This window comes from Myxine glutinosa, chromosome 6, assembly GCF_964187855.1.
Source record: "Myxine glutinosa chromosome 6, kmMyxGlut1.1, whole genome shotgun sequence".
In the NCBI taxonomy this organism is placed as follows: domain Eukaryota; kingdom Metazoa; phylum Chordata; class Myxini; order Myxiniformes; family Myxinidae; genus Myxine; species Myxine glutinosa.
The window spans coordinates 89,878,417-90,166,774 of NC_136266.1; the positions used below are offsets into that span (position 1 = coordinate 89,878,417).

General features: G+C 46.0%; 3 protein-coding genes across 25 annotated transcripts; 1 reads left to right on the top strand and 2 right to left on the bottom strand.

Annotated features, from left to right (window-relative positions):
• Window positions 1–4,735: 4,735 nt before the first annotated feature.
• On the bottom strand, window positions 4,736–203,843 carry LOC137430100 (V-set and immunoglobulin domain-containing protein 10-like 2). 5 transcript variants are annotated; one of them, XM_078780091.1, is made up of 15 exons: window positions 203,672–203,841; window positions 202,773–203,099; window positions 197,847–198,116; window positions 133,865–134,119; window positions 112,118–112,357; window positions 111,062–111,325; window positions 109,438–109,530; window positions 108,831–108,918; window positions 108,679–108,713; window positions 91,819–91,866; window positions 68,518–68,601; window positions 67,643–67,735; window positions 44,604–44,696; window positions 6,999–7,085; window positions 6,645–6,905 (listed from the first exon to the last, which is right to left on the bottom strand). In XM_078780091.1, exons 1-15 carry the CDS (start codon window positions 203,724–203,726, stop codon window positions 6,778–6,780), a joined length of 2,160 nt encoding a protein of 719 aa, XP_078636217.1. In that variant the 5' UTR covers window positions 203,727–203,841; the 3' UTR covers window positions 6,645–6,777. The 5 variants fall into 5 exon arrangements, with proteins under 5 accessions (XP_067976756.2, XP_078636219.1, XP_078636218.1 ...); XM_068120655.2 differs by lacking the exon at window positions 44,604–44,696 and having other exon boundaries at window positions 4,736–6,905; window positions 203,672–203,843; XM_078780092.1 differs by lacking the exon at window positions 68,518–68,601 and having other exon boundaries at window positions 6,075–6,905.
• A 17,236-nt stretch (window positions 203,844–221,079) lies between these two features.
• On the top strand, window positions 221,080–253,971 carry PNPO (pyridoxamine 5'-phosphate oxidase). 7 transcript variants are annotated; one of them, XR_010984998.2, is made up of 9 exons: window positions 221,080–221,321; window positions 225,425–225,549; window positions 229,675–229,774; window positions 229,908–229,942; window positions 230,242–230,329; window positions 235,394–235,522; window positions 250,249–250,322; window positions 250,429–250,653; window positions 253,526–253,971. XR_010984998.2 is itself a non-coding variant. In XM_068120651.2 (8 exons), exons 1-8 carry the CDS (start codon window positions 221,127–221,129, stop codon window positions 250,592–250,594), a joined length of 912 nt encoding a protein of 303 aa, XP_067976752.2. In that variant the 5' UTR covers window positions 221,080–221,126; the 3' UTR covers window positions 250,595–253,971. The 7 variants fall into 7 exon arrangements, 4 of the variants coding, with proteins under 4 accessions (XP_067976752.2, XP_067976755.1, XP_067976754.2 ...); XM_068120651.2 differs by having other exon boundaries at window positions 250,429–253,971; XR_013623825.1 differs by lacking the exon at window positions 230,242–230,329 and having other exon boundaries at window positions 221,083–221,321; window positions 229,889–229,942.
• Window positions 253,972–255,383: 1,412 nt separating this feature from the next.
• On the bottom strand, window positions 255,384–270,903 carry LOC137430095 (uncharacterized). 13 transcript variants are annotated; one of them, XM_078780102.1, is made up of 10 exons: window positions 270,693–270,723; window positions 269,174–269,330; window positions 267,457–267,580; window positions 267,148–267,340; window positions 265,570–265,707; window positions 264,885–265,013; window positions 264,144–264,260; window positions 257,897–257,953; window positions 256,726–256,866; window positions 255,384–256,593 (listed from the first exon to the last, which is right to left on the bottom strand). In XM_078780102.1, exons 3-10 carry the CDS (start codon window positions 267,478–267,480, stop codon window positions 255,908–255,910), a joined length of 1,485 nt encoding a protein of 494 aa, XP_078636228.1. In that variant the 5' UTR covers window positions 267,481–267,580; window positions 269,174–269,330; window positions 270,693–270,723; the 3' UTR covers window positions 255,384–255,907. The 13 variants fall into 13 exon arrangements, with proteins under 13 accessions (XP_078636228.1, XP_078636227.1, XP_078636220.1 ...); XM_078780101.1 differs by lacking the exon at window positions 269,174–269,330 and having other exon boundaries at window positions 270,693–270,805; XM_078780094.1 differs by having other exon boundaries at window positions 267,148–267,580; window positions 270,693–270,733.
• Window positions 270,904–288,358: the final 17,455 nt, after the last annotated feature.

A 288,358-nucleotide genomic window follows, 5' to 3' on the forward strand; every position in this document is an offset into this window, starting at 1 on the left:
ATTTATTTTTTTTAGGTTACAGATTCTGATGAAATGGTGGTGGTTTATGTGTTCTCTGACCGAATTGATTAGTAATTTAATTTTTTTATGATTATTATTTATTTATTTTCATTATTAATCATTTATTTATTTTCTTTCTCATTTGGCCAATATCTCAGGCACCTTTTGAGCTGGGAAGCTAATATTTGGACATGACAGTGACCAAGTGATGTGGCTATCAAGGATATTTTTGATTTATTGATTAATCATTTAATCGATTAATTATTTATTGATTAATCGATTAATTATTTATTTATTAATCAATTAATTATTTAATTTTTTATTAATGCCTTATTTAATTAAATTTCTAAAAGATACATCTTCGGATGAAGCACTAGTGGTTTAGTTATGCTATAAGCCAATTGATTATGAAAATATTTTGTGATAATCTTTTATTGATTTTAATTATACAATTAATCAATCAATTAGCGTACACCTCTCCCTTCCAATGCAGCCTCAATGAGCCGCGCTGTAGGATATTTAATTATTTGGCATGGGGGCGGTGTACTTTGAATGTATCTGTACTTGTATTTGTTATAGTTGAGGTTTTACAGAAGGGTGGGAAAGACTTGCTGGTCATGGTCTTGTTAAAGACCCCACATAATCCAGGACAGAAGCAATATTTGTGGATTGCCTATCCTAACCCCTACACCCTTCATCCCTCTTCCGGCTGTGATCATCTTTCCCTTCATTCTGCTGGCCAGAGCAGGTTCGTTGACACTTCCAGGAATTTATCAACGAAATAGCCTGTAGGACTTGTCTTTGAAGTCAGCATCCCCTGGACCAGTCAACATCCACACTAATATTGGAGAGTCAGCTTTCAGCAGACTTGAAAGAGATAGTCCCAGTTGGACTTGACATATATAACCTGAAGTATACTTCACATAAATGTTACTTGTGTAAACAATCAAGAGCTTAATTCATCCATATATATATATGTAAACAAAGCCTATGACGTCATTGCTGAACATTTTACAAGCCCATACAAACGGAAGAGGCTGAACGGTGCAGATTACTGGGCGAGGGATGATCCATTCACCTACTTTCTCTCCTTGTGTGTGTTGCATATTGTATAAGGCACCACAATTTTTTCATTATGTTTTTGTTTGAATGAAGGAAAATAATCTTAACCTCCTCATTGATATGACTGGTCCTGCAGCATGGGTGGGATTAGTCGGGTTCACTATGTTAACAAATATAATTTCGTTCAAAATTTTGGGAGATTAGCAAACCTGTACATTTTTGGAATCAGAGCATGGAGAATCTGAAAATCAATGTTGGCATTTGCACAGACACCTGCATGGCCGCCATTTGTGATTTTCAAAATGGCCGCCCTAAAATACATATTTTGCGCCATCTCGGCATCTAATCAAACTAGAAACTTAATTAAATATGCTAATCCTATGTTTTCTGGGTCAAGGAATCCAATAAAGGCCTCAAAATAGTGCTCAGGATTATAGAAAAGCAACAAACAAAGGTAGTTGAAAACCATTGTCTTTATATTTGTGTACTGAGTATTTTGTAATACTCAGTTCCAGAAAGAGGATAATAAGCTTGTTACATACACGTGTCCGGTGGGTTGACGACAACCGTTGACTACCTGATGGTGCATAGGCGAGATAGGGGGCACCTCCGGGACACAAAGGAGATCCCGGGGGAGGAGGCTGTTTCACAGCACCACTTGGTTGTCTGCGACATAAGGGTGAAAGGTGCGAGGAGAGCTCGGCGGGTGAAGTACCAACCGAGAATGAAGGTGTGGAGGTTGAAAGAGGTGACAGTAAGGGAGGCATTAAAAGAGAAGCTGAGTAGGGTAGAGGATGATGTGGTTGAGCTTGAACGTGGTTGGATGTCAATGAAAGATGGTCTGTTGGGAGCCGTTGGTGAGGTATGTGGATTGACAAAAGGACAACCGAGGCACTCGGAAACATGGTGGTGGGATGAGGAAGTTGGAAAGAGGATTGACGAGAAGAGGAAGAAGTTCAAGGAGTGGCAGAAGGCGAAGGGTACAGGAGCAGAAAAAGCAGAGCATGAAAGTTATAAGGCAGCCAGGAAGGCTGCAAAGAAAGAGGTGGCAAAGGCGCAGGAGGCATGTAGGAAAATGTTCGGAGAAAGCTTGGATTCGGAAGAGGGTCAGAGAGCGGTATTCAGGATTGCAAAGGAGATAGCAAAAGAAAGGTGTGATGTGATGGGGGTGAGTTGCTTGAAAGATGAAGTGGGACAAATCGTTGTGGACCCAGATGGAATTAAAGGAAGATGGAAAAGATATATGGAAATGCTGTTGAATACAGAGAATGAATGGGATGGCAACACAGAGAGTAACCCAGTTTTAGGACCGGCAGAGAAGATAACTGAGAAGGAAGTTGAGGAAGCGATAAAAGCAATGAAGAGTAGAAAATCGGGAGGGCCGACGGGAGTTGTGGGAGATTTTTTTTTTTTTTTTTTTTTTGTATACAGAATCGAGGCTCGTGAAAGAGCTAACATTTATCACACAGAGAAAAAATCAAACAGACACACAAAGTATATAATAAGGGGAGTGGTAGACAAGAGAAATATGAGAAAAGCTCTGTTCAAGCCAAACTTGATGTTTACTTTAAGAAAATTGACCAGCACCAGGTCCAACCTCTCCAGCACCAGGTCCATCCTCTCCAACACCAGGCCCATCATCTCGGAGAGATATATCAAGGTATGATCGTTTCAAGGTTTGCAAGACATCAATTGGAACGAGAGTAAGTGTTAACCTTTAATCATTATCTTTTCTTTTCTATCTAAACAGTTCAAGAAATGTTTCTTTCATGTTTTTTATACCTATAGATGTTTTAGGTAAAATATATACTATATACTAAGACAAACATTTGACTAATTGAAGCTAGATGTGAACCGTACGTAACTGTTCCGACTTACATACAAATTCGACTTACAGACAGACTTAAAAAAAGGAACTCGTTTGTAACCCGGGGACTGCCTGTATACTTCCCTATGACTATATACACCCCCTGGATGACTATAAACTCCCCCTATGACTATATACTCCCCCTATGACTATATACTCCCCCATATGACTATATGCTCCTGTGTGTGTACGTGTGTGTGTGTGTGTGTGTGTGTGTGTGTGTGTGTGTGTGTGTGTGTGTGTGTGTGTGTGTGTGTGTGTGTGTGTGTGTGTGTTTCAACATTGTTTGGTACATCGAGCAAGAAAGTTTGATTAACAACATTTCTAACATTGGTGGAGAACATATTGTTATGAATTTTGGGGTAGAGTGATATATAGATTCAGGTAGATCTGTAAAGGTAGATGCTCCAATAATCGGGGGTAGAAATAACTATTTTGATGTACATAAGTAGAGGACCTGTTTAGCCCGGATGTCGGATTAAGCTTGTATATTTGTGGTCGTACGAGGATGGCCTTGTGCTAATTATCATAGGGATTATGCTAATTCCCCTGTGTGTGAGACCTTGTGATTTATCCTTCATCCCATATGGCAACGCACATAGACACAAGGCATGCCCAAAAGCACCACACATACTAATTAAATTAATTGGCCAGTGATGGTGTGCGGGACGTGACCTGTGGTCGGAACGAGGGGATCTGCGGATCGTTCACCCACTGACGCGTCCTGCCTGGAGGGGGCGCAGACGTGCTACATGCACACGAGGGAATGGGGGCCGGGCAGCGCGCGAACGAGGTGGACCGAGGCCGACTTCCCGCCAACGGACCGGACAAGCCGATGAGCCGACGGGACCCCGAGTGGTTGAGCTAAGCCCACACACACACACAACGTTTCTTTTCAATAAAATTATCCCCTCGTGTGTTATAAGTCTGGTGTGGGAGCGCTCCATTTTAGGACATTTATTTATAAACCGGCGCGTTTCCTTGTTATCGGGTTCCATAAATAAATTCCTTTTATTATTTTTCCCTGTACATTTTAACCCGTTCCCGTTTGAGTTACTTTTCACAGGGTGCAGACATCAGCAGGCCATCCAGGTAAGTATGTACTCTTCTTCCTCTTCGCGTATCATCCGCAATCAATTAAAATTTAACGCCTTCATTAACGCTCATTTCCATCCGTGGCTTACTCTCGGTCTTAACTGAGAGCAGTCACGCGACAATATGTTTTGAAAGGAAGGATGAGTACATTATGAGGACACTGTCCATCAAGTTTGACTGTCCATCAAGTTACATAATAGACAAGGCTTAATAGTGTTTTATTGTGCAGATCTTGAATGGCTGTTCAACATAAAAAGGTTGTTGTGGCTGATAAAAACATGCAGAGCACACAGATTAGGCACAAATACACACGCAGAGTGCAAAGCGTATGTCAAACGTGAAAGAGCAAAGAAGACCGGCTGACTGTTGTTGTTGAAGGCAGCAGGAAGTTGGGGTGTGAAGAGAATGACAGAGATCTGTAATCTGGTGCTGAAAGAAGGCCGCATTCCAGTGGATTGGGAATTGAGTACCCTCGTCCCTCTATACAAGGGGAAAGGTGACCCTCTGGAGTGTGGCTCGTACCGAGCGATAAAGTTATTGGAGCATGGAATGAAGGTATTGGAAAGGGTGTTGGAGAGGAGGATAAGGAAGAAGGTGAAGATCGATGAAATGCAGTTTGGATTTACGCCAGGAAGAGGAACGACAGACGCGCTCTTTATTGTGAGGCAGTTGCAGGAGAAGTACATGGAGAAGAGGAAGAAGTTGTTTCTTGGGCTTGTTGATCTGGAGAAAGCATTCAATAGGGTTCCACGCGAAGTATTGACATGGGCATTGAGGAAGTTAGGAGTGGAGGAATGGTTGATCAGAGTAGTGATGGCAATGTACAAAAGAGCGCGCACTGCTGTAAGGACGAAGGACGGGAACAGTGGTGAGTTTGAGGTGAAGGTGGGAGTGCATCAGGGGTCGGTACTAAGTCCACTACTATTTGTAGCTGTGATGGAGGTACTGGCTCAGAACGTAAAGGAGGGTTTACCATGGGAGTTGTTGTATGCAGATGATCTGGTGTTGATTGCAGAAAGTATGGATGGACTGAAGGAAAAGATGAACAAGTGGAAGGAATGTATGGAGACAAAAGGTCTGAAGGTGAATATAGGAAAGACGAAGGCGATGGCAAGTGGTAAAGCATGTGGTGAGGTGGAAAGAACTGGGAAGTGGCCGTGTGCTGTGTGCAGTAAGGGTGTCGGAGTGAACTCCATTCAATGTACAATGTGCGCTGAGTGGGTTCATCAAAAATGTAGTGGTCTGAGAGGGTCATTAACCAGTGTGGCAGCCACATTCAAATGTAAGGTGTGCACAGAGGGAGCTGCAGATGGAGGAAATGTTGAGTTGGATCTTGGAGACGGCGTGAAGCTGGAATGTGTGAAAACATTTTGCTACCTCGGAGACATGCTGAATGGAGAAGGTGGATCAGACTCGGCAATGGTTGCAAGAGTGAGATATGCATGGAAGAAGTTTCGGGAACTGTGTGGCGTGCTGATGAGGAGGGGAGTGTCATTGAAGCTGAAGGGAAAGGTGTATGCTGCATGTGTGAGAAGTGTTGTTATTTATGGGAACGAGACATGGGTAATGAACGTAGAGCATAGAGCAGCAACGAAGGCTGGAAAGAGTGGAAATGCGAATGGTTCGGTGGATGTGTGGAGGATCGTTGAGAGAGAGGAAGACAAATGATGAATTGCGAAAAATGATGGGAATAGAGCCTGTGATTGATGCTGTGAAGAGGAACAGGTTGAGATGGTTTGGTCATGTGTTGAGGAAGGATGAAAGTGACTGGTTGAGAAGAGTGATGGAAATGAATGTAGATGGAAGTAGAGGCCGGGGAAGACCGAGAAAGACTTGGCTAAAGATGGTGGAAGAAGAAATGCGGGCAAGTGGGTTAACAAGGAGAGATGCAGAAAATAGGGCAAGATGGAGAAGATTGTCATGGGGACCGCAAGGCTAATCCCCGCTCTAGCAGGGAAAATGGCCTTTAAATGCATGTTGGTGTTGTTGTTGTTGTCTTTATATTTGTGATATAACTGTATTACATAATACATGATATTGCAAGTCTTTTGAAGTTATAGGTATGGGTTTATAAAGCAAGAAAGCAGCCTTGTTAGTATCAGATTGAACTATAAGTCCTACACACAGGATCTACTAGGTCTATACCGTTCAGGAATATGCTTTTACAGATCTTCATCACTGTCCTGAGTGGCATTTTCGCAAAGGTGTCTACGCAAATGCCAACATTAATTTTTGGATTCCTCATGCTCTGAATATTCCAAAAATGTATAGTTTTGCTAATCTCCAAAAGTTTTGAACGAAAAAACATTGTGAACCTGACTAGATAGCAGGCTGAAGAGATATGTTTAATTTATCTTTTTACCATGGCTTCATTCTTACCATGTCAGACAATGCTCTAATCTATGACAGAAACGTTCAGTGATAATCAAAATTCTAAGCTGGATAGTCTTTTTAAAGAGTTAGAGGATGGGTTAATTAAATGTTGGGAGTATGAAATAATGTTGCGGCATCAAGGATGAAGAAGCAAAATAATAAGAGTTTGAATTGCATCAGATACAAAATTGAATGGAGAGGTTTTTGTTGTTTATCAGTTTGCTCGTGGTACTTTCAACGGAGATATATTGGAGAGGCAGGAGGCAAAAAGGGTGCACTTTTCAGAATCCGACAACCGATAGCTGCACACTTTCTCGACCTGTGCTGTAATGGAAACTTCAGGTTTGTGTGAGCTTCAAGACGTTCATTGAATTCATAGTCTACACGATGACTCCACCGTCAGTCACATCGTCTTCGAAGCACAAGTCATCGGTGCCATGAGGCGTAGCAAAATGACTTATTTGGGCATACTCAACACTCTTCTCTCCATGTACAACATGATGGTTTCCTATTGAGAAAGGAAACAATGTGCTTTTATAGGCAATTGCTGTTATCACATGAAGCTGAAATTTCTCAGAAGCAGAATTAAATGCTTGCTTACCATCATTAAGGTCTGTTTTTTCTAAAGAGCAATAATTCAAAGTATCATCATTGGAGTTGTGGAAAACACATAAATCATCATCCTTCCCTGGGGACAAAGGGAATAAGAACAAGTTAGGTCATTGTGACAAAAACACAACTGTTTAATTCGCATGACTTATGTTCATACACACCAGACACAAATTCAGCATTGTTGCTGCGTTTCATAAATATTATCATCATTAAAGGGCTTTTAACGGGTACAGTTTTTGAATGCAAATTGATTTTCGCTTTCGTTTTTTTAAGCTTTCAGAGTCACAAGTGTATGGAAGGCTCACTGCATTGCCCTGATGAAGCCCCAACAAGGGCAAAACCAGGTATGTAACTGTGAGTTTTGCATACACTTGAGACACTATCTGAATTTAACATCCATAATGACGCACTGCTAGATGGCTCCTCCGGAGCTTGGCAGGCATGCGGACATGCTTGGCGACGACGTCATGACGTTCACACATTAGGTTGGAGCGCCAAATTACAGATACTAGTTAGTTACTCCCAACCGCAGCCAGGACGACTCCATATAGTGAGTGGATACCAGAGATAATGTTACCGTGTGGCAGGCGGTGCTTATCGCTCCCAGTAAGGTGCAGCAATAGCTGTGTGGGACACCTTACTGGCGGTTCCCCACTGATGGTATGTGTAATGAAATTGTGTCTAAGTTGAACCCAGGTGTTATGCCGACTCTGTCCATTGAGAGGCTCCTATATTAATTCGGACTGGACAACGCTCCGATGATTCCTGTGACATTTACTCTGTGTGATGTAATGCATTCTCAGATGGTGCGTGTTACTCTAGGTTCTAAGCTTGCTTGTACTAATTGCAAAACCATTACTTACTTCTATGATTACTGTATGCTGATATGTGGCTTGTTGGTTTCTTACAGGTATTGCTCGAGATCGATTCTGAATTAAACCTACTCTTGGGACAATGTTGTAGGACTGATTCTTACAACAATTAATTCAGAATCTTCTCCTGTCTGAACGGGATCATCATGACTCACAAGTTAATACAAGTTCCAATCTTCGGAGCGGACCCTCAGGCGCCGGACGTGTCTGCTCAACTCTCACATTGGCAGAAGTTACTGACCAGCCATCTGAATGCCCAGGAGGAGCTCGCCGATGTTACGAAGCTCGCGGTGCTGCACTCCCGCGTGAACCACACTGTCTACACGTGCATAACCCAGTGCGCTACGTACGATGCGGCTGTGGAGGAATTGAAACGCATCTACATCAAGACTCGAAGCATGGTCTATACTCGATATCTGCTCGCATCGCGGTGACAAGATCCATCGGAGACCATCGACCATTTCGTTCAAGACCTTCGCCGATTAGAGAAGGGCTGTACTACCGAGACACGAACCCCTGCGCAAGTCTCTGATGATTTGATGCGGGATTCTTTTGTTTCTGGGATTTATTCTCCAATCATCAGACAATGATTGCTTGAGGAAGAAGCAGAGTTGACGCTAGAGAGAGCTCATAAACTCTCACTCTTGTACCAAGAAGCTCAAGTTCAAGCCGAATCGTACGATCGACCGTACGGTCACTGCAGGTTTAACCGGCACGACACGACCGGAGAGAGCTACCACGGAGCACACGGATGCTCCCCCTCTGCCGGAATCGGGGACAACGGACACTCTCTCGAGGATTTCGACCCGAGTGTGACAGCCGCCGCCGCGGCCGCTCCCTCAGCCAGAAATAACGCTACGTGCCTTTTCTGCGGGAACCGGAACCATTTAAGGTCAGTTTGTCCGGCTAGAGACGCGAAATGTCATTCGTGTTCTCGGAAAGGACACTTTTCGAAAGTTTGTCGTTCATCGCGGGGCCGGCGACCTCGCTCGACTTTGAATGTGATACTCTCTCCGCCCGAATCACGACCGGCGCCACACGCGGCCTTGATTGGGATCGCCCCTTCATGCGGGCCCGTGCTGCATGCACGACCTTGACGGTGAACGAGGCGCCACCAAAACAAGTGGCGCGCACAGGCGTGATCGCGGCCCGCCCGTCCTTGACTGGCATTCTTTCGTCGCCCAGCCCACGTCCTGTTTTGTCATGATCAATGCGAGCTGGCGTCGAATCTACCCACGTGGCTCGAGCACCATCTACCGGTGGCTCGACTGACCCACGTTCGGCTTTAACTTCACGGAGAACGCTCATTGGCGTCGCATCTACAAGCGTGGCTCGAGCGCCACCTATCGACGACTCGACTGATCCACGTTCGGCTTTTCCCTCACGGAGGACGCTCACCAGCGTCGAATCTATACGCGTGGCTCGAGCGCCATCTACCCGCGGTTCGACTGATCCACGTTCAGCTTTAACTTCACGGAAGACGCTTGCTGGCGCCGGATCCACACGCATGGCTCGAGCGCCCCTCTCGACGACTCAATGGTGGCGGGACCACCTGGCTTGTCCAGCGCGGTTGTTCCACTAATGATTGCGGGGCAACATGCTAATGCCTTAATCGACACTGGATTGACGGATAGTTATGTTGATTTGCGACTCGTTCAAAAGCATGGGTGGCCAATTCTCGGGACAACACGTCGAATCTTCATGGCCTCCCAAGGGCTATGGCTCTGCACTCGGGGAGAATGCCGCCTAAAACTTGTGATTAATGGTCGCATGTTTCCGGATGTGCATTTAATGGTCTTACCAGCGTTATGTGCGGAAGTGTTGCTGGGACATGATTTTCTCGGACGGCATGGGAGATTGGAAATGGAATTTGGTGGTGCTGATACTCTTGCTGTGTGTGCTCTTGCAGGGATGAAAATTGAACCACTGTCGCTGTTCCCCAATATGACTACTGACTGTACACCGGTTGCCATGAAATCGCGACGCTATTCCCGGGCTGACACACAATTCATTGCTGAGGAGACGACGCGACTGCTAAAGGAGGGTATAATCGAACCTAGTAGATCGCCTTGGAGGGCCCAAGTTTTGGTGGTGCAGACCACCACGCATCGTAACCGCATGGTAATCGACTACTCGCAGACGATTGATGGGTTTACACAATTGGACGCCTACCCACTCCCGGGAATGGATTCTCTGGTACGACAGGTGGCACAGTACTCGGTCCACAGCACATTAGATCTTCGTAGCATGTATCATCAGATTCCAATCTCCGAGGCCGATTGCATCTACACCGGGTTTGAATCCGGACAAAGGTTGTACCAGTTCAAACGGCTCCCTTTCGGGGTCACAAATGGGGTCCTGCTTCCAAAGGGCCATGGACGATCTCATTGCTAAGGAGAACTTAACCGATGTCTTCGTTTATCTGGATAATCTCACGGTTTGCGGGTACGACAAAGCACATCATGATGCTAACCTGAAACGCTTCCTCGAGGTTGCGCACTAGTATCGACTGACTATGAACGAGGATAAATGTCGCTATTCTGCTCGAACAATAGATCTCCTGGGGTACACCATGACCCATGGCTCTATCGCTCCAGACAAGGAGCGACTGCGACCCTTGCTCGACATGGCCCCGCCCCACGATCGTAATTCTTTGAAGCGTGCTCTCGGGCTTTTTGCTCATTACTCTAAGTAGGTGCAAAATTTCTCTGAGAAGCTTCGTACACTTGTGGATTGCAAAGAGTTCCCCATGGCTCACGTTGCTAAGGCCGCTTTCCATGGCCTGAAGTCTGACATAGCTGGCGCCGCTGTGTCGACGATTGATGAAAACAAGTCCTTTGTTTTGGAAAGCGATGCGTCGGATCACGCGATAGCTGCTACACTCTCTCAAGTGGAGCGACCTGTGGCCTTCTTTTCAAGGACTCTCTCCCCTGCCAGGGGCGGATCCAGGAATTTCAAGACGAGGGGTGCATGAAACTATAGGGCTGGGGGTGGGTGATTATGGAGGGTCTGGGGGTCCTCCCCCAGGAAATTTTTTTTAAATTGATCATCAGAAACAGCATTTCGTGCGTTCTTGGCAGTTTCTGCAGTTCCTTGTGTTCTTTCCTGGTCCAACAGTTCAGCAGATTCGCACCGCCTGCACCCTCATCCTGGATCGAGGGGGGGGGTGCACACCCCCTGCACCCCCCCACCTGGATCCGCCCCTGCCTGCGGAATGCCGACACTCATCTGTCGAAAAGGAGTCATACGCCATCATCGAGTCGATCAGGCGCTGGCGGCCATATTTGCTTGGCAGATGTTTTCAGATCATCACGGATCAACAGAGTGTTGCCTTTATGTACGATACGCACCATGCTCAACACATTAATAGTGAGAAAATCACTCGCTGGAGAATTGAGTTGGCCAATTTTTGTTACACTATCAAGTATCGCCCGGGGCGGGATAACCTAATAGCAGATGCCTTATCACGGCCACCGGTGTGTGCGAGCCTCACCTCGTTTGAGGATCTCCGCGACCTTCATGACACATTGTGTCATCCCGGCGTGACGCGTTTAGCTCATTATGTGCGCAGTCATAATTTGCCCTATTAGATTGAGGATATTCGTTGGCTATGTCGCACTTGTTCCATTTGCGCTGAACTCAAACCTTGCTTCTACAAACCTCGGATGGGTACGCTGGTCCAGGCCACTCGGCCGTGGGAGCGTTTGGCTATGGACTTCAATGGGCCCCTGCCGCCTTCGTGTCTACCGTCTTGTCCGGGCATACCGGCTTCGGGCAGTTCTTGTTATCTTCTCACGGTAGTTGATGAGTTCTCCAGATTTCCCTTTGCTTTCCCGTGTGGCGATATGACCGCTGCCACATTTATCTGGTGTCTGCAGGAGTTGTTTTCTATGTTTGGGAACCCGGCCTTTGTCCATACTGATTGTGGAGCGGTGTTCTTTTCCCATGATGTGAGAGCATTCTTGCTCCAGCGGAATATCGCTTCTAGCTATACTACTCCGTATCGGCCCCAGGCAAACGGACAGGTGGAACGCTTTAATGGCATTATTTGGAAAGCCATTGCTCTGACACTTAGGTCTAACGGACTAGGGTTGGACCGATGGACCTGGGTGGTACCCACCATGCTCAGCTCGATCAGGACTTTATTGTGCACCGCTACTAATCAAAGTCCCCATGACCGTATGTTTCGCTTTTCACGTTGTTCTGGAGGTGGTAGTCCTTTGCCAGGCTGGCTGGCTGTGCCCGGACCAGCTTTCCTCAAGCGCGTGGTTCGCTCGAGTAAGTACGAACCCCTCGTCGACAAGGTTCGTATTCTCCAAGCCAACCCCGAGCATGCTCGAGTGCTGATGCCAAATGGACGTGAGTCTACCGTCTCGGTACGTCATCTTTCCCCGTGCGGGGATACTGTTGAGCCGGACTACGGCACGGTAATTCCGACAATGGAGAATCTACCGGCTATCCCACCGCCACATGCGCCCGACCCAGATGGCTTTGTGGGGCCACCGCAGTCACCCGAGTTAGGTGATAATTCCGATGCGGGGGATTTCGGTCTCGTGGATGTGGCACCTGGTGCCTATCGGACACGCGCTGGGAGAGAAATTCGCCGCCCCGATCGCTATGGATGGACTGACTGACATGGACTGCTGTTACCTGATATTAATCTGCTGCTAACTAATGTTTCTATGCTGCTATGGCTTGTTAGCTTGACTTCCGCCAATGGGGGGTAGTGTAGTTTTAACGGCGAGGAGAATGCAATGAAATTGTGTCTAAGTTGAACCCAGGTGTTATGCAGACTCTGTTCACTGAGAGGCTCCTATATGAATTCGGACTGGACAGCGCTCCGATGATTCCTGTGACATTTACTCTGTGTGATGTAGTGCATTCTCAGATGGTGCGCGTTACTCTAGGTTCTAAGCTTGCTTGTACTAATTGCAAAACAATTACTTACTTCTATGATTACTGTATACTGATATGTGGCTTGTTGGTTTCTTACAGGTATTGCTAGAGATCGATTCTGAATTAAACCTACTCTTGGGACAATGTTGTAGGACTGATTCTTACAACAGTATGAAGTCGAAAAATGACTGATTGATATATATATATACAGACGTGGCATTTAATATGGATTTTTTTTTTTTCTTGACTTGGGTTTACTTTCTGAACTCAGTATATCAATCTGGTGAGTTTCTTTTACCCTTCGGTGATGTCTTTGTTGAAAGAACCATGTCACTGATTGTCTTTCGCAGCAAGAAGTCAATAACAGGATTATATCACAGGTGGCGTGACAAAATGTAAGGACAGGTACATTTGACGATTGGCTTCACGATCGGGTATATAAGGGTTGTTGCGTTCTGTATTAGTGGAAAACAACTGCTGCACGTCCACAAAAGTTATTGCCGCTTCCTCTGGAGATGGTCCGTCAACTTGACAATGCTGTTTGTCATGGAGTGGTGGCTTTACGAAATTCTGGCATGAAACAGCGTGCTATTGCTCGGCAGTATGGCATCACTCAAGGTCAGGTGTCAAAGATCCTGAAACGAAATGCTCAGAGGGGTGTCCCTACTCCAATACCAAGGCCAGGACATCCACGCAGAACCACAAGGAGAGATGATCGCCAGCTGCACCGGTTAATCTGCAATGGCCGTACCAAGTCAGCTAATCGGCTTAGGGCTGAGTGGCAGCAACTGACAAATGTGCCTGTATCCAGAAGGCTAGTCAACCAACGACTGGTTCAAGCAGGCTATCGTGCCAGGCATCCCCTGAGAAAGCCACGTCTGACCAGACAACACTGCCAGCGCCGATTGCAGTGGGCCAGAAAGCACCGTCAATGGAAGCCAGGACACTGGAATCACGTGACCTTCAGTGACGAGTCCAGATTTCTGGTCTATCGTCAAGATGGCCGCGTCCGAGTGCGCAGACAAGTGCATGAAGCCCACAACGAAGATTGTATAGTGCCAAGAGTCCAAGCTGGAGGTGGTGGGGTGACCGTTTGGGCTGCTTTTCATGCAGGGGGCAAAACTGACCTGGTTGTTCTGAATGGAAACCTGAACCAGTTCAAGTACAGGGTCATTCTGGGAGAAACATTGCTTCCATTTGCTCGTGCAGCCTTTTGAGGAAACTTTGTCTTCCAAGATGACAATGCACGGCCTCATCGTGCTCGCATGATCCAACACTTTCTTTCTGATCGTGGTGTAGAGCATATGGAGTGGCCTGCCATGTCCCCGGATATGAATCCGATAGAGAACTTGTGGGCAGAATTAACGCGTCAAATCGACAACTTGGACCAGCAGCCTACCTCTGTGCGTGAATTGCAGCAGGCTATTGTCACGGCATGGCAAGCGATTCCTGTCCAAACCTTGGCAAATCTCGTGAACAGCATGCCTCGATGTGTACGTGCTCTCCTGAATGCTCGTGCGGGTTACACGAAGTACTGATCTGTAATTTTACTGTCCGTAATCCCAGTCATAATTTAGCTTTTGTTTTTGTCGAAAATTTTTTGGGCTAATGTGCAAAATAAAGAGATACTTCTGGAAAACGTACAGAAGTTTAACACCGTACTGTCCATGAATTGAGTTCGATATCAGTTTGCATCACTTTCAAGGATTAATTTATTTGCTTAGAAATGTCAAATGTGGTTTTTGTTTCTTTTAAAGGTCACATGAACAAAATCTAGAATAATTTCAACATAATTCCAATGAACTTTTGGTTCTAAGTCATCTTGAAAAGTAAGTTCACCCCCACAAAAAAAATATTCCATATTAAATGCCAAGTCTGTATATTGTTGTGGAAATGAGAATTGTGTTTTTTTTATTGTTGTAAAAAATATCACCCTCCTTCCTCCAGTTGTTGTGTATAAAGGTCAAAGGGCGTCCCTTAGTTAGGTCATATACAATCACGTTAGCCAATCATAGATTTCCTCCTTGTTGGTAGTTATTTCCTTATTCTGTGTATTAGGTTAAGGCTTTGTCTTCCATTAATTAATACTCCATTGCACCGAATTCAAAGAGATAGATCCCCTTTTTTCAAATTCCCCCAAAGCCTTTATTGCCAACTGCATTTATTACCAACTGCATTTGCCTCCATTGAGCACGCGGTCGGCTCGGAGAAGAAAGGCGTGTCTCCACCTCGTCATAGAGGGGAGGAGTGAGCCAGCCCTTGCCGACCAACCCAGAACGAGGGGTTTGGCTTTGAGAGGGCGTGGGGAGAACCGTCGAGTAGGTTCGCGAAGGTTAAAGGGCGTGGCATATATAACTCGCACCATGACGACGCCACCAGATGAGAGACGCGCAAGAGAGGAGACGATATGAGAGACGCGCAAGAGAGGAGACGATATAAGAGACGCGCAAGAGAGGAGACGATATGAGAGACGCGCAAGAGAGGAGACAATATAAGAGACGCGCAAGAGAGGAGACGAGATGAGAGACGCGCAAGAGAGGAGACGATATGAGAGACGTGCAAGAGAGGAGACGATATGAGAGACGCGCAAGAGAGGAGACGAGATAAGAGACGCGCAAGAGAGGAGACGAGATAAGAGACGCGCAAGAGACGAGAGGATATAAGAGACACGCAAGAGAGGAGACGATATAAGAGACGCGCAAGAGAGGAGATGATATAAGAGACACGCAAGAGAGGAGACGATATAAGAGACGCGCATGAGAGGAGACGATATAAGAGACGCGCAAGAGAAGAGACGATATACGTGCCGCGCAAGAGGTGAGAGAGAGAAAGTCCACCACCATCAGTTGAGTCCACCACCATCAGTTGAGTCCACCACCACCAGCTGGAGTCCACCACCACCAGCTTTGAGACCACGCAGTTTCGACCCGCTGCGACGCGGGAGCCGGATTGCGGTGGCATCGGTGGCCGTCGAGGTCCCGCCCGACGTCCCGTGCGGGATCAAGCTCCAGCTCCGGTTCCCGTTGGACCTTCCTCTCCTTCCACCAAATCGTTCCTGCCTTCATTTCCCCATTCGTGTGAGTTTGATTGTCGTCCGTTTTGTGTGTCTCGTCCTGGGTATAATTAAGACTGTAGGTAAGCTAGTGTTGCACTGTGTCTCCTTGATTCCTTCTGTCTTTATTTTATTATCTTTCCTTCTTCCTTGGTTATTTTGGTCCTGTAAATAGTAGGAATAAATATAGTAGCATTTTCAAACCTTTTTGCCTTTCGTCTTCCTCTTCTTCACATCTGTGTCGTCTTTGTGATTTCTCCATTGGGCACCTGTGGCACGATTTGGCCAACGTTTATGAATCGGGTTAGTCTTGGTAATAGTTCGTGCCGCGGTTGCTAAACACCGCTCGGCAATCAATTAACATCTGTCCGTGGTACGAACGGGGCTGTGCACCGGCCTTTCCGGAGGTCGCGGTACGGCGTCAGGGATCACGTCGGTCAGCAATAAATAAGGGGTCTAATCCCCCCTCAAAGGGCAACCATAGGCCGACGTTGGGTTCCGCAACAATTGGTGTCGGGAGCGAGATTCGGACCTGAAGCGCTTAGCGCGCTCAAATTACGAGTGGCCCGAAATTTTGTTTTATAAAATCCCAAATTGAGTCGCGCCATGGATGATCAAGGCGACAGGATGCCGGTGGGGGAACTAGAAGAACTGCAATAGCCTCCTTTATGGTTCACCCTCAACAATCACCAATAAACTCCAATACATTCAGAACTCCGCTGCCCGTCTACTCACCCATTCCCGGACCCGTGACCACATCACCCCCGTCCTTTACAAGCTTCACTGGCTCCCCATCTCCCAGAGAATCCAGTACAAAATCCTCCTCTTGACCTACAAAGCCCTCCATAACCTGGCCCCATCCTACCTGGCTGACCTCCTCTCCAGACACACTCCCACCCGCAACCTCCGCTCTGCTGGTACCAACCTCCTGACCCCCCCCCCCCCCCCCCCCCCCATCCGGACCAAATTTAGATCCTGGGGGGACAGGGCCTTCTCCATCGCTGCTCCCACCCTCTGGAACTCGCTACCTCACACCATCAGAGACTCCTCCTCACTCACCACATTCAAAACATCACTCAAGACCCACCTGTTCAACATTGCATTCAACATTTAACCCACAGCATCTAACCCCTGACTATCTCCTCTCCTTCTCCCTCCTTTGTGCTTTGAATATTTCCCTATTGATTCTTCTTTTTTTGCAATTGTTTTTATGTTTTGCTATGCATTATGTTTTGCACTCTGTCAAAGCGTCTTTGGGCTTCCTGAAAAGCGCTATATAAAATAAATGCATTATTATTATTATTATTAGAAGAGGGGTTAGGGGTAACCCAGGACCAGAGGGAAGAAATGGAGGAGAGAAATGATGATGTGGTTGAGGAGGTGTCAGGTGCACAAAATGGCGCCCTCGCGCACGTGGTATCAGACGCACAAAGTGGCGGCTCGCACGAGCGCGGGGTAGCCGCGCCCGCTGCGCAAATAGGGGGGGATTGATGTGCGGGACCTCATGGCGCAGATTAATGCAGCCATACTAATGGGGAATATGGGGCTAGAAGCCAAAATCGGGGAATTGAGAAATGATATGGGGGGGGCAAATGGGAGCAATGGAGGGCCAAATGGGGGCAATGAGGGACGAAGCAAGGGGTACCAGTGAACGTTTAGACAATAAATTTGAGGGGTTAGACAACGGGATAAAAGAGGTAAAGAATGGGTTAACGGGGCTAGAAGATAGGATGGAAGGCAAATTGCGGGCAATAGGGGAGCAATCCGCCCGGGAAATTAAACAAATGGGAGAGCAGATAGAGGAGGTAAAAATCGGGTTAGACACTAAATTGGATGCTCAGAGGGATGAATTGGAACAGATGAGGGCGGCATCTACTAAAGAGATGGGAGAAATGGGGGAGGAGATAAGACGAGGTGTAGGCGAGGGTGTCTCGAGGGTACGCGAGGAGGTAAAGCGAGGTAAGGAGCGTATGGAGAAAGAGGTGAGGAATAATACGGCTAAGTTACAAGGGGGCATAGAAGACCTGACACAGGGGGTGGAACAGCTGACGGTGGGACAAAAGGAACTAGTGGAGCAGGTAGAAAAGAACACTGCGGTACTAGGAGGGTTGAAGGCAACACAAAACGAAATCAAAAATGACTTAATAGCAACGAAGAGGGAATGTCAGATGGTACGTGAGGGACTGACAACGAGGTTGGACGAGGTGACGGAGGCAATGGAGACGAAGGACCGGGAGGTGAGGACGCATATAGAAACGGTAGAGGAAAAATTAGAGGAAGAAATCGAGGGGGCGCACCGGGGAATGAAGGAGGTAAAGGAAAAATTAGAGGAAGTGGAAGAGGGGGTGAGTGAAATTAAGAAGGGACGGAGGGAAACTAAGAGGGAGATAAAGGAGGAGGTGATGGAATATGTGCAAGGTCGGTGCTAAAATCGTGATGGTGTGCTTGCTAACCAAATAAAGAGTTTGCAGGTGGCGAAGGAGGTGCGGAGACGAGGTGCCAAGGTGAGTGGCGATATACGCGGACATGTATATGGTGTGAGGGGAGATTCAGTCGGCTTGGGGGTTGGTTTGGACCCGGGTGTTAGTGAGAGGCCGCTGGTGAAGTGTGCGACAGGTACGGAGTGTATGGACAGAGGAGGTGTGCGAGAATGTCCGACTATGGGGTGTGTGAGGAAAAAGTGCGCGCTGAGGAGTGAGTGTGCTGTCGAGAGTGAGTTGGTCGTAGCGCGTGTGCGAGGGGGCACATGGAAGCGCGGAATGGGGAGTGTTACAGAGGATGTAACGAGAGAGTGCACACCTGTGGTCAGTGTTACGGAGGGTGTGATGGGAAAGTGTGCACAAGAGGATGCGCGAGAAAGGTGTGTAACGGACGGGTGCATGAGTACAGAGTGCGCTGTCAAGAGTAAGGGTGAATGCGCGACCGAGGGTGGTGGCAAAAGTAGTAAGAGTGACACGGAGCGTGAGTTGGTTGTGGCAGGTGAGAGAGAATGTACACCTGGAATGGAAGGATGCACACCTGGAATGGTAGAGCGCGTATGGGAATGCACACTGGAGTTGGTAGTGAGGCACGTGATTGGGTGTGCGGAGGAGAGCACACCTGTGGTTGTCACAGAGGATGTGACCGAGGAGGGGGCGCGAAGAGGTGTGTTGGTGAGGTGTGCGAACGACGAGTGTGTGCAAAGGTGTGCGGTGGTCAGGTGTGTGACAAAGTCTGTGAGCGGAATGAGTGTACCTGGGTGTGTAAGAGAAGGTGCAATGATGAGGAGCATGGGAACGGCTGGATGTATGAGCAAGGAACGGAACGCGGGGTGTGAGCATGCAAGTGGAGCATCGACGCTAAACGGGATAGCGGTTAGATCGACGTTTAGCCGAAGCGAGCCCTCGGTTCGTGCCGGGCAGCTTCGTGTGCCACGGGGACCAGCGGGGATCGTAACCGCGGTGGTTTCGAAAGAACCGCCATACGCGATCCACGCCGGGCCGCGCTCTGAACGGCCGCGTCCGTGCTCCGCGAGGCGGAACGGGCGGCCCGGTAAGAAGGGTCGTCATGGCGACCCCTTTTTGTTGCGGCGTTCCGGCAGGGCGAGATCGGGCCATTGGACGGCTCCGTGCCGAGATGGTGCGTGGGATCTCGGCCCGGGTAAGCCCCCTCCTTCCCTGCACCGAATGCCGGACGAATCCAACCGTCGGCACCAAATAACCCGCATTCATTGCTCGGCTTTACGAAGCCGAGCTTTGGAAATGAATTGGCGCACCGAGAGGCTCAAGTGAGTAGACGTGTGATGATGATAGTGTTTTGGACCCGAAATTGAAAAGCAAAATTTGATGATTGGCAAAGGATTGGCAGATTGATGATTGGCAGATGATTGGTAGAGTGATTGGCAAATTTTTAATTGGCTGGAATTTGGTGAGCAAAATTTATAGTAGGAGATACCCGATGTGGTGGGATGGCAACTCTGCCATCCCTCACAGCGGGGGCAAAGGAACACTAGTTATGGGGTTGGCAGTGAAAACTAGCCCGGGAGGGTTAGGATATCGTGTGTAGGGATCTAGAGAAGATGACCATAGGTAACGGTAAGGTTAGGTAGTGACACTGATACCTGTAGTGGGGACGCAGGTATATTAGTTTGGATGATAATGACGAGGGAGCGCAATAGTTTAAGGGGGCGACTGGGAAGCGCAAGTTCCAGAGGGGAGTAGTTAGATAAAATGATGCCGTGTGTTTGAGAATCGAAAGTGTATTGAGCGTGGAAGTATATGGAGCAGTGAGTAAGGAACGATTGAGATTGCACAGGTGTGCAACTGAACAGGTGGATGGAGCAGTGTATGAGTGAGTGATGGTGATGTGTGTTGTGTTGACCAAATGGTCCAGGGAGGAAGGAGGGTGCAGGAAGCACCAGGTATAGGAGTGATTGCACAGGTGTGCAACTACAGGTGTATGGAGCATGGTTGTATGGAATACATGGAGTGTGGAATATATGGAGTATGGAATGGATGGTCGTGGAGTGAGTATGGTGGAAACTGTGGAGTGGAGTGGATGGTGCGAAGGTGTGAATGGGGGAAGAGCGGACCCCTATCACGAATGCCCGGGGAGGGTAGTTTAAGTGTTAGGTAGAGGGTACAGGTAAATTGTGGTTGGATATTGGCATCTGTGGTGCGTGTGGAAGAATGGAGTTTGGATGGGTGCATTAGTGACGTGGAAATGGCTGGGCGTGTGGCCTGTTAGTGTGTGTAGTTGGTTGAGCACGCCGCCACTGTTAGGGTGTCGGCCAGGTGAGGCCGCAGGTGGGCTCTGGGAGCCGGTAGAGTTGTTGTGGATGGGGCCCGAGGATCCGGAGGACGGACCCGGGTAGCCCAGTGCCAGAGAGGGCACCGAGTGGGGTAAGCGCCAAGGAGGGCCTTCCCCAGTTAGATAGGTTAGGTCAAGGAGCAGGTAAGCTCGGAGGCGACTGCAGTGGTGGAGGTGTGCAGGTGGGTAGACCTGCTGGGAGAGCCACACGACCCAGTCCTGAAATTGTGCAAGGGCACAGGGAGTTGAATCGGGGGAGTGAGACCCCAAATTGATGAAGCACCACAGTTTGGTCAATGGGAATTTGGTTCTTAAAACCGCATAAAGTGTAAGATGGCCAATGTTTTGGCAGGGAAAGACCCCGGGTAGTGTAAAGTGTATTAAAGTCATTTAGAGGATAGTTAGGATTAAGAATCTCCTCGCACCATCTACATCCACTCACCTGAGGTGACAAAACTCCGCACCATGCCATGTTTTTATTTTTATTGTGCAAATGTTTGGAATGTGAGATGCATCATGATGTGGGTGTGACATTGCGCTTTGTTGTTCCATCTCTCCCTCCTTATGAGGATTGATGATGAATTGGTGATGGCAAATTTTGGTTAGAGGGATTGTGGGGACGAATTTGGTATTGAGGAAATATGGGGAAGACGAGACATTAGTGACGAATTTGTAAATGTGTAGATTGTTGTAAATATGGGGTAAGGGCAAGGGTAGAGTAGGTGACAGGGGGGGTGACATACGGTAGAGACGAGCTTTTCTCCGCTCCGTCTCCAAACGCACCTCGCCTTGCATTGCCTTGTTTGATGTGTACCCTTGTGATCTTACCCCTCGCTCACCTGTCCTTTCCCCCCCCCTTGTCTCCCACACGAGGACTGTGCGCCACTGGGCGCCGAGGGGAGCGTGCGGGAGTCCGCCATTGTGCGCCCGAAACTCCCGGAACCAGCTGTCTGCATCGATGCACCACCTTATGGACCACATGTCTGTGGCTGAGCACCACTGATGGACCCCATGGGTTGGGGCATGGCCCCTCTGCTGGAACCGGCCATGAAGGCCCGAGATCTTGCTGGCGGACCTTGGTCACAGGGCACCTATGCCACAGGTGAACCACACATAGTTGGCCCTGTGGGCCATAAATAAATAAAAGATGGACGCATTGTGTGCCTTTTTATTAGTCCAAATAGGCCGCCAGCAAAGAAGAAAGACAACATCAGGAAGAGAGCAACAGCCAGCAGAGGGAGCCGAAGAGGAAGACACCACCAGGGTTTGTTTTTATTTTTTATTCATGAACTGTGATGACTGTGCACCAAAGGGTGCTTTGTGGTGCTTGATGGTGTTTTGGTGCGTCTTTCTGGTGTGTCGATGCAGGGCAGACTGTCTCCCCCCCCAAAAGAACAATCACAGGTCCTGGGTTAGTTTTGTAAATAAAATAGAGTAACTGTAAATAATGCGCCCCCATCGTTCATGTTGTAGTTTGAAGACAATTCCGTAATTCGGTTAGTTGTGGGCGTGAGGCTGTTAGGCAGGGTGAAATGGAGCAGCGGGACATAGTTATTTGTGTTTTAAAACTGTCACACTCAGGGTCAGGTTAAATGTAGAGGGAACTACACCTACGTGCCACACTAAAAGTAAAAGTAATAGGCCCGGGACGTGCCGAAGAGGAGGAGGGTGCAGTGTTGTGGAAATGAGAATTGTGTTTTTTTATTGTTGTAAAAAATATCACCCTCCTTCCTCCAGTTGTTGTGTATAAAGGTCAAAGGGCATCCCTTCGTTAGGTCATATACAATCACGTTAGCCAATCATCGATATCCTCCTTGTTGGTAGTTATTTCCTTATTCTGTGTATTAGGTTAAGGCTTTGTCTTCCATTAATTAATACTCCATTGCACCGAATTCAAATAGATAGATCCCCTTTTTTCAAATTCCCCCAAAGCCTTTATTGCCAACTCCATTTATTACCAACTGCATTTGCCTCCATTGAGCACGCGGTCGGCTCGGAGAAGAAAGGCGTGTCTCCACCTCGTCATAGAGGGGAGGAGTGAGCCAGCCCTTGCCAACCAACCCAGAACGAGGGGTTTGGCTTTGAGAGGGCGTGGGGAGAACCGTTGAGTAGGTTCGCAAAGGTTAAAGGGCGTGGCATATATAACCCGCACCACGACGACGCCACCAGATGAGAGACGCGCAAGAGAGGAGACAATATGAGAGACGCGTAAGAGAGGAGACGATATAAGAGACGCGCAAGAGAGGAGACGATATGAGAGACGCGCAAGAGAGGAGACGATATGAGAGATGCGCAAGAGAGGAGACGATATAAGAGACGCGCAAGAGAGGAGACGAGATGAGAGACGCGCAAGAGAGGAGACGATATGAGAGACGCGCAAGAGAGGAGACGATATGAGAGACGCGCAAGAGAGGAGACGAGATAAGAGACGCGCAAGAGAGGAGATGAGATTAGAGACGCGCAAGAGAGGAGACGATATAAGAGACGCGCAAGAGAGGAGACGATATAAGAGACGCGCAAGAGAGGAGACGATATAAGAGACGCGCAAGAGAGGAGACGATATAAGAGACGCGCAAGAGAGGACACGATATAAGAGACGCGCAAGAGAAGAGACGATATACATGCCGCGCAAGAGGTGAGAGAGAGAGAGTCCACCACCATCAGTTGAGTCCACCACCATCAGTTGAGTCCACCACCACCAGCTTGGAGTCCACCACCACCAGCTTTGAGACCACGCAGTTTCGACCCGCTGCGACGCGGGAGCCGGATTGCGGTGGCATCGCTGGCCGTCGAGGTCCCGCCCGACGTCCCGTGTGGGTTCAAGCTCCAGCTCCGGTTCCCGTTGGACCCTCCTCTCCTTCCACCGAATCGTTCCTGCCTTCATTTCCCCATTCGTGTGAGTTTGATTGTCATCCGTTTTGTGTGTCCCGTCCTGGGTATAATTAAGACTGTAGGTAAGCTAGCGTTGCACTGTGTCTCCTTGATTCCTTCTGTCTTTATTTTATTATCTTTCCTTCTTCCTTGGTTATTTTGGTCCTGTAAATAGTAGGAATAAATATAGTAGCATTTTCAAACTTTTTGCCTTCGTCTTCCTCTTCTTCACATCCGTGTCGTCTTTGTGATTTCTCCATTGGGCACCTGTGGCACGATTTGGCCAACGTTTATGAATCGGGTTAGTCTTGGTAATAGTTCGTGCCGCGGTTGCTAAACACCGCTCGGCAATCAATTAACATCTGTCCGCGGTACGAACGGGGCTGTGCACCGGCCTTTCCGGAGGTCGCGGTACGGCGTCAGGGATCACGTCGGTCAGCAATAAACAAGAGGTCTAATCCCCCCTCAAAGGGGAACCATAGGCTGACGTTGGGTTCCGCAACAATATATATATATATATCGTAAGACTGCTGCCTAACGACTTAAACATGCAGAACTGTGTGTCAGAGTGTGTCAGAGTGCAGTTTGAACATTTGAACTGCTCTGTTTCATGTATATTAGACTGATTAGAGTGTTTAATGAGTAATCATGTTTTGTTTTGCACCAAAGAACAATAATAAACTAAGTTGTTTGTTGCAGGTATCGTTCTTAAAAATGTGCCCAGGGTTTTTGGACCACTCTGTGTGTGTGTGTATATATTGTTGCGGTTTTGAGAACCCACACTTGTTGTAAATATCACATCATTAAAGGTTAAAGGTAGCACCCCATAGATAGGCCACAAGCAACACGTAGGTCACCATAGGACATCAGTTATTTCTTAGTATGTGTTAGATAAGGCCATTTTCCAATAGTTGAATCTGCGTTGCGTCAATCAAATAAGAGTAGGCCCCATCCGTTCATTTTGCCAGCCTCCCCTCCAAGCGACGCCATTAAGCACGCTCCCCAGTCTGTGCCCCATGGCCCCTCCCAATTTGGTATGCTCCTTGGCCGCAGCCTTCGCTGCCCGTGAGCTCACTCAATGCCGCCATAAGCCATGAGGTGAAGCCCGGAAAAAGGGGGCGGAGCGCCAGGGAGGAGGTGTGGCCACGTCACCCAGCCGTCAGGGCGGGTCCGGTAAGCGATAACCAGCCAACCAGGGCTGGAGTGACATCGCCTGACAGGGCATGGTTGGGGCTCGCAGAGCGTTCACTGGCTTAACCTATAAAAGCCAGTGCACAAAGCCCTCGAAAGGACTGCCGCGATTTGAAGGGCTTGAAAGGACTGTGCGGGGAGGACTCGGACAATTTGCGCTTTGCATAAGGACTGATGCGATTACGAAAGGACTGTGCAGAAGGAACTCGCTGGCGCTGATTACCGGAGGACTGGCACAATTTGCAGCGTGATAAAAGATTGATCATTGTGGAAAGAGCTGATGGTATTAAAAAGGACTGTCGTGATTACAGAGGATTGCCACGAACTGCCGCGTGCAGGACATTGGGAGGGAGCGTTTGGCACGAGTCGTGCGCATATTATGTACGCGAGTATACCAGCTTTCCCCCCGTCATTATAATTGTCCGCTCGCGTTACGCTACACGAATAGCTGCCTGCCGGGTTTCGTCTGCTGGACCGGAGCCGGACTGGAGCCTGGACCCCATCGCCGGACCTTTCACCCTACAATCTGCAATCCTGTGTGAGTGTCTGTATGTAAGACGGGCCCGTTTGTCCAGGGAATAAGTTAAGACTGTAATTAAGACTGCCCTGTGTACTTTTCCTTCCTCTTTCTTTCTTGTACATTCCTTTTGTTTCCTCTTCTTCTTTGTACATAATTAATAAACCCATCTGTTCTTCCTATTTTCCTGGTTTCATCTTATCCGATCGTCCTCGTCTTTTCTCTAATTGGGTAAGCGTGGCACGATCGCAACTGCTTCAAATCGGGTCTAGTCACCTGTTAACAGCTCGGATCGCGGATTGCTATCCGCTTGGCGTTTCCATCAATATCCATGATTTGAGCGGGAGTTATTCCCTCGTTTCCGGTCAGCGTTAGTACTTAGGTAGTAGCGAATCCCTAGGCCTAACAAACCCTACCTAACGCTGCCCGCGAAGGACGTTATAACCCCCAGGGTCGCGTCGGCCAGATAAAAGACATGGGGATTAACCCCCTCTTGATAAGGGGAGAGCCGACATCGGAGATCCGTAACAATATATATATATATATATATATATATATATATATATATATATATATATATATATATATATATAATGCATTTATTTTATATAGCGCTTTTCAGGAAGCCCAAAGACGCTTTGACAGAGTGCAAAACATAATGCATAGCAAAACATAAAGACAATTGAAAAAAAAAGAAGAATCAATAGGGAAATATTCAAAGCACAAAGGAGGGAGAAGGAGAGGAGATAGTCAGGGGTTAGATGCTGTGGGTTAAATGTTGAATGCAGTGTTGAACAGGTGGGTCTTGAGTGATGTTTTGAATGTGGTGAGTGAGGAGGAGTCTCTGATGGTGTGAGGTAGCGAGTTCCAGAGGGTGGGAGCAGCGATGGAGAAGGCCCTGTCCCCCCAGGATCTAAATTTGGTCCGGATGGGGGGGGTCAGGAGGTTGGTACCAGCAGAGCGGAGGTTGCGGGTGGGAGTGTGTCTGGAGAGGAGGTCAGCCAGGTAGGATGGGGCCAGGTTATGGAGGGCTTTGTAGGTCAAGAGGAGGATTTTGTACTGGATTCTCTGGGAGATGGGGAGCCAGTGAAGCTTGTAAAGGACGGGGGTGATGTGGTCACGGGTCCGGGAATGGGTGAGTAGACGGGCAGCGGAGTTCTGAATGTATTGGAGTTTATTGGTGATTGTTGAGGGTGAACCATAAAGGAGGCTATTGCAGTAGTCCAGACGGGAAGTGATGAAGGCGTGGATGAGGTTTTCTGCAGCCACGGAGGAGAGGGATGGATGGAGACGGGCGATGTTTTTCAGGTGAAAGAAGGCTGTCTTTGTGATCTGTTTAGTGTATTTGTCGAAGGAGAGGGTTTGGTCAAAGATGATGCCAAGATTCCGGATGTGAGGGGAGGTGGATACTGGGAAACCGTCGATGTTGAGGGCAAAGTTATGGGTGGACTTGGTGAGCGTTTTTGGGCCAATGATGATTATTTCAGATTTATCACAGTTAAGTTTGAGGAAGTTGATTTGAAGCCAGGATTTTATTTCAGTGATGCAGTTTGTCAGGATAGAGTGGGTGGCGGTGGAGATGGACTTGGTGGAGATGAAAAGCTGGATGTCATCGGCGAAGCAGTGGAATTGGAGACCATGACGGCGGATTAAGTGACCGAGGGGGGACAGGTAAAGGATGAAGAGGAGGGGGCCAAGAACTGAACCTTGGGGGACACCTTGGGGGAGGGGAGCAGTGGGGGATTTGCAGTTATTGATGGAGATGAACTGACGTCTGTCAGAGAGGTATGATTTAATCTAAGAGAGGGCAGTGCCGGTAATGTTAAAGGTGGTTTCAAGTCGGGTGAGGAGGATGGTGTGATCGATGGTGTCAAAGGCGGCGCTGAGGTCGAGGAGGATGAGAATGTTGAGGTTGCCAGCATCAGAGGAGAGGAGATATATACACACACAGACTTGGCATTTAATATTGAATATATTTTTTTCTTGACTTGGGTTTACTTTCTTAACTCAGGATATCAATCTGGTGGGTTTCTTTTCCACTTTGGTGATTTATTTGTTAAAAGAACCATGTCACTGATTGTCTGTCACAGCAAGAAGTCAACAACAGGATTATATCACAGGTGGCGTGGCAAAATGTACGGACAGGTGCATTTGATGATTGGCTTCACAGTCGGGTATACAAGGGTTGTTGCGTTCTGTATTAGTGGAAAACAAATGCTGCACGTCTTCAAAAGTTATTGCCGCTTCCTCTGGAGATGGTCCGTCAACTCAACAATGCTGTTTGTCATGGAGTGGTGGCTTTACGAAATTCTGGCATGAAACAGCGTGCTATTGCTCGGCAGTATGGCATCACTCAAGGTCAGGTGTCAAAGATCCTGAAACAAAATGCTCAGAGGGGTGTCCCTTCTCCAATACCGAGGCCAGGACGTCCCCGCAGAACCACAAGGAGGGATGATCGCCAGCTGCACCGGTTAGACTGCAATGGCCGTACCAAGTCAGCTAATCGGCTTAGGGCTGAGTGGCAGCAACTGACAAATGTGCCTGTATCCAGAAGGCTAGTCAACCAACGACTGGTTCAAGCAGGCTATCGTGCCAGGCGTCCCCTGAGAAAGCCACGCCTGACCAGACAACACCGCCAGCGCCGCCAGCGCCGCCAGCGCCGATTGCAGTGGGCCAGAGAGCACCGTCAATGGCAGCCAGGACACTGGAATCACGTGATCTTCAGTGACGAGTCTAGTTTTCTGGTCTATCGTCAAGATGGCCGCGTCCGAATGCGCAGACAAGTGCATGAAGCCTACAACAAAGATTGTATAGTGCCAAGAGTCCAAGCTGGAGGTGGTGGGGTGACCGTTTGGGCTGCTTTTCATGCAGGGGGCAAAACTGACCTGGTTGTTCTGAATGGAAACCTGAACCAGTTCAAGTACAGGGCCATTCTGGAAGAAACATTGCTTCCATTTGCTCGTGCAGCCTTTCGAGGAAGCTTTGTCTTCCAAGATGACAATGCACGGCCTCATCGTGCTCGCATGATCCAACACTTTCTTGCTGACTGTGGTGTAGAGCATATGGAGTGGCCTGCCATGTCCCCGGATATAAATCCGATAGAGAACTTGTGGGCAGAATTAACGTGTCAAATCGACAACTTGGACCAGCAGCCTGCCTCTGTGCGTGAATTGCAGCAGGCTATTGTCACTGCATGGCAAGCGATTCCTGTCCAAACCTTGGCAAATCTCGTGAACAGCATGCCTCGACGTGTACGTGCTCTCCTGAATGCTCGTGGGGGTTACACGAAGTACTGAACTGTAATTTTACTGTCCGTAATCCCAGTCATAATTTAGCTTTTGTTTTTGTTGAAAATTTTTTGGGCTAATGTGCAAAATAAAGAGATACTTCTGGAAAACGTACAGAAGTTTAACACAGTACTGTCCATGAATTGAGTTCGATATCAGTTTACATCACTTTCAAGGATCAATCTATTTGCTTCGAAATGTCAAATGTGGTTTTTGTTTCTTTTAAAGGTCACATTAACAAAATCTAGAATAATTTCAACATAATTCCAATGAACTTTTGGTTCTAAGTCATCTTGAAAAGTAAGTTCACCCCCACAAAAAAAATATTCCATATTAAATGCCAAGTCTGTATATATATTGTTACGGTTTTTAGAACCTTCACTTTGTAAATTTTAGTAAATGTTCCCTTATAAATGATCCCCTGTAAATATCCCCATTAATTGGCTTTATTAAAGATCGCACCCGAGTTAGTCCATGTACAACACGTAGAGCACCATAGGACCTCTCTGTAGTTATTTCATTATTATTAGTGGGGCAACTTAGCATCACAATTGTGCATTTTGTGAGGAAACACCAAATTTGGCACACTAGTAGACTATCATATTATGAAAAGTTCTGGATATTGGGCCATCTCAGATTCAGAGATTTGATTTTTGCAAGATTTCGATTCGATTGGGATCGAAGAGAACACCTTCTTCGTCTTCTGTACAGTGAAGTTGCCAGCCCTGAATTCTCTGGCTACATCTGGGTGCTTCATTGGGAGTGCAACCATGTCCCTCAGGTGAACAGGGACCCACCTGGCATAGTGTGTGTGGTCTAAGGCATGGAACCATGGGACCAGTTCCGTCAGGGCATCAAGGTACATTGTGAATGAAGTCCGCCGCAGAGAACGCACGTAGACCAGTACCAACATCTCTAGTTCCAGCACAGTTGCCCAGTACTGAAAGTTGGGAATGTCTTCTCCTCTCTGGTGACACCAGTCTTCGAACTCAGGCAGGTCTTCTGCATCATCAGCATCTGTCATACAGTGGCGTTCATACGCACGGTGTTGCAGGATGTGCAGTGCCGCTGCATTGGTTTGATGAGCTCTTCTTGTGCGGGTGACGTGGGCAGCTCGCAGGAAGGAGTCGGCCGTCCCTGGCGTTGCAATCTCAGCTTGCAAATCTGCAAAATCTGCAAATCTTGCAAAAATCAAATCTCTGAATCTGAGATGGCCCAATATCCAGATCTTTTCATGATATGATAGTCTCCTAGTGTGCCACATTTGGTGCTTTCCTCACAAAATGCACAATCGTTATGCTATATTTAACTTAGCTGCCGAACTATATGTGTTTCAGTTAAGGATCTGTTCCCAATAGTTGAATCTGCGTTGCATTAATCAAATAAGATAGGCCCCTTCAATTTCCCCAATCGTCTCCCGCTCTTCAAAGTGCAGTAGCGGTAGGGCGGCGTTCGCTGTCGTTTGCCTTGGGCTGTTTGCTGGCACCAAGCCGCCATTACGCACGCGGTTTCAAGCCGAGGAAAAAGGGGGCGGGGCTGCTGCAACAACGGGCTGCAACAACAGCACGAAGCGGCTTTTGGAGACTCACCGATCCTGTGACGCCCTCCAGTACCGGCATTGCCAGGCGGGGGAAGAGAGACCCGTACATTCCCAACCCATACATTCGCCCTCTCGACTCAAGCTCACTCGGACAAAAGCCTCGCAGAAATTACACCGTGAAGGCCCAATGGCCATGTCTATGCCACAAATCAAGTACGTGAGCGAGTCTGGTGCACTGAATTGAAAATATATAGAACGCTCATACTCCGTGAAAAGTGTAGCCGCCGTGTCGCCATCTTGGTTAGCACGACTCGACTGACTCGCTTCGCGGATCTCGTTTGTTTTGAACGTGTCCCAGATTTTAAAAGCCAGACAACTGTTAAAATGCCATTTTGTGCGGCAATAAACTGTTTCAATCGGTTAAGGAAGGGTTGTGGAAAGACGTTTCACACCTGTTTCAAAGACGTTTAATTCATATCGCACAAAACCGCCAAAATCGACACAAAACACGATCGCACAAAAGGTGAAAAAACGCAATCACTTTTCGCTCTGAATTAAGTGCAAATGCGTGACGGAAATCACCATCGCCCAGCATCGAGTGCCAACCAAGATGGCGCCCGGTAGCTACATCTCCACCGATGTGGTGTGAATGGCAATGGTCATTCTATATATTTTCCGTTCAGTGGTCTGGCAGCGAGGATGGAACATCACGTGATCACTGAGCGAATCAGCGAGCTGCTCTGGCACAGGCTGAGATTCCGTGTATAATGTTCCTCGCTGAAATGCGCTGAGGTAAATATGAATAAAAAATATGGATCTCGTCAAATATTTTTAGGTTGGCCATGTCCTTCCCAGGCTCAATCGCCATGTCTATGCCAAATATCAAGCACGTGAGCCTCTCCGTATAGGAGTCTATCGGTAACACACACACACACACACACACACACACACACACACACAAACTGTGTTTTATATATATATTGTTACAGACGCGGTTGTGGATGTTAGTTTACCGAGCGGTTTGGTATGACCACGTCTGCACAATTGGTGTCGAGGAGTGGGATTCGGACCCGGGACTAAATTTGTTAGGCCCAAACTTTGGGAGGTAGAATCGACCCGGAGCGCATTTCCCGCGCTCGACGAAATTATAACGGCGAAATTTGATTTTGTTATACGGAAATAAAAACCCGAATTTTGAAAGTCGCGCTATGGCAGACCAAGTCGGCTGGGGTCCGGTAGTGGAGAGTGAGGCAGGGTCGGTCCAGGACCAAATTGAGGGACGTGAGGAGAGCGAAGCAGCGAGGGTAGCAGACGCACAAAATGGCGCCTCGCTGGTCACCGCGCCCGCGACCGTGGCAGCGCCCCTGGTGGATTCGAACCTTTTCCTCCTGCAAATGAGGGCCCTTATGGAACAAATGGTGGGAATGAGGGCTGATAGTGAGCGGTTGGGAAACCAAATGGGGGTAATGGGGAACCGGATGGATGCTCAGAGTGAGCAAATGAGGGTTGATAGTGAGCGATTAGAGGGCCAAATGGGGGTAATGAGGGACGAAGCGAGGGGTACTGGTGAGAAGGTAGACAAAAATTTTGAGGGGTTAGACAACGGGATAAAAGAGGTGAGAAATGGGTTAATGGGGGTAGAAAACAGAATGGCCGCTCAAGAGAATCAAATGGAAGGGATGCAAAAGGGGTTAGAGGGGGTAGAAAATAGAATGGCTGCCCAGGAGAATCAGATAGAGGGAGTGAAAAATGGGTTAGAGGGGTTAGAAAACAGGATGGAAGGCAAATTGAGGGACATGAGGGACCAAGCGGAAAGGGAAGTTAACCAAATGGGGCAGCAGATAGAGGGGGTCAGAATGGGGGTAGAAACTAAACTGGATGCTCACAGGGAGGAAATGGAGCAGATGAGGGTGGCATCTGGGCAGGAGATGCAAGTGATGGGAGAGGAGATCAGAAGAGGAGTGAGTGAGGCGGTCGGAGGAGTGCGCGAGGAGGTGAGGCACTGTAAGGAGCACATGGAGAAGGAGGTGAGAAAGGGGACTGTAAAGTTACAAGGGGGCATAGAGGACCTGACGCAGGAGGTGGAACAGCTGACGGAGGGACAAAAAGGACTAACGGAGCAGGTTCAAAGGAACACTGCGGTATTAGGAGGTTTAAAAGCGACACAAAACGACATAAAAAACGACTTAATAGCAACGAAGAGGGAATGTCAGATGGTACGTGAGGGACTGACAACGAGACTGGACGAGGTGATAGAGGTAATGGAGACGAAGGACCGGCAGGTGAGGACGCACATGGAAACGGTCAAGGTAGCCTTGGAGGACGAGCTTGAGGAGACGTACCGGGGAATAAAAGAGGTGAAGCAGAAATTAGAAGAAGTGGAAGAAGGGGTGAGCGAAATTAAGAAGCGACGGAGAGGGGATAACAAAGAGATAAAAGAGGAAGTAAAAGAATTGGTCCAAAGTCTGTGTTTGGATCGTGATGATGTGCTCATTAACCGGCTGAGGGATTCGCAGGTGATGGAGGAGAAGTGAAGAGGAAGAGGACCCGGTGTAAGTGGTGACCAATATGGTCGTGCGTATGATGCGCCAGGTGATTTAAGAAGCTTGGGGGTCGAGATGGACCCGGATGTTCGTGAGAGGCCAAGAGTGAGGTGTATGGCTGGTCCGGAGGGTATGGAACGAGAGGTGCGAGGTGTGGGTGAGCAAGGTTGTGGTGGTATGGAATGGGTAGCGGGTTGCGGAGGTGTGACCCATGCATCGACACCAACAGGGGTAGTTGTTGGAGGGACCGGGGAGGCACGAGAGCCCCTTGGGGGTAATGTACTGTGGGGGCCCGGCCGGTTCGGCCCCGCGCTGACCCCGCAAGGGGCGACGCACGGGGTCCGGCAGGCGGGCAACGACTCGCATACGAGGTGGTCCCACAAGGTCCCACTCGCGCCGTATGATGGCAAGAGTGATCTACGCGCATACCTGGCGCAGTTCGATTGTGTGTGTAAGGGCAACGGTTGGGGTGAGGACGAAGGTGGAGTACACCTGGTGGCCGCATTGCGCGGCGCGGCGGCGGAGGTGCTGACGGCGTTACCAGCGGGTGCTCTCACCCTGCCAGCCCTCCGCGACGCCCTAATTAATCGATTCGGCATTGAACAGCAGAGCGAGCTTGTTAAAGCTCAGCTCGCGCTGCGAAAACGCAAGCCCCAGGAAGCCATCGGGGAACTTGCCCACGACATTCGCCGCGCAGTGGGGATCGCACATGCTAGCATGGCAGCGGATTCCCGGGAAAGCCTGGCGCTGGACCATTTCATCCAGGCCCTCCCGGACATTGAGCTCCGGCAACAGCTCGCCATGTGGCGCCCGCAGACTCTGAGCCAGGCGGCTGACGCTGCGGCCCGTTGGGAAGCAGCGAGGCCCCTGGCCCGGGGGGGCGAGCGTCTCGCAATGGCGGTCCGCCAGGTGGGACCCCCGATGGAGGGCGGACCCCTTAGGGGGCCCGCCCCCGACGTGGGTCCTGACCTGGCGGGCATGGTCCGGAGGCTGGTGGACCAGCGCCTGGCGGGACCTGGACCATGGCAGGCGGCCCCGGAGGTGGCCCGCGGTGGACCACGAGCGGGTAACCCAATTCGGACCTACAGGGGGGGAAATTTGGAATTCCGGAGGCAAGCACCTTATCAGGTGAGGTGCTATACTTGCAACCGTCCGGGTCACCTGGCGCGGCACTGTCGAGCCACGCGCCGGGATGACCCCCGGCGGTTGAGGTCCTCAACTCCGCCCAGGGGGGAGCGGGTTAGCCGACCCCAGACACCCCCCCGCCAGACCCCGGGAAACTAGAAGGTGTCGGGCACGTAGGGCGGTGTTCGGCAGAAGAGGATGGAGGAGAGCCCTCATTGACGCGACAGGTCATTTATTGTGGCCAAATTGGAACCGGTAGCCTGACAATTAGATGCAAAATTGCCGGCGTGGGGGTAGACGCCGTAGTGGACACAGGAGCTAGCGCCACGATCATCAGCCCTGTGGTCCTTGATTCGAGCGCAGGTGGCTGGGATAAGATCCAGCGCCTGCAAAATTATAGTTTGCAACTTGCTACCGGGGTAACGGCCCCGATCATAGGGCGTGGTTCTGTGACCCTCAAGTTAGGGTCGGTAAGGAGGGAGATAGATGTTTGGGTGGCGGAGGTGTGCGACCCATGTTTAATAGGGTTGGATTTGTTGACTGCCAGCGGTTGTAAAATCGACTTGTGCCGGGGGATCCTGCAGGTGGGAGTAGAAGAGCTGCCGTTAGGGGGAGTGAGCACGGCCGAGAGAGCGGAGCTGGAGGCTTCCGAGGCCGTGACCATCCCCCCAAGGGCCGAGACGATAGTGCCGGCCCGGTGGGCAGCTCGCCCAACATGGCAGGAGTCCTGCGGCCTGGTCGAACCGGTGGCAGCGCAGTCCATACCGGGTTTAATCGTGGGCCGCACCCTTGTAAAAACGGACGGACCGGTAGTGGCCGTCCGAGTAATAAATATGAGTACAGAACCACGCACTATAGTAAGGGGCACGAGGGTAGCTGGCTGCACCCCAGTTGAGGAAGTCGCGACAGTGAGGGGCGAGAACGTCCAGCCGAGCCGACCCCGGGGGGAGCCTTCAATAACAAGTAGGAATTGGCCCGATCCCATTTGCGAGATGGTAAATCGTAGTAGCGTAGAGTTGGGAGGTACCCAGAGGGAGGCCTTACACAAACTGGTTGGGTCCCATTTGGACCTCTTCTCCCTGTCCACCGAGGATATTGGACGTACGGGCCTGGTGAAACATCAGATCCACACCGGTGAGGCCCGGCCTATTCGTCAGGCCGCCCGACGGCTCCCTTGGAGCAAGAGGGCGGAAGCTGACGAGCAGGTTGAAAAAATGCTCGACGCAGGCGTGATCGAGCCCTCGGGAAGTCCTTGGATGTCACCTGTTGTGCTGGTCAAAAAGAAGGATGGGACCACGCGGTTCTGCGTGGACTATCGCCAGCTAAACAACGTGACACTCAAGGACTCATATCCCCTGCCAAGGATTGATGACACCCTCGATGCCGTTGCGGGCTCAAATTGGTTTTCAACTTTGGACCTCAAGAGTGGGTATTGGCAGGTGGAGATGGATAGGGCAGGGAAGGAGAAAACGGCATTTTCCACAGGTAAGGGACTGTATCAGTTTACTGTGATGCCGTTTGGTTTGTGTAACGCCCCCGCCACCTTTGAAAGATTGATGGAGCATGTACTAGGCGGCATGCCATGGCAATCATGCCTGGTGTACCTGGATGACGTCCTGGTACATGCCCAAACGTTCCCCCAGGCAGTAGCTAATTTGGACCAGGTGTTCGGGTGCCTCAGACAGGCAGGGTTGAAGCTGAACCCGAGTAAGTGCACTTTGTTTGCAAGAGAGGTGGCCTATCTAGGTCACGTGATCGGCCGCGAGGGGGTAAAAACGGACCCAGACAAAATTAAAGCGGTAGAGGAGTGGCCCGCACCACGTACCATCAAGGAGGTGCGGGGATTTTTGGGACTCTGCTCCTACTACCGGCGCTTTGTGGCGAAATTTGCGGAGTTGGCCCGTCCCCTCCACCGGCTTACGGAGAAGGGGACGTGATTTAATTGGACACGGGAGTGCCACGAGGCCTTCCAAAAATTGAAGGGGTGTCTAACATCCGCACCCCTTCTAGCTTACCCCACTAGTGACGGGACATTTACCCTGGACACGGATGCGAGCCAGGAAGGATTGGGCGCAGTTTTGTCTCAGACACAGGAGGGCGTGGAGAGAGTGATTGGTTATTATAGTCGGGCCTTAAGTAGGCCCGAGCGAAATTATTGCGTCACTCGCAAAGAGTTATTGGCTATGCTGGCTGCCATGAACCATTTCCACCCGTACTTGTACGGGCGGAAATTTTTGGTTAGAACTGACCATTCCTCCTTGCAATGGCTCCTTCGGTTCAAGGAACCAGAGGGCCAAATTGCAAGGTGGTTGGAAAAGTTGCAGCAGTACGATTTTGATGTGGCCCATAGGGCCGGGAAGGCCCATGGTAATGCGGACGCACTCTCTCGGCGTCCTTGTCTGGGGGAAAACTGCAAATTTTGTGCGAGACACGAGGAGAGGGAACAATTGGGCGATTCGGACCCGACCCTCGTTGTCCGGGCAACCCGGGTGAGAGGGCCAATTTTGCCACTAACCGCAGATGAGGAATTCGGAACTTTGGCATGGAGCACGGCCCAGCAGGAGGATCCTGTCCTGGGGCCAGTGTTCAATTGGGTCAAATTGGGGCAAAGACCTAATGGGGAAGAGGTCACCCCCCTCGGGGCGCAAACAAAGGCATATTGGGCTCAGTGGAAAACTCTGGAATTGAAGGATAACATCTTGTATCGCAAATGGGTGGAGGTTCCCTCTGATAGAACTTCCTGGCTGGTGGTAGTCCCAAACAAATTTAAGACCGATATATTGCAACAGGTGCATGGTACCCGCCCCGGCGGCCATTTGGGCAGGACAAAGACAACATCGCGGGTACGCCGGAGGTTTTATTGGGTGAATATGGGGCGCGACATACAGGACTGGTGTCGGAGATGCGACGCCTGTACTGCCAAAAAGGGACCAGCACGGAGGATGAGGACCCCCCTTCAATTACACCAGGTGGGGGCCCCCCTAGAGCGGGTGGCCATGGATATCCTAGGCCCACTACCCCGCACCCGCCTAGGTAATAAGTACATCCTCGTTGTGATGGACTACTTCACCAAGTGGCCGGAGGCCTACGCCCTCCCCAACCAAGAAGCAGGGGTGGTAGCGCAGGCCTTCGTGGAAGGATTTGTGTGCCGGCATGGGATTCCACAGGAGTTGCACACCGACCAGGGACGAAATTTTGAGAGCAAATTGCTAAAAGATGTGTGCAGTCTCCTGTCAATTCGGAAAACCAGGACAATGCCTTTAAGACCTCAATCTGACGGGATGGTGGAAAGATTTAACCGAACTCTAATCCAACAACTGGCACTGTTCACCGCCACCCGTCAGGATGACTGGGACGAACATCTCCCTTATTTGCTCATGGCCTACCGAACCAGCCAGCACGGGGCCACCGCATGCAGTCCAGCGTTGCTTATGTATGGGCGGGAGTTACGGGCTCCCGCCGACTTGCTATGCGGTCCCGTGCCAGACACAGTGGTTAACCCGCCGAGGGAGGGGTACGCACGTCACCTAGAGGAAGGCATGGAGCTAGTCCATGCCTTCGCCCGCCGCCAACTCCATCTGGCGGGGGAAAAGATGAAGCGCAGGTACGACGACCGGAGCCAGGGGAGTCAATACGCTCCGGGGATGAAGGTTTGGTTCTTTAATCCCCGGAGACGGAAGGGAAGGTGCCCAAAACTCACCTCCCCCTGGCAAGGCCCAGGAGTCGTCCTGTCGCAAATCTGTGACGTGGTCATTAAGATCAAAATGGGGCCACGAGCCCTCCCTCGGATCGTCCACGCCGACCGGATAAGACCTTACACCGGCGAGCAGGCGCCCCCGTGGATTGCCTCGGCTTTAGATGCCGAGGCGGGACCCAGTACCTCTGAATAAGGGGGGCTTATTAGTGCCAGAGGACTGGGGGATTGATGAGCGATGGGCCCGGTGGGTAAGGGGGGCATCCCTGCCACCCTTCCCATAGGGGGGCAAAGGAGCAATAGCTTATGGGGTGTATGGCAGTGAAAACTAGCTCGGGTGGGTTAGGATATTGGTAGGGATCTAGCGAAGAGGACATTAGGTGACGTTAAGTTTAGTTAGTGACTGATACCTGTAGTGGGGACGCAGGTAGATTAGTATGGATGATAATGACGAGGGAGCGCAATAGTTTAAAGGGACGACTGGGAAGCGCAAGTTTCAGAAGGGAGTAGTTAGCTGAGATGATGCCGTGTGTGTGAGAATTGAACAGGTGTGAGAACTGGACAGGTGTGTGGAGCAGTGTATGAGTAGTGAGTGTTGTGGATCAGCGCGAATGCGCTTGGGGAGAGAAGGGTGCAGGTGGCACCAGGTGTGAGAGCACAGGTGTGCAAGTGCAGGTGTGTGGAATATATGGAGCAGAGAATGAGTGGTGTGGAGAGAGTTGGAGTAAGTGGTACGGAGTGGTGTGCATGGTGCGAAGGTGTGGATGGGGGAAGAGTGGACCCCTTTCACGAGTACCCGGGGCGGGTAGTGTAAGTGTTAGGTAGAGGGTATAGGTAAATTGTGGTTGGATATTGGCATTTGTGGTGCGGTTGCAGAATGGTATTGTGGATGGGTGCATTAGTGTTGTGGAAATGGCTGGGCGTGTCGCCTGTTAGTGTGTGTAGTTGGTTGGGCACTCCACCACTGTGAGGATGTCGGCCAGGTGAGGCCGCAGGTGGGCTCTGGGAGCCGTTAGTGTCAGTGGGGCCCGAGGATCCGGAGGACGGATCGGGCAGCCCAGTGCCAGAGAGGGCACCGAGTGGGGAGAGCGCCAGAGGGCCTTCCCCAGGTAGTTAGGTTAGGGTAAGGAGCAGGTAAGCTCGGAGGCAACTGCAGTGGTGGAGGTGTGCAGGTGGGTAGACCCGCTGGGAGAGGTACACGCCACAGCCCAGAAATTGTGCGAGGGCACCGGGAGATGAATCGGGGGAGTGAGACCCCAAATTGAAAAGCACCACAGTTGGTCAATGGGAATTGGTTTTTAGAACCCATAGTGTAAGAGGGCCAATGGTTTGGCCGGAGAAAGACCCCGGGTAGTGTAAAGTTGTTAAAGTCATTTAGGAAATAGTTAGGATTGATGAACCTGTCGCACCATACGCAGCCACTTACCTGTGATGATGATGACTCCACACCTGTGTTTTCTTTGTTCTGTGTGCAGGAAATGAGAATTGCTGTGAGGATTTGTGAGACGCATCACGACGTGGATGAGACATTGGGGTGATTCCATCTCTCCCTCCCTAGGAGGGACTGATGATGAATTGGTTATGGCAAATTTTGATGTTGAGTTGGAGATGGCAAATTATGATGTTGAGTTGAAAATGGCAAATTTGATTGGTTAGGAGGGAGAGAAGACGAATTTGGTATATGGGAGGAACGGGGAAGACAGTAGGGACGTTTGTTGATTTGTAAAGTAGATGTTTATGGGTAGTGTTGTGTTTTGTGGATACAGTAAGGGGTAAGGGAGGGGCCATGTAGGTTACCTGGTGGGGGGGGGGGGCGTACGGTAGGAACGTACCTGTCTCACCTGGTTCCCATGTGCCCCCAGTGTGCATTACCTTGCATTGCGTGCACTTTTGCGCCCTTACCACCTTACTCACTTGTCTGCTTCTTTTGTCTCCCACCTCCGAGGATCTGGCTTTGGGGCAGAGAGAGAGGAGAGAGAGGTGCTGGCTCCGCAGTTGTGGGCCTGCACTTTCGCTGCTTGCTGCCTGGATCGATACACCATATGGACCGCAATGTTTGTGGCCGCCCACCATGGACCGCAGTTCTTTTGCGGCCAAGCACCACCCATTGATGGACCTCTGGGTCAACGTGGCACCTATGCCAAACAGGTGAACCACTAATAGTTGGCCCCCTGACGGCCACAATAAAGAAATGGACGCGGTTGGCGCCTTTCTTTATTTCTAGGGAAGCAAGAAGGCCAAGTGCACCACACGAAGAGCAAGAGACACCTGCAGGGTTAGGGGTTGTTGTTTTTATTTTAATGAACAATGGTGACTGCACCGATTGGTGCTGGGGTGGTGCTTTTGGTGCTTGGAAGGGGTGCTCTGCACATTATTAAAGGCCGTAAGGCCACAGAGCACTCGTGGGTTGGTGTATCGATGCTGGCATGCGTGCTCTCTCTATGCATAACATCTGCATGTGTTCCTCCAAAAACAGGTCCTGGATCGTAGTGTAAATATCAGCGTAGTCTTGTGTAAATAATGCTCCCTACCGGCTGTATGTTTAGTTTGCGAATTCTTTCCGCGATTCGGTTATCCTGTGGGTGTGTTTCTGTGAGGAGAAGGGTGCAACGTCGCAGGGGGACATATTTACTCATTTGTGAATATCTGTAAAACTGTCGCACTCAGGGTAGAGTTAATAGTAGAGGGAACTACATCTGAGTGCCACACTAAAATAGGTAAAAATTTATCGGGTCGGGGCGCCCCGAGGGTAGAGAAGGGTGCAATGTTGCGGATATGGGATTTGGCCTCCATATCCGCTTGTAAATATTCCCCTATTTCCCCAATACTCCCCAACTATCCCCAATCCCCCATTCCCTAGTCCCATTGTCTGTAAACAACACTCTGTAGAACCGACCTTCCCCTTTTTCCCCCATTAAATGTCGTACCCAGGTCCACCGCATCTCACGTAGACAACTTTCGGACATCTTGCTAGTTATTCTTAGTCTATGTCAGTTAAGGACTCATTTCCATTAATTCTGACTCTTCGTTGCACCAGAATGTGATTGTATGGCACCAGTAGTGAGTTTAGGACCTCCCAATACCTCCCCCCAACCTCATCTCTGCATCCTCCCATCATCTCATGGAACAACAACAACTACAACCACAGCGGGGGCGGCGCGGCCGCGGTGCGGGGAGTGGGCGTCCTCACTCCGGCTCGGTTAGCCGCCATGGCCCATGTGCTCCAGGTTACGGGGTTACCACGAAGGGGCTGGCTGTCAGCTCCTCGTCAAGGGCGGAGCCCGGTAACCCCCCACAGCCAATAAGAAGCGGCGGGCCGATTCCATCTGGGGCGGAGCTAACGAGCCGAGGGCGTGTCACTCCCCGCCGGATATACGCAGCCACTTACCGGACGTGACCTCAGATGCGCCTCAGCCACGAAGAAGAACCAGTCGCGACCTCCAGCGCTGAGAGACCTCCCCGCATCTCTGGACCGGACCGGGTCGATTCTGCCTTGAGCCAAGAGTGCACCTTGAGCCATCGACTACCCGCCTTTCCTTGCCATCAATCCCCGTGTGAGTCAGTCTTGTCCCGTTTATCTGTCGTCTGTCGGGGCTAAGATAAGACCGTGTTTAAGTGCCCACCTTTCTATGCTGTCTCTCTTGTCTTTGTAATCTAACCTTCCGCAATATTATAACCTCCTTCGGAGGTCTTGAGAACCGTACCCCTTGTGTCGTTGCCTTAATCCCAGCTGTTGTGTCCTTTTCCTTCATTGATTTAGCATAGCGCGATTCGGCCAACGTTCGAGTGTAATCGGGTAACTTGTGCGAACACGGCGGCCATTCCGCTCGGCCCAGCATAACATCAAAGTCGTGTCCGTAACAATATATATGCGCAGTTTCTGTCTTGTGTTGTCTTGTGTTGTCTTGTCTTGTCACAACTACTTTCTCAAACTTTTGTGAAATCATACCAAACTTCTGGTATGTACATATCTCTCCCGTCGGTATGTCCTAAGGGTATTCTTTCAGAAAAATTTTCCAATTGTATTTATTATTTTTTTTGGAATTTTTTCGGGAACATTTTTTTTTTCAACTTAAGTTTTCAACTTCAATTGTTTATAAAATGTGATATCACGTATATTACAAATACATTTGTGCAAAATAATTGTTCGAATTATGATTGATTATGATCTATATACACTGTTATGTTTATGGTTATGTTTGGATATATCTACACATCTGGGCAGTGTCTGTTGTCACTGAACTACTCCCTCAAACTTTTGTTTCTGTGGTTGTGAAGTGTTTTTAATAACGTTGTGGTGGTTTTGAATCACATGGTGGTGAGGTATTTTGAATTGTGTGGTGGTGAGGTGTTTTTAAATGACGTGGTGGTGAGGTGTTTTGAATTACGTGGTGGTGAGGGGTTTTGAATTACGTGGTAGTGAGGTATTTATAATTATGTGGTGGTGAGGTGTTTTGAATTAGTTGGTCATGAGGTGTTTTGAATTACGTGGTGGTGAGGTGTTTTGAATTACTTGGTGGTGAGGTGTTTTGAATTACTTGGTGGTAAGGTGTTTTTAAATGACGTGGTGGTGAGGTGTTTTTAATTTCGTGGCTGTGAGGTGTTTTTATTACGTGTTTTATGGCTGTGAGGTGTTTTTATTACGTGTTTTATGGCTGTGAGGTGTTTTTAATTTCGTGGTGGTGAGGTGTTTTTATTACGTGTTTTATGGCTGTGAGGTGTTTTTAATTTCGTGGTGGTGAGGTTTTTTTATTACGTGTTTTATGGCTGTGAGGTGTTTTATTACGTGTTTTATGGCTGTGAGGTGTTTTATTACGTGTTTTATGGCTGTGAGGTGTTTTATTACGTGTTTTATGGCTGTGAGGTGTTTTTAATTTTGTGGTGGTGAGGTGTTTTTATTACGTGTTTTATGGCTGTTAGGTGTTTTCAATTTCGTGGTGGTGAGGTGTTTTTAATTTCGTGGTGGTGAGGTGTTTTTATTACGTGTTTTATGGCTGTTAGGTGTTTTTAATTTCGCGGTGGTGAGGTGTTTTTATTACGTGTTTTATGGCTGTGAGGTGTTTTAAATTACTTGGTGGTGAGGTGTTTTGAATTACGTGGTGGTGAGGTGTTTTGAATTACGTGGTGGTGAGGTGTAATCGTCCCAAACTTCCAGTGTGCACCTACCCCTCCCCTATGTATGTGCTGAGGGGTTCTTTCTTTCTTGACATTCAACCTAAATCTTCAACCTAAATTGCCTATTAAAATGTAATATCACAAACACAACAAATACATTTGTGCAAAATAATTGTTTGTATTATGATTGGTGTAAATCATGACAACACAGCAACTCAGGTACAGTCATTAGCCTCAGCTAAAATAAGCCCGTTCCTCAGTAACGACGCTTGGTGAGGCGAGCGCAGCGAGCAACAATACCGCAACAATATCAAAAACCGCAACAACCGCAACAATATATATAAATATATATATATATATACAGTGGGGAGAACAAGTATTTGATACACTGCCGATTTTGCAGGTTTTCCCACTTACAAAGCACGTCAAGGTCTGTAATTTTTTATCATAGGTACACTTCAACTGTGGAAGACGGAATCTAAAACAAAAATCCTGAAAATCACATTGTATGATTTTTAAGTAATTAATTTGCATTTTATTGCATGAAATAAGTATTTGATACATCAGAAAAACAGAACTTAATATTTGGTACAGAAACCTTTGTTTGCAATTACAGAGATCAGACGTTTCCTGTAGTTCTTAACCAGGTTTGCACACACTGCAGCAGGGATTTTGGCCCACTCCTCCATACAGATCTTCACCAGATCCTTCAGGTTTCGGGGCTGTCGCTGCGCAACACAGACTTTCAGCTCCCTCCAAAGATTTTCTATTGGGTTCAGGTCTGGAGACTGGCTAGGCCACTCCAGGACCTTGAGATGCTTCGTACGGAGCCACTCCTTAGTTGCCCTGGCTGTGTGTTTCGGGTCGTTGTCATGCTGGAAGACCCAGCCACGCCCCATCTTCAATGCTCTTATTGAGGGAAGGAGATTGTTGGCCAAGATCTCGCGATACATGGCCCCATCCATCCTCCCCTCAATACGGTGCAGTCGTCCTGTCCCCTTTGCAGAAAAGCATCCCCAAAGAATGATGTTTCCACCTCCATGCTTCACGGTTGGGATGGTGTTCTTGGGGTTGTACTCATCCTTCTTCTTCCTCCAAACACGGCGAGTGGAGTTTAAACCAAAAAGCTCTATTTTGGTCTCATCAGACCACATGACCTTCTCCCATTCCTCCTCTGGATCATCCAGATGGTCATTGGCAAACTTCAGACGGGCCTGGACATGCGCTGACTTGAGCAGAGGGACCTTGCGTGCGCTGCAGGATTTTAATCCATGACGGCGTAGTGTGTTACTTATGGTTTTCTTTGATACTGTGGTCCCAGCTCTCTTCAGGTCATTGACCAGGTCCTGCCGTGTAGTTCTGGGCTGATCCCTCACCTTTCTCATGATCATTGAGGCTCCACGAGGTGAGATCTTGCATGGAGCCCCAGACCGAGGGAGATTGACTGTCATCTTGAACTTCTTCCATTTTCTAATAATTGCGCCAACAGTTGTTGCCTTCTCACCAAGCTGCTTGCCTATTGTCCTGTAGCCCATCCCAGCCTTGTGCAAGTCTACAAATTTGTCCCTGATGTCCTTAGACAGCTCTCTGGTCTTGCCCATTGTGGAGAGGTTGGAGTCTGATTGAGTGTGGACAGGTCTGGAGACGGCTTTGCGGTCGGTCTTTGCGGTCTTTGTGGTCGGAGACGGTCTGGAGACGTCTTTTATGCAGATAACGAGTTCAAACAGGTGCAGTTAATACAGGTAATGAGTGGAGAATGGGAGGGCTTCTTAAAGAAAAAACTAACAGGTCTGTGAGAGCCGGAATTCTTACTGGTTGGTAGGTGATCAAATACTTATTTCATGCAATAAAATGCAAATTAATTACTTAAAAATCATACAATGTGATTTTCAGGATTTTTGTTTTAGATTCCGTCTTCCACAGTTGAAGTGTACCTATGATAAAAATTACAGACCTTTACGTGCTTTGTAAGTGGGAAAACCTGCAAAATCGGCAGTGTATCAAATACTTGTTCTCCCCACTGTATATATATATATATCTGGCATGATTACTTCAAGTGACTTCAAGTCAGTTCTTATTTCAAGTTTGAAAACATGAACCCACCATCCTTTGTAATTGATCTGCGAATCTGGGCGTACTCAGCTCCAGGTCCAGCAAGTTCATAAGCTGAATCTGTAGCATTTTCATCTTCTTTTGCTGAGAAGTTCAAAAAAGCATAATTAGCAATATTATATTAATCGATGCCGGTAGTTATTATTCATCCAGTCGAATTAAAACAGTAAAAGTTTATAATTTAAAAAAGCTGGACGTACTAGTAGGTGGAGCTGAGGTTTTGGTGAGAATTCACTCGCCTTGGTCACGGCAGGAGTTGGCAAGTGGATTCTCACCAAACGTCGGCTCTACCGACTAGTCTGTCCAGATTTTTTCAATTTTAAACTTTTACAGCAATATTATACAAGTAATAAAAACATTTTAATAAACGTAAAGGCATGTAGGATGTTAGATTATAAGAAATGATTATTTGAAACCATCCCTATATCTTTCTTTGATAATGGTTTTTCCTAGCAAAGACAAAATTATATAGAACACACACACACACACACACACACACACAGTGTTTTCCAGAGTCATTGCCATTGAGGGAAGCAGCTCAAAAATACACCGTCTGAAGATGATTATTATTATTACAGTATTATTATGATGAACGAGAGGATTAATTCCCAGTTTTAACCGATCTCGTTTTTTTTGTCTTTTCCCCCTTTTTCATGGTCTGCAGCAATGCAAGGTGATCCCCACCTCGACAATCAGCTGGACAGATCAGGTAGGCTCTCATATGTAGCCTAAATAATATTTTTAGAGAAGATACTACAACTATAGTTTTGCATGTAGCGGATGGGTCCGACATTTTTTTCTTTTTGAAAGAAAGGAGAAACCAATTTGTAACGTTTTCTGAAGAAATGTAAGGTAAAAATAACCACCAGAGAGTTGTTTGTTTCTTTGAACAACAGCGTAATCAGCACATGCATAAGGAAACGTGTCATCTGATTGTTGCTGAGAACTCGCTGTGAAACAAGATAAGAACGAAAAGGGGATATATATATATCTATTTTATTTTTTTAGAAACAGGAATCAAATTCCTGCAAGGGGCTAGGTGTGGAAAAATTCTGATTCAATGCAGGGCTCGAACCATGGACCTCCGTTGATAACGCGTCAACAGCCCACTGTGCTATTGAGCCACCCACAATCTCCTCAGAACTTTTCCATACTTAACACTATGAGCTTTATCATGGCCGATGTCTGACGTGCCTGCTAAGCAGACCCCGAATGTTAGCGTAAGTATATGCATGCGTATGTATGTGTGAATAAGTAGAAATGCATTGAAGATTTTTTTTTTTTTTTTTTTTCATCAAATTCCTGCGAGGGGCTAAGTGTGAAAAAAATCTTGTTTTGTTTCTTTGAACAACAGCGTAATCAGCACATCCATAAGGAAACGCGTCATCTGATTGTTGCTGAGAACTCGCTGTGAAACAAGATAAGAACGAAAAGGGGATATATATATATATGTATATATATATATATATATATATATATATATATATATATATTGCGGTTTTGAGAACCCACACAGGTAACATCATTAAAGGTTAAAGGTTGCACCCCATAGTTAAGCCACATAGTGTAGCAGCATAGCAAACCTGTTGTGCATTTTGTGATACAAGCACCAAATTTGGCACAAATGTACATTAATATGTTGCGAACATTTTCAGATATTGGGCCACTTGAAATTCCGTAATTTTTTTTTTCAAATTTTTTCTAATTTCGTAATTTCAAATTTTTCGGGTGACACCGTCACAATTTCGGTCTTCGAGGCCGGCCGATATAGTGGGGCGGCTTAGCCCAAATATTCAAAAGAATTGTGCATTTTGTGATACAAGCACCAAATTTGGCACAAATGTACATTAATATGTTGCGAACATTGTGTGGTCAGCAATGAAGACGAGAGTCTGAATTACATGTATGCAAAAGACCTTGTGAACCAGTGAAGCAAATACACGGGTAAGCATGAATTAAATCTAGGGCATGATATAATTTCCATGATGTTTACCTCTACACTCAATGGTGGAAGGAGGTAATGTTTTGATCCCAGCTTGTCTGTATGTCTGTTTGTCTGTTAGTCCACAAAATTCCAGACAAAGCTTGTAGTAGTGGTAGTTGTAGTGGTAGTGGTGATAACAGAAATTGTTATATAGAACTGAACTTGTATTATTATTATATGCAGAAAATAACTTCATTTCTATATGCCCTGCAGTGGACAGGTTAATTGGTTTATGCACTGAAGGGGTCACCCTGGTGTGCACTGCTGTGTTCTGCCTCACTGAGTTGTTCAGGTATGATGTACTCAGCACAAGCTTCCGGTCGGCCCGGAGGTGGGGGTGCGGGGCCTGTCACGGAACGTCAAAACAAACGGCCTGCCGGGGCCGCCCAAAAGTCGGGCGTGAGGGGCGCGTCCACTAATGGAACGCCTCTCGCTTCCCAGATCGAGGGCCACGTGGTCAGGAGAACCTCGTCCCTTCCGGTCACACTTTGCCTATCGGCCGGCCTCGAAGACCGAAATTGTGACGGTGTCACCCGAAAAATTTGAAATTACGAAATTTGAAAAAATTTGAAAAAAAAAATTACGGAATTTCAAGTGGCCCAATATCTGAAAATGTTCGCAACATATTAATGTACATTTGTGCCAAATTTGGTGCTTGTTTCACAAAATGCACAATTCTTTTGAATATTTGGGCTAAGCCGCCCCACTAACATGCAACACGTAGGTCATCTTAGAACGTTAGTTATTTCATAGTATGTGTTTAGGATAAGGCCATTTCCAATAGTTGCATCTGCGTTGTGTAAAATAAATAAGAGTAGGCCCCGTTCATTTTGCACCCTCCCTCCAATCGACTCCATTGCACACCATCCTGTCTGCACCCCATTGCCCCTCGCGGTTTGTTACGCGTTGGGCCGGTAGCGTTCGCTGCCCTTGGGCTTCCACTCAAACCAGCCCAAATGCCACGAGGTAAGGCCCGAAAAGGGGGCGGAGCACAAGGGTGGGGGTGTGGCCACGTCAAGCAGCCATCAAGGGCGGAGCCGGTAAGACCCCATCAACCAACCAGGGCTCGGGTGAGATCGCCTGACAGGGTGTGGCTAGAGATTTGAGAGGGTTCGCTGGGCGTGGCAATAAAACCCGTTGCGGGAGGCCCCCACCTCAGTTATGAGGAGAAACGTGTTGAGGACTCGAGTAGGAGCAGAGGTTTGAAGGACTGCGTTGGAAAGTCTGACGCTAAAGGACTCGTTGGGGAAGGTTCATTGCGGCAGGACTCGAAGGGAGCGAGCGTGCTAAAGGACTTTGTTGGAGAGAGCGCATTGTGAGGACTCGTGGAGAAAGGTGCCCGGTAAAGAAGGGCTTGTTGGAGATCGCTGGTTGGGAATTTGGCTTGGGCTTGCGGTGAGCGAATATCAAGCGCCAGCATTCCTATCACATACGCGGCGGTGAGCCAACATAACCGCTAACCGCTTACGGATCCCCCGATATATAATTGTCCGCCTCGCGCCTACGCCACGCGGAGAGCTGCCTGCCGTCTTCCATCACCTGCACGGTACGAGTCGGGGACCGGACGAGCTGTGGACGCCATCTTTGGACCCTCAACCCGACCATCTACATCCCCGTGTGAGTGAGTCTGAGAGTGAGTCTGAGTGCGAACGGGCCCGTGTCCAGGGCATAAGTATAAGACTGTATAAGGCTGCCCTGTGTATCTGCTTCTTCCTCTTCACTGTACATTACTTTTCTTCCTCTTCTTCTTAGTGTACAAATTGTTAATAAATTCTTGTGTTATTCCTTTTCCTCTTGGTCCGACCGTTTTAGTCATTTCCTCCATTGGGTAAACGCGGCACGATTACAACCACTTAGAATCTGGTTTAGTTTTTGGTTGACAGCTCGGATCGCGGATCGCTATCTGCTCGGCATATTACATCAACATCCGTGATTCGGGCGGGAGTTATTTCCTCGTTTCTGGCCAGCGTTAGTACTTAGGTAATAGCGAATCCCTAGTCCTAAAAACCCTACCTAATGCTGCCCGGGAAGGACGACATAGCCCCCGGATCCCATCGGTCAGTAAAAGACAAGGGGAGTAACCCCCTCTTGATAAAGGGGAAGGCCGATGAGGAGATCCGCAACAATATATATTGTTACGGTCCGCGGTTAAGGATGTTGTTTGCCGAGCGGAGGCGCTGCGGCCGAACAGTTTTTCCCCGACTAAACCCGATTCACCCAGACGTTGGCCGTATCGCGCCACAGCTATTCAATCAGGGAAAAGACAAAGATGACACGGATGTGAAGAAGAAGCAGACAAAAAGAAAGGTTTGAAATACGATTACCATTTATTACTATTTACAGGCTCAAAGTAACCAAGGAGAAGGAAAGATAATAAAATAATTTACAGAAGCTTTTAGAGACACAGGGAAAATACTAGCTTATACAGACTTAATTACCTACCCAGGACAGAACAAACAAAACAAACTCACGTACGCAAATGGGGAACTTGCAGGCAGGAATGGCTGGAAAGGAGAGGAAGGTCCGGAGCTGGCAGTACGATCGGCGCGTTCGGCAGCCGCCGTCCCTTCGCGGCCCTGCTCAAAACCGCCGTCCAGGCCCCAAACGGCTGTCGAGTGTTGCTGCTGGGGACGCTGCCGCTGGTGAGCAAGGTGACGAATAGCAGGCTTTTGCGCTTCCCTGGATGATCTCTGCTTTTGGACCTCACAACTCAGCTCTTGTCATAGCTCATCTCTCATCTCCTTGTCTCATCTGCCTTGGACCTTTTTGCGACTCTCTTCTCCTCTGACGACCCAGCTCTTTGCTTTGCACCTCACCACGCAGCTCAGCTCAGCTCAGCCTTGGACCTTTTTGCAACTCTTTTCTCCTCTGACGACCCAGCTCTTTGCTTTGCACCTCACCACGCAGCTCAGCTCAGCTCAGCCTTGGACCTTTTTGCAACTCTCCTTGGGGAACGTCCCGCGGCGGGTTATATAGGCCCCGCCCCTCAACCTTTGCGAACCTCCTTGATGTTTCTCTCCACACCCTCTCCAAGTCCAACCCCATGTTCGTGGTTGGTTGAGTGGGGCTGACTCACTCCTCCCCTCTATGACGAGGTGGGGACCCGCCTTTCTTCCCCAACCCTGCCTCGTGGTCAATGGCGGCAATTGGAGGGGATGTAATTGCCAATTTGAGGCTTGGCCATTACGAACGGGGAAATGGAGGTTTTTGGGAATGGGAATGAAGGGAATCTATCTTTTTCACTCGGTGCAATGGAGTGTCATGTTAATGGAAGACAAAGCCTTAATCTAAAACACATAATAAAGATATAAGCTACTGAACAAGGGTTTTATCGTGCCCTTCAATGTGTGCTTTATGGAATTAACTACCGGGACGCCCTTTTAACCTTTACACAACACTGGAGGCAGGAGGGGCCATATTCAAGCAATATTACACAATCAAAAAAATACAATCCTCATATCCACAACAATATACTAGTGGGGTCACCTGTAGTAATCCCGCGGGCATGGACGTCTGTGACATTTCGACATATTGAGTTAGATGCTGCACCTGCACATTCAGTTTCACAAAATAGTTACTGCCAATTTATCAGATCCACAAATAATGTAATCTACACAGTGTATTTACTTCTGATAACATGTGAATGCATGTGTGTGCACATGGGAAATACAGTTTGAAATGTGTGATTACATCTCATGTAAAATGTGACTTCAAGAGCTCAAATCCTCTCCCTCCCCGCCCCCATCCCTCCCACATCACGCACACTGCACCAGGGAGTGGATCACTCACTCACACACACACACACACACACACACACACACACACACACCTTGTTTTTTTTTTTTTTTGCTTCTCACAATTCTATCTCTTAAGATTTTCAATTCTTATGTCCAACGATGCTCCGATTCAATTCTTACGTCCAACGATGCCCCGATTCTTATGTCCAATTACACACACACACACACACACACACACACACACACACACACACACACACACACACACACACACACACACACACACACACATTATCCAATACTTCTTACAGGTTCATTACAGCTGATCTTGTAATTGTTACGGTTTTTCGAAGCCCATTCCCTTACAAAGGGGAGATTAAGCCCCTTTTTCTCCTTGGGTCTTCAAAACCGCGAGACTGAGTCGCCACTTCCAGGCAGATGTGGAAAAGGGTCTCGGGACAATTTCGCACGTACCTTGAGTACCCACGCCGCAGCGGCATCGGGGATCGAGTCTCGCACGAACCACGCGTGATTGCGTACGCCCGAGCGGACGGCGTACCACGTGACCCGTGCTGTTACCTTTCCTATAGAACCCGATCAGAGCGACCTAATTCGTACCATGCTAAGCCAATGATGGAAAACGCAAGATGGTCGAATCAGAAGGAAGAACAGATTTATTTATACTATTTACAATGATTTGGTAGAAGAAGGGACACAGGGCAGAACTTAAACAGTCTTACTTATTCCCCAGACAATGGGCCCACTTATACACACAGGGAGATGGAGGAAGAATGTTCGCGCGCCGAACGCGCCTGCTTCTGTCGCTCCAGGAACAGCTCACCCAGCGTGGCCCTCTGGCGGCCACAGCACATATCGCGGCGAAGGCAGGCAGGCGGGAAAATCCTCGCGGCGCGTATATCGGCAAAGGCAGGCAGAAGGAAATACGCGCATCTGTGGCCCGGCACGGGCTGTCTTTTACAGCGCGATTAATACTGCGCAGAGCGCGGGGAGCAGGGCAAGTTCGTATACGCGCGTCTCCTCTCGTAACTCACTGAAAAACCCTGAACTGCCAACTGATAACTCCAGCTCATAACTCAGCACTCCGAACCGACTGAGGTGGGGGGCTCTGGGCACAGGGTTATATCGCCCCGCCCTAGCCCGAATCGAATGTTCCAAACCCCGCCTTTTGCCGCAGTGGTAAGTCACTCCCCTCGAGCCCTGATTGGCGGCTTGCGCTTACCGTTGGCTCCTCCTCTGCCTTCCTTCGGCCTTGGTCGACTTGTTCAGGCCTGCCTCGTGGCATTTCGCACCAAAACCAAAAGCATCGAAGCATCATAAGGGGACCTAATTCTCATTATCCTACTCAACGCAAAACTAAACACAGGAAAGGTCTACGCTTACATTCACTAAGAAATAACTGAGCTTAAACGAGGCTACATGTTGTAGTGTAACTAACTAGGAGGGGAAATTAACCTTTATTATAAAACTACAAAACCGCAACACTACACCCCTCCCTCGTCAGACTCGTCCCCGAGTCGAAACCACCAATGGAACGACCGGTTAGAGAATGACATGCAAAATTAACTTTACTTTTACATGTGACACATAGGTGTGGTTCCCCCTAAAATTTACTCTGACCCATGTATGCGACAGTTTTAAAACACTAGATATGTCCCTCCTATTGCGTTGAGCAGCTTCATATCAGATTCACACCCACAACTAACCGAGTATTTCCGGAATTTCAAACTAAACACATAGCCGGTGGGCAGCATTCTTATATTTACAAGCACAGAACTTAACCTTATTTACAATTCTATGACCCAGGACCTGTCGTTTTTGGAAGAGAAGATTGGATGGGAGAGAAAACACAGCAAAAACACACTCAAAATCATGACACTTGCTGCTTGCTTCTTGCTTCTTCTGTGTGCATATATCAAACCGGCTAGCCCCCGGACCGGCATACAGGCCATTTTAATCTTCAGGGCTATCTAAACTTACACATTAGTCCATGGGCCAGGATCCCAAATTTCCAGTATCGGTACCACCCGGGGTGACTAATTCTCTTTGGTGTTTTTAACTTGCTATATGTCTCTAGTTTGCATTTTGATATGATAGCCCTTGCAGACTCACAGCTTGTTTATCGCTTCTTGTAATGGACATGCCCCATGGATGAAAGGCGCGAACACACACTTTACCACTATCCTTTATTCTCACACCACAGTCTTTCTGTTAAGAATCAGTTCAGTCACAGACAAGCATAAAATACCACATAGGGATCCTTTCTTACCAGTATCACGAATGTAGGCAGTCATTCTCGTACATAAAGGCAGATTTTGTAGATGAAGTGGGTTGTTTTCAAAAAAATTCGAACTTAACTTAACAAAATATTTATGCAAGTTGAACAAAATATTTATGTTTTTGTCAAGTCACACCCTGTGACAAATCAGACTCTAGGTTTCCTGTTTTAAGCAAGGTCTTTGATTCAGTAGAATCAACATGCATCCATGACACGTTTTCATTGGCTCTTAACATTATTAAATGAAGTACAGTTTCACGTTTCTGTTTGTGCATAATTATGCCACCAAGTTATTCATCATCACCGTCATCCATATCAGAGTCAGTTAATTCCACTTCTGGCTCTTCTTCACTGGCTTGGTTGCTGCACGTTTGTAGTTTGCACATGTCTGTGCACTTCAGGCCATTGCTGAGGCAGTTACATGCTGGTAGTTTGCATGACCGCACACATTTACAGGAGAGCAGCTACAGCACAGCATCTGGTGCAGGCGAGCCATGCATCCACTCAACAGCCAGCTTCCCATCCTCATCAGTTGTCCAACCACAGTCCTTTGGGCTTGGAACATAGGGCTGGCTCTGCAGACATCTCCTCCAGATGGCAGCTTGATAGTTTGCACGGCGAGCATGCATGAATAGACAGTCCTCACAAGGAGGGAGTTGACTTGACTCAACTTCTCCACGTCTGGCACAAAACAGTTGGTATCGAAGCTTGTTGACTTCAGATGTGCGGCTAGAAGGCATGTACATATGGCAGGTGATCTCCTGTAGCTTCTGGAACAGTTCTGCAGATACTTCCCATGAACGTCCAATGACACCCGATTCAACACACAGATCCCTGAGCCCTGCATCCTGAAAACGCTTCCCTATGGTGGAGAGGAGATTGCAGATTGTGTGGAAGGCCCCCATTCTGATGATGATGTTCTTGAATTTGTCTTGTTTCCACACTATCTCTGCAACCTTGGCATAGAGTGCTTGGTCAAACACACAGACGACCTTGTTGAGCTGTAAGGACTGCATGATGCCAAGTGTTTGCTCCAACACTTCATTCACAGTGGACATTTCTGTTGCAGGAGCGCTGATAGTGGGCAGGTAGCTCACAGTGTCCTTGATCACTGTGGTGTCACTGCGGATCTTGATGTTGAACCCAGTCCAACTACTGATGCTCTGGTTCTCAGAGTCTGACATCCGAGTCAGGAGCCAGACATGGTTCTTGGTCTTTGCGTCTTGGACCTCTCTGGTAGTGTCGGCATCTGCAGTCTCAATCTTTGGTGGCCCAGCTCGCTTCCCAACATTGTAGGTTGGCAGCATTAATGGGGTAGACCTGATGCTTCTTTTCTTGGACTTTGTAACTGCAGGCAGGACATTCTGTGGCATGGGGCCTGCCACTTTGGGCTGGACAGCAATGCCGTTGACTCTGTGAGAAGTACCTGCTCCACTCAGTGTCTCTTCAAGACTGTCACTGTTGTCCCAGGCCAGGGTTGTGAACACACCTGGGTAGATGTTTCCTGGCAGTGGGATGTCATCCTTTGAGAGTTCCAACTTCTGGATACAAAGTGCTGTGTTAATCTCCTCAACCTGTGAGTAAGAAACACAGTGGCCAAGGCGATTCAGAGTTCATATCATTTCTGTGTTTCCTGTCAAAGACTTCACAGCAAATTGGAGAAGTATGTGCTTGGGTGGCTTTGTCTTGCCACGGGTGACAGCAAAGACCAAATCACTGCCAAAAGAAGTGGCAAGACGTTGGACTCTCTTGGAGAGATTTGCACAGTCACACTCTCCAGTCAGCAGGGTATACAGGAATTCCTTGACCAATTCGGGAATGACACTCTGCTCTGTATTGGGTGGCCATGCTTGACTGACGTCTTGCTTCTTGATCTGGTTCCTCGGCTGCATTGCTGCTTTGGTTAAGACATCCCCAGAGCTGGCAGTCCTTGCTTCTTGCAGATCCTTCTTCATGTTGTGGGCTTGTTTGGCAAGATCATCCATGGAAAGGCTGTCTGGATAGAGGAGAATCTTTCCTTTCTCATCAGAGACAAAGTGGAGTGATCCTCCCAGCTCACTTTCCAGCTTATGACGAACATGTTTCTTCGTTGAGGGTTTCATTTGAGTGATGCCATGTGCGTTCATGGATCTCTCTAGCCTACCTGTGAGGTCTGTCATAGGCAGTATTTCGGGATTGGGAAAGAATTCATTCCTGATATACAAGAAGAGTTCCTCGTAGGCTTGTCTCACTGCTTCCTCATACTCTGCATTCTCTCTTTGTTCATTCTCCTCACCTGCACCAGAGCTGGCAGAAGACTCGTCTTTTGTGTACAGTTTGTAGCAGGACTTGTGGTAATGTCCCTCTGCAGCAACAAGGTCTCTGCTCAGTAAGGCAAGGATTCTTGGATCCAGTTTTTTGGTTGCTGCGTTGCGAACCCTGGCATCTGCACATAACTCAACACACTGGATGAGGGGTTCCCTTGTATTGTGTCCTTTTAGATATCTGCTCGACTTGTTGCAGTAAATGCAGATTTTATCATACACTCTTGATGTACCTGGCGCATCCCTAGCTGATCTTCTTGAACTGACCTCTCCAGGTTCATCTTTGGGGTCTTTGGAAAGGAGAGAGTCAAGAGACTTCTTCATGGTGAAAATGCTACGGCATTTGCGATGATACTGCAATTGTGGTATTTGTCCTTCTTCAATGCCTTTGGCTATATCCAGAAGTGGAGCATGCTGTCTGATCTCTGCAGCCCTGAGCAAAGTGTTCCATGAGTCCAGATCTTGTGGTGACACCAGGGAGTCGGAGTCTTCATTAGAGCAATGAATGATACAGTCAGTGCGTGCTCGCTTCCTTGGCAGGGTGGCACCTTCATCTCTACTTGGTGGATCCATCATGTACACCTCAGGACGTCAGCACACTACAGTAGACACCTGCAATGTACAAGCAGCAATCCGTGTTCCAGCAATCCAATGCATTCTTTGTTCTGACAGTACCATTGAAAGCAAAACAAAATCTTATCTAAGATCTGCCACATCTTGACCTCACTGGTAAGTTAATCCTAGAAAAGGAAAGGATATTACCATAGTTAACTGATCTTAACTAATCAAACTTAATTAACCTTAATTAGAACTGCAAAGGATAACTTACATAGCCAGATATCTCACCAGTTCCATCAAAGGAGCTGAAAAAAAAGCTTACATCTATCTGCAATTAACTCTTCCTAGAAAAAAAGCTGAACGTGAGTACACAATTATCCAATAAGAAAGTACAGACAAATAGGAAATGCATTTATTTTGCTCTGATGTTTAATAATTACAATATAGTAGCATTTCTCACATGGTTTTAGTTCTGTATTGACTGAAATTAGATGTGATCTTTGCATACCGCAAGATTTAAATGAATTACGCAATGCCGCTATTGGGTGAATTTGAGGTTTTTACAAAAAACTGACAAAGCTGCCAGTGTGGAAAGGCTATCACATCTTAATGTACTTATATTGACCCAATAAACATTTTAGTACCACTTAGGTTTGGTCACCCCAGGTGGTACCGATATCTGGCCTGGCCCATGGACTAATCTTCTCATGCCTAGCACACCATGATAAAATGCACAAAAATGCTTTTATTTTATTTCTTTGCCAGGCAGAGCCAACCTCATGTGGTCCGACTGCTTGGCATTAATGCCACTCAAACAAGTGGTCCGAAGGCGCAAGATGGTTTTGCAGCAAAATGCTGCACAGCAGAAGTGCAAAGCCACAAAGCTTGTGGTCCATAAGTGTAACAAGGTGCAGCAAAGGATGTTTGTGGCAGCAAAGTGCTGCACAGGTGCAACAAGTTTGCAGCAAAGGGTTTGGCAGAAAAGTGCTGCACAGTTCGGCTGCACAGATGTAGCAAGGTGCAGAAGGGATGCTGCACAGGTCGATGGTGCTGCACAGTTCCACCTCCAAAATGGTCCTGGGGTGGGGGGAGAGACAAGGCACAACAAGCAAGCGGAAAAGACGCAATGGCACACAGAAACACATGGTAATGCGGTGCGAGGGGCGCGGAAGAGCGAGCAGAGCAGGCTCGTCCCTAGCCGTCCGTACCCCCCACCGTCGGCTTACACTACCATAGCCCCCCTTGTATTTACAATCCGTCTCTACCTCTTGTCTCCCATATCCCCCTCTAATCCAAATTCGTCTCCCAATCCCTCCCAGGAAGGAAGGAATGGAACAAACACAATGTCACACTACGTCGTGATGCGTCTTTACCACTCAAACGGTTCACAGAGCCTTGGTGATTGGCTGTGGATGGTGCGAAGGGATTTCTCATCCTAACTACACTACTGACATTTACTTTTAACCTAGCCGGGGTCGTACCGTGCCAATCGGCCTCTTTAAACTATGTGGTTCTAAGAACCTGAATGGGGTAAGCGCCAAGGAGGGCCTTCCCCAGTTAGATAGGTTAGGTCAAGGAGCAGGTAAGCTCGGAGGCGACTGCAGTGGTGGAGGTGTGCAGGTGGGTAGACCTGCTGGGAGAGCCACACGACCCAGTCCTGAAATTGTGCAAGGGCACAGGGAGTTGAATCGGGGGAGTGAGACCCCAAATTGATGAAGCACCACAGTTTGGTCAATGGGAATTTGGTTCTTAAAACCGCATAAAGTGTAAGATGGCCAATGGTTTGGCAGGGAAAGACCCCGGGTAGTGTAAAGTGTATTAAAGTCATTTAGAGGATAGTTAGGATTAAGAATCTCCTCGCACCATCTACATCCACTCACCTGAGGTGACAAAACTCCGCACCATGCCATGTTTTTATTTTTATTGTGCAAATGTTTGGAATGTGAGATGCATCATGATGTGGGTGTGACATTGCACTTTGTTGTTCCATCTCTCCCTCCTTATGAGGATTGATGATGAATTGGTGATGGCAAATTTTGGTTAGAGGGATTGTGGGGACGAATTTGGTATTGGGGAAATATGGGGAAGACGAGACATTAGTGACGAATTTGTAAATGTGTAGATTGTTGTAAATATGGGGTAAGGGCAAGGGTAGAGTAGGTGACAGGGGGGGTGACATACGTTAGAGACGAGCTTTTCTCCGCTCCGTCTCCAAACGCACCTCGCCTTGCATTGCCTTGTTTGATGTGTACCCTTGTGATCTTACCCCTCGCTCACCTGTCCTTTCCCCCCCCCTTGTCTCCCACACGAGGACTGTGCGCCACTGGGCGCCGAGGGGAGCGTGCAGGAGTCCGCCATTGTGCGCCCGAAACTCCCGGAACCAGCTGTCTGCATCGATGCACCACCTTATGGACCACATGTCTGTGGCTGAGCACCACTGATGGACCCCATGGGTTGGGGCATGGCCCCTCTGCTGGAACCGGCCATGAAAGCCCGAGATCTTGCTGGCGGACCTTGGTCACAGGGCACCTATGCCACAGGTGAACCACACATAGTTGGCCCTGTGGGCCATAAATAAATAAAAGATGGACGCATTGTGTGCCTTTTTATTAGTCCAAATAGGCCGCCAGCAAAGAAGAAAGACAACATCAGGAAGAGAGCAATAGCCAGCAGAGGGAGCCGAAGAGGAAGACACCACCAGGGTTTGTTTTTATTTTTTATTCATGAACTGTGATGACTGTGCACGAAAGGGTGCTTTGTGGTGCTTGATGGTGTTTTGGTGCATTCTTGGTGCTTTCTGGTGTGTCGATGCAGGGCAGACTGTCTCCCCCCCCAAAAGAACAATCACAGGTCCTGGGTTAGTTTTGTAAATAAAATAGAGTAACTGTAAATATTGCGCCCCCATCGTTCATGTTGTAGTTTGAAGACAATTCCGCAATTCGGTTAGTTGTGGGCATGAGGCTGTTAGGCAGGGTGAAATGGAGCAGCGGGACATAGTTATTTATGTTTTAAAACTGTCACACTCAGGGTCAGGTTAAATGTAGAGGGAACTACACCTACGTGCCACACTAAAAGTAAAAGTAATAGGCCCGGGACGTGCCAAAGAGGAGGAGGGTGCAGTGTTGTGGAAATGAGAATTGTGTTTTTTTATTGTTGTAAAAAATATCACCCTCCTTCCTCCAGTTGTTGTGTATAAAGGTCAAAGGGCGTCCCTTCGTTAGGTCATATACAATCACGTTAGCCAATCATCGATTTCCTCCTTGTTGGTAGTTATTTCCTTATTCTGTGTATTAGGTTAAGGCTTTGTCTTCCATTAATTAATACTCCATTGCACCGAATTCAAATAGATAGATCCCCTTTTTTCAAATTCCCCCAAAGCCTTTATTGCCAACTGCATTTATTACCAACTGCATTTGCCTCCATTGAGCACGCGGTCGGCTCGGAGAAGAAAGGCGTGTCTCCACCTCGTCATAGAGGGGAGGAGTGAGCCAGCCCTTGCCGACCAACCCAGAACGAGGGGTTTGGCTTTGAGAGGACGTGGAGAGAACCGTCGAGTAGGTTCGCGAAGGTTAAAGGGCGTGGCATATATAACCCGCACCACGACGACGCCACCAGATGAGAGACGCGCAAGAGAGGAGACGATATGAGAGATGCGCAAGAGAGGAGACGATATAAGAGACGCGCAAGAGAGGAGACGATATGAGAGACGCGCAAGAGAGGAGACGATATGAGAGACGCGCAAGAGAGGAGACGATATAAGTGACGCGCAAGAGAGGAGACGAGATGAGAGACGCGCAAGAGAGGAGACGATATGAGAGACGCGCAAGAGAGGGGGCGATATGAGAGACGCGCAAGAGAGGAGACGAGATAAGAGACGCGCAAGAGAGGAGACGAGATTAGAGATGCGCAAGAGAGGAGACGATATAAGAGACGCGCAAGAGAGGAGACGATATAAGAGACGCGCAAGAGAGGAGACGATATAAGAGACGCGCAAGAGAGGAGACGATATAAGAGACGCGCAAGAGAGGAGACGATATAAGAGACGCGCAAGAGAAGAGACGATATACGTGCCACGCAAGAGGTGAGAGAGAGAGAGTCCACCACCATCAGTTGAGTCCACCACCATCAGTTGAGTCCACCACCACCAGCTTGGAGTCCACCACCACCAGCTTTGAGACCACGCAGTTTCGACCCGCTGCGACGCGGGAGCCGGATTGCGGTGGCATCGCTGGCCGTCGAGGTCCCGCCCGACGTCCCGTGTGGGTTCAAGCTCCAGCTCCGGTTCCCGTTGGACCTTCCTCTCCTTCCACCGAATCGTTCCTGCCTTCATTTCCCCATTCATGTGAGTTTGATTGTCGTCCGTTTTGTGTGTCTCGTCCTGGGTATAATTAAGACTGTAGGTAAGCTAGCGTTGCACTGTGTCTCCTTGATTCCTTCTGTCTTTATTTTATTATCTTTCCTTCTTCCTTGGTTATTTTGGTCCTGTAAATAGTAGGAATAAATATAGTAGCATTTTCAAACTTTTTGCCTTCGTCTTCCTCTTCTTCACAACCGTGTCGTCTTTGTGATTTCTCCATTGGGCACCTGTGGCACGATTTGGCCAACGTTTATGAATCGGGTTAGTCTTGGTAATAGTTCGTGCCGCGGTTGCTAAACACCGCTCGGCAATCAATTAACATCTGTCCGCGGTACGAACGGGGCTGTGCACCGGCCTTTCCGGAGGCCGCGGTACGGCGTCAGGGATCACGTCGGTCAGCAATAAACAAGAGGTCTAATCCCCCCTCAAAGGGGAACCATAGGCCGACGTTGGGTTCCGCAACAATATATATATATATATCGTAAGACTGCTGCCTAACGACTTAAACATGCAGAACTGTGTGTCAGAGTGTGTCAGAGTGCCGTTTGAACATTTGAACTGCTCTGTTTCATGTATATTAGACTGATTAGAGTGTTTAATGAGTAATCATGTTTTGTTTTGCACCAAAGAACAATAATAAACTAAGTTGTTTGTTGCAGGTATCGTTCTTAAAAATGTGCCCAGGGTTTTTGGACCACTCTGTGTGTGTGTGTATATATTGTTGCGGTTTTGAGAACCCACACTTGTTGTAAATATCACATCATTAAAGGTTATAGGTAGCACCCCATAGATAGGCCACAAGCAACACGTAGGTCACCATAGGACATCAGTTATTTCTTAGTATGTGTTAGATAAGGCCATTTTCCAATAGTTGAATCTGCATTGCGTCAATCAAATAAGAGTAGGCCCCATCCGTTCATTTTGCCAGCCTCCCCTCCAAGCGACGCCATTAAGCACGCTCCCCAGTCTGTGCCCCATGGCCCCTCCCAATTTGGTATGCTCCTTGGCCGCAGCCTTCGCTGCCCGTGAGCTCACTCAATGCCGCCATAAGCCATGAGGTGAAGCCCGGAAAAAGGGGGCGGAGCACCAGGGAGGAGGTGTGGCCACGTCACCCAGCCGTCAGGGCGGGTCCGGTAAGCGATAACCAGCCAACCAGGGCTGGAGTGACATCGCCTGACAGGGCATGGTTGGGGCTCGCAGAGCGTTCGCTGGCTTAACCTATAAAAGCCAGTGCACAAAGCCCTCGAAAGGACTGCTGCGATTTGAAGGGCTTGAAAGGACTGTGCGGGGAGGACTCGGACAATTTGCGCTTTGCATAAGGACTGATGCGATTACGAAAGGACTGTGCAGAAGGAACTCGCTGGCGCTGATTACCGGAGGACTGGCACAATTTGCAGCGTGATAAAAGATTGATCATTGTGGAAAGAGCTGATGGTATTAAAAAGGACTGTCGTGATTACAGAGGATTGCCACGAACTGCCGCGTGCAGGACATTGGGGAGGGGGCGTTTGGCACGAGTCGTGCGCATATTACGTACGCGAGTATACCAGCTTTCCCCCCGTCATTATGATTGTCCGCTCGCGTTACGCTACACGAATAGCTGCCTGCCGGGTTTCGTCTGCTGGACCGGAGCCGGAGTGGAGCCTGGACCCCATCGCCGGACCTTTCACCCTACAATCTGCAATCCTGTGTGAGTGTCTGTATGTAAGACGGGCCCGTTTGTCCAGGGAATAAGTTAAGACTGTAATTAAGACTGCCCTGTGTACTTTTCCTTCCTCTTTCTTTCTTGTACATTCCTTTTGTTTCCTCTTCTTCTTTGTACATAATTAATAAACCCATCTGTTCTTCCTATTTTCCTGGTTTCATCTTATCCGATCGTCCTCGTCTTTTCTCTAATTGGGTAAGCGTGGCACGATCGCAACTGCTTCAAATCGGGTCTAGTCACCTGTTAACAGCTCGGATCGCGGATTGCTATCCGCTTGGCGTTTCCATCAATATCCATGATTTGAGCGGGAGTTATTCCCTCGTTTCCGGTCAGCGTTAGTACTTAGGTAGTAGCGAATCCCTAGGCCTAACAAACCCTTCCTAACGCTGCCCGCGAAAGACGTTATAACCCCCAGGGTCGCGTCGGCCAGATAAAAGACAGGGGGATTAACCCCCTCTTGATAAGCGGAGAGCCGACATCGGAGATCCGTAACAATATATATATATCTATATATATATATATATATATATATATATATATATATATATATATATATACACACACAGACTTGGCATTTAATATTGAATATATTTTTTTCTTGACTTGGGTTTACTTTCTTAACCCAGGATATCAATCTTGTGGGTTTTGTTTTACACTTTGGTGATTTATTTGTTAAAAGAACCATGTCACTGATTGTCTGTCACAGCAAGAAGTCAACAACAGGATTATATCACAGGTGGCGTGGCAAAATGTACGGACAGGTGCATTTGATGATTGGCTTCACAGTCGGGTATACAAGGGTTGTTGCGTTCTGTATTAGTGGAAAACAAATGCTGCACGTCTTCAAAAGTTATTGCCGCTTCCTCTGGAGATGGTCCGTCAACTCAACAATGCTGTTTGTCATGGAGTGGTGGCTTTACGAAATTCTGGCATGAAACAGCGTGCTATTGCTCAGCAGTATGGCATCACTCAAGGTCAGGTGTCAAAGATCCTGAAACAAAATGCTCAGAGGGGTGTCCCTACTCCAATACCGAGGCCAGGACGTCCCCGCAGAACCACAAGGAGGGATGATCGCCAGCTGCACCGGTTAGTCTGCAATGGCCGTACCAAGTCAGCTAATCGGCTTAGGGCTGAGTGGCAGCAACTGACAAATGTGCCTGTATCCAGAAGGCTAGTCAACCAACGACTGGTTCAAGCAGGCTATCGTGCCAGGCGTCCCATGAGAAAGCCAAGCCTGACCAGACAACACCGCCAGCGCCGCCAGCGCCGATTGCAGTGGGCCAGAGAGCACCGTCAATGGCAGCCAGGACACTGGAATCACGTGATCTTCAGTGACGAGTCTAGTTTTCTGGTCTATCGTCAAGATGGCCGCGTCCGAATGCGCAGACAAGTGCATGAAGCCTACAACAAAGATTGTATAGTGCCAAGAGTCCAAGTTGGAGGTGGTGGGGTGACCGTTTGGGCTGCTTTTCATGCAGGGGGCAAAACTGACCTGGTTGTTCTGAATGGAAACCTGAACCAGTTCAAGTACAGGGCCATTCTGGAAGAAACATTGCTTCCATTTGCTCGTGCAGCCTTTCGAGGAAGCTTTGTCTTCCAAGATGACAATGCACGGCCTCATCGTGCTCGCATGATCCAACACTTTCTTGCTGACCGTGGTGTAGAGCATATGGAGTGGCCTGCCATGTCCCCGGATATAAATCCAATAGAGAACTTGTGGGCAGAATTAACTTGTCAAATCGACAACTTGGACCAGCAGCCTGCCTCTGTGCGTGAATTGCAGCAGGCTATTGTCACTGCATGGCAAGTGATTCCTGTCCAAACCTTGGCAAATCTCGTGAACAGCATGCCTCGACATGTACGTGCTCTCCTGAATGCTCGTGGGGGTTACACGAAGTACTGAACTGTAATTTTACTGTCCGTAATCCCAGTCATAATTTAGCTTTTGTTTTTGTTGAAAAAATTTTGGGCTAATGTGCAAAATAAAGAGATACTTCTGGAAAACGTACAGAAGTTTAACACAGTACTGTCCGTGAATTGAGTTCGATATCAGTTTACATCACTTTCAAGGATCAATTTATTTGCTTCGAAATGTCAAATGTGGTTTTTGTTTCTTTTAAAGGTCACATTAACAAAATCTAGAATAATTTCAACATAATTCCAATGAACTTTTGGTTCTAAGTCATCTTGAAAAGTAAGTTCACCCCCACAAAAAAAATATTCCATATTAAATGCCAAGTCTGTATATATATTGTTACGGTTTTTAGAACCTTCACTTTGTAAATTTTAGTAAATGTTCCCTTATAAATGATCCCCTGTAAATATCCCCATTAATTGGCTTTATTAAAGATCGCACCCGAGTTAGTCCATGTACAACACGTAGAGCACCATAGGACCTCTCTGTAGTTATTTCATTATTATTAGTGGGGCAACTTAGCATCACAATTGTGCATTTTGTGAGGAAACACCAAATTTGGCACACTAGTAGACTATCATATTATGAAAAGTTCTGGATATTGGGCCATCTCAGATTCAGAGATTTGATTTTTGCAAGATTTCGATTCGATTGGGATCGAAGAGAACACCTTCTTCGTCTTCTGTACAGTGAAGTTGCCAGCCCTGAATTCTCTGGCTACATCTGGGTGCTTCATTGGGAGTGCAACCATGTCCCTCAGGTGAACAGGGACCCACCTGGCATAGTGTGTGTGGTCTAAGGCATGGAACCATGGGACCAGTTCCGTCAGGGCATCAAGGTACATCGTGAATGAAGCCTGCCGCAGAGAATGCACGTAGACCAGTACCAACATCTCTAGTTCCATCACAGTTGCCCAGTACTGAAAGTTGGGAATGTCTTCTCCTCTCTGGTGACACCAGTCTTCGAACTCAGGCAGGTCTTCTGCATCATCAGCATATGTCATACAGTGGCGTTCATACGCACGGTGTTGCAGGATGTGCAGTGCCGCTGCATTGGTTTGATGAGCTCTTCTTGTGCGGGTGACGTGGGCAGCTCGCAGGAAGGAGTCGGCCGTCCCTGGCGTTGCAATCTCAGCTTGCAAATCTGCAAAATCTGCAAATCTTGCAAAAATCAAATCTCTGAATCTGAGATGGCCCAATATCCAGATCTTTTCATGATATGATAGTCTCCTAGTGTGCCACATTTGGTGCTTTCCTCACAAAATGCACAATCGTTATGCTATATTTAACGTAGCTGCCGAACTATATGTGTTTCAGTTAAGGATCTGTTCCCAATAGTTGAATCTGCGTTGCATTAATCAAATAAGATAGGCTCCTTCAATTTCCCCAATCGTCTCCCACTCTTCAAAGTGCAGTAGCGGTAGGGCGGCGTTCGCTGCCGTTTGCCTTGGGCTGTTTGCTGGCACCAAGCCGCCATTACGCACGCGGTTTCAAGCCGAGGAAAAAGGGGGCGGGGCTGCTGCAACAACGGGCTGCAACAACAGCACGAAGCGGCTTTTGGAGACTCACCGATCCTGTGACGCCCTCCAGTACCGGCGTTGCCAGGCGGGGGAAGAGAGACCCGTACATTCCCAACCCATACATTCGCCCTCTCGACTCAAGCTCACTCGGACAAAAGCCTCGCACAAATTACACTGTGAAGGCCCAATGGCCATGTCTATGCCACAAATCAAGTACGTGAGCGAGTCTGGTGCACTGAATTGAAAATATATAGAACGCTCATACTCCGTGAAAAGTCTAGCCACCGTGTCGCCATCTTGGTTAGCACGACTCGACCGACTCGCTTCGCGGATCTCGTTTGTTTTGAACGTGTCCCAGATTTTAAAAGCCAGACAACTGTTAAAATGCCATTTTGTGCAGCAATAAACTGCTTCAATCGGTTAAGGAAGGGTTGTGGAAAGACGTTTCACACCTGTTTCAAAGACGTTTAATTCATATCGCACAAAACCGCCAAAATCGACACAAAACACGATCGCACAAAAGGTGAAAAAACGCAATCGCTTTTCGCTCTGAATTACGTGCAAATGCGTGACGGAAATCACCATCGCCCAGCATCGAGTGCCAACCAAGATGGCGCCCGGTAGCGACATCTCCACCGATGTGGTGTGAATGGCAATGGTCATTCTATATATTTTCCGTTCAGTGGTCTGGCAGCGAGGATGGAACATCACATGATCACTGAGCGAATCAGCGAGCTGCTCTGGCACAGGCTGAGATTCCGTGTATAATGTTCCTCGCTGAAATGCACTGAGGTAAATATGAATAAAAAATATGGATCTCGTCAAATATTTTTAGGTTGGCCATGTCCTTCCCAGGCTCAATCGCCATGTCTATGCCAAATATCAAGCACGTGAGCCTCTCCGTATAGGAGTCTATCGGTAACACACACACACACACACACACACACACACACACACACAAACTGTGTTTTTTATATATATATATATATATATATATATATATATATATATATATATATATATATATATATGTATATATCTGCGCAGTTTCTGTCTTGTGTTGTCTTGTGTTGTCTTGTCTTGTCACAACTACTTTCTCAAACTTTTGTGAAATCATACCAAACTTCTGGTATGTACATATCTCTCCCGTCGGTATGTCCTAAGGGTATTCTTTCAGAAAAAAATTTCCAAATTTTTTTTTTTTTTTTTTTGGAATTTTTTCGGGAACATTTTTTTTTTTCAACTTAAGTTTTCAACTTCAATTGTTTATAAAATGTGATATCACGTATATTACAAATACATTTGTGCAAAATAATTGTTCGAATTATGATTGATTATGATCTATATACACTGTTATGTTTATGGTTATGTTTGGATATATCTACACATCTGGGCAGTGTCTGTTGTCACTGAACTACTCCCTCAAACTTTTGTTTCTGTGGTTGTGAAGTGTTTTTAATAACGTTGTGGTGGTTTTGAATCACGTGGTGGTGAGGTATTTTGAATTGTGTGGTGGTGAGGTGTTTTTAAATGACGTGGTGGTGAGGTGTTTTGAATTACGTGGTGGTGAGGGGTTTTGAATTACGTGGTAGTGAGGTATTTATAATTATGTGGTGGTGAGGTGTTTTGAATTAGTTGGTCATGAGGTGTTTTGAATTACGTGGTGGTGAGGTGTTTTGAATTACTTGGTGGTAAGGTGTTTTTAAATGACGTGGTGGTGAGGTGTTTTTAATTTCGTGGCTGTGAGGTGTTTTTATTACGTGTTTTATGGCTGTGAGGTGTTTTTATTACGTGTTTTATGGCTGTGAGGTGTTTTTAATTTCGTGGTGGTGAGGTTTTTTTATTACGTGTTTTATGGCTGTGAGGTGTTTTATTACGTGTTTTATGGCTGTGAGGTGTTTTTAATTTTGTGGTGGTGAGGTGTTTTTATTACGTGTTTTATGGCTGTTAGGTGTTTTCAATTTCGTGGTGGTGAGGTGTTTTTAATTTCGTGGTGGTGAAGTGTTTTTAATTTCGTGGTGGTGAGGTGTTTTTATTACGTGTTTTATGGCTGTTAGGTGTTTTCAATTTCGTGGTGGTGAGGTGTTTTTAATTTCGCGGTGGTGAGGTGTTTTTATTACGTGTTTTATGGCTGTGAGGTGTTTTAAATTACTTGGTGGTGAGGTGTTTTGAATTACTTGGTGGTGAGGTGTTTTGAATTACGTGGTGGTGAGGTGTTTTGAATTACGTGGTGGTGAGGTGTAATCGTCCCAAACTTCCAGTGTGCACCTACCCCTCCCCTATGTATGTGCTGAGGGGTTCTTTCTTTCTTGACATTCAACCTAAATCTTCAACCTAAATTGCCTATTAAAATGTAATATCACAAACACAACAAATACATTTGTGCAAAATAATTGTTTGTATTATGATTGGTGTAAATCATGACAACACAGCAACTCAGGTACAGTCATTAGCCTCAGCTAAAATAAGCCCGTTCCTCAGTAACGACGCTTGGTGAGGCGAGCGCAGCGAGCAACAATACCGCAACAATATCAAAAACCGCAACAACCGCAACAATATATATAAATATATATATATATATATATATATATCTGGCATGATTACTTCAAGTGACTTCAAGTCAGTTCTTATTTCAAGTTTGAAAACATGAACCCACCATCCTTTGTAATTGATCTGCGAATCTGGGCGTACTCAGCTCCAGGTCCAGCAAGTTCATAAGCTGAATCTGTAGCATTTTCATCTTCTTTTGCTGAGAAGTTCAAAAAAGCATAATTAGCAATATTATATTAATCGATGCCGGTAGTTATTATTCATCCAGTCGAATTAAAACAGTAAAAGTTTATAATTTAAAAAAGCTGGACGTACTAGTAGGTGGAGCTGAGGTTTTGGTGAGAATTCACTCGCCTTGGTCACGGCAGGAGTTGGCAAGTGGATTCTCACCAAACGTCGGCTCTACCGACTAGTCTGTCCAGATTTTTTCAATTTTAAACTTTTACAGCAATATTATACAAGTAATAAAAACATTTTAATAAACGTAAAGGCATGTAGGATGTTAGATTATAAGAAATGATTATTTGAAACCATCCCTATATCTTTCTTTGATAATGGTTTTTCCTAGCAAAGACAAAATTATATAGAACACACACACACACACACACACACACACAGTGTTTTCCAGAGTCATTGCCATTGAGGGAAGCAGCTCAAAAATACACCGTCTGAAGATGATTATTATTATTACAGTATTATTATGATGAACGAGAGGATTAATTCCCAGTTTTAACCGATCTCGTTTTTTTTGTCTTTTCCCCCTTTTTCATGGTCTGCAGCAATGCAAGGTGATCCCCACCTCGACAATCAGCTGGACAGATCAGGTAGGCTCTCATATGTAGCCTAAATAATATTTTTAGAGAAGATACTACAACTATAGTTTTGCATGTAGCGGATGGGTCCGACATTTTTTTCTTTTTGAAAGAAAGGAGAAACCAATTTGTAACGTTTTCCGAAGAAATGTAAGGTAAAAATAACCACCAGAGAGTTGTTTGTTTCTTTGAACAACAGCGTAATCAGCACATGCATAAGGAAACGTGTCATCTGATTGTTGCTGAGAACTCGCTGTGAAACAAGATAAGAACGAAAAGGGGATATATATATATCTATTTTATTTTTTTAGAAACAGGAATCAAATTCCTGCAAGGGGCTAGGTGTGGAAAAATTCTGATTCAATGCAGGGTCTCGAACCATGGACCTCCGTTGATAACGCGTCAACAGCCCACTGTGCTATTGAGCCACCCACAATCTCCTCAGAACTTTTCCATACTTAACACTATGAGCTTTATCATGGCCGATGTCTGACGTGCCTGCTAAGCAGACCCCGAATGTTAGCGTAAGTATATGCATGCGTATGTATGTGTGAATAAGTAGAAATGCATTGAAGATTTTTTTTTTTTTTTTTTTCATCAAATTCCTGCGAGGGGCTAAGTGTGAAAAAAATCTTGTTTTGTTTCTTTGAACAACAGCGTAATCAGCACATCCATAAGGAAACGCGTCATCTGATTGTTGCTGAGAACTCGCTGTGAAACAAGATAAGAACGAAAAGGGGATATATATATATATATATGTATATATATATATATATATTGTGGTTTTGAGAACCCACACAGGTAACATCATTAAAGGTTAAAGGTTGCACCCCATAGTTAAGCCACATTGTGTAGCAGCATAGCAAACCTGTTGTGCATTTTGTGATACAAGCACCAAATTTGGCACAAATGTACATTAATATGTTGCGAACATTTTCAGATATTGGGCCACTTGAAATTCCGTAATTTTTTTTTTCAAATTTTTTCAAATTTCGTAATTTCAAATTTTTCGGGTGACACCGTCACAATTTCGGTCTTCGAGGCCGGCCGATATAGTGGGGCGGCTTAGCCCAAATATTCAAAAGAATTGTGCATTTTGTGATACAAGCACCAAATTTGGCACAAATGTACATTAATATGTTGCGAACATTGTGTGGTCAGCAATGAAGACGAGAGTCTGAATTACATGTATGCAAAAGACCTTGTGAACCAGTGAAGCAAATACACGGGTAAGCATGAATTAAATCTAGGGCATGATATAATTTCCATGATGTTTACCTCTACACTCAATGGTGGAAGGAGGTAATGTTTTGATCCCAGCTTGTCTGTATGTCTGTTTGTCTGTTAGTCCACAAAATTCCAGACAAAGCTTGTAGTAGTGGTAGTTGTAGTGGTACTGGTGATAACAGAAATTGTTATATAGAACTGAACTTATATTATTATTATATGCAGAAAATAACTTCATTTCTATATGCCCTGCAGTGGACAGGTTAATTGGTTTATGCACTGAAGGGGTCACCCTGGTGTGCACTGCTGTGTTCTGCCTCACTGAGTTGTTCAGGTATGATGTACTCAGCACAAGCTTCCGGTCGGCCCGGAGGTGGGGGTGCGGGGCCTGTCACGGAACGTCAAAACAAACGGCCTGCCGGGGCCGCCCAAAAGTCGGGCGTGAGGGGCGCGTCCACTAATGGAACGCCTCTCGCTTCCCAGATCGAGGGCCACGTGGTCAGGAGAACCTCGTCCCTTCCGGTCACACTTTGCCTATCGGCCGGCCTCGAAGACCGAAATTGTGACGGTGTCACCCGAAAAATTTGAAATTACAAAATTTGAAAAAATTTGAAAAAAAAAATTACGGAATTTCAAGTGGCCCAATATCTGAAAATGTTCGCAACATATTAATGTACATTTGTGCCAAATTTGGTGCTTGTTTCACAAAATGCACAATTCTTTTGAATATTTGGGCTAAGTCGCCCCACTAACATGCAACACGTAGGTCATCTTAGAACGTTAGTTATTTCATAGTATGTGTTTAGGATAAGGCCATTTCCAATAGTTGCATCTGCGTTGTGTAAAATAAATAAGAGTAGGCCCCGTTCATTTTGCACCCTCCCTCCAATCGATTCCATTGCACACCATCCTGTCTGCACCCCATTGCCCCTCGCGGTTTGTTACGCGTTGGGCCGGTAGCGTTCGCTGCCCTTGGGCTTCCACTCGAACCAGCCCAAATGCCACGAGGTAAGGCCCGAAAAGGGGGTGGAGCACAAGGGTGGGGGTGTGGCCACGTCAAGCAGCCATCAAGGGCGGAGCCGGTAAGACCCCATCAACCAACCAGGGCTCGGGTGAGATCGCCTGACAGGGTGTGGCTAGAGATTTGAGAGGGTTCGCTGGGCGTGGCAATAAAACCCGTTGCGGGAGGCCCCCACCTCAGTTATGAGGAGAAACGTGTTGAGGACTCGAGTAGGAGCAGAGGTTTGAAGGACTGCGTTGGAAAGTCTGACGCTAAAGGACTCGTTGGGGAAGGTTCATTGCGGCAGGACTCGAAGGGAGCGAGCGTGCTAAAGGACTTTGTTGGAGAGAGCGCATTGTGAGGACTCGTGGAGAAAGGTGCCCGGTAAAGAAGGGCTTGTTGGAGATCGCTGGTTGGGAATTTGGCTTGGGCTTGCGGTGAGCGAATATCAAGCGCCAGCATTCCTATCACATACGCGGCGGTGAGCCAACATAACCGCTAACCGCTTACGGATCCCCCGATATATAATTGTCCGCCTCACGCCTACGCCACGCGGAGAGCTGCCTGCCGTCTTCCATCGCCTGCACGGTACGAGTCGGGGACCGGACGAGCTGTGGATGCCATCTTTGGACCCTCAACCCGACCATCTACATCCCCGTGTGAGTGAGTCTGAGAGTGAGTCTGAGTGCGAACGGGCCCGTGTCCAGGGCATAAGTATAAGACTGTATAAGGCTGCCCTGTGTATCTGCTTCTTCCTCTTCACTGTACATTACTTTTCTTCCTCTTCTTCTTAGTGTACAAATTGTTAATAAATTCTTGTGTTATTCCTTTTCCTCTTGGTCCGACCGTTTTAGTCATTTCCTCCATTGGGTAAACGCGGCACGATTACAACCACTTAGAATCTGGTTTAGTTTTTGGTTGACAGCTCGGATCGCGGATCGCTATCTGCTCGGCATATTACATCAACATCCGTGATTCGGGCGGGAGTTATTTCCTCGTTTCTGGCCAGCGTTAGTACTTAGGTAATAGCGAATCCCTAGTCCTAAAAACCCTACCTAATGCTGCCCGGGAGGGACGGCATAGCCCCCGGATCCCATCGGTCAGTAAAAGACAAGGGGAGTAACCCCCTCTTGATAAAGGGGAAGGCCGATGAGGAGATCCGCAACAATATATATTGTTACGGTCCGCGGTTAAGGATGTTGTTTGCCGAGCGGAGGCGCTGCGGCCGAACAGTTTTTCCCCGACTAAACCCGATTCACCCAGACGTTGGCCGTATCGCGCCACAGCTATTCAATCAGGGAAAAGACAAAGATGACACGGATGTGAAGAAGAAGCAGACAAAAAGAAAGGTTTGAAATACGATTACCATTTATTACTATTTACAGGCTCAAAGTAACCAAGGAGAAGGAAAGATAATAAAATAATTTACAGAAGCTTTTAGAGACACAGCGAAAATACTAGCTTATACAGACTTAATTACCTACCCAGGACAGAACAAACAAAACAAACTCACGTACGCAAATGGGGAACTTGCAGGCAGGAATAGCTGGAAAGGAGAGGAAGGTCCGGAGCTGGCAGTACGATCGGTGCGTTCGGCAGCCGCCGTCCCTTCGCGGCCCTGCTCAAAACCGCCGTCCAGGCCCCAAACGGCTGTCGAGTGTTGCTGCTGGGGACGCTGCCGCTGGTGAGCAAGGTGACGAATAGCAGGCTTTTGCGCTTCCCTGGATGATCTCTGCTTTTGGACCTCACAACTCAGCTCTTGTCATAGCTCATCTCTCATCTCCTTGTCTCATCTGCCTTGGACCTTTTTGCGACTCTCTTCTCCTCTGACGACCCAGCTCTTTGCTTTGCACCTCACCACGCAGCTCAGCTCAGCTCAGCCTTGGACCTTTTTGCAACTCTCCTTGGGGAACGTCCCGCGGCGGGTTATATAGGCCCCGCCCCTCAACCTTTGCGAACCTCCTTGATGTTTCTCTCCACACCCTCTCCAAGTCCAACCCCTTGTTCGTGGTTGGTTGAGTGGGGCTGACTCACTCCTCCCCTCTATGACGAGGTGGGGACCCGCCTTTCTTCCCCAACCCTGCCTCGTGGTCAATGGCGGCAATTGGAGGGGATGTAATTGCCAATTTGAGGCTTGGCCATTACGAACGGGGAAATGGAGGTTTTTGGGAATGGGAATGAAGGGAATCTATCTTTTTCACTCGGTGCAATGGAGTGTCATGTTAATGGAAGACAAAGCCTTAATCTAAAACACATAATAAAGATATAAGCTACTGAACAAGGGTTTTATCGTGCCCTTCAATGTGTGCTTTATGGAATTAACTACCGGGACGCCCTTTTAACCTTTACACAACACTGGAGGCAGGAGGGGCCATATTCAAGCAATATTACACAATCAAAAAAATACAATCCTCATATCCACAACAATATACTAGTGGGGTCACCTGTAGTAATCCCGCGGGCATGGACGTGTGTGACATTTCGACATATTGAGTTAGATGCTGCACCTGCACATTCAGTTTCACAAAATAGTTACTGCCAATTTATCAGATCCACAAATAATGTAATCTACACAGTGTATTTACTTCTGATAACATGTGAATGCATGTGTGTGCACATGGGAAATACAGTTTGAAATGTGTGATTACATCTCATGTAAAATGTGACTTCAAGAGCTCAAATCCTCTCCCTCCCCGCCCCCATCCCTCCCACATCACGCACACTGCACCAGGGAGTGGATCACTCACTCACACACACACACACACACACACACACACACACACACACACACACACACACACACACACTTTGTTTTGTTTTTTTTTTGCTTCTCACAATTCTATCTCTTAAGATTTTCAATTCTTATGTCCAACGATGCTCCGATTCAATTCTTACGTCCAACGATGCCCCGATTCTTATGTCCAATTACACACACACACACACACACACACACACACACACACACACACACACACACACACACACACACACACATTATCCAATACTTCTTACAGGTTCATTACAGCTGATCTTGTAATTGTTACGGTTTTTCGAAGCCCATTCCCTTACAAAGGGGAGATTAAGCCCCTTTTTCTCCTTGGGTCTTCAAAACCGCGAGACTGAGTCGCCACTTCCAGGCAGATGTGGAAAACGGTCTCGGGACAATTTCGCACGTACCTTGAGTACCCACGCCGCAGCGGCATCGGGGATCGAGTCTCGCACGAACCACGCGTGATTGCGTACGCCCGAGCGGACGGCGTACCACGTGACCCGTGCTGTTACCTTTCCTATAGAACCCGATCAGAGCGACCTAATTCGTACCATGCTAAGCCAATGATGGAAAACGCAAGATGGTCGAATCAGAAGGAAGAACAGATTTATTTATACTATTTACAATGATTTGGTAGAAGAAGGGACACAGGGCAGAACTTAAACAGTCTTACTTATTCCCCAGACAATGGGCCCACTTATACACACAGGGAGATGGAGGAAGAATGTTCGCGCGCCGAACGCGCCTGCTTCTGTCGCTCCAGGAACAGCTCACCCGGCGTGGCCCTCTGGCGGCCACAGCACGTATCGCGGCGAAGGCAGGCAGGCGGGAAAATCCTCGCGGCGCGTATATCGGCAAAGGCAGGCAGAAGGAAATACGCGCATCTGTGGCCCGGCACGGGCTGTCTTTTACAGCGCGATTAATACTGCGCAGAGCGCGGGGAGCAGGGCAAGTTCGTATACGCGCGTCTCCTCTCGTAACTCACTGAAAAACCCCGAACTGCCAACTGATAACTCCAGCTCATAACTCAGCACTCCGAACCGACTGAGGTGGGGGGCTCTGGGCACAGGGTTATATCGCCCCGCCCTAGCCCGAATCGAATGTTCCAAACCCCGCCTTTTGCCGCAGTGGTAAGTCACTCCCCTCGAGCCCTGATTGGCAGCTTGCGCTTACCGTTGGCTCCTCCTCTGCCTTCCTTCGGCCTTGGTCGACTTGTTCAGGCCTGCCTCGTGGCATTTCGCACCAAAACCAAAAGCATCGAAGCATCATAAGGGGACCTAATTCTCATTATCCTACTCAACGCAAAACTAAACACAGGAAAGGTCTACGCTTACATTCACTAAGAAATAACTGAGCTTAAACGAGGCTACATGTTGTAGTGTAACTAACTAGGAGGGGAAATTAACCTTTATTATAAAACTACAAAACCGCAACACTACACCCCTCCCTCGTCAGACTCATCCCCGAGTCAAAACCACCAATGGAACGACCGGTTAGAGAATGACATGCAAAATTAACTTTACTTTTACATGTGACACATAGGTGTGGTTCCCCCTAAAATTTACTCTGACCCGTGTATGCGACAGTTTTAAAACACTAGATATGTCCCTCCTATTGCGTTGAGCAGCTTCATATCAGATTCACACCCACAACTAACCGAGTATTTCCGGAATTTCAAACTAAACACATAGCTGGTGGGCAGCATTCTTATATTTACAAGCACAGAACTTAACCTTATTTACAATTCTATGACCCAGGACCTGTCGTTTTTGGAAGAGAAGATTGGATGGGAGAGAAAACACAGCAAAAACACACTCAAAATCATGACACTTGCTGCTTGCTTCTTGCTTCTTCTGTGTGCATATATCAAACCGGCTAGCCCCCGGACCAGCATACAGGCCATTTTAATCTTCAGGGCTATCTAAACTTACACATTAGTCCATGGGCCAGGATCCCAAATTTCCAGTATCGGTACCACCCGGGGTGACTAATTCTCTTTGGTGTTTTTAACTTGCTATATGTCTCTAGTTTGCATTTTGATATGATAGCCCTTGCAGACTCACAGCTTTTAGAGTTTATCACTTCTTGTAATGGACATGCCCCATGGATGAAAGGCGCGAACACACACTTTACCACTATCCTTTATTCTCACACCACAGTCTTTCTGTTAAGAATCAGTTCAGTCACAGACAAGCATAAAATACCACATAGGGATCCTTTCTTACCAGTATCACGAATGTAGGCAGTCATTCTCGTACATAAAGGCAGATTTTGTAGATGAAGTGGGTTGTTTTCAAAAAAATTCGAACTTAACTTAACAAAATATTTATGCAAGTTGAACAAAATATTTATGTTTTTGTCAAGTCACACCCTATGACAAATCAGACTCTAGGTTTCCTGTTTTAAGCAAGGTCTTTGATTCAGTAGAATCAACATGCATCCATGACACGTTTTAATTGGCTCTTAACATTATTAAATGAAGTACAGTTTCACGTTTCTGTTTGTGCATAATTATGCCACCAAGTTATTCATCATCACCGTCATCCATATAAGAGTCAGTTAATTCCACTTCTGGCTCTTCTTCACTGGCTTGGTTGCTGCACGTTTGTAGTTTGCACATGTCTGTGCACTTCAGGCCATTGCTGAGGCAGTTACATGCTGGTAGTTTGCATGACCGCACACATTTACAGGAGAGCAGCTACAGCACAGCATCTGGTGCAGGTGAGCCATGCATCCACTCAACAGCCAGCTTCCCATCCTCATCAGTTGTCCAACCACAGTCCTTTGGGCTTGGAACATAGGGCTGGCTCTGCAGACATCTCCTCCAGATGGCAGCTTGATAGTTTGCACGGCGAGCATGCATGAATAGACAGTCCTCACAAGGAGGGAGTTGACTTGACTCAACTTCTCCACGTCTGGCACAAAACAGTTGGTATCGAAGCTTGTTGACTTCAGATGTGCGGCTAGAAGGCATGTACATATGGCAGGTGATCTCCTGTAGCTTCTGGAACAGTTCTGCAGATACTTCCCATGAACGTCCAATGACACCCGATTCAACACACAGATCCCTGAGCCCTGCATCCTGAAAACGCTTCCCTATGGTGGAGAGGAGATTGCAGATTGTGTGGAAGGCCCCCATTCTGATGATGATGTTCTTGAATTTGTCTTGTTTCCACACTATCTCTGCAACCTTGGCATAGAGTGCTTGGTCAAACACACAGACGACCTTGTTGAGCTGTAAGGACTGCATGATGCCAAGTGTTTGCTCCAACACTTCATTCACAGTGGACATTTCTGTTGCAGGAGCGCTGATAGTGGGCAGGTAGCTCACAGTGTCCTTGATCACTGTGGTGTCACTGCGGATCTTGATGTTGAACCCAGTCCAACTACTGATGCTCTGGTTCTCAGAGTCTGACATCCGAGTCAGGAGCCAGACATGGTTCTTGGTCTTTGCGTCTTGGACCTCTCTGGTAGTGTCGGCATCTGCAGTCTCAATCTTTGGTGGCCCAGCTCGCTTCCCAACATTGTAGGTTGGCAGCATTAATGGGGTAGACCTGATGCTTCTTTTCTTGGACTTTGTAACTGCAGGCAGGACATTCTGTGGCATGGGGCCTGCCACTTTGGGCTGGACAGCAATGCCGTTGACTCTGTGAGAAGTACCTGCTCCACTCAGTGTCTCTTCAAGACTGTCACTGTTGTCCCAGGCCAGGGTTGTGAACACACCTGGGTAGATGTTTCCTGGCAGTGGGATGTCATCCTTTGAGAGTTCCAACTTCTGGATACAAAGTGCTGTGTTAATCTCCTCAACCTGTGAGTAAGAAACACAGTGGCCAAGGCGATTCAGAGTTCATATCATTTCTGTGTTTCCTGTCAAAGACTTCACAGCAAATGGGAGAAGTATGTGCTTGGGTGGCTTTGTCTTGCCACGGGTGACAGCAAAGACCAAATCACTGCCAAAAGAAGTGGCAAGACGTTGGACTCTCTTGGAGAGATTTGCACAGTCACACTCTCCAGTCAGCAGGGTATACAGCCATTCCATGTCAAATCATCAAAGAATCGGCCGTCATCTCTCAGATTTTTGTAAAACTTTGGGAACCAATTGGGACCCATGAAAAACGGCAAGAACTCAAATATTTTTGCTAACAGCCTCTTAATTAGTGAGATACAGACTAACGAACTTTGGACTAATTAGCGCGACGTCGCGAATTCAAATGGCCATATCTCTAAAAGTATAACACCTAGAGAGCTGGTTTTGGTGTCATTTTAAAGGTATTTTCATGCCCTATGAATTTGTCTGGGCAACATTTTCCTACCTCCAACCACAAAAAAGTTATCACAAAATATAAACTTCAATTGAGAATCCCCAAAAAATGTATCCTTCAAATTTCCTCAAATTCATCCCAGAGGTACCTTATGATGTCAAGAAGCTTCCACATAAATTTTGTGATGGGCACTCCAATCGTTTCTGAGATATGAGCAATAATGTACATGTACGTATGGCATATAGGTTCGAAAATCAGCATTTGTAATGTATTATACAATCAATAAGTGAGTTCAAGTACACAGTGTTCACTAACCTGACTTAGGTTCACTAACCAGTGTCACCGATTTTCTTGGTTTTGGATTTCACATATTTATCTGCAGCAAGTCTCTTTTTTGGAATAGGTGATTCTCCAATCAATCCCAAAGACTCATTCAGTGTATTCAGTTCCATTTCAGGAGAATGAAATTCAAACTCCCCTGAACTGCCTGGTATTGGTGATTCACCTCCACCATCATTGTCCTCACTACTGCTAATAGCGCTGCTGGTCACTGGTAATGGTATTTCACTCTGAGTCTCTACCACACCTGGTTGTCTTTTTGCCAGTTTCTTACGACACTGGGTACAGATTTTCTGTGCACTTTGCAGTTTGAGGCTTGGATGAGCGGCTATGGCTTTTTGGCTAACAGCTCTCAAGCCAGACGACTTTGGTTTTTCATGAGCTCCAAAGAGATTGCAGCAGGATTTCTGCTTCAAGATGAACTTTTCCTTGGCAGTCGTCATTTTTCTGCAGCTCCTTCAGAAGTGAACTGCCAATTTCTGTTGGTGGCAGGCCTAAGCATTACACTAAGCCAACTTGGACTTTCCCTGGGGATCTTAGACTGTGAAAGTTGCATCACCTCGACTTACCCACATGGGAAATCCCAGTTGGAATTCCCCAGATGAGAATTCCCCTCAGGCCCAGTTGAAAATTAAAGTATATGATACTTCAAAGCAATTGATGGTTGTTCCCTGTGTTCCCTGTCATGGCTAGGTTAGAATGATTGTATAATACATTACAAATGCTGATTTTCGAACCTATATGCCATACGTACATGTACATTATTGCTCATATCTCAGAAACTATTGGAGTGCCCATCACAAAACTTATGTGGAAGCTTCTTGACATCATAAGGTACATCTGGGATGAATTTGAGGAAATTTGAAGGATACATTTTTTTTGGATTCACGATTGAAGTTTATATTTTGTGATAACTTTTTTGTGATTGGAGGTAGGAAAATGTTGCCCAGACAAATTTATAGGGCATGAAAATACCTTTAAAATGACACCAAAACCAGCTCTCTAGGTGTTATACTTTTAGAGATATGGCCATTTGAATTCGCGACATCGCGCTAATTAGTCCAAAGTTCGTTAACCTGTATCTCACTAATTAAGAGGCTGTTAGCAAAAATATTTGAGTTCTAGCTGTTTTTCATGGGTCCCAATTGGTTCCCAATGTTTTACAAAAATCTGAGAGATGACGGCAGATTCTTTGATGATTTGACATGGAATGACCCTATACAGGAATTCCTTGACCAATTCGGGAATGACACTCTGCTCTGTATTGGGTGGCCATGCTTGACTGACGTCTTGCTTCTTGATCTGGTTCCTCGGCTGCATTGCTGCTTTGGTTAAGACATCCCCAGAGCTGGCAGTCCTTGCTTCTTGCAGATCCTTCTTCATGTTGTGGGCTTGTTTGGCAAGATCATCCATGGAAAGGCTGTCTGGATAGAGGAGAATCTTTCCTTTCTCATCAGAGACAAAGTGGAGTGATCCTCCCAGCTCACTTTCCAGCTTATGACGAACATGTTTCTTCGTTGAGGGTTTCATTTGAGTGATGCCATGTGCGTTCATGGATCTCTCTAGCCTACCTGTGAGGTCTGTCATAGGCAGTATTTCGGGATTGGGAAAGAATTCATTCCTGATATACAAGAAGAGTTCCTCGTAGGCTTGTCTCACTGCTTCCTCATACTCTGCATTCTCTCTTTGTTCATTCTCCTCACCTGCACCAGAGCTGGCAGAAGACTCGTCTTTTGTGTACAGTTTGTAGCAGGACTTGTGGTAATGTCCCTCTGCAGCAACAAGGTCTCTGCTCAGTAAGGCAAGGATTCTTGGATCCAGTTTTTTGGTTGCTGCGTTGCGAACCCTGGCATCTGCACATAACTCAACACACTGGATGAGGGGTTCCCTTGTATTGTGTCCTTTTAGATATCTGCTCGACTTGTTGCAGTAAATGCAGATTTTATCATACACTCTTGATGTACCTGGCGCATCCCTAGCTGATCTTCTTGAACTGACCTCTCCAGGTTCATCTTTGGGGTCTTTGGAAAGGAGAGAGTCAAGAGACTTCTTCATGGTGAAAATGCTACGGCATTTGCGATGATACTGCAATTGTGGTATTTGTCCTTCTTCAATGCCTTTGGCTATATCCAGAAGTGGAGCATGCTGTCTGATCTCTGCAGCCCTGAGCAAAGTGTTCCATGAGTCCAGATCTTGTGGTGACACCAGGGAGTCGGAGTCTTCATTAGAGCAATGAATGATACAGTCAGTGCGTGCTCGCTTCCTTGGCAGGGTGGCACCTTCATCTCTACTTGGTGGATCCATCATGTACACCTCAGGACGTCAGCACACTACAGTAGACACCTGCAATGTACAAGCAGCAATCCGTGTTCCAGCAATCCAATGCATTCTTTGTTCTGACAGTACGATTGAAAGCAAAACAAAATCTTATCTAAGATCTGCCACATCTTGACCTCACTGGTAAGTTAATCCTAGAAAAGGAAAGGATATTACCATAGTTAACTGATCTTAACTAATCAAACTTAATTAACCTTAATTAGAACTGCAAAGGATAACTTACATAGCCAGATATCTCACCAGTTCCATCAAAGGAGCTGAAAAAAAAGCTTACATCTATCCGCAATTAACTCTTCCTAGAAAAAAAGCTGAACGTGAGTACACAATTATCCAATAAGAAAGTACAGACAAATAGGAAATGCATTTATTTTGCTCTGATGTTTAATAATTACAATATAGTAGCATTTCTCACATGGTTTTAGTTCTGTATTGACTGAAATTAGATGTGATCTTTGCATACCGCAAGATTTAAATGAATTACGCAATGCCGCTATTGGGTGAATTTGAGGTTTTTACAAAAAACTGACAAAGCTGCCAGTGTGGAAAGGCTATCACATCTTAATGTACTTATATTGACCCAATAAACATTTTAGTACCACTTAGGTTTGGTCACCCCAGGTGGTACCGATATCTGGCCTGGCCCATGGACTAATCTTCTCATGCCTAGCACACCATGATAAAATGCACAAAAATGCTTTTATTTTATTTCTTTGCCAGGCAGAGCCAACCTCATGTGGTCCGACTGCTTGGCATTAATGCCACTCAAACAAGTGGTCCGAAGGCGCAAGATGGTTTTGCAGCAAAATGCTGCACAGCAGAAGTGCAAAGCCACAAAGCTTGTGGTCCATAAGTGTAACAAGGTGCAGCAAAGGATGTTTGTGGCAGCAAAGTGCTGCACAGGTGCAACAAGTTTGCAGCAAAGGGTTTGGCAGAAAAGTGCTGCACAGTTCGGCTGCACAGATGTAGCAAGGTGCAGAAGGGATGCTGCACAGGTCGATGGTGCTGCACAGTTCCACCTCCAAAATGGTCCTGGGGTGGGGGGAGAGACAAGGCACAACAAGCAAGCGGAAAAGACGCAATGGCACACAGAAACACATGGTAATGCGGTGCGAGGGGCGCGGAAGAGCGAGCAGAGCAGGCTCGTCCCTAGCCGTCCGTACCCCCCACCGTCGGCTTACACTACCATAGCCCCCCTTGTATTTACAATCCGTCTCTACCTCTTGTCTCCCATATCCCCCTCTAATCCAAATTCGTCTCCCAATCCCTCCCAGGAAGGAAGGAATGGAACAAACACAATGTCACACTACGTCGTGATGCGCCTTTACCACTCAAACGGTTCACAGAGCCTTGGTGATTGGCTGTGGATGGTGCGAAGGGATTTCTCATCCTAACTACACTACTGACATTTACTTTTAACCTAGCCGGGGTCGTACCGTGCCAATCGGCCTCTTTAAACTATGTGGTTCTAAGAACCTGAATTCCCATTGCCCACACTGAGGTGCCCTTGAAATTTGGGTCTCACTCCCACAAATTTTCTCGCTGTGCCCTCGCACAATTTTGGGGCTGGGTCGTGTGCCCCAACCAGCAGGTCTACCTACCTGCGCACCTCCGCCACTGAAGTCGCCACCCGAGCTTACCTGCTCCTGCGACTACCTAAACTGAGGAAGGCCCCTCCTGGCACTTTACCCCCTGATGCCCACCTTGGCATTGGGCAACCCAGGTCCTTCCCTTGGATCCTCGGGCCCCACTCAACACCACAACTACCCAGCTCCCAGAGCCTACCTGCGGCCTCACCTGGCCGACAAACTACCAGTAGCGGAGTGCCCCAATAACCATACGCACCAATTAAGCCACACACCCAGCCATTCCACATACTCATGCACCCAACAAAACACTTCGTTCCACTACCCGCACCACAGGTGTCAATATTCAAACAAATTTTGCATATGCCCTCTACCTGGCTTTACACTACCCACCCCGGGCGTCCGTGAATGGGTTCCACCTCCCCCCATTCACTCCTTCGCACCATGCATTCCACACCTTTTATTCCACACCAAGCATTCCACACCAAAGCCTGGCGTTGGCTTAGCGGTCAGGGTGCCGGCTTGGGATCCTAGGATCCTGGGTTTGAATCCTGGTCGATCGCTGAATTAACGCCAGGGGGGTTCACTCAGCCTGTCATCCTTCCGAGATCAGCAAATTGAGTACCAGCTTGCTGGGATGAATGATCACGGTGTGTACCCCGATTCAGAATAGGCACACTGTATCCCTGCGCATCGTAAGAGCATGACCAAGGGTTGGCGTCAGGAAGGGCATCCGGCCATAAAAACATTGCCTCAAACAGGGAACCAGGATTGTCATGGGGCCCGCAAGGCTAACCCCCGCTCTAGCGGCGAAAAATGGCCTTAAAACGATCATTCATTCATTCATTCATTCAAGCACACCATTTGTCTCGCACACCTTTTGTGCTCACACACCTCTTTCCTCGCACACCTCAACACAATTCCATTTATCTCAACACAATTCCTCACACACACAGCATCATCTATCTAACTACTTCCCCTAAAACTCGTGCTTCCCCGTCGTCCCTTTACACTATGCACTCCCTTTTTCTTTAACAACCATTTAAGCTACCTACGTCCCCTCTACAGTAGAGTGTCACTACTTAAATCTTGTCTCTACAGTCTGCTAGTTCCCTATCATTATCCTAGCCCTCCCTCGGCTAGCTTCGGTGCCCCATGGAGGTAACCATTGCTGGCACCCCCATGTGCCTATCACTGCCATCCCCCTAAACTAATGCTCATGGGCCCTGTCCGTGTGAGGAATGGTCGGACTACCATTCCTCCACATAGGGTACACGACTCTCATCCGTCTGCTACACTTCGAGCCTCTCCATCTATGGAGGTACATTGTCACGGCTCGACCTCGAAAGGCCGAGCGATCCATGCGGGTGGTTGGTCTCCTGTATGGGGTGTCCGTCCGGCATTTTCAATCCAAGGAAGGGGGTATGGATGAGCCAAGGTGCAGGGCTCCATCCCTGCGTGGGGCCTCGCAGTCCCACGCACTGTGACCCAACCGGCCACGGTCAGAGCACTGCACCCGGCAGGGTGCGCGGCTCTGAAATCTCCTACCTCCCCTTGAACCTCGCCGATTGCCTTTGCCGCCATGGCACGGCACCAACCATACAGTGCGGGGGCTGGCACCAATCGTGCACGCCGGTCCTTGGGATACTGACGCGGCACCGATCCCCGCCGGTCCCTGCTGCACACCACTCACCAGGGGCTCGCGTCTGCTATCCGTCCTGCTAAACGCTACGCCGGTCGGTGTCGATGCTTGAGCCGCATTCTCACGCCTCGCGACCCACTCCGCAGTAGCACACCCAGGCGCCCCCGTGCCTCCCATACACTCCGTTACTGCACACTCTCCTTTCACATTTTTCTGGTGTGCATTCTCCCTCACACTCCATACTCGTACCTGCACACCTAGGCACACTCACACCTTTCACACACCCCATTATCGCACACCCTCGCGCACACCCTGGCGCACACTCTTTCATTACACACTCCGTAACACCCCCGGGTTCACTCCGTAAGACCCCGTAACACTCCGTAACACTCCTGCACACACTCTGCAACATGCTCTGGTGTGCACTCCTGCACACACTCTGTAACACACTCTTTTTCACACTCACGCTCCATGCACACCCTCTCATACTGCACAATGGGCCTTTCACAAATCATACCAGCCCCCCTCGTACACCGCACAATGGACCTTCCGCGAACGCCCGGGTCTCGTCTCTCTCCCAAGCACGCCAAAAACCCGTTCGCGCCCAACACATTCACGCCATTTTTTCCACTCACCTCGGGGTCCTCCTTCCCCGGCTTTTCTGCCAGCACCTGCAAACTTTTAATTTCGTTAGTAAGCACGGCATCACGGTGCAAATGCCGACTTTGTGCGCATTCCATTACCTTCTCCCGTAATTTACTTTGTTTCTCCCATCTCTTCGGCCCCAATTATTTCTTTTTCCTCGACGACCGCCGGCGCCCATGAAATTTCTTTGTCCAATTCGGCGACCGTCGGCTCTTCTACACCTTGTGTCGCGACTCCCATATCCCCGATCAACTTGGCTGTGCCTCGCTCAAGCTCGATCCCCACGCTTTCCTCACACTGCTTCACCCCGTCACGTACCACTGCGACCTCCTCGCTCAACCCGCGCCTAATGTCCTCCCCCATTTTTTAAATGTCTCCCCTCGGGTGTCCATTCTTTCATTCATTTTATTCATGTTATTATTTATTCCCCGAAGTTCGTCCTTTTGGGCATCCATTGTTTCTTTCAATTCGCCCTTGGTACACCTTGCTTCGTCCCTCATTTCTTTCATTTTATCCTCTTGGGTGTTCATTTTTGCCATTATTTGGATTAGGTATAATTCAATGTTGAACCCAGGTCGCACAGCGGGCCTGGCTGCCACCGCCACGTGTGAGGCGCCGCCATTTTCTTCGCCAGCTACCGCCCCCTCTTCGGCTTCCTCCACTACCAACTGTCTCTCCTGGTCTTGGGTCATCAAATCTACCTCTTCTTCTACCCCCACCGGCATTCGACCACCTTGGCCAGCCATGGTACGAATATAATTTGGATTTTAATACTAAATTTCGTTCGCTCGTAATTTCGCAGCACGTGAAACGTACTGCAGGTCCAATCCCGCTCCTGACACAAAATTGTTGTGGTTTTTCGAAGCCCGTTCCCTTACAAAGGGGAGATTAAGCCCCTTTTTCTCCTTGGGTCTCAAAACCGCGAGACTGAGTCGCCACTTCCGGGCAGACGTGGAAAAGGGTCTCGGGACAATTTCGCACGTACCTTCAGCACCCACGCCGCAGCGGAAGCAGGGATGGAGTCTCGCACGAACCACGCGTGATTGCGTACGCCCGAGCGGATGGCGTACCACGTGACCCATGCTGTTACCTTTCCTATAGAACCCGATCAGAGCGATCTAATTCGTACCATGCTAAGCCAATGCTGGAAAACACAAGACGGTCGAATCAGAAGGAAGAACAGATTTATTTATACTATTTACAATAATTTGGTAGAAGAAGGGACACAGGGCAGAACTTAAACAGTCTTACTTATGGCCCAGACAATGGGCCCACTTACACACACAGGGAGATGGAGGAAGAATGTTCGCGCGCTGAACGGGCCTGCTTCGGTCGCTCCAGGAACAGCTCACCCGGCGTGGCCCTCTGGTGGTCACAGCATGTATCACGGCGAAGGCAGGCAGGCGGGAAAATCCTCGCGGCGCGTATATCGGCAAAGGCAGGCAGAAGGAAATACGCGCGTCTGTGGCCTGGCGCGGGCTGTCTTTTACAGCGTGATTAATACTACACAGAGCGCGGGGAGCAGGGCAAGTTCGTATACGCGCGTCTCCTCTCGTACCTCACTGAAAAACCCCGAACTGCCAACTGATAACTCCAGCTCATAACTCAGCACTCCGAATCGACTGAGGTGGGGGTCTCTGGGCACAGGGTTATATCGCCCCGCCCTAGCCCGAATCAAATGTTCCAAACCCTGCCTTTTGCCGCAGTGGTAAGTCACTCCCCTCGAACCCTGATTGGCGGCTCGCGCTTACCGTTGGCTCCTCCTCCGCCTTCCTTCAGCCTTGGTCGACTTGTTCAGGCCTGCCTCGTGGCATTTCGCGCCAAAACCAAAAGCATCGAAGCATCATAAGGGGACCTAATTCTCATTATCCTACTCAACGCAAAACTAAACACAGGAAAGGTCTACGCTTACATTCACTAAGAAATAACTGAGCTTAAACGAGGCTACATGTTGTAGTGTAACTAACTATGAGGGGAAATTAACCTTTATTATAAAACCACAAAACCGCAACAATATGTTTGCTGAGCACACATTACCTTCCAATGTATTTGTTGCTCAGCATCCCGTGCAAGTCTGGGTTAACGTTCATTGTTGGTCTCGTTCTGTTCTCTCATTTTATTCATTTTGGAGATAGCATTTACAAACGTGAGTGGCGACACGTAAACGATGCTCCACCCTTCTCCCCACGTGCAGTGTACCTAATTGCAACTTTTTATTGTGACTACGTCTAAAGAATGAAACATTCCGACGATATAAAGAATACAGCACAAATGGAAAAGTCCCTTGGAAAAAAGTCTTTTGGGCGGTGTATAAGACCATAACATTGCACCTTTCTGTCCCACTAAAACAAAAGTTACTCTTTTAGTTACAGCATACAAAATGACATTTTTAAAATTAATGTTTTCAAATAAACTTATTTAAAGTGTACGTGAACATAACGTATAAAATAAGAACGAAAAAATATCTCGCAGCAATTTCCCGTTTGTGTTAATTTTTTTATTTTACACTTGTGAATTACATGTCCATACACACGTGAAATGGAGTTTGTTTATCAAGCCTGGATGTGAGAACACGATTCAGCCTTGGAAACTCATGCGAAAAAAATAAATAAAAAAACATCGATGGAATGAATGGTGTGTTTAAACAGGATTACCTCTACTTCCATATAATAATGATGAATGAAATCAGAACGAAGAAATATCTGTCGGCAATTTCCTGTCTGTGGCGATACGTGAAAGAAGCTGTGCCCCTCTCCCCACATTATTGTGACGACGTATAAATTAAATATTTCATCGTGATGACTGTCATCAAATGGAAAAGTCCGCCACGAATGTTTAATGTCTCGGCATTTTCCCGTCTGCTATTTTAGGCGGTGTATGACAGACCGTGCCGCTAATTTCTAAAATGTCTCAGCGATTTCCCGTGTGTGCGTGAATTTTCTCAATTATTTCTGACACCGAGTCTAAAACCATCGATAAAAATGATATCAGATGGTGAGTTAGTGTGGAGATAAAGACGTGAGAGTGTCAATGGCTGTAACGAACTCAAGCAGACTCCATCGTGCCGGAAGCGGAAAGCGCGTTTATTGACGCGGTGATGATTCACTCGTGTCTGACGAATAAGCGCGTCCGATAAACCACAACAACAATGCAAATACAAGTCAGAATAATACGTTACATCCTCCTTTCTTTCAAGGAAGCCACTTTAAAGGAAACCAGCAAAGCAAATAACTCTATAAAGTAAAACTTACAATGAATTAATTAACAAACAGCATCACATTCAGATCACGTGAATCAATTGATTTAAATTTAAAGATCCAGACGTCTGGGAGGGTTAACCGCTCTGCCGCTCCTTGTGATGAACTTGGTATTTCTGGGAGATGCAGTGGCTCGAGGCGATGACACTGTTGGGAGACTTTGGGATTCAGATGCTTGCTCACTTGGACTTGGGGACTTGCAGCAGTTCCCCACTGGGGTGTCCTGTTGAGTGGTGGGATCAGGGAAGTCCCTCATGTCCTGGGAAGAGTAAAAGCGAGAGAGTGGCTGACTTCCCACCGGGCCAACATTGGCTGAATGAGGCACTCTGCGGAGATGGAGCCTGTTACGCCGGTACACATTATTTGGGGTCCTCAGCAAATATGACCGGGGGCTGTTGTGGCGCGCCTCAACTACAGCCGGAATCCAATGCCTGGCCTCCGGGTTTGGCAACATCCTAACACTGTCTCCCGGCTGGAGCGGTGGCAAATCTGACATAGATGGCTTGTCATGATAGTATTTTTGTTTCTCCTTCTGTGTGTCAAGGCGTGATCTCACAAGGTGATGGTCATACCGCGCAGGCATGAGAAGAGTGCGGTTGCAAGGCAGTGTGTTTCTGGGGCGTCTTCCCATTAGGAGCTGAGCCGGGGACAAGTTTATTCCTTCAAGTGGAGTGGTGCGGTAGTCTAGCAGGGCTAAGTACTTATCTGCTGACTTCTTCCAGAGCCTTTTCACTGTCTGGATCGCTCATGGTGTCAGAAGTTCGTTGATATTCACGCCATAAGCCGCCATTCGTCTCCATAAATATGGCATCTCCGAACTTTGATCATCCCTCGATCGACTGGGAGAGTCTGGATCTCTACCAGGAGTTTTGCCGGTTCAGAAATCACGTCAGTTTTGTCTTGTCAGGGCCGCTCGCGGACATAACGAAGCCTCGTCAAGCAGGATGGCTCGGAACGTGGATCGGCGAACAAGGTCGTCAAATCTACCAAACTCTATCTTGGGAGGAAGGAGAGAAAGACGACCCGCAGGAAGTGCTGAACAAATTCCAGAACTATGTACAGCCCAGAAAGAACAAAAGAGTTGCCAGACACCGACTGAAACAAAGGCGCCAGCGGAGTGGTGAGTCTTTTGATCATTTCATAAAAGATCTGAGGATAATTCTCATGGATTGCGATTACCAAGACCCAGACGACATAATCGTCGATTGCATCATTGATGGCAGCCATGATAAGAGGGTCCAAGAGAAATTACTCGATAGGGGTGAGGAGCTCTCACTAGCTAAAGCTATAGAAATTGGCCAACAGCTAGAGCTCTCGCAGAAACATATGAGAATAGTCCGAGATGAAGATGCTCTCATCTCAGCCCTCAGATCTGAAAACGAACGAACTCAGCACCAGACTCAACGTTGTAAGAGCAAGCCTGATAGGCATACACAAGCCACCGAGCTGTTCAAAGCTGAGAATCGGTTTCGGAATGACGGTCCCTGCAGCAAATGTGGCCAGTCAGTGCACAGGCAAGCCAAGTGTCCAGCAATTAATTCTAGCTGCTCCTACTGCAAGAAGCCTGGTCACTGGTTTGCGGCGTGTCGGAAGAGACTGCGCGACCTAAAGTCCCTTGATGAGGAGACCAGTCTAGATCATGTAGATCTTCCTCAAGAACTCGTCAAGGAATCTGAAATTTTAAGGATCTCCGCTCTACAACCAAGCATCAATACGGCTACTCATGACAAGTGGGCACAGACCGTCACGTTGCTGGGTCAGCCGACTCGGTTCCGGATTGACACGGGTGCAAGGTGCAACACACTAACACTCAACGACTACCAGTTAGTCCAGCACCTCGCAGGCGATCTACAATCGTCGCATAAAGTTCTTAAAACATACTCGAACCATACTATCCATCCTGTCGGTACCGTGACACTCCCTCTCTCTCACAAAAACAAGACCGTTAGAGCCAGTTTTGAGGTCATTGACCTCGATCAGGAGAATGTAATGTCAGGCGCTACCTCGGAAGCCCTAGGCCTCATTGTCAAGCTCGATAAGTTGTCTCTTGTTCAGCCTCTAGTCAATGTGTCTCAGGAAGCAGTAATCTCTGAGTTTCCAGAAGTTGCCAAGACAACTGGAACTCTTCCCGGAACTTATCGGATCAAGCTTGTAGAAGGGTCACAGGGAGTAGTTCACGCTCCTCGCAGACAGCCTGCAGCATTGAGAGAGCAAATAGTTGACAAGCTACAAGAGATGGTCACCGAAGGTCACATCGCGAAGGTAGAACGACCGACTGAGTGGGTGAGTTCCATGGTAGTAGCTCTTCGCAACGGCAAAGTCCGCATCTGTATAGACCCCAAAGACTTAAACAAGTGCACAAAACGTGAGCACTACCCAATGAGAACTGTTCAGGAAGTTTTAGCTCAAATCCCTGGAGCCAAAGTATTTTCTGTGCTTGACGCCCGCAGTGGGTTCATGCAAATTCGCCTTGACGAGCCTTCTTCATTCTTGACCACGTTCAATACACCTGTAGGGAGATACCGCTGGCTGCGTCTCCCTTATGGATTGAGGTGCTCGCCGGAGATATTCCAGCGAATCATGGACCAGATGCTAGAAGGGATAGAATGGGCAACAGCGGTAATGGATGACATTTTAGTTGCTGGTCGTGACATCACCCACCACGACTGTGTACTGAAGCGAGTTATGCAACGAGCTACAAGTTATAACCTGCAACTAAACTTCCGAAAATGCCTCATCCGGCAAACCTCAGTCCCTTATGTAGGCCACCTGCTTACTGCAGAAGGAGTGCTACCAGATCCATTCAAGACGAAGGCAGTTGAGAAAATGCCACGTCCAACAGACAAACAAGGCGTCAAGCGTTTCCTTGGATTCGTTCAGTATTTAGGGAAGTTTATTCCCAACCTAAGTGACACAAGCAAGCCTCTCCGTGATCTCTGCAAGGCGGACGTGGAGTTCTCCTGGCAGTCAGCTCAGGAGCTGTCCTTCAAGAAGCTGAAGCAAGCATGTATTTCAGCCCCGGTCCTTCAGTACTACGATGTAAGTCAGCCAGTTGAAATACAAGCCGATGCCAGCCAAAACGCTGTAGGAGCCTGTTTGCTCCAGAATGGCAACCCTATAGCGTTCACATCACGCAGTATGACCGATACTGAGTGTCGCTACGCTATGATTGAGAAGGAAATGCTCTCAATCGTCCATGCAACAGAAGCATTTCACTACTATATCTTTGGAAAATCAGTAGTGGTATATAATGACCATAAACCCCTTGAGGAAATCTTCAAGAAGCCTCTCCTATCTTCTCCCATGCGTTTGCAGCGTATGTTGCTCAAGCTTCAACGGTATGACTTGGAGGTTAACTACTGCCGTGGTTCTGAGATGGTGCTCCCCGACACATTGTCCCGTGCACCTCTACCGGACACCGACTCAGAAGCTGGGAAAGACCTTGAGCCTGTGAACATGTTCCAGTTCCTTGCGATCACGAGTGGGAAATACCTCGAAATCCAGGAAGCTACTCTGAGTCAAATGAGCCTTCTCTGCGGTGTCATTGCAAGTGGATGGCCTGACTCCCGAAAGGAAGTCCCAGCACAGGTCCGTCCATACTTTGACTCCAGAACGCAATTGGCAGTCTCAGACAGTGTTGTCTACAAAGGCATGCGCCTTGTCATCCCACTTCTGACACCATGTAACGAACTCAAGCAGACTCCATCGTGCCGGAAGCGGAAAGCGCGTTTATTGACGCGGTGATGATTCACTCGTGTCTGACGAATAAGCGCGTCCGATAAACCACAACAACAATGCAAATACAAGTCAGAATAATACGTTACAATGGCCTTCTATGTTATAGGCCTTTGAAAATTCATTTCGTTCCATAAACGGTAACTTTCATCGAATTTTCTTCCCGTTTTTTTTCAACCGAGTCTAAAACCATGTTAGCGACTGTGAAAAATGAAATGAGATATCGAATTAGAGTTGAAATAAAACTGTGAGAGAGAGCAAGACACCGCTGGCCTAACAAAAGAGGCCTCAAAGCTATGCGAGTAAACAAAATGGTGGATATTTGTTTTTTAAGCCCCTCCCAGACCGGGTGTAGCCACTCCCCCAGACAGACGTATCACAGACAGATAGACAGATAGAAAGAATCACCTACGGAGAATATATATATATATATATATATATATATATATATATATATATATATATATATATATATATATATATATATATATAATATTCTCCGTAGGTGATATATATATATATATACCAGATACATAGGCTGAATATATATAATGGATATGCTGAAAATACTGCCATCCAGATGCAATGGCAAGAACTTACTTTCTCGATTTGGTATTATAAATGAGAGAATTTATGGTTTAATTACGCTTGAATGAGAAACATTCATACTCACAGAGAAATTCAATTTGCTCATAGTTGTCAGATTCTGATCTTCGCAGTGCTAGGGAAAAGGGAGATAAGATATTGAAAACATCATTATGAAAAGATCAATGCAATGTAAATCAATCACGTAATAAAGATTTTAGGTTCGGTGTTTTTCACAACTTCTGAGCCTCAAACAAGAGATAGGCAAGATGGTGGTGGTTAAATAATCATACAATGAATTGAAGAGCAGGTGGACATAAAATAAAACTAGAATAGCATGGTAGAGAGCATAACTCCGTCAGGCTGAACAGTATCTGTTTTGTATCCCACTGATAGGCCGGATCTGGATCAGGATCTGAACCAAACTTCAAAAAATAATTGGGTTGTTCTTGTCATCTAACCAACTCATCCACCAAGTATTTCATAATCCATCAACATTTTGAGATATCATGCTATATATCGTTTTTGGCCACATTTCTCAATGGTGAAGAATCACTTTTAAAAACTCTCATATCCAGATTTGGATCTTTACCAAAATCAAATCAATTCGTCCTTCTCACACACCCAATAAGTTTCGTCCGAATCTGTCCATAACTTTTTGAGATATCCCGTTCGCAGGCAGATAGACAAACAAGAAAGAAGTCATGAAGAGCACAACAGTTGTAAAATGCTTAAAACAAATTTGACCTTGAAGCGCGGTGCTACGCGCGCTTACTTGTACAACAAGAAGGAAGCGGACAACGCGGTAAGTTTAAGAGTCTTTATTATCAGAGCTAAACTGTAGCACTGGAGCGCTCCGGGATGCGCGCCCGGTGTATATCCCGCGGCCACGCCTACCCCTCGGGCGTGGCCGCCGCCCACTTGGTGCGCGGAATGATGCCCTCACGCCAGTGAGCTTTCGTGTCCGCCACACGCGCCCCCCCCAGAATTCCCACGCACCTGGAGGGACAGTTTGCGGGGCAAACGGATGACCCGGCCGAAGCGCCCTCTGGCGACTGGCGGTGTCCGGGGTGCAGGGATGCCAGCCGGGATGCCTCCGGCTGCACCCGGGATGGGTGCAGGACCGGGGGGCGGTGTGCCGGCGGGCTTGGGCGGTGCCGGGGGTCTGCCCACAGGGGTCGGCCCCGACGCGGGGGCCGAGCCACCGGCGGTGGGTGGTCCACGTCGAGGTGGGCCGGCTTGAGGCGATCCACCGAGACGTGGTCGGGAGTGCCGCCGATGTCCAAGGTGAAATGTTTCACCCCGGTCTCCAGCACGCGGAAAGGCCCATCGTACGGGGGCCGCAGTGGTGTCCGGTGGGCGTCGTGCCGGATGAAGACGTACTCCGTGGTGCGAAGCTCCGGGACGACGTGCGTAGGCGGGTGCCCGTGGTGCGCCGTCGGCACCGGGGTGAACCTCCGGGCGGTCTCCTGCAGCGCGGAGCGCTCCTGCGCCGCGGACCATAGTGCCGTGGGGTCGGGGAGGAACTCGCCCGGCACCCGCAGCGGTTGTCCGAAGACCAACTCCGCCACGGATGCGCGCAGGTCGTCCTTGGGCGCCGTCCGGAGGCCCAGCAGGACCCAGGGGAGCCTGTCGACCCAGCCGCCGTCGCTGAGGGTGGCTCGGAGCGCGGCCTTCAATGAGCAGTGGAACCGCTCGCACAGGCCGTTGGCCTGGGGGTGGTAGGCCGTGGTTCGGTGCAGCTGGACCCCGAGCCCCCGCACGACTGCCCCCCAGAGCTCCGAGGTGAACTGGGGGCCGTGGTCGGACGAGATGTCCGAGGGGGCGCCGAACCGGGCGACCCAGGTGGCGATGAACGCCTGCACGACGTCCGCCGCTGTCGTCGCCGCCAAAGGCAAGGCCTCCGGCCACTGGGTGGTGCGGTCCACCATGGTGAGGACATGGGTGAAACCCCGCGAGGGTGGCAGAGGTCCCACCAGGTCCACGTGCACGTGGTCGAACCTACGTGCCGGCACCGTAAACAGGGCCAATGGGGCCTGGGTGTGCCGGTGCACCTTCGCGCGCTGGCACGCGAGGCACGTCCTGGTCCAGCCGCGGACGGCCTTCCGGAGGCCATGCCAGACAAACTTGTCGGCGACCAACCTCTGGGAGGCCTTCGTGCCCGGGTGGGACAGGCCGTGGATGGTGTCAAAAACCTGGCGCTGCCAGTCCGCGGGCACAATGGGGCGAGGCCGCCCGAGGGAGACGTCGCACAAGAGGGCCTGGCCGTCGAACGGCACCTCGGTGACGCGGAGGCCCGTGACGGCGGTCTGCAAGGCCTGGACGCCGGGGTCGGCGGCCTGGTCCGCCGCCATCCGGGCATAGTCGATGCCAAGGTGGACTGCGTGGGCGACGGACCGGGAAAGGCAATCCGCCACCGGGTTGTCCTTCCCCGCGACATGCCGGATGTCCATCGTGTACTCGGACACGGCCGAGACGTGACGCTGCTGCCGGGCTGACCACGGCTCGGCGACCTTGCCCATCGCGAAGACCAGTGGCTTGTGGTCGACGAAGGCCGTGAACGCACGGCCCTCGAGCAGATGGCGGAAGTGCCGGACCGCCAGGTGAAGCCCGAGCAACTCGCGGTCGAAGGTACTATAGCGGCGCTCGGGCGGGCGAAGCTGCCGGCTGAAGAACGCCAGCGGTTGCCGGGCACCACGCACCCATTGCTCGTGCACCGCGCCCACCGCGTAGTCCGAGGCGTCGGTGGTGAGGGCAATCGGTGCATCGGGTCTGCGAGCATGGTGGCGTTGGCCAAGGCGAGCTTCGCGCCGACGAACGCCGCATCCATCTGCTCGGTCCAGGTAACGTCACCTTTGCCCGGCTTCCCCCGGAAGGCCTCGTGCAAGGGGCGCAGGAGCTGGGCGATGCGGGGCAGGAACTGATGGTAAAAGTTTACCATGCCCAGGAACTCCTGGAGCCCCTTGATCGTGCGGGGGCACGGAAACCCCTTCACCGCCTCCACCTTCGCCGGTAGGGGGACGGCCCCGTGCCGGGTGACGCGGTGCCCCAAAAAGTCGATGTCGGCGACGCCGAACCGGCACTTGGCGGGGTTCACGATGAGGCCATGCTGGCCCAGACGTTCGAAGAGTGTGCGGAGATGGTGAAGGTGCTCTTCGCGGGACGTGCTGGCGACGAGGATGTCGTCCAGGTACACGTAGACGAAATCCAAGTCGCGCAAGATGCTGTCCATTAGGCGCTGGAACGCCTGAGCCGCATTTTTCAAACCGAAGGGCATCCGAAGAAATTGGAAAAGACCGAATGGCGTGATGACGGCCGTCTTCGGGATGTCCTCCGGCCTGACGGGGACCTGATGGTAGCCGCGTATGAGGTCCACCTTCGAAAAGAAGGACATGCCCGCCAACCAGGCGGAGAAGTCCTGGATTTGGGGGACGGGGTAGCGGTCGGGGGTGGTGGCGTCTTTGAGGCGCCGGTCGTCCCCACACGGTCGCCATCCCCCGCCGGGCTTTGGCACGACGTGAAGCGGCGACGCCCAAGCACTCTCGGAGCGCCGCACAATGCCGAGCCGCTCCAGCGTAGCGAACTCCGCTTTAGCTACCGCAAGCTTCGTCGGCTCGAGGCGGCGTGCCCGGGCGTAGACCGGTGGCCCGGCGTTGGGGATGTGGTGTTCCATCCCGTGCTTGACGGCCCCCGCCGAGAAGGTGGGCCGCGTAAGGGCCGGGAAGCTGGCGAGGAGGCGGGTGAAGTCGTCCGCTGTCTGAAGCGTACAAACTAACCTCGCCGGGACCGAACCGCTCAGCAAGCCACTTGGCGAGCCGCTCGGTGAGCCGCTCAGTGAGCCGCTCAACGAGCTGCTCAGCGCGCAAGCCAGCGAGCTGAACGTTTCAGCCTCGATGAGACGTCTGTTCTTCACATCGACCAACAACCCATGTGCACAGAGGAAGTCCGCACCGAGCAGTGCCATGGGGACACTAGCGGTTACGAACGTCCACGTGAAGCGTTGCCTTCCGAACCGCAGGGAGAGGCAGCGCTTCCCGAATGTGCGTATGGGTGTTCCGTTTGCGGCAAGCAACACGGGGCCCTGGCCCGCGGTGTGCTTGTCGGAAGTAGAGGCAGGGATAACGCTCACCTGTGCCCCTGTATCGCATAGGAAACGGCGCCCGGACAAGGTGTCCGTTATAAAAAGAAGGCTGCCGGAATGGCCGATGCTCAGGGCTGCTACAGAGCGCCGGCTTTGTAGTTTCCCGACTTGCCGAAGGAGCACGGTGGGCAACAATTCTTCGCCTTGTGGCCAAACCTGGCGTGGAAATGGCACCAGGTTTGTGGCGAAGGCGGAGGCCGCGGTTTTCGCGGTGGTGGTGGGCGTGGCGTGGCGGCGGCCACGCGGCGTGCATCAGCCTCGGGATCCCCGAGGTGTGGTGCATCAGCATCAGGGTCAGCCTCGGGATGCGCGACGGCCATGCCAAAACTCGCCTGGGTGTCCAAAGCCGCGAAGAACCTGTCGGCCTCGGCAGCGAGAGCTCGGGGTTCCGTCGTCACAGAACCGACCAACGCGAGGCGGACTCGTGCCGGCAGCTGGCGTCGAAATAACGCCCGGAATAGAGCGTTCGGGGTTTCGTCGCCCATCAACGACAGCATATGGTCCATGCGGACCAACGGTCACATGTCACCGAGCTCGGGGAGGTCCAGGAGGCGGTCGGCCCGTGCGTCCACCGTGAGGCCGAACGTGGCGAGGAGGAGACGCTTGATCGCCTCGTACCTGCCGTCGGCCGGTGGGTTCCTCAGGACCGACACGACGCAGGCGGCCGTGCCGGGCCCGAGGGAGGCGACCACGTGGCAGTACCTGGTCTCGTCCACCGTGATGCCTCGAAGTCGGAACTGGGCTTCTGCCTGCAGGAACCAGACTTCGGCTTGCGTCTCCCAGAACTCGGGGAGTTTCATTTGGACCGCGTTGGTTGCCATTGCTGTGGCGGGTTTGGGTGGTCAGCGACGGCTGACCAGAACGTCGGAGGGTCACCAATGAAGCGTGGTGCTACGCGCGCTTACTTGTACAACAAGAAGGAAGCGGACAACGCGGTAAGTTTAAGAGTCTTTATTATCAGAGCTCAACTGTAGCACTGGAGCGCTCCGGGCTGCGCGCCCGGTGTATATCCTGCGGCCACGTCTACCCCTCGGGTGTGGCCGCCGCCCACTTGGTGCGCGGAATGATGCCCTCACGCCAGTGAGCTTTCGTGTCCGCCACAACCTTAAAATTAGTTGGTGGTTTAATTCAGTGACCTGATATGCAAATTTAAAGTAAATCGGATGAAAATTGATTTTAGAAACTTGGCGTATGTTGACGTTTTGTCCTTTATATATCAAAAATATTTGATGGTTGTGACATGATATACAAATTCTGTTCAAATTTCAAGTCAATCGGATGAAAACTGGGGAATTTAGAAATTCCACCTAAGTTGTTGACCTTTGGCCTATATCGACCTTTTGGCCTATGTTGACCTCAAAAATAATTTTTGGTTGAATTTAATGACAAAATATGCAAACCCTCTTAAAATTTCAAGTCAATGAGATGAAAATTGACAATTTTAAAAATTTTGCCTGTGTTGACCTTTTGACCACAATATCAATAGGCTTCTTGCTTATGACCAACTCTACTGTATGGTGAAGTTTTGTGAAGGTTGGTTTAAAATTGTGACCTGTAGGCAATTAACATACAGACAAACAAACAGACAAACAGAGAGAATAACAGACCATACCAACCAATATACTGTACTTGTGAATCTTCGATTTGGCTGAATCTTCGATTTCGCAAGTAACAAACCGATAGACAGACATGGGTGAAAACATAACCTCCATTCACCTTCGGTGGCGGGAGGAGGTAAAACAGACATGCACGTATCAGCAAAGAGCTGGAAAAGAGGGTTGATATTGGACTGCCAATGAAACTTGGTAAATAGTCCTGCATTTCATGACATTCCAGCCAGTGTCACTTATCCTCAGCATGCAGCATTGTGCGAATTCTCAGATTCCATTGCTGTAACGTCATAATAACCTCCACATGAAGGAGGATGGATGTTATGTTTTCACCCCTCTGTCTGTCTGTGAACAGGATATCTCAAAAGGTCATGGAAGGATTTGGACGAAACTTGGTGGACAGATTATTTCGTGTGTGACAAGGACGAATCAATTAGATTTTGATGAAGATTTGAATCTGGATGCGATAATTTTTTAATTTCTTAAGTGACTCTTCACCATTGAGAGCTTTTTTCTTTTGTATACAACATTGAGGCTCGTGTAAGAGCTAACATTAATCACAAACAAACAAACGGACACATAAAACATATAAGAAAGTGAGCGGGAGACAATATGGGGAGAGAGACAAGAAAATTTGAGAGCAGGGACATCGGGAGATCTGTGGGAGGGAGAGGGCTTGGGGGGAGGAGGCATAAGAAGGGGGGTGGGGGGGAGGTGGGAGAGGTATAAAGCACAAGGACATTGCTCGGACTGCCAGGAAAGAAGTCTGTATTTCAAAAAAGTGGATCTGGGGTGAATTCCCTATTCTCTCCTGGTGCAAATCTCCCGATATCCCTGTTCTCTATTGTTTTGTACTTGTGTACTTCCCTCTCTCTCCCCATCTTGTCTCCCACTCCTTTTATTACATGTTTTATGTGACCGTTTTTTTTTGTGATTAATGTTAGCTCTTACACGAGCCTCGATGTGGTATACAAAAAAAAATAAAAAAAATAACGGTGGTTGAAAAGATCAAGGTTTTGGATGGGGGAAGATAAGAGATGGTGGTGAACAGCTGTTTTAAAGACCTGGATGGAGGAGTGCGATTGAAGAGAGTGAGGGAGTTTGTTCCAGAGGCGGGAGAAAAGAGGAATGATAGAGTGAAGGTGAGCAGAGAGTCTTGATTTTGGCAGTTTCACCAGAAGAGGGTTGCTGCCAGGTCTTGTGCAGATCTGCCAGCAAACCTTATATATGAAAGACATGTAGGAATATTTGGGGGACAGAGCACAGAGAGAGCTGGGGGAGCAAGGCTGGAGAGGAGTCGGTAGAAGACAGAAAGACCACCAACCTGCCTGCAGTGAGTGAGTTAAATGCCCCCAGAGTTAGCTTCATCGCGGGAGATTCCAATGATTCTGAAAGCTTTGGTTTCAACAGAGTTAAGCCGAGCTAGGTGTGAGGCAGGAACACCATCCCACAGGGGAGAGCAGTATTCCATTGAGCTGCGGATGAAAGCCTTGTATGTGGTGAGGAGCTCAGGTGTACCAAGGAAGGACTTCGGAAAGACAGAGGATGCCCAGTCGGTGACTGGCTTTGGAGGCCAACTTGGAAATGTGGTTTTCCCAAGAAAGAGCATGGCAGATAGTGAGACCCAAAAGCTTGAGTGACAGAACGTCTTGGAGAGGATTATTGAGAAAGTAGATGGGAGGGTTGTCCAGTTGGTCTTTTCAGAGAGACATCGTGAGAGTGTGAGATTTGTCAGGATTGAAAGACATGTTCCACTTGTTTGACCAGTCTGTGATTTTGTCCAGGTCTGCAGAGAGTGAGGAGGCTGCAGACTGCCGATTTGACAGATGAGGTATGGAGCGGCTGAGAGTGGAGTCATCAGCAAAGAGATAGGGTTTTCCAGAGAGTCGGAGAGATCATTGATAAAGACCAGAAAAAGCACAGGGCCCAGAACACTACCTTGGGGAACTCCAGCCTGAACAGGAAGGGGAGATGAGAGAAATCCATTCGGGGCAACACGTGGACCACGACCAGAGAGGAATTCCGCAAGCCATGCATGGAGATTTCCATGGATACCATAGGAGGAGAGTTTGGTGAGCAGAGCAAGGTTCCAGACCGTATCGAAGGCACGTGATATGTCAAGGGAGACAGTTCTGATTTCGTGTTTGGCATTGAGGACCTCCATCCATTGTTGAGACAGCAGAAGCAACATGTCCAGAGTGGAGTGACCTGGTCTGATTCCAAATTGATGATCAGAGATCAGGCCATTGGAGAAGAGGAAGGATTTTATATCCGAAACAATGATGGATTCCATGACTTTGCTGATAATTGGGAGCAGGCTGATTGGTCTGGAGTTGCATCTGTTTTTGCACCTTTCTTGTGTAAAGCGGTAATGTTGGCTGATTTCGAAGATGATGGCAGATGACCTTGAGCAAAAGAGAGGGTGAAGAGAACAGAGAGAGGGTGTGAAAGAGCGGCAGAGCAGGATTTTAGGACCCGTGGGCTGATGCCATCTGGTCCAGTTGCAGAATCAGAGTGGAGGATTGACAGAAACTTATCCAGGAGCAGCTGGGTTCGACTGGGTACGGTGGGTATCGAGAGAGATGGGTTTGGGACACATGATTTTGAGGCAAACACAGAGTTGGGGCGAAAAGCAATAATATAGCATGATATTTCAAAAGGTTGTGGTCGAGTTATGACAAAACTAGCTGGATAAGTTGGTTAGGTGAGAAGAATAAGCAGATTCGATTTTAGTTCAGGACGTGATCCAGATCTGGCCTATCGGTGGGATACAAAACGTAAACTGTTCAGCCTGGCGGAGGTATGTGCTCTATAGAGTGCTGTGCTAGTTTTGTCTCTGAAATGATTTGAAAAAAGAAATTTGAAAAAAGAAAAAACACACACCACCACCACCTCCCTCGATGTTTATGGACAAACTCCTTCGTGTGCCTTAGAAAGTGTAGAAGTTCATTCTTTTACAAGGTAGAACGAGAAGGAAGTCTTTGTACACAATGCAGATGAACTGACGTTCCTAAAGGGGATCTTCCATCAAATGCCATTGTGGTTTGCCGAAGACAAGTTTTGGCTGAGAATAAAACTGCGAAGTTGCAAACACGTCGGCAGATGGCTGTTTACAGAAGTTCGGTTTTGCCAATGGCCTTGTGGTATAGAAAAACAAGATGTTGTTTATTGTCAAAGTAATGCTCAGGATCAAACTTTTTCCTCTCTAGATCGTCAAAGAAAAAACAAGAAGACGTCATGCGGAGCACGATACTTGCAAAATCCCCCCCCCCCCCCCCCCCCACCAAAGAAAAAAAATTCCATTGATACAGCAAATTGTCCATTTCATCAAGATTAAAATTGACAATATTGATCAAAGCTCGGGTCAATAGGAAGAAAAGTAACGATTTTTCAGATGAAAAAGGATGAATGATGAATGATGAATGATGAATTCATCATCATTCATCATCATTCATTCATCATTCATGAATGAGGAATTCAATTCAACAATTCCCAATCGAACAAAGGCCAAACACGTGTCATGGGAGATATGAAAAAGCAAGCGAGGTCTCGTCGTGGGCGTGGCCAGATGTCGTGTAAATGACATCCAGATGTCGTGTCGTGTAAATGTATCTTCGTCCCCATGAGAGGGGTGGAGTTTGTTAATTAGTGAGGGATTATTGGGTAAATTAATCCCCTGTATGTAATTGCCTCTGTAAATTTTCCTGTGTTCCTTATGACACCGCACTACAGACACCGCATAAGAAATCGGCCATTAACCACACTATTTAAAAACCAACCGGAAACCAGGCATCAAGCACTATCACTGATAACACCGACTTGGTGAGCGCACAGGCACAGGCAGGGCCAGGAGCCATGCCTCAAAGAGCAGTAATTGGCAGGGATTTGATTGATACAGAGACTGCTAAGATGAGACTCACTGATAGGAGCAGAGACAGAGATGTCGTGGGATGACGTCAGAGTCTCAAGTACAAAATAAGTGGAACAGTGTACATCTGCCATTCTCGTTCTGGATCCCATAGCGAACGGTCGCTTATTGGCTCTTGCACAAGGAAGATTCATCATGAACGGACATGTTCTGACATCTTGATAGTGATCGTGAGGAGGAGAAATTGCGGACAGAGAACTGCGGTTTCCCAAGCAAAAACGACAAGTGGACGGGCGCTGCCTGCTCCCTATGCTCTTGACGAAGCCAGGAGTGAGCGGACGTGCAGCGAGGCCGAGTTCGCGCCAAGGAGCACATTTTCCCGCCAACGACGCGATAGGGTTTTTGACGATTCCTGACGAGATTTAAGAGCCGATTTGAGCTAAATGCCACGAAGAAAAAAAAAAAAGAACCACCTTTAGAGGCCATTTTTCCCCACAGAGCTGGGGTTGGCCTTTTTTTGGGCACCGTGGTCCCCTTTTTGAAGTGTAGCGGTTACCGCTGGATGCACACAATCGCCTTGCACCGGCCAGAACACGGCCAGACGCGCCTCTCCCGGGCATGCACGGACTCACTGTTCCCGGGCACGCCCGAACCTCCCGGGCACGCCCGGTCTCGTCTTTCCCGGGCATGCCCGCTCTCGCCTTTCAAGGGCTCGCCCAGAGCGTCCGGGTATGCCCGCTATCGCCTTTCCAGGGCTCGCCAAGAGCGTCCAGGCATGCCCGCTATCGCCTTTCCAGGGCTCGCCCAGAGCGTCCGGGCATGCCCGCTCTCGCCTTTCAAGTGCTCATCCAGAGCGCCCGGGCACGCCCAGCCTCGACTTGCCAGGCCGCAGCCAAACACGCCCGGGCAGGTCCAGACTCGCCTTTCCAAGGCTCGCCCTTGACACCCGGGCATGCCCGGTATAGCTTTTGCCGGGCAAACTTCCCGACATAAATGTGTATATATATTGCTGCCCGATAAACGGGCTTTTGTCAGAATACCTGAGCTGTTTTGTTTCAATAAAGCAACTCGGACGAATTCCGTCTTTGGTCGCGTCAATTCTTTCGACTCGCGTTGGAGCGCAGCTCCTTCACTGGTGACCTACCCACATGGACACGGCAGTGACTCTTAAACCGCCTACCTTCTGGGAGGCTCACGCGGCTGTTTGGTTCGCCCAGGCGGACTCCCAGTTCGCCCTGCGAGGCATCACCGCGGACGACACCCGCTTCCACCACGTCGTGGCAGCGCTCTGTTCTGCCACCGCGGCCCGCGCCCTGAGCCTCCTCGAGCACCCGCCGGCTGCCGACAAGTATGACGCGCTGAAGATGCTCCTCCTCGACGCTTTCGCCCTCTCACCGGCGGCACGCGCACGGCGCCTGCTCGACCTGCCCGAGCTCGGCGACACGCGCCCGTCTGAGCGCATGGACTATATGCTCTCGTTGCTCGGTGAGCACTCTCCGGATTTTCTGTTCCGCGAGTTGTTCCTTCGCCAGCTGCCTCACCCGGTACGCCTCGCCCTGGCTGGCACGTCGATCACCGATCCCCGCGCCCTCGCCAGGGAAGCCGATAAGATCTCCTCGGCGGGCCAACACATCGGCGCGGCTACCTGGAGCCTGCCGCCGTCCGAGGCGACGCCCACGACGCCCGAGCGCCCTGCGCGGTTGGAGGCCGAACTGCCGGTGAAACTGGCGGCCGCCACGCCGCACCGACCGCTTCCGACACGACGGCCGCGGCCTACACCTGACCAGGCGTGGTGTTATTACCACGCCAGGTTCGGACACAAGGCTCGGACGTGCCGACCCCCGTGCACTTTCGGCAAGTCGGGAAACGGCCGGGCCGGCGTTCATTCCCAGCCATGAGCGCCGGCCACTTGGGCAACTTGCTTTTTATTCGGGACAAAGCGTCCGGGCGGCGTTTCTTTTGTGACACCGGCGCCGAACTGAGCGTCATACCCGCCTCCGAGCAGGACAGGCGGGACGCCGTTTGCGGCCCCTCTTTGGTCGCTGCTAATGGCTCGGCCATACGCACTTTCGGTCCGCGCAACGTCACCCTCTGCTTCGGCAGCCAGCGCTTTCAGTGGACCTTTGTGACCGCCTGCGTCCCCATGGCTTTGCTGGGCGCCGACTTCATCTGCGCGCACGGGCTGCTGGTCGACGTCAAACGTCGTCGCCTTGTCAACGCCGAGACCTTCAGCTCCCTGGCGTGCACGATGAGCAGCTCCGCGCCGACCGAACTGGCGTGCGCCCTCCCGACGGCGAACGAGTTCGCTCGCCTGCTTGCGGAATTCCCGGCCCTCACGCGGCCGACGTTTTCGGCCGTCGCAGTGCAGCATGGGATCGAGCACCACATACCCACTACGGGCCCGCCGGTCTACGCCAGGGCCCGCCGCCTCGACCCGGCCAAGCTCGCCATGGCAAAGGCCGAGTTCGACGCGTTGGAGCACCTCGGCATCGTGCGGCGCTCCAATAGTGCATGGGCCTCACCACTGCACATCGTGCCAAAGCTGGGGGGCGGATGGCGCCCGTGTGGCGACTACCGCCGCCTCAATGACGCTACCACCCCCGACAGGTACCCGATCCCGCACATCCAGGACTTTTCCGCCCATTTGGCGGGACGGGTCATATTTTCCAAAATTGACCTGATACGGGGATACCACCAGGTACCTGTCCGGGCGGCCGACGTCCCGAAGACGGCCGTCATCACGCCGTTCGGCCTGTTCGAATTTTTGAGGATGCCGTTTGGCCTCAAGAACGCGGCCCAGGCGTTCCAGCGCTTAATGGACGGCGTGCTGCGCGACCTGCCATTTCTTTTCGTCTATCTGGACGACATCCTCGTCGCCAGCACGTCCCACGCCGAGCACCTCCTCCACCTCCGAACACTGTTCGGTCGCCTCAGCGAGCACGGCTTAATTGTCAACCCAGCCAAATGCCACTTCGGCACGACGACCGTTGACTTTTTGGGCCACCGCATCACCAAGACCGGGGCCGTGCCGCTGCCGACCAAGGTCGAGGCCATCACCACGTTCCCGCGTCCCCGTTCCATCAAGGCCCTACAAGAGTTCCTCGGCATGGTGAATTTTTATCACCGATTCGTGCCCCGCGCTGCTCAGCTCATGCGGCCCCTTTACGAGGCCCTCCGGGGCAAGCCGGCCAAGCATGACATCGTTTGGTCCGCGGCCATGGACGCGGCCTTCGCGAGCGCAAAACGGGCCCTCGCCGACGCAACGCTGCTGGCTCACCCGGTGCTCAACGCGCCCATCGCCCTCACTACGGACGCCTCCAACTACGCAGTGGGCGCCGTCCATGAACAATGGGTGGACGGGGTTTGGCAGCCACTCGCTTTTTCCAGCCGGCAGCTCCGGCCGAACGAGTTAAAATACAGCACGTTCGACCGCGAGCTGCTCGGTCTATTCCTGGCCGTTCGCCATTTCCGACACCTCCTGGAGGGCCGCCCGTTCACGGCTTTCGTCGACCACAAGCCGTTGGTCTACGCAATGGCCAAAGTCACGGAGCCGTGGTCGGCCCGCCAGCAGCGCCACCTCTCCGCCGTGTCGGAATTCACCACGGGCATCCGGCACGTCGCCGGCAAAGACAACGCTGTGGCCGACTGTCTTTCTCGGGCCAGCGCGAACGCGGTCCACCTCGGCGTGGACTTCGCGCTCATGGCGGCCGACCAGACCACCGACACCTCAGTGCAGGCCCTCCGGGCGGCGGACACGGGCCTCCGCCTGGCCGACATCCCCTTCGCGGGCACCGTCCTGCTCTGCGACGTCTCCCAGGGCCAGCCTCGCCCCATCGTGCCCGTTTCCTGGCAGCGCCGCATCTTCGCCTCCATCCACGGCCTTTCTCACCCGGGCCGGAAAGCTTCTCAGAAGCCGGTGTCGGCGCGTTTCGTCTGGCACGGCCTTCGACGGAACGTCCGCGACTGGGCCAACGCCTGCACGGCCTGCCAGCGGGCCAAGGTCCACCGCCACACCCAGGCCTCGATGGCACCTTTCACCGTGCCTGCACGGCGTTTCGACCACGTCCACGTGGACCTGGTGGGTCCCCTGCCCCCATCGCGGGGGTTCACCCACCTGCTCACCATGGTGGACAGGACCACCAGGTGGCCGGAGGCCGTGCCCCTCACCTCCACCACCACCGCCGACGTGGCGCAGGCGTTCATCGCCACCTGGGTCACGCGCTTCGGCGCACAGGCGGACATCTCGTCCGACCGCGGCCCACAGTTCACGTCCGAACTTTGGGGCGCGGTCGCCCGCTCTTTGGGGGTCACGCTGCACCGCACCACGGCCTACCACCCCCAAGCCAACGGGTTGTGCAAGCGGTTTCACCGCTCCATGAAGGCCGCACTCATGGCCGGCCTTCAGGACGACGGTTGGACCGACTGGCTGCCGTGGGTCCTTTTGGGCCTCCGCACGGCCCCCAAGGAGGACCTCCGGGCGTCCGCCGCCGAGCTCGTCTACGGCCAGCCGCTCCCCGTCCCGGGCGAGTTCGTGCCCGACGCTACCAGTCCCTGGTCCGTCGCACACCAGCGCTCGGACCTCCAGGAGGCCGCCCGCCGATTTGCCCCCGTGCCAACGTCCCGCCACGGTGGCCCCCAGTCCTACGTCCCCCCGGCGCTTCGCACAGCGGAGTACATCTTTGTGCGTCATGACGCACACCGGGGGCCACTCCGGCCGCCGTACGATGGGCCCTTCCGGGTCCTGCGACGGGGCGACAAGTCCTTTGTCGTCGACGTTGGCGGCCGGTCGGACCGGATCTCTGTGGACCGCCTCAAACCGGCACACATGGACGTTGACCGACCACCACGGTTGGCCCTTCCTCCGCGGCGAGGCCGCCCCCCGTCCACAGTTCCCCCCGCTCGACCACCCACCACCACGTCGGACCCCTCCCCACGACCCTCCAGGGGTCGCTTCGGCCGGGTCATCCGGACCCCCCTTAAATTGACCCTGCCGGTGCAGGTCGATTCTGGAGGGGCGTGTGTAGCGGTTACCGCTGGATGCACACAATCGCCTTGCACCGGCCAGAACACGGCCAGACGCGCCTCTCCCGGGCATGCCCGGACTCACTGTTCCCGGGCACGCCCGAACCTCCCGGGCACGCCCGGTCTCGTCTTTCCCGGGCATACCCGCTCTCGCCTTTCCAGGGCTCGCCCAGAGCATCCAGGCATGCCCGCTATCGCCTTTCCAGGGCTCGCCCAGAGCGTCCGGGCATGCCCGCTATCGCCTTTCCAGGGCTCGCCCAGAGCGTCCGGGCATGCCCGCTATCGCCTTTCCAGGGCTCGCCCAGAGCGTCCGGGCATGCCCGCTCTCGCCTTTCCAGTGCTCGTCCAGAGCGCCCGGGCACGCCCAGCCTCGACTTGCCAGGCCGCAGCCAAACACGCCCAGGCAGGTCCAGACTCGCCTTTCCAAGGCTCGCCCTTGACACCCGGGCATGCCCGGTATAGCTTTTGCCGGGCAAACTTCCCGACATAAATGTGTATATATATTGCTGCCCGATAAACGGGCTTTTGTCAGAATACCTGAGCTGTTTTGTTTCAATAAAGCAACTCGGACGAATTCCGTCTTTGGTCGCGTCAATTCTTTCGACTCGCGTTGGAGCGCAGCTCCTTCAGAAGCAATGTTTTACGGCCGGATGCCCTTCCTGCCGCCAACCCTGTGTAATCGCCTCTTGCGACACACAGGGAATTACCAGTGACCTGGTACTCAATTTGCCAACCTCAGAAGGATGACAGGCTGGCATTAATTCAGCAATCGACCGGGATTCGTACCCAGGATCCTAGGATCCCAAGCTGGCACCCTAACCGCTAAGCCAACACCAGGCCACAAACAACACATATTTGCGTTGGTTGCGTTTGTGGTTCTGTCTGTCTGTCTGTTTGTTTGTTTGTCACCGGCCTACAGGTCACAAATCTAAACCAATCGTCACGAAACTTCACCAAATGGTCAAGTTGGTCACAAGCAAGAAGCCTATTGTTTTTGGGGTCAAAAGGTCAACATAGGCCAAAGGTCACCAACTTTGCCAAATTTCTAAAATCCTCAATTTTCATCCAATTGACTTGAAATTTGAAGAGGACTTGCAAATCTGGTCACAGAATTCAACCACAAAGTATTTTTGAGGCCAACATAGGCCAAAAAGTCAACATTGGCCAAAAGGTCATCATAGGCAAAATTTATAAAATCCTCAATTTTCATCCAATTGACTTGAAATTTGAAGAGGACTTGCATGTCTGGTCATTGCATTCAACCACCAAGTATTTTTGAGGTCAACATAGGCTGAATTTCTAAAATCCTCAATTTTCATCCTATTGACTGGAAATTTGAAGAGCATTTGCATATCTGGTTACTGAATTTAACCACAAATTATATTTTAGGACTTTAGGTGAACATAGGCCAAAAGGTCAACATAGGCCAAATTTTTTAAATCATCAATTTTCATCCGATTGACTTGAAATTCTAAGAGGATTTGCATATATGGTCACTGAATTCAACCACCAGCTATTTTTGAGGTCAACATAGGCCAAAAGGTCAACATAGGCCAAGTTTTTAAAAACCTCAATTTTCATCCGATTGACTTGAAAATTGAACAGCATTTGCACATTGAGTCACTAAATAGGAAAACCAGCTATTTTTGAAGTCAAAAGGTCAAAGGTCAACTCAAGGTCAACCTTCCAAAATCATCATTTTTCATCTGAAAAATCATCACTTTTCTTCCTATTGACCCGAGCTTTGATCAAGATTGTCAATTTTATTCTTGATGAAATGGACAATTTGCCGTATCAATGGAATTTTGTTCTTGGGGGTGGGGCGTGGATTTTGCAAGTATCGTGCTCCGCATGACGTCTTCTTGTTTTATTCCTTGTCTGTATACAGGTCTGTGTGGGAGAGCTCCAGTTAGGAATTTAGTTTTATCGTGCATTATTTTGTGACCGGCATTTTCTTTAATAAATCCGGTATTTTTGTACATTTTAATTCCGTGTTGTTTGAGTTAATTTATCCAAGTGCGAAGACATCGGGTGGAGCCGTCCAGGTAAGTTCGTCATCCCCCTTTCCCTCGCGTGTAATGAAGGTCCGCCATTGAATTAAATGCCTCGGAGTTTTTCAGTTCATTTGGTCATCTGTGTCACCCTGCGGTGTTCACCACACAGGGTAGTCACGCGACAATATGTTAGTTAAGTCCTTTGAGGAAAGGGTCTCCATGCAGGAGTGGACCCTTTGTTCTCAATCCGTTATTGTGTTTTTAGGTAGAATGAATTATTTTAATGTGAAAGTACGTTTCAAACAAGCCCTACCTTGATTGAATGGTGCAATCCTTGGGTCGTTCATGCTGGAAAACAAATAAAGCTGTCTTAATATAGATATATGTATGACATGAAAAAAACCAAAATGTATTGTATGTATTTATATATCAATGGAACATTCTTAAAATTGAAGCTATACATACATGCATGTGCGTAATGCATTCCTTGTGGTGTATTTACTAGCTTTGGAACCATTTACTTTGTTCCATGACTTCCGTTGAGCATATTTATCTGTGGAAAAAGGTAACATATACCATCAAAAGCATATACCATCTGTTTAGTTGAAAAAGTAAACTTTATTGCAAAGTTTTTTTTGAAATAGTTGTGCACATTCGTCTCTTCATATCGAGTAATTTAGGGAATTTTCAGAATGTGTTGTCGTACTTTTGAGACAGTTTCACAGGTGTGTGTGTGTGTGTGTGTGTGTGTGTGTGTGTGTGTGTGTGTGTGTGTGTGTGTGTGTGTGTGTTTGTGTGTGTGTGACCCAAAGCCAGACTTTTGACCACGCTACGAGTCCATCAGGCATTCCATACTAGTGCGATGGAGATGTAGTTTGTTTAATCCAAGTTTCAAGAATCAAGTTTCAATAAGATACGAGCATTAACTGCTGTGCAGATTTGGTGCCAACGATTGCATAGGAGCTGCAATTTAGAGCAAGGATTGGTTTGTGTGCTTATGAATATTGTTTCCTTTGAATTGTCCAAAAATAAATGATTGGATTTATAAGACAGGTGGGAAAGAAATGCTTACATTTTATTTTCGGAATCAAGAAGAACAAACAGACCCCAAGTACAAGGCACACCAGCATCAGTATAATGATCCTCCTCTCCATGCTTTTCAAACCTAAACACACAAGAGAACAAACAGTAAGAATAAGTGGATGACTTTCAAGGTAGAGGTACATGGTGGTGGAATAATTCCTTTCATCCCGAGAGTAGGAGTTAAAACATCAATATCTGCAACAACAATGTCTTATTCAAAGTGCCTTCAATGGTTATGGGAATATAATGATAATCTAAACAAGATGCACCCTTTGAAACCCAGGTGACATATGCATGTGACTCATAATTACATTTATGATTTTCTTTCTCCATCAGTGGAAGAGTTTTTGGTGGCAAATATAGCTTTTCACATGTTGAATATCGTATTTGGTGCTCATCACAAGTTGGCTGGAGATCATTAAGAATCAATCACAATGTGTGGAATGGTGCTTTTACACCCTTCTGAAATGTGCACCATGTGGATGGACCAAATTAGGCAAGGCAGGCAGATTACACCCTTCTGAAGCGTATTGAAGAGCCAGCTGGGTTTTCACTGATAACTTTGACAGTTATGTGATTCTCCTGAGATTACCTCATGTTCCTCAAACCTATCATCAGAATTCTTATTACTGTTATCTTCAGTCAAATTTGAACGTGACAACATCTGGGTTTACCAGTTGCGTCCTCACCACTCAGGCGCAGTGCCCTCAAGTGTCGCCATTAATGCTGTAGTCATATATGCTTGTAAGACAAACGTCATCAGTAATCATACTACAGTATATATAACTTGGTGTGCGTGTGTGTGTGTGTGTGTGTGTGTGTGTGTGTGTGTGTGTGTGTGTGTGTGTGTGTGTGTGTGGCTTATTTATATATGCACTCCTAAACTTAGCTGAAATTTGGTGGTTGTACTTGGGGTGTGGCTAGGAAGGTTTTATAGGCATAAACATTTCATAGTCGCAGGGGTTTAGGGGGAGGGAGACGATGCAAATTCTCCATGTAAATGTGTATCGTGTAACACCACTCCGGGTGGGAGAGTTTATTACAAGTCTGACCGGTTTACTGTATTACTAGCACCAGCAGGGACCCTCGGGGCAGCGTTCTGTGGAAACCCTCCGTTTTTCGAGGCGGTGTATAGGCAACAAAGTGTTGTCTTGCATTCTCTTGTAAGTTTATTTTTAGCGATGTAATGGTAGGGCATGGTAATTGTGAATATGACAAGTTCGACGATGTGTTCGGCCTGAACTGCATGAAAATTAAAATGCCGGTGGGTGGAGTCAGCCTTCCAACTGATGATGTCGCTGTGGGCGGAGTGAAGCGAGCTGTCTAACCAATGGGCAGAAAGAGAGAAACAGACAGACAGAAAACTGCCAGTGCCATTGCTTTGATATACAGATAATAGTATCTCTGTATAAAAACCTCGTCCTTCACGAAGAGTCGGCGAGCTATCGCCGACACAATGGCCAAATTTCAAATTCCTGCCCTAACTACTGCTGGGAGAGGGATGGCAAACCACCCAACCGTAGCATCAAAATGATGACTCAAAGTGGTTATTTACCTGGAACCGTGATGAAATAGAGTAGGATAATTGGAAGCGAGAAACACCTTGCACTTACATTTCACTTCTACTCTGACTTCAGCACTTTTTTCTCCAAGAATGTTGGTCGCCGTGCACTTGGTGTGAAATGTTGAGCATCGTGGAGCATTGTTAATTGTGATGCTTTGTTCACGATCAATGATGGTGCTTATTCCAGATGCCGATGATTCCTTGATACCAAATATTACGTTGGGAACTGGGATGGCAATGGACTCACATCTGAGGAAAATACGATCACCAGGAGAAACTTGAGTTTTACCCAACACTCCCGCAGTTGGTGAATCTGCACACAAAAAGTCAAAAGTGAGGACGAGAAAAGTCGAAAAAATCCCATTTCCCTTCTCAAATAATCTTCGATCCGTCAGAGATCCACCGCGCAATACACTTGCGCAAGTGCATACCAGAGAAGAATAAGAAGAAGAACCACCTTTAGAGGCCATTTTGGTCCCGCAGAGTGGGGGCTTGGTTCCTTTTTTGAAGCACTGTTTTATGGCCGGATGCCCTTCCTGCCACTAACCCTGTTAGTCGCCTTTTGCGACACAGGGAATTACCAGGGAATTACCAGGGAATTTACCAGTGAACTGGTACTCAATTTGCCGACCTCGGAAGGTATGTACAGGCTGAGTTCAACCCCCCTGGCGTAAATTCAGCAACCAACCGGGATTTCGAACCCATGATCACTAGGATCCCAAGCTGGCACCCTAAACGCTAAGCCAACACTAGGCTGAAAGTGCACACCAGAGGCAGTTATAAAATCAATAAATATAATAAGGCAAGGTGTTCAAGGCTAAGACCTATAAATTAAAGAATTTGGACTGTGGTCTATACCATGGGGTACCACCCTTAAGATCTAAACTTACTAAGGTTAATGCAAAATTTTTTAAAAACGGAATCAAATTGATCGCCAGAACTAGATTGCCCTTGAGAATGCAATTCACTCAACAACGTTTCAATAAATAATATAATCTTGCAATGTCAAGTCTGATTTATCATTTGTCATTGCGATGCTGTTACTGTTGATTTTCACCATTTTTTATGTTTCCTCTTGCTTTCATTACTTCCTTGTCAGACTCACATAAGTGGCACAAATCTGTGTCTCCATTGTTGCTTTTCCCATCGCAGGTATACACCTTTCCTGTTTTAGCATCATCTTTCTTGACAAACAAAGACACGTTCTCTTCTTTGAAGTGATCTGTACTGGAGGGAGACCACTTGAGTTGTGGTGGATCTTTCCAATTTTCCCAAACACAAATTAGCTGAACATGGGTGACATTGTGCAGAGAGGCGGAGCAGATTGGTTTAAGAGTTGGTCGTCCTGGTCAAAGAAACAAATACATTAACATGCAACTCACTTTTTAACAACATGTTCCCAACAACGAATTCACCCTTTGTTGGCCATTATTTACTATAACAATCATTTAATTATCTTTTTCCTTGTTTTTTTGTATGCATAATCGAGGCTCGTAAAAGAGCTAACATTTATCACACAAACAAATCAAACAGACAAACAAACAAAGTATATAAAAAGGGGAGCGGTAGACAAGATGGGGAGAGAAGGGGAAGCACATAAACACAACATTTGAGAGCAAGGACATCGGGAATGTGTGGGAGGGAGAGGGCTTGGGGGGAGGCGGTGGGGAGGTGTGGGGGGTTGGAGAAGTATAAACACAAGGACAACAAGTACTTCCAGGAAAGAAGTTGGTATTTCAAAAAAGTGGATTTGGGGTGAAATTAGTGGGGGTAGAAAAGATCAAGGTTTTGGATGGGGGAAGATAAGAGATGGTGGTGAACAGCTGTTTTAAAGACCTGGAGGGAGGAGTGGGATTGAAGAGAGTGAGGGAGTTTGTTCTATAGGTGGGAGAAAAGAGGAATGAAGGAGTGACGGTGAGCAGAGAGTCTTGATTTTGGCAGTTTAACCATAAGAGGGTTGCAGGCAGATCTTGTGCGACCTGTAGGAATATTTGGGGGACAGAGCCCAGAGAGAGCTTGAGGAGCAAGGCCGGAGAGGAGTCGGTAGAAGACAGAAAGACCACCAACCTGCCTGCGGTGAGTAAGTGAAAGGCCCTCGGAGGTAGCTTCATAACAGGAGATTCCAATGATTCTGAACGCTTTAGTTTCAACAGCGTGAAGACGAGCTAGGTGTGAGGCAGGAGCACCAGCCCAGAGGGGAGAGCAGTATTCCATTGAGCTGCGGATGAAAGCCTTGTATGTGGTGAGGATCTCCTTTTTTATTCAATTATAGGGATGTGGGCAGCATTGCCTTAGATTCATCATGTAGTGTGGACTGTAATTTGTTCTGAGGGCAATAAGAGTCAACAATTTTGTGTGGATTGGCTAAATTGGAAGACTAAACCAGGCAGGAAAGGCATTCTCACCCCTTCCCTGAAAATCATTAGCGAGCCAGCTTGGTTATCAACATTCTGATTGGGACATGGGAATCCTTCTGGGCTGCAGCTAGATTTCTTTACCCACAACCTCTTAATATGTAAGCTCTTAAATGTCACCACTAGGTCACTACGTAACCATTTTGTAGGATATTAGATTGACAACACAAAAAATTAATGCATTAAACTCTTACATGACAAAATATTCATATTTTGCTAATACAGACTTGGCATTTAATATGGAATTTTTTTTTTTTTTGACTTGGGTTTACTTTCTTAACTCAGTATATCAATCTGGTGAGTTTCTTTTACACTTTGGTGATTTATTTGTTAAAAGAACCATGTCACTGATTGTCTGTCGCAGCAAGAAGTCAACAACAGGATTATATCACAGGTGGCGTGGCAAAATGCACGGACAGGTGCATTTGATTATTGGTTTCACAGTCGGTATACAAGGGTTGTTGCGTTATGTATTAGTGGAAAACAATTGCTGCTGCACATCTCCAAAAGTTACTGCCGCTTACTCTGGAGATGGTTCGTCAACTCGACAATGCTGTTTGTCATGGAGTGGTGGCTTTACGAAATTACGGCATGAAACAGCGTGCTATTGCTCGGCAGTATGGCATCACTCAAGGTCAGGTGTCAAAGATCCTGAAACGAAATGCTCAGAGGGGTGTCCCTACTCCAATACCGAGGCCAGGACGTCCCCGCAGAACCACAAGGAGGGATGATCGCCAGCTGCACCGGTGAGTCCGCAATGGCCATACCAAGTCAGCTAATTGGCTTAGGGCTGAGTGGCAGCAACTGACAAATGTGCCTGTATCCAGAAGGCTAGTCAACCAACGACTGGTTCAAGCAGGCTATCGTGCCAGGTGTCCCCTGAGAAAGCCACGCCTGACCAGACAACACCACCAGCGCCGATTGCAGTGGGCCAGAGAGCACCGTCAATGGCAGCCAGGACACTGGAATCACGTGATCTTCAGTGACGAGTCTAGATTTATTTTCTTTTCTTTTTTTTCTTTTTTTGTATACAAGATCGAGGCTCGTGAAAGAGCGAACATTTATCACACAGAAAGACAAACCGACAAACCGACACATAAAACAAATAACATCGGGAGCGGTAGACAAGATGGGGAGAGAGGGGGAAGGACACAAACACAACATTTGAGAGCAGGAACCGAGAGACATGGAGACATCGAGAGATCTGTGGGAGGGAGAGGGCTTTGGGTGGGAGGCATGGGAAAGGGGGTGGGAGAGGCATAAAACATATGGACACTGCCAGGACTACCAGGAAAGAAGTTGGAATTACAAACAAGGTGGATCTGGGGTGAATTCGTGGGGGTAGAAAAGATCAAGGTTTTGGATGGGGGAAGATAAGAGATGGTGGTGAACAGCTGTTTTAAAGACCTGGAGGGAGGAGTGGGATTGAAGGGAGTGTGGGAGTTTGTTCCAGAGGCGGGAGAAAAGAGGAATGAAGGAGTGAAGGTGAGCAGAGAGCTGAGATTTCGGCAGTTTAACCATCAGAGGCTTGCTGGCAGATCTTGTGCGACCTGTAGGAATATTTGGGGGACAGAGCACAGAGAGAGCTGGGGGAGCAAGGCCGGAGAGGAGTCGGTAGAAGACAGAAAGACCACCTACCTGCCTGCGGTGAGTGAGTGAAAGGCCCTCAGAGATAGCTTCATCGCGGGAGATTCCAATGATTCTGAAAGCTTTGGTTTCAACAGCGTGAAGCCGAGCTAGGTGTGAGGCAGGAGCACCAGCCCATAGGGGAGAACAGTATTCCATTGAGCTGCGGATGAAAGCCTTGTATGTGGTGAGGAGCTCAGGTGTGCCTAGGAAGGACTTCGCACGATGGAGCGAAGGTCTATTCTGGTCTATCGTCAAGATGGCCGCGTCCGAATGCGCAGACAAGTGCATGAAGCCTCAAACAAAGATTGTATAGTGCCAAGAGTCCAAGCTGGAGGTGGTGGGGTGACGGTTTGGGATGCTTTTCATGCAGGGGGCAAAACTGACCTGGTTGTTCTGAATGGAAACCTGAACCAGTTCAAGTACAGGGCCATTCTGGAAGAAACATTGCTTCCATTTGCTCGTGCAGCCTTTCGAGGAAACTTTGTCTTCCAAGATGACAATGCATGGCCTCATCGTGCTCGCATGATCCAACACTTTCTTGCTGACCGTGGTGTAGAGCATATGGAGTGGCCTGCCATGTCCCCGGATATGAATCCGATAGAGAACTTGTGGGCAGAATTAACGCGTCAAATCGACCACTTGGACCAGCAGCCGACCTCTGTGCGTGAATTGCAGCAGGCTATTGTCACTGCATGGCAAGCGATTCCTGTACAAACCTTGGCAAATCTCGTGAACAGCATGCCTCAACGTGTACGTGCTCTCCTGAATGCTCGTGGGGGTTACACGAAGTACTGAACTGTAATTTTAGTGTCCGTAATCCCAGTCGTAATTTAACTTTTGTTTTTGTTAACAAAAAATTTCGCTAATGTGAAAAATAAAGAGCTACTTCTGGAAAACGTACAGAAGTTTAATACTGTACTGTCCATGAATTGAGTTCGATATCAGTTTACACCACTTTCAAGGATCAATTATTTATTTGTTTCGAAATGTCAAATGTGGTTTTTGTTTCTTTTAAAGGTCACATTAACAAAATCTAGAATAATTTCAACATAATTCCAATGAACTTTTGGTTCTAAGACATCTTGAAAAGTAAGTTCACCCCCACAAAAAAAATATGCCATTGTGGCGGACACGAAAGCACTGACGTGGTGACATCACCCCGCACACCATGTGGGGGTGGGCCACGCCGGGGAGAGTGGCGTGGCCTCAGGATATACACGGGGCGCGCAGCCCCGAGCAGCTCAGTGCTGCAGTTTGAGTGCTTTGAATAAAGACTCTTTTGTATGAACCGCGTTGTCCGCTTGCTCCTTTCGTAAGCCTTAGCGCGCGCAGCACCGTGCTTCATTTGGTGACCTCGACGTTGGATCTGCCATAGCGATCCTTCCGAACACGACGCCATTGCAATGGCAAACAATGCGATGTCGGTCAAACTTCCCGAATTTTGGGAGGCCCAGGCCGAAGTTTGGTTCGTCCAAGCTGAAGCCCAGTTTCAGCTTCGGCGCATCACCAGCGACAACACGCGCTACTGCCACGTCGTCGCCTCCCTCGGGCCCGGCACGGCCGCTCGAGTTGTGTCCGTCCTTCGCCACCCACCGGACGGCTACAAGTACGAGGTGCTCAAGCGGCTACTCCTAGCCACGTTCGGCCTCACGGAGGACGTACAGGCCGACCACCTCCTGGATCTCCCCGAGCTCGGCGACACGCGCCCATCGGTCCGAATGGACCATATGCTGTCGTTGTTGGGCGACGAAGCCCTGGTTCTCTATTCCGGGCGCTTTTCCGTCGCCAACTACCAGCACAGGTACGCCTCGCGTTAACCGGGACCGTGATAACGGAACCCCGAGCACTGGCCGCCGAGGCAGACAGGTACTTCGCGGCTTCGGACATGCGGGCGAGAGTCGGTGCGGCCGTCGTGGATCTCGAGGCTGATGCTGCTGCACACCTCGTGGATCCCGAGGCTGATGCCGATGCACACCTCGTGGCCGCCGCCATGCCCCGCCCATCACCGCGGAGAAAACCGCCACCGCGGGGAAAACCGCTGGCTCCACCAGCCTGGCGGAGCCAGCCGCGCTCCTCCAGCTCCACCACCTGGTGCCGGTTCCACGCCAGGTTCGGCCACGACGCTCGACAGTGTCATCCGCCGTGCTCCTTCGACAGGTCGGGAAACGCCCGGGCCGGCGCTCGATAGTGGCAATGAGCGCCGGACGTTCGAACAGCCTACTGTTCATAACGGACACCTTATCCAGGCGCCGTTACCTGTGCGACACGGGAGTGCAGGTGAGTGTCGTTCCTGCCGATACGTCGGACAAGCACACCGCGGGTGGGGGCCCCGCGCTGCTTGCCACGAATGGGACGCCCATCCGTATGTACGGAAAACGCTGCCTCTCTCTGCGGTTCGGAGGGCAGGTTTTCCGATGGTCGTTCGTCACCACCGACGTGCCCATGGCATTGCTTGGCGCGGACTTCCTGTGCGCAAATGGGCTCCTGGTCGACGTAAAGCACAGACGACTTGTCCAGGCCGAGACGTTCAGCTCACTCGCTTGTGCGCTGCCCAGCTCGTCGAGCAGCTCACTGAGCGGCTCACCGAGCAGCTTGCCAAGCGGCTTGCCGAACGGTTCGGTTCCGGCCACGTTGATCTGTACGCTTCCGGCAGCGGACGAATTCACCCGCCTCCTCGCCAGCTTCCCGGCCCTCACGCGGCCCACCTTCTCGGCGGGGGCCGTCAAGCACGGGGTGGCCCATCACATCCCCACGGTCGGGCCACCGGTCTACGCCCGGGCACGCCACCTCGAGCCGATGAAGCTAGCGGTAGCAAAAGCGGCGTTCGCTACCCTGGAGCGACTCGGCATCGTTCGGCGCTCGGAGAGTGCTTGGGCATCGCCGCTGCACATCGTGCCGAAGCCCGGCGGGGGATGGCGACCGTGCGGGGACTATCGCCGTCTCAATGACGCCACCACCCCCGACCGCTACCCCGTCCCCCACATTCAGGACTTTTCTGCCCGTTTGGCGGGCATGTCCTTCTTCTCGAAGGTGGACCTCATACGCGGCTACCATCAGGTCCCCGTCAGGCCGGAGGACATCCCGAAGACGGCGGTCATCGCGCCATTCGGACTCTTCGAATTCCTGAAGATGCCCTTCGGTTTGAAGAATGCGGCTCAGGCGTTCCAGCGGCTGATGGACAGCGTCCTGCGCGACTTGGATTTTGTATACGTCTACCTGGACGATATCCACATCGCCAGCGCGTCCCGCGAAGAGCACCTACACCACCTCCGCACGCTCTTCGAACGCCTGGGCCAGCATGGCCTGATTGTGAACCCCGCAAAGTGCCGGTTCGGCGTCGCCGAAATCGATTTTTTGGGGCACCGCATCACCAGGCACGGAGCCGTCCCCCTGCCGGCCAAGGTGGAGGCGGTGAAGGGGTTTCCGCGCCCCCGCACGATCAGGGGGCTGCAGGAGTTCCTGGGCATGGTGAAGTTTTACCAACGGTTCCTGCCCCGTATCGCCCAGCTCCTGCGCCCCCTGCACTAAGCTCTCCGAGGTAAGCCGGGCAAAGGTGACGTCACCTGGACCGAGCAGATGGACGCGGCGTTCACGGGCGCGAAGCTCGCCTTGGCTAACACCACCATGCTCGCGCACCCGGCGCCCGATGCACCGATCGCCCTCACCACCGACGCCTCGGACTACGCGGTGGGCGCGGTTCACGAGCAATGGGTGCGTGGAGCTTGGCAACCGCTGGCGTTCTTTAGCCGGCAGCTTCGTCCGCCCGAACGCCGTTACAGTACCTTCGACCGCGAGTTGCTCGGGCTTCACTTGGCGGTCAGGCACTTCCGCCATATGCTCGAGGGCCGTGCGTTTACGGCCTTCGTCGACCACAAGCCGCTGGTCTTCGCGATGGGCAAGGTCGCCGAGCCGTGGTCGGCCCGGCAGCAGCGTCACCTCTCGGCCGTGTCCGAGTACACGACGGACATCCGGCATGTCGCGGGGAAGGACAACCCGGTGGCGGATTGCCTTTCCCGGGCCGTCGCCCACACAGTCCACCTCGGCATTGACTATGCCCGGATGGCAGCGGACCAGGCCGCTGACCCCGACGTCCAGGCCTTGCGGACCGCCGTCATGGGCCTCCATGTCACCGAGGTGCCGTTCGACGGCGCGGGCGCGGCCCTCTTGTGCGACGTCTCCCTCGGGCGGCCTCGCCCCATCGTGCCCGCGGGCTGGCAGCGCCAGGTGTTTGACGCCATCCACGGCCTGTCCCACCCAGGCACGAAGGCCTCCCAGAGGTTGATCGCGACAAATTCGTCTGGCATGGCCTCCGGCAGGCCGTCCGTGGCTAGGCCAGGACATGCTTCGCGTGCCAGCGCGCCAAAGTGCACCGGCACACCCAGGCCCCATTGGCCCCGTTTACGGCGCCGGAACGCCGGTTTGACCACGTCCACGTGGACCTGGTGGGACCTCTGCCCCCCTCGCGGGGTTTCACCCACGTCCTCACCATGGTGGACCGCACCACCCGGTGGCCGGAGGCCGTGCCCTTGGCGTCGACGACGGCGGCGGACATCGCGCAGGCGTTTATCGCCACCTGGGTCACCCGGTTCGGTGCCCCCTCAGACATCTCGTCCGACCGCGGCCCCCAGTTCACCTCGGAGCTCTGGGGGGCGGTCGCGTGGGGGCTCGGGGTCCGGCTGCACCGAACCACGGCCTACCACCCCCAGGCTAACGGCCTGCGCGAGCGATTCCACCGCTCATTGAAGGCCGTGCTCCGGGCCACCCTCCGCGACGGCGGCTGGGTCGACAGGCTCCCTTGGGTCCTGCTGGTCCTCCGGACGGCGCCCAAGGATGACCTGCGCGCATCCGCGGCGGAGTTGGTCTTCGGGCAACCGCTGCGGGTGCCGGGCGAGTTCCTCCCCGACTCCACGGCACCATGGTCCGCGGCACAGCAGCGCTCCGCTCTGCAGGAGACCGCCCAGAGGTTCGCCCCGATGCCAACGGCACGCCACGGGCACCCACCGACGCTCGTCGCCCCGGAGCTTCGCACGGCGGAGTACGTCTTCGTCCGCCACGATGCCCACCGGACACCACTGCGGGCCCCATACGACGGGCCTTTCCGCGTGCTGGAGACCGGGGTGAAGCACTTCACCCTGGACATCGGCGGTACTCCTGACCGCGTTTCTGTGGACCGCCTCAAGCCGGCCCACCTCGACGTGGACCATCCCATGTGAATGAATGAATAATGAATAGTGTTCCCATGTGAATGAATAATATTTGATAGAGCCTTGTCTGTCCCATGTTCCCATGTGAATGAATAATATTAGATAGCGCCTTGTCTGTCCCGTGTTCCCATGTGAATGAATAATATTAAATAGATGTAGATTAATTGTGATTCCGAAGAGGGGATTTATTGTCCCCCGTCGCACCACGGAGCGAAAGGGGGACTCTGGTTTTCCCCTCCGTCCGGTGTGCGTGCGTGCGTGCGTCCGTGCGTGCATCCGTGCGTCCGTGCGTCCGTGCGTGCATCCGTGCGTCCGTGCGTGCGTAAGTGAAGGACCGAATTCTAATTTGGTGTGTGGGTGCAACCCACGTCAAAATCCAAGATGGCCGCCGCCATGTATATGTCTGAACCTTGTGAGCGAAATATCGTGAAAAATAAACGAACTACTAACGTCTAATCTGGTGTGTGGGTGTATTTGTGCAAAAGGAAGAACGCTATTGAAAATGGGGTCGCCACGTCAAAATCCAAGATGGCCGCCGCCATGTATGTCTGAACCTTGTGAGTGGAATATCTTGAAAAATAAGCGAAGTACCAACGTCTAATCTGGTGTTTGGGTGTATCTAGGCATAAGGAAGAAGGCTATTGAAAATTGGGTCGCCACGTCAAAATCCAAGATGGCCGCCGCCATGTATGTCTGAACCTTGTGAGCGGAATCTCTTTAAAAATAAGCGAAGTACCAACTTCTAATCTGGTGTGTGGGTGTATCTAGGCATAAGGAAGAAAGCTATTGAAAATTGGGTCGCCACGTCAAAATCCAAGTTGGCCGCCGCCATGTATGTCTGAACCTTGTGAGCGAAATATCTTGAAAAATAAACGAACTACTAACTTCTAATCTGGTGTGTGGGTGTATCTACGCATAAGCAAGAACGCTATTGAAAATTGGGTCGCCACGTCAAAATCCAAGATGGCCGCCGCCACGTATGTCTGAACCTTGTGAGCGGAATATCTTGATAAATAAGCGAGTACCAACATCTAATCTGGTGTGTGGGTGTATCTAGGCATAAGGAAGAAGGCTATTGAAAATTGGGTCGCCACGTCAAAATCCAAAATGGCCGCCACCATATATATGTCTGAACCTTGTGAGCGAAATATCTTGAAAAACAAGCATTCTGAGTATTGCGTAGCAATACATGTCCCCTACCAAAGTTCAAAGTGCCATAACTTTGTCAAAAATGATCGAATATGCAAATTTATGCACGGTTGATGCTGGTTTTCAAACTTGATCTGAGGTATGCTGAGACACGTGTGTCATGCCTCGCCTCGTTGATAAGCCCGCAAGGTCGCTCCATGGAGCGGCCTGCACGTATTGCACTGTGTGAATTATATAAATTATTACCAACTCACGGTCTGAGGTACTAGCGATTCAAGAGATATCCATTTTTTTATGGCACATTGGAGAAGCAAATGTGAGGTTTCTTCTTCCTCAGATTGTCACAGCTCTGTCAAATGCGATCGAGTTAAAAAAGTCAGAATTTGACAAAATCTGTTTTATTCGTTTGTTAATATACCTCAGCTATTGACAAATCTTAAATTAGAATTTTATTTGAGGTTAAAATTACCGCGACAGGTCGTGTCCAACGATGCTTTCAGTCTGTACATGTGATAAATAATTAAATCCGCACACTTGACGCCTCTTCTTCTTCACGCAATAACAACTTCTAGCTTCCAGACCGTACATCCAATCATCTTGAAATTTTGCACACTTGTTACTCTTCATGACATCTACTATAGTATGAAGTTTCACGTCGATCAATAAAGCGATTCAAGAGATATCCATTTTAAAAATATTTTCGTTTAATTAACGATATCTGCCAAACCACGTGAGCTATCGCAAATTCCAAAAGGACATTTTAGTAGACTGACATGCGGAACAGATCTGTGAAGTTTCCCCTCGATTGGATCAAAAATGAGGGAGGGGCTCGGTTTTAAAGGTTCATGCTTAAAAACGTCATAACTGCCATAACGTGCGTCCGGAGAACGCTATTGAAAATTGGGTCGCCACGTCAAAATCCAAGATGGCCGCCTTGCGTCTTCCACTTTGTCAACTCACATCACTTCACCGATGGGGGACCTAGGCGTAACGCTTGTTTTATATCTGTTACCGGTACTTCAGTTTTGTCTATGTTTGTGTTTGTGTTTCTCTCTCTCTCTCTCTCTCTCTCTCTCTCTCTCTCTCTCTCTCTCTCTCTCTCTCTCTCTCTCTCTCTCTCTGTCTGTCTGTCTCTGTCTCTGTCTCTCTCTCTCTCTCGCCCCCTGCTGGCTGTTGTTTGCGCTGGGTGTGGTGTCATGGCCGCTCCCTGCTTCGTGGTGTGAGTACTCTGTCCTGGTTGTTTTTCCTATTTCCCTTATTCGCTCCATTGTGTCCTTGTTTCTGATTGTAAAGTCTTCCCTTTGTTTCCTGTGTGTGTTGAGACTTGAGAGAGAGCGGGAGAGCACACGGTAAGTGTTTCGCAGGTCCTTGTTGAAACCTTCGGTTTCTGGGCCTGCATTTCATTTGCCTTGTTTTTCTGGTCGAGCCGCTCGTCGGTGGTTTCGATTCCTCATTTATATATCGTTTTTCCTTATCTTTTTCCTTACCTCCACTTGCTGGTTGCTTGTGACAGGTTTCCTTTGTTTAACTTAAACTTCCCTTATTTTATTTTCAGCTATGGCAAACGGACGTTTGTCCAATGGTGTGTACGAGTCACTCACTCGTAAGGAGGGAGTTGTAGCGGTTACCTTATTCGCATGTCACGGTTAACTTATTCGCATGTGACGGTTACCTTATGTTTGGTCATAATCCACATGCACGGGCCTGTGGGGCTTTTGGTTGTGTGGAAGTGACGCACGTGCGGTTGTGGAACCACGCCCTCCGAAGAGGGTTTTGGCTTTATAAAAGCTGTACCACTTCCGTTCGCGTTTAGAGTGCTGGAGATTTCTGTACGAATAAACGAGCTTCGAACCCTACGAAATGGCCTCGTTCTCTCGCCTTCCGCGACTCCTAAACTGGTGACCCCGACGTGATCCGCAAACGAACACGGCAAGCGCGCCCTGGCCAGGGAAGCCACCTAAACTGGTGACCCCGGCTTCTCCCGAAAGGATGCCGGCGTGGTTTCGAACGCAGTTTCGATCGAACTGCCGGAGTTTTGGAAACGACGAGCGGCCATGTGGTTCGCGCACCGCGCTCGGCTCCTCCTCTACGACCAGAGGGGCGAGCCTGCTCCAGGACCCTCCGAAAGAACGCAGTTACAAGATGTGGGTGGCACTGCTGCTCATCTCTTGCGCGCGCACTGATGTTGGCGGCACGGCTGCTTCGTTACCTTCGCGTGCACTGCTGCTCACAACTCGCGAAAACTCTACAACTACAGCTACAGCTCGCGTGTCGAAAGCTGCAACTCGCGCAACTACTACTCCTACTCTGCATCCTCGGGAGGCCCGCGAGGAACCTTGGCAGCCTCCCCCGAGGCCTTGACCAACCCCTTGGTTGGCTCAACCCCTTTTCGCTTGCACCGAGGCCGAGCACTGCTCGAGCCTTCTCGGCACTGCCGAGCGCGCCCGCGAACTGCAACCTCGGGAGGCCCGTGAGGAACCTCGGCAGCCTCCCCCAAGGCCTTGACCAGCCCCTCGGTCGGCTCAACCCCACGGCGGCGTTTTTTCGCGCGTACCCAGGCCGAGCACTGCTTGAGCCTTCTCGGCACTGCCGAGCGCGCCTGTGAACTACGTACATGGCTGTGGGAGTGCATTCTGGGGGGGGCGCATGTAGCGGTTACCTTATTCGCATGTCGCGGTTAACTTATTCGCATGTCGCGGTTAACTTATTCGCATGTGACGGTTACCTTATGTTTGGTCATAATCCACGTGCACGGGCCTGTGGGGCTTTTGGTTGTGTGGAAGTGACGCACGCGCGGTTGTGGAGCCACGCCCTCCGAAGAGGGTTTTGGCTTTATAAAAGCTGTACCACTTCCGTTCGCATTTAGAGTGCTGGAGATTTCTGTACGAATAAACGAGCTTCGAACCCTACGAAATGGCCTCGTCTTCTCGCCTTCCGCAACTCCTAAACTGGTGACCCCGGCTGCCCCCGAACGGATTCGGGGGCTGCAAACGAACACGGCGAGCGCACCCTGGCCAGGGAAGCCACCTAAACTGGTGACCCCGGATTCTCCCGAACGGATGCGGGCGCGGTTTCGAACGCAGTTTCGATCGAACTGCCGGAGTTTCGGAAACGACGAGCGGCCATGTGGTTCGCGCACCGCGCTCGGCTCCTCCTCTATGACCAGAGGGGCGAGCCTGCTCCAGGACCCTCCGAAGGAATGCAGTTACGAGATGTGGGTGGCACTGCTGCTCATCTCTTGCGCGCGCACTGACGTTGGCGGCACGGCTGCTTCGTTACCTTCACGCGCACTACTGCTCGCAACTCGCGCAACTACTACTCCTACTCTGAAGCCTTGGGAGGCCCGCGAGGAACCTCGGCAGCCTCCCCCGAGGCCCTGACCAGCCCCTCGGTCGGCTCAACCCCTCGGCGGCGTTTTTTCGCGTGTACCGAGGCCGAGCACTGCTCGAGCCTTCTCGGCACTACCGAGCGCGCCTGCGAACTACGTACATGCCCGTGGGAGTGCATTCTGGCGGGGCGCATGTAGCGGTTACCTTATTCACATGTCGCGGTTAACTTATTCGCATGTCGTGGTTAACTTATTCGCATGTGACGGTTACCTTATGTTTGGTCATAATCCACATGCACGGGCCTGTGGGGCTTTTGGTTGTGTGGAAGTGACGCACGCGAGGTTGTGGAGCCACGCCCTCCGAAGAGGGTTTTGGCTTTATAAAAGCTGTACCACTTCCGTTCGCGTTTAGAGTGCTGGAGATTTCTGTACGAATAAACGAGCTTCGAACCCTACGAAATGGCCTCGTTCTCTCGCCTTCCGCGACTCCTAAAGAGTGATAATTACTCCACCTGATGGAGTTAGTGTCGAGAATGTGGTGATTGGTTTGGGAGACCTTGTTGGAATCGAGAATGTTCTTGCAGCTTCAAAAATGAATCGTCGCATCGTGGTTTTCCTGTCGGACGTGCGACACGTGGCCCAGGCGGTTGAAACCGGTCTAACCGTCCTGCCGGACATTTTTGTTAACGTTAAGCCTTTGGACACAATGGCCGTTCAGTTAACTCTGTCCAATATTCCTCCCTTTTTCACTTGTGAAGAGATAGTCTCTGCACTAAGTGTTTTTGGCACAGTTGTGTCGCCGGTTTCGATGGTTCCGCTTCGTCTTCGCTCTGACGCCTCGGTTCGGCATGTTATGTCGTTCCGACGTCATTGTTATATCATTTTAAAAGATAACGTCAATCACTCAATGCAGTTATGACATTGAAATACAAAAACCGCAATTATCAAATCTATATTGCGACGGAAACCATAACTTGCTTCAATTGTGGTGAATTGGGGCACTTTAAAAATGTTTGCCCCAAGAATACCGCCGGTGATGCATCGATACCGGTGAAGACCATTAACACTAAAAGTGGTCCATTTAGAGCCGTGGACCCTCGTGATGCCTCAAACACGAGTAATTTACCTGAGCCGTCGGCGGCGGGGGTGGCTCAACCCCAGGCAGATGGTGAGGGTTTCACCGTTGTTCCCTATAAAAGGAAACATAAATTAAAGCATTTAACCGATAAGTCAGGACGTGACAGCGAACTGTCCAAAAAGGATGTCGCCGGCTGACGAACACGACGAGTCCCGTTTGGAAGCAGCAATATCTGCTGTCTTTAAAACAAAAAATCGATTTGATGTTCTTGCTCTGGAGGATGATAATGTTCCTGCTTGTGGGGTTCGTGAACTCGAGCCGGAAGTTGGTGTGGTGCAACAAGAAGCGCACGTGACCACTCCCGTGGTCACAGGCACCGTGTATGTGAACGTCGAGTCCACTCTTGTCCCTCTTCCTGCTGGGGGTGAGGTGTGTGACGTCCCCGAGTTGCAGACAACCCGGAGCTCAGGTGAATCAGAATGTAAGGCATCAGCTGATGACGTGCTGGGTTTGCCCCCAGGCCCCAGCAGAATGTGAAACCTCTCCAGATAGTATATCTCCTCTTCCTCTTCCTCCTCCCACTCCCATTCCTCCTCCCATTCCCCCTCCTCTTCCCACCCCCCTTCCCCCTCCTCTTCCCACCCCCCTTCCCCCTCCTCTTCCCACCCCCCTTCCCCCTCCCACTCTCCTTCCTCCTCCCACTCCTCTTCCTCCTCCCATCCCCCTTCCTTCTCCTCCCGCTCCCCCTCCTCCTCCTCCCCCACATACTCCTCTTCCTTCTGCTTTGGGTGCAGAATGTGACATTTCCCTCGTGAAACCACCAGCTCCATCTCAGGAGCATGAAATTGATGTCATGGACATGGACCGACACTCGGAATGTGATTCGGACGGGACCTTGTCACTCGCTTCTGCCGGGAGTGTCGAAGCCTGGAATGACCCGGGTTTTCCCCAAGATTTGGAGGGTGAGACCAGTGTTCCACTCTCCGAGATCATAAAATTTCTCCATGACACTTTTCGGAAGAAACGGGTAAAAATTAAAGATTTTTTCCCTGACCTAATCGGCTTTGTGGTCTCTGCGAAGTGATTGCTTATTAAAGCCGGACAGCTTGGCGTGACCGAATCGCAGGTCTATCGTCTTCGGAAATGTATCCTGAAAGCGAAGAAGGAGCTGCAGATGCAGCCCAGCCAAGCTGTTTGACACGTTTATATACACCTTTATATCATGGCTTTCTCTTTCGCCAGTTTGAATATTAATGGGGGACGTTCTTCCCTACGTAAAATTGAAGTTAAGCAGTTTGTTAAGGAAAATTGCATCGATATTCTACTTTTACAAGAGACAAGATGTAGTTCCTCTTGTATGGGGGAGTGGTAAAGGATAATGGAGGGAAAATGGTTTTTTAGTAGTCTGGAGCACACAAGGGCTGGGGTAGCTGTCTATTTACAGCCTTCCTTCTGTAGCTCTCATGTAGTTTTTAATGACATAATCAAAGGGTATTTAATTTCTGTCACTTTTACACACAATGGTTTTAAACACACCGTACTGAACATTTACTCACCTAGTGATAGCACAGAAAGACTTGCCTTTTATACTAAGTTGGAAGCATCTCTCATGCACATTGATTTTAATGGACTTGTCTGTTTGGGTGGAGATTTTAACTGTACCGTGGACCCTGCCCTCGATCGTAATGGAGAGGAGCCTCACCCAGCAAGCACAGTGCCTCTGTTAAGATCCTTGTCCAAGTTTTTCCTTGTTGACGTGTGGAGAATCCGCAATCTTTCTGTCCGCCAATACACGTGGTGTCAGTGCTTAAAGAGTCCCAAGATTGTACCGGTTCTATATTAACAGTATTTTTTTGAATATCGTGAGTGGCGCAGACATTGTCCCGAGTGGCTTCTCAGATCATCACATGGTCACGCTTCGTGCTCGCCTACCAGTTCGGAATCGTGGTGCTGCCTACTGGACCTTTAATGTGAGCCTTTTGGAAGAAAAAATGTTTGTTGATACATTTCATGTATTCTGGAGGACCTTGCTCCAACGTAAACCATCCTTCCCCCGCCTTGGGCAGTGGTGGGACAATGCCAAAGTACAGATGAGATTGTTTTGCCAACAATATGGAGCTTATCGTACTCAACACAACTCTGCCCTTCAATCCTTGATTGCCAAGGAAATATTATCCTTGCAATCCAACCTCTCGGCCTCTAGTACTGAGAGAACGAACTTTCTGCTGGCAAAGAAAAAAGCTCTTCTTGCTGATCTCTGTGCAAAGCAAGCTAGAGGAGCGCTGATTCGTCTCCGAATGGAGAACCTGTGTCATTTGGATACCTCCTCCAAGTTCGTTTTTGCACTGGAAGTTCGAACTAAGAGAGGTCAGCAGATAACTTCAGTAAGGACGAAGGAAGGAAGAATAACGCACGATCAAAAAGACATCAGGTATTCCCTCAAGGACTACTTCTCTGACCTGTATCGCGCTAAGGGAATCAATAACGAGATCACAGGATCCTTGACTTCCTCCTTACCCACCTTGTCGGAGTCTGCGTGCCTGCAACTGAACAAGGAGCTAACCATGGAAGAACTCCATGCTGCTTTACAAACCTTACCTTCAGGTAAGGCCTCTGGCTTGGATGGGATACCTGCAGAATTTTACAAAGCTTTCTGGGACCTCCTGGGACCAGAGTTACTCGAAGTTTTGGTTGACAGCCTGCAATTAGGCTTACTGCCGCTAAGCTGTCGTAGGGCGGTACTCGCCCTGGTCCCAAAGAAGTGAGACCTCCAGCAACCGCAAAATTGGCGTCCCATCTCACTGCTTTGTATGGATTACAAAGTTTTCTCCAAGGCTCTTACCAACCGGCTCAGACCCGTGATTGGCGACATCATACACCCCAATCAATGCTACTGTGTTCCGAAAAGGACAATACATGACAGTATTTTTATCGTGCGTGATTTAATTGATATCTGTGATCTTAAACAAAGAAATGTTCGTCTGGTTTTTTTAGACCAGGAAAAGGCCTTTGATACCATTGATCACTTTTATCTTTTTTCGGTTTTACGTGGGTTTGGGTTTCCAGAAAATTTTATCTCTCACGTACAGTTACTGTATAATAATATTTTTAGTCTACTCAAGGTTAACAATATTTTATGTCCACCATTCCCGGCTAGTAGAGGCATTCGCCAAGGATGTCCTTTGTCGGGCCTCCTGTACTCCCTCGCACTTGAACCCTTGCTTGTTCGCTTGCGTGCACGTCTTCTCGGTTTCCTTCCGCAACCAATGGCGCACCCAGTTAAGGTGATCGCTTATGCGGATGATCTTTGCGTAATCGTTCATTCGGATGAAGATGTCTCCGCCTTGGTCCAGTGTCCATGAATTTAGTTTGGCAAGCTCTGCAAAGGTCAATTGAAAGAAGAGCAGCGCTCTTTACCTTGGTCCACAAAATGCAGCCATTCCTCCAACTCTGCCCGAACAACTTGAATGGACAAGGGATGGAATCCTTTATCTCGGTGTCTTTCTCGGTTCTGAAAACTTCATTTTAAAAAACTGGGAGTCTCTTATAATCAAAACTGAGACGGTTGCTGAAATGGAAGGGTTTACTTTGTCAACTTTCTTATCGGGGCCGAACCCTTGTTATAAATAACCTTGCGGCATCAATGCTTTGGCATGTTTTAATGGCACTGCAGCCCCCAGATTTCATTCTCAAAAAGCTACAAGCTACTTTTATCGACTTCTTTTGGGTAGGTAAGCACTGGCTTCGACCTGGTGTGCTAAGCCTGCCTGCAGTTCAAGGAGGACATGGACTGATCGCTGTTTCTAGCAAAGTGATAGCTTTTCGCCTCCTTTCACCTCGTAGGCTGCTGTACACAGACGTCTCGTGGAAAGCGTCGGCTCACTGCCTGCTTCCGCAAGCAGGGAAACTCAACTACGACCAAGAACTGTTCCTTATCGACACCAAGAAAGTTGATCTAACACCAGTCCCCCTATTCTATAGGAGTATGCTGGAGGCATGGCAAGCGGTTACTGTTCGCCATGACAGCAGGAACTATTCCCTTGAGCTGTTTTTAAACGAGCCCATCTTTTTAAACCCCATTTTTGAAGGGGTCTGCAGTGACCGTGCTTTTATGCAAAAGTTTATTGACGCCGGATGCATCAAGGTTAAACATCTCAGAACCCCTTTTCCTTACAAGTGGAAGCCAGCTGCTGACGTTGCTGTAGCCACTGGAGTTCAATCCATTCGAGTCATAGGAAGGATCTTTTCTGTGATCCTGCGTTTTTTCAAGGGAACCGGGATAAAATGGGCCCCACAGGCGGAAGCTAGCCCTTCTTTATCCGAATTTCTCTTTCCTAGACTTCTACTTCATTTTCAGGGCTTCACCCCTTTTCATTTGATGGAGAAATCTTGTGTTTATGCTTTTTGTGTTTTAACCCTTGTTCACGATAGACCTGCAGAACCGCAAGCGCACTGGGGGAGAATGTTCCGGACTACTCCTTCCACTACCATCAATTGGCTTAATATGTACAAGGCCCCCATCGCCAAGTGCTCCGGAGACTTACAGTGGCGGCTGGCGCACTACATTTTACCATCAAATGTTTTATCGCATCGCATATGTTCCGGTAACACGCAATTGTGTCCGTTTTGCGGTGCGACGGAAACCATTTCTCACATTTTTATTGATTGCCTTAGGTTGGCACCCCTTTTTACAGTTTTATCGCGTGAGGTCCGGGGGCTTGGCCTAATTTTTACGCATTGTGTTTTTATCTTCGGTTTCACTACTTCCCGCCTGTGTAAAGATGAGTGCCTTTTAGCCAACTATCTGTCTTCTGAAGCAAAACTTGCCATATACTTGTCAAGGAAACACAAGATGCAAAATGCCTGTAATTCTGTTGATGATGTTCACCTTTTTAAAGCCTTGGTCACATCGCGTGTAAATCTTGAGTTTCAATCGAATGATTGCACACTGTTTTCACAACGGTGGTGTGTCAAGGCATCCTTATGTCAACTGGCTGATGGTTTTCTTACAATGAATTTATGATTTATCTTGTCTCCCATTTTAAACTTGTACAGCCATTGCCTTGAATTGTTTTTTGGGTTTTCACTGTGAACAATGTTCTCCTGGCAACAAAGGGGGACAAAATGTCTCTCTCTGTCTCTGTCTCTGTCTCTGTCTGTCTCTGTCTCTGTCTCTGTCTCTCTCTCTTTGTGGGGGTTGTTGGGGTTACAGCTCGGCCCGGGGGTAAATGAAGCAAGCCCCATGAGTGAACGGATCAAGGCTGTAGCCCCAGAAAGCCTGCAACTCCAAAGCGTCATACAGATGGAGCACCTGCAAGATGGCGTACCTCCAAGATGGAGCACCTGCCCATTACGATCGGCCTTTTACCAACACCTTTGGAGTGGCTCACGAGTCCCCGAGTTCATCAAGAAAAACATATCGAAAGAGTGATATGATGTGATGCGTTCACAAACATTCCTCCAGCAGTGAACATGGTGACGTGTTACATGGTGCGTTTAGAAGAGAACACGGTTGGGAAGGACACGGATGCTCGGTCGCTCCCGGCCACTGGTTGCGCGAGTTTTATTTCCTGGTCTGTCCATTTGGATTGCTTTGGGATCACCAATTAAAAAAAAAGTCTCTCTCTCTCTCTCTCTCTCTCTATCTCTCTATCTCTCTATCTCTCTATCTCTCTATATATCTCTCTCTCTCTCTATCTCTCTCTATCTCTCTCTATCTCTCTCTATCTCTCTCTATCTCTATCTCTCTCTATCTCTCTCTCTATCTCTCTATCTCTCTCTATCTCTCTCTATCTCTCTCTATCTCTCTCTATCTCTCTCTCAATTTTTCACTTAATTTAATTAAACGCTTAATTTGCTCTTGATGTGTTCATAGCTCTTGCATGAGCATTTCCTTTAAAATTGTTTGTGGTTTTTGTTTGTGTCTTCACCTTTGGTTTGTAAAATTTTTATACTTGCTGGTCTCCTTTAAATATCCTTTGCTCTTTTTTGGTGTGTTCATGATCCTTATACAATGTTTCTTTAAACTGGTTGCTTTGTTTAACACTGCTTTGTGGAATGGTTTTATACATTTATAATAAAAGGATAAAGTCTCTCTCAGTGTCCTTTCTCTCTCTCCCTTTCTCTCTTTCTCTCTTTCTCTCTTTCTCTCTTTCTCTCTTTCTCTCTTTCTCTCTCTTTCGTTCATAAAAACCTGTACGTAGTCATTCAAGGTACGGGACTTTGCCATTAAGCGTGAGTGAATTGGCTTGAAGTATCCGTTAATGAGCCGATTTGGAAACTCACATTTTACGCGCATATGGGGCTGTTCAAAAATTACGTAACGCTGTTTTTTTAGTGCGGCATGTATGAGCTTTATTAAACCTTGCAAATAATTTAATACTCGAGTCTCGAAACAAACAAGGCCAATGGAAATCTGACGCAACAAATCCGGGCAGTGTATAATCAGCAAAAGCCTACAGGACAAGTTGTTGTCCTGGATTTCCACATACATGGCCATACCTGATCTTTTTGAATGTCTCACATAATTTAAAATTTAAATGATACTGTAATAATCACGACAAATACTTTTCTGATATTAATCCATTTTATCATTAAATTATGGCATGTAATGAAATCCTCCATTTACTTTTTTAGTATAATATATTGTTGCGGATCTTGAGCTCGTCAACGTACTGAGGGGGGGTTAAGCCCTGCTCCCCCTCGAGCTTCGAGTCCACGAGGCCGCTACCCACTCTACACTCGTGGGGGTGGATTGCTGAGCAATTCCAGCCGCCAAACCCGCAGCTAGCGCGTGGAAGGGTTTCCGGTCACAACCTGAGTACCTTCGATACACACGCCGCCACGAGGATGGGGGCTGGACCTCACACGAGTCACGCTGGTCTTTAATGCCGAGCGGTTTGTCATGTCGCGTAACTCATGCCGTTAATCTCTACGAACCCGATCGAGCGGTTTTAACTCGTGCAATGCGAGACCAATGGTGAAGGGACGAAAACGGCCAAGTTGGAAACAAACCACAGATTTATTCACAAATGTACACTGGTGATAGAAAAGGGACACAGAAGAGAATCTTAACCACCTTACTTACGTTTTCCCAGACAAGGGCCCTCACTCGTTCGGGGAAGGGGAGGAAGAAGGGGACGCGCACAAAGCGCGGCCGCTTGGTGCAGTTCGCCCTGGACGGCTCGTTGGGCATTTCCCCCTGAGGATGTTCGCGGCAGGGACGTCGACCTCAGTCGTGCACGAACGGAATCAACGCAGCGTGTCCCGAAGCCACCGAGGCAAAGCGCACGTGCAGGAGGTCCAGGCAGGGAGATCGTCGGGCCAGAGAGAGAGAGAGAGAGCGAATCCAGGGAGCGTCCAGAGTCCAGAGATCGTCAGAGTCCAGGGCCAAGAGCGAGAGCCTATATTAGGGAGTCCAGGCAGGGAGATAGTCAGAGTCCAGGGCCAAGAGAGTGAGTTTGGGGGTCCGGGCCGGGTTTTATAGCCCCCGGTGTCCCACCAGAATGTTCCAAAAGCCTCCACTGGCCGCCAGGGGTCACATATCGTGACAGCCCCTCATCCGTCACTCCCCTTAGTTCTCATTGGCCGCCGTTGCTGGCCACTCCCCTTTAGCTCTCATTGGCCGCAGTTATTGGCCACTCCCCTTTAGCTCTCATTGGCCGCCATTACTGGCCACTCCCCTTTAGCTCCTCCCTCGGGCCTCCTAGACTTTCCCTAGGCCCACCACATGGCATTCCAAGCTTCAATGAGGCCTACCCTTACTTTACCTGCCTCAACGCATACTAACACTGGGAAGGAGACTATACTTCACATTTAATAAGAAATAACTGACTAAGCGAGGCTACATGTTTTGGTGCAACTAACTAAAAGGGGGGTTGCCTGTATTCCAAAAACCACAACAATATAATTGTCATTGTAGTTAATTGAGATAGATAACGTCGCCTGTATGAATAGTAATAAGTGCAAATTTTAGGTACTAACAAACAAATTTACTGTGTTTCAACAAATCACAAGATAATTACAATTTTCTTATTGATTTTGAACTTACTGAATATGGTGATGTTCACGGTTGTCTTCTCTATTATGTTTGTTTTGGAGTTAGTGGCAACACAAGTATAAGATCCACTGTCGTTTTTTTTGGAGTTATTTATCTTCAAAACTCTATGAGAAAAGTCTTTGTTGTATCTCTTCCATATAATATCACTCGGTGGGTTGGAAGCCGCAGAACATGGAATGCTGATATCTTCTCCTTCTCCTATTTTAACAGGTGAAGTGGCATTTACTTCAACTGTTGTTGGTCCATCTGCAATCAAAACACAAACACAATGCGATTCACATACCTTAACTAAGTCAACCTCAAAGTTGATTTCATTATTATTATATGCTTTTTATAAACAAGCAATTATTTTGCCAATTTATGGTTATTGTTTATATTATTATATATATTACTCACAAATTATTTTTTTAAACTACAACGGCACTCTGATGTTTCTGCATCAACCGATATGCCTCCGCCCACATTATTACATCATTTTGCATACTTATACAAAGCTTGATTAAAATCCCTCCAGATGTTCTCAAGTATCACATTTTTACCTGACATGACCTCTGACCTTTGACGCTGAAATCTAATCAGCTCATATTTGCATCATAATATATATATGTACCAAGTTTAGTCAAAATCCCATCACATAATATATACTTGTACCAAGTTTAGTCAAAATCCCATCACATAATACATACCTGTACCAAGTTTAGTCAAAATCCCATCACATAATATCATCACTGGTCCCATCACATAATATCATCACTGGTCCCATCACATAATATCATCACTGGTCCCATCACAAGTCAAAATCCCATCACATAATATATACATGTACCAAGTTTAGTCAAAATCCCATCACATAATATATACTTGTACCAAGTTTAGTCAAAATCCCATCACATAATATATACTTGTACCAAGTTTAGTCAAAATCCCATCACATAATATATACTTGTACCAAGTTTAGTCAAAATCCCATCACATAATATATACTTGCACCAAGTTTAGTCAAAATCCCATCACATAATATATACTTGTACCAAGTTTAGTCAAAATCCCATCACATAATATATACTTGTACCAAGTTTAGTCAAAATCCCTTCACATAATATATACTTGTACCAAGTTTAGTCAAAATCCCATCACATAATATATACTTGTACCAAGTTTAGTCAAAATCCCATCACATAATATATACTTGTACCAAGTTTAGTCAAAATCCCATCACATAATATAATTATACTTGTACCAAGTTTAGTCAAAATCCCTTCACATAATATATACTTGTACCAAGTTTAGTCAAAATCCCATCACATAATATATACTTGTACCAAGTTTAGTCAAAATCCCATCACATAATATATACTTGTACCAAGTTTAGTCAAAATCCCATCACATAATATATACTTGCACCAAGTTTAGTCAAAATCCCATCACATAATATCATCACTGGTCCCATCACAAGTCAAAATCCCATCACATAACATACACTTGTACCAAGTTTGGTCAAAATCCCATCACATAATATATACTTGTACCAAGTTTAGTCAAAATCCCATCACATAATATATACTTGTACCAAGTTTAGTCAAAATCCCATCACATAATACATACCTGTACCAAGTTTAGTCAAAATCCCATCACATAATATCATCACTGGTCCCATCACATAATATCATCACTGGTCCCATCACATAATATCATCACTGGTCCCATCACATAATATCATCACTGGTCCCATCACAAGTCAAAATCCCATCACATAATATATACTTGTACCAAGTTTAGTCAAAATCCCATCACATAATATATACTTGTACCAAGTTTAGTCAAAATCCCATCACATAATACATACCTGTACCAAGTTTAGTCAAAATCCCATCACATAATATCATCACTGGTCCCATCACATAATATCATCACTGGTCCCATCACATAATATCATCACTGGTCCCATCACATAATATCATCACTGGTCCCATCACAAGTCAAAATCCCATCACATAATATATACTTGTACCAAGTTTAGTCAAAATCCCATCACATAATATATACTTGTACCAAGTTTAGTCAAAATCCCTTCACATAATATATACCTGTACCAAGTTTAGTCAAAATCCCATCACATAATATATACTTGTACCAGGTTTAGTCAAAATCCCATCACATAATATATACTTGTACCAAGTTTAGTCAAAATCCCATCACATAATATATACTTGTACCAGGTTTAGTCAAAATCCCATCACATAATATATACTTGTACCAAGTTTAGTCAAAATCCCATCACATAATAAATACTTGTACCAAGTTTAGTCAAAATCCCATCACATAATAAACACTTGTACCAAGTTTAGTCAAAATCCCATCACATAATAAATACTTGTACCAAGTTTAGTCAAAATCCCATCACATAATATATACTTGTACCAAGTTTAGTCAAAATCCCATCACATAATATACACTTGTACCAGGTTTAGTCAAAATCCCATCACATAATATATACTTGTACCAAGTTTAGTCAAAATCCCATCACATAATATATACTTGTACCAGGTTTAGTCAAAATCCCATCACATAATATATACTTGTACCAAGTTTAGTCAAAATCCCATCACATAATATAAACTTGTACCAGGTTTAGTCAAAATCCCATCACATAATATATACTTGTACCAAGTTTAGTCAAAATCCCATCACATAATAAATACTTGTACCAAGTTTAGTCTGAAATCCCATCACATAATATATACTTGTACCAAGTTTAGTCAAAATCCCATCACATAATATATACTTGTACCAAGTTTAGTCAAAATCCCATCACATAATAATATATACTTGTACCAAGTTTAGTCAAAATCCCATCACATAACATATACTTGTACCAAGTTTCGTCAAAATCCCATCACATAATATCATCACTGGTCCCATCACAAGTCAAAATCCCATCACATAATATATACTTGTACCAAGTTTAGTCAAAATCCCATCACATAATATATACTTGCACCAAGTTTAGTCAAAATCCCATCACATAACATACACTTGTACCAAGTTTAGACAAAATCCCATCACATAATATATACTTGTACCAGGTTTAGTCAAAATCCCATCACATAATATATACTTGTACCAGGTTTAGTCAAAATCCCATCACATAATATATACTTGTACCAAGTTTAGTCAAAATCCCATCACATAATATATACTTGCACCAAGTTTAGTCAAAATCCCATCACATAATATCATCACTGGTCCCATCACAAGTCAAAATCATCACATAATATATACTTGTACCAAGTTTAGTCAAAATCCCATCACATAATATGTAGTTGTACCAAGTTTAGTCAAAATCCCATCACCTAATATATACTTGTACCAAGTTTAGTCAAAATCCCATCACATAATATATACTTGTACCAAGTTTAGTCAAAATCCCATCACATAATATATACTTGTACCAAGTTTAGTCAAAATCCCATCACATAACATACACTTGTACCAAGTTTAGGCAAAATCCCATCACATAATATGTACATGTACCAAGTTTAGTCAAAATCCCATCACATAATATATACTTGTACCAAGTTTAGGCAAAATCCCATCACATAATATGTACATGTACCAAGTTTAGTCAAAATCCCATCACATAATATATACTTGTACCAAGTTTAGTCAAAATCCCATCACATAATATCATCACTGGTCCCATCACAAGTCAAAATCCCATCACATAATATACACTTGTACCAAGTTTAGGCAAAATCCCATCACATAATATATACTTGTACCAAGTTTAGTCAAAATCCCATCACATAATATATACTTGTACCAAGTTTAGTCAAAATCCCATCACATAATATATACTTGTACCAAGTTTAGTCAAAATCCCATCACATAATATATACTTGTACCAAGTTTAGTCAAAATCCCATCACATAATATATACTTGTACCAAGTTTAGTCAAAATCCCATCACATAATATATACTTGTACCAAGTTTAGTCAAAATCCCATCACCTAATATATACTTGTACCAAGTTTAGTCAAAATCCCATCACATAATATATACTTGTACCAAGTTTAGTCAAAATCCCATCACATAATATATACTTGTACCAAGTTTAGTCAAAATCCCATCACATAACATACACTTGTACCAAGTTTAGGCAAAATCCCATCACATAATATGTACATGTACCAAGTTTAGTCAAAATCCCATCACATAATATATACTTGTACCAAGTTTAGGCAAAATCCCATCACATAATATGTACATGTACCAAGTTTAGTCAAAATCCCATCACATAATATATACTTGTACCAAGTTTAGTCAAAATCCCATCACATAATATCATCACTGGTCCCATCACAAGTCAAAATCCCATCACATAATATACACTTGTACCAAGTTTAGGCAAAATCCCATCACATAATATATACTTGTACCAAGTTTAGTCAAAATCCCATCACATAATATATACTTGTACCAAGTTTAGTCAAAATCCCATCACATAATATATACTTGTACCAAGTTTAGTCAAAATCCCATCACATAATATATACTTGTACCAAGTTTAGTCAAAATCCCATCACATAATATATACTTGTACCAAGTTTAGTCAAAATCCCATCACATAATATATACTTGTACCAAGTTTAGTCAAAATCCCATCACATAATATATACTTGTACCAAGTTTAGTCAAAATCCCATCACATAATATATACTTGTACCAAGTTTAGTCAAAATCCCATCACATAATATATACTTGTACCAAGTTTAGTCAAAATCCCATCACATAATATATACTTGTACCAAGTTTAGTCAAAATCCCATCACATAATATATACTTGTACCAAGTTTAGTCAAAATCCCTTCACATATTATATACTTGTACCAAGTTTAGTCAAAATCCCATCACATAATATATACTTGTACCAAGTTTAGTCAAAATCCCATCACATAATATATACTTGATAATTAATAATAATTCATTTATTTTGTATAGCGCTTTTCCAGAAGCCCAAAGGCGCTTTGACAGAGTGGAAAACATAATGCATAACAATACATGAAAACAACAATTGCAAAAAGACAAGAATCAAGAAAACAAACAGCAGCGATATACGGCATATATATAAGACAAGAATCAAAAAGACAAGACAAGAATCAATAGGGAAATATTTAAAGCAAAAGGAGGGAGAAGGAGAAGAGATAGTCAGGGGTTAAATGCTGTGGGTTGAATGTTGAATGCAGCGTTGAACAGGTGGGTCTTTAGTGATGTTTTGAATGTGGTGAGTGAGGAGGAGTCTCTGATGGTGTGAGGTAGTGAGTTCCAGAGGGTGGGAGCAGCGATGGAGAAGGCCCTGTCCCCCCAGGATCTGAATTTGGTCCGGATGGAGGGGGTCAGGAGGTTGGTACCAGCAGAGCGGAGGTTGCGGGTGGGAGTGTGTCTGGAGAGGAGGTCAGCCAGGTAGGATGGGGCCAGGTTATGGAGGGCTTTGTATGTCAAGAGGAGGATTTTGTACTGGATTCTCTGGGGGATGGGGAGCCAGTGAAGCTTGTAAAGGACGGGGGTGATGTGGTCACGGGTCCGGGAATGAGTGAGTAGACGGGCAGCGGAGTTCTGAATGTATTGGAGTTTATTGGTGATTTTTGAGGGTGAACCATAGAGGAGGCTATTGCAGTAGTCCAGACGGGACGTGATGAAGGCGTGGATGAGGGTTTCTGCAGCCGTGGAGGAGAGGGATGAGCGGAGACGGGCAATGTTTTTCAGGTGAAAGAAGGCTGACTTTGTGATCTGTTTAGTGTATTTGTCGAAGGAAAGGGTTTGGTCAAAGATGACGCCAAGATTCCGGATGTGAGGGGAGGTGGATACTGGGATACCGTCGATGTTGAGGGCAAAGTTATGGGTGGATTTTGTGAGCGTTTTTGGGCCAATGATGATTATTTCAGATTTATCACAGTTAAGCTTGAGGAAGTTGATTTGAAGCCAGGATTTTATTTCAGTGATGCAGTTTGTCAGGATAGAGTGGGTGTCGGTGGAGACGGACTTGGTGGAGATGAAAAGCTGGATGTCATCGGCGAAGCAGTGGAATTGGAGACCATGACGGCGGATTAAGTGACCGAGCGGGGACAGGTAAAGGATGAAGAGGAGGGGGCCAAGAACTGAACCTTGGGGGACACCTTGGGGGAGGGGAGCAGTGGGGGATTTGCAGTTATTGATGGAGATGAACTGGCATCTGTCAGAGAGGTATGATTTAATCCAAGAGAGGGCAGTGCCGGTGACGTTAAAGGTGGATTCAAGTCGGGTGAGGAGGATAGTGTGATCGATGGTGTCAAAGGCAGCGCTGAGGTCGAGGAGGACGAGAATGTTGAGGTTGCCAGCGTCAGAGGAGAGGAGAAGGTCGTTGGTGATTTTGAGGAGAGCAGTTTCAGTACTGTGGTTGGAGCGGAATCCGGATTGGAATGTTTCATACAAGTTATTGGCAGAGAGATGATGTTTGAGTTGAGTGGCTACAGCGCGTTCCAAAACTTTTGACAGAAAGGGTAAGTTGGAGATGGGTCTGAAGTTGTTTAGGGTGTCAGGGTTTAGACCAGGTTTTTTTAGAATGGGGGTAACAGCAGCAATTTTGAGGGAAGGTGGGACGATGCCTGTAGACAGGGAGGAGTTTATTGTTGCAATGATAAGTGGAGAGAGAGCAGGGAGGGAGGCTTTGACAAAGCTGGAGGGGATGGGGTCAAGAGTGCAGGTGGCAGTTTTCATTCCTATGAGGAGTTCAGAGAGGTCAGTAGGAGAGATTGGGGAGAACCGAGACAGGGGATGGCAGGACAAGGGGGGGCAGGTGGTTGGAGGGGGAGCGGGTGCGGCGGTGGTCAAGCTGTTGTAGATGTTGTCAATTTTGCGTTGGAAGAAAGAGAGGAAGGAGATGCAGTTGTCTACTGTGAATGACTGGGTGGTGGTGTTCAGGGGGCGGAGGAGTTTGTTTATTGTCGAGAAGAGTGCTTTTGGGTTTCCGGAGCCAGAGTGGATAATTTGAGAGTAGTAGGCAGAGCGGGCGCGGGAGAGGGCATCTTTGTAGTGTTGTATGTGGTCCTTGTAGGCTTGGGAGTGAACTGTGAGACCCGTTTTATTGCGGAGTCTTTCAAGTTGGCGAGCACGAGTTTTCATCAGGTGGAGTTCAGGGGTAAACCAGGGAGCAGAATGGGTGAAAGAAACTGTTTTGGTTTTTACAGGCGCAAGCTGGTCAAGGCAGGAGGAGAGAGTGTGGTTGTAGTAGTCAGTGAGGTCGGAAGGGGTGTGGAGGTCAATGAAGGGAGAAGTGGACATTTTTTCAGAGAGGGTGGATGAGAATGAGGTAGGTGAAAGAGCGTTTAGCTTACGGAAGTTGATTGTGCGATAATGCCTTGGTGTTGGGGCGGGGATGTTGATGGTCAGAGTGATGGCTAAGTGGTCAGAGAGGGTGAGGTCGGAGCCATAGAGATGGTGCAAATTTAATCCAGTGGAGCAGACAAGGTCCAAAATGTGACCACGGATATGGGTAGGAAAGTCGACATGTTGAGTGAGGTTAAAGCAGGTGAGTAAATCAGTGAAGTCAGTGGTTATTGTGGAGTCAGTGGAGTCCATGTGGATATTGAAATCACCAAGGAGGAGGATTGAGGGGGAGAGGGAACATAGCTGGGTCAGAAAGTAGGAGAAGTCAGACAGGAATGATGGGTGTGGTTTGGGAGGGCGGTAGACGACAGCCATGACTGACTGCGTGTGACCAGAGAGTTTTAAAGCCAGGTGTTCAAATGATGGAGCAGATGAGATGGAGATGAGGTTGGTCTTGATGTCTTGACGGTGGATAACGGCAATTCCACCACCTCGGCCCTCCGAGCGTGGTTTATTGACGTAGGAATATCCATTGGGTGTGGTGAGGTTGAGTGTGTAGTAGTCCAGAGGTTGTTGCCAGGTTTCGGTGAGACAGAGAAAGTCCAGTTTGTTATCCAGGATGTATTCGTTCAGGATGAGGCATTTATTGTTGAGGGACCGGGTGTTGAACAGGGTGAGCTTGATGTTGTTTTGAACAGCAGGGATGAATTCAGGTGATTTAGCCAGGGTTCGTAGGCAAGAGGTGCGATCGTGTGGGTTGCTGTGACCAGGTGCGCTGGGACGAAGAGTGAGAGTGCGCTGAGCCGACCAGAGGACGGGGATGGAGTGACCTGATTGCAAATAAACAAACTTGCGACCGGAGCCACGGTGAATGTACCTGGGTCGTCGGAGGAGTCCATTTGATTTGATGGCAGAGATGCATGATGGGGTGGAGCGGGTATTGAGCAGAAGAAGCCTTGCGGCGGAGTACTTCAGAGCCATGCCAGGCAGGAGCGAAGGGACGAGTACGAGGCCAAGGTCGAGGAGGCAAAGCGGCAAACGCAGCGGCAAACGACTGCAGCCGCTAATCAAGACCACAGCGGCAAACAAGGCCACAAGGCCACCGGCAAACAAGGCCACGGCCACAATCAACGGGAGCGGGCCTTTCGAATTCCGTATTCCGTACCATCAAAAGCAGATTCCGTTATCCAGCCGGAGAACACGCGGCACGTGCGGGTGTGAAAAGGCAGGACAGGTGTGAGATGTCAGGTCAGAAAGGTAGAAGCAGACCCTGTACATCCATCCAGTCGGAGAAGCGGCGAATATGCAACGCCAGCGTCCTCTCGCAACCGAACCCGGAAGTCGAACCCGGAAGTGGTTGTACCAAGTTTAGTCAAAATCCCATCACATAATATATACTTGTACCAAGTTTAGTCAAAATCCCATCACATAATATATACTTGTACCAAGTTTAGTCAAAATCCCTTCACATAATATATACTTGTACCAAGTTTAGTCAAAATCCCATCACATAATATATACTTGTACCAAGTTTAGTCAAAATCCCATCACATAATATATACTTGTACCAAGTTTAGTCAAAATCCCATCACATAATATATACTTGTACCAAGTTTAGTCAAAATCCCTTCACATAATATATACTTGTACCAAGTTTAGTCAAAATCCCATCACATAATATATACTTGTACCAAGTTTAGTCAAAATCCCATCACATAATATATACTTGTACCAAGTTTAGTCAAAATCCCATCACATAATATATACTTGTACCAAGTTTAGTCAAAATCCCTTCACATAATATATACTTGTACCAAGTTTAGTCAAAATCCCTTCACATAATATATACTTGTACCAAGTTTAGTCAAAATCCCATCACATAATATATACTTGTACCAAGTTTAGTCAAAATCCCATCACATAATATATACTTGTACCAAGTTTAGTCAAAATCCCATCACATAATATATACTTGTACCAAGTTTAGTCAAAATCCCATCACATAATATATACTTGTACCAAGTTTAGTCAAAATCCCTTCACATAATATATACTTGTACCAAGTTTAGTCAAAATCCCATCACATAATATATACTTGTACCAAGTTTAGTCAAAATCCCATCACATAATATATACTTGTCCCAAGTTTAGTCAAAATCCCATCACATAATATCATCACTGGTCCCATCACATAATATCATCACTGGTCCCATCACAAGTCAAAATCCCATCACATAATATATACTTGTACCAGGTTTAGTCAAAATCCCATCACATAATATATACTTGTACCAAGTTTAGTCAAAATCCCATCACATAATAAATACTTGTACCAAGTTTAGTCAAAATCCCATCACATAATATATACTTGTACCAAGTTTAGTCAAAATCCCATCACATAATATATACTTGTACCAAGTTTAGTCAAAATCCCATCACATAATATATACTTGTACCAAGTTTAGTCAAAATCCCATCACATAATATATACTTGTACCAAGTTTAGTCAAAATCCCATCACATAATATATACCTGTACCAAGTTTAGTCAAAATCCCATCACATAATATATACTTGACCAAGTTTAGTCAAAATCCCATCACATAACATATACTTGTACCAAGTTTCGTCAAAATCCCATCACATAATATCATCACTGGTCCCATCACAAGTCAAAATCCCATCACATAATATATACTTGTACCAAGTTTAGTCAAAATCCCATCACATAATATATACTTGCACCAAGTTTCGTCAAAATCCCATCACATAATATATACTTGCACCAAGTTTCGTCAAAATCCCATCACATAATATCATCACTGGTCCCATCACAAGTCAAAATCCCATCACATAATATATACTTGTACCAAGTTTAGTCAAAATCCCATCACATAATATCATCACTGGTCCCATCACAAGTCAAAATCATCACATAATATATACTTGTACCAAGTTTAGTCAAAATCCCATCACATAATATCATCACTGGTCCCATCACAAGTCAAAATCATCACATAATATATACTTGTACCAAGTTTAGAAAAAATCCCATCACATAATATATACTTGTACCAAGTTTAGTCAAAATCCCATCACATAATATATAGTTGTCCCAAGTTTAGTCAAAATCCCATCACCTAATATATACTTGTACCAAGTTTAGTCAAAATCCCATCACATAATATATACTTGTACCAAGTTTAGTCAAAATCCCATCACATAATATATACTTGTACCAAGTTTAGTCAAAATCCCATCACATAATATATACTTGTCCCAAGTTTAGTCAAAATCCCATCACATAACATACACTTGTACCAAGTTTAGACAAAATCCCATCACATAATATCATCACTGGTCCCATCGCAAGTCAAAATCCCATCACATAACATACACTTGTACCAAGTTTCGGCAAAATCCCATCACATAATATCATCACTGGTCCCATCGCAAGTCAAAATCCCATCACATAACATACACTTGTACCAAGTTTCGGCAAAATCCCATCACATAATATGTACATGTACCAAGTTTAGTCAAAATCCCATCACATAATATATACTTGTACCAAGTTTAGTCAAAATCCCATCACATAATATATACTTGTACCAAGTTGAGTCAAAATCCCATCACATAATATATACTTGTACCAAGTTTAGTCAAAATCCCATCACATAATATATACTTGTACCAAGTTTAGGCAAAATCCCATCACATAATATATACTTGTACCAAGTTTAGTCAAAATCCCATCACATAATATATACTTGTACCAAGTTGAGTCAAAATCCCATCACATAATATATACTTGTACCAAGTTTAGTCAAAATCCCATCACATAATATATACTTGTACCAAGTTTAGTCAAAATCCCATCACATAATATATACTTGTACCAAGTTTAGTCAAAATCCCATCACATAATATATACTTGTACCAAGTTTAGTCAAAATCCCTTCACATAATATATACCTGTACCAAGTTTAGTCAAAATCCCATCACATAATATATACTTGTACCAGGTTTAGTCAAAATCCCATCACATAATATATACTTGTACCAAGTTTAGTCAAAATCCCATCACATAATATATACTTGTACCAGGTTTAGTCAAAATCCCATCACATAATATATACCTGTACCAAGTTTAGTCAAAATCCCATCACATAATAAATACTTGTACCAAGTTTAGTCAAAATCCCATCACATAATATATACTTGTACCAAGTTTAGTCAAAATCCCATCACATAATATACACTTGTACCAGGTTTAGTCAAAATCCCATCACATAATATATACTTGTACCAAGTTTAGTCAAAATCCCATCACATAATATATACTTGTACCAGGCTTAGTCAAAATCCCATCACATAATATATACTTGTACCAAGTTTAGTCAAAATCCCATCACATAATAAATACTTGTACCAAGTTTAGTCAAAATCCCATCACATAATATATACTTGTACCAAGTTTAGTCAAAATCCCATCACATAATATATACTTGTACCAAGTTTAGTCAAAATCCCATCACATAATATATACTTGTACCAAGTTTCGTCAAAATCCCATCACATAATATCATCACTGGTCCCATCACAAGTCAAAATCATCACATAATATATACTTGTACCAAGTTTAGTCAAAATCCCATCACATAATATATACTTGCACCAAGTTTCGTCAAAATCCCATCACATAATATCATCACTGGTCCCATCACAAGTCAAAATCCCATCACATAATATATACTTGTACCAAGTTTAGTCAAAATCCCATCACATAATATCATCACTGGTCCCATCACAAGTCAAAATCATCACATAATATATACTTGTACCAAGTTTAGAAAAAATCCCATCACCTAATATATACTTGTACCAAGTTTAGTCAAAATCCCATCACATAATATATACTTGTACCAAGTTTAGTCAAAATCCCATCACATAATATATACTTGTACCAAGTTTAGTCAAAATCCCATCACATAATATATACTTGTCCCAAGTTTAGTCAAAATCCCATCACATAACATACACTTGTACCAAGTTTAGACAAAATCCCATCACATAATATCATCACTGGTCCCATCACAAGTCAAAATCCCATCACATAACATACACTTGTACCAAGTTTCGGCAAAATCCCATCACATAATATGTACATGTACCAAGTTTAGTCAAAATCCCATCACATAATATATACTTGTACCAAGTTTAGTCAAAATCCCATCACATAATATATACTTGTACCAAGTTGAGTCAAAATCCCATCACATAATATATACTTGTACCAAGTTTAGTCAAAATCCCATCACATAATATATACTTGTACCAAGTTTAGTCAAAATCCCATCACATAATATATACTTGTACCAGGTTTAGTCAAAATCCCATCACATAATATATACTTGTACCAAGTTTAGTCAAAATCCCATCACATAATAAATACTTGTACCAAGTTTAGTCAAAATCCCATCACATAATATATACTTGTACCAAGTTTAGTCAAAATCCCATCACATAATATATACTTGTACCAAGTTTAGTCAAAATCCCATCACATAATATATACTTGTACCAAGTTTAGTCAAAATCCCATCACATAATATATACTTGTACCAAGTTTAGTCAAAATCCCATCACATAATATATACCTGTACCAAGTTTAGTCAAAATCCCATCACATAATATATACTTGACCAAGTTTAGTCAAAATCCCATCACATAACATATACTTGTACCAAGTTTCGTCAAAATCCCATCACATAATATCATCACTGGTCCCATCACAAGTCAAAATCCCATCACATAATATATACTTGTACCAAGTTTAGTCAAAATCCCATCACATAATATATACTTGCACCAAGTTTCGTCAAAATCCCATCACATAATATATACTTGCACCAAGTTTCGTCAAAATCCCATCACATAATATCATCACTGGTCCCATCACAAGTCAAAATCCCATCACATAATATATACTTGTACCAAGTTTAGTCAAAATCCCATCACATAATATCATCACTGGTCCCATCACAAGTCAAAATCATCACATAATATATACTTGTACCAAGTTTAGAAAAAATCCCATCACATAATATATACTTGTACCAAGTTTAGTCAAAATCCCATCACATAATATATAGTTGTACCAAGTTTAGTCAAAATCCCATCACCTAATATATACTTGTACCAAGTTTAGTCAAAAGCCCATCACATAATATATACTTGTACCAAGTTTAGGCAAAATCCCATCACATAATATATACTTGTACCAAGTTTAGTCAAAATCCCATCACATAATATATACTTGTACCAAGTTGAGTCAAAATCCCATCACATAATATATACTTGTACCAAGTTTAGTCAAAATCCCATCACATAATTTATACTTGTACCAAGTTGAGTCAAAATCCCATCACATAATATATACTTGTACCAAGTTTAGTCAAAATCCCATCACATAATATATACTTGTACCAAGTTTAGTCAAAATCCCATCACATAATATATACTTGTACCAAGTTTAGTCAAAATCCCATCACATAATATATACTTGTACCAAGTTTAGGCAAAATCCCATCACATAATATATACTTGTACCAAGTTTAGTCAAAATCCCATCACATAATATATACTTGTACCAAGTTGAGTCAAAATCCCATCACATAATATATACTTGTACCAAGTTTAGTCAAAATCCCATCACATAATATATACTTGTACCAAGTTTAGTCAAAATCCCATCACATAATATATACTTGTACCAAGTTTAGTCAAAATCCCATCACATAATATATACTTGTACCAAGTTTAGTCAAAATCCCATCACATAATATATACTTGTACCAAGTTGAGTCAAAATCCCATCACATAATATATACTTGTACCAAGTTTAGTCAAAATCCCATCACATAATATATACTTGTACCAAGTTTAGTCAAAATCCCATCACATAATATATACTTGTACCAAGTTTAGTCAAAATCACTTCACATAATATATACCTGTACCAAGTTTAGTCAAAATCCCATCACATAATATATACTTGTACCAGGTTTAGTCAAAATCCCATCACATAATATATACTTGTACCAAGTTTAGTCAAAATCCCATCACATAATATATACTTGTACCAGGTTTAGTCAAAATCCCATCACATAATATATACTTGTACCAAGTTTAGTCAAGATCCCATCACATAATAAATACTTGTACCAAGTTTAGTCAAAATCCCATCACATAATATATACTTGTACCAAGTTTAGTCAAAATCCCATCACATAATATACACTTGTACCAGGTTTAGTCAAAATCCCATCACATAATATATACTTGTACCAAGTTTAGTCAAAATCCCATCACATAATATATACTTGTACCAGGCTTAGTCAAAATCCCATCACATAATATATACTTGTACCAAGTTTAGTCAAAATCCCATCACATAATAAATACTTGTACCAAGTTTAGTCAAAATCCCATCACATAATATATACTTGTACCAAGTTTAGTCAAAATCCCATCACATAATATATACTTGTACCAAGTTTAGTCAAAATCTCATCACATAATATATACTTGTACCAAGTTTAGTCAAAATCCCATCACATAATATATACTTGTACCAAGTTTCGTCAAAATCCCATCACATAATATCATCACTGGTCCCATCACAAGTCAAAATCATCACATAATATATACTTGTACCAAGTTTAGTCAAAATCCCATCACATAATATATACTTGCACCAAGTTTCGTCAAAATCCCATCACATAATATCATCACTGGTCCCATCACAAGTCAAAATCCCATCACATAATATATACTTGTACCAAGTTTAGTCAAAATCCCATCACATAATATCATCACTGGTCCCATCACAAGTCAAAATCATCACATAATATATACTTGTACCAAGTTTAGAAAAAATCCCATCACCTAATATATACTTGTACCAAGTTTAGTCAAAATCCCATCACATAATATATACTTGTACCAAGTTTAGTCAAAATCCCATCACATAATATATACTTGTACCAAGTTTAGTCAAAATCCCATCACATAATATATACTTGTACCAAGTTTAGTCAAAATCCCATCACATAATATATACTTGTACCAAGTTTAGTCAAAATCCCTTCACATAATATATACTTGTACCAAGTTTAGTCAAAATCCCATCACATAATATATACTTGTACCAAGTTTAGTCAAAATCCCATCACATAATATATACTTGTACCAAGTTTAGTCAAAATCCCATCACATAATATATACTTGTACCAAGTTTAGTCAAAATCCCTTCACATAATATATACTTGTACCAAGTTTAGTCAAAATCCCTTCACATAATATATACTTGTACCAAGTTTAGTCAAAATCCCATCACATAATATATACTTGTACCAAGTTTAGTCAAAATCCCATCACATAATATATACTTGTACCAAGTTTAGTCAAAATCCCATCACATAATATATACTTGTACCAAGTTTAGTCAAAATCCCATCACATAATATATACTTGTACCAAGTTTAGTCAAAATCCCTTCACATAATATATACTTGTACCAAGTTTAGTCAAAATCCCATCACATAATATATACTTGTACCAAGTTTAGTCAAAATCCCATCACATAATATATACTTGTCCCAAGTTTAGTCAAAATCCCATCACATAATATCATCACTGGTCCCATCACATAATATCATCACTGGTCCCATCACAAGTCAAAATCCCATCACATAATATATACTTGTACCAGGTTTAGTCAAAATCCCATCACATAATATATACTTGTACCAAGTTTAGTCAAAATCCCATCACATAATAAATACTTGTACCAAGTTTAGTCAAAATCCCATCACATAATATATACTTGTACCAAGTTTAGTCAAAATCCCATCACATAATATATACTTGTACCAAGTTTAGTCAAAATCCCATCACATAATATATACTTGTACCAAGTTTAGTCAAAATCCCATCACATAATATATACTTGTACCAAGTTTAGTCAAAATCCCATCACATAATATATACCTGTACCAAGTTTAGTCAAAATCCCATCACATAATATATACTTGACCAAGTTTAGTCAAAATCCCATCACATAACATATACTTGTACCAAGTTTCGTCAAAATCCCATCACATAATATCATCACTGGTCCCATCACAAGTCAAAATCCCATCACATAATATATACTTGTACCAAGTTTAGTCAAAATCCCATCACATAATATATACTTGCACCAAGTTTCGTCAAAATCCCATCACATAATATATACTTGCACCAAGTTTCGTCAAAATCCCATCACATAATATCATCACTGGTCCCATCACAAGTCAAAATCCCATCACATAATATATACTTGTACCAAGTTTAGTCAAAATCCCATCACATAATATCATCACTGGTCCCATCACAAGTCAAAATCATCACATAATATATACTTGTACCAAGTTTAGTCAAAATCCCATCACATAATATCATCACTGGTCCCATCACAAGTCAAAATCATCACATAATATATACTTGTACCAAGTTTAGAAAAAATCCCATCACATAATATATACTTGTACCAAGTTTAGTCAAAATCCCATCACATAATATATAGTTGTCCCAAGTTTAGTCAAAATCCCATCACCTAATATATACTTCTACCAAGTTTAGTCAAAATCCCATCACATAATATATACTTGTACCAAGTTTAGTCAAAATCCCATCACATAATATATACTTGTACCAAGTTTAGTCAAAATCCCATCACATAATATATACTTGTCCCAAGTTTAGTCAAAATCCCATCACATAACATACACTTGTACCAAGTTTAGACAAAATCCCATCACATAATATCATCACTGGTCCCATCGCAAGTCAAAATCCCATCACATAACATACACTTGTACCAAGTTTCGGCAAAATCCCATCACATAATATCATCACTGGTCCCATCGCAAGTCAAAATCCCATCACATAACATACACTTGTACCAAGTTTCGGCAAAATCCCATCACATAATATGTACATGTACCAAGTTTAGTCAAAATCCCATCACATAATATATACTTGTACCAAGTTTAGTCAAAATCCCATCACATAATATATACTTGTACCAAGTTGAGTCAAAATCCCATCACATAATATATACTTGTACCAAGTTTAGTCAAAATCCCATCACATAATATATACTTGTACCAAGTTTAGGCAAAATCCCATCACATAATATATACTTGTACCAAGTTTAGTCAAAATCCCATCACATAATATATACTTGTACCAAGTTGAGTCAAAATCCCATCACATAATATATACTTGTACCAAGTTTAGTCAAAATCCCATCACATAATATATACTTGTACCAAGTTTAGTCAAAATCCCATCACATAATATATACTTGTACCAAGTTTAGTCAAAATCCCATCACATAATATATACTTGTACCAAGTTTAGTCAAAATCCCTTCACATAATATATACCTGTACCAAGTTTAGTCAAAATCCCATCACATAATATATACTTGTACCAGGTTTAGTCAAAATCCCATCACATAATATATACTTGTACCAAGTTTAGTCAAAATCCCATCACATAATATATACTTGTACCAGGTTTAGTCAAAATCCCATCACATAATATATACCTGTACCAAGTTTAGTCAAAATCCCATCACATAATAAATACTTGTACCAAGTTTAGTCAAAATCCCATCACATAATATATACTTGTACCAAGTTTAGTCAAAATCCCATCACATAATATACACTTGTACCAGGTTTAGTCAAAATCCCATCACATAATATATACTTGTACCAAGTTTAGTCAAAATCCCATCACATAATATATACTTGTACCAGGCTTAGTCAAAATCCCATCACATAATATATACTTGTACCAAGTTTAGTCAAAATCCCATCACATAATAAATACTTGTACCAAGTTTAGTCAAAATCCCATCACATAATATATACTTGTACCAAGTTTAGTCAAAATCCCATCACATAATATATACTTGTACCAAGTTTAGTCAAAATCCCATCACATAATATATACTTGTACCAAGTTTCGTCAAAATCCCATCACATAATATCATCACTGGTCCCATCACAAGTCAAAATCATCACATAATATATACTTGTACCAAGTTTAGTCAAAATCCCATCACATAATATATACTTGCACCAAGTTTCGTCAAAATCCCATCACATAATATCATCACTGGTCCCATCACAAGTCAAAATCCCATCACATAATATATACTTGTACCAAGTTTAGTCAAAATCCCATCACATAATATCATCACTGGTCCCATCACAAGTCAAAATCATCACATAATATATACTTGTACCAAGTTTAGAAAAAATCCCATCACCTAATATATACTTGTACCAAGTTTAGTCAAAATCCCATCACATAATATATACTTGTACCAAGTTTAGTCAAAATCCCATCACATAATATATACTTGTACCAAGTTTAGTCAAAATCCCATCACATAATATATACTTGTCCCAAGTTTAGTCAAAATCCCATCACATAACATACACTTGTACCAAGTTTAGACAAAATCCCATCACATAATATCATCACTGGTCCCATCACAAGTCAAAATCCCATCACATAACATACACTTGTACCAAGTTTCGGCAAAATCCCATCACATAATATGTACATGTACCAAGTTTAGTCAAAATCCCATCACATAATATATACTTGTACCAAGTTTAGTCAAAATCCCATCACATAATATATACTTGTACCAAGTTGAGTCAAAATCCCATCACATAATATATACTTGTACCAAGTTTAGTCAAAATCCCATCACATAATATATACTTGTACCAAGTTTAGTCAAAATCCCATCACATAATATATACTTGTACCAGGTTTAGTCAAAATCCCATCACATAATATATACTTGTACCAAGTTTAGTCAAAATCCCATCACATAATAAATACTTGTACCAAGTTTAGTCAAAATCCCATCACATAATATATACTTGTACCAAGTTTAGTCAAAATCCCATCACATAATATATACTTGTACCAAGTTTAGTCAAAATCCCATCACATAATATATACTTGTACCAAGTTTAGTCAAAATCCCATCACATAATATATACTTGTACCAAGTTTAGTCAAAATCCCATCACATAATATATACCTGTACCAAGTTTAGTCAAAATCCCATCACATAATATATTGTCGCGTAACCGTGATTAACACCACAGTTACGGATGACCGATTTGCGAGACTTTAACTCCCGAGGCGAACACTCAATGGCGGACTCAAGTTCAACACCAACGCGCGGAATGGCGGGGCGCAGCGAAGGCTCCGCAACCTTATCTATTAAAATCAAACACCCAGGAAAACTGCGTTCAGATATTATGTACAAAAAGTAATATAAGGGTTTATTAGGAAAAGTAAAGCCAGTGAAAAAGCCCGCCGGTAAATCTAATAATTCTAATAAACCTAAATCGGGACGTCCCCACACGACTGACAGCAAACACAAACGAGGGAGATTAATCACGAAAATAACACGTCCCGTCGTTCAAAATATACGCGGAGATCGGGCTTATCTGTCTTTGTCGTCTTGTATTGTTGGTGTCCAGCACCGCTCCTTCCGGCCCGATCGCACACCACGAGGCCCCTCGCTCCAAGCACCACGCGTCCGACGCAGGCCAGCGGCTCCACTTGACCAGGGACAGGAAGGACTCCTTTCAACTCCACTCGACTCGACGACGCGGGAGTGCTGGCAGCCAAGTGCCAACGAACTGCTCAGTGCCAACTGGGTGTGCTCTCGTGTGTCTCCTGCGACTCCCTACAACCCGAACTGCACTCGAACTGCGACTGGAATGGCGTGTCCTCTCCAACTCTCCACCACCGCTCAACTCTCTGGTGCCTGCCTGCGTCTGCAGTGCCTGCCACGAACTCAACTCAACTCAACTCAACTCTTGAAATGGCGTCCGACCGTCGCCTATATTGGTGGCCGATGACGTCACATTGCGCACTCCTCAGCCAATCAAAGCCTCCCGCGACTCCTGACATCTCCCCCGTTACGCGACCCTGCGGTCCTGGCATAACACGTGCCGGCCAGGTTTGTAGGCCTTTGGAGGTGTACACGGTGGCGGCCAATTGTGGTGGTGTTTTTGACCTGGTTTCCTGTCAATTTAATACGAAGTCCTTGTCAGGGAAAGGGGATTATTTAATGTTGCGCTAAGGACCTAACTAATGTTTATGTGGTTTGCAGTGCCATAATGGACAAAGGTTTGATTACTAGGTGATACTCACAGGGGCGTTACCTTTAATCCCTCACTATTTAACACTCGGACCTCCAGGTAGATCCACAATCATACATCTTACCCCGACAAACGCCTAAACATCAAGAACTTATTACATGTAGAGTCCCTGTCACGACAGCCGAATACCTACCTATTCAGATCTACCTAGCTCTAGATGTTGCATTACCAAATTCATAACACAGCCCCCCCCCTGGAACCGTAGCTCCTGCAAGGTTCACCGCAGGGCTACCATTCCAGCCTTAACACTTACTGTCACACACTTAATTAACCTATGAAATAAATCAGGAAGGGCTGTGGGAAGTGAGTCGGACTACCTACCTACACTTCCTTAACATGCTGAACCCCTTAACCATCATGCAAGTATGTACATCTTCTTCGTTGTTCCTGTGGAGGGAGGAAACAACAACACACAACACTAACTTAACCACAAAACTTAACCATCTTTCCAAAACTCAAAACTCTAACCTTTGTACATACCCCGGTCTACAGACCGCGTCCCCCGGTGGATGCCACAAGACACAACCTTACCTGCGGGGCCATCCCCAATGCATCCCACTAAATTTCCACGGGCCCTGTCCAGATGTTACAGGTGAGTGACACGGCTCGGTGGATTTCGCCCACATTCATGCAACACCGACCCCTTAACCACTCATTCTCATTCCATAGGTCATCAAGGCATTTCAAAAATCAACAAAGCACTTATTCCCAATACACCCCCTGCAGGACCATGGCATTGATGTCATTCACGTGTGTGTGCATTCCTCAACTAGGCAGCGGGGAGGTACCGCACAAAAAGATGGTGGGGGCGCATCAGGCTGTGGTGCCCGCAGTCCCAAAAACAAGTCAACCGACTTACAAGTTCATTGCCCCCCCCCCCCTTTACCTCTTGGCCCCATGACAGCCCAACAGCCCCTTTCCGCCGTTACCTCGCCGGTGAGGGTCTCCACACACACCAGGCTCCTTTGCCTCCTGCTTTCGCGCAGCAACACGGGTCACCGGGGGACTTCCTCACCCCGCGGCGCCCAACCAGACCCTCCACCGACGAGCTCCAATTTCCAGTTACCACCGGCTGCCAGGGGTAATTGCCGCAGAGGGGGGCCCGCAGGCATCGCTCCTCAGAGCTTGCTCTGTACCTGCGGACACACACACCTTCCCCACCCACAAGACCCCAAAACACACTTCCTCCCCCACTGCCATTCAATTCTCCACACAACTCAGCACAATTCAGTACAATTCCATAGATGGTGTAAAAGGTGTTACAAGGCTTGCCATGGCCTGCTACATGTGAAATTCCCCCAGTTCACATTTAAACCATCACATCTTCCCAAAAGCACATTTCCAAAAGCACAATTATCACCCCTCATTATCTCCAATAATCATCACACACTCTCCAGGTTCCACTCTCACGACCACATCAAAACACGTAACCACAATACAAAAACATACGCCACCCACAAGACACTGTGGCTCCCATTCCATCCCCTCACCGGCCATGTCATCACTCTCACCTGCCTCCCAACTCCAATTTACATGTCCCCAATTTCCAAAGCAAGTCCTGAAGCCTGGGACAGTACTCCTCAAAACACTCACCTCAAGTGCAGGTAGTTGCAGGTTGGTCAGGTTCAAAGTGCAATCCACCCATACAATTCCCAAAATTTCACATTGGGCCTACCAAATCCTTCCAAATTTCTCTTTTGTCCCCACTACACTGGCAGGTATGTGGATCCGCATCCAACGGTGATCATCACTACACAACTACCTATGGCCACGACAGCTCTGCACCTCTACCGTGCAAGGGTCACCGGGACAAGGTGAGCAGTCAAAACGCCAACATGGCCCATGAGTGTCCATAAGGGTGCGACCCACCATCCATCCTTCGGCCCCCCTGCGAGGAACACAGCTGCAGCAGCCCCAGCTGGCCAATGTGGTGAGCACTTGCTGCCACAACACACACTACCGCACACACAACCTCGGCCCTGGGGGGCACGGTCGCAGTGCGTGGCATCCCTACAGCCACGTCCCCTGCACCTCCCCATCATCCCCCAGTCCGACTACAGAACTGCAGCCCCCCAGTGCTCACCCACACTTGACCACACCAAGGTCCAGTCAACAGCCATGCTCCACCAGGAGACCCACCCAGAAGACATGGTCCACACACCTCGGACACGCACAGCACCACGTTGACCCTCAGGCTACACAACTACATCCCCATCATCCCGCGTCCCAAATATCAGCACAGTTGCCCCCGCAACCAGTTGAAAGCTGTGTCTTGCTACCCTATTAATTTAATCACAGCCTCCAACACTTTGGTCTACACACCTGGATCAATAATGGCGTCACTATACAGTGTCCACCATGGCATTTCACAATCCACCCTTAAATTTGCATCTAACCCACAGATTACCCATGCCAACCATTTGTCACATTTCACTCACCTCACCAAAGAAGGATGCTTTGCCATACACATGCCAGCCGAGCATGGCCCATATGCTCGGCTCGTCGTTACACATCTCCCGATTCACATCCCCATGGCTCTCTTCCCAACCCGAGAGTCCATAAATCACAACGGAGCATCTGTGGAAGGTCGCTCACACCATCACGTTCCACAGATGCCCCAATGGTTGTCCGGCAGGCTATCTCCATCCCTGTCCATTCGGTTTGACCCGCGTCCATAGACCAACCACCATGCCAGGTCACCACATGCTGGTTGTCCCAGAGTCTCAGGGAGAGGGTGTCAGGTCGCATGCCCGGGTGATCACTACATCAGGCCCAAGCTGGCCATCTGCGGTGCCACCACCAAAGCGCGACCCACAACACCTCCCCCTAGTGGTCCTCAATATTTGCCATCCCAGGCTTGAGAAACCACCTCGGACCTCCCTGGAGGTCTTAACCCCCACCAGGGTCCGGTGACCCTGCCGGCCCGAGCCACCAGCTCGGACGGCGCCCCGATGGACAAGGGACGCCACACTCCACCAGACCCCCCGTGGGACCCAGGTCGTACCTCGACACCCAAGGCTGGACCCCACGTCCAAATCTCGCCATCACAGCCCCCCAGCTGGCCGGCATACCCAAATTTTGAAAGGGGCAACTTTTGCCCGAGGCCATCACCCATGACCTCTCCATGTCCAAATCCCGCAGCCCGGGGACCAATCCCCACCATGGCTGCTCCAAATCAATTTCCCATTGTAATTTTATTTTACATTTTATTTTACAAATTTTCATTCCCATTGCCAACCCGCAGCTGCAGGGAACAACCTCTACCACCGGTTGTTCTGCCCCTCCCTGCAGTTGATCCAAATTCCCTACAGGGACCAAATCTCCAGAAGCTCTATCTCCCGATCCTCCAAGATCCAAATCCAGCCCGGAGCCAACACACTCCCCCAACTGGTTGTCCAATTTTGGAGCCTCTGTTTCCAAATAGCAGTGTACAGTGAGCGTCCCCTCGGTCATTCCAACCACCTCCTCGGACCAACTCACCTCTTCACCCAGGCTCCTTTGGGCCTGAACAAGCTCTACCTCCATGGGACTGTCACAGGTCTCCAGCCGCTGGATCAAATCATCCTCAATATTACAAATCATTCCTGGCCCCGCCAGGCTTTGATCAATATCCCCAATAAATACCTGGTCCGGCTCCATTGCACGGACCCCCAAAAACTCTACCCCCTCTTGCTCCGCACCACCGCCCTGGTGCTGCACAATTCCAAATTCATCCCCCGGTTGGGGTGTTGTGACATCCACACGGTCCCGATAAACAACCAGGCCAGAATGTGGGAAACATTCCCCATTACAACTCTCACATTCCAAATTTCCTTCCCCGCTCACCTGTGGACACTCCCTGCTCACCTGTGGACACTCCACGTTTACCTGCAGGCATTCCCCATCTACCTGTACACATTCCCCATCCACCTGTGGACATTCCCCATCCACCTCTGCACCTGCAGTCTCCCTATTTACTTCAATTGCCATCCCCGGTGCAATTCCCAATTTTGCCATTCCCTGTGCAATTCCCTGCTCGTGAGCAACATGCACATCTGCATGGGCCGTACTCTCTCCTGTTCCCAATCTAGCTTCCCCCTCTTCAGATTCAATTTTATCATTTATTCCCCGAATTTCTGTCAGGTTTCGCTCACCCTGTGGTGTCATGTCTCCCATATATTTTCCCAATCGCTCATTCAGTCGTTCATAGTGGGCCTTCATGTCTCCCCGAATTACTGCAAAGATTCGCTCATCCTCGGCCCTCTGAGCATTTATTAAATTTACTATGGTCTGGAGATCTATCGGGGCCGTCCCAGCGGCGGGGAAAGTTCCAACACTATCCTCCATATCCCCCATTTCCGGCTCACTCCCGACGCTGACGGAGGCCTCACTGCGCACCTCCATTTCGTCAATTTCCGACATCCGCTTTCCGGAAGATTGTTTCCCGCGCGCGTATTTATTTTAATAATTCCAGTAACACAATTTAAATTTGACGAAGACGCGATATCGCGCTCCGTATGCCCAATTGATTACTAAATTTCTCCGCCTCGCCTATAACAATTTTGCGTTCGAACGTCGGGCGCAATGTACGCCCGACCGTGTCGATGTCTCGCCGCGGACAAAAAAATTTGTCCGACGGGTTCAAATCCCACTCCTGACACCACTTGTCGCGTAACCGTGATTAACACCACAGTTACGGATGACCGATTTGCGAGACTTTAACTCCCGAGGCGAACACTCAATGGCGGACTCAAGTTCAACACCAACGCGCGGAATGGCGGGGCGCAGCGAAGGCTCCGCAACCTTATCTATTAAAATCAAACACCCAGGAAAACTGCGTTCAGATATTATGTACCTAATAAACCTAAATCGGGACGTCCCCACACGACTGACAGCAAACACAAACGAGGGAGATTAATCACGAAAATAACACGTCCCGTCGTTCAAAATATACGCGGAGATCGGGCTTATCTGTCTTTGTCGTCTTGTATTGTTGGTGTCCAGCACCGCTCCTTCCGGCCCGATCGCACACCACGAGGCCCCTCGCTCCAAGCACCACGCGTCCGACGCAGGCCAGCGGCTCCACTTGACCAGGGACAGGAAGGACTCCTTTCAACTCCACTCGACTCGACGACGCGGGAGTGCTGGCAGCCAAGTGCCAACGAACTGCTCAGTGCCAACTGGGTGTGCTCTCGTGTGTCTCCTGCGACTCCCTACAACCCGAACTGCACTCGAACTGCGACTGGAATGGCGTGTCCTCTCCAACTCTCCACCACCGCTCAACTCTCTGGTGCCTGCCTGCGTCTGCAGTGCCTGCCACGAACTCAACTCAACTCAACTCAACTCTTGAAATGGCGTCCGACCGTCGCCTATATTGGTGGCCGATGACGTCACATTGCGCACTCCTCAGCCAATCAAAGCCTCCCGCGACTCCTGACATCTCCCCCGTTACGCGACCCTGCGGTCCTGGCATAACACGTGCCGGCCAGGTTTGTAGGCCTTTGGAGGTGTACACGGTGGCGGCCAATTGTGGTGGTGTTTTTGACCTGGTTTCCTGTCAATTTAATACGAAGTCCTTGTCAGGGAAAGGGGATTATTTAATGTTGCGCTAAGGACCTAACTAATGTTTATGTGGTTTGCAGTGCCATAATGGACAAAGGTTTGATTACTAGGTGATACTCACAGGGGCGTTACCTTTAATCCCTCACTATTTAACACTCGGACCTCCAGGTAGATCCACAATCATACATCTTACCCCGACAAACGCCTAAACATCAAGAACTTATTACATGTAGAGTCCCTGTCACGACAGCCGAATACCTACCTATTCAGATCTACCTAGCTCTAGATGTTGCATTACCAAATTCATAACAATATACTTGACCAAGTTTAGTCAAAATCCCATCACATAACATATACTTGTACCAAGTTTCGTCAAAATCCCATCACATAATATCATCACTGGTCCCATCACAAGTCAAAATCCCATCACATAATATATACTTGTACCAAGTTTAGTCAAAATCCCATCACATAATATATACTTGCACCAAGTTTCGTCAAAATCCCATCACATAATATATACTTGCACCAAGTTTCGTCAAAATCCCATCACATAATATCATCACTGGTCCCATCACAAGTCAAAATCCCATCACATAATATATACTTGTACCAAGTTTAGTCAAAATCCCATCACATAATATCATCACTGGTCCCATCACAAGTCAAAATCATCACATAATATATACTTGTACCAAGTTTAGAAAAAATCCCATCACATAATATATACTTGTACCAAGTTTAGTCAAAATCCCATCACATAATATATAGTTGTACCAAGTTTAGTCAAAATCCCATCACCTAATATATACTTGTACCAAGTTTAGTCAAAAGCCCATCACATAATATATACTTGTACCAAGTTTAGGCAAAATCCCATCACATAATATATACTTGTACCAAGTTTAGTCAAAATCCCATCACATAATATATACTTGTACCAAGTTGAGTCAAAATCCCATCACATAATATATACTTGTACCAAGTTTAGTCAAAATCCCATCACATAATATATACTTGTACCAAGTTGAGTCAAAATCCCATCACATAATATATACTTGTACCAAGTTTAGTCAAAATCCCATCACATAATATATACTTGTACCAAGTTTAGTCAAAATCCCATCACATAATATATACTTGTACCAAGTTTAGTCAAAATCCCATCACATAATATATACTTGTACCAAGTTTAGGCAAAATCCCATCACATAATATATACTTGTACCAAGTTTAGTCAAAATCCCATCACATAATATATACTTGTACCAAGTTGAGTCAAAATCCCATCACATAATATATACTTGTACCAAGTTTAGTCAAAATCCCATCACATAATATATACTTGTACCAAGTTTAGTCAAAATCCCATCACATAATATATACTTGTACCAAGTTTAGTCAAAATCCCATCACATAATATATACTTGTACCAAGTTTAGTCAAAATCCCATCACATAATATATACCTGTACCAAGTTTAGTCAAAATCCCATCACATAATATATACTTGACCAAGTTTAGTCAAAATCCCATCACATAACATATACTTGTACCAAGTTTCGTCAAAATCCCATCACATAATATCATCACTGGTCCCATCACAAGTCAAAATCCCATCACATAATATATACTTGTACCAAGTTTAGTCAAAATCCCATCACATAATATATACTTGCACCAAGTTTCGTCAAAATCCCATCACATAATATATACTTGCACCAAGTTTCGTCAAAATCCCATCACATAATATCATCACTGGTCCCATCACAAGTCAAAATCCCATCACATAATATATACTTGTACCAAGTTTAGTCAAAATCCCATCACATAATATCATCACTGGTCCCATCACAAGTCAAAATCATCACATAATATATACTTGTACCAAGTTTAGAAAAAATCCCATCACATAATATATACTTGTACCAAGTTTAGTCAAAATCCCATCACATAATATATAGTTGTACCAAGTTTAGTCAAAATCCCATCACCTAATATATACTTGTACCAAGTTTAGTCAAAAGCCCATCACATAATATATACTTGTACCAAGTTTAGGCAAAATCCCATCACATAATATATACTTGTACCAAGTTTAGTCAAAATCCCATCACATAATATATACTTGTACCAAGTTGAGTCAAAATCCCATCACATAATATATACTTGTACCAAGTTTAGTCAAAATCCCATCACATAATATATACTTGTACCAAGTTGAGTCAAAATCCCATCACATAATATATACTTGTACCAAGTTTAGTCAAAATCCCATCACATAATATATACTTGTACCAAGTTTAGTCAAAATCCCATCACATAATATATACTTGTACCAAGTTTAGTCAAAATCCCATCACATAATATATACTTGTACCAAGTTTAGGCAAAATCCCATCACATAATATATACTTGTACCAAGTTTAGTCAAAATCCCATCACATAATATATACTTGTACCAAGTTGAGTCAAAATCCCATCACATAATATATACTTGTACCAAGTTTAGTCAAAATCCCATCACATAATATATACTTGTACCAAGTTTAGTCAAAATCCCATCACATAATATATACTTGTACCAAGTTTAGTCAAAATCCCATCACATAATATATACTTGTACCAAGTTTAGTCAAAATCCCATCACATAATATATACTTGTACCAAGTTGAGTCAAAATCCCATCACATAATATATACTTGTACCAAGTTTAGTCAAAATCCCATCACATAATATATACTTGTACCAAGTTTAGTCAAAATCCCATCACATAATATATACTTGTACCAAGTTTAGTCAAAATCACTTCACATAATATATACCTGTACCAAGTTTAGTCAAAATCCCATCACATAATATATACTTGTACCAGGTTTAGTCAAAATCCCATCACATAATATATACTTGTACCAAGTTTAGTCAAAATCCCATCACATAATATATACTTGTACCAGGTTTAGTCAAAATCCCATCACATAATATATACTTGTACCAAGTTTAGTCAAGATCCCATCACATAATAAATACTTGTACCAAGTTTAGTCAAAATCCCATCACATAATATATACTTGTACCAAGTTTAGTCAAAATCCCATCACATAATATACACTTGTACCAGGTTTAGTCAAAATCCCATCACATAATATATACTTGTACCAAGTTTAGTCAAAATCCCATCACATAATATATACTTGTACCAAGTTTAGTCAAAATCCCATCACATAATATATACTTGTACCAAGTTTAGTCAAAATCCCATCACATAATATACACTTGTACCAGGTTTAGTCAAAATCCCATCACATAATATACACTTGTACCAGGTTTAGTCAAAATCCCATCACATAATATATACTTGTACCAAGTTTAGTCAAAATCCCATCACATAATATATACTTGTACCAGGCTTAGTCAAAATCCCATCACATAATATATACTTGTACCAAGTTTAGTCAAAATCCCATCACATAATAAATACTTGTACCAAGTTTAGTCAAAATCCCATCACATAATATATACTTGTACCAAGTTTAGTCAAAATCCCATCACATAATATATACTTGTACCAAGTTTAGTCAAAATCTCATCACATAATATATACTTGTACCAAGTTTAGTCAAAATCCCATCACATAATATATACTTGTACCAAGTTTCGTCAAAATCCCATCACATAATATCATCACTGGTCCCATCACAAGTCAAAATCATCACATAATATATACTTGTACCAAGTTTAGTCAAAATCCCATCACATAATATATACTTGCACCAAGTTTCGTCAAAATCCCATCACATAATATCATCACTGGTCCCATCACAAGTCAAAATCCCATCACATAATATATACTTGTACCAAGTTTAGTCAAAATCCCATCACATAATATCATCACTGGTCCCATCACAAGTCAAAATCATCACATAATATATACTTGTACCAAGTTTAGAAAAAATCCCATCACCTAATATATACTTGTACCAAGTTTAGTCAAAATCCCATCACATAATATATACTTGTACCAAGTTTAGTCAAAATCCCATCACATAATATATACTTGTACCAAGTTTAGTCAAAATCCCATCACATAATATATACTTGTACCAAGTTTAGTCAAAATCCCATCACATAATATATACTTGTACCAAGTTTAGTCAAAATCCCTTCACATAATATATACTTGTACCAAGTTTAGTCAAAATCCCATCACATAATATATACTTGTACCAAGTTTAGTCAAAATCCCATCACATAATATATACTTGTACCAAGTTTAGTCAAAATCCCATCACATAATATATACTTGTACCAAGTTTAGTCAAAATCCCTTCACATAATATATACTTGTACCAAGTTTAGTCAAAATCCCTTCACATAATATATACTTGTACCAAGTTTAGTCAAAATCCCATCACATAATATATACTTGTACCAAGTTTAGTCAAAATCCCATCACATAATATATACTTGTACCAAGTTTAGTCAAAATCCCATCACATAATATATACTTGTACCAAGTTTAGTCAAAATCCCATCACATAATATATACTTGTACCAAGTTTAGTCAAAATCCCTTCACATAATATATACTTGTACCAAGTTTAGTCAAAATCCCATCACATAATATATACTTGTACCAAGTTTAGTCAAAATCCCATCACATAATATATACTTGTCCCAAGTTTAGTCAAAATCCCATCACATAATATCATCACTGGTCCCATCACATAATATCATCACTGGTCCCATCACAAGTCAAAATCCCATCACATAATATATACTTGTACCAGGTTTAGTCAAAATCCCATCACATAATATATACTTGTACCAAGTTTAGTCAAAATCCCATCACATAATAAATACTTGTACCAAGTTTAGTCAAAATCCCATCACATAATATATACTTGTACCAAGTTTAGTCAAAATCCCATCACATAATATATACTTGTACCAAGTTTAGTCAAAATCCCATCACATAATATATACTTGTACCAAGTTTAGTCAAAATCCCATCACATAATATATACTTGTACCAAGTTTAGTCAAAATCCCATCACATAATATATACCTGTACCAAGTTTAGTCAAAATCCCATCACATAATATATACTTGACCAAGTTTAGTCAAAATCCCATCACATAACATATACTTGTACCAAGTTTCGTCAAAATCCCATCACATAATATCATCACTGGTCCCATCACAAGTCAAAATCCCATCACATAATATATACTTGTACCAAGTTTAGTCAAAATCCCATCACATAATATATACTTGTACCAAGTTTCGTCAAAATCCCATCACATAATATATACTTGCACCAAGTTTCGTCAAAATCCCATCACATAATATCATCACTGGTCCCATCACAAGTCAAAATCCCATCACATAATATATACTTGTACCAAGTTTAGTCAAAATCCCATCACATAATATCATCACTGGTCCCATCACAAGTCAAAATCATCACATAATATATACTTGTACCAAGTTTAGTCAAAATCCCATCACATAATATCATCACTGGTCCCATCACAAGTCAAAATCATCACATAATATATACTTGTACCAAGTTTAGAAAAAATCCCATCACATAATATATACTTGTACCAAGTTTAGTCAAAATCCCATCACATAATATATAGTTGTCCCAAGTTTAGTCAAAATCCCATCACCTAATATATACTTGTACCAAGTTTAGTCAAAATCCCATCACATAATATATACTTGTACCAAGTTTAGTCAAAATCCCATCACATAATATATACTTGTACCAAGTTTAGTCAAAATCCCATCACATAATATATACTTGTCCCAAGTTTAGTCAAAATCCCATCACATAACATACACTTGTACCAAGTTTAGACAAAATCCCATCACATAATATCATCACTGGTCCCATCGCAAGTCAAAATCCCATCACATAACATACACTTGTACCAAGTTTCGGCAAAATCCCATCACATAATATCATCACTGGTCCCATCGCAAGTCAAAATCCCATCACATAACATACACTTGTACCAAGTTTCGGCAAAATCCCATCACATAATATGTACATGTACCAAGTTTAGTCAAAATCCCATCACATAATATATACTTGTACCAAGTTTAGTCAAAATCCCATCACATAATATATACTTGTACCAAGTTGAGTCAAAATCCCATCACATAATATATACTTGTACCAAGTTTAGTCAAAATCCCATCACATAATATATACTTGTACCAAGTTTAGGCAAAATCCCATCACATAATATATACTTGTACCAAGTTTAGTCAAAATCCCATCACATAATATATACTTGTACCAAGTTGAGTCAAAATCCCATCACATAATATATACTTGTACCAAGTTTAGTCAAAATCCCATCACATAATATATACTTGTACCAAGTTTAGTCAAAATCCCATCACATAATATATACTTGTACCAAGTTTAGTCAAAATCCCATCACATAATATATACTTGTACCAAGTTTAGTCAAAATCCCTTCACATAATATATACCTGTACCAAGTTTAGTCAAAATCCCATCACATAATATATACTTGTACCAGGTTTAGTCAAAATCCCATCACATAATATATACTTGTACCAAGTTTAGTCAAAATCCCATCACATAATATATACTTGTACCAGGTTTAGTCAAAATCCCATCACATAATATATACCTGTACCAAGTTTAGTCAAAATCCCATCACATAATAAATACTTGTACCAAGTTTAGTCAAAATCCCATCACATAATATATACTTGTACCAAGTTTAGTCAAAATCCCATCACATAATATACACTTGTACCAGGTTTAGTCAAAATCCCATCACATAATATATACTTGTACCAAGTTTAGTCAAAATCCCATCACATAATATATACTTGTACCAGGCTTAGTCAAAATCCCATCACATAATATATACTTGTACCAAGTTTAGTCAAAATCCCATCACATAATAAATACTTGTACCAAGTTTAGTCAAAATCCCATCACATAATATATACTTGTACCAAGTTTAGTCAAAATCCCATCACATAATATATACTTGTACCAAGTTTAGTCAAAATCCCATCACATAATATATACTTGTACCAAGTTTAGTCAAAATCCCATCACATAATATATACTTGTACCAAGTTTAGTCAAAATCCCATCACATAATATATACTTGTACCAAGTTTCGTCAAAATCCCATCACATAATATCATCACTGGTCCCATCACAAGTCAAAATCATCACATAATATATACTTGTACCAAGTTTAGTCAAAATCCCATCACATAATATATACTTGCACCAAGTTTCGTCAAAATCCCATCACATAATATCATCACTGGTCCCATCACAAGTCAAAATCCCATCACATAATATATACTTGTACCAAGTTTAGTCAAAATCCCATCACATAATATCATCACTGGTCCCATCACAAGTCAAAATCATCACATAATATATACTTGTACCAAGTTTAGAAAAAATCCCATCACCTAATATATACTTGTACCAAGTTTAGTCAAAATCCCATCACATAATATATACTTGTACCAAGTTTAGTCAAAATCCCATCACATAATATATACTTGTACCAAGTTTAGTCAAAATCCCATCACATAATATATACTTGTCCCAAGTTTAGTCAAAATCCCATCACATAACATACACTTGTACCAAGTTTAGACAAAATCCCATCACATAATATCATCACTGGTCCCATCACAAGTCAAAATCCCATCACATAACATACACTTGTACCAAGTTTCGGCAAAATCCCATCACATAATATGTACATGTACCAAGTTTAGTCAAAATCCCATCACATAATATATACTTGTACCAAGTTTAGTCAAAATCCCATCACATAATATATACTTGTACCAAGTTGAGTCAAAATCCCATCACATAATATATACTTGTACCAAGTTTAGTCAAAATCCCATCACATAATATATACTTGTACCAAGTTTAGTCAAAATCCCATCACATAATATATACTTGTACCAGGTTTAGTCAAAATCCCATCACATAATATATACTTGTACCAAGTTTAGTCAAAATCCCATCACATAATAAATACTTGTACCAAGTTTAGTCAAAATCCCATCACATAATATATACTTGTACCAAGTTTAGTCAAAATCCCATCACATAATATATACTTGTACCAAGTTTAGTCAAAATCCCATCACATAATATATACTTGTACCAAGTTTAGTCAAAATCCCATCACATAATATATACTTGTACCAAGTTTAGTCAAAATCCCATCACATAATATATACCTGTACCAAGTTTAGTCAAAATCCCATCACATAATATATACTTGACCAAGTTTAGTCAAAATCCCATCACATAACATATACTTGTACCAAGTTTCGTCAAAATCCCATCACATAATATCATCACTGGTCCCATCACAAGTCAAAATCCCATCACATAATATATACTTGTACCAAGTTTAGTCAAAATCCCATCACATAATATATACTTGCACCAAGTTTCGTCAAAATCCCATCACATAATATATACTTGCACCAAGTTTCGTCAAAATCCCATCACATAATATCATCACTGGTCCCATCACAAGTCAAAATCCCATCACATAATATATACTTGTACCAAGTTTAGTCAAAATCCCATCACATAATATCATCACTGGTCCCATCACAAGTCAAAATCATCACATAATATATACTTGTACCAAGTTTAGAAAAAATCCCATCACATAATATATACTTGTACCAAGTTTAGTCAAAATCCCATCACATAATATATAGTTGTACCAAGTTTAGTCAAAATCCCATCACCTAATATATACTTGTACCAAGTTTAGTCAAAAGCCCATCACATAATATATACTTGTACCAAGTTTAGGCAAAATCCCATCACATAATATATACTTGTACCAAGTTTAGTCAAAATCCCATCACATAATATATACTTGTACCAAGTTGAGTCAAAATCCCATCACATAATATATACTTGTACCAAGTTTAGTCAAAATCCCATCACATAATATATACTTGTACCAAGTTGAGTCAAAATCCCATCACATAATATATACTTGTACCAAGTTTAGTCAAAATCCCATCACATAATATATACTTGTACCAAGTTTAGTCAAAATCCCATCACATAATATATACTTGTACCAAGTTTAGTCAAAATCCCATCACATAATATATACTTGTACCAAGTTTAGGCAAAATCCCATCACATAATATATACTTGTACCAAGTTTAGTCAAAATCCCATCACATAATATATACTTGTACCAAGTTGAGTCAAAATCCCATCACATAATATATACTTGTACCAAGTTTAGTCAAAATCCCATCACATAATATATACTTGTACCAAGTTTAGTCAAAATCCCATCACATAATATATACTTGTACCAAGTTTAGTCAAAATCCCATCACATAATATATACTTGTACCAAGTTGAGTCAAAATCCCATCACATAATATATACTTGTACCAAGTTTAGTCAAAATCCCATCACATAATATATACTTGTACCAAGTTTAGTCAAAATCCCATCACATAATATATACTTGTACCAAGTTTAGTCAAAATCACTTCACATAATATATACCTGTACCAAGTTTAGTCAAAATCCCATCACATAATATATACTTGTACCAGGTTTAGTCAAAATCCCATCACATAATATATACTTGTACCAAGTTTAGTCAAAATCCCATCACATAATATATACTTGTACCAGGTTTAGTCAAAATCCCATCACATAATATATACTTGTACCAAGTTTAGTCAAGATCCCATCACATAATAAATACTTGTACCAAGTTTAGTCAAAATCCCATCACATAATATATACTTGTACCAAGTTTAGTCAAAATCCCATCACATAATATACACTTGTACCAGGTTTAGTCAAAATCCCATCACATAATATATACTTGTACCAAGTTTAGTCAAAATCCCATCACATAATATATACTTGTACCAGGCTTAGTCAAAATCCCATCACATAATATATACTTGTACCAAGTTTAGTCAAAATCCCATCACATAATAAATACTTGTACCAAGTTTAGTCAAAATCCCATCACATAATATATACTTGTACCAAGTTTAGTCAAAATCCCATCACATAATATATACTTGTACCAAGTTTAGTCAAAATCTCATCACATAATATATACTTGTACCAAGTTTAGTCAAAATCCCATCACATAATATATACTTGTACCAAGTTTCGTCAAAATCCCATCACATAATATCATCACTGGTCCCATCACAAGTCAAAATCATCACATAATATATACTTGTACCAAGTTTAGTCAAAATCCCATCACATAATATATACTTGCACCAAGTTTCGTCAAAATCCCATCACATAATATCATCACTGGTCCCATCACAAGTCAAAATCCCATCACATAATATATACTTGTACCAAGTTTAGTCAAAATCCCATCACATAATATCATCACTGGTCCCATCACAAGTCAAAATCATCACATAATATATACTTGTACCAAGTTTAGAAAAAATCCCATCACCTAATATATACTTGTACCAAGTTTAGTCAAAATCCCATCACATAATATATACTTGTACCAAGTTTAGTCAAAATCCCATCACATAATATATACTTGTACCAAGTTTAGTCAAAATCCCATCACATAATATATACTTGTCCCAAGTTTAGTCAAAATCCCATCACATAACATACACTTGTACCAAGTTTAGACAAAATCCCATCACATAATATCATCACTGGTCCCATCACAAGTCAAAATCCCATCACATAACATACACTTGTACCAAGTTTCGGCAAAATCCCATCACATAATATGTACATGTACCAAGTTTAGTCAAAATCCCATCACATAATATATACTTGTACCAAGTTTAGTCAAAATCCCATCACATAATATATACTTGTACCAAGTTGAGTCAAAATCCCATCACATAATATATACTTGTACCAAGTTTAGTCAAAATCCCATCACATAATATATACTTGTACCAAGTTGAGTCAAAATCCCATCACATAATATATACTTGTACCAAGTTTAGTCAAAATCCCATCACATAATATATACTCGTACCAAGTTTAGTCAAAATCCCATCACATAATATATACTTGTACCAAGTTTAGTCAAAATCCCATCACATAATATATACATGTACCAAGTTTAGTCAAAATCCCATCACATAATATATACATGTGCCAAGTTTAGTCAAAATCCCATCACATAATATATACTTGACCAAGTTTAGTCAAAATCCCATCACATAATATATACTTGTACCAAGTTTATTCAAAATCCCATCACATAATATATACTTGCACCAAGTTTAGTCAAAATCCCATCACATAATATAATCACTGGTCCCATCACAAGTCAAAATCCCATCACATAATATCATCACTGGTCCCATCACAAGTCAAAATCCCATCACATAATATCATCACTGGTCCTATCACATAATATATACTTGTTCCAAGTTTAGTCAAAATCCCATCACATAATATATACTTGTACCAAGTTTAGTCAAAATCCCATCACATAATATATACTTGTACGAAGTTTGGTCAAAATCTCCTCACATGATATATTGTTGTGGATATGAGGATTGTGTTTTTTTAATTGTGTTTTTTATGGTTGTAAAAATATCACCCTCCTTCCTTCCTGTTGTTGTGTATAAAGGTCAAAGGGCGTCCCGTAGTTAGGTCATATACAATCACGTTTAGCCAATCATAGATTTCCTGCTTGTTGGTAGTTATTTTCTAAATCTGTGTATTAGGCTAAGGCTTTGTCTTCCATTAATTGACACTCCATTGCACCGAATTCAAATAGATAGATCCCCTTTTATTCCCAAAGCCCCATTCCCAAAGCCTCGATTGCCAACTGCATTCGCCGCAGCTGCTGGGCGGTTTTCACCGCGACTCCATTAGCCACGAGGTGGGCTCGGAGAAGAAGGGGGAGGAGCCGCCAAATCCAGGGCGGGGCCCGCCCATCGTCATCAAAAGGGTGGAGCCAGCGAGCCCTGACCAGCCAACCAGGGCTGGGGAAATACCATCACGGGTGTGGCGCGGGTTGATCTAAAAGCGCGTTATAAAAGCGCGCGCGCAAGCATTTTGAGAGAGAGGCGGCGGATGTGGCAGATGCGTGACAAGAGCAGTCCACCAGAGTTCAGTTCAGAGGAGGAGAGAGCATAGCCAAGAAGCACAAGGCGAATGAGAATCGGCACGCCCTGCTCGCGGTACCAACCAGCACTCGAAGGAACAGCAAGTGCGGGCACGCGAACCTCGACGTCCCGCGGTCCTCGGATCTCACTGTCGCCCGTTCTGTGAACCAGAGTGCGAGGAGCCGGAGCTGTCACCTCCAGCCCTGCCGTTTGCACAGACCTGACCCTTCCTCTCCCTCCAGCATTCATTCCTGCCATTCCATCCTTCTTGTGTACGTGAGTTTGTTTTGTTTGTCTTGTCCCTGGGTTATAATTAAGACTGTAGGTAAGCTAGCGTTGCACTGTGTCTCCTTGATTCCTTCTGTCTTTATTTTAATATCTTTCCTTCTTCCTTGGTTATTTTGGTCCTGTAAATAGTAATAATAAATAATAGTCGTATTTCAAACCTTTTTGCCTTTGTCTTCCTCTTCTTCACATCCCTGTCGTCTTTGTGATTTCTCCATTGGGCACCCGTGGCACGATTTGGCCAACGTTTCAGGATCGGGTCTAGTCTTGGTAAACGGCTCATACCGTGGTTCGCTTCGCTCGGCGCAACATCCATTACGCTGCGGCCGTGAGCGGGGGGTGTTCCTTCGCGTACCGGGAAGCGCTGGTATTTAGGTCATAGGACTTGTGGGCCTAAAACCCTACCCAGCGCCGACCGGGCGTGGCGTCATACCCCCGGGACGACGTCGGTCAGTAACAGACAAGGGGCTTAATCCCCCCTCGAAGGGGAACCATAGGCCGACGTCGGGTTCCGTAACAATATACTTGTTCCAAGTTTAGTCAAAATCCCATCACATAATATATACCTGTACCAAGTTTAGTCAAAATCCCATCACATAATAAATACTTGTACCAAGCTTAGTCAAAATCCCATCACATAATATATACTTGTATCAGGTTTGGTCAAAATCCCATCACATAATATATACTTGTTCCAAGTTTTGTCATAATCCCATCACATAATATATACTTGTACCAAATTTAGTCAAAATCCCATCGCATAATATATACTTGTACCAAGTTTAGTCAAAATCCCATCACATAATATATACTTGTACCAAGTTTAGTCAAAATCCCATCACATAATATATACTTGTACCAAGTTTAGTCAAAATCCCATCACATAATATATACTTGTACCAAGTTTGGTCAAAATCTCATCACATAATATATTGTTATGGCCCCAGGGGACGGCACTCCTGTTAGCAAGGGGGGGGGGGGTTAATCCCCTCGTCTTTTAAACTGGCCGGCCGAGTCCTGGAACTATCTCGCCACTTCCGGTCAGCGCTGAATAGGGTAGTAGGCAAATTATTCCTATGACCTAAGTACCAGCGCCTTCCGGTAAGCGAGGAAATGAGCCCCGCCCGAGCCGTGACTGTAATGGACACGCCGAGCGAAGCGAGCCACGACTCAGGCCGTTAACAAGAGACTAAACCCGATTCCGAGCGTTGGCCGAATCGTGCCACAGGTATTCAATCGAAAGAAAAGACGAAAGCGATCGGGGAAGAATTAAACCAAAAGGGTAAGAAATAACAGACATTTATTAATTATTTACAACAAACCAAAGGAAGAGTAAAAAAAGTAATATATAGGACGAAGAAGAAAAAGATACACAGGGCAAGCTTAAGCAGTCTTAATTATCAACGCCCAGACAGAACAAACACAGACTCACATGAAAGGGGAATAGCAGGCAGGAATCACAGGACGAAGGAGAAGGTCCGTGCAGGTGAGAGGGTAGGACGGTCCGGGCCTGTGCGCAGCGTCGAAGGTGGCTCCAGTCCACGTTACGGGCTCGAGGCGAACAACCAGCGGCAGCTCCACGCACTCGCTTTCACCCACACGGTCGGACAATGTCAATTGACTTATTGTATTGTGGTCGCTGTCATGGACCCACTCGCCGGATCACCCCTCTCTCTCGTGCCTTCTCACCGACTCTCCATCCAACTCCAACTCTGACTCTCCACCGACTCTCTCAAGCAGTCCCTTGTAGTTGCTTTTATTGCTCTTGGCCGTATCAAGCCGTGGGCTGCGATGACACGCCTACCGGGTCGCTCACCGCGGTGCTGGTTGGCTGGTTCGGGCTGGCTGACTCCACCTTTGATGACGAGTTGGTGCCACGCCCGTGATCCGGCGGCTCCACCCCCTTCTTCTCTGTTCTTGGCCTCGTGCGCAATGGAGTTTTGGCGGTTTAGGCTGGCACTTTGAAGAGATGATTGGGGAAGTTGAAGGGGACCTATCTTATTTGATTAATGCAACGTAGTCAAACTATTGGAAACACAGCCTTACCTGAAACACATAACAACGAAATAACTACGAAGAGGGCCTATGGTTCGCTACGTGTTGCAATGTGGACTAACTAGGGGACGTCCTTTGACCTTTACAAGAAATGGAGGTATTTACAAAAAGAATTATTTACAAAGGGGTATATTTACAACAATTTACAAGTGCAGGGTTCTCAAAACCCCAACAATATACTTGTTCCAAGTTTAGTCAAAATCCCATCACATAATATATACTTGTACCAAGTTTAGTCAAAATCCCATCACATAATATTGTTATGGATCTCAGAGACGGCACTCCCCTGAGCAAGGGGGTGGGGGTGGGGGTTAATCCCCTTGGCCTGTTAAGCTGGCGGTCTCCGGTCCTGGTACTTGTAACGCTCCTTTGCGGGGTGGAATTGATCAGGGTTATTGGTCAAGGTGTTCTCCCGAATACCTTTACCAATCCCTCCGCAAAACAGGGAGACAAGTACCGCTCGAACCACGGACAAGATGGTATTTGCCGAGCGGTTTAGCAATCCGCGGCTCGAGCCGTTAGCAATTGACTAACCCGATCCCGAGCGTTGGCCAAATCGTGCCACAGGTACTCAATCGAAAGAAGGGACTAAAGCGATCGGGGGAAAGAAGAAACCAAAGTAAGGAATACCAGACATTTATTAACTATTTACAAAACCAAAGAAGGAACGAAAGTAATATACAGAAGAAGAAGAAGAAGACAGGGCAGCCTTAAGCAGTCTTATATTACCCCAGGACAGACAAACAGACTTACACGACAAGGGAATAGCAGGCAGGAATGACTGGAAGAAGGGATGAGAAGGCCCAGGCAGATGGTAGGCATCGAGGTCCGGCTCCAGGAGTCGACTCGCGTCTTGGCGGGAAAACTCTGGCAGGCAGCGAGCGCGTATCGTTAACCGCGAGCAGACGTTGCATATAGTGATGGGATTGGGATGCTCCGTCTTCTCACGCGTCTCTCTCCGCCTTTTCTTGAACCCTCTCACTCAACTCGTACGTTCTTCCCCAACTGCCGGATCACGTCTCTCTCTGCCTTCTTCGTAAAAAAAGCTTCGCGCTCGTCCTTATATTACGCGTGTTGCAATCAATGCGCGCTTCATGGAGCCACGCCCGCGATGGTCTTTCGTCAGCCCTGGTTGGCTGGTGGGGGCTCGCTCGCCCCGCCTCGGGTGGTGCGTCGGCGTGCCACGCCCGTGATCTGGCGGCTCCGCCCCCTTCTTTCTCGGCTTGACCGCATGGCTAATGGTGGCTTGGGGCAATCAAACGGACCAAGACAAGGGGCAGCGGACGCTGCTCGACCGTTACTTTGCGGAGACATGGGTGAGGCGATTGGGGAAATTGAAAGGGGCCTATCTTATTTGATTAATGCAATGCAGATTCAACTATTGGGAACTGGTCCTTAACTGAAACACAATAATGAAATAACTACGGAGAGGTCCTATGGTTCGCTATGTGTTGTACATGGACTAACTAGGGTGCGATCTTTAACAAACCAATTGATGGGGATATTTACAGGGGAACATTTATAAGGGATGCATTTACTAAAATTTACTAGTGAAGGTTCTAAAAACCGTAACACAGCACCCGTTTTTCCTCTAGGGTCGTCTCGACCCGAACTAACTTTACTTAATGTGACACTCAGGTGTAGTAGCCCTCTACTATTAACCTTACCCTTGAGTGCGACCATTTTAAAACAACTATGTATGTCCTGCCTGCTACGTTGCATCCTACCTAACAGACTCACGCCCATAGGATAACCAAATTGTGGAATGGTCTTCTACTATACATAAAGCCGGTGGGGAGCATTATTTAAAAAACACTAATTTGTATTTACACTGCAACCCAGGACCTGTCATTTTGGGAGACAAAAAGAAAAGATCTGAAAAAGAGGAAGAGCATGCACTGCACTGCACCGATACACCATACTCAAGTGCCCGGGGATGCACAATTGATATTGCAGTGCACCCCCGAGCACAAGAGCATCACAAAGCACCAAAGCACCATCAGCACCAATAAGCACCATGAAAACACCAAAGCACCATCCAGTGCTCATTGCACACATTTCAAATAACAAAACACAAACTGTTGACCGGTTCCTGTTGTTTCTGCTCCTGCTCTGCTGGCCGATGTTTCTTCCTGATGTTGTTCCTTCTTGTTCTTTGCTTGCTGCCTATTTGAAAATAATAAAAAGGCACACAACGCGTCCATTTTTATTTAGGGCCCACAGGGGCCAACTCTGGGTGGTCCACCTGTAGGGCAAAAGGGGCCACCTCACCGTGGTCCGCAAGCCAATTCTTCTCTGGCCATAATGGCCAGTCCCAGCAGAGGGGCCAGGCCCCAAACACGTGGGGTCCATCAGTGTGTGTGCTTGGCCACAGAAGCGTGTGGTCCATATGGTGGTGCTAGGCCGCAAGTCATGCGGTCCACATGGTGGTGTATCGATCCAGGCAGGCTGTGCAGCGGCGGCTCGGGCACACAAGTGCGGCTACCTGCACACTCCCCCCCCCCCCCCCCCCCCCCGGGACCCAAAAGAACAAGCCATGAGTGGGGAAGGAAGGAACAAAACAAGCATCGGGGCAAGGTCGCAAGGGTACACATCAATACGAGGTAATGCAGAGGTGAGGTGTGCATGGGAGCGAGCGGAGAAAGCTCGTCCCTATCGTACGTCACCCCCCTGTCACCTACTCTACTCTTGCCCTTACCCCGTATTTACAACACTCTACACATTTACAAATTCCGTCTCTATTGTCCTGTCTTCCCCATATCTCCCCTCTATACCAAATTCGTCAACAATCCCAATTTCTAAAATTTGCCATCACTCAATTCATCATCCATCCCTCATAAGGAGGAAGAGATGGAATAAACAAGCACAATGTCACCCCCACGTCATGATGCGTCTCACCATTCCAAAACATTTGCAACAACAAAAAAAAAAAACCATGGTGTGGAGTCATGTCATCACCTCAGGTGAATGGCTGCAGATGGTGCGGAGGGATTTCCATCCTAACTATCCTCTAAATGACTTTAACACTTTTACTCTACCCGGGGTCTTTCCCTGCCAAACCATTGGCCCTCTTACACTATGTGGTTCTAAGAACCGAACTCCCATTGACCAAACTGTGGTGCTCACCAATTTGGGGTCTCACTCCCCCGATTCAACTCCCTGTGCCTTCGCACAATTTCCGGGCTGGGTCGTGTTGCTCACCAGCAGGTCTACTCACCTGCCCACCTCCGCCACTGCAGTTGCCTCCGAGCTTACCTGCTCCTTACCCTAACCTATCTACCTGGGGAAGGCCCTCTGGCGCTCTCACTCGGTGCCCTCTCTGGCACTGGGCTACCCGGGTCCGTCCTCCGGATCCTCGGGCCCCACTGAACAACTCAACCGGCTCCCAGAGCCCACTTGCGGCCTCACCTGGCCGACATCCTAACAGTGGTGGAGTGCCCATTCAATTACACTCACTAACAGGCCACACGCCCAGCCATTTCCACTTCACTAATGCACCCATCCAAACACCATTCTACCACACGCACCACAGATGCCAATATCCACCACAATTTACCTATACCCTCTACCTACTCTTAAACTACCCTCCCCGGGTACTGGTGAAAGGGGTCCATCTTCCCCATCCACTCCTTTTGCACCAACCACTCCACTCCACATATTCCACACGACTCACTCCACACCATCCATTCCGTACTCCATATATTCCATACCAGCTATTTCACACAACCATTCTACATACACTCCATGCTCCATGCTCCATTCACTCCAGACCATCTATTCCATTCAACCATTCTCCATTCACCTGTGCTTCACCTGCACTTGCTCACTCACCTGGTGCTCACACACACCTGGTGGCTCTTGCACCCGTCTCTCCTCCAGGACCATTCACTCAATACAATGCACAATCACAATTACTCAGTCATACACTGCATCATCTAAGCTGACTACCCCCTTCTGAAACTCGCGCTTCCCAGTCGCCCCTTATACTATTGCGCTCCCTCATCGTTATAATCCATCTAATCTATTCTACGTCCCCACTACAGGTACATGTCGGTACTTAACTCTACAGTTACCTATGGTCATATTTCTAAGTCCCTAACAATTATCCAAACCCTCCCTGGCTTGGTTTTCACCGCCATAACCCCATAAAACTATAGCTCATGTGCCCGGGGATGTGAGGGATGGTGGATTTACCATCCCTCTACATCGGGCATCTCCCACTATCAATTTTGCCCATCCAATTTTTGCCAATCAAATTTGCCAATCATTACTGCCAATCAAATTTACCAATCCAAATTGCCCATCCAATTTGCCAATCCTATTCACTATTCCCAATTTCGAATCAAAACACTATCATCATCACAGTCCATTAAACTTGAGCCTCGGTGCATTGTTACATTCTCAAAGCTCGGCTTCGCAAAGCCGAGCAATGAATGCGGGTGGTTCGTCTACTGCGGTTGGGTCCTTCCGGCATTTGGTTCAGGGGAGGAGGTTTACTCGGGCCGAGATTCCAAGGTCCACCTCGGCGCGGAGCCTTTCGGTCTCCCGCCCGATGGCCCAATCTTGCCGGCCGGAACGCCGCAACCACAAGGGGGCGCCGTCCCGACCCTTCCTACCTTCCCTCGCACCGGGCTGCCCACTTAGCAGAGCGCGGACGCGACCGTGCAGGGCGGGGCCCGGCCCGGATCGTGTGCGGTGCTCCGAACAGGAGGGACGCGACACCGATCCCCGCCGGCTCCCGCAATACACACAGCCCGGCACGGACCGAGAGCTCGCGTCGGTTAAACGTCGGTCTAAACGCTGCTCCGGTCAACGTCGATGCCTTAATCGCATGCTCACATGCATACGCGACCCCTTTCACACTCACCAAGCCCGGCGCTCCAACGCCGCTCATAAATCCCACGCACTTCGTGATTGCACTTTCTCTTACACACCACCCAGGTACACTCATTCCGCTCACAGACTTCGTTACACACCTGACCACCGCACACCTTGGCACACACTCGTCGTTCACACACTTCATCAACACACCTCCTCGCACCCACTCCTTGGTCACATCCTCTGTGACAACCATGGGTGTGCACTCTTTTGCACACCCAATCACACGCTTCACCACCAACTCATGTGTGCATTCCCGCACACGCTCAACCATTCCAGGTATGCATTCTTTCTCACTTGCCACAACCAACTCGCACTCCGTGTCACTCTCACCACCACACTCTGTCGTGCATTCACTCTCACTCTTGACAGCACACTCACACCTCGGCGCACACTTTTTCCTCACACACACCTCCGTTCCACACCTTTCTTCCCCCATTACGTCCTTCCCCTCCACTCACCACAGGTGTGCACTCTTCTGCACACCCAATCATCACCGCACACCCTTGCTCACCAATACCTCTCGCACTCCCCATGGTCGGACATCCTTGCACACACCCTCTTTCCACACACTCTGCACCAGTCGCACACCTCACCAGCGGCCTCTCACGAACGCCCGGGTCTAGACCAACACCCAAGCTCGCTGCATCTCCCCTCACACCATATACATTTCCGAGCATATCGCCACTCACCTCGGCGCCTCTTCTCCTTCGCTCCTCCCCCGCCACCTGCAAACTCTTTATTTGGTCAGTAGGCACATCATCACGCTGTGAGCACAGACCTTGCACCAATTCCATCACCTCCTCCTTTATCTCCTTCTTAGTCTCCCGCCATCTCTTCTTAATTTCACTTACCCCCTCTTCCACTTCCTCTAATTTTTGTTTCACCTCCTTTATCTCCCGGTGCACCCCTTCAATTTCTCCCTCTACGGCCACCTTGGTCGTTTCTATGTGCGTTCTGACTTCCCGTGCCTTCGTCTCCATTATCTCTGTCACCTCGTCCAACCTCTTTGTCAACCCCTCGTGTACCATCTGACATTCTTTCTTTGTCGCCATTAATTCCTTCTTTATCTCTTTTTGCGTCGCTTTCAACCCCCCTATTACCACCATGTTCTTTTCCACCTGTTCCCCTAACTCCTTTTGTCCCACTGTCAGCTGCTCTACTCCCCGCGTCAGGTCTTCTATGCCCCCCTGTAACCTAGCCGTGCTGTTCCTCACCTCTTTCTCCATGCGCTCCTCACCCCGATTTACCTCCTCGCGTACCCCCGCGACCTCTTCGCTCACTCCGCGCCTTATATCCTCCCCCATCTCTCCCATCTCTTTGGTAGATGCCGCCCTCATCTGCTCCAAATCCCCCTTGTGGGTGTCCAATTTGGTTTCTAGCCCGATTTTTACTTCCTCTATCTGCTCCCCCATTTGTTTGACTTCCCGGGCGGATTGCTCCCCCATCTCCCTCAATTTGCCTCCCATCTTGTCTTCTAGCCCCGTTAACCCATTCTTCACCCCTTCCATCTGGTTCTCCTGGGCGGCCATTCTATTTTCCAACCCCGTTAACCCATCCTTTATTTCACCGATTTGGTTACCCACGTCCTCCAGTTGGCCCCCCAATTTACCATCCAGTCCTTCCAACCTGTTGTCTAACCCCTCAAATTTGTTGTCTAACCTCTCCAATTTGCTGACTAACTTCCCAATTTGGTCACTGGTACCCCTTGCTTCGTCCCTCATTGCTCCAATTTGGCCTCCCAATCGCTCCCCCTGAGCATCCATCTGCCTACTATTCCTTGCCATGTCTTCTCCCGTCTTGACCATAAAGGCCCTCATTATTTTTTTATTTTTTTTTTGTATACAAGATCGAGGCTCGTGAAAGAGCGAACATTAATCACACAGAAAGACAAACAGACACACAAAACAAATAACATCGGGAGCGGTAGACAAGATGGGGAGAGAGGGGGAAGGACACAAACACAACATTTGAGAGCAGGGACCGAGAGACATGGAGACATCGAGAGAACTGTGGGAGGGAGAGGGCTTTGGGGGGGAGGCATGGGAAGGGGGGGGGGGGTGGGAGAGGTATAAAACATATGGACACTGCCAAGACTTCCAGGAAAGAAGTTGGAATTTCAAACAAGGTGGATCTGGGGTGAATTAGTGGGGGTAGAAAAGATCAAGGTTTTGGATGGGGGAAGATAAGAGATGGTGGTGAACAGCTGTTTTGAAGACCTGGAGGGAGGAGTGTGATTGAAGTGAGTGTGGGAGTTTGTTCCAGAGGCGGGAGAAAAGAGGAATGAAAGAGTGAAGGTGAGCAGAGAGCCGAGATTTCGGCAGTTTAACCATCAGAGGGTGGTTGGCAGATCTTGTGCGACCTGTAGGAATATTTGGGGGACAGAGCACAGAGAGAGCTGGGGGAGCAAGGCCGGAGAGGAGTCGGTAGAAGACAGAAAGACCACCTACCTGCCTGCGGTGAGTGAGTGAAAGGCCCTCAGAGATAGCTTCATCGCGGGAGATTCCAATGATTCTGAAAGCTTTGGTTTCAACAGCATGAAGCCGAGCTGGGTGTGAGGCAGGAGCGCACCGGCCCATATGGGAGAACAGTATTCCATTGAGCTGCGGATGAAAGCCTTGTATGTGGTGAGGAGCTCAGGTGTGCCTAGGAAGGACTTCGCATGACGGAGGATGCCCAGTCGGCGACTGGCTTTGGAGGCCAGCTTGGAAATGTGGTTTTCCCAAGAAAGATCATGGCAGATGGTGAGACCCAAAAGCTTGAGCGACAGAACTTCTTGGAGAGGATTGTTGAGAAAGTAGATGGGAGGGTTGTCCAGTCGATCTTTTCGGAGAGACATAGTAAGAGTGTGAGATTTGTCAGGATTGAAAGACATGTTCCACATGTTTGACCAGTCTGTGATTTTGGCCAGGTCTTCAGAGAGTGAGGAGGCTGCAGACTGCCGATCTGAGGGAAGAGGAATGGAGCAGCAGAGAGTGGAGTCATCAGCAAAGAGATACAGAGGATTTTCCAGAGAGTCGGAGAGATCATTGATAAAGACCAGAAAAAGCACAGGGCCCAGCACACTGCCTTGGGGAACTCCAGCCTGAACGGGAAGGGGAGATGAGAGAAATCCATTCAGGGCCACACGTTGACTACGACCAGAGAGGAAGTCCGCAAGCCATGCATGGAGATTTCCATGGATACCATAGGAGGAGAGTTTGGTGAGCAGAGCTGGGTGCCAGACCGTATCGAAGGCACGTGATATGTCAAGGGAGACAGCTCTGATTTCCTGTTTGCCATTGAGGACCTCCATCCATTGTTGAGACAGCAGAAGCAGCATGTCCAGAGTAGAGTGACCTGGTCTGAAACCAAATTGATGATCAGAGATCAAGCCATTGGAGAAGAGGAAAGATTTCATATCCGAAGCAATGATGGATTCCATGACTTTGCTGATAATTGGGAGCAGGCTGATTGGTCTGTAGTTGCAAGGATCTGTTTTTGCACCTTTTTTGTGTAAAGCGGTAATGTTTGCTGATTTCCAGGATGCTGGCAGATGACCTTGAGCAAAGGATAGGGTGAAAAGAACAGAGAGAGGGTGAGATAGAGCGGCAGAGCAGGATTTTAGGACCCGTGGGCTGATGCCATCTGGTCCAGTTGCAGAATCAGAGTCGAGGTTTGACAAAAACTCCTCCACCTTGTCAGGAGAGAAGGTCACAGAGTCCAGGAGCAGTTTGGTTCGACTGGGAAAGGTGGGAACAGAGAGAGATGGGTTTGGGACTAAGGATTTTGAGGCAAAAACAGAGTTGAGGCATTCGGCTTTGTCACGTGCGATGTCAACTGTGTGGCCATTTGAGGTAAGGGAGGGGATGGAGGGGGAACAAACACCAGAAACGGATTTGACCAGACGCCACCAGGATTTGGAGGAAGGAGACAGGTTTGAGAGTTCATTCTTGAGTGAGGAGAGATAGTGCTTCCTGGCACTCCTGAGGGTAGACACACACTTGTTCTGAGCTTGGTGGAAGGAACTGAGATTTCCTTCAGTTGGATTAGCCTTCCAAGAGGCAAAGGTAAGTTGTTTCAGGGCAACTGCCTCACCACAAGATTCAGTGTACCATGGACGGGAGGAAGGGTAAGACAACTGAAGGCGAGATGGGATAAATCTGTGCATGAGAGAGATCAGTTTGCTTTGGAAGAATTCCCAGGAAGAATTGATGTCAGAGGCAGTGGAGATGGGAGACCAATCCAGACGATTGATGGCTGCTTGAAGACCGTCCCAGTCGGCCTGAGTGAAATGCCAGACTCGTCGACGCTGAGGAGGCTCTCTGAGAATGGCCAGAGAGATGTCCACTTTGACAAGCACATGATCAGAAGAACCGATTGGAGCAGAAGAAGAGCAGCAGACATTAGCAGGGAAGTTAGTCATAACCAAGTCTAGAAGAGAAGATACTCCATTGGCTGAGATCCGGGTCGGGAAATTGACAGATTGTGTCAATCCCAGTGAGTCACAGAAGTCCTTTGCTGAGGTGCCATGACTGGTGAGAGAGGAACCCACACCCAACCAGGTGGCATGATGACAATTGAAGTCACCACATATGAGGAAGAGAGAGTTGGGATGAGTGGATAGAAGTTGGTCCATGTTGTCAGACAGTGAAATGTAGATGGAGTCATCACTGTTTGGGGGACGGTACAGAACACATATGAACAAAAGGTGGGAGCGGAGAGGAAGCCGTAGCCAGAGGTACTCCTGGGGGTGAGGAGGAGAGAGAGCAGTGCAAGGAGAGTGAGGAAGAGAGTTTTTGATAAAGATAGCCACCCCACCACCAGGCCGAGGCTCAGGTCTATCATACCGGAGGAGGGAGTAACCAGGAAGAGATATTAAGGAATCAGAGACATCTTGAAGGAGGAAAGTCTCTGTTAAGCAGATCAAGTCTGGATTGTCAGAAGCAACCTGTATGGAGAGATCAGTCAGGTTTGAGCGAAGGCCCCGGATGTTTGAGGTCCATACCGTTAATGAAGAGAGAGGGGGAGCATCGGGTACAGGACAGGGGAGGGGAGGAGTAGGGTAAGATGAAGGATGAGAGGGGGAGGTAGGGAGAGCAGTTGTTAGTGTGTCAGCGATTGCAGAAGAGTTCCAAGAAAGGGAAGGATGAGGAGGATGAAAGGTTTGAAGGTGAAGGGATGAGGCACAGAGAGGGGTTGTTTGAGGGGGGGGCAGAGGAAAGAAGAAGGTTGGGGGGGGTGGAGGTATGAGATAGAAGGGAGACGAAGTGGGGAGGAGGCAGCTTTGAGGAGGAGGGGGGAGGAGGGAGAATTGGAGAGGAATGGTATGGGGGGAGATTTGAATGGGAGGGGTTGGGGGGGAGTTTTGAAGGGGAGGAGTGAGGGGGGAGTTTAGGAGGGGAAGGGCAAGGGGGGAGTTCAGGAGTGGAAGGGCAAGGGGGGAGTTCAGGAGTGGAGGGGTAGGGGGGGAGTTTAAGAGTGGCGGGGCAAGGGGGGAGTTTAGGAGTGTAGGTGCAAGGGGAGGGATTTGGATGGGAGGGGCAAGAGGGGAGTTTAGAAAGTGGATGATTAATGAAAGACGAACATTGAAAACAAATTGGGTTTGTTGTGATTTTCAAGTTAGCAATCCGGTTCAGAATGATGGAGGAGGGATGGAATGAATGTGAATTTAGACCATGTAGTGAGGGAGACGTATAAGATATTGAATTTCTTTTTTTTGAGGTGGAATGAGTTGGAGGGGAAATTGAGAAAAGCCTTTTAAATAGGAAGAAAAACAGCGTGTTGTAAAATACCACTGAGTAAAACACTGAAGGGGAAAGGTTATACATATTTAAATAATATTTAAACAGAACCATGAACAATCTTATGTGCACAAAAATACCAACGGGGGGAGAGCCGAGAGGGACCACCACGAGTCACGTGAAGGGCCATTTGTAGCATAAATAGGCACCAGTCTACTGGTGCCATGGGCTCGGCCTCCGCGGCGCCGCCATTTTGTGCTGCCGCAACCACGTGCGAGGCGCCGCCATCCCGTGCACCTGCAACCCCCGCTACCACACCCTCATTCCTCTCCTCCTCCCTGGGGTCCTGGGTTGCCTCTAACCCCTCTTCCACCTCCCCTACCGGCATCCGATCGTCTTGACTATCCATGGCACGATTTTAATTTGAGTGTTAAACAAAATTTTGGACGCTCGTAATTTCGACCAAATTTTCTCGATGGATTAAAATTTGGTTCGGGCTTCAAATCCCACTCCCCGACACCAATTGTTACGGATCTCAGAGACGGCACTCCCCTTAGCAAGGGGGGGTTAATCCCCTTGGCCTGTTAAGCTGGCCGTCTCCGGTCCTGGTACTTGTAACGCTCCTTTACGGGGTGGAATTGATCAGGGTTATTGGTCATGGCGTTCTCCCGAATACCTTTACCAATCCCTCCGCAAAACAGGGAGACAAGTACCGCTCGAACCACGGACAAGATGGTATTTGCCGAGTGGTTTAGCAATCCGCGGCTCGAGCCATTAGCAATTGACTAACCCGATCCCGAGCGTTGGCCAAATTGTGCCACAGGTACTCAATAGAAAGAACGGACTAAAGCGATCGGGGGAAAGAAGAAACCAAAGTAAGGAATACCAGACATTTATTAACTATTTACAAAACCAAAGAAGCAAAAAAGGAACGAAAGTAATATACAGAAGAAGAAGAAGAAGACACAGTGCAGCCTTAAGCAATCTTATATTACCCCAGGACAACAAACAGGACAGACAAACAGACTTACACGACAAGGGAATAGCAGGCAGGAATGACTGGAAGAAGGGATGAGAAGGCCCAGGCAGATGGTAGGTGTCGAGGTCCGGCTCCAGGAGTCGACTCGCGTCGTGGCGGGAAAATCCTGGCAGGCAGCGAGTGCGTATCGTTCACCGCGAGCGGACGTTGCATATAGCGATGGGATTGGGATGCTCCGTCTTCTCACGCGTCTCTCTCCGCCTTTTCTTGAACCCTCTCACTCAACTCGTACCTTCTCACCCAACTGCCGGATCACGTCTCTCTCTGCCTTCTTCGTAAAAAAGCTTCGCGCTCGTCCTTATATTACGCGTGTTGCAATCAATGCGCGCTTCATGGAGCCACGCCCGCGATGGTCTTTCGTCAGCCCTGGTTGGCTGGTGGGGGCTCGCTCGCCCCGCCTCGGGTGGTGCGTCGGCGTGCCACGCCCGTGATCTGGCGGCTCCGCCCCCTTCTTTCTCGGCTTGACCGCATGGCTAATGGCGGCTTGGGGCAATCAAATGAACCAAGACAAGGGGCAGCGAACGCTGCTCGACCGTTACTTTGCGGAGACGTGGGTGAGGCGATTGGGGAAATTGAAAGGGGCCTATCTTATTTGATTAATGCAATGCAGATTCAACTATTGGGAACAGGTCCTTAACTGAAACACACAATAATGAAATAACTACGGCGAGGCCCTATGGTTCGCTACGTGTTGTACATGGACTAACTAGGGTGCGATCTTTAACAAACCAATTGATGGGGATATTCACAGGGGAACATTTTTCAGGGATGCATTTACTAAAATTTACTATTGAAGGTTCTAAAAACCGTAACAATATATATTTGTACCAAGTTTATTCAAAATACCATCACACAATATATACTTGTACCAAGTTTAGTCAAAATCCCATCACATAATATATACTTGTTCCAAGTTTAGTCAAAATCCCATCACATAATATATACTTGTTCCAAGTTTAGTCAAAATCCCATCACATAATATGTACATGTACCAAGTTTAGTCAAAATCCCATCACATAATATATACTTGTACCAACTTTAGTCAAAATCCCATCACATAATATATACTTGTACCAAGTTTAGTCAAAATCATCACATAATATCATCACTGGTCCCATCACTAGTCAAAATCCCATCATATAATATTGTTGCGAATATGGAATTTGGCCTCCATATCCGCTTGTAAATATTCCCCTATTTTCTCCAATACTCCCCAACTTTCCCCAGTCCCCCATTCCCTAGTCCCATTGCATGTAAATAACAATCAGTAGAGCCGACCTTCCCCTTATTCCCCCATTAAATGTCGTGCCCAGGTCCACCGCACCACACGTAGACAACTTTCGGACATCTTCCTAGTTATTCTTATTCTATGTCAGTTAAGGCCTCGTTTCCATTAATTATGACTCTTCGTTGCACCAGAATGTGATTATATGGCATCAGTAGTGAGTTTAGGACCTTTCCCATACCTCCTCCCATCTTCTTCCCCAAACAACAACAATAACAACAACTACAACAACAATTACAACAACAACAGAGGAGATGGCGGCGGAGCGGGGGAGGATGCGTCCTCACACCGGCTCGATTAGCTCCAGACCATGCGCTCCACGGGGTTACCCCGAAGGGGCTGGCTGTCAGCTCCTCGTCAGGGGCGGAGCCAGTAACCCCCCCCGCACGCACCCAATGAGAAGCAACGTGCCGATTCCACGAGGCGGAGCTAACGAGCCGAGGGCGTGTCACTCCCCGCCGGATATACGCAGCCGCTTGCCGGACGTGACGTGAGATGCGCCTCAGCTTGGAGACTGGAGAGAGAAGCCACCGCCACCCCCAGCGCGACGATACCTCCCCGCATCTCTGGACCGGACCGAGTCGATTCTGCCTTGAGCCAAGAGTGCACCTTGAGCCATCGCGACCTGCCTTTCCTTTTCATCAACCCCCGTGTGAGTCAGCATTTTGTCCCGTGTGTCTGTCGTCTGTCCGGGGTTAATATAAGAGTGTGTCTAAGTGCCTGTCTTCCTGTAATATACCTCTAGCCCCTGTAATCTAACCTTTTTCCGTACGAATATACTTGAGAATCGAAACGTTGGTGTCGTATTGTGTGATTGTAATCCAGCCGGGTGTCTTCTTTTTCTTATTGAGCCAGCGTAGCGCGACTTCGTCAACGGCGAGTATAGTCGGGTAATTTGTGCGGACACGACGGCCATTCCGCTCGGCCCACTTTAACATCAAAGTCGTGACACCAAATGTTGCGAATATGGAATTTGGCCTCCATATCCGCTTGTAAATATTCCCCTATTTTCTCCAATACTCCCCAACTTTCCCCAGTCCCCCATTCCCTAGTCCCATTGCATGTAAATAACAATCAGTAGAGCCGACCTTCCCCTTATTCCCCCATTAAATGTCGTGCCCAGGTCCACCGCACCACACGTAGACAACTTTCGGACATCTTCCTAGTTATTCTTATTCTATGTCAGTTAAGGCCTCGTTTCCATTAATTATGACTCTTCGTTGCACCAGAATGTGATTATATGGCATCAGTAGTGAGTTTAGGACCTTTCCCATACCTCCTCCCATCTTCTTCCCCAAACAACAACAATAACAACAACTACAACAACAATTACAACAACAACAGAGGAGATGGCGGCGGAGCGGGGGAGGATGCGTCCTCACACCGGCTCGATTAGCTCCAGACCATGCGCTCCACGGGGTTACCCCGAAGGGGCTGGCTGTCAGCTCCTCGTCAGGGGCGGAGCCAGTAACCCCCCCCCCGCACGCACCCAATGAGAAGCAACGTGCCGATTCCACGAGGCGGAGCTAACGAGCCGAGGGCGTGTCACTCCCCGCCGGATATACGCAGCCGCTTGCCGGACGTGACGTGAGATGCGCCTCAGCTTGGAGACTGGAGAGAGAAGCCACCGCCACCCCCAGCGCGACGATACCTCCCCGCATCTCTGGACCGGACCGAGTCGATTCTGCCTTGAGCCAAGAGTGCACCTTGAGCCATCGCGACCTGCCTTTCCTTTTCATCAACCCCCGTGTGAGTCAGCATTTTGTCCCGTGTGTCTGTCGTTTGTCCGGGGTTAATATAAGAGTGTGTCTAAGTGCCTGTCTTCCTGTAATATACCTCTAGCCCCTGTAATCTAACCTTTTTCCGTACGAATATACTTGAGAATCGAAACGTTGGTGTCGTATTGTGTGATTGTAATCCAGCCGGGTGTCTTCTTTTTCTTATTGAGCCAGCGTAGCGCGACTTCGTCAACGGCGAGTATAGTCGGGTAATTTGTGCGGACACGACGGCCATTCCGCTCGGCCCACTTTAACATCAAAGTCGTGTCTGTAACAATTGGTGTCAGGAGTGGGATTCGAGGCCCGACCAAATTTTGAAGAAAAAAAAAAAAAACGAATAGAGGAAAAAAAAAAATTTGGTCAAAATTTGGAGCGGCCGAAATTTGTTTTGTTTTACGAAACTCGAATTTTGCAAGTCGCGCTATGGCGGATCAAGACGGCTGGGGTCCGGTAGGGGAGAGTGAGGCAGGGTCGGTCCAGGACCAAATTGAGGGACGTGAGGAGAGCGAAGCAGCGAGGGTAGCAGACGCGCAAAATGGCGCCTCGCTGGTCACCGCGCCCGCGACCGTGGCAGCGCCCCTGGTGGATCCGAACCTTTTTATGTTGCAAATGAGGGCCCTTATGGAACGAATGGGAGACCAAATTGTGGGAATGAGGGCTCAGGGTGAGCGATTAGAGGGCCAAATGGGGGTAATGGGGAACCGGATGGATGCTCAGGGTGAGCGATTAGAGGGCCAAATGGGGGTAATGAGGGACGAAGCGAGGGGTACTGGTGAGGGGTTAGACAAGAAATTTGGGAAGTTAGACAATAATTTTGAGGAGTTAGACAAGAAATTTGGGAAGTTAGACAATAATTTTGAGGAGTTAGACAAGAAATTTGGGAAGTTAGACAATAATTTTGAGGAGTTAGACAAGAAATTTGGGAAGTTAGACAATAATTTTGAGGGGTTAGACAACGGGATAAAAGAGGTGAGAAATGGGTTAATGGGGGTAGAAAACAGAATGGCCGCTCAAGAGAATCAAATGGAAGGGATGCAAAAAGGGTTAGAGGGGTTAGAAAACAGTATGGAAGGCAAATTGAGGGACATGAGGGACCAAGCGGAAAGGGAAGTTAAACAAATGGAGCAGCAGATAGAGGGGGTCAGAATGGGGGTAGAAACCAAACTGGATGCTCACAGGGAGGAAATGGAGCAGATGAGGGTGGCATCTGGGCAGGAGATGCAAGTGATGGGAGAGGAGATCAGAAGAGGAGTGAGTGAGGAGGTCGGAGGAGTGCGCGAGGAGGTGAGGCACTGTGAGGAGCACATGGAAAAGGAGGTGAGAAAGGCGACTGTAAAGTTACAAGGGGGCATAGAGGACCTGACGCAGGAGGTGGAGCAGCTGACGGTGGGACAGACGGAGTTAGTGGAGCAGGTTCAAAGGAACACTGCGGTATTAGGAGGTTTAAAGGCGACACAGAAAGAACTAAAAGATGACTTGGTAGCGACGAAGAGGGAATGTCAGATGGTACGTGAGGGACTGACAACGAGGTTGGACGAGGTCATAGAGGTAATGGAGACGAAGGACCGGCAGGTGAGGACGCACCTGGAAACGGTCAAGGTAGCCTTGGAGGACGAGCTTGAGGAGACGTACCGGGGAATAAAAGAGGTGAAGCACAAATTAGAAGAAGTGGAAGAAGGGATGAGCGAAATTAAGAAGCGACGGAGAGGGGATAAGAAAGAGATAAAAGAGGAGATAAAAGAATTGGTCCAAAGTCTGTGTTTGGATCGTGATGATGTGCTCATTAACCGGATGAGGGATTCGCAGGTGATGGAGGAGAAGCGAAGAGGAAGAGGACCCGGTGTAAGTGGTGACCAATATGGTCGTGCGTATGATGCGCCAGGGGATTTAATAAGCTTGGGGGTCGAGATAGACCCGGGTGTTCGTGAGAGGCCGTTGGTGAAGTGTGCGACAGGTCTGGTGTGCGAAAATGGAGGTATGCAAGAAAGTCCGACTCTGGGGTGTGTGAGGAAAAAGTGCGTGCCAAGGAGTGAGGGTGTTGGCGAGAATGAGTCGGTCGTAGCGCGTGTGCGAGGGAGCACATGGAAGCGTGCTGTGGTGAGTGTTACAGAGGGTGTGACGGGAGAGTGTGCGCGAGAAAGGTGTGTGACGGACAGGTGCATGGGGAAAGAGTGCGCTGTCAGAAGTAAGGAAGAGTGTCCACCTGTGGTGAGTGTTACAGAGGGTGTAACGGGAGAGTGTGCGCGAGAAAGGTGTGTGACGGACAGGTGCATGGGGAAAGAGTGCGCTGTCAGAAGTAAGGAAGAGTGTCCACCTGTGGTGAGTGTTACAGAGGGTGTAACGGGAGAGTGTGCGCGAGAAAGGTGTGTGACGGACAGGTGCATGGGGAAAGAGTGCGCTGTCAGAAGTAAGGAAGAGTGTCCACCTGTGGTGAGTGTTACAGAGGGTGTAACGGGAGAGTGTGCGCGAGAAAGGTGTGTGACGGACAGGTGCATGGGGAAAGAGTGCGCTGTCAGAAGTAAGGAAGAGTGTCCACCTGTGGTGAGTGTTACAGAGGGTGTAACGGGAGAGTGTGCGCGAGAAAGGTGTGTGACGGACAGGTGCATGAGGAAAGAGTGCGCTGTCAAGAGTAAGGGTGAGTGCGCTGTCAGGAATGGAGGTGAAAGTAGTGAGAGTGACATGGAGCGTGAGTTAGTTGTGACAGGTGAGCGAGGATGTACACCTGGGATGGAAGGATGCACACCTGGAATGGTAGAGCGTGAGTGGGAATGCACGCTGGAGTTGGTGGTGAGGCACGTGGATGGGTGTGCGAATGAGGGCACACCTGTGATTGTCACAGAGGAGGTGACAGAGGAGGGGGCGCGAAGCGGTGTATTGGTGAGGTGTGCGAGCAACGAATGTGTGCCAAAGTGTTCGGTGGTCAGGTGTGTGACCAAGGCTGTGAGTGGAATGAGGGTACCTGGGTGTGTAAGGAAGGGTACGAGGAGCATGGGCACAGCTGGATGTGTGAGCAAGGAACGGGCCGCGGGGTGTAAGCATGCAGGTGAAGCATCGACGGTAACCAGGTTAGAGGTTAGGTCGACTTTTAGCCGAAGCGGGCCCTCGGTGCGTGCCGGGCCTCGCTTTGAACGGCCGCGTCCGTGCTCCACTAGGTGGAGCGGGCAGCTGGATAGGAAGGGTCGTCATGGCGACCACGTTTTGTTGAGACGCGCCGGCAGGTCGAGATCGGGGCATTGGATGGCTCCACGCCGAGGTGGTGCGTGGGATCTCGGCCCGGGTAAGCCCCCGTCCCTGCCCCGAATGCCGGACGCATCCAGCCGCTGGCACAAAACAACCAGCATCCATTGCTTGGCTTTACGAAACCGGGCTTTGGACAGGGATTGGCGCACCGAGAGGTATTAGTGAGTAGAATGGGTGATGAGGTTAGTGTTTTGGACCCAAAATCAGAGAAAAACAAAATTTGATGATTGGCAAGGGATTGGCAGTAGTGATTGGCAGATGATGGGCAGTGATTGGCAAATTTTCAATTTGTTGCAATTTGATGTGCAAAATTGGTAGTGAGAGACCCCCGATGTGGTGGGATGGCAAATCCACCATCCCTCACAGGTGGGGGGCAAAGGAGCAATAGATTATGGGGTGTATGGCAGTGAAAACTAGCCCGGGTGGGTTAGGATATGGTGTGTAGGGATCTAGAGAAGATGACATTAGGTGACGTTAAGTTAGTTAGTGACTGATACCTGTAGTGGGGACGCAGGTAGATTAGTATGGATGATAATGACGTGGGAGCGCAATAGTTTAAAGGGACGACTGGGAAGCGCAAGTGTCCGAAGGGAGTAGTTAGCTGAGATGATGCCGTGTGTGTGAGGATTGAACAGGTGTAATTGCACAGGTGTGCAACTGGACAGGTGTAATTGCACAGGTGTGCAACTGGACAGGTGTGATTGCACAGGTGTGCAACTGGACAGGTGTGTGGAGCAGTGTATGAGTAGTGAGTGTGTGGATCAGCGCGAATGCGCTTGGGGAGAGAAGGGTGCAGGTGGCACCAGGTGTGAGCACAGGTGTGCAGGTACAGGTGTGTGGAGAGAGTTGGAGTGAGTGGTACGGAATGGTGTGCATGGTGCAAAGGTGTGGATGGGGGAAGAGTGGACCCCTTTCACGAGTACCCGGGGCGGGTAGTGTAAGTGTTAGGTAGAGGGTATAGGTAAATTGTGGTTGGATATTGGCATTTGTGGTGCGGTTGCAGAATGGTGTTGTGGATGGGTGCATTAGTGTTGTGGAAATGGCTGGGCGTGTAGCCTGTTAGTGTGTGTAGTTGGTTGGGCACTCCACCACTGTGAGGATGTCGGCCAGGTGAGGCCGCAGGTGGGCTCTGGGAGCCGGTAGTTGTGAGTGGGTGCCTGAGGATCCCGGGTGTGGATCGGGCAGCCCAGTGCCAGAGAGGGCACGGAGTGGGGAGAGAGCCAGAGGGCCTTCCCCAGGTAGTTAGGGTAGGGTAAGGAGCAGGTAAGCTCGGAGGCAACTGCAGTGGTGGAGGTGTGCAGGTGGGTAGACCCACTGGGAGAGGTACACGCCACAGCCCAGAAATTGTACGAGGGCACCGGGAGATGAATCGGGGGAGTGAGACCCCAAATTGAAGAGCACCACAGTTTGGCCAATGGGAATTGGTTTTTAGAACCCATAGTGTAAGAGGGCCAATGGTTTGGCCGGAGGAAGACCCCGGGTGGTGTAAAGTTGTTAAAGTCATTTAGGAAATAGTTAGGATTGAAGAACCTGTCGCACCATACGCAGCCACTTACCTGTGGTGATGATGATGACTCCACACCTGTGTTTTCTTTGTTTTGTGCAGGAAATGAGATTGCTGTGAGGATTTGTGAGACGCATCACGACGTGGATGAGACATTGGGGTGATTCCATCTCTCCCTCCCTAGGAGGGACTGATGATGAATTGGTAATGGCAAATTTTGATGAGAGTTGAAAATGGCAAATTTGATTGGTTAGGAGGGAGAGAAGACGAATTTGGGTTATGGGAGGAACGGGGAAGACAGTAGGGATGTTTGTTGATTTGTAAAGTAGATGTTTATGAGTAGTGTTGTGTTGTGTGGATACAGTAAGGGGTAAGGGAGGGGCCATGTAGGTTACCTGGTGGGGGGGGGGCGTACGATAGGAACGTACCTGTCTCACCTGGTTCCCATGTGCCCCCAGTGTGCATCACCTTACATTGCGTGCACTTTTGCGCCCTTACCACCTTACTCACTTGTTTCTTCTTTTGTCTCCCACCTCCGAGGATCTGGCTTTGGGGTAGAGAGAGAGGAGAGAGAGGTGCTGGCTACGCAGTTGTGGGCCTGCACTTTCGCTGTTGGCTGCCTGGATCGATACACCATATGGACCGCAATGTTTGTGGCCACCCACAATGGACCGCAGCTCTTTTGCGGCCAAGCACCACCCGTGGAAGGACCTATGGGTCAACGTGGCACCTATGCCATAAAGGTGAACCACTGTTAATTAACACCAAGTGCACCACAAGAAGAGCAAGAGACACCTGCAGGGTTAGGGGTTGTCGAATTTATTTTTCTTCCAATGAACAATGGTGACTGCACCGATTGGTGGTGGGGTGGTGCTGTTGATGCTCGGGAAGGGTGCTCTGCACGTTATTAAAGGCCGTCGGCCACAGAGCACTCGTGGGTTGGTGTATCGATGCTGGCAAGCGCGCTCTCTCTATGCATAACATCTGCATGTGTTCCTCCAAAAACAGGTCCTGGATCGTAGTGTAAATAGCAGAATAGTCTTGTAAATAATGCTCCCTACCGGCTGTATGTTTAGTTTGAGAATTCTTTCCGGATTCGGTTATCCTGTGGGTGTGTTTCTGTGAGGAGAAGGGTGCAACGTCGCAGGGGGACATATTTACTCATTTGTGAATATCTGTAAAACTGTCGCACTCAGGGTAGAGTTAATAGTAGAGGGAACTACATTGCGTGCCACACTAAAGTAGGTAAAAATTTATCGGGTCGGGACGCCCCGAGGGTAGAGAAGGGTGCAATGTTGCGAATATGGAATTTGGCCTCCATATCCGCTTGTAAATATTCCCCTATTTTCTCCAATACTCCCCAACTTTCCCCAGTCCCCCATTCCCTAGTCCCATTGCATGTAAATAACAATCAGTAGAGCCGACCTTCCCCTTATTCCCCCATTAAATGTCGTGCCCAGGTCCACCGCACCACACGTAGACAACTTTCGGACATCTTCCTAGTTATTCTTATTCTATGTCAGTTAAGGCCTCGTTTCCATTAATTATGACTCTTCGTTGCACCAGAATGTGATTATATGGCATCAGTAGTGAGTTTAGGACCTTTCCCATACCTCCTCCCATCTTCTTCCCCAAACAACAACAATAACAACAACTACAACAACAATTACAACAACAACAGAGGAGATGGCGGCGGAGCGGGGGAGGATGCGTCCTCACACCGGCTCGATTAGCTCCAGACCATGCGCTCCACGGGGTTACCCCGAAGGGGCTGGCTGTCAGCTCCTCGTCAGGGGCGGAGCCAGTAACCCCCCCCGCACGCACCCAATGAGAAGCAACGTGCCGATTCCACGAGGCGGAGCTAACGAGCCGAGGGCGTGTCACTCCCCGCCGGATATACGCAGCCGCTTGCCGGACGTGACGTGAGATGCGCCTCAGCTTGGAGACTGGAGAGAGAAGCCACCGCCACCCCCAGCGCGACGATACCTCCCCGCATCTCTGGACCGGACCGAGTCGATTCTGCCTTGAGCCAAGAGTGCACCTTGAGCCATCGCGACCTGCCTTTCCTTTTCATCAACCCCCGTGTGAGTCAGCATTTTGTCCCGTGTGTCTGTCGTCTGTCCGGGGTTAATATAAGAGTGTGTCTAAGTGCCTGTCTTCCTGTAATATACCTCTAGCCCCTGTAATCTAACCTTTTTCCGTACGAATATACTTGAGAATCGAAACGTTGGTGTCGTATTGTGTGATTGTAATCCAGCCGGGTGTCTTCTTTTTCTTATTGAGCCAGCGTAGCGCGACTTCGTCAACGGCGAGTATAGTCGGGTAATTTGTGCGGACACGACGGCCATTCCGCTCGGCCCACTTTAACATCAAAGTCGTGTCTGTAACAATATATACTTGTACCAAGTTTAGTCAAAATCCCATCATATAATATATGCATGTACCAAGTTTAGTCAAAATCCCATCACTGATCCCATCACATTCACCGTGATTGCTTCACCGTTGGGATGGTATTGGGCAGGTGATGAGCAGAGTCTGGTGTCCTCCAGACATGACGCTTAGAATTGAAGCCAAACAGTTCAATCTTTCTTTCATCAGACCACAGAATCTTGTTTCTCACAGTCTGAGAGTCCTTTAGGTGCTTTTTTGCAAACTCCAAGCGGGCTTTCATGTGTCTTTCACTGAGGAGAGGCTTCCGTCTGGCCAATCTGCCATAAAGCCCAGATCGGTGGAGTGTTGCAGTGATGGTTGTCCGTCTGGAAGTTTCTCCCATCTCCACACAGGATCTCTGGCGCTCCGCCAGAGTGACCGTCGGGTTCTTGGTCACCTCTCTTACCAAGGCCCTTCTCCCCCGATTGCTCAGTTTGGCCGGGCGACCAGCTCTAGGAAGAGTCCTGGTTGTTCCAAACTTCTTCCATTTAAGAATTGTGGAGGCCACTGTGCTCTTCGGAACCTTCAATGCAGCAGAATATTTTTTGTAGGCTTCCCCAGATCTGTGCCTCGACACAATCCTGTCTCTGAGCTCGGCAGGCAGTTCCTTCGACCTCATGGCTTGCTTTTTGCTCTGATATGCATTGTCAGCTGTGAGACCTTATACAGACAGGTGTGTGCCTTTCAAAATCATGTCAAATCAATTGAATTTACCACAGGTGGACTCCAATCAAGGTGTAGAAACATCTCAAAGATGATCACGAGAAATGGGAGGCACCTGAGCTAAATTTCAAGTGTCATAGCAAAGGGTCTGAATACTTATGTCAATGTGATATTTCAGTTTTTCTTTTCAATAAATTTGCAAAACTTTCTAAAATCCTGTTTTCTCTTCGTCATTATGGGTTATTGAGTGTCGCTTGATGAGGGAAAAAAAGAATTTAAACGATTTCAGCATAAGGCTGCAACATAACAAAATGTGAAAAAAGTGAAGGGGTCTGAATACTTTCTGAATGCACTGTATACTTGTACCAAGTTTGGTCAAAATCCCATCACATAATATATACTTGTACCAAGTTTAGTCAAAATCCCATCACTGGTTCAAAAGTTAGTGCAGTAACAAAATTTTTACTTTATGGGTCCTCTGGCCTTTGACCTTTTGATCCCATAAACCAATCCGTTTATCTTTACATAATTTATACATACTTGTACCAAGTTTGACTTCGATCCCTGCAGCCGTTCTTAAGTTATCAGGGTAACAAAACCTATCAATGACGGACGGATGGATAGCCAGACAAAAAAGCTGAAAACATGTCTCTGGCGACGGGCGGAGGCATAAAAAACGGGATTTGCAAATAATATGTTAAAATACGTACAGTAAACATTGAGCTTCTTCTTGTCGATTTTCTTGCTGATCTCGTTTCTTGCAATGCAGCTATAAACTCCATCATCACTTTTATCTGTTTTCTTGGAGAAGATGAATTTTCGAGAATCGTTCACTTCCTGTGTCATATTGAATTTCTGGCCATTCCTTTGCAATATGGTTTTAATGTCACTGCCATTATTGACAATGCATGTGAACTTGACAGTCTGTCCTTCAGCGACTTCAGATGGTGAGATGTCTAATGATGTTGATTCAATTGGATCTTGGAATGGAAAGTATACACACAAAAACACACACACACAAATCCATGTAAGTATATAATCTATTCCAAGATATATTTGAAGAACAAATCAGCCAACCCTCCCCTCCCCCTTCCCTCCTCCCCCTCCCTTTCCCCCCTCCCCCTCCCCCTACCCTTCCCCCTCCACCCTACCCTCTCCCCTTCCCCCCTCCCCTTCCCCTCCCCTCCCTTTCCCCCATGCCCCTCCCTTTCTGCCCTACCCATTCCCCATCCCCCTCCCCCTCCCCCTCCCCTCCCCCTCCCCCTCCCCTCCCCCTCCCCCCCCCCCTTCCCACGCCTTCTGCCCCCAAGCCCTCTCCCTCCCACACTTCTCTCTGCTCTCAAATGTTGTGGTTGTGTGCTTCCCCTTCTCTCCCCATCTTGTCTGCCGCTCCCTCTTTTTGTATATTTTGTTTGTCTGGTTGATTTGTTTGTGAAATAAATGTTAGTTCTTTCACGAGCCTCGATTCAGTATATAAAAAAACAAAAAAAACAATGGATATGCATTCCCCCAATTTTATCACAGAGAAAAATCGCATACTTTGCCTCATTCATTTCATCAGGTCTCAAACCAAGCCACGGCAGGGCCCGTCCATTTATCAAACCATCAAAACCATTTATTGGTCCTCTACCAATGGAACACAAAGAAACAGCATCAGACCTTAAGCATGCCATCAACATTGATAACCAGATGAATCCAAATTCTTCACCGGCATGATCTAGTATTACTGTATGTTGATGTACATGAGTAGTTGTGTGAACACACAGCCCGTGAAAAAGGCTGAATGCCTCAACTCTGTGCTTGCTTCAAAATCTTGCGTCCAAAACTTAGTACTCCATGTACCCACCATACCCAGTCGAACCCAGCTACTCCTGGGCTCTGTGTCCTTCTCTCCCAACAAGGTGGAGAAGTTTCTGTCAAACCTCTACTCCGATTCGGCAACTGGACCAGATGGCATCAGCCCACGGGTCCTAAAATCCTGCTCTGCCGCTCTTTCACACGCTATCTCTGTTCTCTTCACCCTCTCTTTTGCTCCAGGTCATCTGCCATCTGCTTGGAAATCAGCCAACATTACCGCTTTACAAAAAAAAGTGCAAAAACAGATCCTTGCAACGATAGACCAATCAGCCTGCTACCAATAATCAGCAAGGTAATGGAATCAATCATCGCTTCTGACATTAAATCCTTCCTCTTCTCCAATGGCTTGATCTTTGATCATCAACTTGGGTTCAGACCAGGTCACTCTAATAATAATAATAATAATAATAAAGGAGTCTTATATAGCCCCATCAAGCAGAGTAAACTACCCTCATGGCGCTTTACATTATCATGCGAACGCACACACACACCGCACACACACACACAAACATACACACACACAGACACACCTTCACTCTTGCCCTATTCCTCTCCCTCCCCATTCAAAACCCACACATGTGTACTCCCCCTCCTCCTCCCCTCCCTCCCCCGCACATGTACACAGACATACTCTCGATCTCTGTCCCACCTCAAACCAAAGGGAAAGCAGGACTTAGACTTTGAAAGACTTGTGAAACAGATAGGTTTTGAGGGAGGTTTTAAAGGCAGGAAGAGAGTCGACATGTCGAACAGAGGAAGGCAAGTCATTCCAGAGCAGAGGTGCAGCAAAGGAAAAGGATTTCTCGCCAAACGACTTGGTGCTGGTGCGCGGCGGCTCTAAGGTCATAGATTCGTCGCTTGAACGAAGCCGTCGCCGAGATACATAGAGAGTGAGCAAATCGGAGAGATAGTGAGGTCCCGCTCCACACAATGATTTATAACATCGTGCGCAAATTTTGTATTGCACACGAGCAGAGACAGGCAGCCAGTGTAAGGATTCAAGAAGCGGAGTTAAATGGTCAGACTTCTTCGCCTTACAGACAAGACGAGCGGCAGAGTTTTGAACCTTTTGTAACTTATCGAAGAGAAACTGAGGGCAGCCAGCATACAAAGAATTACAATAGTCCAGCCTTGAGAGGACAAGGGCACAGACCAGAGTTAGAGCAGCTTGAGGAGTAGGAAAGTGGCGAATGGATGCGATCTTTGGCAGCTGAAAGTATGCTGATTTGCAAGTTTGAAGTACTTGCTTGGAAAATGTCATGTTACAGTCGAAAACCACACCAAGGTTCTTGGCCGACGACACAAAGTTTACATCGGCTTCACCAACATTTCACCAACTCTACCCTGGACCTGCTGCTTTAACAAAGGATGGATGTCCTCAATGCCACAAAGGAGATCAGAGCCATCTCCCTTGACATATATCATGCCTTCGATTCAGTCCTGCACCACTCTCTCCTCACCAAACTCTCCTCCTATGGTATCCATGGAAATCTCCACTCATGGCTCGCCTCTCCTGTTGTAGTCAACGTGTGGCTTGAAATGGAATTCTCTCATCTCTTCTTCCTGACCAGGCTGGAGTTCCTCAAGGCAGTGTTGTGGCCCTGTGCTTTTTCTAATCTTCATCAATGATCTCTTTGACTGTTTTGATTTCTACAAATGGAAAATCCTGTTTATCCTTTTGCTGATGATTCCACCTTCTGCCACTCCATCTCTCTTCTCTCAGATCGGCAGGCAGCAGCCTCTTCATTCTCGGCAGACTTGGATAAAATTACAAGCTGATCAAACACGTGGAACATGTCTTTCAATCCCAACAGATCTCACACTTTCACCTTGTCTCTCTGAAAAGACCATCTGGAAAACCTTCCCATATACTTTCGAAACAATCCTCTCGATGAAGTTGTACCACTCAAGATGTTGGGTCTCACTATCTGGCATGATCTTTCATGGGAAAACCACATTTCCAAGCTGATCTCCAAAGCCAGTCGCCGACTGGGGATCCTCCGTTGTGCGAATTCCTTCCTTGGCACTACTGAGCTGCCCACCACATACAAAGCTTTCATCTGCAGCTCAATGGAATACTGCTCTCCCCTCTAGGCTGGTGCACCTACCTCACACCTACCTTGGCTTCACGCTGTAGAAACCAAAGCTTTCAAAATCGTTGGAATCTTCCGCAATGAAACTGATTATGAGGACCTTTCACTCTCTCACTGCAGGCAGGTTGGTGGTCTTTCTATCTTCTACCGACTACTCTCTGGCCTTCTACCCCCTATCTCTGTCTGTGTTCAATCTTGGTTTCATGAGACCACAGAATCTTGTTTTTCACCGTCTGAGAGTCCTTTAGGTGCTTTTTTGCAAACTCCGAGCGGGCTTTCATGTGTCTTTCACTGAGGAGAGGCTTCCGTCTGGCCACTCTGCCATGAAGCCCAGATCGGTGGAGTGTTGCAGTGATGGTTGTCCTTCTGGAAGTTTCTCCCATCTCCACACAGGATCTCTGGAGCTCAGCCAGAGTGACCATCGGGTTCTTGGTCACCTCTCTTACCAAGGCCCTTCTCCCCCGATTGCTCAGTTTGGCCGGGTGGCCAGCTGTAGGAAGAGTCCTGGTTGTTCCAAACTTCTTCCATTTAAGAATTATGGAGGCCACTGTGCTCTTGGGAACCTTCAATGCAGCCGAAATTTATTTTGTTGGCTTCCCCAGATCTGTGCCTCGGCACAATCCTGTCTCTGAGCTCTGCAAGCAGTTCCTTCGACCTCATGGGTTGGTTTTTGCTCTGATATGCATTGTCAGATGTGAGACCTTATTTAGACAAATGTGTGCCTTTCCAAATCATGTCCAATCAATTGAATTTACCACAGGTGGACTCCAATCAAGGTGTAGAAACATCTCAAAGATGATCATGAGAAATGGGAGGCACCAGAGCTAAATTTCAAGTGTCATAGCAAAGGGTATGAATACTTATGTCAATGTGATATTTCAGTTTTTTCATGTTAATAAATCTGCAAAACTTTCTAACATCTTGTTTTCTCTTTGGCATTATGGGGTATTGAGTGAAGATTGATGAGGGAAAAAATGAATTTAAACGATTTCAGCATCACAAAATATCAACATAACATAGCAACATAACAAAATGTGAAAAAGTGAAGGGGTCTGAATACTTTATGAATGAACTGTATATAGGGGGGAGGCTTAATAACAGGGTAATACGAGAAGGCCCTGTCTCTCAATGGTGAAGAATCACTTTTAAAATTCTCGTATCCGATCTGGATCTTCAGCAAAATGTAATCAATTCTTCCGCGTCACACACCCAACCTGTCCAAAACGTTTTGTCTGAATCGGTGCATAACTTTTTTGAGATATCGTGCTCACAGCCAAACCAACAAACAGAGAGGGGTGAAAACATAACCTCCGCCCACCTTCAGTGCGGAGATCATAAAGGGGGAGATAAAAGGTCTAGGGAATAACTAATCATGATGGCGAGGAATGCTACAGGAGTCATTGAAGACTCCTTCGTGAATGCTTTGATTTTTGGGCTTTAGTCTTACATTTTGTCTTACTTTAGCTGCTTGAGAATGGGATGAACTGCTGTGGGACATGCATTACATGCTCTTTGCCGATACATTATGCAGTGTGATTACTCTTTGTCAATGCATTACATGCATGCCGGGATATATTTACAAAAGCAGGTCAATATTATCGATCACCATCCAAATAAAAAGCAAATAAAAAGGTCACATTGGTATTGCATAACCCAGATGTACAAGCGATGTCGTAAAAGTCTTACCTTGCACTATTAATGTGATAGTCGCTAGATTTGTGACTTCCATGTTCTTGATTTTTCCTTCGATGGCTATTTCGTATATCCCACTGTAATTTTTGTTCACCTTTTCAAGCATCAAAGATCCATTTTTTAATTGCTTCACAACAATGTTATGCGTTCCGTTAGTCTTTAATCGCTTTGATTCTAATGTCGTGCTATTCTTCTTCCAATGCCAACGTATTTCATCAATCCTTTCAAAATCGTGGGACATATTCAAGAGAACCGATTGGCCCACTGCTTTGTAGAGGGACTTTTGAGGAAAACGTATTCTTTCATCAGCTTCAGTGAGCACTGTGGGTGGAGGAGAGTGATGGGTCAGAGTAAATTACATTTAACTCTTATTGATAAAATGTTACTGAGATGACAATCTACAACTTCTTTAACGGCCCCAATTTTTCCCAATTTAATGTGGGGCTGGCTGGGGGAAATTCTTGCCCCAAGCCTTTCAGGAACTGCTGGGCCAGCCTTGCGTTCCACTGAAACTGACAGGTAGGAATTTGTAATTTGTTCAGTGTGTTGGTGATAAGTCCCCTACTCTCTGCGAAAGACACCATGGCATCTTTAGTGTCCAGAAATGGCTAGTGCTGGCAGGCGGGACCCCTGGCGTATATATCTCTGAGCGACCCTGCCAACACATTATATTGAAATAACAATACTAACGGGTGAAAGTTCAAATTAATCTCATGTTTGACAAGATTACTGTTGGTCAAGTGAATAAATATCAAAATTAATACCATGATTACTGACCCCTTTATGCAAACAGAACTCCAGATGTGCTTAATCAAACACAGGTTTTTTTTTAATTTACAAAGATTTCCAACTTGAACAAAAAGCATTCTACAAATGAGAAAAAAATGACTCACCCAATAAAGCCAAATACATCAAAACGCACAGACTTCTGGAAGTTTGAAACCTCATTATGGCAAATTCAAAAACGTTGTCGCATTTAATTTTGTCGATGTCTACCTTTCAGAAATACCATTAGTGAAACTGTCTCGCACAAGTAAAGCAACGAATATGTGCAATTGTATGAACAGGAAATGGGGCAGAGTCCTCACTTCAGTAGGAAGGGGTGGGTGGGGAGTTCGTATGGAAGTTGTGGTCAGATTAAATGCAGGAACAGAAACTGAGAGTCTGGATTATATGCCATATGCAGTAACACTTTGGGATTTTTGGAGGATTTTTACCTGCATTCATAACCATTGGAACTGACTGTTACATGTTGGTGCAGGGGAATTCCATAAGTGGTTGACCATATTTTAGCTGCTACCGGTTGTTTACAACCTGTGTCATGTTGATTGGTTGGTTCAGTAAACTGGCTATCCCCACAATAACTGCCTATCACGAACTGCTGGAAGTGGTGTCAAGAGTGGGATTTAGACTGTTGGAAGGCAATTTGTTGGTCCTCCACATATTTCCATAGAACATATTTCCGATGTAGCAGGCTTTATTATTCAAGGTATAAGACTCATGGAAGAGGTGTATAAGAGGGCGTGGTAAACTCAGCTGGCACAAATAAGGCAGGGACACAACAAAGCACTTGTGGAGAGAATTTCTCATAGTAGTTGACTATTCCCAGATACATAGGAGTTTAACTCTGAGACAATATTTGGTCTGATAATAATAATAATAATAATTCATTTATTTTGTATAGCGCTTTTCAAGACAATACAAATTGCCTGACGCTTCTTCGTCACTTGCATGCAAGTCTTCTAAATCATTTTTGTGTTCCAGGTGTTGTTTTTGTTGATTGACCGATTCATTTCTGTGAGCCGTTTAAGCACTGCCCTTGAATTGTCCAAATCTCTCCTCCTATGGTATCCATGGAAATCTCCACGCATGGCTTGCGGACTTCCCCTCTGGTCGTAGTCAACGTGTGGCCATGAATAGATTTCTCTCATCTCCCCCTTCCTGTTCAGGCTGGAGTTCCCCAAGGCAGTGTTCTGGGCCCTGTGCTTTTTCTGGTCTTTATCAAAGATCTCTCTCACCCTCTGGAAAATCCTCTCTATCTCTTTGCTGATGACTCCACTCTCTGCTGCTCCATTCCTCTTCCCTCAGATCGGCAGTCTGCAGCCTCCTCACTCTCTGCAGACCTGCATAAAATCACAGACTGGTCAAACAAGTGGAACATGTCTTTCAATCCTGACAAATCTCACACTCTTACGATGTCTCTCCGAAAAGACTGACTGGACAACGCTCCCATCTACTTTCTCAACAATCCTCTCCAAGAAGTTCTGTCGCTCAAGCTTTTGGGTCTCACTATCTGCCAGGATTTTTCCTGGGAAAACCACATTTCCAAGCTGGCCTCCAAAGCCAGTCGCCGACTGGGCATCCTCCGTCATGCGAAGTCCTTCCTTGGCACACCTGAGCTCCTCACCACATACAAAGCTTTCATCTGCAGTTCAATGGAATACTGTTCTCCCCTATGGGCTGGTGCTCCTGCCTCACACCTAGCTCGGCTTCACGCTGTTGAAACCAAAGCTTTCAGAATCATTGGAATCTCCCGCGATGAAGCTAACTCCGAGGGCCTTTCACTTAACTCACCGCAAGCAGGTAGGTGGTCTTTCCGTCTTCTACCGACTTCTCTCCAGCCTAGCTCCCCCAGCTCTCTCTGTGCTCTGTCCCCCAAATATTCCTTCAGGTCGCACAAGATCTGCCAGCAACCCTGTTATGGTTATACTGCCGAAATCTTGGCTCTCTGCTCACCTTCACTCTTTCATTCCACTTTTCTCCTGCCTCTGGAACAAACTCCCACACTCCCTTCAATCCCACTCCTCCCTCCAGGTCTTTAAAACAGCTGTTCACCACCATCTCTTATCTTCCCCCATCCAAAACCTTGATCTTTTCTACCCCTGCTAATTCACCCCAGATTCACTTTTTTTGAAATTCCAACTTCTTTCCTGGAAGCCCTTGCAGTGTCCATATGCTTTATACCTCTCCCACCCCCTCCCCCCCTTCCCATGCCTCCCCACCCCCAAAGCCCTCTCCCTCCCACAGATCTCTCGATGTCCCTGCTCTCAAATGTTGTGTTTGTGTCCTTCCCCCTCTCTCCCCATCTTGTCTACCATTCCCCGTATTATATGTTTTATGTGTCGGTTTGTTTTTCTGTGTGATTAATGTTCGCTCTTTCACGAGCCTCGATCTTGTATACAAAAGAAAAAAAAAATGCAAACATCATCCAGATAAACTCGTACATGGGGAATGTTTTATGGGGAATTCTCCATGGTCTTTAGAAAATTGAGTGCTGCAGAAACACGAAAGGACAATCTATTAATTATTATCTGAACAAACCCTCAGATATGTTGATTATTAATACTTCTTTGATTTCTCATCAAAAAGTACCTACAGATAAATTGTGCTCCTTCCATTTGAAATACCCTTCCGCCAAACACTCTTGCATCGAGATCCTCAACACAAGGCGAAAGTGTGAGGTGTGGTGTATTTGTCAGTCTTGATAACTCGGTTAACTTTTAACCTGTAATCCCATAAAATATGAACAGATCCACTGGCTTTCAGCACAGGTACGACAAGGGATTTTAATCCTAAAAATACCTTTGTAACAAATGACGATACAACACTATCTTTTAACGATCACAACGTACAAACAACAACAACAACAACAGGCATTTTATTGGTACCATACCACATTAATATCGTATAATTCAGCAGGAAAATACTCACAGATGGAAAATACCCACAGTGAAGATAAAATAACCACAGGCCGGCCCTCCGAATGTTCTTAACTCGTATGTTCACAATCTCCTTCACGAGCCCAAGGGGGTCATTTTTACATGCCAGGGTTCTAACCACGACATACTGTAGTATGGAATGTCAAATTATATAATTGTCACCAAAAGGTTGCTTCAATCGAAAAAAAACTTTCCATAAAAAGTTTTTCGAGTTGGCTCTGCGTGCGTGCATCTGTTATCGTTTTTTTGTTACCACGATAACTTGAAAACCACAAAACGGATCTAATCAAACTTGGTAGAAAGACAGACTGTAATATAAATATGAACTGGTTAGATTGTGGGTTCAGAAATATCATGGGTCAAAGGGTACGTGACCTTTAATTGAATGTTTTACCACCATAGCTTGTAAACAACTGAAGAGATTTCAACTAAACTTGGCACAAAGATAGACTGTAATATCAATGTGAACTGATTAAATTTTTGGGTTCAACAGGTCAAATGTCAAAGTTTTTGTGCCCTTTGAGATTGCTCTTGTTGGGGAAATGACACCTAGTGGGATAAAGATGCTTAATATAACGTAATTATTTCCTTAAATCAAGCATAGCGTTAAAGTAATTAATTGTGATGTAAGATTATGCGTCACTATTATGTCTCGACTGACGAGGTCCACCTCTCCTATTGTCTGTTTCTAAAACACAGCATCCCTTTTGACCTATTTATTGATGTTTTACCCTTTGGAATTCCTCTCTTATGTTCTTCTGTGAGCCAGTAGAGCACTTTTGGCCGGAAACAGCTGTGTGCCATCCATCTCATTAATTACCTCAGAGTGCTTTGAGTGACCAGGTCTCGAGGGTCATGTACAAGTAAGGAGATGCCAAAGAGATACGGGGGGAGATGCGGAGGAGATCGACTTGGGTCGACAGTCAGTGGGTGCATCTGCCGGGCGATGTCCCATGTCCCACCCTTTCTCAATCAACCACGCCTCACTTACCGATGCCACGCCTGCCCCACGAGCCTGTCACTCTAATCCGTTGCGATCCACGGGCTGGACATTGCCATCATCATTCCAATAATGGGGTTGAGCATAGCGAACACTGCTGTCCTTGTAATGCCCCCTCTGTCTTTGGTTGCCTGTGTCTGAGGCCTTGAGGTTTAGCTATTTAAGGACTTGTACCGTTGATGATCTGTTCCATGGGGCGTGTATTTGGATAAGGGATTAACTATTTGGAGTTACTAGTTTTATTACCTCCGCCACCGAAGGTGGATGGAAGTTAAGTTTTCACCCACATGTCTGTCTGTCGGTGAACAAGATATCTCAAAAAGTTATGGACGGATTTGGACGAAACTTGGTGGACAGGTTGTGTGTGTGACAAGACCGAATCGATTCGATTTTGGTGAAGATCTGGATAAGAGGATTATTGAATTTTTAAGTGATTCTTCACCATTGAGAGATCAGGTGAAAAGCGATATATAACATGATATTTTAAAAGGTTATGAACGAGTTATGACCAAACTAAATGGACGGGTTGGTTAGGTGACAAGAACAAGCCGATTAGATTTTGGTTCAGGTACGAATCCAGAACTGACATATCAGTGGATACAAAACGTAATCTTTTCAGCCTGGCGGAGATATGTACTCCACTGAGTGCCGTTCTAGTTATCATTGCGATCGCTATTCCATCTATACATATATGTATATATGCAGTCACGTGAAAAAGTAAGTACCCCCATGTAAAGTTTTGACTTTTTCAACATATTTCAACATCCAGCTATTTGATCTTCATTTCAACAATATTGATAGATAAAGGTGATATAATATAACAAATATCATGAAACATTTACATTTTGTAGTCCATCATATAATTTAAATAAACATAAATGCAAATTTCGCATGGGGAAAAAGTAAGTACACCCTTACATTTGTCACTATTTCAAATACCTAAAATTAGAATCAGGTGCACCAGCTCAGGTGCAAATGATTAGAACATCATTAGAGAGCATCTTGGAGGAACATGTCTTATTTAACCCTCAGACATTTCGTTTGGTTTGCTCTTTGTTGTTGAAGTGTGCGGCGTCACCATGCCGAGATCAAAATAGCTCTCTGAGGCCTTCAGAAAGAAGATTGTAGATGCCTATGAGTCTGGGAAGGGATTTAAAAAGATTTCCAAACAATTTGAAATCAATCATTCGACTGTCCGGAAGATCATCGACAAGTGGAGAAGATTCCAAACAACTGCCAACTTGTTCAGGCCAGGCCGCCCCAGCAAGTTCAGCCCGAGAGCAGACCGCAAGATGCTGAAAGAAGTCTCTAAGAACCCCAGAATGTCATCATGGGACCTACAGGTAGCTTTTGCCACTGTTGATGTCAAAGTGCACAAGTCTACCATTAGAAAGAGGCTGCACAAATTTGTTCTACATGGGAGGTGTGCCAGGAGGAAACCTTTGCTGTCCAGAAAGAACGTCAGGGGAAGACTAAAGTTTGCCAATGAACGCCTAGGCAAAGACCAGCACTTCTGGAACAATGTGCTCTGGACAGATGAGTCAAAGGTAGAGCTATTTGGCCACAGTACCAGAAGACATGTTTGGCAAAAACCAAAGACAGCATTTGACCACAAGAACCTGATACCAACTATAAAGCATGGTGGTGGAAATATTATGGTTTGGGGCAGCTTTGCTGCATCAGGGCCTGGGCAGCTCACCATTATATAATCCATTATGAATTCTTCATTGTACCAGAGGGTGCTTGAGGATACCGTGAGGCCCTCTGTCAGAAAGTTGAAGCTCAACCGAAGGTGGACCTTGCAACATGACAATGACCCTAAACATACCAGTAAATCCACCAAGGAATGGCTGAAAAGAGAGAAATGGAGGGTTCTGGAATGGCCAAGTCAAAGCCCGGATCTAAATCCCATCGAGATGTTGTGGGGGGATTTGAAACGAGCTGTGCATGCAAGAAACCCCTCAAACATCGCACAGCTGAAAGAATACTGCATGGAGGAATGGGCAAAAATTTCTCCCAGTCCATGTCAGAGACTGCTAGACAGTTATAAGAAACGCCTACTTGAGGTTGTTTCTGCCAAAGGGGGCAATACCACCTGTTAGAGCCAAGGGTGTATTTAGTTTTTCCACATGCGAAATTTGCATTTATGTTTATTTAAATTATACAATGGACTACAAAATGTAAATGTTTCATGATATTTGTTATATTATATCACCTTTATCTTTCAATATTGTTGAAATGAAGATCAAATAGCTGGATGTTGAAATATGTTGAAAAAGTCAAAACTTTACATGGGGTGTACTTATTTTTTCACGTGACTGTATATATATTGTTGCGGATATGGGATTTGGCCTCCATCCATATCCGCTTGTAAATATTCCCCTATTTCCCCAATACTCCCCAACTATCCCCAATCCCCCATTCCCTAGTCCCATTGTCTGTAAACAACACTCTGTAGAACCGACCTTCCCTTTTTTCCCCCATTAAATGTCGTGCCCAGGTTCACCGCATCTCACGTAGACAACTATAGGACATCTTGCTAGTTATTCTTAGTCTATGTCAGTTAAGGACTCGTTTCCATTAATTCTGACTCTTCGTTGCACCAGAATGTGATTGTATGGCACCAGTAGTAAGTTTAGGACCTCCCCATACCTCCTCCCATCTTCCTCATGAAACTACAACAACAACAACAACTACAACAACAGCGCGCGGGGAGTGTGCGTCCTCACTCCGGCTTGGTTAGCCGCCATTGCCCATGTGCTCGACGGGGTTACCAAATAGGGGCTCCCTGTCAGCTCCTCATCAAGGGCGGAGCCCGGTAACCCCCCGCACCCAATAAGAAGCGGCGGGCCGATTCCATCTGGGGCGGAGCTAACGGGCCGAGGGCGTGTCACTCCCCGCTGGATATAGGCAGCCACTTACCGGAGGTGACGTCAGAGATGCGCCCCCAGCCTGAAGAGAACCAGACGCCACCTCCAGCGCGACGATACCTCCCTGCATCTTTTGGACCGCGCTATCCTGTCCCTGAGCCAAGGTGCACCTTGTGCTGTCCATCGACTACCTGCCCTTCCTTGCCATCAATCCCTGTGTGAGTCAGTCTTGTCCCGTTTATCTGTGGTCTGTCGGGAATAAGATAAGTGTGTCTAAGTGCCTACCTTCCTATGCTGTATCTCTTGTCCTTGTAATCTAAACGTTCCGCATACAAATATTATAACCTCCTCCGGAGGTCTTGAGAACTGTACCCCTGGTGTCGTGTCATCTAACCCAGCCGTTGTGTCCTTTCCTTCATTGATCTAGCGTAGCGCGACTCGGCCAACGTTCGAGTATAATCGGGTAAACTGTGCAGACGCGGTCATACCAAACCGCTCGGTAAACTAACATCCAAAACCGCATCTGTAACATTTGGTGTCGAGGAGTTGGATTCGGACCTGGGACTAAATTTGTTAGGCCCAAATTTTGGAACACCAATTGTACCATTAGGGTAACATTTGGTGTCGGGAAGTGGGATTCGATCCGGAGCGCGTTTCACGCGCTCGAAATTATAACAACGAAATTTAATTGTGTTTTACAAAAAAAAAAAAAAACCCGAATTTTGAAAGTCGCGCTATGGCAGACCAAGACGGCTGGGTTCCGGTAGAAGAGAGTGAGGCAGGGTCGATCCAGGACCAAATTGAGGGACAAGAGGAGAGCGAAGCAGTGAGGGTAGTAGATTCGCAAAATAGCGTCGTCGCGCACGAGGTTACGGGCGCGCGAAATGGCGCCTCGCACATGGCCACGGCGCCCACGCCCGCGACCGTAGTAGCGCCGCTGGTAGATTTGAACCTTTTTCTTATGCAAATGAAGGCCCTTATGGACAAGAATAATGAAGAAATGAAAAACAGTATGGGGGCAATGAGGGACCAAATGGGGGTAATGGGAAACCAAATGGGGGTAATGGGGAAGTGGATGGATGCTCAGGGTGAGCGATTGGAGGGCCAAATGGGGGCAATGAGGGACGAAGTGAGGGGTACCGGTGAGGGGTTAGACAAGAAATTTGGGAAGTTAGACAATAATTTTGAGGAGTTAGACAAGAAATTTGGGAAGTTAGACAATAATTTTGAGGGGTTAGACAACGGGATAAAAGAGGTGAAAAATGGGTTAATGGGGGTAGAAAATAGAATGGCTGCCCAGGAGAATCAAATGGAAGGGATGCAAAAGGGGTTAGAGGGGTTAGAAAACAGTATGGAAGGCAAATTGAGTGACATGAGGGACCAAGCGGAAAGGGAAGTTAAACAAATGGGGCAGCAGATAGAGGGGGTCAGAATGGGGGTAGAAACCAAACTGGATGCTCACAGGGAGGAAATGGAGCAGATGAGGGTGGCATCTGGGCAGGAGATGCAAGTGATGGGAGAGGAGATCAGAAGAGGTGTGAGTGAGGAGGTCGGAGGAGTGCGCGAGGAGGTGAGGCACTGTAAGGAGCACATGGAGAAGGAGGTGAGAAAGGGGCCTGTAAAGTTACAAGGGGGCATAGAGGACCTGACGCAGGAGGTGGAACAGCTGACGGAGGGACAAAAAGGACTGACGGAGCAGGTTCAAAGGAACACTGCGGTATTAGGAGGGTTAAAAGCGACACAGAAAGAACTAAAAGATGACTTGATAGCGACGAAGAGGGAATGTCAGATGGTACGTGAGGGATTGACAACGAGGTTGGACGAGGTGACAGAGGTAATGGGGACGAAGGACCGGCAGGTGAGGACGCACATGGAAACGGTCAAGGTAGCCTTAGAGGACGAACTTGAGGAGACGTACCGGGAAATAAAAGAGGTGAAGCAGAAATTAGAAGAGGCGGAAGAAGGGGTGAGCGAAATTAAGAAGCGACGGAGAGAGGATAAGAAAGAGATAAAAGAGGAGGTAAAAGAATTGGTCCAAAGTCTGTGTTTGGATCGTGATGATGTGCTCATTAACCGGATGAGGGATTCGCAGGTGATGGAGGAGAAGCGAAGAGGAAGAGGACCCGGTGTAAGTGGTGACCAATATGGTCGTGCGTATGATGCGCCAGGGGATTTAAGAAGCTTGGGGGTCGAGATGGACCCGGGTGTTCGTGAGAGGCCGTTGGTGAAGTGTGCGACAGGTCTGGTGTGCGAAAAAGGAGGTGTGCGAGAAAGTCCGACTCTGGGGTGTGTGAGGAAAAAGTGCGTGCCAAGGAGTGAGGGTGCTGGCGAGAGTGAGTCGGTCGTAGCGCGTGTGCGAGGGAGCACATGGAAGCGCGGTGTGGTGAGTGTTACAGAGGGTGTGACGGGAGAGTGTGCGCGAGAAAGGTGTGTGACGGACAGGTGCATGGGGAAAGAGTGCGCTGTCAAAGGCAAGGAAGAATGCACACCTGTGGTGAGTGTTACGGAGGGTGTGACGGGAGAGTGTGCGCAAGAGTGTGCGCGAGAGAGGTGTGTAACGGACGGGTGCATGAGGAAAGAGTGCGCTGTCAAGAGTAAGGGTGAGTGCGCTGTCAAGAATGGAGGTGAGAGTAGTGAGAGTGACAAGGAGTGTGAGTTGGTTGTGACAGGTGAGCGAGGATGTACACCTGGGATGGAAGGATGCACACCTGGAATGGTAGAGCGTGAGTGGGAATGCACGTTGGAGTTGGTGGTGAGGCACGTGGTTGGGTGTGCGAATGAGAGCACACCTGTGATTGTCACAGAGGAGGTGACCGAGGAGGGGGCGCGAAGAGGTGTGTTGGTGAGGTGTGCGACCAACGAATGTGTGCCAAAGTGTTCGGTGGTCAGGTGTGTGACCAAGGCTGTGAGTGGAATGAGGGTACCTGGGTGTGTAAGGAAAGGTACGAGGAGCATGGGAACGGCTGGATGTGTGAGCAAGGAACGGGCTGCGGGGTGTAAGCATGCAGGTGAAGCATCGACGTTAAACGGGTTAGCGGTTAGAGCGACCTTTAGCCGAATCGGGCCCTCGGTGCGTGCTGGGCCTCGCTTTGAACGGCCGCGTCCGTGCTCCACTAGGCGGAGCGGGCGGCTGGATAGGAAGGGTCGTCATGGCGACCACTTTTTGTTGAGGCATTCCGGCAGGTCGAGATCGAGCCATGGGATGGCTCCGTGCCGAGAAGGTGCGTGGGATCTCGGCCCGGGTAAACCTCCTTCCCTGCACCGAGTGCCGGACGCATCCAGCCGCTGGCACCAAACAACCCGCATTCATTGCTCGGCTTTACGAAGCCGGGCTTTGGACAGGAATTGGCGCACCGAGAGGCATTAGTAAGTAGACTGTGTGATGAGGTTAGTGTTTTGGCCCCGAAATTAGAGAAAAACAAAATTTGATGATTGGCAAAGGATTGGCAGTAATGATTGGCAGATGATGGGTAGTGATTGGCAAATTTTTGAATTGTTGAAATTTGATGTGCAAAATTGGTAGTGGGAGATGCCCGATGTGGTGGGATGGCAACTCTGTCATCCCTCACAAAAAGGGGGGGCAAATGCGCAATAGCTTATGGGGTGTATGGCAGTGAAAACTAGCCCGGGTGGGTTAGGTTATATTGTAGGGATCTAGCGAAGATGACATTAGGTAACGTTAAGTTTAGTTAGTGACTGATACCTGTAGTGGGGACGCAGGTAGATTAGTATGGATGATAATGACGTGGGAGCGCAATAGTTTAAAGGGACGACTGGGAAGCGCAAGTTTCAGAGGGGAGTAGTTAGATGAGATGATGCTGTGTGAGAACTGGACAGGTGTGTGGAGCAGTGTGGAGCAGTGAGTGTTGTGGATCAGCGCGAATGCGCTTGGGGAGAGAAGGGTGCAGGCGGCACCAAGAGTGAGAGCACAGGTGTGCAAGTACAGGTGTGTGGAGAGAGTTGGAGTAAGTGGTACGGAGTGGTGTGCATGGTGCGAAGGTGTGAATGGGGGAAGAGTGGACCCCTTTCACGAGTACCCGGGGCGGGTAGTGTAAGTGTTAGGTAGAGGGTATAGGTAAATTGTGGTTGGATATTGGCATTTGTGGTGCGGTTGCAGAATGGTATTGTGGATGGGTGCATTAGTGTTGTGGAAATGGCTGGGCGTGTAGCCTGTTAGTGTGTGTAGTTGGTTGGGCACTCCACCACTGTGAGGATGTCGGCCAGGTGAGGCCGCAGGTGGGCTCTGGGAGGCGGTAGTTGTGGATGGGGCCCGAGGATCCGGAGGACGGACCCGGGTAGCCCAGTGCCAGAGAGGGCACCGAGTGGGGAGAGCGCCAGAGGGCCTTCCCCAGGTAGATAGGTTAGGGTAAGGAGCAGGTAAGCTCGGAGGCAACTACAGTGGTGGAGGTGTGCAGGTGGGTAGACCGGCTAGGAGAGCTACACGTCGCAGCCCAGAAATTGTGCGAGGGCACCGAGAGATGAATCGGGGGAGTGAGGCCCCAAATTGAAAAGCACCACAGTTTGGTCAATGGGAATTGGTTTTTAGAACCCATAGTGTAAGAGGGCCAATGGTTTGGCAGGAGGAAAAAACCCCGGGTAATGTAAAGTTGTTAAAGTCATTTAGGAAATAGTTAGGATTGATGAACCTGTCGCACCATACGCAGCCACTTACCTGTGGTGATGATGATGACTCCACACCTGTGTTTTCTTTGTTTTGTGTTGCAGGAAGTAAGAATTGCTGTTTGGATTTGTGAGACGCAGCACGACGTGGATGAGACATTGGGGTGATTCCATCTCTCCCTCCTTAGGAGGGACTGATGATGAATTGGTGATGGCAAATTTTGATGTTGAGTTGGAGATGGCAAATTGTGATGAGAGTTGGAAATGGCAAATTTGATTGGTTAGGAGGGAGAGAAGACGAATTTGGTTTATGGGAGGAACGGGGAAGACAGTAGGGACGTTTGTTGATTTGTAAAGTAGATGTTTATGGGTAGTGTTGTGTTGTGTGGATACAGTAAGGGGTAAGGGGGGGGCAATGTAGGTTACCTGGTGGGGGGGGGGGCGTACGGTAGGAACGTACCTGTCTCACCTGGTTCCCATGTGCCCCCAGTGTGCATTACCTTGCATTGCGTGCACTTTTGCGCCCTTACCACCTTACTCACTTGTCTTTTCTTTTGTCTCCCACCTCCGAGGATCTGGCTTTGGGGCAGAGAGAGAGGAGAGAGAGGTGCTGGCTCCGCAGTTGTGGGCCTGCACTTTCGCTGCTTGCTGCCGGGATCGATACACCATATGGACCGCAATGTTTGTGGCCGCCCACCATGGACCGCAGTCTTTTGCGGGCAAGCACCACCCGTTGATGGACCTATGGGTCAACGTGGCACCTATGCCATACAGGTGAACCACTAATAGTTGGCCCCCTGATGGCCACAATTTAGAAATGGACGCGGTTGGCGCCTTTCTTTATTTTTGAAGGAAGCCAGAACACCAAGTGGGCTCCAAGGCAAGACCAGCGGCAGAACATCGGCCGGCTGCGACACCACCGGTGATTGTTGAACACTTTATTGGTGCACCGGATGGTGCTGACTGTACATTATGGGGTGGTGCTTTTGGTGCTTGGAAGGGGTGCTCTGCACATTATTAAAGGCCGTAGGGCCACAGGGCACTCGTGGGTTGGTGTATCGATGCTGGCATGCGTGCTCTCTCTATGCATAACATCTGCATGTGTTCCTCCAAAAACAGGTCCTGGATCGTAGTGTAAATATCAGTGTAGTCTTGTATAAATGATGCTCCCTACCGGCTGTATGTTTAGTTTGAGAATTCTTTCCGCGATTCGGTTATCCTGTGGGTGTGTTTCTGTGAGGAGAAGGGTGCAACGTCGCAGGGGGACATATTTACTCATTTGTGAACATCTGTAAAACTGTCGCACTCAGGGTAGAGTTAATAGTAGAGGGAACTACATCTGAGTGCCACACTAAAGTAGGTAAAAATTTATCGGGTCGGAACGCCCCGAGGGTAGAGAAGGGTGCAATGTTGCGGATATGGGATTTGGCCTCCATCCATATCCGCTTGTAAATATTCCCCTATTTCCCCAATACTCCCCAACTATCCCCAATCCCCCATTCCCTAGTCCCATTGTCTGTAAACAACACTCTGTAGAACCGACCTTCCCTTTTTTCCCCCATTAAATGTCGTGCCCAGGTTCACCGCATCTCACGTAGACAACTATAGGACATCTTGCTAGTTATTCTTAGTCTATGTCAGTTAAGGACTCGTTTCCATTAATTCTGACTCTTCGTTGCACCAGAATGTGATTGTTTGGCACCAGTAGTAAGTTTAGGACCTCCCCATACCTCCTCCCATCTTCCTCATGAAACTACAACAACAACAACAACAACAGCGCGCGGGGAGTGTGCGTCCTCACTCCGGCTTGGTTAGCCGCCATTGCCCATGTGCTTGACGGGGTTACCAAATAGGGGCTCCCTGTCAGCTCCTCGTCAAGGGCGGAGCCCGGTAACCCCCCGCACCCAATAAGAAGCGGCGGGCCGATTCCATCTGGGGCGGAGCTAACGGGCCGAGGGCGTGTCACTCCCCGCTGGATATAGGCAGCCACTTACCGGAGGTGACGTCAGAGATGCGCCCCCAGCCTGAAGAGAACCAGACGCCACCTCCAGCGCGACGATACCTCCCTGCATCTTTTGGACCGCGCTATCCTGTCCCTGAGCCAAGGTGCACCTTGTGCTGTCCATCGACTACCTGCCCTTCCTTGCCATCAATCCCTGTGTGAGTCAGTCTTGTCCCGTTTATCTGTGGTCTGTCGGGAATAAGATAAGTGTGTCTATGTGCCTACCTTCCTATGCTGTATCTCTTGTCCTTGTAATCTAAACGTTCCGCATACAAATATTATAACCTCCTCCGGAGGTCTTGAGAACTGTACCCCTGGTGTCGTGTCATCTAACCCAGCCGTTGTGTCCTTTCCTTCATTGATCTAGCGTAGCGCGACTCGGCCAACGTTCGAGTATAATCGGGTAAACTGTGCAGACGCGGTCATACCAAACCGCTCGGTAAACTAACATCCAAAACCGCGTCTGTAACAATATATATCCATATACATGCTCTAATAAATTGTTATTTTACACACCACACAAATATACTTGTTGCAATCGACTTGGTCTTGGCTCATCCTGCTTGCTCACAACGGTTTAATCTGACAGAAAAGGGGAGAGTCTGTTTGAAGTGGAGATTGGTGCAGTCATGAACCGCTAAGATATCGGTGACCTGTGGACACTGGTTGCTCAGCCAGACTACAAGATCTGTCCCGTGCATCGCCTCAGTGCATCACTCACCCAGCACAGAGATTCCAATTGGCACGTTAACGCGATGTTGAGTGCGGGAACCTGACCAGGAATCTTTGCAGTGGAGGATGGACATGGTCACCAAGCGACTCGCCGGACTTAGACCGGGCAACCAAACCGACCGGTGGGCCATAAAAATAATAACTGGAACTGCCGCTTTATAACTGCTGGCAGTGATGACTGGTTTCCTCCACCTTCCCACTTTCATACAACCCTGCTTTCATTGGACACACTTTGATACAAACCTGCTTTCATACAACCCCGCTTTCATACAACCCCGCTTTCATACAACCCCGCTTTCATACAACCCCGATTTCATACAACCCCGCTTTCATACAACCCCGCTTTCATACAACTCCACTTTCATACCACCCCGCTTTCATACAACCCCGCTTTCATTCAACCCCGCTTTCATACAACCCCGCTTTCATACAACCCCGCTTTCATACAACCCCGCTTTCATACTCATACAACCTTGCTTTCAAACAAACCCCGCTTTGATACAACCTTGCTTTGATACAACCCCATTTTCATCATAATTAAAGCGACACCAAAAAGTCACATGGCTGGAGAAGATGATATGTAGAGTTTCTTCTTCTTCACACAATAACAACTGCTATCTTCCAAACCGTACAACCAATCATGTTGAAATTTTAAACACTTATTTCCCTTGATGACTGCTACATTAAATTTAAGTTTCAGGTCAATCAATGCAGCGGTTCAAGAGATAGGAAGTCTTTCAGATTTTCGTTCAATTATTTATTGCTGCCAAACCATGTGACTTGATGCAAATTCCAAAATACCATTTGAGCTTCCCGATATGGGGAACATATGTGCAAGGTTTCCACTCAATATCTTCAGAAATGAGGGAGGAGATAAGTTTTTTAATTTGTGCTTCAAAATGCATAACTCCTAAACCATGTGACCTATGACATCATGATCACTAAACTTTTTGTTTGGCATGGATATGCGATCACGCGTGCAAAGTTTGGGTTTAATCTGTTCAGCCGTTTCGGAGAAAAAGGGTTTTAGTGTTTTTAGTGAAAAACAATATGGTGGCCGAACCATGTGACCTACGAAGTCGAGATTCTTTGGATTCTGAATTTGTTTTCACTTAGGTCATGCACAAAAAATATATTTGTGGCATCAAGGGTTCTATTTGTCGAATTCTAACCTCATAACGTTAGCACTTTTAATATCCTAAATAAACACATTTTTTGGTCCCAATGCAGAGTTCTTTAGAATGAGCCATGACTCCGTTTTTTACATTGAGCCGTTTTCGGGAAATAGAGGGGTAAAGTTGAAGGTGTTTTCCAAAATGGCGCCCATACCACGTGACATATGACGTCATAATTAGCAGTAAAAAATTCTACAGGTCCAGCTAATCACTTGTTGAAAATTTCCAATAGGTATTACTCTACATTATATGTAGAGGAAACCTAACTAGAGGGAAATCGATGGCGCCATGACAAATCCCCACAAATACTACTGAAGTAAAGTTTAAAGATGGCAAAAGGTTGCGCCAGGAATGACCCAATGCAAAATTTTAAGTAAATTTTTATGCTTCTGTCCCCAAAGGTGGCTGGAGGCATTATGTTTTCGGGTTGTCCGTCCGTCCGTCCGTCGTGCCAAACCTCGTTTTTCTCAGCAACCACGTCCAATTGAGACGAAACTTTCAGGGTAGGAGTGACATCGATGCAGAATGTTTTTATGATAATTGTGACTTTATCGGTCACGTGGTATGGCAGCCATCTTGGATTAAACGCAAATAATTAAAAAATATTTCTCGGAAACCGCTGAATGTAAAAATTTGAAACTTGGCACATTCTCAAGTACTCCCAATGGGGAACAAAACATGATAATGATGACATAATTGGTGAAGTGGTATACCAGCCAAAAATGTTTTCATCGAATTCCTTATCCTAAAAATCTGAAACTGCAGCACATGATCGATGACCCGTTTATATTTAAATATTAAATTTATGACATCATCGGTCACATGGTTTGGCAGCCATATTGGATTTAATCTAAAACCTTAAAAAAACATCTTCTCCCAAACCCCCAAATCGATTGACTCGAAACTTTATGTGTGTCATTGACCTGGCATGGCGATTAAAACATGATCACAAAAACATCATTGGTCACATGGTGTGGCAGCCATGTTGAATTAAAGGAAAATATTAAATAATTATATCTCTGAAAGAGCTTACCCTATCGATGCGAAATTTTACAAATATCATCCAACAGCGCTGTTGCATATAGTTTGAAAATGATGATGTTTTAGGTCAGGTGATTTGAAAGCCATCTTGGATAGAAAAACGAACCTATCCAATCAACACGGAACTTCACAAACGTGATCCCCTACCCATACATATGCAGAGTGTACATTTTTAAGGTCATATGTCACGTGGTTTGGCAGCCATATTAGCTTGAAAGCCAATATTTTTTTAAAATCCATTCTCTGAAACCGCTTCACCGATCGATGTGAAACCTGTCATGGCTGGTGAAAATATGATACTTGAAAACAGCTGAAGGGATTTAAATCAAACCTATTTATTTTTTAATCAAAGTTTATTTTTAGGACAGTGATCGATGGCATCTACCCGTTGTGGGACTATGCGGAGGCATATTGGCGACACAGTCGCATTGCTCTAGTTTTTTGCGTTTTGACCCGTGTGACTTTAGGTTCCCCCCACCCACTCCCCTCCATCCTCTGCCCTTCTCCCCCCACTCCTCCTCTGAGACATGAACTGGGAATAATAACGACTTTCCTGAGAAATAACTCAATGCAGAAAGAGACCATTTGGCCCATGAGGCCTGTGCAATGGCTGCCAACCTGTGGTTCTTTGGCCGTGCTCTTTACCATTGATAACATCAACAGTAAACTGTGCGAGTGGGGGCTGTTAGAAACCCAATAACGAAGGTGGCCATGGATGGCACATACAGCGATCGCTTGCAAAGCAGAGCAGGTAGCGAGGTTTGTCAAATGTCATGGAGGGCAATAAAGCCGACTGTCCTAGCTTGGCGCATTACTGGTTGCGCCAGGAACTGACTTGTAGTTTGTATGACTTGTAGTTGTATCCAATCTAATATCGAACTGTTTGGGGAAAAAAAAAAAAAAAAAACCCAGTTTGGGAAAGCTTGCACCTGGGGAGAAACACCGATCATACCGTCCTCTAGCGGCTCCTGAAAAACTACAGTTAAATACAGTTATACAGTACGTATTTCATAAACTATTTTATTCGCGGGAGCGTTTGGGGCGGTGTATAAATATTAAATCCTTGTAAAAGAAAAACTATTTCTAATATTTTTGTTAAAATTTTGGATAGTCTTTGTATTCGTTTAACGCTGTGAATTCCGTCGGGCATCTTAAAACACCCTGTGTAAAGTAAGGGAGAAGTGGGACGATGTGGCGTAAAGCCGGACGTTTTTCTTTTTGTTTGAACTTCTTCACCGTCGGACCCACGGGCGTCCGTGGGCACGGAAGCAGGTGTGGGATCGGAGCCTTCGTGGAAACTCGGACCCGAAGGAGGGTCGGGCCGTGCGGCCTTTCAGAGATGGATGTAACCGCGATGAGGAAACCTTACTGTGGGGATGAGGAGGTGCGAACTACACGACATCGCTATTTAACCCATGTTGAAGGAGCCAATTTCAAGGGTGAAGAGTATAGGTGTGCTGTGTTTTAGTGCGAGCCAATGGGAGAGGTAGAAAGAGACCAGGGTAGGTGAGCAAGAAGACATTCATAGAATAAGACTAGAGTATGGCTCACATCAGTGCAGGGGTAAACAGAGTCGTTAATAAAACTCGCACGCCAAAAGGGAATATGAAACACAGCCAAGAATATTAAACACTAGCACAAGCCCGTGGTGAAAATACGACGATATAAAAAGGAAGTATTTATGCCTCTGCCCATGAAGTCGCCTGAGGCATTATATGTTTTCGGGTCCGTCCATCCTAGGTTTTCGTTACCACGATAAGTTGAGAACGGCTAAAGGGATCTTAGTCAAACTTAGTGCAGGTATGTATAATGAGGTAAAGATGAACTGATTAGATTTTGGGGTCAAAGGTCAGACATTCCGTCAGGTAAAAATTCTGTTACCGACCTAACTTGTGAACCAGTGATGGGATTTTCACCAAACTTGGTGTAACTATATATTACTGGCATATAAGACCCGTCGCTTCGCTGACGGGAACATCAATGTTTGAGTAATTGAAAAAAAAAAAGGTTGTTTGATGTTAAAAAGACATTAAATGAAAAAAATTGGGAAAAATAAAATTAGGACGTGTATGGGGAGAGTGTTTAAGGAATATTCATCACAGTCTTTTTAGATGCTGAATTGCAAATAATATACAACTGAACATCACACTAAGAGGAAGATCAAAATGAAAAATATTCTCACCCTCCCCCTCCCCTCTCTTCTTTCTTTTTAAGGATAAAACATCTTTGAAGGGAGAGGGATAAGTGGTTATGTTTACTTCCTGAGAGTGGTTTCAATTAAATCAGAACTCAAGTTAACAAAGAAGGATTCCTGGGAGATCCTGCTCTCCGTGCAGGGATAACCAACGTCACGTGTTGGTATTTGCAGTTTTGACATGCGTGTCCATGTACCCATAAAAAAATATTTAAAAATTTTTGGATTACAAACACTCCCAGGAGTTACCCGAATCCAACGTAATTGGGTTTATTGAAATCTGTTAATCCGTTCTCAAGTTATAACACGACAGACAAACAGACACGGCTACTTTTATAATATAGATGTTGCAAAGATAAACTTGTTAGATTTTGGGGTCAATAGGTCAAAGATCAGAGGTCATGTTAAGTAACATTTATGTTGCCACACCAACTTGTGAACAAGTTATGAGAGTTTGAACAAACTTGGTATGTTAATATGAACTTAATATGTTTATATGATGCAAATATGAACTGTTTGGATTATGGCATCAAGAGGTCAGAGGTCATGTCAGGTAAAAATGTGATAACTTGAGAACAGCTGGAGGGATTTATTTACATCAAACTTGGTATAGTTGTGTATAATGATGTAAACATGAACCGATAAAATCTTGGGGTCAAGAGGTCAAGGGTCATGTTAACTAAAAAAAATATGTTGCCACACCAACTTGTGCACAAGTGGTGGGATTTTGAAAAAACTTGGTACAAGTATATATGATGCAAAGATAAACTGATTGGATTATGGCATCAAGAGGTCAAAGGTCAGAGGTCATGTCAGGGAAAAATGTGATAACTTGAGAACAGCTGAATGGATTTAAATCAAACTTCATAAAAGTATGTATAATGATGTAATAATGTGGGTAAGGCATATTAGTCGACGTCGTGACATTATAGTGTCATTCTAGTTTTATATATGCAATGGTTGAAAGAGCTCAAAAATGGGAGGTTATATGTTTCTTAAGAGCAAAGAAAAAAAAACTTTTGAGAGCAATCGAGGCAGCGGTCTGTTGCCTATACACCACCCCAGGCTCAATTATTTTCTGTCCGATTGAAAAAAATGCTAATTTCCCCTTAGGTTTGGATTAATTTGAAGGAACTTTTACTTAATAATATTTTCCTCTGAGGAGTGTTTCTGTGTTTTAGGAAGGGACAGAGACACACAGACAGCATTCGCATATTATTTATTTACTCGTAAAAATCCTGTCAAAAATGACGGGTTGAAACAGTTTATTCCATGGTGTAGCCTCGTGAATGTGTCAAAGTCTGAAATTCAGCCTAGTATCAGGTGTGCTTATATCTTATTACTGCTGGTACCCTACCATATCTACTGGTACCCGACTGCAAAGCCGCAATGAGCCGGCGAAGCCAAAGCCTCTTGCCACTATTTTACCCGTCACTACGGCATCAGTAGGTTAGGTAGTTGGTAGTCGGTAGGTGTAGTAGATACCGTACCTGTTCAAAATGACACCATTTGCATTCTGGATGAGATTAAAATTTATAAAATTTCCTTCTTGATTAATTCGGTGAATTCCGTCTCAACTTCGGATATTTCCGGCCATGAAAAACTATCCCCTATGGCCGCGAGATTGCTAAAAAATAATTCTTCGGCAATTTTACAATATTTGATGTCGTTTTCAGCCTCCGAAACGCGCGTATAAAGCTTTTTTGAAATATTTTTTCAAATGCTCGAATCTCATTGGTTCCGGTGTTTGGTGACGATTTTCGTTGAAGATAACCAGGGCCCATGCGGGCCCGGGGAACGAGGTTGGTCGTGAAGTATTTTAATTACAAATTAGAGGTGCATAAGATTGTGAATCAAAAAAAGACGGGTGAAACAAACTCCTATTGAACTTTTTCGCAATTTTTTATGCATACTTCCGCATCCGCAAGATGGCGGCCTCCATGGTGCGTCAAAGCTTCGAAATTCTCAAGGGATCCAGCAAAATCTGGCTTTTCAACATAATACGTACGCGTTCATTCACAACACCGGCTTCGCCGGCTATTACACATCATACTGATGTAAATGAACATGCGTTTTACTCTGCGCCAGTTGCACATCATGTTCAGCGAATGTCATCTCCCTGTGCCTTGTATTTATTGTTATTTTTAAAAACACGCTTCTGTACATCGCCCTTGAGGCTCGGTTTGCAAGCCACCGTCTACATTTCCAATAGAAGTGACATAATTTCTCTTTTCTGGAAAAAGTTTTTCGAGTAAGTTTTATCCTCCAAAATAGACTATAATGAACATTTGTGTTAAATGATTCACCTTTAAAGCCTACTCTTATGAAGGGGGACAGACATCTGGACACCAAAAACTGCCATTGTGTTTTATATGGTAGATAGATAACAGCAAGACATTCTTTAAAGAAAGGGTTAAGAGGAGTGTGGGCCCATTGAGGAAAAGCAGATGCGGAGAATTGGGGAACGATGAGGGTGAGATGGTGGAATTATTAAATGGCGTTTTTGATTTTACATTTACAATTTACAGGGGAACTTCCAATAGCGAATGTTCCACTCATATTCTTACAGTCAACGATTAAGTACACTTTGTATCACTTAGTGGGCTAAGCTATTTAATAGCAAAAAATTGAACTCTTGGTTCAAGATGGTGTTCCTAAGTACTCCGTCATGGCCATTTTATACTGGACAGATTAGAAGCCAGTTAAACATAATCGCAATGCCTCTTCATCTTGGCATCTCCGTCATTGCAGAGTCTCGGAAACTTAGATGCCTCTCTTCTTCTTGGCATCTCCCTCATTGTGGGAGTCCTAGAAGCTTCTTCATCTTGGCATCTCCGTCATTGCAGAGTCTTAGAACCGTAGATGCCTCTTAATCTTGGCATCTCCCTCATTGTGTGAGTCCTAGAACCCTTGAGGCCTCTTCATCTTGGCATCTCCCTCATTGCAGGAGTCCTATAAGCCTAGGCCTAGAGGCCTCTTCATATTGGCATCCCCCTCATTGTGAGAGTCCTAGAAACCTTGATGAAAACACGTGTGCAGTTTGTTATTTAAAGAACCTGTATTAATTTTGCATAGAGGACAGAAACAATAGGAAACATCTATTTAACATTTCCGTGAAGGGACATCGACCCAACAGACAAAACGATAAGAGATTGGTTTTTTTGCAAAACATTGAGGCAAGAACTCAGGTGAGAATGTTAAACAGGTTGAAATTTGAAATTTTGTTTTGATTCAATCTCAAGACCGAGTGTTAAAATGTTGCTGTTTGTATATTTCAAATGTCATGCCAACAGGTGCTGGATGAATCCAAGCTGCAGTCTTTGGATCCAATAAAACAGTTTGAGGAGTGGTTTAAAGTGGCCATGACGTGCAAGGAAATTGGAGAGCCAAACGCTATGTGCTTGGCCACCAGCACTAAGTGAGCATCTTCTTCTTCAACAGCGTTGATTCTTCAATAATGTTTTGCTTCAATAAATTTATCTCCCAATGGACTGACTTAACCTTATTGCCTATTTATATTATTTTTTATGCCTCCGCCGATGAAGTCGCGGAGTTTTCAGGTTGTCCATCCGCCTGTCTGTGATAGGTTTTTGGTACCCTGATAACTTAAGACCGGTTGAAAGGAACTAAGTAAAACTTGGTACAAGTACAGCATGTATAATGATGCAAATATGAACTGATTAGATTATGGAGTCAAGAGGTCAAAGGCCAGAGTACCCATTCAGTAAAAATTCTGTTACTGAGCTAACTTGTGAACCAGTGATAGGATTTTGACCAAACTTAGTATAATACTTAGTATATTATGATGCAAAGATGAAGTGATTCGATTTTGGCGTCAAAGGTCAGAGGTCATGACAGATAAAACTGTAATAATTAATGTGGGTGGAGGCATATCGGTCGACGTCGCAACGTCAAAGAGTGCCATTCTAGTTGTATACAAAGTCTAGGCTCGTGGAAGAGCTACAACATAGAATAAAAGTAGAAAGCATCCCTAAATGCAAAGCCGGTCACTTTACTTTGTACTCAAACTAAACTTGACGAAAGCAACAGCTAAAAACAAAAATGTTAAATTAATGAATTAAAGTTCTCCATATTCTCATAATAAACGTATTGTCACGCGGACCCTTCGGTTAATACCAGGGCTCGCGGATGGACCAGAACGGATTTACTTGAGGCGACGACCAAACACGGATTCGGCTATAAAACGCGGGAGGAAGAAGGAAAGTGGAAGCTGCGGTAAAAGCGCGTACCTGTGGAAGGCGAACGAACTCAAATGGCACAAGATTTGCAGGGAATGGAAAATAATACAAGGGTTTATTGTAATAAAAGGAAGGCACAGGAAAACGCAATACTAAATAAAAGTCCTAATTTGGGACGTCCCCACAACTCACTTCAGAAACAGCACACAGGAATGGATTAATAAAAGAAAACGTCGTGAAATGGTGTGTCCTTATCTGTCTTGTCTTGTCCCTACGCGGCTCCAAGCTCCGCTGCACACCACGAGGTGCCTCGCTCCAGCACCACGAAGGCCCGAGCCAACGCCCACTCCAGGCTCCTCTTCGACTGCCCACGAGGTCCGTGCACCACTCTCAGCTCCAGGAGCACCGAGCACCGCTCCAATCACCACGCAGATGGTGAACCAACGACCACCAGGACCTCTCAAGACCAAGAAGAAACGCAAGAGCTTCAGAGGGACGTGCTGCGCAAGAGCTAGAGCAAGACCAGAGGGACGTGCTGCGCAAGAGTTCGAGCTGGACGTGCAAGAGCAAAAATGTCGTTCGGCGCGCCCTTATATAACCTGTGGTTATGACGTCAGCCTTGGCGCGCCTCCCAATCGGCGCCTTCCACCGAACCCCCTAACGCCTTCCCTCCAATCACAGGCCCGTGTGACGTAGTCACGCAATGTTGCTAGGCAAGTTCGTGATGCGACCGGCGGCAGCCATCATCGGCGGTGTCCTGGCCTGGTTTCCTGTCCGTTTTCTTCCAAAGTCATTGTCAGGGAAGGGAACTAATTCATGTGTGCACTAAAGGGCCGAGCTAGTGTTTATATGGGTGTGCGTTGCCATAAGGGACAAAGGTTTGATTACCAGGTGTGACACACAGGGGTTTATCTTAATCCCTACACTATCTAACACTCGAACATCCTGGTATGTTCACAAGCAGACATCTTAACCCGACAAACCGGACTACACACACAGAACTTATTACAGGTAGATTCCCTATCGCGACAGTCGAATACCTACCTATACAGATCTACCTGGCTCTAGATTTTGCTCTACCCCCAGACATAACAGTGTGTTGAAAATTTGATAACAAAAGCTCAAATGGTAAAGTATTGCAAAACCCCATCTCCCACTGCATGGCAGAAGGGCGAATAAATAAGCACGGTAGCAATTACAAAGCCTGACTGTCTTGCACCGTGTGGCAGACGGGCTAATAAGGCCTATTTGTACTTCCTCTGACTTTGTCCTTTGATATTCTCACTGATTAATTAATTAGCCTTCTCCATATTCTCATAGTAAAGGTTGACACGCATGCATACACACATATACACACACATCACTGGTTCACAGGTTGGTTTGATTTGTAAAATAAACAGAAAAGGGTAACAAGACGCGATAAACAAAAAACGAAACGAACCAAGCGAGTCAAATGGACACAAAGAGGTAAATGGGAATATTCACGCTTATGTACAATTATTGGAAATAAAACAATTCCTAACCCAAACGGCACCACAGATCACACTCATGCAACAAAACAATTGTAGGCGAGACTTCCATTATCTGATGCGCAGGGTGAACGCGGATCTCAAAATAGAACGCTTCGGGAACCAGGTGCGAGATGATAGCCCCCAAGAGACAAAATGAGTAAAATGAAGATTTGTTTGGTGTGGAATGTCAACGATGATCCACCTCCACCAGGCCTCATTGACTCATTTGTCCTTTAAGCTAGGCCTACTGGGGGTGCCATCCATCCTCTTCCTCCACGCTCCACCAATCCAGCTTGGGCCATTCCAAGAGAAGAAGCCACACTTTGGTCACGGTGTCCACTCCAAAACTCCATGATCAGTTTTCCTGTTCTCCTTCCACACAAGGCTTCTGCGAGTGCGATCTCTCTCAACGAGACTTCCGCTTCATCTGCAGGTCTCTCTTGATCCCTCCTTCCACCAGCGTGGTCCCTCTCGTTCTCTTCCTCCTGGGTGGCGTTCTCTTCTCTGGCCGTCCCGCCCACAGGGGTGGCGCCTATAAAAATAATTTCAGGATGGCACTTCCGTTTCCAGAGCACATTACGCCACCATGGCTGACACACACTGGCCAGACAGATGTGTGCCTCTCATGAGAAGTTCTCGCCTACTATATCCACCTACCATGAGGTGTTCACACCCACATATTAAGATTTAACCTGTCTATAAATTACATATTCTGCCTCCTCAGCATCACGTGTAACAAATGACTTAACCTGACAGGACCCTGTTGCATGTCAATCTAACCGTTGCACAAAACACACGGACCATACTACATTTACAACAGTCGAGCTATGGACCCGCCCCCCCCCTTCCACATAACAATATGATGGAGCAGACTGAGGAAGTTGGTTCCACAGGTGAGAGAAAAGAGGAACAAATGAGTAGGTGAACAGTGAGTCTGGATTTTGGGAGTTTCAACAGGTCCACCCCAGAATGAGAGTTACTGACAGACCACGTGTGGCTTGGAGAAACTTAGTGGGGGGAGGGGAGGTAGCAAGACAGGGCACAGAAAAGGCAGGGGGTACAAGACCAGAAAGGAGGCGGTCGAAGACCGGTCATCAATGGGTCTGTGATACAGGCCCGGAGATTCAGCTTGGTCATGGGCGATTCCATTGAAGTTTTGAAGCATTAATTCTGACAATTAACCCAACAGATCCCAATGTGAAACACCCAGTGACACGGATTTCTTGACATTGCATGGATTTTCGAAAAGATATCATGGTAGTCTCAATTGTGTTATTTTTCGCCTTTAATGTCCACTATTAACCCACCTTTTCTTGTGGGATCTGCTGGGGGAAGATTGGCTCGAGTCTTCACGAACCAGCTGGTCAAACGTGACATTCGACTAGTTAGGATTTTGTTGATTAGTTAGTTAGCAGGAAATTGGTCATGGTGCTGGCGATAGCTGGCCTACTCTTCGCAAAGGACACCATGGGATCTTTAACGTCAACTAACAAATGCTGTCAGACTTTGAATGGGCCCATTTAACATCCATCCGAGGGACGGTACACACAACGGGGGAACACCAGGATGCCAGTTTATAGGTGGGTCGGGAATCAAACCCAGGCTAGACAGCTTAGAGGAGAGTGTGTGTACCTCTAGGCCATCCTGCCAGCCATTCTCAATTGTAGACTTGCTATTTGATATTTCTTATAAATATATTTAACAATAACATTGCTTGTTTTTTTTTTTCGTAATTTTTGCTGTTTTGACCCCTTTTGTCTCCCCCAACCTCCAACTTTTCCTTCATTTTTGGCATTATTCCTTCCCCTCTCTGTGCTCATCTCTACCAACCAGAGATGGGAAACCTTCAGCACGCATGGTGCTTATGAAAGGGTTTGATCAAGATGGCTTCCGCTTTTTCACCAATTACGAGGGCCGGAAAGCAAAGGAGTTGGTAAGACATTTTTTTCAACGATGACACAAAAGTGTTACATTTTTAAAAATTCCTACTTTGTGATTGTTTTATCTATCTATGTCAAACTGATTTTGTAAATTGCTCTCAATTTAGGATTCCAATCCTTTTGCAGCATTGTCATTTTTCTGGGAACCTCTGCATCGGTCTGTAAGTATCCTTTTTGGGGGGGTGTTTGTGGCTCTCTTTGTAGTGAGAACTGAACAAAATTACCACGGGTCAAGGCTCTTCGAATGGGTGAATGACGGAGGGTACAAGGAGCAGGTGGATGTAAAAGCGAATCAGCATGTGGAGGGAAATATGTGGACAGGGGACACACAGACACAGACCAGCATGAGTAGGAATGTGGTAAATGTGCAGGTAGTGCAGAGAAAATAAATGAACGATTGCACTCTCACAATCATTTCCGCATCACGTACTGGTTGTGTGTTCAATGATTTGCCATTCAGGTGTACACAGTATACGGCTGGCAGGATGGCCTTGAAGTATGTACACTCACCTCTGAGTCATCTAGCCTGGGCTCGAATCCCGACCCAGGTATAAACGATCATCCTGGTGTTTCACAGGCAGGGTGATTCATCAATGTGTGTTCTGTCCCTCAGATGGATGTTGAACTGGGCGAATGGACATTAAACTGGGCGGATGGACATTTAACTGGGCGGATGGACATTAAACTGCGCGGGTGGACATTAAACTGGGCGGGTGGACATTAAACTGGGCGGGTGGACATTAAACTGGGCAGGTGGACATTGAAATGGGCGGGTGGACATTAAACTGGGCGGGTGGACATTAAACTGGGTGGGTGGACATTAAACTGGGCGAGTGGACATTGAACTGGGCGGGTGGACATTAAACTGGGCGGATGGACATTAAACTGGGCGGATGGACATTGAACTGGGCGGGTGGACATTGAACTGGGCGGGTGGACATTGAACTGGGCGGGTGGACATTGAACTGGGCGGGTGGACATTGAACTGGGCGGGTGGACATTTAACTGGGCGGATGGACATTAAACTGCGCGGGTGGACATTAAACTGGGCGGGTGGACATTAAACTGGGCGGGTGGACATTAAACTGGGCAGGTGGACATTGAAATGGGCGGGTGGACATTAAACTGGGCGGGTGGACATTAAACTGGGTGGGTGGACATTAAACTGGGCGAGTGGACATTGAACTGGGCGGGTGGACATTAAACTGGGCGGATGGACATTAAACTGGGCGGATGGACATTGAACTGGGCGGGTGGACATTGAACTGGGCGGGTGGACATTGAACTGGGCGGGTGGACATTGAACTGGGCGGATGGACATTGAACTGGGCGGATGGACATTAAACTGGGCAGATGGACATTAAACTGGGCGGATGGACATTGAACTGGGTGGATGGACATTGAACTGGGCGGATGGACATTGATCTGGGCGGGTGGACATTGAACTGGGTGGGTGGACATTGAACTGGGCGGGTGGACATTTAACTGGGCGGGTGGACATTGAACTGGGCGGATGGACATTAAACTGGGCGGATGGACATTAAACTGGGCGGATGGACATTAAACTATGCGGATGGACATTAAACTTGGCGGATGGACATTAAACTGGGCGGATGGACATTAAACTGGGCGGATGGACATTAAACTGGGCGGAAGTTAAAGATCCCATGGTATCCTTCACAAAGAGTAGGAAAACTATCTCCAGCACCTTAAACAAATTCCAAATTTCTGCTCTGACTTCCTGTGTCGGAGTGGCGACCCATCCAGGATTATAACCCCGGTCATAGAAACTGCTTCGGCAGCTCTGACGCTCTGCATGGTTCATGCATGATCTGATCTTGTTATAACAAACATGCATTGTGTGGATTTTTTTGTTGTATTGAAGTTATGACTCCACCGAAACAATCAATTCTTTTCAAAAGTAAAGGGCACGCTACAATATTTGGGCCATGTGGCTTTGACATCCCACCATTGTGCATTGCACCTTGGCCATTGAGTGGCCATAATAGAGCTTCATAAATTGCACAATGAAGAACTAGTCTTGGTCGTTAAAGCTAGTGTCTATTGACGAAGGGTGAGTGCCCGAAACCTTGATCAACGTTCTGTTGAATTCATCCATTGTTCTGGCAGACGGGTCTCCAGCTGAACATCCCATCCGACGGGTGATGCACACATTGAGGCCTTGCCTATGAGGCATCAGGGTAACAGTTTATAGTCAGGTTGGGAATCGAACCCATGCGACGGCAGAAAGGTGAGTGTGCACCTCAGAGCTATCCTGCCCTCAAGCCCCCTATTCAATACATTGAGTTGAAATTTGTCTGTTAAAAACAGGTAACATTAAAATAGGCCGTTGTTAGGGTTGGTTATAATGAGTGATGCCTTGTAACAACTCTACTGTATTTAACAACACGAGCAATGGTACCAGCCCTACGGATGGGGCTTCAATTGAGAGGCCCGAATGAAAAGGCAAAATATCAGAAATTGAAGGCTTTTTAATTTTAAACGATTCATATAAACATCCGTTAAATCATATCACATGCAAATCATCAAAATCTAAACAGTATTTTAGAATTTCAATAATAGCCACATCACTGTTCATATCAGTAAATATTATTCCATCGTGTTTGGAAAAACTGGAAAATTGGAAAAATTGGAAATTGGAAAAACAATACAGCCTATTTTACTCCAGGGGGTCCCTGGATTACCCACCCAAAATTTTGTTACGATCGGTTCAGCCGTTTTTGCGGTACCTGGGAACAAACACAGACATTTGGTGAATTATAGCAAGACTAGTGGGGTCACCCGTGGGAATCCCACAGGTATGGACGTGTGTAACATTTGGACATCTTGATTTACATGCTGCACATTAAATTTTACAAAATGGTTAAAATGGTGTAATGAACACAATTTATTTATTTCACATAATATGTGACCCCTCACTCCTCTCCACCCTCACGCCTCTCCCATGCCACTCCTCCTCACACTCCTCTCCAATACCTCCTCACACTCCTCTCCAATACCTCCCCACACTCCTCTCCAATACCTCCTCACACTCCTCTCCAATACCTCCTCACACTCCTCTCCAATACCTCCTCACACTCCTCTCCAATACCTCCTCACACTCCTCTCCAATACCTCCTCACACTCCTCTCCAATACCTCCTCACACTCCTCTCCAATACCTCCTCACACTCCACTCCAATACCTCCTCACACTCCTCTCCAATACCTCCTCACACTCCTCTCCAATACCTCCTCACACTCCTCTCCAACCCCTCACACTCCTCTCCAACCCCTCACACTCCTCTCCAACCCCTCACACTCCTCGCCAACCCCTCACACTCCTCGCCAACCCCTCACACTCCTCGCCAACCCCTCACACTCCTCTCCAACCCCTCACACTCCTCTCCAACTCCTCACACTTCTCTCCAACCCCTCACACTCCTCTCCAACCCCTCACACTCCTCTCCAACCCCTCACACTCCTCTCCAACCCCTCACACTCCTCTCCAATCCCTCACACTCCTCTCCAATCCCTCACACTCCTCTCCAATCCCTCACACTCCTCTCCAATCCCTCACACTCCTCTCCAATCCCTCACACTCCTCTCCAATCCCTCACACTCCTCTCCAGTCCTTCGCACTCCTCTCCAATCCCTCACACCCCTCTCAAATCCCTCACACTCCTCTCAAATCCCTCATACTCCTCTTCAATTCCTCATACTCCCCTCCAATCGTGCCTCACTTGCCTCTCCAATCACCCCTCACTCTCCTCTCCAATCGCTCCTCACTCGCCTCTCCAATCACTCCTCACTCGCCTCTCCAATCGCTCCTCACTCTCCAACCCCTCGCTCCTCTCCAATCCCTCACACTCCTCTCCAATCCCTCACACTCCTCTCCAATCCCTCACACTCCTCTCCAATCCCTCACACTCCTCTCCAATCCCTCACACTCCTCTCCAATCCCTCACACTCCTCTCCAATCCCTCACACTCCTCTCCAATCCCTCACACTCCTCTCCAATCCCTCACACTCCTCTCCAACCCCTCACACTCCTCTCCAACTCCTCACACTCCTCTCCAAATCCTCACACTCCTCGCCAACCCCTCGCACTCCTCAACAACCCCTCGCACTCCTCTCCAAGCCCTCACACTCCTCTCCAAGCCCTCACACTCCTCTCCAATACCTCCTCGCACTCCTCTCCGCTCCAATCAGCCCTCACTCTCCGCTTCAATCGCCCCTCACTCTCTGCTCCAATCGGCCCTCACTCTCCGCTCCAATCGGCCCTCACTCTCCAACTCCTTGCTCCTCACTCTCCAACCCCTAGCTCCTCGCTCTCCAACCCCTATCTCCTCGCTCTCCAACCCCTCGCTCTCCAACCCCTCGCTCCTCGTTCTCCAACTCCTCGCTCTCCAACCCCTCGCTCCTCACTCTCCAACCCCTCGCTCCTCTCCAACCCTCCTCATCGTTGTTGCAGCAGCATTCTGTGCGGTTCTCCCGTCTCGTGCGGTCTCTGTGCGGATTTTGCTACATCCTGTTCAAGTCTGCATTGACGTTCGTCGACGGACTCGTTCGCCCGTCTCATTCGTTTTCTTGCTGCATCCTGTTCAAGTCTGCGTTCTTCATCGACCGTCGCATTCATTTTAGAAATGGAAGTTTCCACGCAACGCATGAATTGTCACGATCCTCAAGAGGAAGTGTCTCGTAATTATCAAATGACAAATGGCAAGTAAATTACATTGTGAAAATTAAAGATTTCAAATAAACCTATTTAAAGTGTATGCGCACATAATAAAAAAAAAACGAAGAAATATCTCTCGGTAATTTCCTGAAACATATTTTACTTCCGGATAATAATGTTGAATGAAATAAGAAAGAACGAAGATTTATATGTCGTTTTTGTGTCGACTCTCATAAAAGGTAAAAGTATTTTATCTTAACGGAAAAGAAAAAGCGAATTTTTAATATATGTCGACATTTTCCCTGAATGTTATTTTAGGCGGTGTATTTTCGTGTATCATCGTGGCGCGATTTTTGTAAATATATCTCGGCAATTTCCCGTGTGTGCGTGAATGTTCTCAATTATTTCTGACACCGAGTCTAAAACCATCGATAAAAATTAAATCAGATGGTGAATTCGAGATAAAATCGTGAGGGTGACTCAATGAATGGGCTTTAGTTTACAGGCCTTTGAGAAATCATTTCGTTCTATAAACGGAAACTTTCTTGGGATTCTCTTCCCGTTTTTTTTCAACCGAGTCTAACACTATGTTAGCGACTGTTAAAAATGAAATGATATATCGAATTATAATTGAAATAAACCTGTGTGAGAGCGGAAGACAGCATGGGCCTAACTAAACAGGCCTCAAAGCCATTCGAGGTAATAAAATGGTGGATATTTGTTTACATAAAGCCTTTCCAAGAATGGGTGGAGCTACTCTGCAAACCGACTAAGCCACACCCCCGGACAGACGGACAGAATCACCTTCGCCTATTATAATATAGATGGTGTTTATGCTTAAGTGTGAAGGCATCTTGTTCTTTCAAACAAAGAACCACAGAAAACATGCATGTGTCAAGCATGTCAAGCAAGCACTAATGGGGTGCTTTGTATCAGGTACGGGTAGAAGGTCCCGTGGAACGCTTGCCTCGATGTGAATCCGAGGAGTATTTCCATTCGAGGCCCAAACCAAGCCAGATCGCTGCCGCTGTCAGTCATCAGAGCACAGTCATCGCAAGTAGAGAGGTTTGTTGTAGTTATTACTAAAGGTATTTTTGTAGTACCATGATGTCGGGTATATTGCTTGTTCACATATTTAGATGTGTGAGAGGGGCAAGGACATGAGGAGATATCATTGTACTTTTACATATGGACTTTAAAAAAAATTGTAGGCAACAGATAAATCAACACCACATGGGATTTTAACCAGGGATCTCGGCCTCATGAGATACGTGCTCAGATGGAAACAACCAATTACGTGAAGTATTTTGCATGTAAACCAAACTTACTCAATTGGCATTGATACACAGCTTTGACATTTCATTTTTGCGAAAATGCCAAAGACGGCATCTAATCCACTGGCTGAGGGGGTCCCCGTGTGCATGAGATGTGCCCTAAGTTACTCTTCATAATATTGAAGTAGACCATGAGACATATCAAAAAAGTTTGGGTAGACTTTTGGTAACCCGGCAGTAACAGAGGAAATGACGTCATTAGCCACGCCCTTTGCCGCTCTATTGATACCAAAATTTAGGGGTAGGGGAAACATAAATCGCAATAACTTTGGAAGTATAAATCACAGAACTACAAAATACCCATTAAAATGTTTGTATTTAAGTACTCTATTCATTACAATAATCATTATGCAAATTAATATGTTAATGAGGTCAAAAGGTCACAAAACCCGGGTACAAGTGAAAATTTCACACTGCTCCAAAAAAATACCCACCAAGTTATGGATTTACTCACTTTTACATTTCTGATGCATGAAACTTTTAGAATAGATGCTACCTATTATTTTGATATGCATTTGGGGCCTTTTAATGCCGAAGTTTATTACATAATATCAATTGAAAAATGTCATAAATTTAAAAGGTGGAATTTTTTCAGGTCCTTGGGCATACAAAGTATGCTGTCATGCTGGGACCATTTGTTAGCAATATGAAGGTGCATATGAACAGTTTTTGTTATCAAGAATTCTCCTATGCTCTTTAGCTTTAAAGGTCTATGAGGCATTCCGGGCAGGTAAATTTGTGGTGAAGCGAACCCCTGGAAAATTCAATGCGGTCGGCGCTGATATGGCATTGGAACAGACGATCAATAGATCACAAAAGAGTGCCTCTGGTATCATCGGCAACACAAGAAAGAAGAAATTTGTGGCAATGTGGGAGCTTATCTATCATGAAATGCTGGCCATAACCAACCTACACAGGGAATTAAGTGGGGTGAATACCAGTCTATCAGAGGAAGGTACGATCAGCAAAGCTGAAATAGCTACAGGTGAACAGAAAGTCCAAGCAATCCTTGCGACAATATAAAGGAATGAAAACCCATTTCAGCTGGTTCCTGATCAAGTAGAACTTCACAATATTCTCACCCAGGAAGTTATGTCTCATGATATTAGAAGCCAGTTACTTTCAGTAATGGAAATTGGGACCAGAGCATATGAAACATTGAGAACAGAGCGATTTGTAGAACAATCAGTTAGGTTCTCCTCAGTTATTCATCGAACAAACTTGAAGACATTTCTCAGCATACATAAGCCAGAAAAAGATATCAAAGGAAAATCCGCTGGAAAACAGAAGGAAGAAGCCCAAATGAAACAATAAATTGAGGTTACCCGTGCCCGTGGAAGGACAATGGAAGAGTTATTGCAGTATGATGTCTCCCCTACATCATATTTGTTTGATAAGGAAGGACAGATGACCAAACCACTAAAAAGTGCACTTGTCCAGGAACTAGAGACCAAACTCACCAAAGATGATGAGAGAACTCCAGTCAAGGACAGTGCTTTACAGTCCACATGTTTAGTTGACGTGATGGCCAACATCAGAAAGATAAAAATAAAAGATCTGCAGACATTTGGAGATTTCTGTGATAATTTTCTGAACTATGTCGCTGCAGTTGGTCAGGGGGATGACAGGTTGGATTTGGTCTTTGATTCCTATGTCGAGGGGTCCATAAAAGATTCCGAGAGAAGGCGCCGTTCAGTTAAAGCGGCAATTGAAATGAACATTATCAATTACGACACACCATTACCTGTAGAAATGGACAGATTTTGGGCATCAAGCAATAATAAATTTAAACTCCAGATGCTTCTTCACTCACAAGCCATAAAGCGTGGAAAATAAAGACCTTCCACAGTCAACGTTGTGGCAAGTTCTTTTTCAGGTGTATCTGGTGCAGTTACATGCCAGTCTGTCAAAGATGGCTGTTCAACAGAAATGCCAGACCTCAGTCCCGATGTAGAAGAGGCAGATGCTCGTATCATTCCACATGCGATGCATGCAGTCAAAAGTGGACCTGAACGTATTATCGTATTGTCTGGTGATACAGATGGGTTTGTACTGCTTATGCACTACTGGAATATTCTTCATTACAATGGCCTAAGCGAACTTTGGCTAAGGGCTGGTGTTGGAGATTCAACGAGATACATTCCAGTTCACACATTAGCACCAAAGGGTGGAGAAGAACTTTGCTATGTGCTACCACTTGTTCATACCCTGACTGGCTGTGACTACACAAGCAAGGTGGGAACAAAACATGCAGCCTTGAATAATGCTAGTCCATCTGAGTATCTGAAAGACTTTGATTCTGGAACAAGTTGTACCGACAGTTTCATGGCGTCCTGTGAGGCATACCTGGTACAAGTTATAAAAAAGAACACCAAGTGCACAACAATGGATCAATTAAGAGACCACATGTACCATCACAGTAAAGGTGTATCCTTGGAGCAACTTCCGCCAACTAGCCATGCAATACAGCATCACATCCATAGAGCGTTTTATGCAACCTATCAGATGGTGACTTTGTTACACCCTCATAAGCCCACATCACTGGATCCAACTGCCTTTGGCTTCAGGGAAGCAGATGAACTTTTGATGCCAACTAAAGGCATGAGACCAATTCCTGAAGAATACACAGTTTTGTGCAATTGCAAAAAATGCAGCAATGACAGATGTGCCTGTCGCAAAAATGGACTTCCCTGCATTAGTTTCTGCAAGTGTCAAAGTCTCCAGGGTGATGAACAAATTGTGCAATGCAAAAACCCCTCTGGTTCAACTCAGTATTAGCATAAAGGAAATTCCTTTATGGTATTACGTATGTAGCAGTAATTTACTCTGTATAAGCATCGCTGGGGCATCTGGATCCCTTTGACAAACATGCGAGTAAGCAACGGTAAATTACTAAACTTGTGGACAATCTATATAATAATAGCGTAAGGACTCGACTTTGTTATCCCTTTTACGCCGCACCCAGTGACCCGATGCCCACGGCACTAATGGATTTACGATCTACGAACCGCGCTTTACGATCTACGAATGGGATGGCAACATAGAGAGTAACCCACTTTTAGGACCGGCAGAGAAGATAACTGAGAAGGAAGTTGAGGAAGCGATAAAAGCAATGAAGAGTGGAAAAGCGGGAGGGCCGACGGGAGTTGTGGGAGATATGTTGAAGGCAGCAGGAAGTTGGGGTGTGAAGAGAATGACAGAGATCTGTAATCTGGTGGTTAAAGAAGGCCGCATTCCAGTGGATTGGGAACTGAGTACCCTCGTCCCTCTATACAAGGGGAAAGGTGACCCTCTGGAGTGTGGCTCGTACCGAGCGATAAAGTTATTGGAGCATGGAATGAAGGTATTGGAAAGGGTGTTGGAGAGGAGGATAAGGAAGAAAGTGAAGATCGACGAAATGCAGTTTGGATTTATGCCAGGAAGAGGAATGACAGATGTGCTTTTCATTGTGAGGCAGTTGCAGGAGAAGTACATGGAGAAGAGGAAGAAGTTGTTTTTTGGGATGGTTGATCTGGAGAAAGCATTCGATAGGGTTCCATGCAAAGTATTGACATGGGCATTGAGGAAGTTAGGAGTGGAGGAATGGTTGATCAGAGTAGTGATGGCAATGTACAAAAGAGCGTGCACAGCTGTAAGGACGAAGGACGGGAACAGTGGTGAGTTTGAGGTGAAGGTGGGAGTGCATCAGGGGTCAGTACTAAGTCCACTACTATTTGTAGCGGTGATGGAGGTGCTGGCTCAGAACGTAAAGGAGGGTTTACCGTGGGAGTTGTTGTATGCAGATGATCTGGTGTTGATTGCGGAAAGTATGGATGGACTGAAGGAAAAGATGAACAAGTGGAAGGAATGTATGGAGACAAAAGGTCTGGAGGTGAATATCGGAAAGACGAAGGTGATGGCAAGTAGTAAAGCATGTGGTGAGGTGGAAAGAACTGGGAAGTGGCCGTGTGCTGTGTGCAGGAAGGGTGTCGGAGTGAACTCAATTCAATGTACAATGTGCGCTGAGTGGGTTCATCAAAAATGTAGTGGTCTGAGAGGGTCATTTACCAGTGTGGCAGCTACATTCAAATGTAAGGTGTGCACAGAGGGAGCTGCAGATGGAGGAAATGTTGAGTTGGATCTTGGAGATGGCGTGAAGCTGGAAGGTGTGAAAACATTTTGCTACCTCGGAGACATGCTGAATGGAGAAGGTGGATCAGACTCGGCAACGGTTGCTCGAGTGAGATGTGCATGGAAGAAGTTTCGGGAACTGAGTGGCGTGCTGATGAGGAGGAGAGTGTCGCTGAAGCTGAAGGGAAAGGTGTATGCTGCATGTGTGAGAAGTGTTATGATTTATGGGAGCGAGACATGGGTAATGAACGTAGAGCAGCAACGAAGGCTGGAAAGGGTGGAAATGCGAATGGTTCGATGGATGTGCGGAGTATCATTGAGAGAGAGGAAGACAAATGATGAATTGCGAAAGATGATGGGAATAGAGCCTGTGATTGATGCTGTGAAGAGGAACAGGTTGAGATGGTTTGGTCATGTGTTGAGGAAGGATGAAAGTGACTGGTTGAGAAGAGTGATGGAAATTAATGTAGAAGGAAGTAGAGGACAGGGAAGACCGAGAAAGACTTGGCTAAAGATGGTGGAAGAAGAAATGCGGGCAAGGGGGTTAACAAGGAGAGATGCAGAAAATAGGGCAAAATGGAGAAGATTGTCATGGGGACCGCAAGGCTAACCCCCGCTCTAGCAGAGAAAATGGCCTTAAAATGCATGTTGTTGTTGTTGTTGTTGAACCGCGCTCTTTGTTTATCACGCACAGCCATACTCGAAAAATCTGAATTAGCCGACGTTGGGGCCCAAAAGCATCCGATTAACTGCCGATACGACGCCATCTTACGACGCCATCGTATTGGCGTCTGCTGGGCGAAGGCGAAGCGAGCCGTCCGCTGTTTGGACAGTCGAGTGGTGTAAACCAAATGGTCTTTTTATTCCCTTGAACATTTTAAATTAGGATATATAAGGAAACGTCTTTATCGTCATTTTAATAAAGTTAAATGGAGTGACGTTGCGATACTCGGGGTGCATTGCATAAATCCCTGTAACTCAGAGAGGTGTAGCAGGTGGCGAGACGTAAGGAAGCTTCAAGATAACGAGCTGAAAACAGACGAACGATATGTCAATCTCTTTCTACACCGAACGGAAATAAAAGTATGAGAGCGGGAAGGCATGGCCTGAGCACTTCGAGCAGAGAGGACTGATTGGACTTAATTTAAAGAGAAAAAATTGGAGCTTAACGGAGGAAGAAGATCCCATGAGCGCTCCCCTATGCCATCCATAATGGTACACTCTATCCATACACCACATCCTCCCTTCCGTGGATGTTCCACGGGTTTCGGCTCGTAGAAACTATTGTGTTAAAACATGGTCTTGTCTATCATTGCTTGAGATATGTCTCTTTCATTTGACTAGCAGATCAGGCATAGATAACATTTTATGGAACCATGGTCATCATTCCCATGGGTATTTTTAAAGGCTTCTTGGCTTCAAATAAGATTTCAATTAAATCTAACCTTATGATGTGTCCGCCTACTTGACAAAACACTGAGGGTTAATACAATGGACTGAAGAGCATAAGGGAACTCTTCACAAAACATAACTCAGAATACATTCTCAAATTGCTAAAGAAGGTACTAGTATGCAGAACATTCTATTATACTTATGGACTGCAAAAATATCTGCCTTTTAAATTTACGGCAATTTTCAGTTGATGTTATGTAATCCAATTAGGCATAAAAGGCCCCAAATGCATATCAAAGTAATCAGTAGCATCTATTCTAAACGTTCCATGCATCATAAATCCATAACTTGGTGGGTATTTTTTTGGAGCAGTGTGAAATTTTCATTTGTACTCGAGTTTTGTGACCTTTTGACCTCTGGTGACCTCATTAACATATTAATTTGCATAATGATTATTGTAATGAATAGAGTACTTAAATACAAACATTTTAATGGGTATTTTGTAGTTCTGTTATTTATACTTCCAAAGTTATTGCGATTTATGTTTCCCCTACCCCTAAATTTTGGTATCAATAGAGCGGCAAAGGGCGTGGCTAATGACGTCATTTCCTCTGTTACTGCCGGGTTACCAAAAGTCTACCCAAACTTTTTTGATATGTCTCATGGTCAACTTCAATATTATGAAGAGTAACTTAGGGCACATCTCATGCACACGGGGACCCCCTCAGCCAATGGACTAATCTTGAAACTCGCAGTTGTGTAGCAGCTCCTGGTTCAGTGTTATCACAGTGCCCTCTAAAAGTGTGTTTTTTTTTGTTGTAAAATTACATTTAAACTCGGAGCTCCATGTCCATGTGGGAATCAGGCTGTGGTATTGGCTAAATATCCAAAACCTGTTTGAAATCTCTTATCTTCACCATCACCATCTCTTATCTTCCCCCATCCAAAACCTTGATCTCGACTACCCCCGTTGATTCCCCCCAAATGCATTTTTTTCCTGAAATACCGACTTCTTTCTTTCCTGGAAGTGCTAGCAGTGTCCATGTGTTTCATACCTTTCCCACCCCCCCCCCCCTCCACCGCCTTCCCATGGCTCCTCCCCCCCCCCCAGCCCTCTCCCTCCCACAGATCTCCCGAAGTCCCTGTTTTTTTTTTGTTGTTGTTGTTGTTGTTTTTTTTGTATACATAGTCGAGGCTCGTGAAAGAGCTAACATTTATCAAACAAACAAATCAAACAAACAAGCAAACAAAGCACATAAAAAGGGGAGCGGTCGACAAGATGGGGAGAGAAGGGGAGGAAGCACACAAACACAACATCTGAGAGCAGGGACATCGGGAGATGTGGGAGGGAGAGGGCCTGGGGGGAGGCAGGATAGGTATAAAACGCAAGGACACCAAGGACTTCCAGGAAAGAAGTCAAAAGTCACCTCAAAAAAGTGGATTTGGGGTGAAATTAGTGGGGGTAGAAAAGATCAAGGTTTTGGATTGGGGAAGATAAGAGATGGTGGTGAACAGCCGTTTTAAAGACCTGGAGGGAGGAGTGGGATGAAGAGAGTGAGGGAGTTTGTTCCAGAGGCAGGAGAAAAGAGGAATGAAGGAGTGAAGGTGAGCAGAGAGTCTTGATTTTGGCAGTTTAACCATAAGAGGGTTGCAGGCAGATCTTGTGCGACCTGTAGGAATATTTGCGGGACAGAGCCCAGAGAGAGCTGGGGGGGCAAGGCCAGAGAGGAGTCGGTGGAAGACGGAAAGACCACCAACCTGCCTGCGGTGAGTAAGTGAAAGGCCCTCGGAGATAGCGTCATCGCGGGAGATTCCAATGATTCTGAACGCTTTGGTTTCAACAGCGTGAAGACGAGCTAGGTGTGAGGCAGGAGCACCAGCCCAGAGGGGAGAGCAGTACTCCATTGAGCTGCGGATGAAAGCCTTGTATGTGGTGAGGAGCTCAGGTGTGCCAAGGAAGGACTTCGCATGACGGAGGATGCCCAGTCGGCGACTGGCTTTGGAGGCCAGCTTGGAAATGTGGTTTTCCCAGGAAAGATCATGGCAGATAGTGAGACCCAAAAGCTTGAGTGACAGAACTTCTTGGAGAGGATTATTCAGAAAGTAGATGGGAGGGTTGTCCAGTCGGTCTTTTCGGAGAGACATCGTAAGAGTGTGAGATTTGTCAGGATTGAAAGACATGTTCCACTTGTTTGCCCAGTCTGTGATTTTGTCCAGGTCTGCAGAGAGTGAGGAGGCTGCAGACTGCCGATCTGAGGGATGAGGAATGGAGCGGCAGAGAGTGGAGTCATCAGCAAAGAGATAGAGAGGATTTTCAAGAGAGTCAGAGAGATCATTGATGAAGACCAGAAAAAGCACAGGGCCCAGAACACTGCCTTAGGGAACTCCAGCCTGAACAGGAAGAGGAGATAAGAGAAACCCATTCAGGGCCACACGTTGACTACGACTATAGAGGAAGTCCGCCAGCCATGCGTGGAGATTTCCATGGATACCAAAGGAGGAGAGTTTGGTGAGCAGAGCGGGGTGCCAGACCGTATCGAAGGCACGTGATATGTCGAGGGAGACGGCTCTAATTTCCTGTTTGGCATTGAGGACCTCCATCCATTGTTGAGACAGCAGAAGCAGCATGTCCAGAGTAGAGTGACCTCGTCTGAAACCAAATTGATGATCAGAGATCAAGCCATTGGAGAAGAGGAAAGATTTCATATCCGAAGCAATGATGGATTCCATGACTTTGCTGATAATTGGGAGAAGGCTGATTGGTCTGTAGTTGCTAGGATCTGTTTTTGCACCTTTTTTGTGCAAAGCGGTGATGTTGGCTGATTTCCAAGCAGATGGCAGTTGACCTTGAGCAAAAGAGAGGGTGAAGAGAACAGAGAGAGGGAGTGAAAGAGCGGAAGAACAGGATTTTAGGACCCGTGGGCTGATGCCGTCAGGTCCAGTTGCAGAATCAGAGTCGAGGGTTGACAGAAACTTTTCCACCTTGTCAGGAGGAAAGGACACGGAGTCCAGGAGCAGCTGGGTACGACTGGGTACGGTGGGTACAGAGAGGGATGGGTTTGGGACACAAGATTTAGAGGCAAACACAGAGTTGAGGCATTCAGCTTTTTCACGTGCGGAGTCAGCTGTGTAGCCGTTTGAGGTAAGGGAGGGGATGGAGGGGGAACAAACACCAGAAACAGATTTGACCAGACGCCACCAGGATTTGGAAGAGGGAGACAGATAAGAGAGTTCGGTCTTGAGAACGGAGAGATATTGTTTCCTGGCTCTCCTGAGGGTGGACACACACTTGTTTCGGGCTTTGTGACAGGGAATGTGATTTCCTTCCGTTGGATTTGCTTTCCAGGAGACGAAGGCAAGTTGTTTCTGGGCAACAGCCTCACCACAAGATTCCATGTACCATGGATGGGAGGAAGGGTATGACAACTGAAGACGAGATGGGATAAATCTGTGCATGAGAGAGAGAAATTTACTTTGGAAGAATTCCCAGGATGAGTTGATGTCAGAGGTGGTAGAGATGGGAGACCAGTCGAGATGATTGATGGCTGCTTGAAGACCGTGCCAGTTGGCCTGAGTGAAATGCCAGACTCGTCGACGCTGAGGAGGCTCTCTGAGAATGGTCAGAGAGATGTCCACTTTAACAAGCACATGATCAGATGAGCTGATTGGAGCAGAAGAAGAGCAGCAGACATTTTCAGGGAAGTTAGTCATAACCAAGTCCAGAAGAGAAGATGCTCCGTTGACTGAGATCCGGGTCGGGAAATTGACAGATTGTGTCAGTCCCAGTGAGTCGCAGAACTCCTTTGCTGAGTTGCCATGGCTGGTGAGAGAGGTACCCACACCCAGCCAACTGGCATGGTGACAATTGAAATCACCACATATGAGGAAGAGAGAGTTGGGATGGGTAGATAGAAGTTGGTCCATATTATCAGACAGCGAGATGTAGATGGAGTCATCACTGTTTGGTGGAGGGTACAACACACATATGAACAAAAGGTGGGAGCGAAGGGGAAGCCGTAGCCAAAGGTATTCCTGGGGGTGAGGTGGAGAGAGGGCAGTGCAGGGCGAGTGAGGAAGAGAGTTTTTGATAAAGATAGCAACCCCACCTCCAGGACGAGGCTCAGGTCTATCATACCGGAGGAGGGAGTAACCCGGGAGAGATACTAAGGAATCAGAGACATCATGAAGGAGGAAAGTTTCTGTTAAGCAGATCACGTCTGGTTTGACAGAAGCAACCTGTATGGAGAGATCAGTTAAGTTTGAACAAAGGCCCCGGATGTTTGAGCTCCATACCGTTAATGAAGAGGAAGGGGGGGCATCGGATACAGAACAAGGGGGAGGAGGGGTAGGGTAAGATGTGGAAGAGGTAGGGAGAGCTGGTGAAGGTGTGTCAGAGATTTCAGAATAGCTCAGAGAAAGGGAAGGATAGGGCGGACAAAAGGATTGATGGTGATTGGGTGAGGCACAATGAGGTGTTATTTGAGGAGGGGGAAGAGCGAGGCAGAAGGTTTGGGGAGATGGAGGTGAGAGTTGGAAGGGGGAAGAAGCGGGGAGGACGCTTTGAGGAGGGGGATTAAGAGGGGGGAAATTGAGAAGAAATGAGGGCGGGGAGATTTGAAGGGGTGGGGCGAGGGGGGAGTTTAGGAGGGAAGGGACAAGGGGAGGGATTTGAAAGGGATGGGATATGGGGGAGATTTGAAGGGGAGGGGCGAGGGGGGAGTCTAGGAGGGGAGGGGCGAGGGGGAGTCTTGGAGGGGAGGGGTGTGGGTGGAGTTTAGGAGGGAAGGGGCAAGGGGGGAGATTTGAAAGGGATGGGTGATGGGGAGGATTAGGAGGGGAGGGGAAAGGGGGAAGATTTGAAAGGGATGGGTGAAGGGGAAGATTTGGAGGGGAGGGTTGATGGGGAAGATTTGGAGGGGAAGGGTTATGGGGAAGATTTGGAGGGGAGGGGTGAGATTGGATTTTAGAAAGTGTACGATTAATGGGAAACTAACATTTATTGCAAAATGAGTTTCTTGTGACCTTCGAGTCAAAAATACGTTTAAGGACGCTGAAGGGAGGATGGAGTGCAGGAGAGTTTAGGGAATGTAGAAAAGAGGCACTATAGGAGATGGAATTTTTTGGGGGGATGAATAGATTTGGTGAGCAAGTCGAAAGCAGCCTTTTAAAGAAGAAGAAGAAAAAGGTGTTATAATATATGACGGAATACAGAACTTGAGGGGAAAGTGTTAACATCTTAAGGTTAATAACAGTGAAAACTATCTGGGGAACTGGGGGAGAAACACGTGGTCGAAGAACGAACGAACGAACGAATAAGAACGAATAAACGAATGAGAACAAAGAATAAGAACAGAGAAGGAAATGTTTTTTTTTTTTTTTTTTTTTTAGTTGAGATTTTAAACAACGAAGTAGACTATGGGGTGAAAAGACTGGGAAAAGCAGAGAACGAAAGTTATTGGAGCACAAACGGCGGACCGCTGAGAGAAAAACAAAGCCTCAAAGTTGGATACTTACAAGGCCTCAGAAGACACGATACGAATTAACACGATTTTCTATACAGCTATGAAAGATTTGCACCGAAAATCTTCCTCGGGACACAATATACGTACACACACCATAAAATAAATACAGTTATAACGAAAATACAAATGGGAACAATTACTTAACTTCGATTTCGATGGATAGCATGGAGAGCTGCAAATAAAAAAAACCCTGTTCTGTTCTCTGCTGTTGTACTTGTGTGTTTCCCTCTCTCTCCCCATCTTGTCTCCCACTCCCTTTATTGTATGTTTTGTGTGTCCGTTTTTTTTCGGGGGGGGGGGGGGGGTGGGATTGATGTAAGAAGCTCTTCCACGATCCTCGATCTTGTAAACAACAAAAAAAAGACTATGGGATCTACGGCTACAATTTGTTTGGGCCATTTGTGACTGGCTCTGGCAAAAGCAGACACTTGGGGGCATTTCTCTTAGCGAGAAAAAGCCGAAGAGAGTCAAAATATGACCACAGGGACCAAATTGAGATTTTCATATGGATAGAAAGAGTAACTTCTCCAGGTTATTATGCACCAAAACATTTTTCCAAGAAACAACAGAAAAGTTGTGAAATTCGACGAAGAATCTAAAATGTCATTCTCAAAATGTGCTCAAAAAGACACGAAGATCGCGAAATTTCGATGTTTTACTACGAGCCATACATCGTAATTCGAAGGAGATCCTTCACATACATGTTTGGTATGAATGAAAAGCTTTACGTGTGCACATTCTTTGTGCGTGTGAACTGTATTATGAACTTTGAACCTAATCATCTCCATTGTTTAAGCGAAAATATAATTGTCATTAAAATACCAAAACTTCGTTAATTTTCATCCAATTAACATAATGTTTATATCAAATGAAAAAGAAAAGCATGGGGAATCAGATGATATCAAAATGTCAATTTTGATTTTTGCCCCCAAGTGTCTGCTTTTGCCAGAGCCAGTCACATTTAATCAATTTTTGAGCAAGCAGTGAATAACAATCTCACGTCAACCCCCCCCCCCCCCCCCCCTCCCCATCTGCTCCCTTCTCCCCATCCATACCTGCAATCCTTTCTACCCTGAGTAACCTTAACTCTCGTATTATGCAGGTTACTGTACTTCCTACTACACTTTACTCTTCATCGCCACTCTTGAAAAAAGAAAAAGAAAAACAGGGTGGATATTGTTATCGGCTCCTGTCTGTCTGTCTGTCTGTCTGTCTGTCTGTCTGTCTGTGAGTCTGTCACGCTATCTCTTCCTATATGGTTGTGCAGAATTTCACCAACTTGGTAGTTACAATCACCACATGGCAAGAAGGTGCAAGAGCAGTATCATTTTTGGCTCCGTTCCCTGGGGCCTCAAGGCAGGGTCAGAGGATCAAATACCAAAAAATGCAAATACGGCCACATTTCAAAACGTTTTATAATAGAACTTTGTATATTCAATCAACGTTGGGGGGATATATAACGATTTTCTTTCATTTCACCCCCAGTTCATTCTACAGGGAGTAGGGACTTGGGGGTCACAGGGGTCAAAACAAAACATTTTTTTAAACTCAAAATTTGATATTGGATCATTCCTGGTGGAACTGTTTTCCATCTTTCAACTTTGCTTTAGATGGGAAGCATGGGGGTTGATGATGGCGCGCCATCGACTTCACTCTAGTTTGTTTTATTTTTTGATAATCGATTTCCAACTATGACCACAACGTCACGACGTTGCCTTTTAACAATTTTTCAATGCACTCTTCCATGATCCTCACTTTTGTATACAACAAGTACAAAAAGTTTTAATTAAAACAAAAGCCGCGTCGATGTTACACAATGCCTAGATGCAGCGTTGCCTATAACGTCGATGTTATAGGCACAGGACATTCCTATTGATTCGATTACTTGATGTTATTTTTGTGCAAAGTGAAAATATATCTCGGCAATTTCCCGTGTGTGGCGACGAATTTTTAATATATCTCGGCATTTTCCCGTCTGTTATTTCAGGCGGTGTATGACTGACCATGCCGCGATTAAAAAAAAAAAATCTCGGCAATTTCCCGTGTGTGGCGACACGTGAACGAAGCTATGCTCCTCTCTCCACATTATTGTGACGACGTATAAATTAAATATTTCATCATGACGATTGTCATCAAATGGACGAATTTTTAATATATCTCGGCATTTTCCCGTCTGTTATTTCAGGCGGTGCATGACTGACCATGCCGCGATTTAAACAAAATATATATATCTCGGCATTTTCCCGTCTGTTATTTCGGGCGGTGTATGACTGACCATGCCGCGATTTAAAAAAAATATATCTCAATGGACTTGAAGTTACAGGCCTTTGAGAATTCATTTCGTTCTATAAAGGGCAACTTTCATCGGATTTTCTTCCAGTTTTTTTTCAACCGAGTCTAAAGCTATGTTAGCGACTGTGAAAAATGAAATGATATATCGAATTTGATTTGAAATAAAACTATGTGAGAGAGGAAGACACCACGGGCCTACAAAACAGGCCTCAAAGCTATGCGAGTTAATAAAATGGTGGATATTTGTTTATATGAAGGCTCTCCCAGAATGGGTGGAGCTATGGTTCCCAGAATGGGTGGAGCTTTGAGGTTTTGTCTTCTCTGCAAGAACAAGAAGAAGAAGAAGAACAACAACAGCAGAGGGCACTCTATGAGCAGCGTCTGCGACGCGGCTAAAAAGGGGCTACGGCGATAATGTTTACTCGCTGAGATTTGCAATTCTCTTGCTCCAATCAGTTTTTATTTTGCATCATGTGGATTAAGACATGATCATTGCAGATTTTGGTTGCATATTGTCCCAATTAATAGCTCCAAAACAGTCTTAATGGATTGCAAATGAACCTGAAAATTTCAAGTCTTCTCAGCAACCTGTATGCAAATCTTTTGGAATTTCCTGTACAGCTTGGAATGCAAAGACAAACAAGATAACATTTAACAACACAGAGTCATGCCAGAGTATATAGATTACAGTAGATCTAAGATTGAACAATCTATATCAAAGTAAATCTGCATGTAGACTCGCACACTCACTGACACACAGACCGATTGCAATAGGCTCTCCCGGGCCCTGAGCCTAATAATCCTTTTAAATCCCAGTAAGTGGTCGTCATTCCATAGCTGCATTGGTGGAAATAACGACACAGACCTGACACCCTCACAACTTTTAAATGTGATGTGTTGTGGAATTGGTTCTTACAAATTTGCTCCTGCGGTTCTTACAAATTGAATATAGTTCACCGCAAACTTTTCTGCAGAGACAACTCAAAAATTTGGGGAATTGTAAATATTTTGTCGTTCTTTGTATGTACAAGAGCTAATTCAAATATTTGAATGAATGTAGGAGGCTTGGTATTTATGAAGATGTACAATAGGGAGAATATTTGGATTTTGTGGGTAGAAACATCACCTTTTGTTGTTTTAGGTTCTGCGACAGAAACAAGCTCAACTCGAAGCGCTGTATAAAAATTCTGAGGTGGTACCCATGCCTTCTCACTGGTAAGCTTGCAATTTTGGATTGAAAGTACTGGAAGCCACCACATTTGTTTTGTGGATATGACAGTGAGATGATGCATATGGTAATGTTGTTGTTCCCAATATATAGGGGTGGCTATTTGGTGAAGCCCAAAGTGATGGAGTTTTGGCAGGGACACACAAATCGGTTGCACGATCGCATCGTGTTCCGTAGGTCCGGGCCTGGAAATGTTGCGGACGGGGTCCTCACACACCCTGCAGCACCTGGTTGGATGTTTGAGCGACTTGCGCCCTGATTGTGTTCTAAATGCATTCCCATGTGAAAGAAAAACAAAATCTTTGTTAACAGTATTTGGTACGTCCTTGTGATTTTTTTTTTCTTTCTGCATTTGCTTTATCACTAGGGCATGCCCGTACTATATCTATATCTAAAATTATATCCCCCCCCTCTATTTACATGAAATGGTTTGGTCCAAAGCGAACGGCTTGCGAGTGGTGACAATCCCCCCCCTCTATTTACATGCAATGGTTTGGTCCAAAGCGAACGGCTTCCGGAGTTTGGTAAAGAAATCGCCATCGCGTGCACAAACGCGCAGGAAAGCGAATGAATCGCAAATTCGTTTTTATTAGTTGTAAAACATAGTTTAACGCCAACATAGTTTGCAAACGTGAAATAAATGAATACGCTGTCAAATGTGCCATCCGAGGCAGAGTGTGCCCGCCACGTTCGGCACACGCGATCGTTCGCTGCTCTCTGATTGGTTGAATCGTTTTTTGGACATAGCTCGGTAAGTAATTGTCCGATTAATATGAAACCTTGAAAAGGCACATCCTCGGGTCCCCAGCAATATACCTGGCAAGTTAAAAGTATATCGGACCCGTGGTTGTCGAGAAACAGCGGTCACAGACAAACGTACAGACGTACAGACAGACAGACAGAGATTACTGGAATTATAGATAGATGTTGTTTTTTTTGTATGAATAGTCAAAGCTCGTGGAAGACGTGGTATGATTGGATCAGGACGTCAGACAAAAACAGGACGTAACAGACAAAAACAGGACGTGACAGACAAAAACGCAGATCACCGTGCACCATGATAACCGTACGAGACTGTAATGGATATGACTGATGCCGTGGTGGGCCTGAAACGTTCGCCTAGGACGTATTGAGATTAACCATTTAAATTATTGTTGCGTTTTGTTTTGTGAGCTATTTTAATGGTGATTTCACACTTATTTGTGAATCATATTTCTGACTTGTGACGAGTATGGTAAATAACTCTCACTTATTAACTTCGGTTTGAAACTGGGTAAACATAAAATAAATTTGCATTATGGTTGAGGTCGTCATGCAGAAGCTTCATCATTCGAGCTTAGAGCACAGTTAGAGCTGTGCCATCAGAGATTGGTTGACCAAGAAAGACATCATTGAAAAAACATGCCAGAAGGATCCCAGATCGCAGACTGGTTGCCACCTGTACATCTTCGGACCAATCCAGATGTCAGATACTCTCACAGGAGCAAACGTGTTTAATGAGGTCTTATTTTGTCAAGATGGAATAAGACTGCCTGCACCCCAACCCCCACCACGATATACCCCCTTTCCCGAATAATTTTACAATTCAGCGGTGAATTTGTCTTTGAATCATGATGGTAGATATGACCTTTCTTTACCTGATCTGAATTAATGGTTTAACATTAAAATGGCAGATATATAAATCTGTTGTACCAAATTGAAACCGACCAGTGAAATGGAACACCCGGTGTTGGTATTGTCTTGCACTTCCATGACCATGAACCATTTTAACTTGCTATTTATTTTGACAACTGCTGTGCATACATCACAGGTAGTTGTTCGGATGTTCTCTATTCCCTTATCTAGGGTAACACCATCAAACCGATTCATATCGGGATGACTGGTGAAACTTTACCGTCTTTGCAACAATGAATGTGTTTATTCTATCAACTTATGTATGTAATGAATGGCCCAAGTGATTGTGGACGGCTGAAACAAATTTTGGTTTAATTCCTGCACCTGTAATATCAGGCCCTCGTTGTATAACTTCTTAGGTCTTCAGGGTCTCAGCTGTATCGATGTGCCGTGTCGATTTACAAAATAAAATTGAAATCTTGCACTCCCATACCAACCAAAGCGGGCTGCTGATTAATGAAAACATCTACCTGGATAACTACACCCTCCATCCTGCAGCCGCAGTACCTAAGAGTGTTATCACCTTCAAAACCATGTTTCCACTTTATGAGATAAAGCAAAATCGAGAACGAAGTAATTGTTGTTTGGTTATTAATTTTTTGTTGAGAATTTGCACTTTTTGCAATTTTCATTTTAAAATTTCATCAATTCACCAGCAAGTGAATGAGGTTAACATTCATCACGTTTAAGCTTCTGCTTTTCCAAATTGTTATTTTTATATCTGTGAGTGGTTGTGGGTTGTGGTCGACAGTGGGCCCAAGTCATTCAAAAGATGTCAATCAGCCAAAATAATAAAAAGGAAAAATAATTCCATCCTGTCTTTTACCCAAGTCTCCCTTTTTGGATACATGATCGAGGCTGGAGAAACACCAAGAGGAGAGTAGAAGTGAGAGTGGGATTAAGGGGAGGGGGACAAGGTTGCATGACGGTGAGGAAGCACAGCAAGAAGAGAAAGGGAACAAAACAACTAACAAAAGAAAAGGGTTAAGGGAATTATGGGGGTAGAGAGGGAGTCTCAATAACCTGTAAAAATGGAGTGCTTGGGAATAGGGTATTTGAGATAGAAGAGATCATGTGTGGATTGGGGGGGATGACCTGAGGTAGTGGAGAACAGCTGTCCTTGAAGCTCTAGAGGAAAGAATGGGACTGAAGAGACTGGGGAAGTTGGTTCCACAAAGGAGGAAAAAGAGCAACAAATGAGTGGAGCTGATTAGTGAGCCTGCATTTTGGAGAGCTAACCGATATAGTCTGGCACCCCACCTTGCTCCTGTAGAAGAAGAAAATTAATTTGTGTACGTAATTTGTGTAAATCAAGTAGATTTACCTGAGCCTCGACTTTGCCATTGAAAATACGTAAACCTAATGAATATATATATTAATCGGTGTTAACTGCATTCTATGAACTATATAACAATTCAATACACCTATATACACATATGTATTAAAAAGATTTAATACATAGAACTTATAAGAATGATGTATATTCGAACTTTGTCCGACCCTGTTTTTCTCTTAGAGATTGAGAAGCAACCGATCTCCTCAGTCATGCGAAGGCATATTATCTATTAGAAACAAAAGGCTTTGTTTATTTTGTAAGATGTTAGAAATCTCTGTTTTCTCCATGACTTGACATTTTATGGCTGGGAGAATTGCATATGAAGAAAGAAAAAGGCTGACCCAAGGAATTGAAGACACGAACTGCCTGTTATCTTCCTTGAACCTTACCTGACCTCTCTCTTTGATCTTTGACTATAACAAAGCCATTTCACGGCACCATCGGGGAGTTCTTGGTTCACTTGTGATGTATTAAATGTAGTGTTGAATGTGGTGTTCTGAGCCAGCGTGGTGATTTCGTTTTATTCGTGTATGTGTAACTCAAATGGAAGTGTATTCTGTAAATACCTTTGGTGGAAGTGAATCAAGTATTCCCATGTGTCATTAAAATCTTTGATTGTCTTCTGAGACGAATGTGGACATTTAATTCTCTTGAGTCTTGTCAAATTAATTTAAAGACTAAATTAATTAAAGAAAATCCACAACACTCCCCAAACTCTATCTATGGCATCGAAGGCCATCTCCACATAGCTTACTGACGTCCTCTCCTCATGTAGCCAATGCTACTTCTTGTTGAATGAAGGTTGTGTCATTCCAACAGTTTGACAACAACCACAACAGGAGTTGTTGACTTATGTCAAGTTTCAGTTTTCTTCGTTAAACTGTTTCGGAGAAAATGTCCAAGTTTTTTCCTTTAATCCAATATGGCTGCCAGACTATGTGACTTATGACATCAGAGTTAGAAATAAAATATTCTCCATGGAGAGTCCTTCCTTTGTTTAAAGTTGCATCGATCGGGCAAGCGGTTTCAGAGAAAAACATTTTTAAAGCGTACATTTACACAAAGTATTGACATCGCCATACTTGATGAGAGATAAAAATGGGAAATGTCAGCATAGTACAATGGCCTTATGGTTAGGGGATCTGCTCTGAGTCTGGTCAGTGAGGAATTCGATTCCAACCCTGGTCGATTCACACCAAACACTAAATCTGGGAGGTGCTGCTGCCTTGCGTGATGCTCAGCTTTTAGATTTAGAGGATAGAGCATGGACACACCCAATGGGTTGGAATCCCAAGGTGTGGTGGGACACGGAGGGGATTGTTCCCTCATTGCCCCACTGACCACAGAGAGAAACGTGATGTCAGAAGATGGCGTCAGCACCCAGAGTCCCCTCAATAAGTTATATCACTTCCCCCAAGGTTACCAGCTGTGTTTGTATGAAGTGAAGTCCTGTGTTATCTAACGTCGGTTTACATTGTCTATTATAGCTCCTCCACGAACCTTAGAACCTATAAAATAAACAATTAAATCATCAAACTGGCCATACTGAAGAAGAATATTGCATTCATGTACAATGGCAGCAATTAACTTGAATTTGCACATGATGGGTTTATTTATTTTAATTAATGGACATTTCACATCACCCAGAAGACAACAAGCTACTGAAAATAAACAATTATACTTCTATTGCAACTGCCTGAGCTGAATTCTCATATTTAAGAACACTGAATTTTAATGAATATTAAAATTCATCAAATACAAAAAGTTGGAGTTAGTCCTGCTCAACATTTTGATATCAAAAACATTTTGTAAAATGCGGGAGTACAGTATTTACCAGGGAGGATGATGTTTTATAAAAGCAACTCTTACTTTAAAATACCTACCTCGTGTCTTGCCAATGTTTAAAGTCAGTTTGATTTTTTAAGTTAGATTTTAATTTCCCAAAACTCACAATGGTTATCTAGCATTTAATAAATCTACCTTCAAACCTTCCACAAGGGTGTCTGTCACAAACAAAATCGAGTACAGAGTCACCAAATGTTCATCAGTCTTCTGCAAACCAATTTATTTAACCATACCAAACAAACGTGTTTTCCATTTGTCCATTGATATTTGCACAAGTGTCCATTGATATTTGGTTATTTACATATGAGTGGGGATGGGATGTCGATCAGGTTTGTGCTCGGGAGCAAAGTCAACTGACTGCACAGTACAAAAGAACACGAAAAACAATCAGAATGAGCAGGAGGACATTATTAAAAACTCATCAGCCAGTGTCTGCTTATTGACTGTAAAATGGATCAATGCCGACGGTGAATTTTGTTCAGCTTTCACGTACGCGCCCCACCCAATATTTCATGACTTGGCACATGATCACTTTTAGATGCAATTGTTTCAGACTGAAGATCATGAGCATTGATACTTCTCTGATCAATAGTTTTGATTCTTCCTTTGTAACCATTATATCTAGTTGTCATGCATCGTTGTTTTCAATGTTCACGCAAGATGGGTCGAGAAGTCATACAGAACGATCATTTGTACTTCTCACCTCCATGATACCCTTCATGAAATGGAATAAGGAAGCCTGTAGTGCACTCCAGTGTGTGCCCTCATCATGTGTTTGTTCAGGTTTGCAGACTGAGCAAAGGCCCGAGCACAAATGGGGCAATTGTGTGGACGCTCTCCCGTGTGGATCATCATGTGCCTTTTTACATTTCCGATCTGCGTGAATCTTTTACCACAAATCGAGCAACTGTACGGGCGCTCTCCATTGTGGATCCGCATGTGCCCCTTCAAATTGGGAAACTGAGCAAAACGCTTCCCGCAGATGGGACAATTGTGCGGACGCTCTCCCGTGTGTATCATCATGTGCCGATTCACATTTCCTATCTGTTTAAAACTTTTACCACAAACGGAGCAGTCATATGGCCGCTCTTCACTGTGTATCCTCATGTGTTTCTTCAAATCGCCAAACCTGACGACAGGTTTACCACATAAAGTACACTTGAGCAAGCATTTTCCTGGCTGGGTCTTCATATGGTTTTCTGTGCTTCTCAAGTCAGAAAAACTCTTATTGCAACTCCAACACTTGTATTGCGTTCCCCCAATTTGGAATTTCGTGTTTGTTGAACTGGACTTGAGATTTCTCGAAGAAGAGTTTGAATGGTGCGTTTGTTTCTTTAAAATGCGCTCTTTCATTGCAAAGGTGTGCCTGGGCTTTAATTCACAAAAATTATCTGTTGATGTCTCTGCAAGAAAAAAGAAATAAAATAATTTATCTTCTCTTTCAGGATGATCCACACTATTGCACAAAAAGATGCAAAATAAAAACAATTGTTACGAATAAACAATAATACGCAGTTTTGTAGATTAGTGCTCACCAGCTTTGCCCTCAGAATCATTTCCACTCTCCTTTTGAAGATCGTATAAATCTTCTGTCACAGAAACAAAGCTCAAAGCCTCTGGGGAAGATGAAGCATTGTTTCCTTCAAGATTTTCCACTTGTACTGGATAGATTTCACCTGCATACAACTCAACCTCAGGCTTAGGCTTAGGGTTACAGTATGATAAAATGTCTGCCACTGTTGTCATTTGAATTCCAAAAATGTAATCAACATCGATTTGGTTCTTGTAAACGCCATTAATATTGTCCAAAGACCAAAGTGGGAAATCGAAGGTCATAACATTTTTACTATATCAAAGATAATAGCTCACTGGCCAATTAATATCCAACAACTTTAAAATGGTGAGAAACATGAGCCTAGTAGTCTGGAATGAAAAAAAGAAAATTCCAAACATGCCAGAGGACTCACATGATATGATGAGTCTCGCACTAACCGCTGTGAAGTTTATGTGCAGTCGCTCAATGTTTGCTCAAGAAAAAGACCGTGTCATCATCTCAAGATCATGAAAAACCCTAATATAGGAGGTTAATGTGGGTAGAGGACAGGGATATCAATTTGAGGCACCCAGACCTCATAAAACCAGAATATATATTTGCAGGAATGGTGATGGGGGTAACGGGAGTAAGATAGACTATTTATGACATTAAATAATGTCAAGCACAGGTGTGTGGTTTCTGTATAAAATGATAGGAGATGCGTCAAAGTGTGTTTAGAACCCTCCCCTCTGTGTGTCTGAAGCCCTTGCACCATTCCTCCCTCATTAATCCTTTAAATTTTTCCCTTCATAATCTGTCTATGTGTTACTTTAATAAATTGTTTTATCAGCTCTAAAAGCCACCAAATCCTCATCTCCCCCAAGAGGAAGGTGCAAAGCAGTACTCTGCGAAAGTAAGAGTTGCGGTTTTGGGGAGTTAAAGCCAAGAGAAACCTTGAAAACTGCAAGAAGTTTTTATGTGACATATCATATGACAATAAAATGGGGAGTCCCTCCTGTGTTTAAAGTTTCACATCGATCAGACAAGCGGCTTCAGAGAAAACTATTTTTAAAGCGAAAATATAAAGACGCGGACACAAAATCAGGGGCATTGCGATAGTCTCGCATCACCTTCAGGGCAGGACTGATAAGAAAATCAGCAACAATTCTTACCTTGTGAGAATAAACCATCCACAATGTTGGGCTCCTGTTTGACCATCACAATGACATCTGCAACAATAAAGCATCCATAGTTTCAGAGATTAGGTTTTTGAGATTACTGACACCGGTGTATGTAATAATGTTCTGAAAAAAGCACTGCTGTAAACCCAGGTCTGTGTGCCAATAACATATATATATATATATATACAGTCACGTGAAAAAGTAAGTACACCCCATGTAAAGTTTTGACTTTTTCAACATATTTCAACATACAGCTATTTGATCTTCATTTCAACAATATTGATAGATAAAGGTGATATAATATAACAAATATCATGAAACATTTACATTTTGTAGTCTATTGTATAATTTAAATAAACATAAATGCAAATTTCGCATGTGGAAAAAGTAAGTACACCCCTACATTTATCACTACTTCAAATACCTAAAATTAGAATCAGTTGCACCAGCTCAGGTGCAAATGATTAGAACATCATTAGAGAGGATCTTGGAGGAACCTGTCTGATTTAAACCTCAGACATTTAGTTTGGTTTGCTCTTTGTTGTTGAAGTGTGCGGCGTCACCATGCCGAGATCAAAAGAGCTCTCTGAGGCCTTCAGAAAGAAGGTTATTGATGCCTACGAGCCTGGGAATGGATTTAAAAAGATCTCCAAACATTTGAAATCAATCATTCGACTGTCCGGAAGATCATCTACAAGTGGAGAAGATTCCAAACAACTGCCAACTTTTTCAGGCCAGGCCGCCCCAGCAAGTTCAGCCCGAGAGCAGACCGCAAGATGCTGAAAGAAGTCTCTAAGAACTCCAGAATGTCATCACGGGACCTACAGGTAGCTCTTGCCACTGTTGATGTCAAAGTGCACGAGTCTACCATTAGAAAGAGGCTGCACAAATTTGATCTACATGGGAGGTGTGCCAGGAGGAAACCTTTGCTGTCCAGAAAGAACATCAGGGCAAGACTAAAGTTTGCCAATGAACACCTTGGCAAAGACCAGCACTTCTGGAACAATGTGCTCTGGACAGATGAGTCAAAGGTAGAGCTATTTTGCCACAGTACCAGAAGACATGTTTGGCGAAAACCAAAGACAGCATTTGACCACAAGAACCTGATACCAACTGTAAAGCATGGTGGTGGAAATATTATGGTTTGGGGCAGCTTTGCTGCATCAGGGCCTGGGCAGCTCACCATCATAGAATCCACTATGAATTCTTCATTGTACCAGAGGGTGCTTGAGGATAATGTGAGGCCATCTGTCGGGAAGTTGAACCTCAACCGTAGGTGGACCTTGCAACATGACAATGACCCTAAACATACCAGTAAATCCACCAAGGAATGGCTGAAAAGAAAGAAATGGAGGGTTCTGGAATGGCCAAGTCAAAGCCCGGATCTAAATCCCATCAAGATGTTGTGGGGGGATTTGAAACGAGCTGTGCATGCAAGAAACCCCTCAAACATCGCACAGCTGAAAGAATTCTGCATGGAGGAGTGGGCAAAAATTTCTCCCAGTCGATGTCAGAGACTGGTAGAAAGTTATAAGAAACGCCTACTTGAGGTTGTTTCTGCCAAAGGGGGCAATACCACCTATTGGAGCCAAGGGTGTACTTACTTTTTCCACATGTGAAATTTGCATTTATGTTTATTTAAATTATACAATGGACTACAAAATGTAAATGTTTCATGATATTTGTTATATTATATCACCTTTATCTTTCAATATTGTTGAAATGAAGATCAAATAGCTGTATGTTGAAATATGTTGAAAAAGTCAAAATTTTACATGGGGTGTACTTACTTTTTCACGTGACTGTATATATGTATGTGTGTGTGTGTATATATATATATATATAATATATATATATATATATATATACATATATATATATATATATATATATATATATATATATATATATATATATATATATATATATAATCAACGAACATAACAGCGTGACGAGCGCTGTCCCGATCTCCTGTGGACCGAAGTCCTAGACCAAAGCGTCACCTCCGACCCAAAGGGTCTTCTGGAGGCTTCAGCCCGGCCACTCTGTCAAGAGACAGAGATTTATTCATTGGTCCCCATTGGCTAAACATCAAGCAAAGGAGGTGCCTTGATCATATATATATATATATATATATATATATATATATATATATATATACATATATATATATATATATATATATATCTATACACACATATAATTTTTTTTTTTGGAGTACAACTTTAAGGTCCAAGGGGAAAAACAAGAGGTAAACTAGAAGGAGCAATCGAAAATTGCAGACTCTCACCCGGACTTGTTTTGTGTGGTTTTATAGTACATATTTATAAACATACCAGCATTCTAAATACAGTACATACTTTAGAGAGGTAATCAGTTTTTTTAAAGTGTAAAAATTGTGGTCTGCGTTAGCACATTATGTGCGAATAAACAAACAAACAAGCGGTCATGGACTGTATTTGGGAAATCAGTCATTGCGATCTTGCCCTTTAGACCTCAAAAACAATAGCTTTTGATTGATGAACCAATTCAGTGACTGAATATGCAAATTCTGTTCAAATGTCAGATCAATCGATGGAAAATGAACGATTTTATGTGAATTCGAATTTTGCATTTTTTGAATTTGATTTTTTTCATCACACTTTTACCTGGCATGACCTCTGATCTTTGATGCAGAAATCTAATCAGTTCACATTTTCATCATATTATATACTTATACCAAGTTTGGTCAAAATTCCATCACTGGTTCACAAGTTAGCACAGTAACAGAAGTTTTACGTAATGCGATTTCTGGGCTTTGACCTCTTGACCCCATAATTGGACGGTATCAGGTAACAAAAACCTATCACAGACGCACGGACTGACAACCTGAAAACATAATGCCTCCGGCAACTTCGTCGGCAGAGACATAAAAAGGGGTAGCCTGTATAACTGCAAGAAGACTATAGATTTGCGTGGTGTGCGTCTAAAGGGGTCTAACTGGTCTAGATAGTCGAAAGGTTGACAGGTCTAAATCGTCCAGGTGTCTTAAGAGTGTAAAGATGGAGCAGTTTGAAAGAGTCCAAAAGGGTCTGTTTAGGTCTTTAAGGGTTGAAAGTGGTCTATAAAGGGGTCGAAAAGGTATGTTCCAATATAAGTTAGGGTCCCTAAGGGGCCTAAAGGGTATGTTTGAATCAGTGGCATAGTTAGGGTTTGTGACGCCCAGGGTCAAAGGTCATTCTAGCACCCCACAGGTACTGGCAGAGTCAGGAATTTCTGTGGGGGCATATGAAAGAGCTCTAAGCTTCCCCAGCATCTCAGCAGTTGAGGTGAGCTCTCCACCTTTTTCCAAAGAACACCGTGCAATCTTTAATGTGCGCCAACTAATGCCGGCATTCGGGACACCCAGGTTAACGTCCAGGATGACAGTTTATATCTGGGTCGGGATTCAACCCCAGGTGAGACAGCTTAGAGGTGACGTCTGCGTACTTCAAGGCCATCTGCCAGCCCAACACACTCGCTGAGGCCTCTCAACACGTTTACCCTTTTGTTCAGAGCCCAGACCCTTCGAGAGTCAGCGCCTTCTTCCCTCGTTTTCTCTCACACGTGTTCTCACCATATGTCATACATCATGGCGTATCGTGTGTTGTGTTGTGTGTGGCGTGTGATGTCATACATCATGTGTGATGTGTGATGTCATACATGTATGACACACGTGTGATGTCATACATCATGGCATCATGGCGTACACGGGCCAGGCTTAAGGAAACTCCACCCGTGAAGGAGAAAAATGAAGAATTATTCTCAGATGGCCGCACATATAAATTAAAGAAATTATAGAAAAGTGTGCATTCCAACACTGATCTCTACATTAACTGGATAGGAGGGGAAGCTCATTTTCTGAAGTCATTTGTTCACCATCTTTGCTCTCCCATGGATTCCCGCACGCTGGATCGTAACTAAGGTGAATTCCACTTTCCGATGAAATGTGATTCCTCTTCTCCTTTGATCACGACTGTTGTGGCTTTCACAACCATAAGCAACACACGATGGCATTTCATAAATACTACAACAATGTTTTTTTTTCAACCCGCGAATGGACTAAGATCAAATCGGAATGGAATAAAATCAAATGGGAAACGAGAAAATTGAAGTAGGAAGGTGGGATTTTTGTAGGAAGATGCACCTTGAAGCAAGTATTTGTTTCATGCAAATGGGATTTTCTGTGTTGTGGGAGGATTATGGTGGATGGAGCGCTTCCGGTGGCTTTCAGGACGCGGATGGGGCCTTTCAGGTGGCTTCAGAGCCGCCCGACCAATCAATGTTAGGCACCCTATCCAGTTAGTATAGAGATCAGTGGACTCCAATCCAACATGTCGAAAGAAGAGAGAGGGACCAGGAAGTTAAATAACTTCTAAAAAAATAACTTAAATGAAATAACTTAAATAACTACTCCACATCCATCATAATTAAACCATACATATTACATATGCAATCACAAAGAATGTATCCAGATGTGACAGTATGTACAGTCACATGAAAAAGTAAGTACACCCCATGTAAAGTTTTGACTTTTTCAACATATTTCAACATACAGCTATTTGATCTTCATTTCAACAATATTGATAGATAAAGGTGATATAATATAACAAATATCATGAAACATTTACATTTTGTAGTCCATTGTATCACTTAAATAAACATAGATGCAAATTTCGCATGTGGAAAAAGTAAGTACACCCTTGGCTCTAATAGGTGGTATTGCCCCCTTTGGCAGAAACAACCTCAAGTCGGCGTGTCTTATAACTGTCTACCAGTCTCTGACATCGACTGGGAGAAACTTTTGCCCACTCCTCCATGCAGAATTATTTCAGCTGTGCGATGTTTGAGGGGTTTCTTGCATGCACAGCTCGTTTCAAATCCCCCCACAACATCTCGATGGGATTTAGATCCGGGCTTTGACGGCCATTCCAGAACCCTCCATTTCTTTCTTTTCAGCCATTCCTTGGTGGATTTACTGGTATGTTTAGGGTCATTGTCATGTTGCAAGGTCCACCTTCGGTTGAGCTTCAACTTTCCGACAGATGGCCTCACATTATCCTCAAGCACCCTCTGGTACAATGAAGTGATTGTGATTAGAGCCAAGGGTGTAATTCATAGTGGATTCTATGATGGTGAGCTGCCCAGGCCCTGATACAGCAAAGCTGCCCCAAACCATAATATTTCCACCACCATGCTTTACAGTTGGTATCAGGTTCTTGTCGTCGAATGCTGTCTTTGGTTTTCGCCCAGCATGTCTTCTGGTACTGTGGCCAAATAGCTCTACCTTTGACTCATCTGTCCAGAGCACATTGTTCCAGAAGTGCTGGTCTTTGCCGAGGTGTTCATTGGCAAACTTTAGTCTTGCCCTGATGTTCTTTCTGGACAGCAAAGGTTTCCTCCTGGCACACCTTCCATGTAGATCAAATTTGTGCAGCCTCTTTCTAATGGTAGACTCGTGCACTTTGACATCAACAGTGGCAAGAGCTACCTGTAGGTCCCGTGATTACATTCTGGGGTTCTTAGAGACTTCTTTCAGCATCTTGCGGTCTGCTCTCGGGCTGAACTTGCTGTGGCGGTCTGGCCTGAACAAGTTGGCAGTTGTTTAGAATCTTCTCCACTTGTAGATGATCTTCCGGACAGTCGAATAATTGATTTCAAATTGTTTGGAGATCTTTTTAAATTCCTTCCCAGACTCATAGGCATCTATAACCTTCTTTCTGAAGGCCTCAGAGAGCTATTTTGATCTAGGCATGGTGACGCCACACACTTCATCAACAAAGAGCAAACCAAACGAAATGTCTGAGGTTTAAATAAGACAGGTTCCTCCAAGATCATCTCTAACAATGTTCTAATCATTTGCACCTGAGTTGGTGCACCTGATTCTAATTTTAGGTATTTGAAGTAGTGATAAATGTAGGGGTGTACTTACTTTTTCCACATGCGAAATTTGCATTTATGTTTATTTAAATTATACGATGGACTACAAAATGTAAATGTTTCATGATATTTGTTATATTATATCACCTTTATCTATCAATATTGTTCAAATGAAGATCAAATAGCTGCATGTTGAAATATGTTGAAAAAGTCAAAACTTTACATGGGGTGTACTTACTTTTTCACGTGACTGTACATAACACGTACAGAAAGGGGTAGGTGGTGGAGGTGGGGGGCAGGTTTACCCTTACTTTCCGTGCACGTTTCAAAATCAACAAACCTGATTCAGGGGAAACAGCATTGCACGACTGAGATGTCAAAGGATCTTCAAACACTTCTTGAACTTGATTTAAGGATCTTCGTGAAGTAGGAGGAATGTTGCTTGTAACCGCCTCTTCTGGATTTTTTATATGTCAACACAAGTTCAGAGTCAGCACATTATAAAAACGTCAGACACACGTTATTTACAATTTGTTTGGTTATCTAGTATTTTGCATAAAAATGACATCCTGATATTAAAGAGAAAAAGCAGTTTGTTCGCTGTGTGGAAGTAAATTAATTATTTTACTATGTTCAATTAATGAAAGAGAGAATTCATGACCATATAAGCTAATGCAGAGCTCTAGAGGACCATGTGATAGCCGCACAGCATTTTGGGCTAATACAAAGTGATGAGCACTTGGTTTTGTGTTTCAAAATGTTACAATGTCAACCGCTCGTGAGAGACAACATATCGCAGAGTCTGTTGTGTGCCAATATCTGATCAAACATCTGTTGTTTACTCGTAGAATCCTTAAACGTCAGTATGAATAGGCATGAAGTGTGATTGCCCCATAAATTGCCACATCTCTGTTCATCTATATAATGGATTCATGTGAGGCATTCCACTAGAGAGGATAATGCTGACCCTGTGTGGTTTTAGCATCTCTCTCCGTACGTACGTATTAATAAATGATGCAACCAATTGGTAATTTGGTATGGCTCGATTGAGTTATTCCACGACAGCTGAAGTTTCCAGTACCTGATACACCACTGTTGTACTCGTTTATTGAAGCTTCTTCAAATTCTTCTTGAACATGATTTAAAGATATTTGTGAATTTAGAAGATTGTTGTCTTGAAAATCACCTGCCTCCTCTTGATTTTGTACACCTGCACAGAAGCTTAGTGTCAGCACATCAAGGAAATGTCAAGCATATATTACTTACAATTTGTTTGGTTGTCGTTCTAGCAAAAATAAACAAACATATGAGAGAAGAGAAGAGGGGAAAGAGATATAAAATAAAAATTAAAATAAAAAGACCAGTTCAATGTCAGGTTTCAAAATTGCTGACAAAAATGAATTGACAGATGAAATCAACAGGACATTGATTGAGGTATGATAACCACCTTGGAAAGCAAGGAGAAGCTGATGTCTCAGACGTTAACCCTTCGAGGAACAAAAGAGGGGTTAATGCCCGAAACATCGACGGGCATACCTCAATCAACATCCTGTTGATTTCATCCATTGTACTACCTGTCCGCCGACATAGATCAACACAAGGCCTTCACCAGAAAGACTAGTTCTTCATTCTCATTTCCCCAAAATAAAAGTGTGTTTTCTGTACATCACAGAACATTCATATAATATCAAATTATGCCATCAATATACATGTAACAATGGTACCCTCTGGTATAAAAAGGTTGGTTACTCAAATGTTTTACTAACCTTGTACAGTAAAAACAGTATTGCTGGAATGCATTGTTGAACTATCTTCAAACCCTTCTTGAGCATCATTTATGGGTATTTGGGAAGTTAGAGGATTGTTGTCTTCAAAATCAACTGCCTCCACTGGATTTTGTACACCTGCACACAAGCTCCGGTCAGTCCGTAACTATGATATGGAGTTAAACACCAAAAAATTCACAACTGCTTCACAATATTAGTGGTGGTGGAAAAGAAAAAAAGTGCTGCTTTTGCGAGATCAGACATTGTACAGAAGTATTCTGACGCCCTTATGAAGGACCGTTTACGGTTTGGGAACTTCATTACAGAAAGGATAGAGAGGGATGAGAGCGAGTTTAGCACAGAAAATTTTGAATCCCGACCCAGCCATAAACTCTCATCCCGGCCCCTCACTGGTAGGGTAATTCATCAAGGTGTGCGTCGTCCCTCGGACGGACGTTAAACTGGGAGTCCCATCTGCCAGCATTAGTTGGTGGACGTTAAAGATCCGACAGTGTCCTTTGCTAAGAGTAGGTGAGCTATCGCCGACACCATGACCAAATTACTAATAGGTGGTATTGCCCCCTTTGGCAGAAACAACCTCAAGTCGGCGTGTCTTATAACTGTCTACCAGTCTCTGACATCGACTGGGAGAAACTTTTGCCCACTCCTCCATGCAGAATTATTACTGCCATGTATTACTGCCCATTATTACTGCCAAAAATTCCTGCCATGACTTCCTGGGGCAGAGTGGCGACCTGACCGGGATTGTAGCCAAGTAACTGCTTCGGCGGCACCAATGCTCTGCATAGGGCATGGTACATGCTGATGATGATAACAGAGTCCATCCTTCCTGTAACATGATCTGAAGTGAAGGTTGTGAATTGGCTTTGGTGGTGTGTACATGAGTGTGGTTACGTTATGAACACTTGTGTGGATACACTGTGGTTACCTGTCTCCCATTCAATTTGGGCATTGTCCTGTAAGTACTTATCAGGTAGCACGTCGTGCTGTGTTCTTGTAATGGTGTAGGCATACATGGGTTTTATGGATTATGTTCTGAGAGGAGATCTAGCATAGAATGCAAGGGTAAAGTTCACGTCCTTACTTTTCTTGCGTTTGATCAACTCGATCATGCTTTAATTCACAACAATATTACCTTCACATGGTTCAAGCAATTATTTCTCCGGAATGATGAGTTATGTGTTTTACTGTAGAGCAAAATTAATTGCAACCAAGTCACAAGTAAATAAACCACTACAGTAGGTCTTTCCAGAACAGGTGTAATCCCATCCGCACAGCCCGCCCGGGGCCTCTTCGCGGACAAGGGGAGCAGGAGGGATCCCATTCACCGAGTCGTACAATAAGTTGGTGCTGCCCGTATCAAATGCAATTTTCACAAAGTATGATCCAATTTATTCCATATAATAAAATAATTTAATAAAAAACACAAATCACGTGCTTTGCTAAAATTATACCTAAAATATATACTAAAAAGAGTGAGATAAAATTATACCGCAAGTGTTCTTGGAAATAAATGAAATGTGGCAAACAAATCGCACAAATTATGACATCACATACCGAGCTGAGATCCTCCATCTTCGTCTTGCTGATGGCTGTAGACATCACTTATATTGATCCCAAGGTGTGCATTTTCATCACCATAAGACATGGATGGAGATTTTAACGAGCTCAGCTTCTGGGAGCAACTGAAGAACTCTCGGCTCACCACCTCAAACAATGAGCACAAGATGTCCACCAGAGGTCCTTCAGGCTGGAAGATTTGTAGCTCCAAGCAAGATTCCACAAATTTGTGAAACTCAGCATACATTGCAAATGGAAACTTCCGTTTAGTGAGAGAAAACAACTCAGCTCTCAATGTAACTGTACCTGTACAGGCTTGAAGAACCCCATGGCTCTGAATGCCAAGCTCCGTCACTACGGCCTGCGCCGTATGTGCTCTTAGGCCCTGTGCTTGCAACCATGCTTTGAAGCTCTCGGGCTCACTCATGGCCTGTCAACGAGACAAAATCCTGCTTTCAATAAATTGAACATTCCAAGGGGTTTACATATCTTCTTATTGGCCAAATTGTTTAAAATCAAATACAGTAATGAGAGTTCATAGAAAATATTACCCGCGCTCTCTTGAGAAACAAGAACATGGGCGGGGTCTGAGTGGCAAATTTGATTGGTCGTGATGACGTAAAATGCCGTAATATTTAGTCCAAGTAATGCTAAATGGAAGGGTTTTGAAAGTGCCAAGAAGGCGATTTGTGTTCTTCAGCTTGTTTTTTTGTTTACATAGTCAAGGCTCATGGAAGAGCTAGTACACTGGACAGAACAGAAAAAACAGGACACAAAACACACAGGCCTGGAGTGGATCAAATGGATACAAAAGGAAACTCCAAAGAGAAAAAACTGAAAAATTGGAAGTAGGAGGGATTGGGGTGTGGTTAACGAGGGTAGAAAAGATAATCACTTTGTACTGGGAATAATCTGAGAGGGTAGTGGAAGAGCTGTCTTGAATACCTGGAGGGAAGAGTGAGATTAAAGAGGATGTAGAGGTCGATTCCACAGGCAGCAGAAAAGAGGACCAAGTGAGTGGACATTAGCAGTGATCCGGGATTTTGGGAGTTTCACCAAAAGGGGAACCATGTGAGCCTTGCAGAAATCTGGAAGGGACAAAGCATGGAAAGAGCAGAGGGTACAAGACCAAAAAGGATACGGTAGAAAACAGAGAGACCACCGACCTGTCTGTGATGGGAAAGTCATAGGCCCAGAGAATTGGCTTCAGAGTGGGAGATTCCAATAATCTCTAAGGCCTTGTTTTTCTATGGCGTCAAGCTGATCAAGGTGTGAGGTAGGGGCGCCGGCCTAGAGGAGAGAACATTACTCCATCAAGCTGCAGATGAAGGCCTTTTAGGTGGATGGGAATTCAGGTGTGCCAAGGAAGGATTTTGTATGACGGAGGATGCCCAGTCGGCGGCTGATAGTGAGACCTAGGAGTTTGAATGACTGAACTTCCTCAAGAGGATTGTTAAGAAAGTAGATAGGATGTTTGCCAGACTTTCTTTCAGAGAGAGATAGTGGGAGTGCGTCATTTGTCAGGATTGAAAGATATATTCCAAATGTTTGACCAACTAGTGAATTTTTTCAAGGTCTGAAGAGAGGGTAGAGGCTGCTGCCTGAAGGGCAAGGGACATCAAGGCAGAGGGTGAAGTCATCAGTAGAAAGACAGAGGATTTTCCAGAGTCAGAGAGATCATTGATGAAAATCAGGAATAGGACTGGGTCCAAAGCACTGAATAAAGTATATTCAAGTATATACAGTAATTCAATCTAAATAAAATAAAGATTTAAAGTTTGTAAAAAATAAAAAAAAATCTGGAAGTTTACCGTCGTTGATGCAGCATCTTATACACCACCTTAACACGTTGCATTAGTTTTTCGTGCCTGTTGTTTGTGTCCTTTATGAATTCAGACATTGAAGTATCGTTAAACTACAGGTTTGTTTACTGATTCGTGTTCAAACATAACATTCAATCGAAATCGAGTTGTTCCTTGATCATAAACTGATGTCAGGATGGCATACAGGTATGCATACTTGCCTCGCAGCCGTCTCGCCTGGATTTGAATCCCGCCCCAGGTATTTCACAGGCAGGGCGATACATCAACGTACGTGCCGTCCCTCGGCCGAATGTTAGACGTTAAACGGTGTCCCGTCTGCCAGCATTCGGCGGTGGACGTTAAAAATCCCACGGTGTCCTACGCGAAGAGTAGGTGAGTTATCTCCGGCACCCTGGCCAAATTGCAAATTCCTGCCCTCACCAGCAGAGGGCACTGCATCGGCAACACCGCCATGCCCACAGCCAATGATGCTACTAGTCAGGTTCACTATGTTAACAAATATAATTTCGTTCAAAATTTTGGTAGATTAGCAAAACTATACATTTTTGGAATATTCAGAGCATGAGGAATCCAAAAATTAATGTTTACATTTGCGTAGACACCTTTGCGAAAATGACACTCAGGACAGTGATGAAGATAGTCAGGTTCACTATGTTAACAAATATAATTTCTTTCAAAATTTTGGGATTAGCAAAACTATACATTTTTGGAATCATCAGAGCATGGAGAATCTGAAAATCAATGTTGGCATTTGCACAGACACCTGCATGGCCGCCATTTTGGATTTTGAAAATGGCCGCCATAAAATACATATTTTGCGCGATCTCGGCTTCTAGTCAACCTAGAGACTTAATTAAATATGCTAATCCTATGTTTTCTGGGTCAAGGAATCCAATAAAGGCCTCAAAATAGTGCTCAGGATTATAGAAAAGCAACAAACAAAGGTAATTGAAAACCATTGTCTTTATATTTGTGATATAACTGTATTACATAATACATGATATTGCAAGTCCTTTGAAGTTATAGGTTGTTATAGGAAGTTATAGGTAGTATCAGATTGAACTATAAGTCCTATACACAGGATCTACGAGGTCTATACCGTTCAGGAATATGCTTTTACAGATCTTCATCACTGTCCTGAGTGTCATTTTCGCAAAGGTGTCTACGCAAATGTAAACATTAATTTTTGGATTCCTCATGCTCTGAATATTCCAAAAATGTATAGTTTTGCTAATCTACCAAAATTTTGAACGAAAAAACATCGTGAACCTGACTATACCCCGCAACCATGTGCTGCATCCAGAACGAGGAAGAAGAGGACTCGCTTCCAGGTGAACCTTGTACAATACTGTATTCAAAAAAGGCAGGCTTCATCATAATTGATACCGATGTGGTCTAACTATAGAATTTGTCTTTATGATTTGACGATGTTGAGTTGTGATCAAGTGCTTATTGCCCGATGAGGTTTCATTAATATTAGTCACGTGGTAAATGGAAATAAATCCTCCACGAACGGGAGACAACAGACAATAAAACAACAATAAACGAAATACATACGAACTTAGTCGATTTAATTGTGGTGGGTCTCGGGTCACGTGGGACGGCGATAGAACAACGTCAACGAGTTTCTGTCGATGAGGTTTCTGCACAAAGCTTAATACGAGCTCAAGTGATCTCGATAGGTTTATTGATCAACATTTGAAAGGGTTAACCTATTACCGTCAGTCAGTGCTTCTTTCGTTCTGTACCTGACCTGACTCACTTCCGGGGAGAGGTAAGGAAAAAAATATATAAATATACACCGACCCATTGGTCAATGTGTTTGAGATCGAATGGTTCCAAAATTATTTGTGATTATAAAAAAAATAAAAATCGAGCAACGTCTCCTGACGGACACTTTTGTCGTCATGAGGTCACTTAACCAATGAGTGAGTCGGACGGTTAATGGTTAGCGAGTCGTCCCGCCCTTCACCACAGAATGGCTGTGATTGGTCTGGATTTCATCCCACATTGCCTTATGTTAATCTACTTGTAACACAGTAAATATCAAGTGGATGACAATTGAAATTACCTTCAGACCAAAAACAATTAACAATAACCAATTGAAGCCAATCACGTTAAAAAACAATTTTTTAGACCTTTAAACAACAACAACACGAGACAAATGGACATTTTTTGAGACTGAATTAAATGAAATCGATAGATGAGCAATAGGTAGTCTTCTATAAATTGTGGATACGGCGATCGATTACGTTAATTCTCGACTCTTAAAGATACAAAGCCAGATGTTTCCTTTGCATTTACGTTTTGGATGTTTAAGATGCCACGGTATATCTCGAAAAGCGAGTAGGCCATTGTGTGCCGGTGCATAGATGTGTATGCCAAGATAAGTGAAGTAACGGGGAAGAATATGGTCAGCTGTTTAGAACTTAAACAAAGTGGAAGTGAAAGATCCCACGTTCTGATCTTCATAAGAGTAGAAATTTGCATCGGCGTGCCCAGTGGTATTCTAATGTAGGTATCGAAAAAGATAAACCCATCAGCTTAATAAATAAAACAAAGTGAATACAGTATGTATGAAATTAAGTTTTAAAAAAATAGCAGAATGACACACTGACACAGACAGACAGACACACTGACACAGACAGACAGACACTGACACAGACAGACAGACACACTGACACAGACAGACAGACACACTGACACAAACTGAGGGGAATCCAAGAACTAGACAAAGAGGGGCTAGGGTTAGAGCAGGCACTAAGGGGCGAGGCATCGGCCATGACGAGGATAGGTCCGTGGGATTAAAGGGGAGGGAACCGTTACGTTAAGACCAAGCCCGTCCTTGGATTGTCCGGCACCGCACCACCTACCCGTGCCTGCAGGACCTGGGCGACGATGCCTTTGCCCATGTATTATGGCCTGTTCCCTGCCGTGCCACTGTTTGCTGGAGATGCTGCATGCTTCATGTTTTCTGCTGTCACTTTGTTATGGACTGTCATCAGCAGCTGGACCCCCGTTTCGTCGCAATGGACTGTCGCAGTCAACCTGATGCCCAGCCGGCCAATGTTCGTTTTTTTATGTGCATAGCAGAGACCGAACACAATGACACGAACACGAATACAACAAACCAGAGAAGGTACCCCTAAAGGCCTAAGCGATCTAGCAAAAAATTTCCAAACACAGATGTGAATAGAAAATGTGGACATCTCTATATATAAAGGAGGAGTGTCTGTCTGTCTGTCTTGATGTCCGCTTATAACTCAAGAACTACACATCGGAGAAAAGTTTTAGACACAGATTCGGAATCAGCATAAAATCCCGGTGGTTTTAGGCTGTTTTATTTTAATATCAATGGTTTAAAAAAACCGCGCCAGCTGCAATTCCATGGTGTAGTTTGTGGCGGCGCTATTGCCCCTTTCCGATCCCATGATGCATTGCGGTTCCGATTCGCGATGAGGTCTATGCACTATCACCGACACTTTTCCACCTTTTCCACCTTTTCCATACCTTTTAATCAGATTTACCTTATCGTCCACATTTCGCTTGGAAACACTAGCATTATCCTTCTTTGGACCCATGGCTAACACAGACACAGTAAAGGAATACTGTACGTCGCCTCTGTTGTGAATGCGAAGCAGCGGTTGCGCGTACGTACAGTATACTGTACGTACATATTTATATATTTTTAATGTGCTTTTTATTGTATTTTAAATTGTTTTTTAGCTTCTTTTATTGTTAATTTATGTACTATTTTATTTATTTTAAATATATCTTTAAGGAAAACAAATGTTTTCACGTCCGTAGGAGTGACGTAAAGTCGCACATAATGACAAAATGCACGCCATTTTTTCACGCCAAGAACGAATAAACGGGTTTTTTTTTTTAGTTGAGATTTTATTCGAATTCAAATTTCATTAAATTCCAACTGTTGGAAACAATAATTATTTCAACTGTTGGAAATATTTTTTTGGTTAACCAACGACGGTCGATTTAATCTCGACCTTCCCCAAATGCGGAAGAGTGTGGCGCTGCAGGAGCGCAGGTGAAACCCAGGAAATGCACGTTGGTGTTTACAGTGGAAATGCCCATGGGCGGCATCGTGGTTAACGGCATTGCTACGAATTCCTTCTGGGAATCTGACCCAAGCCACAATCTCCCAAACCCATATCCGTGCAAGTCCTTTCTCGCCCAGACACGGCAATGACTAACGTACCCTCCGACCTCCCCTCATCCTGCTTCCAGGCCCTGGGCTCCTCTGGCTTTGCCGATTGTGAGAGTCCAAAGCTTTTTAGCTCCAGTCAGAGCTGACTCGGTGCTGCAAAGTCTGCCATTTCAATCGTTGTGGGACGGGTCGGGTGTTGTGGGACGGGTCGGGTGTTGTGGGATGGGTCGGGTGTTGTGGGACGGGTCGGGTGTTGTGGGACTGGTCGGGTGTTGTGGGACGGGTCGGGTGTTGTGGGACTGGTCGGGTATTGTGGGACGGGTCGGGTATTGTGGGACGGGTCGGGTATTGTGGGACGGGTCGGGTATTGTGGGACGGGTCGGGTATTGTGGGACGGGTCGAGTACTGTGGGACGGGTCGGGTACTGTGGGACGGGTCGGGTACGTGGGACGGGTCGGGTGTTGTGGGACGGGTCGGGTGTTGTGGGACGGGTCGGGTGTTGTGGGACGGGTCGGGTGTTGTGGGACGGGTCGGGTGTTGTGGGACTGGTCGGGTGTTGTGGGACGGGTCGGGTGTTGTGGGACGAGTCGGGTGTTGTGGGACTGGTCAGGTAATGTGGGACGGGTCGGGTATTGTGGGACGGGTCGGGTACTGTGGGACGGGTCGGGTACTGTGGGACGGGTCGGGTACTGTGGGACAGGTCGGGTACTGTGGGACGGCTTGGGTACTGTGGGACAGGTCGGGTATTGTGGGACGGGTGATGTTGAAGCGATCGTCAGAACGATGTTGTATCGAGACCAGAATCCCGCTCGGTTGACAGTCACACTGCCAAAGATAGGCAAAAGTGTCCTCAAGAGGTGGCTGGGAAATCACACCTTCGGGTATGGACGTTCAACGGCTCCCAATCGACAAACCGCAAATTCCCACTCAAAATCCACGTTACACACACACACCAGATTAACGTCTGGATGGTTGTGAAAATGGTTGAAGCGAGGTGAAGAACCTGGAGCGATGCGAAATCAGGCGCGAGACAAAACAGCCAACGGTCCGTTCTCGAGACGTAACGGCACTCTAATGATTCTCTTCGGAATCAACCGCAAAACCTGTCATGCAGGTTTATCTGTCACAGCGATAACAACTCTGTCGCAGGAATCCCTTTCCCAGGAAACCCCAAAGTTAACCAGAAATGTATACCAAGAGGTTTTGAGAAATTGAAAATTGACAAAACGTCATGTAGGCAATGTACTGTGATATTGCTCTGAAATATACAATCATGTTCTTTTCATCATATATTTGTCTTATTCTTATTCAACCCGGGTGAAGCCGGGTACCTCAGCTAGTTATTTATAAAGAAACACACCTTTCTATATAAGGTCCCACAGTTGACCGTGCATGTGAGAGCAGAAACTCTACCATGAAGTCCAAGGAACTGTCCGTAGAACTCCGAGATGAAATTGTGAGGAGGCATAGATCTGGGGAAGGGTATAAAACAATTTCTAGTGTTGAAAGTTCCCAAGAGCACAGTGAGCTCCATCATGAGGAAATGGAAAGAATATGGAACTACCAAGACTCTTCCGAGAGCTGCCCGTCCAACCAAACTGAGCAACCGGGCAAGAAGGACCTTGGTCAGGGAGATGACCAAGAACCCAATGACCCCTCTGGCAGATCTGCAGAGTTCCTTGGCTGAGATGGGAGAACCTGCCGGAAGGCCAACACTCTGCATCACTTCACAAATCTAGGCTTTATGGGAGAGTGGCCAGATGGAAGCCACTCCTGAGAAAAAGGAACATGACAGCACACCTGGAGTTTGCAAAAAGGCACATGAAAGACTCAGAGCATGAGGCAAAAGATTCTGTGTTCTGATGAGATGAAAATTGAACTCTTTGGCCTGAATGCTAGGCGCTAAGTCTGGCAGCAACCGAGTAGAGCTCAACACCTATCTAACACCATAAGGATAGAGGGAACAATAAATGGAGCCAAATACAGGCAAATCCTTGAGGAGAACCTGCTTCAGAGTGAAAAAAACCTTGGTCTGCAGTGAAGATTTACATTCCAACAGGACAACGACCCCAAGCATACAGCCAAAGCAACACTGGAATGGCTTCAGAACAAGAACGTGAAAGTCCCCGAGTGGCCCAGCCAAAGCCCAGACTTGAATCCCATTGAGAATCTGAAGAAAGACTTGAACATTGCTGTTCACCGACACTCCCCATCCAAATTGACAGAGCTTGAGCAAATCTGCAAGGAAGAATGAGAGAAACTCCCCAAATCCAGATGTGCAAAGCTGATACAGACATACCCAAGAAGATTCAAAGCTGTAATCACTGCCAAAGGCACTTCTACGAAGTATTACCTTAGGGGGTTGAATACTTATGTAAATTAGATATTTTTGTATTTCATTTTAAACTATTTTGATCTTTTTCGGAAACAAAATTCCACTTTGACATTATGGGGTATTATGTGGAGATCAATGACCAAAAAACCCTCAATTTAATCAATTTTTAATTCAGGCTGTAACAACAAAATGTGAAAAAGTCAACAGGTGAGTACTTTCTGAAGGCACTATATATATATATATACACCAAAAACTGGGAAAATTATTGAAGAGCAGGAAGATATGTAAAAAAAAAAAAGAGTTGGACAGATTGGGAGAAGACAAAGAAGGCTCTTTCGAATGGCTAAGAAGAGGTCAGCTCAACTGGGATGGAGAACGAATCCTTATAAATGCACAAGACCAATTACACCACACCAATGACTTTAAGAAAATGGTGGGACTGAGTCAATCAGCCAAGTGTAGGTTCTGCAAGGTAGACACAAAGTACGAGCCACCTCATGTAGGGATGTAAAACGCTCATCAGAGCAGCTGTACACACAAAGGCACATGGTATGTAGAGTAATCCACTGGCACATCTGCAAAAGTCTCCATATTGCAGTTCTAGCAAACTCATGGAAACATGAACCAAAAACAATCACAATCACTGAAAACAAGGAAGTAATGCCCATGTATGACCTAATGATCCCATCAAGAATGAATATAGAAAACAAAGTATTGCGACCGGATATAGTAGAGGTACAAAAACGAAAAGAAGGCATTGCTGATGGAGGTGTCAGTACGCAGCAACTTTGGTCTAAATAAAGCAGAAATCAAGAAAATGACCAAATACCAAGATCTCAAAAATGAAGTGAAAAGATCCTGGAAGCTGCAGAGCACCGATATTGTACCAGTGATTATTGGAGCAACAGGAATGGCAAAAAGAACCTCACAGGGATCTTAAAAATCATCCCTGGGATATTACTGCAAATGAACAGCAGTTGGAAGGAAGCTGTCCAGGGCTCGGTGACGATCCTCAAAATAGCCCTCGGAACAAAACTTTGAGAACAACAAAACCTAACAGCTTGGTCCATGAATCATGATCCCTTACTGAAACGGAGGTGTATACTTCGAAACCTGGGATTTGGAGATTACAACCAATGACACGCACATGCACAATGCACACACCAATGCACATGCACACACCTTCCGAGATCAAAATGTTTCAGAAGCAAAAGCATGATTATTTCAGTGGAAACCCACCCAACACTGACTGGAAATGACGTAGAAAAGGATCCACATCTGTATGAGTTTCGCAAATGCAAAAAAAACAATTCCTACAAGTTTGGGGGAAATGTTTTTGATGGAAAAAGAAAATCCCTCAGATCTCACAAACTCTATCCATTCTCTCTCCACACTCGTGCTACTTTCTTCCACGTTCCACCTCCATCCCTCCCTTTTCTCAATTACGTTCCACCTCCATCCGTCCCTTTTCTCAATTGAACTCCTCTCTCCAGAACACAGCTTATTATTTCGTATTGTTACGGTTCGCGGTTAAGGATGGTATGTTTGCCGAGCGGAGGCCCCGCGACCTAACAGTTTCCCCGATTCACCCGATTCACTCGAACGTTGGCCGTATCGCGCCACAGATATTCAATATGGAAAACTCTAAAGCGACCGAATGCAAAGAGGAAGAAGAAGACGTACAGAAGAGTAACGGGATTTATTATTTACACACACAAGCAAAAGGGAGCAGTCACGGTTTGGTGTAGGGGACATGAAAAAGCAGGTGACACAGTGAAAATACTAGCTTATACAGACTTAATTGAATACCCAGGACAGAACAAACAGAACAAACTCACGTACACGAATGGGGATGGTGTAGGCAGGAATGGCTGGAAGGAGAGGAAAGTCCAATGGGTCCTGCAGCACGATTGGCGTGTTTAGCAGCCGCCGTTCCATCGCGGCCCTGCTCAAAACCGCCGTCCAGGCCCCAAGCAGCTGTCGAGTGTTGTTGCTGCTGTGGACGCTGCTGCTGGCGAGCAAGGCGACGAATAGCAGGCTTTGTGCTTCCCTGGATGATCTCTTCTCTTGAACCTCACAACCCAGCTCTGCCTTGGACCCTTTCAACTCAGCTCTCCTCTGACGACCCAGCTCTTTTCTTTGCACCTCACCACGCAGCCCTTGTCATAGCTCATCTCTTTGGGGAACGTCCCGCGGCGGGTTATATAGGCCCCGCCCCTCAACCTTCGCGAACCTCCTTCATGTTTCTCTCCACACCCTCTCCAAGTCCAACCCCCTGTTCGTGGTTGGTTGAGTGGGGCTGACTCACTCCTCCCCTCTATGACGAGGTGGGGACCCGCCTTTCTTCCCCAACCCTGCCTCGTGGTCAATGGCGGCAATTGTTGGTTGGCAATGCGAATGGCAATTGACGAAAGGGGAAATGGAGGTTTTTGGGAATGGGAATGAAGGGAATCTATCTTTTTCACTTGGTGCAATGGAGTGTCATTTTAATGGAAGACAAAGCCTTAATCTAAAACACATAATAAAGATATAAGCTACTGAACAAGGGTTTTATCGTGTCCTTCAATGTGTGCTCTATGGAATTAACTACCGGGACGCCCTTTTAACCTTTACACAACACTGGAGGCAGGAGGGGCCAGAATCAAACAATTTACTATACAATACAAAAAAACATAATCCTCATATCCGCAACAGTATGCAGACTGTGGATGCTGGTTGCATCATTGCTGGAAGCACGGCTGTGCCGCTGATGCAGTGCCCCTATTACCAGTAAGCTGGTACTTCTTTTCCCAACCTTGGAAGGATGACAGGCTGAGTCAACCCACCTGGTGTTAATCCAATGGCCCGACAGGGCTCAAACTTAAGACCCTAAGATCTTAAGCCAGCCACCTCAACTGTTAAGCCAACACCAGGCTTTGAACACAGCTAAAATGTTGTCTTCCTGTATTAGCCTTATTCCTCATTAGTGGGGTGCCATCGCTGAAATATTGACAACAATTGTGCATTTTGTAATAAAAACACCAAATTTGGAAGAGATAGACGAATGTATTATGAACATATCTGGATATTGGGGCATCGCAGATTTGGCCTCTGAAGGCTGTGACAGCCATCTTACAAAATGGCCTCTAGTGGTTAACTGAAACAGTGGTTCAGTTATAAAGTGAAACAGATCGACTGTATTGCCAGACTGCACAACGAAGGAAATTTGGCAAACCATCAAGTCCCATATTGATAGAATCACAATGCAACATGGTCCACTAAAAAGGAAACACCAGAAGAGACAAAAAGCCAAATGGATGGCAAGAAAAGTAATGAGGATGGTGAGAAGAAAAACAAAGAATGGAAGGTATTCCGTAATACCCAACAAACTCAAGATAAAATGATATATGTCCAGTTGCAAAGGACTATCGAATATGAGATTAAAGAGGATAAAAAGGATTGATGAAAAGAAGAAGCTAGGATCTTCATGCAAGAGAGATGTCACACCCATCCCAATGCAAATGTATTGTTACGTTTGGGGGGGTAGATGATGGAATACCATAGTAAAGATAGGATTGTATAATTATAGCATGGACCTTGGACACGAAGGAGACATCTGGATGTATTTATGTAGGGAAACTGGAGCTTAAGATTGGTTATGTGTCTTCACACAGGGGGTGAATCTGTGTTACCTAGATAGGGATTAAGGTTAGTTTTCCCCCAGCATGTGATTGCCCCCTGTGGCTTTTCCCTACGTTTTTACAACTACAACAAGGCCGGCCATAAAGACCTCCATTTAAAAAACAACAACAACCGTTCACTGCAAGCCAGGCAGAGCCGTTCAGCAAGTAAACCCTGCCCCACCAACCTAACAAGGAAAAAGGCCATGCCCCCGAGTGGTAAGATGGGTGTGGAAGAGCAAAGCCGGCAGGCCACACCCCGAGCTTCGTGATTGGTCAAGGAGACATGGGGTGATTCAGTGGAGCTCGGCCATTGGACAGTGTGATGTGAGGAGAGAAGGTTCTAGTGAGAAATGAAGGTTGGACAAAGAGTCTCTCTCTCGGTTGTTGGTCGAAAACGAAGGTTGGCCATCTTTGGTTTGCACGGGTGAGGAGAAGGCTGGTCTTTATGGTGCACTCTTGAAGAGAGTGAAGAGCTCTTGGCTGAGTGGGCAACATTGTGAGAGAGGTTTTCGCTGTGGTGCTCTTCGGAGGCGAAGGAGGCCGTCCTATCTGCTTGCCTCACACACACACACGGCACCGCCACCATGCTGTGTGCTGCGACGGACGCGGCACCGCCGCCATGCTGTGTGCTTCCCGCGTGGTGGCTTCGAGTTTCGACGACCACCAAGCTACTAAACGTCCTCGTTGAGGTCAAAGCTGAGTGCCGGCCGGCTAAAGGGATTTTATGTTTATTTCATGTCACCTCATCTGTATTTGAGTCTGTGTGTCGGAAAATCTACCTAATAAAATACCTACCTACCTAATAAAATGTAAAATACCTCGGGTAGGAAATAAATTTATCTCAGCCTTTATTTTTATATTTTCATTTCTTGATTTATTTTCATTCAAATCATTATTGTTGAATTTACTTGGTCGTGGTTGCATATTTTGTGGGTTCGGGAATAAACACGTGCTTCCGTTCAGGTAAGCGCTTTGTTTCCTTCAACCTGCGCACTACGGACAAACCGCCAATTTGGGCTACTCGCCTCAAGATTAAGGACTGTTTCGGCTATTCGGCCAAGGCTGGTGTTCATCAGCTACGGACAGGACAGTATGATGGCCCACAGCACGATAAACTTTTTGAATACAAGTTGAAGAAGCCCCTGTATGGGCCAAACTTGAAGGTACATCCAGGCAAGTCTCCAAATCCAGATCAAATTTCTCCAGTGCTCCTTCGGAACAGCTGCAGAACTCACCAAACCACTCTCAATGCTATACCAAACATCCTCTCATGCAGGAAAGCTTCCCAGTGATTGGAAGCAGGCCTTCATCACCCCAGTCTTCAAGAAAGGGAAAAAAGTCAGATGTAAACAACTACATCTTACTATAATTCACCAAATGTCCGTCTGTACGTCCGTTCCCAGGTACCACAAAAACGGCTGAACCGATCGCAACGATATTTTGGGTGGGTAATCCTGGGACCCCTTGGAGTAAAATAGGAGGCTATATTGTTTTTCCAATTTTCCAGTTTTTCCAAACACGATGGAATAATATTGTCGCGCGGCCGCCTTTGATTAATATCAGGCGGTCAAGGATGCCGATCGCAAAGGCCTTAGCCCCCGAGGCGAAAACTCAATGGCGGATTACAAAAACCAACAGCTACACCAAAGTGCGCGGAATGGAGGGGAGCGGCGAAACTCCTGCAGCCTTACCTGTTAAAATCAACCACACGGAAACTGCGTTCAGGTACATGTACAGAAAATAATATAAGGGTTTATTAAAGTAAAAAGGCAAAGACAGGAAAAGCACGCGCCGGTAATGAATATCCTAATCGGGTTGTCCCCACACGACAGATCTCAAACACAGACGAGGGAAAGGAATACCAAAAGAAATTCTCGTCATGCAATTGTGAACGTGCAACTCGATCTTATCTGTCCATCGTCTTCAATCTCCGTTGCCCACACGCGGCTCCTTTCATCCAGCGGCACGCCTCGCTCCAAGCCCCAAAGCACCAAGCACCACGAGGTCGACCCTCGCGCACGGTCAACAAGCCAACTCGAATCGCACCGGGACTGCCAACTCAAACCGTGAACTGCGAACCGAACTGGTCAACTGCTCGCAACTGACAGGGCTGGGATCTCTGCCTGAACCGCTTGCCAACTGCTCTGGCTGGGAAAACTCTTCTCCACTCCTCAACTAGGGCAACTCTCTCACTCATTGCCAAGTCTCTCTCCGTCCTTCCAACTCGCTTCTCGGACCAATTGTGTTTCAAGACTCACTGCCAAAATGGCGTTCGGCGCTCGCTAATATCTGCTGGCCGGTGACGTCAGCCTTGGCGCGCTGCCAACCAATCAGTCCCTTCCACCAAACCTCCCAGCTTCGCCCAGGCCCACCGCGCCTCCCAACCTCGCTCCCTACTCCATGGTCATAGCGCGTGCTATTCGAGGTGGATAGGCCCGCCGGAGGTGTAGGTGGTTGCAGCCATTTTCGGCGGTGTCCCGGCCTGGTTTCCTTTTGCCGGTTCTCTTCCAGAGTCTCGTCAGGGAAGGGAATTACTTAGTGTTGCGCTGAGGAGATCCTAACTATGTGTCTAAGTGGTGTGCAGTGCCATACGGGACAAAGGGTTGGCTGACCAGGTGAGACACACAGGGCCGTTATCTTTTAATCCCGAACTCTATTTATCACATGAACCTCCTGGTAGGTTCACAAGTATACTCCTTAACCGACAAAATGCCTAAACACACAGAACTTATTACAGGTAGATTCCCTATCGTGACAGTCGGACACCTACCTACACAGATCTATCTGGCTCTACATATCACTACCCCATCAGAACAATATTTACTGATATGAACAGTGATGTGGCTTTTATTGAAATTCTACAAATAGTTTAGATTTTGATGACAATTATGAACCTGCCGCGAATGCGGAAGTGGACAGATGACGGCAATGCGCGGGTTTGATAATATCCCAATACAACCGTCATTCAATCGTAATGTTAAATCGTTAAACGTTAATCGTGTTAATCATTTTGTTAAAGTATAAATTGATGATTGGAATTGAGTGAATACAATTACGATTTTGAATTCGTAATTGTGTTCACCCAACCGTACGGAACTTCACATCAGGATTTAAATATTTGTTTATGTCACCAATGTTGTTAAAAGTTTATCTTTTACATTAATGTTATTTAATTTGTGATTGGAGTTATGCTGTTTGGAATGAAAAAAGAGATATCGAGTTCAAGTGAATGATGAAATGCCATGACGGTTTCTACTTTCGAAACATGAAATTCGCGGATCGCCATATGCAGATTCGCCATTGACTGGGTATAGAACAAACATATCCGTTAGTTTGCGAATGGGTACGTTTTTCATGGAAATCCTTCACAAACTTGCTGTCCATGTCTGACGTGCGACTGAAGATGCTACAGGAATGTGGAATTTATTGGTTTCATGCTTTAGCATTCGCCGTTTCTGCACTGTCTGTTTGCTTTTGGCCTTCCACCCGTGCGTAGCACGGGTACCTCACTAGCATCAATTAATTTCACATCCATCCCTGACAAGATTATGCAGCAACTGGTCAAGGAAAAAAATAATGCAGCACTTGAAGAGCAACCACCTCATTGGAGAAAATCAGCAGTTTTAGAAGTGGGAGATCGTGCCTTACTAATCTGTTGATGTATGTGGAAGAGCAGACTAAAGAAATTGACCAAGGGAATCCTGTGGATGTTATCTATATGAATATGAGTAAAGCCTTTTATAAATTCCCACAAAAGAGGCTTTTAGAAAAGATGCGAGCCCATGGTATCGATGGTAAGGTACTAGCCTGGTTGGGAGACTAGCTGAAAGATGGATACAAAAGTAGTAATGAATGGAGTGGAATCTGATTGGACAGCAGTAACTAGCTCAGTTATACATGGTTCAGTGCTTTGCCCTACATGCTTCATTCTTTTCAGAAATTACTTAGAAACGGAGCTGGAATCTAAGACGAGCATATTCACTGACAATACTAAACTGTACAGGGCAGTCCACACTAACAAAGCAAAGAAACGCATCCAAGATAACACCGACAAGCTTACACAATGGGCAAATGGAATTTAATGTGGATAAATGTGGTGGCATGCATATCGGTAGAAATAAAAGCAAACAACAGTATGTCATGAAAGGCAAGGAACAAAAATAAACCCAGAGAGAAAAATATTGGTGTGCGGATAGAAAACGCTCTCAAGGCCGGCTATCAATGTGCGCTAGTAGAAAATAAAAAGGCAACAGGATGTTGGGTTTAATCAACAGAAATATCACTTTCAAAGAAAGAAACTCCATTATCCAGCTCTACAAGAGTGTCGTCCGTCCTCAGCTAGACTACTGTATCCAAGCCTGACGGCCACACCTCAGGGAAGATGTACAGCACAGAGTGACAAGGATGATTGATGAACTCAAAAACCTAAGTTACAGCAACAGACTAAAAATCTGCAACCTGATGAGACAATGGAAAATCAAGGGCAGAGCACAGATTTATTTGATTGCAGTTTTTAAGGTCATGAATGTTTTTGAAAAAAATCCTGCAGATAACCTATTCCCGGCAGCCAGAGGAATGAGCACCAGAGGCCATGGCCTTAAACTGCAGAAACATGTGTGGACGGACATGAGGAAGTACTCTTTCTCCCAGAGTAGAAAACGACTGGAATAATTTACCTCCTGCTGCAGTTGAGTCCACCAGTTTGAATGCATTTAAGAACCCACTGCAGTCCTTTCTGGGCTACTAAAGGGGCCCGTGCCATGACCCATTAGCCCACCGCATTCACCTACCAGAACCCTACCAGGCAGACGGTGATGCGGATCCAGGTATACTCCAGTAATTTTTTTTTTCTGACAGTTGAACATGGATAGCGCCAACTAGATTTCGAGTTTCCGCTCATGATTTAGGCCCAAACTTAGACATGCTTAATAGAAATGCAAGTACAAAATAGTTTAATTTTTCTTTGCTTTGATCATTTTCATACACCTCATCTGATTATGCTCTTCATGGTAATCAGGACGAGTGAGCTAACTGGCTTGGTGGTCTTTGTATGTTATTAATAAAACAAGGTTATTTCATCACAGACAATGATCTGCACCACTGTGTCACCAAAATATCCATTTTATAACCCCATATAGTGCAATGGCTGAATAGCAATGATTAACTAGAACGGGCACTCGGTAGAGCGCATACCTTCGCCGCAGCTACTTTTGTTGCCAAAATAAAAGACTACAAGATCTGTGTAGCAAGATTCGAGGGAATGACACTCGATGACTACAAGATCTCGGCGCTGATTCGTTGTCACTGTGCCATAGTCCCGTTGATTTGCACGGAAAGAACCATGTTTACGGCTGCTAATCCAAGTTTATTACATGCATCCTTACAACTGTAAAATATGCATATATATATTGTTGCGAATATGGAATTTGGCCTCCATATCCGCTTGTAAATATTCCCCTATTTTCTCCAATACTCCCCAACTTTCCCCAATCCCCCATTCCCTAGTCCCATTGCATGTAAATAACAATCAGTAGAGCCGACCTTCCCCTTATTCCCCCATTAAATGTCGTGCCCAGGTCCACCGCACCACACGTAGACAACTTTCGGACATCTTCCTAGTTATTCTTATTCTATGTCAGTTAAGGCCTCGTTTCCATTAATTATGACTCTTCGTTGCACCAGAATGTGATTATATGGCATCAGTAGTGAGTTTAGGACCTTTCCCATACCTCCTCCCATCTTCTTCCCCAAACAACAACAATAACAACAACTACAACAACAATTACAACTACAACTACGACTACAACAACAGAGGGGCGGGGAGTGTGCGTCCTCACACCGGCTCGGTTACCCGCCATGACCATGCGCTCCACGGCGTTACCCCGAAGGGGCTGGCTGTCAGCTCCTCGTCAGGGGCGGAGCCAGTAACTCCCCCACGCACCCAATGAGAAGCAACGTGCCGATTCCATCTGGGGCGGAGCTAACGAGCCGAGGGCGTGTCACTCCCCGCCGGATATACGCGGCCCCGCGCCGGATGTGACGTCAGATGCGCCTCAGCTTGGAGAGAGAAGCCACCGCCACCCCCAGCGCGACGATACCTCCCCGCATCTTTGGACCGGACCGGACCGTACTGTACCCTGCCCCGAGCCCAGGAGGACCTGGAGCCATCGATACCTGCCTTTCCTAGCCATCAAACCCCCGTGTGAGTCAGCCGTTGTCCCGTTTGTCTGTCGTCTGTCCGGGGTTAATATAAGAGTGTGTCTAAGTGCCTGTCTTTCTGTGATTATACTTCTAGCCCCTGTAATCTGACCTTTCCGTACGAATATAATCTCCTCCGGAGGTCTTGAGAATCGAAACATTGGTGTCGTATTGTGTTATTGTAATCCAGCCGGGTGTCTTCTTTTTCTTATTGAGCCAGCATCGCGCGACTAGTCAACGTTCGGGCACAATCGGGTAACTTGTGCAGACGTGGTCATACCATAAAACCGCTCGGTAAATAACATCCAAGCCACGTCTGTAACAATTGGTTGTCAGGAGTTGGATTCGAACCTGGGACTAAATTTATTTAGCCCAAATTTTGGACACCAATTGTGTTAGTACGGTAACAATTGGTGTCGAGGAGTGGAATTCGAACCCGGGACTAAATTAGTTAGGCCCAAATTTTGGGAGGGAAAATCGAGCCGGAGCGCGTACGGCGCTCGACCGAATCGATTCGGAGCGCGTTTCCCGCGCGAAATTATAACGGCGAAATTTGAATTTGTTTTACGGAAAAAAAACAAAAAAAAAAACCGAATTTTGAAAGTCGCGCTATGGCGGATCAAGACGGCTGGGGTCCGGTAGGGGGGAGTGAAGCAGGGTCGGTCCAGGACCAAATTGAGACACGTGAGGAGAGCGAAACAGCGGGGGTAGCAGACGCGCGAAATGGCGCCTCGCACATAGCTACGGCGGCCGCACCCGCTGCACAAGTGGGAGGGATGGCCCAGATGCAGGTCCTCATGGAGCAATTTATGGCGCAAATGCAGGCGTCCCTCAAACTGCAGAGTAACCAATTGGGGAACCGGATGGATGCTCAGAGTGAGCAAATGAGGGTGGATAGTGGGCGATTAGAGGGCCAAATGGGGGTAATGAGGGACGAAGCGAGGGGTACCAGTGAGGGATTAGACAATAATTTTAAGGGATTAGACAATAATTTTAAGGGATTAGACAATAATTTTAAGGGATTAGACATGAAATTTGGGAAATTAGACGATAGATTAGGGGAAATACAGGAGGGGTTAACGGGGGTAGAAAACAGAATGGCCGCTCAAGAGAATCAGATAGAGGGAGTTAAAAATGGGTTAGAGGGGTTAGAAAACAGTATGGAAGGCAAATTGAGGGACATGAGGGACCAAGCGGAAAGGGAAGTTAAACAAATGGAGCAGCAGATAGAGGGGGTCAGAATGGGGGTAGAAACCAAACTGGATGCTCACAGGGAGGAAATGGAGCAGATGAGGGTGGCATCTGGGCAGGAGATGCAAGTGATGGGAGAGCAGATCAGAAGAGGAGTGAGTGAGGAGGTCGGAGGAGTGCGCGAGGAGGTGAGGCACTGTGAGGAGCACATGGAAAAGGAGGTGAGAAAGGGGACTGTAAAGTTACAAGGGGGCATAGAGGACCTGACGCAGGAGGTGGAGCAGCTGACGGTGGGACAGACGGAGTTAGTGGAGCAGGTTCAAAGGAACACTGCGGTATTAGGAGGTTTAAAAGCGACACAAAACGACATAATAAACGACTTGATAGCGACAAAGAGGGAATGTCAGATGGTACGTGAGGGACTGACAACGAGGTTGGACGAGGTGATAGAGGTAATGGAGACGAAGGACCGGCAGGTGAGGACGCACCTGGAAACGGTCAAGGTAGCCTTAGAGGATGAGCTTGAGGAGACGTACCGGGACATAAAAGAGGTGAAGCAGAAACTAGAAGAAGTGGAAGAAGGGATGTAGTCTAGTAGGAAGACTAGGTCCCACTGCACCCCCCGGAGATATACTTCTAATCAGTGTTTCTAGATTGGAAAACATGTGTAGAAAATGACTAGCTATGGCCCCAAGCTGAAAAAAAGGCCCACATACCATTTTTATGCAAATTACTGCTGCCATTATCAAAAAAACGATTTTTGACATATCTCAGCCAATATTGCAGATAATTGAAAAATGAAGGTGTCTAGACCCATGTTTTGAAGGGCATAGATCATGATAGAACTATTCATAACATGATTACATGTGTCTATGGTATACTAGTATGCATATTAATGCTGTAATTACAAAATAATCAGTTTTACAAATGATAAGGATACGTTAATACTGCAGATAACTTAACATGGTACATAAGGGGTCTAAACCCAGGTATTTTCAAGGTTAAATGTCAACAAGATGCTCCTGAGTCTTGCATAGGGGCGGGACATTGGCAGTAACATTGGTACCACTCAACTTTTCTTCCCACCATTGACTTTGTATTGCGAGAGATTTTCACTTGCTTATTTAAAGGTTTCTCACCCAGCCCACGTAAAATCTACCAACTCCTGCTGTTAACTCCCAAACATATTTTTTTATGTTATCCAATCACAGTGCAGAAATGACAGACTAGAGATCCAAATTAGTGCTGCTATAGCTGCCATTTTACATTTCCATCCATGTAACATGCGCGCTCGCGCGCTCGTATCAATTGGTAATGTCGCGCGCTCGTATCAATTGGTAACGTTGATGTTATTGAATACCTCAGTTGAAAGTTCAGTCTTCCATTCCATCTGTGTGTTGTTCTTGGTATTCATCCTCCAATCTAGCCAGGTAAGATGCTAACTATAATGTTACTCACACTCTTGACTTCAGTTTCTGCATGAAATCATAAACAGGCAGAATAACAGCTGAGCCAGCTAGCACCATGTTAGCTAACGTTAAAGCTAGCCTCATCTATGTACAGTATGTTCCTAATGTCGGTGTAACTTAAACTTTTGTTAATGCCAAACATGAGACATATCTGTTGACTTCTGTATATGAATTGAACCAGAAAGAGGCACGACAGCTGAGCTAGCTACAGTAACTTAGCACAATGTTTCATTGGCCTAGATAGCTAACGTTAGTGTGGAAGAATTTAGATGTTTTAGCTATTAGCACTTTTGATGCCACTAAACATGGTTTAGTCAGCTAAAAAGTACCCTAGTGTAGAACATGACTCAGAACCTCTGTTACCT

Bases quoted from the DNA above. Each gene is read 5' to 3' on its own strand.
- LOC137430100 (XM_078780091.1), bottom strand. From the start codon at position 203,726: ATGAGGTTTCAAACTTCCAGAAGTCTGTGCGTTTTGATGTATTTGGCT. The intron at 198,117-202,772 runs GTAAGACTTTTA...TTCCATTCCAAG, and splicing joins TATCACATTAATAGTGCAAG to ATCCAATTGAATCAACATCA. The intron at 44,697-67,642 runs GTGGGTTCATGT...TGAACTTCTCAG, and splicing joins CAGATCAATTACAAAGGATG to CAAAAGAAGATGAAAATGCT.
- PNPO (XM_068120651.2), top strand. From the start codon at position 221,127: ATGTGGCGTAAAGCCGGACGTTTTTCTTTTTGTTTGAACTTCTTCACC. The intron at 229,943-230,241 runs GTAAGTATCCTT...TTTGCCATTCAG, and splicing joins GGGAACCTCTGCATCGGTCT to GTGTACACAGTATACGGCTG. The intron at 235,523-250,248 runs GTTTGTTGTAGT...TTGTTGTTTTAG, and splicing joins CAGTCATCGCAAGTAGAGAG to GTTCTGCGACAGAAACAAGC.
- LOC137430095 (XM_078780094.1), bottom strand. From the start codon at position 269,236: ATGTATCGCCCTGCCTGTGAAATACCTGGGGCGGGATTCAAATCCAGG. The intron at 265,708-267,147 runs GTATGTGATGTC...GCTTGTGTGCAG, and splicing joins AGATGGAGGATCTCAGCTCG to GTGTACAAAATCCAGTGGAG. The intron at 257,954-264,143 runs GTTTGTTGATTT...TTATTGTTGCAG, and splicing joins TGCTGTTTCCCCTGAATCAG to ATGTCATTGTGATGGTCAAA.